General features: G+C 45.8%; 2 protein-coding genes across 3 annotated transcripts; one reads left to right on the forward strand and one right to left on the reverse strand.

The window, feature by feature from the left end:
* Window positions 1-9158: 9158 nt before the first annotated feature.
* Window positions 9159-178068, reverse strand: FLT1 (fms related receptor tyrosine kinase 1). The gene is made up of 30 exons (XM_065896240.1): window positions 178005-178068; window positions 151284-151380; window positions 150667-150899; window positions 127579-127703; window positions 123918-124080; window positions 123672-123808; window positions 120658-120832; window positions 119537-119654; window positions 117336-117505; window positions 116814-116973; window positions 95959-96073; window positions 87902-88010; window positions 81425-81733; window positions 76725-76871; window positions 56810-56941; window positions 46623-46729; window positions 40805-40937; window positions 35840-35944; window positions 32358-32471; window positions 30862-30950; window positions 26830-26986; window positions 26300-26397; window positions 25445-25567; window positions 23415-23526; window positions 21810-21909; window positions 16336-16441; window positions 15908-16050; window positions 14002-14086; window positions 12159-12253; window positions 9159-9354 (listed from the first exon to the last, which is right to left on the reverse strand). The coding sequence occupies exons 1-30, from the start codon at window positions 178066-178068 to the stop codon at window positions 9159-9161; spliced, it is 4017 nt and encodes a 1338-aa protein (XP_065752312.1).
* Window positions 178069-217734: 39666 nt separating this feature from the next.
* On the forward strand, window positions 217735-218497 carry LOC136137764 (nuclear receptor-binding factor 2-like). 2 transcript variants are annotated; one of them, XM_065896224.1, is made up of 2 exons: window positions 217735-217819; window positions 217902-218497. In XM_065896224.1, the coding sequence occupies exons 1-2, from the start codon at window positions 217735-217737 to the stop codon at window positions 218495-218497; spliced, it is 681 nt and encodes a 226-aa protein (XP_065752296.1). The 2 variants fall into 2 exon arrangements, with proteins under 2 accessions (XP_065752296.1, XP_065752295.1); XM_065896223.1 differs by having other exon boundaries at window positions 217799-218497.
* The last annotated feature ends 64734 nt before the right edge of the window (window positions 218498-283231 follow it).

A 283231-nucleotide genomic window follows, 5' to 3' on the forward strand; every position in this document is an offset into this window, starting at 1 on the left:
CTTTCTGAAGTTTTACAGCCTGAATCTGGAGGGAAAACAATCTGCTGTGCCTTTGCAGTCACTGCTTAGCCCAAAGTAATAGTGCTTTTGATAATAACTATGTGGGATATTCCTGAATAAGTCAGTCTCAAAAGTCTGGAATTTTCCTCCTCTTAACTTTCTTAACATTTGGACGTGCAGTTGTCGCCAAACTTGGGTATTCATGGAATTTCTAGTTAATGAAATACCTATACTTTGATACTGAAGACTGCCAAATACATAGGAATTTTCTTTCATAAAAAACAGTAATGAAGACTCTATCTCCTTTCCCAGCACTGAATGTTTTGCTAGCACTGGGTGCTCATCATGCAACTATGAAGAAAATGTGGAAACTCAAAAGGTCAGGAAAGACTTCCAAGCACTTGCAACTGATGTTACAGTCTTCAATTTTAATAACTACACATATTTGTAGTTTTCAGAGAAGTTTTTAATATTTCTCTGTCCACTTTTTATAAGCTTTAAAATGATTTTCTCTGCCTTGAGATTTGCATCAAGAAAAAGCACCTCTTCACCCAAAATCTTTGAAGACTAGAGACACACTTTACATATTTTAACAAGTGTGTTTGAGTCCACGTTTGGTAGCATCAGTTGTTGAGTTAAAAAGAAAATCAGTTATTGCATTTGATCAGGATGGATTTTAAAAGAACATAATGCTCAATATTCAAAGGATAATTAACATTTGCCACCATAATGTTCTTTTTTTATGTAAAAGGAACAGGAACTTGGAGACATTAACATGCAAAAGTCTTTTATCATTATTAGCTCATGTATTTGACAAAGAGCAGCTGTCTTTTTATATGTTTTTTGACAAATCATATTGTAATTCTTTTGTACAAAAAAGAACTACTTGTATTCTAGAAGAAATATGAAATGCTTAATTTATAAGCGGGCTGGAGATTTTTTCCAATATTGTTTTCTTTGAAAATGAAAGGGGATCATCTATTTTAGTTTCGGGGTCTGGGAACTTCTTGAAAATTTAATTTGTGGACCAATGTTTTGCAAAAGCTAAGGAAGGGCAGGGGTAAAATAGGGCTTGATTTTCTCATTCTGTGTAGACCAGCAAACTTCCCTCTGCGAGGCCGGTTCAAATCACAACCCCAAGAGTGTTTGCATCGTAAATGCTAGCTTGCTTCAGCCCCTAGTAACCTCAGGACTTGGTTTGACTAAAAAGGTAGACAGCTGATATGTTTTCATGAGTAAATATTGTCAGCCAGAAAACAGTTGGTGTCAGGTAATACGTTATTTTTTTTAAGCTTTGTTTTATATTTATTTTTCATTTAGTTTTTATTGGGAATGGTTTTCAGTAGAACTCTTAGTTCTGCTTAGGTGTTTTTTGGGGGAGCCCTCTTTTCCATAGTGTAATTCCATTTAACAGGTTGTCTAAAAGTTAGTCTTTTTAATTCATAGGAAGATTTTGATATCTGGAAGTACTCAAATTAAGGATATAAACTTGCACACCTTCCTGTTATGACAGATACAAGCACAGAACGGACAACCCTTGAAATCATGTAACGTTGGTCATTTCAATTTTTTGTTACCTATTTTAAAATCTGTTAATGTATTTACTTCATTGTAAATATTTTTGAGGGTACCTTTGTATTTTGCTTTTGACCTTGGTTCTGTAATTTGGATGTCAACACCTTCCCTGAAAAGCACCAGTATGTTAAGTTCTAATGTCATGATCCCAATATGGGTTATTCATCTTTAATCCTGTTTTCAGTCTCTACGTGTACAGCAGTATTTTTAATAAAGAATTACAGAGAGAAGATGGTCCTTTTTTTTTTTTTGCTACCAGTTCATTTAACAAGATGATGTTTGTTTTATGATTGGGACTTAAAAGGCCAAACGTTTCATATGTGTTTTGGAGGAAGCTTTGGTCTTTGGATAAAATGGTGGCAGATTTATTTGTTAATTTACCAAATATCTGTTAAATGCCTAACTTGGATCTGTTCTAGGCACCAAAAATGCAGATAAGTATTTTAAGTACTTGTTCTTTACAAAATGTGTAGTTACACCCAAACGTTTCTAAATAGTACGTGGCATATACCGTGTAGTTTAGGAGAGAGGACCTACTTAAAGGAATGACATCTGCTAGTCTTTGAGTCAGACGCGGTTAATTTACTATATAGGTGAAGGTTCCTCTCCCCCCACCCCCCAAGAAACGTCATTCCGAATAGAAGGGTAGAGAAGGAAAATATGACGAAATGGTAATATTTGTTGAAACTAGGTACTCATTCATTAAATACAGGCCTACCTCAGACATTGTGGGTTCAGTTCCAGACCACTGCAGTAAAGTGAGTCACATGAAGTTTTTGGTTTCCCGGTGCATACAAAAGTTACGTTTACACTGTACTGCAGTCTGTTAGGTGTGCAACAGCATTATGTCTAAAAAAAATGTATATACCTTAATTTTAAAATACTGCCATCATGTGAGCCTTCAGCAAGTTGTAATCTTGCAATAGTAACGTCAGAGGTGCCTGATCACTATAACAAATATAGTAATAATGAAAAAGTTTGAAATACTAAGGGAATTACCAAAACGTGACACAGAGCCCTGAAGTGGGTGAGCAGTTGCTGTTGGAAAAACGGTGCCTTTAGACCTTCCTCGATGCAGGGATGCCGCAGACCTTCAGTCTGTAGAAAAAGCAGCATCTGTGAGGTCTGCCTGTATTTATTGAATGCCTGTTATACGTCAGGCATTGTTCTAGGAACCAACAGCACTCTGACCACAACAGACAAATATTTCTGCTCTTAGAGAGCTTTCATCCCATCAGGGAAAAGGAGTATATAGTAGTTAAGAGGTAATAATGGTTATGGAAAGAAAATAAAGTAGGGTAAAGGGCGTGGATAGGGTTGCCAGATTTAGCAAATTAAAATAGACAACACAAAATTGAATTTCAGATAAACAGTGGATAATTTTTTTTTTAGCATGAGTGCGTCTCAAGTATTGCATGGGACACAGGATCATTTGTTTATCTGAAATTCAGATTTAATTAGCCATCCTGTGTTTCATCTTGCAACTCTAGGTGTGGGGAGTTTGGTGGTGATGGTAGAATTTCAGATGGGACGATCTGGGTAAGTAGGTCTCCCTGAGAAGGTTGTGTTTGAGCAAAGACTTGAAGAGAAGGAGCCAGGCATTGCAGGTGTCTGAGGGAAAAGAATTCCAGGCCGGGGAACGTGCCGGGAGCGTCTGAGGCAGGGCAAGCAGGCTCCCATGGCCAGAGCAGAATCGGCAGGAAACTTTGGTGTTCACTCCTGCAGGGGAAGCTTCGAGAAGGATTGTGAGCAGGAATAGCATGGCACAGCATTTGAAAGGATCACTCGGGCTGCTGGTTAGGGGGTTTGGGGTGGGGTGACGACGGGGAGATAGCTGTAGAGGCAGTGGGAAGCAGCTGGATTCTGAATACATTTTAAAGGTAGAGCCAAGAGCATGTCCTGATTTATGATTTCTAGGACGTGGAGTAAGAAAGAAGAGAGGAATCAAAATGACTATGAAGATTTTGGCCCACTACTGACAGGATGGAGGATTCTACTGAATTGAAAGAGATGGTTGTAGGAAGAAAGGGGTTTTTGGAGGGAGGGAGGGAGGGAGGGAGGGAGGGGGTTGGCACGGGGAAGGGGGGGAAGTGAGGAAAGACAGTTGGGAATTTGGTTTGGGGCCTGTTAAGTTTAAGATGTTTAGTACACGTTTGTGCTGGTTTTTTATTGTTTAGTGACGATGGACCGTAAACTTCAGTGGCATAAAACAACCCCCATTTTACTCTCATGGATTCTGTGGGTCAGGAATTAGGACAGGGCACAGCAGGGATGGCTTAGCTCTACCCATTATGTTGGACCTCAGCAGGGAAAACTCCGGTGCCAGGAGGGTGGGGGCTGCAATCATCCGACCTGGCACCTGAACTGAAGGTCATGAACTGGACTCAGCTGGGGCCGGTCAGTGGAGGCACCAACCCGTGGCCTCCCCGTGAGGCTTAGGCTTCTCCAGCTCTGGCGACTGCCTCTCTGGTGGGACCGGTGGGAGAATGAGTGACCTCGGGTGGAGGGGGCATGGTCTTTTCTGGCCTGGCCTCGGAATCATGCACGGTCACTTCTGGCACATTCTGTTGCTGACGAGTCACAAAGCCCGCTCTGATTCCAGGGGAGAGGAATTGGATGGGGAAATGACAAGGACACTGCCAAAGCTCATGTGGGATGGGAGGTATAGGTGCAGTGATTTTTTGGAAAATACAGTCTGCTCCAGCATCAAGAGATGTTGGTTTAGCACTCACATACGAGTTTGGAGGTTAGGGGGAGAGATCTGGCCTATACATGTAATTTGCAAGTCATTATCATATAGATGTCATTTCAAGCTTTGAGGCTGATTGAGAGCATGAAGAGAGTTAGTATAGACTGAGAAGTGGAAAGGTCCAGGGGCAGAGCCCTGGGGTTCCTGGAACACTGTTCAAGGATCAGAGAAAAGAAAACCAGTATGAGGCAGAAATGACCAGTGAGGTGGGAAGAAAAATCTGTGATGTCCTAGAATCAAGGTGTTTCCAGGAATAAGGGTCAAGGTGTTAAGACTGAGACTGAAAATGGCCACTGAGTTTAGCGACGTGGCGTCATGGATAAGCTCCCCATGGAGCAGCTCCTTTTCGGTGAGTGGGAGAGAAAGCTTGGCTTGAGTGGGAGGAGAGGAACCAGAAACAAAGCGTAGTATATAACCAGCTCTTTCAAGGAATTTTGCTGTGAAGAGGAAAAGAGAGATGAGGTGCTAGCTGGAGGGGAAAGCAGGGATGGAGGGTTTTGGGTTTTGCCAGATGGGAGAGGTAATAGCATGTTCGTATGGTCCAGTGGAAAAGGGAAGATGGGCAGGGGTGAGGGGTGGTGAGTTGCTGGAGCAATGGCCTTGAGTCGAGGAGAGGGAGGGGCTGCGTGTACCCCGGGTGTTCTGAGTCGGGAGGGCAGAGTGTCTGTGGTAGGTGGGCAGATGTGATGGTGGGATTTTGACGTTCTCTTGACTCCGTCAGTTGTCCCATCGATGTGAAGGGTATACTGATTGTGCCTATCACATTGGGTTGCTCTGAAAATTAAATGAGTTTATTTCTCTAAACCACTTGGAATAAATAGTTCCTGGCACATAAAATTCAGTTGCTATGTTTGAGTCTAAGCCCTTACTCTCTTTAAAATGGGTTTTTCCTCTGTGAAGAGTTGTGGTGATCAATCAGGTTTATTTCATTTTAATAATCCTTTATTGAAGAGCACACACACGTGCGTTTGCATGTAAGGGTACAGCTCAGTGAATGATCATGACGTGAACGTACCTATTTCCCACACCCAGATCAAGAAACAGAACATTAGTGGCATCTAGTGGGTTTGGGGGGTTACTTTGTTTTGTTTTTTTTTCTCTTAAATGTCTTTAGTTCAAAACACAGAAGGCTAGTCATTCCTGTGTTGGGATCCAGGATATTTCTGAAATATTTCCTGGCCTGTGAAATCCGAAAGTCTGGTAATACGTTTAACGCTGAGGAGTCCAATAAACCTTACTGGGCTATCCTGCTGCTGGACAAAAGAAAAGAATTCATTCCCAAATGTACAATAAGTTTCTAGAGTCATGAGAAAACTTCTAAACGATGACGTGACACCAATTCCTTGAACATTCTTCAAATCCTTTGCCTAAATTAGTGACTTTTGTGTTAAGAAAACCAGTACCATTTTTAAAGGATTTCAGATTCTCGAAGATAAAATGCTTTTTGCCCACTTCAGCTAATAACCACAAATGTATTGAGATTAGTTATCTATCCCTTGTTCTCGCCTTGTCCCAAAGAAAGTAGGCCTGTTTTCCCTGGAAGCGTTTCTCCAATCTGGTTTGCTTATGATGTTATTAGGAAGGTGATGGTATGACCGCTTTCTAAGACAATGTGTTGGTCACTTACTCTATGTCTATTAGTGATTACCTGAATGGTTCCTCTTTCTAGGATGTGATCCAGAAAACAAAATTGAAGAATACGTAGCTAGTGTCCTTTTCTTAGGGAAGCTCTTGTGTCATTGCCTAGTTATTTCGTATGGTTCCCAGCACACAACCTCTAATACACAAATAGACACCCACGCGCGTGTGTACACACACACACACATTCTGTGGTCATGGTAATGTTAGTGTTTGGGAAAGCCTGCCTCTTTTTTAATTGAGGGGACTTTGGTCTGCAGCCAGCACTCGCACTCAGTCTGTCCATTTTACTTGTGATCGTATTCATTTTATATTTTGATGTTGATTTACTGTTTGCAGTGTCTCAATTGTTAAGAGCAGCCACTCTGGACTGGGAGAAGCTCTGTGCCCCGTCTTTAGTGGCGCTTGGTTTCTGTTTCTTGTGCCGGATTAGTAATTGGTATTTCATGAGCTCTCCCAGAACACCTGTCCACTCCCCCGCCCAGGGAAACCAAGACCCCTTTTTTCACTTATACGCAAAATGGAAAATATGGATGTTTTTGTAAGTTAATTTTATTATATGAAGATAGCATACAAAGTACATTCATAGTGACTAGAGATGTAGGACGAGATTCTGTCTTATATCTGCAGCATATATTCTTGGTTTGTATAAAAGTAACTTTAAAATTCCAGTTTCCTTAAATAGTTCTGCACAAAACACACACACACACACACAAATATACATATAGTTACTACCACTGTCGGTCAAAGACGCGCTCCTTCTTTGATCAGTTAAAAGGGGCCGACACGTGGTTGTTTCCTGTGCGGCATTCTTAGGGGCCAGGAAGCGAGGCGCAGCCAGAAGGCCGAGGTCACCTTCTCAGGGTTTGGACCCACTTGCTCCACGGGCCTGAGCGTCATTCTTAGACCAGCTAGATACAGGCTCGCGCGTGGTTCCCGTCCCCTCCTACCCACGCTGCTCCGTGTCCTTGATCTCACAAGTCCTGAAAGGGAGTACTTGTCCCGTCATTGTTCAGGCCAACCATTTCTGTCGGAGATGACAAATGGGTCTAAGAATACCATCAGTCCACCAGTGATTGCATTTTCAGTGCTGTTTCAACGAACCCGTCTGGGACAAGCCCTTCGCCACTGGATATACTCATTCCTCCCAGCTTCCAGTTTTCATTCTATGTTAAGACTCCAGATAAAACCGGACTGATGGGACAGACCCGAGTCTCTGAGGAAGCCGGATTAACACAGTCTAACGTGTTCTTTTGGAAAGATGGTATCACTAAGGCCTCTTAATGATTAAGAGTTAGATTATTGAAATCAAGACATTATATGCATAGCTAAGGTTTTGCTTTGTTTTCACTAACTGCTGGATCCTTAACTGATTTGAGAAGACAGGAGAATCGATTGTGGTCTTCTTGTAATTGCCGTTTGACCTCCTCCCGGTTACCTGATTTCTACTGTTGCCAGGGGTCACAGGTGCTCTCGGGCTTGTGAAGAACAGGAAGAAGGCCCCCCTCTCCAGGGCCCTGGCCCGATACTGTCTGCACTTGACTCTTGCTGGAGACTGGCCAGAGGCTCCTCCAGCAGAGTCCCCGCCCCCGGAAGCAGCCGACGTCTTGCTGGGGACGTTCCAGCTCTCCCATCTCTTCATACGAAGAGCCTTGAAGCGCGACTGTGGCACACGGGGCAGGAAGCACAGGCCCGTCTATCACTTCCATCTCAGGTTCTAGAGTTAAGAAGGGAAGCGTCCTCTTCTCTACAGGAGCAGTGATTCCTTGTGGCCTGTCTGGCTCCAGCTGGCCCCAGAAGGTGTGCACATCCTAAACACGCAGTGTCACGCAGAGCCAGTGAGGGGCCCAGGGCCTCTGGACCCTGAGAAGTAGGCACCCTTTTGTACCCTGTCTCCCTATTTCCATCATCCTCAGACCCAAGGCAAGGCCCAAAGTAGATGAAAAGAGGCTTTTCTCCTATTGTCGGCTCATTAACTAATATCCTGAGTCCCCATCATTCTAGAAGTATCTTGCATAAATTACATACCACCTTTTTCCTCAAGGAGCATAAAGTGCTTAGTAGACATTGGTCAATGCTCTTCTGTCTAAGAGGCGAGCGTGGGTAGGGTCTCCACCGAATAAGGACACCTGGTTGACTTCTGTCCTCGGGTCGCCACGGTTTTCGGGAGTTGGTCTGGTTGGCGTGGAAATGGGGTTTTCACTCCGCCTTCTCTTTTTTCCTCCATCTATCCTAGTTTGGGTCTAGAGTAAACCTGCACAAGACTGTTTTCCTTCTCCTCAGCTTCCTTTTATAACTAACTGCACGAAACAGGTTAATACCAAAAACTGAGTTAAGTGTCTTGACTAGCTGTTAATACTCCAGATGGAAGCTGACAGTATCTTTGAAAACGTGGCTTTAAGCCGAACCGGTGACCTAGCAGACCAGGCTCACTGGGCTGAGCTTCCTGGGAGCGGCGCCTGGGGAGAGGCGACCCCCGCCCCGCCCAGCTCAGGGGGTTGGGGTCAGCGTGTCCTGCCGGGGGGCCGGCGGGGGGACGGGCTTGGCTTCGAGCTCCACCCGGCGCTGGAGACGAAAGCCGTGCCCCGTCTGGGAAGAGGCACAGAACCCATCCCATAGCTGAGGTGGTGCAATGTGCTTGGTCGTTCCAAAAATTACGTTTGGCCTTTTCTGGCCTCCGCTCACCGCCCACCCCCTGTCCTGTCTGCTCCCTGGCTGGTTCTCGAACGTGGACCCAGTGGTACTGCCCCCATCCCACTCGGTCCCCGCGCCCCGTCCTGTTCTCTTCCCCTCTCCCCTCCTCGTCCCGGGCCGTGTCAGCTGCTGCGGGGCCCCAGAGCCACGCCTTTGCTGTACAGGCCGGTGACAGGTGACAGTGTGTGTCCTCAACCACCCGGAGCCCGGCGGCCCTGGGGCCCCGGGGAGGAGAAGCAAGTCCTGGGGCTGAGGAAGGATTCCTCCTACCCTCTGAGTCCCGCGAGGGTTGGCAGTGGTGCTCCTGGCTTTATCTATCTGGGGTTACATTCTTGTTAGTCAGAAGAGACAAAAAGCACTATTAACAGTCACACAAAAGCAGCTGGCTTCTGTGGAAAGGAAAAGGTGTCGATTTATATATGCATAATACTGGCAAAAGCTACTTTTCTGGGGGCATGAATACACACGTGGTTCTAGAAAGAAGGCTGTGCTGAGTCGGGCTCTAGACGGGTGCGGTGGAGTACGGGACCACGGAGTTGTAGTCGGGTGGGGGAGAGCAGCACGAAATCTTCCTCTCCAGCTCCGAGGGGTCATAGGTGAATCTGCGCCGGCCTCTGCTGAGGTGCCCACAGCTGGCATGGCAGAACGCGGGTCTGCTGAGGTCAGAAAGGCCCGACTCCTTACTTGTACTTGTTACTCTCAAGCTAAAGAAAGAAAAGAAAGGAAAAGAATCAACCGTACAAAGTTGATTTCTTGAACACACTCAAGTCCACCCCTCAGTGGGTCGTTTGCTCATAGGCGTCCTGGGGTTTTATGGCTGTGGAGTCCCACCTCGCCCTCTGCCCGGGTCTCTGGAGCTGCGCACGGCCTCTCTGCCACCAGCTGGGGGTCATTCCGCCGGCCGGCCGGCCGGCCGGGGCCGAGGGTGGAATTAGTTAAGACAAACCCAGAACTGCTGGTGGAAAATAGCCCCGGGGCGTGGGTCCGGCCCTCCCCTACTCCTGTGATTGGCTCAGAGATGCTCCCCAGCCCCGCAAATATTCAAGTCGAATCCCTGGAACCTGTGAATAGCACTTTATAAGGCAAGAGCTGCGATTGAGCTAAAGGATCTCCGGAGGCGGCGCCTGGCCTGCGTCCCCCAGGTGGGCCTCAAGCACAATCACACGCGTCCTTATAAGAGAGGCGGAGGTGGCGTCACGGCGCACGCAGGAGGAGCGGGAAGATGGGGCCGAGGAGACGCCGGGGGCGGCACCGCTGGAGGAGGAGAGGCACGGTCTTCCCCGGGGCCTCCCAAGGGAGCGCAGCCCTGTGACAGCTTCATCTTGGACGTCCGGCCTCCGGAACTCCTGTGTCGAGCCACCGAGTTTGTGGAAGTTTGTTACAGCCGCCTGGAGAAACTACTAGAACGTCCTACGGAAAGGTGAGCACAGCCGTCCGTCTCCGTCTCCTGTTTGTGCTCCCGAGGAGAGGCATGTCCAGGTAAGGCGGTGTATCGCGGCAAGGGTGAAGGGGCAGGGGACTGGCTGCTGGCTTCCGTGCGTCGCATGCAGCCCAGGACGTTTTATGTTCCTACGCGCCGGGCAGAGGAGCTTCTCGTCCTCCCGTGTTTGGTGGGCTTAACAGCTGGGATGAGAATGAGAACCCCGGGCGCCACGACGTTGTTTGATTGGCTCTGCATTAGCGGCGCCCAGCCTTCGATCCATGTTCTGTATTTTAGTCTCCGAGTAGAGGATGCAATGGGTGGTTTTCCTTTTTTCCACACAGGAAAGTGTTTCTGGAAGTGTTTTAAAGCGGGAAACAAAAGCGCGTGGGTCCCGCTTCTCCCGTCACTCCCCGCGGTGTCCCCTGACCTGCCCGGCGCGCGGCTCTGGGCCCCCGGGCGGGGTGGGGGGCGCCGCAGAGGACATGCGTGCGCAGGTGTTCGGGCCCGAACGTTCCCGGCCCTCCAGCTCCCTGGGGTGGATGCGCTGTGGGCCCCATCGCTCAGAGGCGTCTGTGGCCACCCTTCGACTTGGATCAGGGCCAGCAAACTAGCCGTGCGCTGGCCACCTGTTCGTGTTTTTGTTTTGTTTTGTTAAGCAGATGTATTGACATACAACTTACATACTATGAGATTCACCTATTTCAAGCGTACAGGCCGGTGGCGGTTAGTATATTTACAGATGGCTCTTCTGGGCATTTCCTATACATGGACTCATACGATGCATAGTGTTTCACGAGCGGCCCTTTTCACTTCATTCAAGGTTCATCCATGTTGCAGCGTGTATCGGTACCTCATACTTTTTATTGACAAATCTCCTTCTGTTGTACAGATATATGCATTTTAGTTATCCATTCGCCAGTTGATAGACATTCGAGTTGTTTCTTCCTTTGGTCATTATGAATAATGCTGCTGTGAAGATTTGTGTGCAAGTTTCTGTGCGGACGGAAGTTTTCATTTCCGTGGGGTATACACCTACGGAGCTGCATTGCCGGTTCCTAGACTAACTCTATTTAGCCTCCTGAGGAACTGCTAGACTGTTTTCCAAAGTGGCTGCACTGTTCTATGTTCCTACCAGCGAGCATACAGGGTTCTAATTTCTCCATCTCCTCGCCAGCACTGACTCTGATTCCAGCCATGCGGGCAGGTGTGAAGAAGGGGTGTCTCATGTGCCTTGCATCTCCCTGATGACTAATGAGGTTAAGCATATTTCCCTGTGCTCCCTGGCCGCGGTTGCCTGCTTCTGTAGGGAGAGGTGACCGCACACGGCTGCAGCTCCTTGCTCGTGTACTGGGGACGGCCGCTTCTGTAAGCGGCAGAGGCGAGCCGTGGTTTACCCTCTGGCTCTGTGAGTCAGCAGAGCCCTGATTTAGGTACAAGAGGAGCAGGATGGTTCTGCCTGTGGGTGAGTCAGGGGCAGGCATTTGAACCGGGAAGGGACGAGCACCGAGAGGGTCGTCCTGGAGGGTCCAGCGACAGCCCACGTTTTCTGACGGCGTTGCCACCGGCCGCTGTGTGGAGGAAGGAAAGCCACGGTCCACAGGACATGAGCACTCACTTGCAAGGGTTGGGGTGTCAGGAGGGCGAGTCTCATGACTGGACGGCAGTAGTCGGGCCCTTCCTGTGCCGCTGCTGCCGACTCGGGATGGTGAGGGGTGCGCGTCCCCTCCCCGCCCCTGTGAGCAGGTCTCTATCTGACTGTGTGCTGTTGACAGTTGGAGACATGGGGCTCCTTTCCACCGAGGGGCTGTGCTTCATGGGCTCGGACTGCCTGTCCTTGCCTGTAAAGCAAGTTCTGTTTTCCCTTAAATCCCAGTCTTCCTTCCCAGAACATGGCGCTCAGATGTCTGATTTTATGCCCTCTTTCCTGTCCTTCTGGGGAGAAAAAAGTGCTTTCTGCACGGCCTGGACACTATGGTCTAGGAGGGCAGGTAGCCCTCAAGTATCGCCATGAAACCCTCTCCCCCGGCATCTTCCTTCTCGCCCATCCGGAAACTGGTCAGAGCCCCCCAGCGTCCTTACTCAATCTTCAGTGAGGCTTTGGGTTTACTCTCGGCCCAGGTGAAGCGCTTTAGCAAGGGAGAGGCCAGCAGGGTGCCACTGTCCAGCTGGTAGTCCTGAAGGGAAGAAGGAAAAGGTTACACCTCTTGCTTGACCTGGAGGGGCCCATGCCAATCGGGGTGTGATGTTGGGATGCGCATCTAAGGTCACTCCAGGCTCTGGCCTCATCTTCCACACTCCCTGCCTGTGAAGACACAGCATTGTCTCCATATCGGCAAGTCTAAACTTTGTCAGTCATAAGAAATCCCTGTGCCCAGTGACTGAGGCCCTTCCTCCTGACGGTGAAGAAAGCAAACGTAAACAAAAGGGAAAACTGCGGGGACCAGGTGAGCGTTTTTCCTAGTCAACTTTTATGCAAATTATTGCTTAAATATATTAAAGATAGTTGGGCGGATGACTTGGCAATGATATGTAAAGACTCTGAGAAATGATAAAGACACGGTTTAATTTTTCTTGAAGATTCTACAGAATTTTTAGGCCCTCCTGTGTGATGGTTTCCAGCCATTCTGTTTCCTTGTTGGTTCGTATTTAGCACTGAATTTTATGCAGGGTCCTGACTCTGTTAATACGGCGTTTCCAGTGAGTGGACCCCACACGTGGTTCCTGCCACCTTCAGTCCCCCCGTGGCTCTGTCTGTGTCCTTAACTATCCGTCAGTAAAGGAGCCTCAGGAAGGGGCCTACCCCAGTTCCCCAGGTACTCAGGTGGGCAGGGCTGAGGGTCAAAGAAGCCTTCCATGTTTTGTTTCGTATCGTCTCCTTGGACTTAAAACCAGTGTTTCTAAGCAGCAAACCAAAATTTCCAGCCACTTTGCCTTTGTATTCACCAGCTTATTTGTAATTTTTTTTTTTTTTTTTTTTTTTTTTAGTGTTTAAATAATCTTTCCTCTTTATCTGGTGTGTTTGGAAGGTTTTGGTGTTTTTCAGTGGTGACTGCTGTGTCTCAAGGCCACGCTCTTTGTGGTCATCACTTTCACACCACAGTAGGTTTTTTTTTTTTGGGGGGGTAGGCGGGCCTCTCACTGCTGCGGCCTCTCCCGTTGCCGAGCACAGGCTCTGGACGCACAGGCTCAGCGGCCATGGCTCACGGGCCCAGCCGCTCCGCGGCAGGCGGGATCTTCCCGGACCGGGGCACGAACCCATGTGCCCTGCATCGGCAGGCGGACTCTCAGCCACTGCGCCACCAGGGAAGCCCCCACCGTAGGTTTTACAGGCCTTTTTTGGGTCACGACTCCGTGAGCGGCCCTGAGATGCAGCGGCCATGTCTCTTGTCCAGCCCTTCCTCTCCTCCCCTTATTCTCTCAGCCCCACATCCCAGATCTTTTAAAGGGACAAGCTGGTTGAGGCCTCTTGTTTGCTGGGCTGTATGGATCACTCTGCCCTGTGTGGTTGGGTGGGAACAGAGGCCTAGGAGATTCTTCCAGGATCTCAGAGCTGCCCGAGGGAGAGGGCTCTCTGTCGCACCACGAAGGTGCAACCACTCACACAGCTTTGAGTTCCTCTAATGCTCTGAAAGCAAGGTTCCATCACTGATGGCCAAGAAGCTTAGAAACACACAGTGAGGTTTTGTAGGGGACTGAGTTACGCCCAGGCAAGGACATGGGCCCTGGAGTGAATCCTGGGTCATCTTCAAACTACAGAATTACTTTCAGATTAGCTCTGTGTATTCTGTGTCTTGTTGTCCGCCCCCCTGAAATGGCCATTTCAGCCACCGCTGATTACTGGCCCCCGTTGACCTAGAGCCACCGGACGACTGGAGCTTGTGTTTGGATGGGGTGCACTGAGTAGGTTCCTTCCATTACTTACATCAAGCATGGACGTGGCATTTGGTGAAAGTTCTTCAAAGGTTTTGATTTTTTCCAGGCTGATGAAATTGAGAGCATTTACATATCTAAAGAAGAAGCAGACAGAATAATCAGGACAGGAAAATGCATCCAGTTTCGGTTAGTCAGGAGACCATGGGCACCACATCCCAGCTAAGGTGAACCCAAGTACCAGGAGTCACCTCATCCCTCTTGAGGCTGCAGTTCTCTGGCTGTGTCTCCCCGGGAATCCAGACACTGGTGCTACTTCCTCCTGTGGTTGCTAATTCACGTTGCATAGTTTTGAGCAAAACCCCAGAGCGACCCTTGAGAGACGCGGTAGCGGTCAGGCCTCTGGTCCCCCGTGGAACCAGATGGCGTCGGGCTGAGAAGAGACCTGGGTCGCCATCTGGTCTAAACACCCATGTTACAGAGAAATGGGAAATGATGCCCAGAGAGGTGATGTGGCTTCATCATGTACAGCTGCTACTTCTGAAAGGACATGACCCATCAGGGTCACACAGCTGATTCAATGGCATAATCGAGCACCAGGGCTAGTCTTGTGTATCCAGTTTTGCGATCACAGATCGGGAGAAAGGGGTAGTATTTGGATGAGCTCCCTGTGACTGCCTGCTGAGCTTTGGTTGATCTGTTGGGAGGGGCCGGCAGAGGGACCCTCTGTACGCCCCCTCACCTGAGGCCCTGTCACCACCGACAAGGCCCCATCTCTTAGGCGAGCTCCCTATTGGGCCCAAGGCTAACAACAGACCGGAAAGGCCCGTGTAACTTTGACACCTTCCTCCCCAGGTCTGACCCAATCCGCCCCTGCTAATTTATTTAATCCACCCCTACTTTTCTCATCTTTAAAACAATGGATGACTCATCTGGGCCGGTTGTGAAGTATGAATCGTGCCGCTGACCTGTGACCCAGCACCGCAAATCTGGGCCGGCCACTGGACTTCTTCCAGGCCTGTCCCAGACCATCAGTCTTTCCAGCTCTTCCCTAGTCACCTGCCAAGCTTGGCTGAACTGAGGTTGGAGCCCTAGGAGTGTACCGACTGCAGGCAAAAATGCTCGAAGGCCCACGGGATAGTCTAAAAGTCCTGAAACGAGTCCTGGCTACACGGGGACAGGGAGGGAGTGTCAGAACACCTGGGTTAGAAGTTCTATTCTGCGGCTTTTGAGCCGCACAGTTTTGGTGAGCTGTCCTCTGTGGAGCTTTAATGTCCCCACTTGTGTAACAGGAACACTTCATAGGATTGGTTTGTGCATGGTGCCAGACCACACAGCACGTGTCTAACCATTAGCACTGAATGTGTGTGACACACGTGTCACTGCTAGGACTGAGGTGCTGACCCCGCCCAGCACGGCTACTCAGTACCTCTTTCTTCCCTTACACCTTCTCCAATTTCCTCTAGGCTAACGAGAGGTACCTTAGTTTGTCAGGTAAGAAAACAAATCCACTTTGTTGCGTTTTATCGAAGGTATCATGAAAAAAGTCAAGGTCGTTGGGGGGAACAAAAGAGGAGTTCTTCTAGAATAAGACAGACTAAAGAAATGAAAGAAAATGCAAAGTGTTCTTGATTGGATGACGCTTTTAAAAAAGGTACATAAGACATTTGGGGGAAAAAATGGAGATTTGAAAATTTAATAGTATGAAGGGATTATCAATTTTCTTTTTTTGGTGTGGTGGCACAGAAGACTATCCCTTAGGAGATGTATACCAAAGTATTTAGAGGGAAGGTGTTATGCCCTTCTCCAAAAGGTTGGGCCAAAAGAAAAACACACACATACACACGTATCGAGTACGTAGACGAAATAAGGTAAAATGTATGTTTGGGTTTAGGAGGTGGGCTTTTATTTATGTTTGAAAATTTTATAAAATGAAGTTGGGGAAAGAGAGATCTTACCTGACATTATCAGAACTTCCTGAATTAAACTTTGGAGCAGAAATATCTTCCTTGAAGAAGTCCTCTGAGAAGGCAGGAGTTGAGTACGTAAACCCACTGTTTCCTGTCAGTATGGCATTGAGTGGGATATAGTCCTTGCCATCCTAAAACACCAAAGACAGGTGTAGTCGCATGCATTTCTACTTCAGCCTGTTTCTGTGGGACACTGTTTCAGTTCAACTACGTCATTTCCACAATCCTGATTGTGTTTGGGGAAGATAAGTCTGCATATACCCGCACACGCCCACACACCCCCACCCCCCACACACACGTGTTTTCTTTTACTCCTGAGCTCAGCTATTAATAGCCATTAAAATAACAGACAAAGAAGACACTCCCTTGACTTATATTGAAGGCATCTGGCCTTCTGATATTCTAGATAAATTTACCTGTTGTACATTGGCTTGAAGCAAGTCGCCTAGTTTTTCCACAAGTTCTGCGAATCTTGGCCTTTCTTTTGGGTCTTTGTGCCAGCAGTCCAACATGATCTGGTAGCTGTTGGGTGAGAGCACAGCAGAGATTGCTGGAGAGCAGTGGGGGGGTACATAGACTGCCCTACACACTGGCCAAGGGATGGGTGTTGTCATGGGTATAAAGACGATGCTTCTCGTAGTATGCAGTGCTTGCTCCACTTTTAGATGTGGGTACGCAGCCACGACACATAAAAAGGCTGCTCGGGCCAGGTCCTGCTGGTAGTGGAAAACACGTCTACACAGGCAGACTCTCAAACCAACCCCCCAGAGCCCATGACGACCCAGGCTGTTGGCGGGAGCGGGGGGCTGAGCTCTGAGTGAAGCCGAGCTGTCTGGGGGGAAACGCCAGTGGTCACTCGGCCATGAAGTGTCACGTCCTCCCCTCACTGTGCAAAGCAGGACAGTGTCCTTAAAGGTGGAAAGTGGATATAGACACAGATATACACGGGTGAATAGTCTGCAGTCTTAGGACCTTCTCAGGCTGGAATGCAGGCTGCCCTGGGCTCCTGCGTGAGCACATGGGATGTCTTACCCCTCACAGTTGCCTTGTCGAGCTCAGCAGTGGAGGTGGGCAGGGGGAGGCACTGTGTACACGACCCACATTGCATCCAAAAGGGGGACGTCCACACAGAGTGTGGGTAGCTCCTCGGGCCGTATGCTAGTTCCTTCCATGTGGCTGAATGCCCCACCCCCAGCATTTCAAAGCCACCATTACAAACTGGCCTCTCTCCGCACAAGGCAAAAGTACAGGCTGGCTTCTGGATATGAAACCATTTGTCTTAGTGTCCCAGAAGCCGACTCTTGTCCCGGGATTTAAATGTCAACAGGGTTCCTCTGTGATGCTCCTGACACTTTAGGCCGAAGGGTGTCGGGCTCCGCTCTCAGTCACGTCTGCAGGGAGTAGAGGTCTCTACCTGCCCCTTTTGGGCACACCACCTCCCAGGCATCTGTACACACACTGGCTTAAGGATCTATTCTCTTTGTTCTCCTCGGGATGTTGATTGTAAGTCATCTCTTCTCTCGGGAGATCCCCTAGAGAGGACTCTGACCAGGTCGGATCAAAATCTGAATGGGCCTGGACTCTGGATCTGGGTCAGAACCCGGCTGAGAGCCCTGCTCAGGCAGGGACCTCCTCTCCAGACCCCTCACCTCACCCAGGGCCTGCCTGTGCGCACTCAACAAATGTCTGCTGAAGGAAGTCAGACTGATCTCCTAGGAGCGAACGTGCTGCTCCTTCCATGAATCCCTAATTCCCAAGGCAGACTGCAGACATGGCTGGGACCTGGGCGCTGCCAGGATGCGCCTGAGGTGACGCATCCCTGCTGCCGCCTCTCAGATGTGAGCCTGCAGGCGGCACCCGCAGCTCCAAGTGTCTCTTAAGGCTATCCCTATTTTGTGTCAAAGTCTATGAGGCGGCTGACAGACGGGGAGAATATAGGAAGGTTAAAAGAAAAAAAAAAAGCAGAGTATGAGGAGGGATATAAAAATAACAGTGAGAAAAGGTTGAAACTACAGGCAGAGTTAAGATGCCCAATTTATATCATGATTTTGAGTAGTTTGACAGAGGCAGTGCTCTAAGCTTCCAGGCAGCTGGTGAAAGGAAGGAAGAACTGAAATCTGAAAGGAGGTTCTTGTAGACACCTCTCAACTGCATCATTACCATCCGGGTAATAATGACTTCATGGGATGGCCTTGTGCGTTGTCTTTCAATGCTGGCCAAAGTCTCAACGGCAAAAAATCCCATTCAGCAAAAACAATTCTAAGAGGTAGAATAGTGTGGTCCAGGTGTGTGTCCAAAGGCTCTGATTTAACCCCGGGATAAAATTCTAGGTACCCAAGGGGTTGGGAACACCACGTGGTCAGAACGTTCCACGGGCACTGGTCTTCACAAGCAAACTCTCCTGATGCTTGGCTGGTGGAGCTGAGGTCCTCCTTTCTGATAGGATATCTGCTTGCTGGGTACTTAAGTCTTTGTTTAGGGATGGACAGGAGTTCATAAAGATCACGTGTCTGAATTGCTAACTTTCCTCCATTTGTCCAAACTTCCGGGTCAAGACTCTTTACAGAAGATGATTCTGGTTCCCCCCTACCTGTGTCTCATCTACTAGACCTGTTTGACCTAAATCCTAGGGGCGGGCTGTGGGTTGACTTGTTCTAAGAGCGGTGAGGGCCCTCGGGTGAGTGTGCTATGTGGTCCAGTGTCAGGTACCACTGCAGTGGGGCTCAGCTTATAGACACCGAGGAGGCTGGGACTCTGGGCTGTCGTCGCTGCTCTCTGGGGGACACAGGACAGGTCCCTTAACTCTCGCTGACGAGCAGTGCCTTAGAGTGAGGGCTCAAGGCACGCGCTCCATCCAGGCAACCCAGGCCAGCCTGCTAGCGACCACAGGGCTAGAGTAGCGTAAGACAGTCCCATGTGGATCTCATATTAAGGTCCGTTTACACATCTTACTAATTTATTGAGATAGGTACAGAAATGCACGCTACAGAGGCAGGTGGTCACGAGACTCGAGTCTGGGATCCTCACCCCAGGGGCGTGGGCTGTGGCAGAGGCTGGCCTGTGTCTGCCTTACCTTGTCTAAGGCTCCCTTTTCTTTAGCAAGAAACAGATTCTCAGAGGCCACTGGAAGAACAGTAAATATATACACAGATATTCTATACAAGGCAGCCAAAGCAAGAAAGGCTTGAACCAGGCAAAAAGAAACAAAAAAATATGGGGGGGGGTGCCCTGACAGTAGGGAGCATTTGGTCAAGCAGAGGCCCCAGACTTATGCCGGCCAGCATCACTTCGCTGCTGAGAGGCAGCTGGTGGGGGAAATGCAAGGCCTGTGAACAGGATTCTCCCAGGTTCCTCTCTGCTGAAACCAGCCGAAGGGACCACCTGCGACTCTTGCTGTTTTTTATTTTGATTCTTGGTTTCTGACTTCTAGTTTCCACTCCTCTTGCCTAAGATTCAGTGCAAATCATCTCAAACACCAAAGGAAAAGAAAAAAAAAATCAAAACATTCATTATTTCTTCCCTTATTGAAAGACATCTGATTAAACAGGCTCTGAGCGAGGAATGAGTGACTCACGTTAAAACCGCTTTACATCACTAAGTAAACAGGTTTAATACAGAAAAGAGACACCAGTTACACCCAACCCCATGGCCCTTCTAGAAAACAAGCCAGGGGTGACGGGACTGTGAGAAAAGCTTCCTTTCCAAGCTATCACCCAAGCTCCCAAGGGCACGCCAATTTAGACCAAGTTCAGGTCACAGAACCCTAGTTCTGAGAGCTGCCCTTCATCCTCACCAGGGCCTTCCCGCTGTTGGAACAAACAGGAGGGAAATGACTCCAACAGCTTTCAAACGCTGAAGGTTTGAATTCTGGACTTCTCAACAAACGATTCACAAAGCTGCTTCTTTCTTTTTATAGTTTCTAAAATAAACTCCCTAGAATTGAGGGACCATCCTTCTTTCTGTGGACTGGGGTACAAGTGCTACCTTATATAAAGACTTGAAGGTTTGATAAAGTCCAAGTGAGTTTTGGGCCCAAAGTTGATGTGAGTTGTTTTGGACCAGAACCTGGATAAGAATTGGAAACACACCCTGCAGGTGTGTAGCGTGGTGCTGGGGGCTCGGTTTGCTTAACTAATTGGCAAAGTGGCAAATCGCTTAGGTGTTCTGTGCCTTGGTCGTCTCATCTGTAAGATGGAGATAATAACAGCACCCACTTTATAGGGTTGTTATGAGAATGAGGTAAATTAATATGTCAAAGTGCCTAAGACAGTGCCTGATGCTTAATAAGACTAAGTAACTAATAAATGCTGTTGTTAGTGACCGCAGTCATTATTGCTGTTAGTCACTGGGAACTTGCTTTTGTGATTTTCAGATTATATGAAAAGTCAAAGGAAACATTTAATTCAAAGCATGAGTGGACATATTAGACATTTCTTCTAAGGAACATGGGGTATATTCCTAATTTAACAGTCCTGTGATCTAGGGAGCTCAGTCCAGAGGACCGCCTTTAACTCTGTCTCCTCTCTACTTAGACGGCAAACCACGAGACTTCTCAGAGGCTTAGTTTCGTCACTCATCCAATTCAGGTGAAAATTCCCGTCTGCCTGCCCCTCAAGCGGGCTGGGATCTTCGCTTAGAAAACTGTAAAGTGCAAAGTCATCTCATTTTAAACCAGAGCTCCTGGTGTCTGCCCCTGTCCACCACGTAAAAGCAGTGAGCAATTGAGAACTCTCCTGCCTTTAAAATCTCTCTCCAGTCCAGCGCAGGCCTGGGGCTAATCTAGCCGCGTCCCCAGCTATCAGAAGGGCCTTGTGCTTTGCTGGCAAGGACACCACGTACGACTGAGAAGGCCGGGTCCCTTCTCCCCTCTGCACTCGGGCCGCTCCCCAGCCCCGCCTCCGTGGCCCGAGTCCCCCGTCCTCATGGTCCCGGGTCTGACCTAGCTTGTCTCTGGGCCGTGGAGGAAAGAGAGGGCACTTTGGCCAAGCGCACACTTCCTTCGTTCCCTCCGACTCCTCCCAAAGGCTATCGAGGGGCTCCTCACAGCCCCAAGTTGTGCGGGTGGGAGGGGGAGGGCCCCCTGTCTGTTCGGGAAAGGTGGTATCGCCGCGAGCATGGACGGGGCGGCGGGGTGGGGGGGTGGGGGCGAGTCCTTGTCTAGCAGCCTGAGAGAACTGCCGGGGTCATCACCTTCCTGCCCAGGCCTCAGGGCAAAACACCCGCAGAGCGTCAGGAAGGCAGTCTGAGAGGGGCGAGCAAGCACTTGTCCGAGGTGGACAGCCCTCACCCTGGTCCTCCCGTCCTCCTAGAGCCACGGGGCCAAGAGGAGGGGCCACCGCCAGCAGCAGCCCCAGCCCCCCCTCCGCACAGGCTGAAGGTGCCTCGTTGCCCACGCGGGCCTCCGGGGAGCAGGGTTCCTACCCAGTCCGGACCCCCGTTCCTCTCCTCCACATCTCCCCCTACACTCCAGCCAGCCCCCCATGGTCCCGAGTGTGGCTGGAGGGCCGGTCAGCTGCGGAGCCCGTGGGCCCACTTTGTGAGCGGGCACGGGGTCTGGCCTCCACTTCCCGGGTGGGCTGTTCAGTTGTGCCCGGGCTCCTAGCTAGAAGCTGTGTTCCTAACCTCGGCTCGCAGCTACGTCGGGGGTGGAGAGAAGCCCTAGGTAGGGACGGGTCCAGGACGTGACGCCTCGCTTCTGGAACGTGCTCCCGGCACGGCTGGGCCCCAGGGGGCTAGGCAGGGGCGACCCTGGAGTAAGGAGAGCCCCCTGCATCTCCCAGGACAGGGGCTCTGGACGTCAGCAGTACGTCCCCTTCCTGAGGCGGCCTGGCCGGGGGTGCGGGGGTGGGGAGCCATGGGCTGGAGGTGACGGAGGGTAGGGGGGGCTCACATTTCGGGCGTGGCGTACTCCGGGGCCCGCATCCTCATGCCGTCCTTCAGGCGGCTGCAGAAGTCCTCATCCATCTGCACGCCCGGGTACGGGGACCCACCTGTACCGGAACACAGGGCACGTTATGGCCTCAGGGCACAAAACGCCCCGGGGGGCAATTCCGTGTCTCTTTCCTCCCTTCCAGGTGAGGGCTGAGTAGTGAACTCCTGGTGATGGGAACGGACCTCAGCGCACAGCGCAAGCCCCAGGGCAGCTCAGCGGATCCTTGCTGGCGACAGGCTTGGCTGTTTGGCGCCCTGGTGCTGGATGTCAGATGCCCGCAGGCCGTTCCCATGGCTGCTCTGGTCTGTTGGGTCAGGAGAAAGGGTGGCACCTGAGGGGTCCCTCCCCTCTCCCTACAAGGAACCCTAGAGAAAGCCCAGCATTTAGAGACTCCTTCCTTGAGTTAACGAGCTGCTTTTTAAAAAGCCAGTAGACTCGGGGGGCGGTCACTGGTGGCTCGCTCACAGCTCGCTGAGAACGACTTTAACTCACTACTCTCGTGTAAGGTTCGCACAGCACTGGGGGACCGGTTGCCGTGAGGGGCCCGAGGGAAGGGGGCCAGGAACTGCGGGACTGGGCTGGCTGCTGTGGGGGCGGGGCTTGCAGGGGGCCCAGAGGAGCCGGGACTTCGCCTTTTGCCAGTTTTTCTGGGCAGGATCGCAGGTAAACGTCCCTCTTAGAGGGACTGGTGGCTGAGGTAGGGCTCGGGGGTAGCAGGCCCTCCCGAGCTGCCCTGTTCCAGACCTCGAACCTAGTGTGTCTCAGCATTTGTTTGTCTGCATTTTCGAGTGACTGCTGTCAGGAGGAAGCAGCTGGGCGGCGTGCAGCACTGGCCCTGTGTCACCGCGGGGCCACTGTGGCCGCCAAGCTGCTTTCAAAGACTGGAAGCAGCAGGTGCCTGTCATCGAAAGCAGGGGAATGTTTTTCACACATTACAGGAAACCAGGGATGTTACTGGGTGACTTTTTATTTGCTCTGCAAGGCAAGTTTCTGGCAAAGTCCGAAAGACTCTTGGCTAGACCCAGCGTTTGGGAGGCCTCGGAGCATCGGTGCATGTCTGCGAGCAGACTGGGGCTCCGGGCGCATCTGTGTGCTTGGGCGCCTTGGACGAGGCTTCCAGCCACCGCAGTGGGTGCTGGTGGAAGCAGGGTAGATACAACCAGCGTTCCTGCCGCTCATTCTGCGTAAACCAGTGTCTGGGGCTGGCTGTGCTGACATCAGAGGCACGGGTTGAGCTGTGTTCGTTGGGTCTTTCCTGGGAAATTCTGCGGGGAGGCGGGGACGCGGGGAGGGAAGAGGAATGGGTGTTTGAGGAATTAGAAGAAGGGGGCCGAGGACAGGGAAGGAGTAGCCAGGCTGGCTGAAGACAAGCCTGACTGCGGATCTTACTCTGGTCAGACCTCGTTCACGGCCCTACGAACGTCTTTGCGGTGCAGGCACACGTGCACACACCCCTCGCCTGGGCCTACGTGGGTGTTAGATGCTGATCTGCCCGCGGACACTCGGCAGAGGGGCGGGCGTTCGGTTCTGGCCTGTCTGCTCTCATCCTGCCCCCAGGCTTACCTAAGGAGAAGATTTCCCACAGCAGTACTCCGTAAGACCACACGTCGCTCTTGGTGCTGTAGCTTTTGTCAAAGATGGATTCGGGAGCCATCCACTTGAGAGGAAGTCGAGTCTAGAAAAGGGCAAGGGGACCTTGAGCAGGAGAACGTGACAGCAAAGCACATCCACCCCATGTGCCCACGGGGTCACCTCCCAGGTAACATCTGGCCTGTAAGTCATTTCCTAGAGCAGCGATGGTTTCCCAGCATGGAGGAAACTCATATAACATGCAGTGTTACGCTGAAAGAGGGAGGAGAGTTGTGTGCTACACCAATTCCTGTGATGGCAACAGTTGTTCAGTGAGCTCTTCCTACGAGCACAGCATGTCCTGACTCTAAGAAATCCTTCTCCCCACAAGAGCTCACACTCTACAGAGACCTGGGAAAGAGTGATCTGAAGTAGAAGGCATCCTGAAACTCGATAATTTCCTGGAATTTTTCTTAAGGATTTCGAAAGGCATTCCTATTAAAAAAAAAAAAAAAAAAGGATTTAAAAAGTCATTGAATGGGGGGAGTTGGCAAAGGCACCAGAAAGAAGGAAGTTGATAGTTGATGGACGGTATTTAGGACGCCATGTGGCTGGTTTTCAAGCAGGAACTCCAGTGAGTTAGGCCCGGCCACTTCAGAGGGATGGGGATTGACAGGGAGCCTGGGATAGTGGAGAGACAAAGAGAAAAAGAGGGGGGAGGGCCAGGGAGAGGCTGAAAGAGACACGGATGGACACAAAAGAAGCACAGACTGACACATGGGTAGATGCCATCTTTGCAAATCGGGGCTCTCAAGGAAAGCTTGTTGTTTTCCTTTTATAAAAAGAAACAGTGGGGCTGGGCTTCCCTGGTGGCACAGTGGTTAAGAATCCGCCTGCCAATGCAGGGGACATGGGTTTGAGCCCTGGTCCGGGAAGATCCCACATGCCATGGAGCAGCTAAGCCCATGCGCCACAACTACTGAGCCTGCGCTCTAGAGCCCGCGAGCCACAACTACTGACCCCGTGTGCATGCCTAGAGCCAGTGCTCTGCAACAAGAGAGGCCACTGCAATGAGAAGCCCATGTACTGTGACGAAGAGCAGCCCCTGCTCGTCGCAGCTAGAGAAAGCCCGCGTGCGGCAATAAAGACCCAACGCAGCCAAAAACTAAATAAATAAATGAAAGAAACAGTGGGGGACTTCCATGGTGGTCCAGCAGTTAAGACACTGTGCTTCCAGCGCAGGGGGTGAAGGTTCGATCCCTGGCCAGGGAACTAAGATCCCACATGCCTCTCAGTGCGGCCAGAAAAAAAAAAAGAAAAAAGGAAAAAAAACTGTGGAGAAGTGGTTCTCAAAGTATAGTCCTGGGACCAGCTGAGGTACATTCTCAGGCTCCACCCAAGACTTTCAGTTGAACAGGCTCTCCAGGTGATGTGTGTGCTCGCTCAAGTTTGAGAACCGCGACTGTTGAGTAGTCATCAGAGCCCAGACACAGACTTAATTAAGGCTTCAGGGTAAAGGCCAGAGAAGAGGGGGCACAGGAGGTCACCCGCAAAAGCAAAAATAACACTATGTTCAGAAACAGGCGGGGAGGAGAGGCCCGTGTGAGCTGGCAGCGATGCTGGGTCTGAAGGCAAACCCGGGAGGGACGCGATTTCCTCCCCGGCAAGGTCATCCTGACGCCTGCCCCCGCCCTTCCTGAGATGTGTACACCTGCTGAATCCATCACCCGGGTTTATTTGAGGGGAAGAGTCCAGGCTGTTCTTTCCAGCGGGGCAAAGGGGAGGGGACGCTGTGGTCCCCGCAGGGCCCACTGAACAGCGCTCCGGGGCCCAAAGGACAGGAGCCGAGCAGGGACAGGGGAAGGACAGGAGGAGGGGACCGTGGCCTCCCGGAGCCCCGTGCGAGGGCTCTCGGGTCCACGGAAAGCGCGTGCTGGTTTTCAGCGACCTCTGCCGAGGGCTTTGGTCTGTGGTTTGGAAATGATAGGGCCTAAATGAGCCCAAGAAACGTCCAACTGACTTACATCTCCTTTTCTGACGTAATCGGGGTTCTTATAAATATCCCGGGCAAGGCCAAAATCGCAAATCTTCACCACGTTGTTCTCAGACAGCAGTATATTTCGTGCTGCCAGGTCCCGATGAATGCACTAGAATAAGACAGTGGCATGATCAGTGCATGTCCTCGATCTCATCGGCTGATTTCCTGCGCCTTCTCAGTGTTCTCCTTCTGAACTCGGGGATCCATTTCGCACGCTTCCTTGACGTGAAGGGAGCGGCTCCCGATGCATGTGGCGTCGCCCCAAACGTGAAGCACTTCTCTACCAATGCAGACCCCCGGAGGCGCCCAAGTCAAGAAAGGCCCCGAATCCCCTTTGCTACTGTGTTGCAGGACAGCATTGGGGAAACAGAGCTGGCCATCGGGTTCTCCCAGGGAGCACAACTTCCCCAAAACCTCTTATCCTGAGATGCTGAGATCAGATCACGATCTAGCTGGAGTTTCCTGGGAGGACCCCACTGGGATGTGTTAATAGATGCCCTCCCGTGGAGTCGTGTATTCTGAGAGTCTGGCCAGCTCTGAAAACACGCCAGAGGACGTTGTGGAGCACAGGTGCCAGGTTCATCTAGTCTGAAACCCAGCGAGCTTTTCCCCTGGAATTAAGTTCTACCTGCTGGTACCCAAGAGTCACTGTTCTCAGACTTCCTCACTCATATCAGGATAAATTAGGTCGTGTGTTGTGAAGTTCACTCTGCATTTAAGGACACACGTACAAGCAGATACGAGGAAAAGTGGATTTATAGCACAGGTGTGTGTTTGCCCATGTGAACATCCACACGACCAGGCCTGGTGAAGAAGCAAAAGAGTAAAGAGTGAGGCTGACCTTTCTGGAAGACAAAAACTCCATGCCTCTGGCCACTTGAAAACTGTAAGAAATCAGATCTTCCATAGTGATGGGCTGCTTGTAGAAATCGTCAGAATCTGGAAAGCATTAAAACCGTAACTGTTTGTAATGGCTCTTGTTATGCCACCAAATCCCAGTTTATTGGAACAATGTTAGCAAAACACGAAACAAACCAACAAGTAGATCAGAGTTCATTTTCGAGAGCATTTTTGAGTTTCAACGTGAATATCCGAGATTTTTCCAGGCCTCTAGCCCATTTTGCCCAAGCATGGGGGGCAGGGGATGATCCATTAAGACAGAAAGGCCGGAGGGGAGACAATTGTACAGTTCCCTGTCAAAATTAGTAACTCTGTAAATAATCTAAATTCAAATCTTATCTCCCCAGGACATTACGCTTCGAGTCTCCCACGGGTGTTTATTAGGGTGATAAATAAGAAAAATATTTCAGAGATGCACGGTATGCTGTAAAAATATCCCAGACTGTAGGACAGGAAGGAATTAATACCTACCCTCCTCTTCCTCGGCATCACTCAGACTTTTATCCTCCTGAAACCCGGAGCTTGCGAAGCTCTCGCTGCTGGTAACACTATCTAGTCTTTGTTTCTCGCCCTGCTCCAGGTCTGGCTCCATTTTCTCTTTCTTAGGCTCCACGTGTAAGGCTGCATCCTTTAACAGACCAAGAAAGACACAGATGAAAGGGACAGAACAGTAACGGGGAGACCAGTCCCTCAAGCTGGCACTCGCCTGCACTAGGAGAATGTCGTCCGACAAAATGGATAGTAAATTAGTAGCCTGGCTTCCCCTGGGGTTGCGGAGTCTCTTCTGCTCTTGGGCTCCCTGACAGCATCTCGGGGAGGATAAAGGAACATCCACAGCAGCTGCTATTAACTGAGAGCTTGCTCGGTGTAAGCCAGTACACTAAGAGTCTTTGGGACATTTTCTCTTTTAATCTTTCCAACAATTTTATGAAGTAGTTCTTGCTTGTAATACACGAGGGAATATGTTCAGAGAAGTCAGGTAATGAAAGTCACATGCAGCTAGTAAACGGCAAAGCTTGAACCCAGGTTCGGCCAACTCCAATCTATGCCCTTGAGCGCTTTTCCATGCCATGCGCCATCTTGTGAAAGATGATAGGGAACGACAGAAAAGGATCGCCAGTCAACTCGGGGCCTTTGTAATCCCTGGGAGGAGTAATAAGAGAAGGCTGCAGTTACCAATTTCTCTGGTTTCCTTGGAGAAGGAGGGAGCATGAACGTTTCCTTGTCTCCCCTGCATTCAGAACAAAGATAGAGTTTGATGCTAACAAAGGTAGAAAAGGCCTTTCACCCTGGACTGGGCCTCTAAGCCCTGGTGTGTATCTGGTTCTTTCATTGACCATGTGATCTTGAACAAAGCACCTTGCTTTTCTGGGTTTCCTTTTTCTCATCGGAAGAGCTCTTGACTCACGGGGAAGTTGTTGTTGATTCAGGGTGGAACCAGAAAAGATTTTTATCACCTTTTCGTAATTCACCTAATCACTGTGACACTAGAAACAGGACTCCCAGTGGCTTCATGACTCGACCGAGTACCTAGCTCAGTCCTGCTAGATGGCAGTGCCAGACAGGGTCGGAGAGGGACTGGGGTTCAGCGATGTCCCCCGATCCACCCGCCCTTTGGGGCAGGGCTGAGATTCACCAGGCTCCCCATCCTTCCTTGGCTTTTCCTGGAAGTGTCACAAAGTGGGAATGGTCCCTCCACTAGAGGGCGCCGTGGGAGCAAGCAGAGGACAGAGGAGGCTGCTTCAGCCTGACAAACCCTGGAAGCGTGGAGGGTCCCCGGCTCCTGCCCCCCGACGAGAGCCCCTCCTGTGCCGAAGGGGAGTCAGGCCTCAGAGGGAACCCCGACTGCCGTCCAGGTGACCTACCCGAGTGGAGATGGAGATCGTAACTCTTGGTTATTACGTGTCCCCGAGGCAGTTAGACTTGATTCTGCTCAGTTGGGGGACAGACATCGTATTTTCCACAAGACCCTTCCCAGGACAGAAGGCAGCAGCGGAAGGGGGCTGGCAAAGATGCTGGGGTGAAAAGGGCTCGAGTCTTTGGCGTGACTCCAAGGACCGTAACTCAAGACTCCTTCACCCCTTCCTGACTCGCAATCAACGGTATACTCAGTTTTGCTCATTGGTAACCATTTCTGGTAAATGTTGATTTACTGAGCTTTTGGGACTCTGACAGGATACAGTGAATTCATTACATATAATATGTAAAGATCCTAGTGAACTTACTTGGAAAATGAAATATCCCATTTCTGTTAAGCCATTTGGTTTTTCCTTTAGGTTCCAAATATGAAATACAGCCGTGTGTTTTCCACGAAAACACTAAGCTCCACCAAGAGGGAGGTGAATCGTTAAATATAGCCACAGAGAAGGAAGCAATCTCTTCAAACAAAGGACGCACGAACCCAAGCGTTCCATCCTGCCCGGGTCCCTGGGGTATTCTTGCTGGATTAGTTCTTCCTGAAGCCAGCCCAGGATTTCAGGACTGAGGAGAATTTGTACTGCTCTCAGCCCAGGGCACCAGGCTCCACTTTTTCTTATGTTTTTTTCCCCTCTTTACCCAGTGCAGTGCATGGAAAAAGCATTGAAGGGGTGGGGGAAGTCAGGAGAGCTGGGTTTTCTCCTCGACTTCACCTCTTGCCTTGTGTGTCCTTAGGGCCAGTCACTTGACTTTTCTGGGCACATCTGTAATGTGAGCGTGTAGGCTAGCTGGTCACAAAGTTCCCTTTCAGCTTCAAGGGTCTCATTATTAGAGGGCATGGTTTAAAATTGGGAAAGTACGTTCTTGCGTATATGTTGCCAGTCTGGTAGAAAACCTGTGTCTCTGGTTGGATCAAAGGCTGAGAGCATGGGCCAGCTGTCCGGTGGGTCTTCTTTGTGTGCCCCGTGAGAATCTCACTCGCATGACAGAGATGGGCACCATTCTTGGATGTCGTATACCTTATCCGTCATACAGATCATATAGATCAGTGGCATTAAGTTAGACTCACCCAGTCTTTCTATCGCCGTGGATCAATGATGATGATGACGGTAATTAACATTTATGGAGTGATGAATGGAATTTGATTCGACAGTTCCGTCAGCTGGGTTCTATTATTATCTCCATTTAATAAATGAGGAAACTGAAACTTAGACTGAGTAACTTGCCCAAGGTCCCAGATTTCTTGAGTGGCAGAGATAGGATTTAAACCCAGGAAGTCTGATCCTGGAGTCTGAGCGCCTAAACCACCATGCTACATGGGTTCATCAGCTACACTGCTGATTACAGGTTAATAATGTCAAATCATCGTCTCGTGGGCTTCTCTAGTCCAGAGAAGGGCACACCATTGGTGAAATAGGTCACATTGGCCAAGGCTTATTAAGCTCTCCTTCACTCAGTAATCCCTTTTAAACTCTGTTTGCGTTCAGGACTTGGACCCTCGTGTTCCTTTTATTACATAGCTTTATTTTAGTGGGTAAGGCTGGTTCAGTATGTGTATAGGGGTGACATGGGTGGTGAAGGTGTGGGGAAGTGGGAGAAAAGGCAGTAGGGAGGGAAGAAGATGATTTCTCTGGCCCCATCACTGCTGTTCTATTGTTGACTATAAAGTCAGTTGACTGAGTCCTTAATTTCTCTAATCTAATCAATGGAAACAATTATGCTTGCCATCATCTTTTAGGAAATGAGTGACTAAGTGATTTGTGCATGTCTGAGTATCTGTGGAGAGAGAAAGAGACAGAGAGAGAGACACTTATCAGGATGCTTTGATATTTAGGTAGATGGCTAGTGAATTTTAATCTCTAATTATCACTGCATACAGTGGGCTCGAATATTCTCTGTGCTCACCCCAAAAAGAGTGTGATATATTAGCGTGGAAAGAAAAAAAACTTTTTAAAGGAAAAAAGCAGAGATTGTGTTTTAAGCTCAGTCATTAATGGTGTCGACTGAAAAAAAATGCACAACGTAAAAGCTGTGAGTTGGGTTTATTCAGTGTCTTTCTGAGGACTGTAGCCCGGGAGCAGCCTCTCAGAGAGCTCTGAGAAACTGCTCTGAAGAGGTAGGGGGCGAGGTCAGCATATACGTGATGTTGGTGAAGAGGGGACGTGCAACCAAGCACACATCTTGGCAGAAGGCTGCCACTAGTTACGCAGAACAGACATCTTAGTTAATGGTTTCGGGGCTTTTCTAAGTATGAGAAGATGCAAGAATCCAGGTTCCACACACACACACACACACACACACACACACAAATTTTCTCCTGAAAATATGTAACGATCTGAAGGCCTGTTCTGCTAGTTTTCTCAGAGCACAGAGCGCCTCATTCCTGATCTCCGCCCCTGAACTCCTTTCAGGGTGTGTTAAAGGTCAGCGACTGCAGTGGCTCATGACTCAGTCCTTGCAGAGCTGGATGGATGGCTAGTGACATTCTTTAGTTGGCAATGGAAAAATAGTTTCTCTTTATGCTGCTACAGCCTAAACGGAAACTCACTGCTGTCTTGAAAAACCTCCAACCCCTAAGTTCCTTACCTTGTTGAAAAGGAATAAGGCCCGTTTGCTCTTGAGATAGTTGGAGAGATTTCCGTGTTTGCAGTATTCCACAATCACCATCAGAGGCCCTGCAGCCAAAACAACACATGCTCAGCCACACCAAGCCAGCCAGCCATCTGCCAGCCATCAGTGGGCCTGAGAAACCTCAAACCAACTTGTCTTTATATTAGCGGGGTCTGGGGGATGCAACTTGGGGGTGGGAGAGTTTTTTTGGTTTTGTTTTTCCAACTGGACCAGAGAAGGGGTTTAAAAAAAAATACAAAAGGAAAAGGAGACAATTGGTGGGGGGTCGGACTGGGGAAGAAGCAGAAAAAAAAAGAATAGGAGGGAAAGAACTGTGGGGAGGGGAGGGGAAGGGCCAAGGTCAGAGCTCTACCTGTAACTGCCAGTCACCCTCTTGGCCCCTTGGCCTCAGGACACTGTCACACCAGCCCCTCCCTCCCAGGTCCTGTCTGGCCTGACCCCCACAGCTGCATGGCCACCTGCGGGTGTCTGCACGGAGGTTGCCCCAGGGCTTGTAAGGTCTAAAGCAGGGATCGGCAAACTCATAAAGAGACAGAGACGGTAACTGTTTTAGGCTTGTAGGCCACACAACTACTCGGCTCTCTGCCTTTGTAACCGGAAAGCACCTGTAGACGACAGTACAACCAAATGAGTGACCGCGCTCCAATCCAACTTTAGGAACGCACAAATTCGAGTTGCATGGCGTTTTCCCATGTCACAAAATATTCCCCCACCCCCGCCCCAACTACTAAAAACGGTCAAAGTAAGCTCCCAGGCTGACCGGCCATCGTTTGGCGACCCCTAGTCGAAAGAGGAAAGAGGGTTGGACACTGCAGGTCCCCTGGGCTCCCCGAAGGCGCCATCCCCACCGCTCAGCCGCTGGGCTCTAGGCCCACAGGGGAAGAACAACTTCCGGTTCTGGGTCAAAGCGGAAGTGGCCCCAGAGAGGCTTCTGCACGTGGGCCCTGTCCTGGGGCATGCTGGGAGTACTAAAGGCACCCCAGGGGAGGATGGAAAGGTGTGCGAATCCTCAGTCATAATATACCCTGTCCCTGCACTTGGCCCTGTGGGTAAGGCCTGTCCGAAGGCGTGTCCCCACCCCACCTCCTCCTGGGATCCTGCCAGGAGTGATTCTTTCCTCTGGATGAAGCTTCAAGGGATGCTAACCTTCTGTGCATTTACCTTGGCTCCGGCCATACTCCTCCCAAGTCATCCTGGGAAAAACGCCCTGCACTTGACCTCGAGCCTGCGGAAGGAGGTCTCAAAGGGAGTCCTTCTGTTCAGAACCTTTAAGCTAAGTATCCAGGGAAGGCACTTCCAGGATGGGAGCACCTTCCATCAACGGACAGGCTGCTTCCTCTGGACTATTACCAGGCCGTGTGCCAGGAGGTGGGGGAGTAAGGGCTGCGGGACAGGGAGCTCGCCCAGGCCGTGTGAACCGGGACAGGGGCAGGCCCTCCCTTCCCCTTTACCTCCTTGCTTGGTGCAGGCTCCCAGCAGGTTGACGACATTCAGGTGGTGGCCGATGTGGGTCAAGATCTTGAGCTCGGTCATCAGAGCCTTGTACTCACTGGCCGTGGCCCCCTCTGTGTGAGGATCAAAGGGAGAATCAAGGCAACGGGACAATGGGGCTCCTTCCTCTGGCGCGGCCCTCCTGCCCTCTGTGTTTGGCAGTGCTCAGCCCTTACTGCACTGGCTTCCCCACAGTCTGCAGAAGGGCCAGCCTCCAGCCTGTATTCACTCCTCCCACCCTCTTGAGCCAGAAGGGTCTTGGTTACAGTGAGGCGTAGAGCGGTGGTGGGGTTAGTCACTGGACGTTTCCCTTGGTGGACCTCGTCCTGTTCAGTAACGTGCTGACTCGGAGCTGGGCACCTGGGGAGAGCGCCTTCCAAAGGCTTCCTTGTGTCAGAAGCAGGCCCAGCGAGAACTTTCCAGGCGGGGGATGATCCCACACCTCACCTCTTTTTCTCACTTCCCCCGCTTTGAGAAGTTACAAAGGGGCCTGCAAGGGCAGAATGGCCACTTCTGTAAACATCTTTGCCATGTGTTATTTTCTCTCTATAACCTTTTCCTCTCCGGAGTCTGCAGGGTTATCTCAAGTCACAAGGATCCATAAGCATCTGAATTCAGCTTCTTTCTCAGAGATAAACAGTGTCAATCTAAGAATCAGCGGAGTCTAAAGCCTAAATTAAGTTTGCCTTGTCTGCTTGTTCTTATTGGTTAACTTCTAAGGCATTTTAAAGTTTTTAATTATGTTTACAAGTAAAAAAAAAGTCATATAAGCTTGCTGTAAACATATTTCAACAATATGATGTTTATAGAGTGAAAAGTGAAAGCCACCCCAACTCACCTTTTTAGCAGTAACCACTGTTCATCATTTGGAGCTTCAGAGGTTTTTCTATGCATTTATAAATATATGTACCCAATCAAAGGTCTTTTTCGTTTACATAAATGGGATCATATATAAAAATATAAAAGCAAACTTGATATATATAATTTGCTTTTCCCCCCTTTTAAATGTCATAGACTTTCCCCATTCTTTTAAATTGATTAATGGCATCCCTGACATTTAGACTGTCTACAGTTTTGTTTTGTTTTTGTTTTTGCCATTACAAATATGCTGGAATAAACAGCCTGTGATCTTTGTACCCCTGTGCAAGTATTTCTGCAGGACAGTCCTGGAAATGGGTCGTGCATTTCACACTGCATCTGTGCATGTGAAGGATGTGCGTTTCACATTGTGGTAGATACCAACGTGGTATTTCATAAGCACAAATCATTTTTTAATAATAACGAGATAAACTCTAGAAGCCTCCCAGTGGGATTGGGATTGGCTCACAGTAGATGCTCAACAAATATTTGTTAGACAAATAAACAGCACGATTACTCTTCTCATTTCAGACATGGGCTTAAGGCCCAAAAAGGTTAAAGGTTTTGCTCAAGGGCACTTTGAAAGAGCTTCTGACTCATGGCCTTTGTTTGACATTCTGCCTTTCCAGTTTCTCCTAGAAACAGATGGCCAACCAGTTTAAACAAGAAAGCTTGAATGAAAATAGTTTTTTAGGAATGTTACATAGTGGGTGATTTGGCAGTCTTTTCCAATCAAGGCTGATGGCTTAAAAAAAAAAAAAAGATAAGCATTTATACAGATACTACACACCCTATTTCTGTATTGCATAGAACATATTCTCTGGCCCGTTAAAAAAATAAAATTGCCAGTCAGAATGTCCCCCTCAAATTCATCCCTCCACGCGTTGATGCCCCTTTAGCCACAGTAGACAAGCATGGGCAGCCGACTTGCCTCTCCTAGAGATGGTGTGTCGTAGTAAGCAGGGAGACAAAACTAGCTGAGGAAAACAGATGCTTCCAGGTTTAGTTTCAACTTATCTCAAGGCTGGATATACTAGCTTGCCTCCAGAACCCAGGCCAGGACCATTTTCAGGATTTTGGAGCAACGGATCATTTCTAGGAGGCTGTGCCTCTGCAGCCCTTCTGTAGCACTGAGGTGTGTGTGTGTGGGTGGGTGGGGAGAGCCTGGCACCCAAACCCTTAGTTTTGCACTGCTGAGCTGTGTGGCCTTGCAGAGGCTGTTTAACCTTTCTGGGCCATGTTTCTTCATCTGCAAGTTGGGATAATAATATCTACCTCACAAAGGCTGTAGAGAGAAAAATAAGAAAAGTGGCAACTTCATGTGGTTCAAGCTACTAAAGTAAAGTACCTAGTCTGGTGCTTTCTCACATGGAAGACACGTTGATGCCTCTTCTCTTTAGAATCTGGGTGGGCGTGGGGTATGGGGGGTGCTGGGCTACAGGTATTCTCACAGAGATGTCCACCATCATCTGGGTAGTTCACCTTGAACAAGGCCTGCTTTGTGGATGCAAAGCTCTTTCCCTGGCTGCTTTCAGAGTAGAACTGTCAGGTTCGTTGCAGAGTTTTATCAGAGCCTTCACTCAACAGCCTTTTGAAGTGGAAAAATATTATTACATGGGACTTTTTACAATGATGGTGTCACTGCTGGATGAAAACGAAGGCTTTGAAGTCTCCCTCAGCCCACGGGCCTTTCTGCTGGAACCTTTGCCAGCTACCTGCTTGGCTGGCCGCATAGCCTTCTATGCCTCAAAATCCCCTGGCAATATCTTAGAGACTTTGGAAAGCTGAAAATTGCCCTTTGGGTTTTCAGTCCTGTTTCTTTTTGGTTTGGGAAGCTTAAAACGCATTGAAGTAACATGACAATTTCATCACAGTGAAGTATTTTCTGTGCTTTAAAGGACCTATGAGTCTTGGAGATGTTTGGTTGACGTGACTTTCAGTGACGTTTCATTTTCACTCTGTCTTAGGGGACGGGTCGTAAGTCACCGTGTGCTTCGTCTCTACCTCCCAGTGCCTCACAGGGTGATAGATAGTATCTTCAACATAGGAAGACAGGTTGTTGTTTTCGGGTTTGTTTTGTTTTTATTTCTAAAGAGGAAATGTTTAATGGGTGGGACCTGACGCTATAAAACAGCTTGAAGTTCTGATCAATTCAACTGTTCTAGCTTTATATTCTTACTTTATAGTGAGGTTCAGCCCCAGCTAAGCCTTTGAGATTTATGACGTACAGCTAAGTTGCCATCGTAACGCCATAAATGGATCATTCCCAAATTTTGTACCTGTGGTTCCTGTGGGCTTGAGTCCCTGGTACTCTAGAAAAATCTGAGATGTGGTAGGAGAAAGATCTCTGAGGAGACGGAAATCATTCTCCCGTGGATAACGCTGAACTGTTTCCTTTCCAAGGTTTATTCTGAGCTCCTGCTGGTCTCATCTAAAGCCCCGGAGGTCAAGGGGCTTCCAGCAGAAGCAAGTTTTGTGGCCAGAGCAGACATGGCTTCTGTCTGTTCCTAGGCCACACCCAACTTGGGCCAGCATTTAGGGAACGTAATGGGTGAGCTGAAAGCCAAACTTACACCATCCATACCTTTCAGCATCTTTACAGCCACCGTCCGGCAGGTAGGTGATTTCTTAATGCCAAATGCAGATGCTTGGACCACTTTTCCAAAAGCCCCTCTTCCAAGTGATTTGCCTACAATGAAAAGAAGACGTTGGTTTGTTTGCCAAGCCAGCAGGGTGAGTTTAAGTCTTTTTTCAGGAAGAAAGGGCCTTTTCCCTGTGTGTGTATGTGTGGCATGTAGCTCTGAATGGAATCTCCAATGAACTGACCCCAAAAGGGTCAGGACACATTTCTGGGGTATCTTCCTTTCAACTCTTTATTGTGTTTCTGCGCTGCCCTCATCCTTCACAGCTAGGCTAGGCCCCTAGAAGGCATCTGGTGCAGGTGGATGGCCAGTTTCCTCTTTTACAGAGTCCTTCTTGTGGGGAGAGGCTACCACATCCTGCGTGGTCTTTTCCATTGTTTACTAACGTTACTACCACAAAAATTTCCCTATGTTTAACCTAAGCCCCTTTTCTTGCCACTTAAGCTTACTTCTTCTGATCTGTTTGCAGCAAAGGGAGGAAATTGAGAAGGGGGGTTACTGCTGTTACAATGATGCTCCAGAGCTACCAAAAAATAATTAAGTCGTTTCTCAGACCTCCTCGCCAGGCAAGATATTCCCAGTATTTCCAACGGGTCTTTACATGACGATTATAAATCTTCATGGTTCCAAACATGGGCCTAGTAGTTTGTTTCAGCCACAGAGAGGTGGTTGCCAGATGCAGTGACAAAGTGAGGTCTCATTCACGGTACCCGGTACGTTATGTCGTAATGACTGTTAAACACTTTTTTTTTTTTTTTCTCACCCTTGAATGAGACGAACTTCACTCAAAGGGGCAATGACCATGTCTGAATCTTCCCAGAACTTGGCCTGGTGCCTGGTGCACCTGGGTCCCCTGTGTATTAGTGCAGAATGAAGAGTCGTATCTGGGAATTTGTGAGACGCTGACAGCAAGTCTCATGCAGTCCTGGGTGGCCAGGGGGGCCCCCGTGAGTTGCACACCTGAACGGTGCACAGAGGTGAGGAGGGACCACCCCTGCCCCCAGAACACCTCTGCCACCTTTTCTATCAGGGCTTGCTTCTGCTCCACCAGGAGCCAGGTTGCTGGGTACAACTTAGAGGAACTGTGCACTCAAGCATGATACGGCAGAAGAAAGGGTGAGCCTGAGAAGTCGCCTTTTTTTTGGTTCTTCTGGCGGCAGGTGTGGGGGTGGGGGGTGTTGGAAAGCCAACAGAATGCCTCTGGTCAAAAGTCAGTCCTGGTAGGGGGAGTGTTACTTCCACACACAGCCTCCAGTTCCAGCCAAGTCCTCGTGCTGAGACTGTTCTGATAATGTGCCTCCAGTGAGCTGACCCTTCCCTCCCTCCTCCTTTCCTAGCTTCTTCATACGCCAGTCCCTTCCCCCAAAGGACACGATTTGTTGTGTTTTAAGATTCCTAGAAAATTGGTAACGAAGCTTTCCTGCTTCCTCACGCTCTTAGAAGCTCTGTACTTTTATGTGCAACTCCCGCCCACCACCCACCCGAGGTCACGTCCAGTGAGGAGGTGGAGAGAGCTCCGTCCCCAGTGACATCAGCGGCGTCTCCCCGCCTGGGTCTCACGGGGACACGCTCTGCGTTAGGAGGAGACACTGGTGAAACGACACGCTTCCCCTGGTCAAATGTGCACCTGTCGTGGCTGATCACGTCATCCTCCCAGAGCATGCTCCATGGACAGGGATAGAGTCTCTGCTCCCTTCTTCAGATAAAAGCATCCAAGAAATAGCAAAGTCGGGAGTTCTCGTTTAAATAAAAGAGCCTCCGGTGAACCCCGAAATCACGTATGGAAAGAAGACTGGCAGATACCTCCTCCAGATTGTAAACATAGGCGCACTTTGGTTAGAGGCTTATCCCTTGCTTTTGTAGGGTAAAAGAACACCTTTTCTTCTGCACTGCCTTCTACCATCTAATATGAAGTGTCCTGAGTCTGAGACAGATGATGAGCATCTCTGTGTTGGGACAGCTCTCCACAGGGTCCACAGACCCCTGCTCACTTGGGGCAGGCGACATCCTTTTCCTTTCCACAGCTTCAGCCCCCGTGCATTCCCTCCTTAGCCATCACACAAAACACTTTATTTTGACAAGCGTTTGGGGAGTTTGCTTTGACCAGTGAGAAGGCGCTCGTACTCACTAGACTTCCCTGTCTTTTCATTTATTCTCTTGGAAGCTGACTGCCGCCTCGAGCACGGCCTGAAGCTGTCACGGGCTCTTTAATCATCTGGCTGTACAGTGGCGATTCTTTGGCAGATCTGCAGTTCCAGGGTCAGGGGAGCCCCGTCACACCGGACTCCATCTTGCCTGATCCTTCCTTTCCCTTAAAATACTCCTTGGTGTCACCTAAATGCCACTGACTTGGAAAAGTGCTAGGTCATGGTCATACCACGAGAGGATACTGGAATCTCCTCCGAGAGTGACTGGCCAGGGTCCCTGGGACACGGTGGGGAGAGTGCAGGGGAGCCCGGGGCTGAGACCCTCTTGGGCATCCAGGGCTCACCTTACACTAGGCAGCACCATCCACTTGCCACACTCCACACTCCACGTGTGCTTTCCCATGTTAGGTAATCCTGACTTTACTTTCCAACGGGAAGATGCTGTCAGGCATTATCCCAACTTCTGGGATAAATGCACAGAAGTGGAATTCTCGCCCAGGTTGAGTGAGGCATCTCTAACAAAACAGGGTTTTTTTTCGTTCTGGGTTTCAGGAACTTCAATGGTAGCAACACCTTTGACCCAAACTCTCACTCTGTCTATCGGGTGCTATCAGTTCCGACTTCTGTCACCAGGGCTGCGAGTCGTAACCCAGAGTACACTCAGCTGAAATCAGAAGCCGTTTGGTCTGTGTATTTCTCTACATCTCTAACCCACTGTAACTGCCCATCAAGCCAGCTTTTCCTCTGCATCCATCCAGACATAATTTTGGTTACTTTCAGTTGCCAGACGTTACTTCAGATTACTTTCTGTCGTTTTTTTTTTTTTTGCGGTACGCGGGCCTCTCCCTGTTGTGGCCTCTCCCGTTGCGGAGCACAGGCTCCGGACGCGCAGGCTCAGCGGCCACGGCTCACGGGCCCAGCCGCTCCGCGGCACGTGGGATCTTCCCAGACCGGGGCACGAACCCGCGTCCCCTGCATCGGCAGGCGGCCTCTCAACCACTGCGCCACCGGGGAAGCCCGTGTATTTGTTTTTTAAGCCAAATAAATCTCCTCTGGCCCTTGCAGCCACTCTCTGCATTGAAAGGCAGAGTTAGCTGATTTGACCCACTTACCCTCATCTGTCAAAGACACTCACACGTACATTAGCCGAATCACAGCATCTGGCAGCTCCGGGAGGGAAAAGAACCAAAAGATCTTCAAGGAGACTCTTCTGAAATGGGATTCTCTAAACTCACAGAGCCCCGGGGGAATTCTGCTGGAAGGCTTAGCATTCTCCCTTGATGTGCTCTCAAGGATCACAGTGGTACCAGGCCAAGGAATGAAGAAATGGGAGAGAAAGCTTGTGTTTCCTATACAGAAAGACGCATGTCTGCTGGTGACTAATAACTCTGGAAAGCAGTGTGGCCTGAGAATGGCTTACGGTTGTGGGAAAACTATCCCATGTTCCCTGCCAAGGTCACTGGCGGGGTGGGCTGGGCCAGCTGCCATGTAAGTTAGACTTGCAGAAGGAACTCATCTAGGGTGCCACCTGCCCTGAACGACTCTAAATTTAGTTGATTTTTTTTCCCGCCCCATCAGCAGCCATTGCTGGCTTTCGCCTGTCTCTCCGGCCTTTTACTGATTCCTAATTTCCTTCCCCAAGCCAAACAGCAGGCACTCTTGGGGCCAAGTCTTCTTTCTCATGCAGGGAGAAATGTAAGTGGAATCATTTCAAGGCCCAAGAGAACAACCAGAAAAGCCATTTCTCCCTCTCTGTCCCCTCACACCCCTACCCCACTATAGTCTGCATGTGGAGGAGGGGGGGCATGCGAGTGAATTGGAACAACGGGCTCTTCGGGCAACAAGCTCCACTGGCTCCATGATCTCTTTTCTTAGTTCCGAATATTAATGATTCTGGCACACACAGGGGAGAGTGGAAAACTTTCAGAAGCCACCATCCAGATGTCTGGGCAAGAGTATCTGAGGCTCCTGTTGTTTTGTAGCACCGTGGGCTGGAGGTTAAGTTGCATTGTGCCGTCTGAGCTGGAGGAGATCGGGGGTAAGCTGGAGAGAAAGCACGTTGGCCCGGTGTTTAGAGCGTCCCCGTTACCTAGGAAGCAGCAATCCTCCCTCTTCATAAATGACACGTCAGTGACACCCGTGTGGACATTTCAAACACCCGGGGAAATAGGTTCAAAGCATGTAATTTATAGGTTCAAAGCATGTAATTTATAGGTTCAAAGCATGTAATTTATAGGTTCGTGCCCAGGGGCTTTTGATCCTCAGCCTTGCAGAGCACCAGCCCTTTCACCATATGTTTGGTTTTACTGCATCTCCTCATCCTGAATTGTGTTCTACGTCACCAGTTTCTCATCCACAAAAATTTCATTAGTTAAGAGTGTCTGTACTTGTGAGACTCTGCTGGAACTAAGCTCTCCCCTTCTCCTCCACTTAACGGCTTTTACAGCTGTGTCCTTGTCCCTTCGAGGGGACAGACTCAAACGCCTTTGCATCCCCAGCACCTAGACAAGCATCTGCTGCTCGGCGAAGGTGCTTAAAAATCGTTGAAAGAATTAACAGGTGCTGCCTTGTCCCCCGGACCTTCTGTCTTAGGATTCTAGAGACTTCTTTATCTCTGTGTCCATCTCCCTTGCTGGTTTGTGAGCAGCTGGAGGGTAGAATCCCGAGTCTAGTCGACTTCTGCATCCCTCAAAGCGCAGTGCTTTGCAAGTAGTAGGTGCTCGGTTATGGGTTTAGGAATCTGTGGAACAAATACGTTACCCAGTTTAAGTCTCTCCCGGGCAAACTCCCACTTGCTGGCATCGTAAGGGAGCCGTTCGCACTGCTCATCCAGGGGAACTTCATCTGGGTCCACGATAATCGATAGGTAGTCAGTTTTCATCTCGGAAGAAGACTGAGAAATAGATCTCAAAGTCACCAAGGAGGAAACAACTTTAAAATCCCAGATATTCAAGAGACCACACTTGGCAACATCGCCTGCTATTTTGGTTCGTAGGGTTGAAACCACGTGGTGGGGAACGGGAAGGACCCTCTGCGTACACACAGACGCGTCACACGTGAGCGTGCAATTTTCATCAAGCAACCCCTTACTATTCCCACAATGCATTTCTGCGGCACCCGCTCCACCGTCCTGTCTGAGACCAAATGCGCTCAGGTCCTGCTGTGATCCCATTGCTTGTTCTTAAACAAGCAATAGTCCTCTGAAAAAAATGCAAGGCATTTTAATAAAATCATTCCAAACTGTGACTAAAAATAACTTTCCATGACCATTCTCCACATGCAGGAGTACACACGACAGATGAGTCAACAGCGGGCTCCATGACTGTGGCTTTTCAACATTTGCAAGAGAGGCCAGAGGTGGCAAAGTAAACCCAGGATCCCTGGGATGGTCGAGAGGTACATTTCACGTGAAGTGTTTAAATATACTCAGAAGGCCTGGCCCCTTAGTTTCTGCAGCAACCTGAGAAGACTGTAGTGAGATTAGTACAAGATTTTCCTGGAGGAGTTTAAGAAAAAAAAGGGTTCTGAGCTCAGCACTTAATGAACACTGAAAAGTCAGCACTTCTGACATAAAGGAATCCACCAACGAGTAGGCTACACAAGTTTCCTGGTGACCAAAATGTTGTGAGTCCCTGTCCAGATGTATTGGATTCATCCAAGCTGTTCCGTTTGCATTTGAGTTACTTATATTAAAATTCGTGTAAAATGCAAGCTTATTCAATATGTTGCAAGTTTATATTTACCATACATTACTGTGACTCAGACGCAGGGAAAAGAGAAAAATTAAAAAAAAGGAAAAATGTACAAAAAGGAACAAAAAAGATTTATCCTCAATAAGAAATAGAAGTCGATTATTTCAAAGGCCAAGGGGTGAGACTTACACACGGTCACACTCCAGGTTCTTTTGGCCACTGGTCAAATAAATAAGGTGGCCTCTGCCTTCTAGTGCTTGTTTTATCTTGGTAATGCAAATTAAGCCCAGAAAACACCCTTTATTTCAGATCCTACGTAACTGGTTCTACATTTAGTGTCTTAGGTTCACACTAATGGGTGATGCCCCGTTACTATTAATTCATTGTAGAATTGACGGCATTTCTGTGGGCAGGACAGACGGGAGGTATGTTTGCCTATATATGCTAGGTTTTGATAACTCTTGCCTAGAAGTTATGTACACTTCATTTAAATGAGTTTCAGGCCCTTCCTTTCAGTGCACTTCCCTAAACAGGATCAGAGTTCAGTAGAGAAGATGAAGCTCTCCATCCACCCGATTTCACACCGGCCCGCATTCTTCGGCCCTGACTCACCCCGTTCTGGGCTGTCACAGCTCACCTCATCCATCACTTGCAATCTGTCTCTTTCTCACAAAAATTATCACTAAAATGTGTGACAGATAGCTCAAGGCAGGAAGATTTGCCTGCCACGAAGAGTGGAAAATGGAGAAAGATAGGGGGCACGTTTGTCACGAATTACGATTGCCAGTGGTGTTAGACGGGAGGGCCCCAGCCTGTCAGACGCTCGTGCGAGGCTCTGCGGCTAGAGAGGAATGTAAGTTCCTACGCTAGGGCGCTGGGTGTTCATTAGCGCTCACTGCTGGAAGAGGTTTCAGGACTTGAGCTTTCAGTGTCTGCTGTAGCCACGGCCATGAGAAACGGTCTCCAGTCTTCCAAGAGCGCAGGAAGAGCTGGGGCCCAGCCGGGGACAGCCTGGGTCCTGCAGGAAGTGAGGGAAGGTGGGCAGGGGTGATGGAGGCAAGGCAGCAGGCCATGAAGGCGGTCTTCCCACATGGCACCTGTGGAATCTGCGCTTCATCTCAATAAGGCGGATGAGAGGAAACGCCCAACAAGCCTTCAGGAAGGGCTTTGAGACGAGTTTGAAAGTAGAATCTGGGTTGACAAATATTTATTCCTTCAATTGACGTTAACACCGAGCAGCCTCTAGGTGCTTGGCATGGAAATTGCACCGCCAGGCGCTTCAGAGTCCAGGCTCGGAGTCTGACAGCCTGGATTGGAATCGGACCAGCATATAGCCTTGGGGAAGGTGCTTAACCTCTTTAAGGCTAGTTTTCTTGTCTCTAAAATAGTGATGATAATGGTACTTATCTCATAGGGTTGCTGCGAATATCAAAGGCAGTAGTCCACGTAAAGCAAGTACGGCCTGGAGTATAGGAAGTATGAATAAATGTTAGCTTTAGTTGTAACACTGGCCTACGCAGGGTGAGGATAAAAAGAGAAAATACAGGGCTTCCCTGGTGGCGCAGTGGTTAAGAGTCCGCCTGCCGATGCAGGGGACGCGGGTTCGAGCCCTGGTCCGGGAGGATCCCACGTGCCGCGGAGCAACTAAGCCCGCGCATCACAACTACTGAGCCCGTGCGCCACAACTACTGAAGCCCGTACACCTGGAGCCTGTGCTCCGCAACAAGAGAAGCCACCGCAATGAGAAGCACGCACATGGCAACGAAGACCCAACGCAGCCAAAAATTTATAAAAAAAAAAAACAAAACGGGAGAAAATCCAGCCCTTATCAGTGAGGATTTACTCTGAGGTTGGAGGAATCGTCTGGAAATAATTCCTGACACCTTGCTCCCCCTCACCTCCTACAACCAATTACTTCTCGAATTCTATAGGTATCCGGTTACTGATACGATACTTTCTTGCTCTCATCCTTTTTTTTTTTTTTTGCGGTACGTGGGTCTCTCACTGTTGTGGCCTCTCCCGTTGCGGAGCACAGGCTCCAGACGCGCAGGCTTAGCGGCCATGGCTCACGGGCCCAGCCGCTCTGCGGCATGTGGGATCTTCCCGGACCCGGGCACGAACCCGTGTCCCCTGCATCGGCAGGCGGACTCTCAACCACTGAGCCACCAGGGAAGCCCTCTCATCCTTTTATTGACATTAAAATTTCCTAAATTTTTAGAAATACAAAGGAGCTCTTCAATTTAGTCCCAGTTTGCCTTTCCAGTTTTATTTCCACTAGGTTCCTCTAGGCAAGGTAACCAGACTCCTTCCCTAACCTGGGGAGTTAGGCAGGAGTTCAGGTGGGATGTGTCTTTCTGCTGCTTTTCTTCCAGCCACAGCCTTCAAAGTCTGTCTCTAAGCTGGGCTTTCTCTGAAGTTTTTCTCCCCCTCTCGTCCTTTGAACTCTGTAGTCTTTGTACCTCCCTTACAGATTTGGCAAGTTTTGCTTTTGTTAGCTCTGTTTCCCTATATGATGTACCTCCCCTTTCAAAACCCCATTGTTTAACTTTCCTTTCCTTCGAAAGCAGTGGCCTTCATTGTCACGTCTCAAAGCCAATCACTCCATACAACAAAAGCCTGATGTTACTTACTCACCGTGGAGGAGGGCTGCCGTCCCACATACCAACACTGTAAAGTATACCTTCCTGGTTCTGAATAGCAAGTCTAAGGTCAAACAACCTGGGTCAAAACTCAGCTCTGATTCTAACTAGCTTAGTGACTTTGGGCAAGTTACTTTACCTTTCCAAGCCTCAGTTTCCCTCTCTATAAAATGGGAATAATAATATATTTACACCTTTGTGTTTTTTAAAGGAATTAACTGAGATACAACATAACGAGCGTCCCACAAGGTGCCACAAAGACCTGGCACGTTAATAAGGGCTAATAGGGACTTCCCTGGTGGTCCAGTGTTTGGGACTCCACGCTTCCACTGAGGGGGGCACGGGTTCAATCCCTGGTCGGGGAACTAGGATCCCACATGCCCTATGGTGCAGCCAGAAAAAAAAAAAAGCTTTCTAATAAGGGCTAAGACATCTCTAGAAATTGAGGAAGCCTCCTTGATACCTTTCAAGTCCTGTTGATTTTATCTCCCAAGTATCTCTTGACTAATCATTTAGACTAAGCGACCATCATTTCTTTTTTTTTGTTGTTAAATCATTTATTTATCTTTGGCTGCGTTGGGTCTTTGTTCCTGCGGGCGTGCTTTCTCTAGTTGCGGCGAGCTGCGGCTACTCTTCGTTGAGGTGTGCGTGCTTCTCATCGTGGTGGCTTCTCTTGTTGCAGAGCATGGGCTCTAGGCACGCGGGCTTCCATAGTTGTGGCACGTGGGCTCAGCAGTTGTGGCATGTGGGCTTCAGTAGTTGTGGCTCACGGGCTTAGTTGCTCCGTGGCACGTGGGATCTTCCCGGACCAGGGCTAGAACCCATGTCCCCTGCCTTGGCAGGTGGATTCTTAACCACTGCGCCACCAGGGAAGTCCCTCTCTCTCTTTCTCTCTTTTTTTTTTTTAATATTTATTTGGTTGCACTGGGTCCTTAGTTCAGCTCGTGGGCTCCTTAGTTGCAGCACGTGGGATCTAATTCCCTGACCAGGTTTCGAACCTGGACCCCCTGCATCGGGAGTGTGGAAGTCTTAACCACTGTGCCACCAGGGAAGTCCCGTGACCATCATTTCCGAGTTGGACTACCAAGGTCTTCTGCTAGGTTCTTCTCTATTCACTCTTGCCCACTCTGGTCCTTTCTCCTCATACAGCTGAAATCATCTTTCCAGACACAGATCTCTCATCCTTACAATCACCCACCTTTGCTTATCCTCACCCCTTCAAGGCTTCCTCTCACTTCTAAAACACAGAGGGAGTTTCTTCCCGCAGCTTACAGGGCCCTGCCTGGGCAGCCACTGCAGCCTCTCCTCTCCTTTCCTGCGCCCCCTTGTCTCTCATCCCCACCTCTTCCCCGGGTCAGTCTCTCCTCTTCACTGGGTCCCCTCTGCTTGCTCCAGCCCCAGACGTGTGCTGTCTCTCTGACTGCAGACTTCCCCTCCCTTATGTGTTGTTTAGTCGGCTTTGTAGCATTTGCTCTGCACTGTTGTCAGAGGTCCCTACACAGGGTCTGGCACTCTGCCCCGAGCAGGCACACGGGAAATATCTGGGCCATGAATGAATGAGTAAGGGTTGGCTCTTTCCCCCACTAAACTTCCGAGAAGCAAACTGTGCTACAGGCCTAATGATAGGAATCTGATGTCCTGAATTCCAACCTGAGCCTCACACTCTAAAGCACTTAATTTTATCACGGGGCTCAAAGAGTATGGAACAGCAGAGCTGAGACAGAGGTGGGCCTTTATTTTGCTTTTTCCCTTTTGGTTCTTGGCAGAGAGTGGGGTTAAGAACATGAACGCTTCCCAGGTCTCATGTTGAATTTAATTGAAAGACTTTATATCAAAAATGTCCCTTCTGTGTCTGGGAAATAGTCATCTGTTCATTGCTCTAGCTTTTGTTCTGAACACCCCACGTTAGGGTTGAGATACTTTTTTTTTTTTTTTGGCCGTCCGGCACTCAGGATCTTAGTGCCCCGACCAGGGATCGAACCCGCGCCCGCTACAGTGAAAGTGCGGAGTCTTAACCGCTGGACCACCGGGAAATCCCAAGAGACGTTTTCATGCTGCATTTGCCGTGTTCACCAGGTCAGAGGGAGGAAGAGGGTCTGCCATCTGTTCAGGGCCTGCTCTGGACATCAGGCAGGCATTCTGGGGTCTGGGGGGACCGTGCATGATGTCACTACACCAACGGCGCTGCTAGGCATTTGGGCCGATTATGCAAGAAGAAGCATAGCATTTCATCTGAAATGGTCTTACCCTTTTCAGTTTTCGGATAAAGAGAGTTAACAGGAGCCAGAAGAGGGTCGCGGCCACACAGGTACACGTCAGAGTGATCAGCTCCAGATTAGACCTGTCTGGGGTTCCTGGAGAGAGAAAAACACCAAGAGGGCGTTAAAGAGCAACTCGCAAACTCCGGGTCTGTGATTTGACACAAGAAGGTCGGTGACCTGGAATGCTTCATCAGAGTGCAGTCGGCTGACTGGAGCAGGAATCCGCTTCCAGGACAGAGCCTCTTACCTTCTCGATCCGGCAGGGTCTGTGCTATTATCATCATAAACTTACGTGGAAACGAAAAGACTTTCCAGAAATTTTGCTGTCGGGTTTGCAAACAGTCTCAGAAATAGAGGAGAAATTAACAATGGGAAAAAACATTAAGGCAGGAACGAAACCTCATTACGGCGCTAAATCTGGACTATATGAGATCTCCCTAATGGGTTTTAGAGGAAATTCTAAAGAAAAAGAAAAAAAAAAAAAAAGACATAAGAAGTCTCCCTGGGGACTCACAAAATTCTTCAAAGTGGGTTTTCAAAATAAAAATACAAGCCCAGGACTGTCACAATTGCCTGCTCACTCCTTTTGGAGCGGCCAGGCCAGCGCTTTGCAGTCCCGCTGTTCACATCTGGGGCTTCTCAACAGGCGGCCTGCAGGGCGGAGCTCAGCAGAGGTACCAGCTAGAGCCAGTTCTTCCCGATCACCTTATTTCCCAGAATGACACAGATCCAAAGCCGAGCACTGTTTCTCCATGACCAAAAAGAAAAGACCCAACGTAGTAACCAAGAGAAGCTTCCAGAGAGGACGGTCTCTGGGATTTGTAAAGGAATGCTCCAGTGGGCCAGAACTGTGGTTCCCTGCTTCCTGATTCCAGTGGACACTTTCCCAGGAACTCTAAAGTGATGTTCCTTTCTTTGAACTTCATTAAAAGGAGACAGAGTCTTAGTATTAAGTTAGGCCAAGATCAAGTGAAACGTATTCCTTTCAGAAATGGTGAGGGACTTCCCTGGCAGTCCAGTGGTTAGGACTCCATGCTTCCACAGCACGGGGCGGGGATTCGATCCCTGGTCGGGGAACTAAGATCCTGCGTGCCGCGCCGCCCGGCCAAAAGAAGAGAAAAGAAAAAGAACTGGTGATGTGGATGATGATACTTTTTATTGAGCGCTTCTTATGTGCGAAGTCCTCACACATGCCCGATGGATAGGGGCAAGGATATCCCCATTTCATGGATGACAGTTTTATCTGGTGGGCTCTTTGTTTTAACTCAACGAAGACGTGTTGAGTCCCGCCCCAGGCAAGGAGATGGGAAGGTGAATAAGGGAAAGCTGCTGTCACTCCCCAGGAGCTCACTCACAACCTAACCAGGAGGCTTAAGGCAAATACAAAGAAACTAGGTACAAAGAGTTTGGAGATGAGCGACACTAACGCCTTTTGGGAGAGGTGACATGTGAAATGGATTTTGACCTACAGGGATGGAGGCAGGGGAGGGCATTATAGGCAGAGGGAAGGGTATGGGTGAAGGCCCAGAATTGGGAAACAATAGGGCACTGACAGAGTATATAATGCAGGATGCGGGACGGGACCAGACCACAGGGAACTGTGAGGATCCCTGTGGTTTCAGCTCAGTGCTGTGGACAGCTGCAGCCCGTGAAGGTTCTCTGCCCTCAACAGTAGCAAATACACAAGCTAAAACCGAGGCCGCTTCCCTCTTCCCTCACATACCTACACTTCCTGTGGCCATTATCCTCCCCACGGCTAGAGGGGAATCTGGCTTTTTCTCTCTTTTCAGCCCATCCCCAGGTCCTGCTTATTCTGCTTCCACGGCTCATGAAATTGTCACGCCCTGTCCTACCGCGTGATCACCACCTAAGTCCCCCTGAATGACCGCATCAGCTTCCTAACCAGCCTTGAGTCCCCAGTGTCTCCTCCGCTCCAGCCCGTGTCATCTTGCCAAATCATGGATTCCATCCTGGGACTCCTTAAGTTCCACCGTTGCTGCCCACCCTCAGCCCCGCCAGGATAGAAAGCCCAAGCCCTCAGGTCCTTTCTGCCCAGCCTTGCCTGTTTCCTCAGCCTCATCTCCTGCTGCCCTCCCACATGCTCTACATCAAAATACTTGTAGTTTCGTAAACAGACCAGCCCTTCTGCACCTCTGTGCTTTGGCCTTCGCCCTTTCTCTACCAGGATGTAGGCTTCCCAGGGCTGAGGTCACACCTTACTCATCTTTCTATCCCCACTCACCGAACTGGGTGAAAAAGCGGATAAATCATACTCTGCTTTGTCTCCAGAGAGTTTCACGAAGCTTTCAATGGGTTCTGGGCCAAATTCCCTTTCACATATATTCATCGGATAAATACACGGAACATCACCCGTGTCCCAGGCTCTGCTCTGAGTGCTGGTGTACGGTGGTAAGTGAAAGGGCACGGAATGGAGCTCACAGTCTGGTGTTCAGGTATGAACTGACGGGTGTGTTCAAAGCGCTGCGTGAAGCAGTGGAACGGAGGTCCTCTCGTTCGCTGCTGCATCTCTGGTGTGGAGACGAGTGCCTAGCACGTAGCAGGTAGGCATCCTGAAAGTGCTGGGTGAGTGAGTGAGTGAATGAATTGGGATTCATTCGCTGCTGTGGCATCTTGCCGTCACTTTTCCCCTGAATCTCCTGAGACTGAGAAGTTTCAATGACCACCTTTTCTCTCAGTACGTCCTCTTGATGGGAAAACCGTAAGCGCAAGTTTGTGAGTTTGGATTTCCTCCCCCGCAGTAAGAGGTTTAACGTTGCCTTGCTCTATTCACACAGGCACGCACGCGCGCACTTCTTTGCTTATGCGGTAAATGCGTTTTGTGGAACCGAAAAACTGATTGGGACCTACTCCAGGGCACAGTGGCCTGGGGCTCCTGGAGATGCTGAGAGCATCTTAAGACACGGCTCTGTCTGCATAAAGCCTCCGCAGGGGCCTCCTGCACGGAATGCCCCGGGAGAGACCCCCTCTCGTGGGAACTTTCCTGCTGCATTCCCCGGGGCCGGAAGTTGACCCCCCGAAGTAATTCCACGGTCCTTACTCTGGCAGAATTCCCTGCAGTGGGAGCAAATGTGTTTGTGTGCACTTCGGCATTTAAGGAATCATCTCATTAAAAACATCTTCGAGATGAACGTTAATTAGAAGGGAAAGGTCTATTTCATGTTCTATTACGGTTGACTGAGAACTAAACTCATTCTGTAGGAGGTAGTATCTAGGCTCTACCTCTATCTTGTCTGATAACTTGATCTCCATCTTTATTTGGAAAGTGACTATTAGGATAGTCTGCTGTAGATTAATTTAAATCAGCAGCGTCTCTTACCATCCAGCTCTTGGATGTGTTTTCAGAGGTCAGACATCTACACGCTGGCCGGACTACACCCAACCTCACCTCGCTGGTGTCAGCTGATGAACTCGGTGCGTGAGATAGCCCAGCTGCAGATGGCCCGCGAAGGAGGCCAGTGGAACGTGGGTGGGATTTGACCATACTAGGAGTTAGCACTGGATCTCAGGGACGTCCCTCCCGTCTGATGTGTGTGAGAGACCAGCACCAGGACATGGTACCAGGGTATCTTTATACGGGACAAGATGGTGGCTGTCTCGAAAAGGTCAGGTATTTGTGCCTCTTATTTCAGGTTGCTGACATGGCTGCCCAGAACGTTGCATGTCAGTTACCCTCCCAGGCTTCGTCCCATCCCTGCTGGGATAGGAAGGGCAGGTGCCAGACAGAGGAAGGGCTGATTTCTGAAGATGGTAATCCTCGTCTACAGTCTGTACAGCTGGGCGGTGTCTTGCCGTCCTGCCCTGGGCCCTTCTGCTAGTGATGGCAGCTCTGTCTGCGTGGGGCCCAGGCTGTGTGATATGGCAGCATCACACCAGCCCTGACATGCGGCTCTGAGTGGTACCAGACTACGTGAGTCAACAGGCAACAGAATCAGGCAACTCAGCTCGTGCGGTATAACTGTGGTACCTCCCAAGAAGTTGGGGAAACTCCCCAAGCAAAAGACCAGGGCCCCTGGCCCCAGGGCCTTCCTTAACTGCAGAAAAGGAAGTCTTTATGTGACCCTACAAGCAGCTATGTCTGAGGCCAAGGACTCTGTGCCCCAGCTTCCTCATCCCTAAGATGTGTGACAAGAGCACCCCACCTTACGGGGAGATGATTAAAGCCAGTGTGAGCTGTTACTTTGAAGGCCTCCCCCCAACACCCGCCTTTTCCTTTTTTTCCCCTTTTTATTACTTTCTGGACTTCAGGTGCAAGATCCTTTTCTTCATCCAAACACATCTCATATAACACAATTTGTCTTTTCTTTCTAAAACGAATCAGACTTTGACCCAAGTCCTGATCATTTTCTAGGAACGACTGCGTTACTTTCCCTGAGAAATTGGCCTGACGCTGCAGCCTGGCTTAGGAGTTATTCTCTGGTTCTGGCATCGTTTTAATTTGAGGTAACTGTTTATGTGGGTTTACTGCCCACGAAGCTATTAGGACACAGAGAGGAGGGTGTGTTTCTTGTTCATTTTGCGTCTTGAGCACTGGCCTAGTGAAAGTCTCAATAAATATATATGGATGAAAAGAAAATCAGTACACCTAGACCTGGCCTCCCATGTGAGCAAGTCAAGCAGTGCTACCTCCTTTGATTTAAAATCCAGTAACCAGTAATCCAGTTAACCTTATTATGTAAGTCTCTAAGGTTTATTGGACGTTAAAATTGGCCTTCATACTATTTATGAAGCTTTATAGGAATCTACATAGATTCGTGTACAGCCATCAACTTGGAATTCTTCTTAAGGACGGTGATTGTAGGCATACTCTATTCAGATTAAATCTGAAGTACATTTCAAGAGTAATTTTAAGTAAAGATACTTAGAATTGCTATCCTATCAGTTCTGTAATACATTTTTATCACAGGAAGTTAAATCCTTAGGTCAAAGAGGAATTTTGGGGTCCAGAACACCATTTGTGTGACTTACTGGCTAAGTCTAGAAAAACTATAATACAGAAAGTTTTGTTGAAATGGAATTTGGTTTATCATATTAACAAATGATAGTGTTAGCTAATACTGAAGAAGTTTTTATCATATGCCAGATGCGGTGTTAAATGTGTTAATCCTCGCAACAACCCTATAAGGTCGGTATGCCATTATTCGCACCCATTTTTCAGATGAGCAAACTGAGGCTCCAGGAGGGAAGTCATTTGTCCAAGGTTGCACGGCTCACGAGCAGGGACGCACCTGGCTTCAGAGCGGGGCCTCTTCCCCACCAGGCTGAGAGGCAGGAGAGCAGAGTGGTTAAACAGGGATCCAGTTCTCTCAGCACGGCCTCTTCCGAGCTTTGCAACCCTGGACAGGGTCCTAACCCTCTCGGGGCCTCGGATTCTCACTTGTAAGTAGGAAAAAAAAAAACCCTCATTGGACTGAAGGAGGCTAATGGATGTTATGTGCTTAAAACAGTGGACCACACAGTCCACAAGCATTAAGATGTTGTAATCGAATTCCATCACCATTTTTTGCATTCTTGATCAAGGCCAACTTTATGTCATTGCTTGGGTTTAATTACACAGGCATGCACATCCCGCCCCCAGCCCTCCCATGTGAAATTAGTGAGCTGCCTGCTTAGTGGTCGGTCTCTCTCTGTTCTCTCCTGGGGAAACCCTTCTGAACTGCCAACACCCATGACAGGAGTGACATCAGTCACCAACATCTTCGTGTCAATTAGTTTATCACATCCTCCCTAGTACCAGGAGAGCCAGGGGGAGAGAAGTGGGGGCACGCAGGCTTTAGGAAGAGAGGAGCTAAGGTAGGGGCAGTCAGAGATCAGAGGAGGCTCAGAAAGGAGAGATGCAAACTCAACGCTGGCCAAGCGTGATGAAAAAAGGCTGGATACCCAAGACAAGTCCCTTTTGAGCTCATCTTACCTAAAGATGTTAAAGAACATAGTGTATCCTTCCTGCCATGTGAGTCCTTTCCTGAAACGTGTTAATGTGCGATTATTGCGGCACAACATTTACAAATCACACCTGTGGTGCCATCTGAAGTATTCGGAGTGCCCTGAGGCAGTCTTGTGCTTTCCATGATTTTTGCATCCATCAGCCTTCCTCAAAAGAATGTTAAAAATGGTAACTATTCTTCAAGTTGTTTTCTCCTGTGTGATTATAAATGATATTATAATGCTTTGCTATTATTTCAATAGCAAAGCCTAAATCTGTTAGAGGAATACACACACACACACACACACACACACACACACACATAGTGGTTATTACTAATAATGATAAAGTATAGTTTATTTTAAATCCTTGGATGAAAATGTGCCCCCATTGCACTGTAACGGTCCCGTTGAGTTCCACGGGCTGTGGCGTGCTATGTTAATTTCAGAAAGTATTTTGGTTAGTTACAGTTTTGTTGCTGTTGTTTTTAATATTAGAACTTCCCCTCTGAGCACTCCACGTGTGCTCCTGAGCAGTCCAAACCAAACAAGACCTGTGATTATTTAAAGAAGCCACTTTGATTCCCCAGTCCGCTCATCCTTTTCAGATACAAAAATAACACATTGTTTTATCTATGAGTATAAGAATCCTTTTTCAAAGGAAATAAAAAGAGCAGACAGTTTCCTTCCTGGCTAATTTGTGAACCTCTTTAAATATGTTAAACATAGCCACAGACACAACTTATTTCCCTGGTTTCACTTCCTAAACTCAACCTGACAAGATAGGTCAGTGTGGAGGGTCTATACTGCATACATTAGGAAATCAAGTCTAAAGCTTTCTTACTTTTTTCTTTAAATGTATTGATTTATTTTTGTCTGTGAAGGGTCTTTGTTGCTGCGCACTGGCTCTCTCTAGTTGTGGTGCGCGGGCGCTACTCTTCGTTGTGGTGCGCGGGCTTCGCATTGCCGTGCTTGTGGAGCACGGGCTCTAGGCGCGCAGGCTTCAGTAGTTGTGGAGCGCGGGCTCTAGAGCGCAGGCTCAGTAGTTGTGGCGCATGGGCTTAGTTGCTCCACGGCATGTGGGATCTTCCCGGACCGGGGCTTGAACCCGTGTCGCCGGCATTGGCAGGCGGATCCTTAACCACTGCGCCACCAGGGAAGCCCAAGTCTAAAGCTTGATTCACCTAATTCACAGCCACCAGAGTGAGAAGAATAAATGATTCAGACTCCAGAAGCAAGAGTCTCATTTCAGTGATGAGATCACAGGCAGGTACTGCCTTTAACCGTTCTGAACAGCGTCCAAGGATGAAATCTTTATTCAATGAGCCCAGAGTACTTCTGTTCAAGATACTGCGTCTCATTCACAAGATGCACATACTGTCAACTTTCAGAAATTCCTCCTATTCAAAATTATACCTTTATGTGGAGCTGAAACCTGCCTCTTTGAAATTTTGCCACCATCTCCCTTCCTTGGTTCTGGTTATCTTTTCTGGTGAGTCAAAGAATGAGGCCAACCTCTCCTCTGTCTGAAAGCCCTTTAAATATTTGAAGAAAACAATCCTGTCCTCCCCAAGTGGACTCATTTTTAGACTAAACATCCTCATTTCCTTGCACTGTTTTATCATTACCGTATTAGGATATGCCTTCGTTTGTTTATGCTTCTCTTAGAAATAGGTACAGATATTTCATGCGTGACTTGATGATGGCGGATCAAGTAATTTCTCAGCTAACCATAGTTTTTCAGCAGAGAGGCTGGATACAGCCATCACTCTGAGAGCAGAGAAAGAGTTACAAAAGAGAGCAAAGGAGGAGACGGCAGAAAAACTATAAAAAGCAGACACAAGAACTCAAAACAGGGCTGTTGGGGGCAATAATGGGTGAAAAGACGGAGTCATATATATATAGTGTCTGCAGCTACCTTGCAGATTAGACCGTTTCTCTAAGTGATACTGAAGATTAATGCCCCGTGAGGAAAACGAGATCATGAATCCAAAGTACCAATTCCTCGGGGTCGGGGAGGGATGGATTGGGCGTTTGGGATTAGCAGATGCAAACTATTATATAGAGAATGGATAATCAACAGGGTCCTACTGCATAGCACAGGGAACTATATTCAATATCCTGTGAGAAAGCAAAATGGACAAGAATATGAAAAAGAATGTATATGTATAACTGAATCCCTTTGCTGTACGGTAGGATTAACACAACATCGTAAATCAACTATACTTCAGTAAGATAAATTTAAAAACAAAAGCACCAATTCCTCAGAAAAGTCAATGGACCAGCCAATAGGAAATGGTTAGAATTGTTTAGATTCTGTCATTGCCAAGGGAGATATCAGTGTGGGAGGTCCAGAGCTGCCACATAACTCACTGTCTTCTTTCCTGCCCCATCCACTTGGCCAATCCAACATCCTGCAAGGCCTCCTTCAGAGGTCAAGTCACTCGCCATATCATTTTTGGCCTCTAGGAAGTCCTTTAGCCTTTATCAGCGGCACTGTGTAGTCTGTTTGATACAAACTAGGGTTTCTGTGTTACCCACAGGAGGAGCTCAAAATGTTCATTGATCTGGTTCTAACGGTTTCGTGTTCCCCTTAATCGCCTTCCAACTAGGTTTTCAAAGCACAGAGAGGTTAGGGATCGTGACTTGCACGTCCATATCCTGCAGCGTCCTGGGCAAATACATAAGTGGTTGACTTAATTTAATTTGGCTTCTCTCTAATGCCCTCAGCGATATAGTGATGTGTTTCTTTCTTCAGACATTCACTGGTGGTTTTCTAAAGAGATTAATCCAGCGAACATTTCTCGAGTGCCCTGGACCAGGAGAGTGAATAACGCAACGATGAGCGTTGTATTCAAGGTCCACGCCAAGTGCTGTGGGAGCACCGGGTTCAGGGGGCACGGTGGTGAGACACGAGACATGAGGTGTAGAGAAAGTGACCCAAGAGCGAAAGTGAATTTGAAAAGATGAGTAGGATTACTATATATAAAACAGGTAAACAACAAGGACCCGCTGCAGAGCACAGGGAACTCTACTCAATATCTTGTAATAACCTATAATGGAAAAGACTCTGAAAAAGAACGGATAATGTATAAGTGAATCACTCTGCTGTACACTTAAAACTACCACAATGTAAGTTAACTGTACTTCAGTAAAAGAGATTTAAAAAAATAAAAGGTGGGAGTAGGATTGTCTGGGGGAGAACAAGTCAGGAAGGAAGGCTGTTCAGACAAAGGGAAAACGACGTGTAAAGGGCAGAGGACCAGGGGGAGTGCGGTGTGTTCCGGTTTAGTCCAGGTGAGGGGCCTGGGGCGTGTGAGGGGATGAGAGCTGAGGCTGGAGGAGACGCATGTGCAGGACCGAGTGTGCTGGGGTGAGGAGGATGGTAACCACGAACCACTGCAAGACTTCCTTCAGAAATTCTTACATATTCTGAAGTCTACTGGGGAGCATTTGCAAACAGGCTACTGAAGAAATTCCATCTCTTCACGTAAAACCTCAGCGAGCCATAGATGTGTATACATCTAAGAGGCGCCAATTCGAAGACTTTACGGTGCTATAAATGTTATGTTTTCTGGGATGATTTTTGGCTTTGGAGAATTGAAATTGAGGTCTAATCTCTGTTCTAAATGGAAGCCACGTGGCCAGAGTCCACGGTCGGATTAGGTCCCTTTAGGTTTTGCTGCTCGACAAAACTGAGGAAGCCCTTGGAATATTTTTCTTCCACGTGGTCTGTTTATCACGTGTTGCTTCTCTCTGAGAGTATTTAGCGGCCTACTTCGTGTTAAAAAACCAGTTTACGAAAACGGCGGGAAGAGCCGGCATATGTGTAACTGGTGGGAACTGGAAAAAGAATGGATAATTTCCAGCGTGTGGGGTTTCTCTCTCTCTACACCCGTCTTCTGCTTTCTTGGATTTCTTTCTCACAGGTGTGGCCACTCTGGTCATTCTCTGTGGGTCAGTGTCATGGCTCTGGCAGCAGCTGGCTCTCCTGTCTTCCGGGAACTACCGTCCCCCCACGGAGACTGTGTTCTGACGGTGGCCTGTGTCCTCACCTTCAGCCTCGCCAGGAGGGGGACCAGCCAGGCCTTCCCAGCGGGACGGGGAGGGGAAAAGGAGGTCAGGGAAAGGAATAGACTGGAGGGGCAGCGGGCCACTGGGAGGTGGAAAGTTCAACAAACAGGGAAATAAGTGTCTGAGCAGCTTCTCGCGCTTTCTGGAGCAGTTGTTTACCTTGCACGGTGAGGTATGCCGAGCTCTCCACGGACCCCTTCTGGTTGGTGGCTCTGCAGTGATAGACACCTTCATCCTCTTCCGTGACTCTTTCAATAAACAGTGTGCTGCTTCCTGGTCCTAAAATGATTCCTGGGGAGCGAGAGATGTTTAGATGAGTGAGCCTGGATGACAAACCAAAACGGCCACTTCTGTACCACAGCCCTCTTTCTATCATTATGCCTCCAGACGAGGAAATCCAGACTCTGGTTCACCTGGGCCAGGGCTGCGCATTTGTTTTCTCTCCTCCAGGCTTTTTCGTAGTACCTTCTATAGCTCTGCGCCCCTACTTGGGAGATGCAGATCTGACCCAGGCCAGAAAGAAATGAGATGGGGCTACCGCCCCCAACTTGAAAGAGCGCATATCAAGGAGGTGGCATATCTAATGATAATAATAATAATAAACTACCATTTCCTCAATGCCCGCCGTGTGTCAGGCACGACCGACACCCCATTCCCATCTCGACAACCGCCCTGTAAGGGGTTATCGTCTCCAGCTTTCAAACGTGGACACTGAAGTTTGGGGAGGTTAAGGGACTCAACCGAGAGCGTGCAGTTTGATGGAAAGCACATTCGTGGCTCAGGGGTCAAAGCCAATCCCATCTCGTTGGTCACAGTGGTAAAGAGCTTGGGCTGGGCTTTAATCGAGGCCTCACCAGCACAGCTCTGTCACTTTAGGCCAGTTACTTCACCTTTCTGTTTCAGTTTCCTCAGTCTTACGATGACAGTGAAAGCAGTTCCTACTCAATCAACGGGAAAATGAATAGCAAGTGCCCAGCACATAGTAGGTGCTCAGTAAATGCAGGTTTAAGTATTACTGTGGAGCCGGTGTGAGGGAAGGAGCTTCCGGACCCAGTCGCTTCAGTAGCAAGTACTGTCCCCGTGTATTTGAGTACTGACTGGACTTTAGTCTGTGGCAGAGACTTGGGGGGGTAGGGAGGGGCAGGCTAAGACACCGTGTCTGTCGAGGAGGGAAGATCAACTCATACCAAATACAACATACATACATACATATTCTCTCTCTCTCTCTCTCTGTCTCTCTCTCTCTCTCTCTCCCTCCCTCCCTCCCCCACCCCACCCCTCGACACACACACACACACACACCAGCAAACAGAAAATGTTTGATGCGTGAGAATAAATACATGTAGCACAGCGGACCCAATCAAATGTAAAGTGTGGCTGGGGAGGAGCTCAGTAAGAATAGGCCACTCAGGGAAGGCGTCATGGAGTATATGGGCCTTGAGCCGAGGTCAGGTTATCACAGGTGATGGGAGAAGGGGGGCCACTGAGAAAAGGCAAGACCCTGAAATGAACACACACCAAGTGCTTGTTCCGGAATAAATTGAACCCGACCAGACCAGAGGCTGTATTTTGTTAGTTGAAATAGTTTGTATTCTCCTGATTATAAAAACTATATCTGATATAGAAAACTTGAGAAATACTGGAAAGCATAAAGAAAATGTGAAAAGACAGACAAACCTACAATCTCACCCCCAGTCAGTTCTCCTTTAGTTTTTTTAAAGTGGCCTTTTTTACACAGCTTGTTCATTGACATAATGACTATTTTTGAGGTCCACTGTGTACTGGACACTAGTCTAGATGCTGGTGATATGGTAATAAGCAAGGCAAATGAGTCCTTGCCTGCAAAGGGCTTAAATTATAGTTTGGGAGAAGTACCAGTAAAGAATGTCATTTCAAGTAGCCATAACGTTTGTGAGGGAAATAGACCCGGTTAAGGAGGTCACAAGTTAAGGAGGGTGAAGAAGCTACCTTAGATGGGGTGTTCTGAGGAGACTCTGAGCACGTGACGTTTTGAGCAGAGACCCGGGAGGTGGGCAGGGGTGAGCAGGTGAGGACCTGGAAAAGGGCATTCTAGGCACAGGGAGTAACAAATATAAAGCCCGTGGGGCAGGAAGGAGCTTGTTTAGGGAAAGATACAGTGGCTCTGTCCAGGGGTGACTGTGTTTGTTGGAAGTGGTAGGGATTGGTGGCGCTGGGGATCTTTTGAAGGCTTGCTTATGGGTTAGCATGTGGTACATGAAAAAGAGTAATAAAAGTCTGGCTTCAGGGTTGATAGTTTGAACAGCTGGGAGGGTGGTGGTACCCTTCCTGGAGAGGGGTGGGGAGCAGGTTTGAGGGAGAAAAATCAAGAGTTCTGTTTCGTGAGGTTTCATTGGGGGCCCAGGGAGGAGGTCGGGGTTAGAGCTGGCTGCAGGGACTCAACATTCGGGAGGCATGGAAAGCCAGGGGAATGGAAACAAAGCTCATGGGAAGTGAGTCTGGAGAGAGACGACAGCTGGCCTGAAGGCTGAGCCCCGGGAAATTAGAGAAAGAGGAAGCAGCAGGGAATGAGAAGGAGTAGCCCAGGAAGTTGCAAGAAAACCAGGAGAGCGTGATTCCTAGAACCAAGGAGAGAGCTCATGATAGAGAAGGGCGACGAGCTAAGTTCGGTGTAGCTGAAAGACTACGAAGAAGGGAGATCACAGACCACTGGGTTTGGCGATGAGCCGTTTCAGTGACATCTGGGAACAGAAGCTTGATGACTGTCACTTAGAGACAGGAGGTGATGGAGGAGAGACGGCTAGGGGGTTACTGTCAGGAGGGTAGCTGGAGACCACGAGGTCAAGGAATGAATTCGTTTTTGAAATGTGAAACTTTACAGCATGTTTACGTGCTGATAGGAATAATCTGAGATGGGGGGGGGGAGAGAGAGAGAGAGAGAGAGAGAGAACGAGAGAGAACGAGAGAGAGAACAAGAACAGAAGGAACAGTACCAGGAGTGGATTCTTAAAGAAGTGAGAGGGGATGGAACTCTGGCTGAACTGGCCTTGGATAGGAATCGGGACAGTTCATTCAACTTAACAGGAAGAATGGCAGAGCGTAAAGGGACATAGACTGGACAATTTGGTGATACATTTCTCAATAAACAAGAGGTACTCATCTGTTGAAACTGAGGAGGAGGTAAATTTGGAGGTTTGAAGCAAGAGAAGAACGTGTGAAATAGTGTGCTGGGAGAGAGGAAACAAGTCCAGTAGTGAAATGTTGGTAAGATTTCTCCTAATGCTTATACAAATTTAAATACTGACCCCACCCCCCCAATATCATAGCATAAGTTATTCCCCATGTTCTTACATGCTTTGAATATAGTCATTCAACGTATGCATGTACCCTAATGATTGGTGTTAGGTTATATCTAATTGCTCGTAACTATAAATAATAGTGCAATGACATCTTTAAGCATAAAGATTTTTCTGAATTTCAGATTATTTCCTTAGGAGAGATTTCCAGAAACAGATCTATTAGGTCAAAAGCTCTTGATTCATATAATCAGACTGCCTTCCAAAAAGATAACACCAGTCAAAGCTTCTACCAGCAGAGGATAAGAGACTGTTTCATCACTTTCCTACCAGTAGCATCTAAAAGATAGAAAACACAAAACTTTGTTGATTTGATAGAGTAAAATGATGGTTGTCTTAATTTGTATCTTTTCGGAACATTCTTTCATGTGTTTCTTAGCCATTTTTATTTTCAAAGCACCTGTTTTGAGTAGTTGACTGGAAAAGGTGAGTTCAGATTAAGGAGAGCTTTGAAATCCTGGCTGAGGAGTTTCCATTCAATGGAGAAGGAAAGAGAGGGTCACAAAGATTTTTGAGGGAAATGACCTAATGAGAGCAATGTTTAAGGAAGTTTAGTCTAGAAGGAGAATGCAGGATGGACTGGAATGAGGAAAAAGTGGTATCTGGAAGTCCAGCTCAGCAGTGGTAATTCAGGCAAGGAGTGTTAAGGCTCCAAGGGTGGATGGTGGGAAAGGAAGTGGAGGGGGGAGAGATGGAAACAGACACTTCGTAGAAACAAGCCACAGAAATTGGTGCTTTATTGGATCCAGGAATAGACAGAGATGAGTCCAGGATGGTTCTGGAAAAAACACGAGAGCTCTGCCCTGTAACCTTGGCTAGATCATTTAATCCCTGTGGGGCGGTTTCCCCATCTGTAAAACAAACAAAAAACCCCTGCTTTATCTATTTCATGGTATTGCTATGAGGATCAACAGAAATACTTTCAGTGAAAGCTTTGAAAAGTGCAAGATATGGTGTAAGTGGCGCTCCCAGAAAGTGAAAGTGTGGCTGGAGAGTGGGTGATCGGGGCAATGAACGTTTGGAAGAGCAGCGATCTGGCTACCCACAGTGGTCTCCACTGCAGCTGACCTGAGCCTCAACCAAGTTTCTATCACTCAGATCCCAAATTAAGGCTAACGGCATGATCAAAGAAAGTCAAAGGACTTGGATTTCACCCAAGGAGACAGATGTGTAATTGTAGAGGTGAGAGGATGGTGCCAGGGATGCTGATGGGCTGACATCATCTGGCCCAGTTCCCTCTTCCCATCACGTGGAGGAGAGATGGGGTGAGAGAGTGTCCAAAATCAACAAGCACAGCTCTTCTTTCTGACTTGGCCTCACTCTGCACAGCAACAAAGGCACAGACCTGGATACGTCGTCATCAGACCCCCGAGAAACCTCGTCACGCTTCTCTCATTCTCCACTCTCGCTACTTATTTCCCTTCTCACACAAATAGGCCAGTTAATCCCCTTATTATTTTTCCCCATTCATCAAATCTTCTGCCCATACTTAAACTAGGGGAGACAACTGTAGTTCTTTTTTTTTTTTTTAAGTCTTTATTGAATTTGTTACAATATTGCTTCTGTTTTATGTTTGGGCCGGGGGGCACGTGGGATCTTAACTCCCCGACCGGAGATCGAACCCACATCCCCTGCATTGCAAGGTGAAGTCTTAACTACTGGACCATCAGGGAAGTCCGTCCCCTAGTTTCTTTAATGCCTTAACCTGTTGCTACCTTGATGCAACCTGTTCACTATGATACAGGCTCTGGTCTACCAGTGGAGCTCACCTTTTAAGGAGGACTCTCTTTTTAGTTTTGAATTTTTTCATTGTAATTTCAAAGATTTTAAGAGTGCAGAAAAAATATAACCCATGTGGCTCACCATTAAGAGAGCCAGATGTCAGCGTTTTGCCATATTTGCTTTAGACCCCTCTCTCTCTTTTTTGACGTGTTAATTTAATTTTAAAATTTTTATTGGAGTATAGTTGATTTACAGTGTTGTGTTAGTTTCTGCTGTACGGCGAAATGATTCAGTTATACATATGTCCACTCTTTTGAAGATTCTTTTCCCACATAGGTCATTACAGAGTATTGCGTGGAGTCCCCTGTGCTACACAGTAGGTTCTTATTAGTTATCTATTTTATACATACTAGTGTGTATATGTCAATCCCAGTCTCCCAATTTATCCCTCCCCCCTTTCCCCGTTGGTAACCGTAAGTTTGTTTTCTACATCTGTGACTCTATTACTGTTTTGTAAATAAGTTCATTTGTACCATTTTTTTTAGATTCCTCATAAGCGATATCATATGATGTCTGTCTGTCTGACTGACTTCACTCACTATGACAATCTCTAGGTCCATCCACGTTGCTGCAAAAATTTATAGATACTTTCCCCCTTCTCCTCCCTCTCTCCAAAGCTACCACTATCCTAAAGTTGGTGCACCTCATTCTCATGTTTTTGTACTTTGTCTACATATTGATGGATGTGTATCTCTATAGAATATATAATATTTTCTGGGTTTTAAAATTCCAAATAAATTGTGTCATATGGTACATATCCTTTTTTAACTTGGATTTTTTTTCTATTCAACAGTGTTTTAATATTTATCCTTGTTGATACACGTAGATGGTGTTCACTTCACTGACATGTAATATTCCACTGTATTAAAAAGCCACAGTTTTTTTTTTTTATCCACTTCTATACGGTAGTTAGGTAGTTTCCACTTTTTTTTGATGTTACAAAGAAGGCCACAATGCACATCTGATACAGCTATGTGTACCTTGTTATGCAATATCTCTTGGTACTGGGTTATAGGATATACCCATTTTCAACTCTACCGAGTATTACAAAATTGTCTTCCAAAATATACCAATTTACACTTTAACCAGCAATGAGTAAGTGCCCCCCTTTCCCATTACTCACCAGTATTTGGTGTTATCAGGTGTTTTAACTGATGGCAAAATTTTGGGTGTGAAGTGACGTCCCTGATTTCTAGTTAGGTGGGACATCTTTTTCCATCTTGGTTGGCCATTCAGGCTTCTTTTCCTGTGAATTGCCTGTTCCTGTCCTTTGCACATTTTCCTATTAGCCTATTTGTTTTGTTCTCAATGATTTTAGGGTTCTTTATATGTTTTGGATCCTGGGCCCTTGTTAAATATGTTACAAGTCTTCCCCATTCTATGAACCGTCTTTGATACTTTGTTTATGGTGAATTTTTTTTTTTTTTTTCTGTACGCGGGCCTCTCACTGTTGTGGCCTCTCCGGTTGCGGAGCACAGGCTCCGGACACGCAGGCCCAGTGGCCATGGCTCACAGGCCCAGCCGCTCCGCGGCATGTGGGATCTTCCCGGACCGGGGCACGAACCCGCGTCCCCTGCATCGGCAGGTGGATTCTCAACCACTGCGCCACCAGGGAAGCCCCTATGGTGAATTTTTAATTCAAAAGCCTTTAGAATCTTAATGCAGTCAAATTTATCAATCTATTATCCTTTGTGCTTTTTGTTACTTGTTAAAGAAATATTTCCTATTCTGATATCATAAACTATTCATTCCCCTTATATACTTTCTTCCCCAAAAAAATCTGATTAAAGAATTTTGCCTTTTCTCACTTAGGTGTTTAATACATCTAGATTTTCTTTTGGAGAAGGGTATGTTTATCGCGTGAGGTAAGAATCTAACTTTTAGGGCTTCCCTGGTGGCGCAGTGGTTGGGAGTCCACCTGCTGATGCAGGGGACACGGGTTCGTGCCCCCGTCCGCGAGGATCCCACATGCCGCCGAGCGGCTGGGCCCGTGAGCCATGGCCGCTGAGCCTGCGCGTCCGGAGCCTGTGCTCCGCAACGGGAGAGGCCACAACAGTGAGAGGCCCGTGTACCGCAAAGGAAAAAAAAAAAAAAAAAAGGAATCTAACTTTTACTGTATAAATAGCCAATTATGCCAGCTTCACTTACGGAATAATCTGTGCTTCTTCCACTAAGTTGTGGTGCCAGCTCTGTCAGATACTCAGTGTCCATATATTTGTGGTTCTGTTTTTAGGCTCTCTATTTGTTCACAATGACCTGTTTATCTGTCCCACGTGAGTAAAACCATGATTAACTTAAGTTATGATTGCTTGATAACACAACTTGATATTTGGTATGAGATGATCCCCTTTTCAAAATTGTCTTGGACCTTTACACTTCAATATGGATTTCAGGTTTAGCTTGTCAAATTCTGTAAAAAGCACTGTTGGAATGTTGATGGGAATTCCACTGAATTTATGTAATAATTTGGGGGAAATTGTCATATTTATTTTTAGGTCGAAACATGAAATTGTCAATATTTTGACCTATAAAATGGCTCAAAAATGGTTCAACTTGATAATAAACATTCCCATCTAAGAATACCAAATATCTTTGCGTTACTTAGGTCATCTTTTATGTCATTTGACAGCTTTAGGATTTTCTCTTTAAATATATTGTTCTTCAATTATATTTATTCCTTGATAACGTAATTTTTGTTATTATGCAAAATGGCATTGGGTTCTTTTTTTTTTTAAACATCTTTATTGGAGTGTAATTGCTTTACAATGGTGTGTTAGTTTCTGCTTTATAACAAAGTGAATCAGCTATACATATACATATATCCCCATATCGTATTGGGTTCTTTGAAGAGTCACTTTATCTGAATTTCATCTTTCCCCTTTGGGTGTTAGTTATTAGAACAAGTAGAACTCATAAACGTGATGCTCTGCTTTGTGTTGCTGAGGTAATTTAATTGTAGGCCTGCTTCCTTCCAGATGGATCACCTAAACAATTTCCAACCACAAAAATCATGACAATTCCCACGGAAACTTACAATTTATCATGATCAAAACTCTCCTGCACCCATCAAAGTCCAATTCAAATGGCATTTCCTCCCCGAAGCCTCCCCTGATTACCTCAGTCAGAGGTGCTAATTTGTATCTAATGGAATTTCATGCCATTCATGTTGCATATTTTTGAGTTGACTTTGTACCTGTTATGTGTAAGTTTTTCAAAGGTGAGGACTAAGTTTTACTCACTTCCCTTTTCTTTAGAATATAACAAAATGTCTGGCTCATGGTAGGGAATGAGTGTTACGTTTAGGAAAAAAAAAGTAATTTTCGTTATGATAGTCTTGGCTCACCAACTAAATGATAAACGCTTTGAAGTTGGCATGCGCTACGTTTTCAATAAATGGTAGCTATGATGATGTAGTTCTAGGTCACAGTAAATAATCATACCTTTAGATTGGCAGTTCTGAAAGGAATTCAGCAGCTGAGAGCTGTATCTGAATTAAGGATCAGAAGAGCGAAAATACAGATTCAGGATGGTTAAAGGTGACCCAAGAAAACTAGCGATAGGATGTCTGATTGATTTCCCGCAAGCAACACAAAGGAGATAGTACATATCCAGTCAAACTTCGGAGGTTGGAAAACTATGTCTGGGGAAGAGAAATCCAAGCTTAGTAAATTTTAAAGGCTGACAGAATTCAGGAATGAAGAATGATGGGCTCATCAAATAGCACTAAAAAGATGGACGAGTCCTGTGTTTTCACATGGTCACCATACAGCTTCTTCCTTCTTTATTGAGAATTTCACTCTAAGGTCAAGCCTTGTGGCAAAGCCTTTACAGATGTAAGGAAAAAAAAGTTGGTAAAGTATGGAATAATCTGAGACATGGTGAAAAGCAGCCTTATAATAACGTGCTAAGTTGTAAGAGAGTTGTGAGATGTTTAAAACATATGGTCTAAAGGGGATCTGATGGGCGATGTGATCTGTGGTGAGACTGTTGGCTCTATAGCCTTGAAAAAGACAGAGAAAGAAGAGAAGCTCTTAGAAAAGAATGAGATTAAGGACAGTGATGAACAAGCTGTATAATATTCCTCTCCATGCAACCACTGAATAAGGGGAAAGCCATAAACAAAGGTTCTTTCATTTGAGATAAGGTCTATTGCTTCACTAGTTTAACTTCCAAAAGTGGGTTATGATAACAGAATAGTTTCTAGACGCTCTTAAGAAATTGTAAACCAGTTGAACTGAAGGGGTTGTGGTTGAAGTGAGCACCCTGTAGCTATGCCAAAAACACATGTATTTCTAAACACTTAAAAGGGAAAAGCATTTTTTTGCCCTTTCACTGTGAACTTTACTATTGTTCCAATGAAGTAGTTCAAGATGATTTGGGCACTTAAAAAACATGTCAAGTGGTGCTAACTCTACAGTTATTAGCTATAAAACCTTAGCTATTCACCATTTATGTCTATAAATTATAAACACATGCGTGCATGTGTGCACACACGTAATATACACACATGCACTCATCTCCGCCCCAATAAATTCTTGTGGTATGTTCAGATTGGCCATAGCCCCTTCCATGAGGTTGGATGAATTTGTACTGCAGGATACAGCCATTCACCTTAAGTGGCCTTTCTGTGGATAGTAAAGTAGCGTTTCTATGACCATTTTAAGGCAGGAAATAATACGGCACTGCATAAGAGGTTAAAGTCAAGAAGGTGTTTTTCCATCGTTAGGAGAATAGCTAAATAAATTATGGGAACACATACTATGTTATAGTGTATGCCTGCTTAAAAAAATGAGGCAGACAATAGGTACAGACATAGAAAGATCTCCAGGATATATTGTGATAAAAGCAAGTCATAAAACAAAACACGGAGTATGAGCTCAACTCAAACTTATCTTAGAGATGCTGGCTTTCCCATATAGCCCTACTGTAATCCATTATCTTATTTTGTTCGTCACAACAGTTAGTACTATCTGATTGTATGCTGTAGGCTTATAGTTTTGTTTGTTAAATTTATTACCTGTACTTTCCCATTAGAATGGAAATTCAAGGTCCCTGTTTTGTTTCCAGCACCTGGTGTACTCCTGGCACAGAGCTGGCTCTCAGGGAACAGCTGTTGAATGAATGAATGAACCCCATCTATCATTTGCCTCACATATATCTGTGTCCCACATTTGCATATATACACATATGTAGGTAAAAAATGGAAAAATCTTTGATGAAATACACATGAAACAGTTATGTGTCCATTCCCCATAAGGGAAATTTTTACAGCTTATTCTATTTTGGTACGATGTGAGCTTTGAAAATGAAAACGTACTCATGTATTACTTATTAAAATAAATAACAGGAGTTTTAATAATGAAATTGTAGGCCTCTTTACCATCAACAAAGAGCCACTGAATGAACGTTGAAAAGCTCTGTGGATCCAAAGACTTACATATTTGCAAAACTTTAGAATATTGACTATGTATAGAATGATAAAATATTTTTGAAGAAAAGCAGATCTACGCTTCACGGTAATTTACAGTTGTGGTTTAAAGCAAGAAAAGGACAAGCCAAAACCTATTCCTTCAGGAGACTGGCGAGAGAGAGCGAGGGAGAGAGGGAGCGAGGGAGAGAGGGGGAGAGAGGGAGCGGGGGAGCGAGGGAGAGAGGGAGCGAGGGAGAGGGATCTCAGAAGCAGATTATGCAAAAATCAAGCTTTGACTGAATGTGGGTGGAGGAGGAGTGAATTTACTTGATTTAACTTTTTCAGTAGCAATTAAGTGATGGGCTGAGTTCACAGATGAGCATCTGAGAATGTATTTGTTGGCATATTTTCCTTAATTGAACTGGGCAGAGTGGTGACCCCAGCTGCATTGCTATGTGTCACTTTAGATCCTGGTTAAGCTGTTTCAAGTTTGTCCTTGAGGGGGGAGGAGGAGTTTCCATGCAAATGCTGAACTTGTGAGATAGAAAAACCTCATCTCATTATTTTGCCAAGAGATGGAGGAGAAAACTTATCCAGGTAGTGTCTGAGTTTTCTTTCTTTAGTCACCCAGGCTTCAATGTAAGCAGGAAATTGTGGATTGGGGATGGAGACCCGCTTCCACTCCAAGAGCCCAGACCATGGCTCTTAGTTTTGGAGTTAGTGACTCTGGACAGGGCACAGCCCCTGCTGGTCTCTGGGAACACTCCTGGGAGAGTCTGCCCTCCCCCTCCCCCATCCCCATCCATCTTTATTTCCCTCTTGTTTTTCTTGCTCTCCCTTCCTTTTTCTCTGCTACTGGTCTCTCAAACATCGACTGCTCTTCAGACAAAGCAAGCTGCTGATCGTGGCCGTGCTCAAAGTACAGTTCCATGGGTCACAAGAGGTCACAGAAAAGGTCAAAAGAGGGGGTGAATTCACAGTCAGAAGGGAAGAGCCTTAAGGGGTATGAGGTTTCCCTTTGAGGTGATGCGAAAGTTCTGAAACTAGACACTGGTGATGGGTGCAGGGCATTGTTAAAATACGTACTGCCACTGAATCGTGCACTTTTAATGGGTAAAATGGTAAAATTGATGTGTATTTTGCCACAATTTTTTTAAAAAAGGGAGAGGATCTTTCTAAAGCGATGCCCACATTTACAAGTTCTCTCCCATTTCTTATGTTCTAAATTTTTCATTTGAACATTCAAGAGGGCTTCTAAAAAGGCACCCAACCAAACGTAAACAACTTGCAGGGGACCTTGTTGTTTATATGAACGAGTCTGTGCCGGCTTACGTGTGACCCCTCAGCTGGGTCTTGCTGTGGCTGACAGCTTTTGGGAGGCTTTTCTGGGCTGAATGGGGATGAGGATAATAGGCTGGAAAAGGCATCCAAGTAGTTTCCTTTGGGCAAAGCATTAGGATGTGATACGATGCTATGTATGTACATGTAAGACCTAAATACGGTGTAACTTGACGATAAAGAGAGAGATTTGGGGGTGTCAGGATTGAGTCTCCATAAATAACTTCTACTGATTTCCAGTACAAAACGGGCCTCTACTCACGGGTTACTTTTCTGGATGTAAACGCTACAGCTCCACTGCCCTACATGCGTCAGTCCCACCAAACCAGCCAAGCGTTAGCAAGTAATCGCAGGAAGTAATTCTCCAGTCTTTTAGCAGGTTACAGCTGTGGTTAGGGTCGGGGGTCCTCTTGTCTGGATTGGGCTAGTAGCTCTGAACTCTGGCACTGCCAACCAATGCCAGAGTCTTCCCTGCTATTACCCCAACTCCAATCCCCCCTTAATTCCACTCCTTTTCCCCTCACCTTCTAAATGGAAGTTTATCCTTAGAAAAGAGCTGAGCCTCGGTTCTATGCTATGTTCAGGGTGTCCTTCACGCTTACGTTGCTCTCACAGATACAACTAAACCTTGAGATATTCTGGCAGAAGAGTTTTGGATGAAGAGCTACCGGGGTATCTACTAGTGAAGCTTGGCCCTTCTTGGTCTGGGTACCTAGAACCCTTTACCTTAAAGACACAGGTAGCAGAGGAAGGGATGACGTGATTGGCTGATGAGCCAATCACGTGAGCACATTGCCTCAGTGCATGATGGGAATGATAAACAGAGCAGCCCACTCAGCTCCCCCTGTGCTGCCCTGTGTGTACCTGGGATGTTTATACTCATTTCTTTCCTGCAATGTCTCTTAATCCATTTTGCACCATAAGGGTACATTTCATGAGAAAGAAAAGGCAATTACTATTCAAGTTTTGCAAAAGGTTAATTGACATTTCTGAATTTCATTATTCTAGGAAATCATGCAAAAATAGCCTGAGAGTGAGGGTCGGTTTATCATCCCGGGGCATCAACATCCTCATTGATCTTTCTCCTCTGCTTTTCCTCAGGATCTTTCTCAGATCTATGAAAACCACTTGACACTTCAGGTGTAATTCTGTCCCCCAGGTACTAGGACAGTAGGTCACCTTGATCTGAATATGCGCTTACAGGTACAGATATTTGGTGTCAGTGACACAGTGACGACAGGAAAGATGCCCCTTTCAGATCCTTAGATAAATAGTCCTAGTGACCAAGATCTCACTTAGGAAGGAACATTGAGAGTGAGATGGAATTAATTCTTCCGAGATGGAATTAATTCTTCCTGAATTCTTTGTGGTTCCAACCCTACTGTTTTAATCTTAAAATATTCTGAAAATGTCTTGCTGTTCTAGAAATTTCGATGACGGTTTCTTGGGCTTTACTAAAAACATCTCAGGTCAGTATCGCCTTCTGTTCTCTGAAATATTTTCAGAGAGGAAGGGCTTACTTTTTTCAGCAGTTGAATGGCTTTTGTCAGGAACCCCGTTTTCTCTGTACCCCCATCTGGGAGATGGTTTGTGCGTGCATCAGTGTAGACCTAAGCTGGACCCACCTCCTGCCACCTCTGCTTTGCAAACTGATCTTGATTCCTTACAGTGTCACTACGAACTCAGTGGCCAACAGCCCCACTTGCTGTGCTTACTCAGCTCTGTCACAGCTTTAAACATTTTAGGACCTCACTGGACAATCTGGGAAGAGTGTGAGCTAGAAAGGTGACTTTTTTGATCATTTGGGGGGAACTGCCAGTCCCTTGGGCAGGTGGCTGGAGGAGTTACGAAGACACTCCGGGGAGTCAGAGGTTCTCCAGGGTGACTTTATTCCATTGTTCCAAGTCTGGGTGCAAATTCTTAAAATGGTTAGCCTGACAGAAAGAATGTTTCTTAAAGGAGCTTTCCTGTCTGTCTACCCCTAAGAATCAAACCATACTCAAAGCAGCCACTGTCATGGAATCTGTCTCCAACTTAGAGCTCTCGTGGTGCTTCTCTGGTACTGGTCATTTCACATTTTCCTTTCATGTCTGGTCCTTTATATTATACTCACTTTAGTGGCTCTGTTCTCTTTTAACCTGTCTCTTCAAAGTAAATATGCCTCTTCAAAGTAAACATGTCTCAAATCACCTCCCTCTTTCAACACTTTGCACCCTATCAGTCCCTCCTAATCGTTCCCAGTTCTTTACTTGGGTCTAATCTGGAGGTTCTCCTACCTTTTATCACTCTTTGCGTCTTTTCTCTTATTTCCTCCTTATCTCTCTTCCATTCGATGTATTCCACTAAGAATGAATGATTGAGAACCTACTGTACACTCAGTGTTGAAGCAGGAAAATTAAAGTACAAAGGATGTATTTTTTCAATTATCTAATGTATTAAAGATCTTTTAGTCCTGCGATGGAGCCACATTTTCTACCTGTCCCATTTATTAATTCACCTTATTCCATTTTTAGGCTCATTAACTCTGGTGCCCATCGTCCTGATGATAGTAAGTTAGGACACACATGGCTGGTGCCTGAAGAAGCTGTGTTCACTTAAAGACGTACACTAACTGATTACCTTAGATATTTGCTTGTTCAGATTTTCATTTTCTTGTTCACTGCTGTATTTGCAGGGCCTTGCACAGCACCAGACACAAAATAGTGCCTTAATGATGTCTCCTGAATGAATAAAAGACTGTGGGGCTGATATGGAATGAATTCTGGACCTTTTAAAACTAACTGGATTTTGGTTCAAAATAATTTTTAATTTTATATACGGCATGTCCACTTCTTTAAAATGCTTTGAATATTTTAATATGCTTTACTTTTTTTCTTTTTTGCGGTACGCGGGCCTCTCACTGTTGTGGCCTCTCCCGTTGCGGAGCACAGGCTCCGGACGCGCAGGCTCAGCGGCCATGGCTCACGGGCCCAGCCGCTCCGCGGCATGTGGGATCTTCCCGGACCGGGGCACGAACCCGCGTCCCCTGCATCGGCAGGCGGACTCTCAACCACTGCGCCACCAGGGAAGCCCTATGCTTTACATTTTTAAAAATAAACTACAGTTTTTATAGCTTAATCTTTAAGGGCTGGAAATGAGAAAATATTCATTGCTTTAAATGCTTATTAATGCCCACGAGGTCATTTAAAACTAGTGTCTGTTCTCTTCTGAGTGATGGGAACTAGCGTTTAGCTCCACGTGCTCTGCGTTCAGAGTTGCTCTTCTGGTTTAAACCTTGGTCTGCTACCCACTAGCCCTATGACCTGGAGCCACTTATTTCCCTTATGTTTCTGCTTCCTCATCCCACAGCCTGTCAAACAGGCACAATAATTTAGCAAACCTCATAGAACTGTTAGGAGGAGTTAAACAAACTAACATTAGTAAGGAGCTTAGAATAGTACCGGCCACCTAACGAGAGTGTGCAAAGTCAAAACAGACCTGGAAATGCAGCTGATAACAGTACCTACCTCAGATGACAGTCGTGGAAAGTATCAATAAACGAGACATTTGTAAAACTCCTAACAGTTCCTGGGTACCTGGTGAGTGCTCAGTACATTTTTATTATTTTCGATAAAGAAAACCTATGAAGATAGTATATCTATCTTCAAAGGTTTTAACGGGCACACGTCAAGCCAGAGAACAGCTAAGTGATGTGCTCTACGACGTGACACAGATTGTTAAAAAAAAAAAAAAAAAAAGCAAACATCAGAGAAAAGGAAGGATTACGTGCTCTGGGATGTGAAAGGAGGCTCCTCTGGCCAGAGGCTGGGGGAGAAAACGAGCCAGTGCAGGCTGTGGCGGAAGTCACGGGGGTAGATGGGAGTTAGCAGGGTTGGGCCATGCAGTCGAGGCCCTGGGAAGCCTGCAGGTGTGATGGGTTGTGTGGCTGGCAGTAGGGAGTCCGCCCGTGGGTGCCCTGGGGAGGGGACTTCCTGCCCCCCTAAGTACATGCTTCCCTGGGCTGCGTGCTTAGGACCTCTTCTGTCCCTGCTTGATGTCCCTTGTCCCAAGAACTTACTCCTTGGCTTTCATAGAACTTTCTAGAAATTGCATTTCTTCTCTAGAATGGCTCTGCCCCCATGGAAAGGTCTTCCTGAAAGGAAATGAGAAGGGAGAGAAGAAGTTCCCCTCCCCTAAATTCTCTCGGCAGGTGTTTGATCGCCACTTGTCCAGAACATTAACTCTCTTCTCTGTTTTCTTTGGACTCGAGTAAGTTGTCATTTACCAAAAACAATGATAATGGGCCAGATCCTATCAATGATCCAAGGTCACCAAAATACTCTCAGTATATAGGTTCTTTTTGAGTTGCCAGGCTTCATATAAAAAGATGCATCTCGGGCTTCCCTGGTGGCGCAGTGGTTGAGAGTCCGCCTGCCGATGCAGGGGATGCGGGTTCGTGCCCCGGCCCGGGAAGATCCCACATGCCGCGGAGCGGCTGGGCCCGTGAGCCACGGCCGCTGAGCCTGCGCGTCCGGAGCCTGTGCTCCGCAACGGGAGAGGCCACAACAGTGAGACGCCAGCGTACCGCAAAAAAAAGATGCATCTCAAGTCTCCAAAGGATGCACAGTTTATTCTCAGGTTTTAAAAACCCAGTTAAGCTTTCCAAAGGCTTAGGATATAATGAGCTAGCTTTCAGTCTTTTTCAGCCTGTGATCTTGATGTTTTTCTATGTCAGCTTTGGAACAACCAGTGAGTTAATTAAGGATGATCACTTTGGTTATCCGTAATCTTCACTTATAGATTTGTAAAAAGAAGCAACCATAAAAGAAGTGGTATTTTTGAAGATATCTACACACACGGACAAAAGGGTCGCAGTCATACAGGGTGTTGCATTGGCTGCTGATCTACCGCCTCAAATGGGAGTCTCACATATGAAACTTTACAAATACCATATAAATGCACGTAAGAAAGAGATTATCTCCAGAAAATTAAGAAATTCCTTTCCAAAACAACTATAGTAGTTTTAAAGAGTGAATAAAGGGAACAGAGAGAGAGAGAGAGAGAAAATTGACAATTTAGTATAGCGGAACTCAATAAATGCTAATAATAGCATATTAGAATGATATTTAGGGAAGGTTTTATATAAGAATTTATATAAAACTCTTTTTAGATGTTCTTCTTTTGGCCCTCAGAAGATCAAAGAAAGCTGTGAGGAGGACATCTTTGTTAGATTTAGAGTCGTTTGACATTTGAGCTGACTTATTAATTAACCCTCTGATACCTTCCAACAGATTCTGACAATTCGTGGGCCAATTTCTATACAGATGAGGGAGGTGGGTGGGAAGATAGTATTTACTAAACCATGTCTATGGGTCAGCTCAGTTATATTAACTCATTGCAACCATACCACATTCCTCTGTGGTCAGTATTATCTCAGTTTTATAAATAAGGAAATACAGGCTCAGAGGGTAAGGATAAGTGAGTCGCCCAAATTCTCTGACCCACGAGGACAATGCTAGGATGCAAACCCGCCCAACACCTCATAATATTTTTCCATTTACAGTAACTCCCTGGTCTCTCCCTCTAATCCCAGAACAGTCATGAGCTTTCAAATTGGTTCAACTCTAATTCTTGAATCCATATCCAAAGCACAAAAACTGAATTTAAGTCAAATTTACTACTTTCAAAGAACCATCCAACATTTTACGACATTTCACAAAATATATTTTGTGATCAAGTCAATTTGGGGAATACAGAACTTAAAAGCACAGTTCACCTGATTTTTTCAGTACAGGACTTCTTTGGGTCTTTAATATACTAATGTGAACTCTGAATCTCTAAGGGGAGCATATTACAGACATTGTTTCCCAAGCTATTATTTATTCACATATTCATTCATCCTTTTATTTTGCTAGAATACTTCAAGGGCTGAATTTTCTATGAAACTACCTTTCTTTTCCTTATTTATTTATTTATTTTTGCGGTACACGGGCCTCTCACTGCTGTGGCCTCTCCCGCTGCGGAGCACGGGCTCCAGACGCACAGGCCCAGCGGCCATGGCTCACGGGCCCAGCCGCTCCGCGACACGTGGGATCCTCCCAGACCGGGGCACAAACCCGCGTCCTCTGCAACGGCAGGCGGACTCTCAACCACTGCGCCACCAGGGAAGCCCGAAACTACCTTTCTTAATAGTGTGTCATCTTGGGCAAATCACTTTACCTCTTTGCACCTCCATTTTCTACTCTTCAAGTGGAACTAAAGATATTCCAAAGGTCCCTTTAGCTTTAAAAATTCTATGGTGCAGCCTCTCTCCTCCCCCAAAGTCTAGGCATTTGTGCTACCAAGTGAACTTGCTAAGGATAAGATTTTCTGAAAACCATTCATTCATTCACGAAACATTGATTCATTGCCAAGCACTATGACAGGTTTTGAGGACAAAAGGACAAGATACAAATCACATGAAGATACAGTGTACTCAGGATGAGGCCGTGATATGATGATAAACACAGAGGAAGAGAGCATACACATGAACTCATGGTACAGTACAGGAAGAGGGCAGTAGCGACATGCACAGATAATACAGACTCGCACGAACCGGTGACTATAAGACAACTCAGGAAGAGAGGACAGAAATACGCCTAGATAATAAAGACTCATGGAGAACCTGCCTCCTCTTTGCAGGGGTTGAGTTAAGGCTTTCAGGAGGGAAAACACCCAGTGTCTTAAGGGATGGGTCGGCGTTCCATGAAGGGAAGGCACTCCAGGCAGAGGGGACACAGGAACAAAAAAAGCATAGGGGCTGAAGCAGCATGACATGTGCCGCGATCTACAAGAGTTTGGCAATTGTTAGAATGTAAATAAAGTTCAAGGCGGGGGGAGCATTCGCTGTAAGAAGTAGGCAGGGCCCGTTGTTGAAGGCCTTCTTTGTCAGATGCTTGAACTGGGTCCTGTGATGGAGAGCCAGTGGAAGACTTGGAACAGGGATGCGCCATTTTAGTTGTGTGGAAGACAGATGCAAAGAGAGAAAAAGAGAGGTAGGGAGACCAGTGAGGAGACTCCTGCAGATGTCCAGGACATAGACAGTGAGCACCTGAACCAGGAGACTGACGAGAAGAAAGCAGAGGAAAGAATGGATTTGAGACACAGTTCACATTTTTGTAGGTACAACCTGCTCAGCCTGCTGGATTAGAGGAAGAGGGGGAAGGAGAGAGACCACCTCTAATGTGGATGATGGATACACGATGTCTGTACAAGAGGAGGAGAATCATGTGATGTGATCAGTTGTGGACCTGCTTAGCGTAAGGCCTTTCTAAGGTATTTGTAGATATGTTAAAATTGGAGATGCTCTACCACAACCTTCTTCTGTGCATCAAACTCAAATGGAGATTTCATTTTGAGGATTCGCATTGAAGGATGACTCCATATTGCTGGTTATTTGATTTAGGTTGTCAGGATGTTGCAAATAAATGGCAAGTTTATCTTTAATAGAAATGTAATTACTAATCAAAATTATAACTGAGTTCATTTTACTCTTATTCAACCATGGAGTCACGAGGCACACAATAATGTTTATACTTGCGGATTTAAGTGTAGTTGGTATTAAATATATATTTTTGTTGAAAGACAATCAACATGACCATTAATTTAGATTTTTTTTTACCAGTATTATAAAATGTAATTTAAAATATTCTTCTTTTTACCAAATCATTGAAATTGTTATAAGGTGAACTAAGGAGGCTATAAATCTACTCTGAACTTCATCTATGCCAGGCGTTCAAAACTTTGCTATACCTCAAATCAAGGAACTAACGGCTCACTCTTCCCTGCTGTCAAGATGAACTGAAACATTTTCTGAGGGGCTCTTACCATTTCTCTCTGAATGCACGATTTTTTTTTTTTTGCCGCCTGACTTGTAGGATCTTAGTTCCCCAATGAGGGATCGAACCCAGGCCCTGGCAGTCCTAACCACTGGACCGCCAGGGAATTCCCTGAATGCACGATTTAAAGCAGATTCTGGAAGGATCTTTCTGTAGGGGTAGGAATATGGTCTGTAGTAAGAACTGACTCCAGTATCCCTCGCTGCAAGTGATGTAAGCATGAACCAGAACCCAATTCATCTTTGCAGGTCTATCAGCAAGTAGTTCTAGACATCCTGAAAGGAGGTGATAGGAATTTTAAGGGAAGAAGAAGGTGAGAAGAAAGTAAACACAAGGAAAAAAAAATCTCTTACCAGGTTCTTGTTGTATTTTGTGGTTGTTTTTAAACCAGGTTATCTGAGGCTCTGGGACACCGTTAGCGTGACAATCTAAAGTCGTAGAACTGCTGATAGCCACTGTGTGATCACTGAGGTTTCGTAGGAGGTAGGGTGCTTCCTGATCTAGTGAATAAAGAAAGGGAATTGTTATTACTCGTCAATTTTATTCTTTTATTATATATGCATATCCACATTTTAAAAGTAGAGAGGAAAACAGCAAAACTATAAGTTTTCATTCATATTTTATTCCCTCAATTTCTCCTCTATGGTCAGCCTACTGCTTCCTCTTTATTAAGTTACTACAATAAATTGAAATCTGTTAGAACACAGGAAAATCAAGAACTCAACTCTGTATTTTTAGATTTCAATATCAAGGTTTTCGCCTGGCCAACTAGTTTCCTTCCTTTCTTTGAGAGAAGCTTTTTCTAAAACCTAAGGATTTTGCATGATATTTTAGGAACTAAAAAGGAAACAGACATGATTTTGGATATAGGCTTGTAGGGAGTTTTTACATAAATACAGAGAGTTATAGTAACGAGCCAATCGAATTTTGTATTTTTGTGTTTCATTAACATGTGAGGGCATGTTTGTGTCACTCAGCTGTCAGTAACCTAAACTGTAAGGCAGCAGACCAAGTGGGAGAATTTCTTGCACTCTGAAAGCTTTATTGATTATCTCTTTCCTCCAATCCCTTCCCAAATGCAAACGAACAAAGGATTAATTCAAGAGGCAGAGGCACAGACTTGTAGTTTTTGCACTATATAATAGTACAAACATTGTATTTTATATTACTTTCTCTTAAAACATACAAATATGATACAATTTATTTTAATAAAATGCCAACCGATATAGTACAACAAAATGGATTTAATACATTAGGATGCAATACATTACAACATTAAAATCTCACAGAGGGACAGCAGTACCCCAAGGCCCCCGTGAGTACGTGTCTCTATTTTTATGGAATCAGTCCTGCTGATGCGTATACATTCTAGTTGGGCAGGTGCTGGATCGGTAACTCAAGCTTCCACGGTCAAAGAGTAAAGACAACTCCTGAAATCTTTCCTTCCCCCCCTCTCACGTCATCCTTCCCCCCGCCCCACTCGTGGCAAATCCTGGAAGACAAATCAAAATAGTTTGGGCATCACTTACACATTCTGCGTCACTGGTTTCAATTACACAGTCTGAGCTTTCTCTGACCATTCCTCATCTTATTGTACTAACACTGTGAAAGCAGCTTAGGAGTGATTACAACGCTCTAAGAGATGACACCTTGCAATGGCTCTGATTCCATGTCCCTGCAGGATTCTGCCGAGTCCCCAAACCTTTCTGTTTTTATTCCTGCAGGGAAACTCTCAGGATTAGCATTCATTAAAGCAATTGAGAAATCTCAGGTTAAGAAGTATATTACCATATGACTTTGAGAACATGTTGACATAGCATGACATGGCAGGGTGGCTATCTGTTAGGAGAAACAGATTTCTCATTCCATTTTGATTTCCACAGCTTATCATTAGTCTTTTCACATTTTATACAAAATGCAATCTGAAGGCAAAACAGACTTGAAGGAGTGCTAATTTATAAACTCGTCAACTATAGTGTGAAATGCGTGATAGCAACGATCCTTTGGCCTGTTTCAGTGTAGCTTTCCTAGTCTCATCTTGCGCCCCCCCCGGCAGACCCATTTTCATAGTTCTGGATTTACATTCTGTCCAGTCTGTCAAATAGTTTTTCCTAATTGAAAACGCAGCCAGGTATCAAAATCTTCCATTTTGATAATTCTTACATGCTTGATCATTACAATTTTGACATTTTTACACAGTCAAGACCCCAGACACATCAGTGAACATGACGAGAGAATAAAGAACAGTATATTACTATTTAGCATCTTTTACAGCCAACTTTGACGCACCTCATTTAAAACTCAGAACAGACCCAGTTCACTGAGTTATACTTGTGATAGCTTCCTCTGGCACATTTACTGTTTCCCAGGTATTAAATATGATAAAATAATCTATCATTGTCCATAGGTCTTATTAGAAGACGGAAGTCTGAATACATGGCCTACCACACCCGAATTATTTTCATAGCTACAAACTGTAACATCATCAACACAGACAGGATTTGGCTTCCCTGACAGGTGTGTTTGAAGACAATGCTTATATAAAAGAGAGCATCTTCTTTTAACATAAACGTCACGCAGAACTCCCAAAGGCCCTATCTGTACTACACAAACTTGAGATGAGGGAAGCAGCCGGAAGGCTGCAGAATGAACAGAGGACTCTCAATGAAATACAAAGTTCATATAAACATGTCTGAAACATACAGTATGAAGATTTTTTTCTTTGTACCCATTTCTGGAAAAAAGAAACAAGTTCTCATTTTTGGCGAGTTTCAAAATGACCAATCAACCAAGGAATTGTTTTTTAATCAATTCCCACTTTATAGTAATCTACTTTGGCATTTTAAATAGGAAAGGTACGTCGAACCCATATTTTTAAACCTAAGTTATTTGGTGGAAATAGCTGCTTTCCAAAGTTTAACAAAGGGGAGCTTTCAAACTGAGGAAATCAGAATGAACGGACTATTTCTGCTGGTTATCAACAGCCAAAGATTGCTCCCCACCAGGTCCTTTTACTTCTCGGCATTCGAGCCCAAGAGATCTGCCAGGTCCCACAGATACGTACTTCCGATTCTCCATTTGGAAAGGGGACCGAGGAACCAGCCTCACACCCTCTACCCCATCTCGGTCATTCTCCATAGCAGGCTCTTGGTTCTTTCTCTATTTCCCCGTTATCCTCCCCTTACACCACACCTCGAAGACTAACTAAAAAAAAAAAATCAAAACCCACCCAGTCCTTTCTTTTCCTTTTTTGAAACTCTCTGGAAGGATTCGTGACTCTATGGAATTCTTCAAATTATCTCTCAGAAGTACTTCAAATCATCTTCTGTAACTACTAAACCCTTCCCCTCCCTTCTAGGAAAGGATAGGTTTTGCATGTCCATTTCACCATGTTTTTCAAAAGTACTCCCTAAACCATCTCATTTGCTCTTTCAGCTTTAGTAAAAATTGAGCCTCCCGCCCCCCCCCCCCCAGGTCCTCTGGTACTAAGGCAGTTTCCTGAAGGAACACACTGACTTATAATGAACAAAGAGTCCAGGCAAAAGAGCCATAGGTAAAGTTTCCAGATACAATCGATTATTCTTTCCTTTGGGCTGACAACTTCCAGGTTACTAATTGTTTTCAGAGCATTTGGGGCTCCATAAAAGTGCTATTGTTTACTCCTTCACATTTGACAAAAGCAATTCCCACGTGAAAGACAAGTTGAGCCGTGGGACAGAGTCTGTTACCTAAAGGAGGAAACAGTCTGGTGAGTTCCCAAGCCTGAAAAGCTGTCATATTGTCACCTCCTACTGAACAGCCCAGCCACTGTGTTCTCAGCCATGGCTATTTTGGTCATTATAGTTTGTTTTCCAGTAGTTCAGGCAAGTCACACGTAATGATCAATCATAAATGAAAACAACAGAACAACGCATATGAAATTGGTGAAAAAGTCACTTTCCCCAGGAAAAAAAATCCTATTCAATTCGCATATGGGGAAAGTGGACTTTTTTTTTTTTTTAAATGGACAAATTTGAGATTGACATTTAGAAGAATGCATTAAGCCTCTGGTCACAAGAGCCTTTATTTCCTTGATAAATTGATCATGGTACACAGTTGAATGCCATCCATCGGACAGGATAAAGTTCTTTAACCAGGGACAAAAATATTAGAAACAAAGGCACGAGCCACTTTTGTTCAGGTGCTGTCAGTGGCTGTGTAGTCCACTCAGAGGCAGTGAGGAGAAGACCCACTGGCCTTGTTGACTAGCTACTGGCATTGCAGGAGAGAACTGGGCTTGATCTGGGTGGACTTTTGTAACTCATACTGTGATAAAGCTTTAATACCTCTGAATGACACCAACACCTTGCACCTCTGGGGCCCACCTTAGACGCTCCAGTTTAAAATTAATGTGCTTAATATAAAAAAAAAGCATCTTCAAATAAATAAGCATTATAACTTGCTATCATCCAGGTGCTATTTACAAATCAAAAGCAGATGTAACAGTACAAAATAAAACCCGGCAGAGGTCCGTCAGAGTCTCCAATTCAACTGTCCTCATTCTGAGCTGGCCAATGAACTGATTCATGTCCATCTTTGGCAGACACCGGCATCTGTTTAAACTATTCGGGTCTGGCAGCTTGGAAACATAAACGTAAAAAGAGGTGGGCATTAAAGTGGAAGGAAAGGATCAGTCCCGAGTTGTCGTCTGTCAGGCAGGAGAAAACAGCAAAGAGCAAAACACACAGAGAATGCACTGCAGGGATCCTCCAAATCCAAACGTGCACCAGGTCGGCCCCAGAGAGCGGACCCCTCAGCCTGAACGGGGCGCCCAGAGCTGGGGGTCCCGGGGGGCTCAATGTTACTCCTATCATGGCCAAACTCGTTTTGGGAGGAGCTTCTCCTCTGAGCCGGAAAATGAGCAACAGTGACAATAAATCAAGATGATATGACACAACTGTTACTTTGTAATGAGTCCTTTAATGTTTTACATTACTTTGTGAGGTACAATCATTCCTTGTGCTTTTAAATTTGGAGATCCGAGAGAAAACAGCCTTTCTGTTGCAGTGCTCACCTCTAATGGTCACTTCTTTCTTCTGGAGGATTTCTTCCCCTGTGTACATGTTCCTGGCTCGGCAGGCATAGGTGCCCGAGTCTTCCAGGGAAACATTCTTGATGACGAGGTGGAGCGTCACGGAGTGCTCTTTCGTGACGGCCGTTTTCTGCTTGCGGATGCTGTGCTGTATGGTTCGGTTGTTTACTGTCCGCAGCAAGATCCAGGCAATGTCTCTGTATAAGAACTTGTTAACTGTGCAAGACAGTTTCAGGTCCTCTCCTTCCGTAGGCATTTTTTCCAAGTTAACATGAAATCCATTGGGCACATCTGGAAAAAAAAGAACAAAGGACTTGAGTGCATAGGAAAATCAGTGTCTCATCCAGAGGACATATCTCATTCTAAGACAGTCAGGGATCTTAAGGATTGTTCCTACACGAATTCAGCATCAACGTTAAAAGGATGGTATTTATCTTTTTTTTTTTTTTTTTAAAGGGGAACGGATCAGACATGGCAGGTAGGAACCAACTCAGTTCGTTCCGTCAGAAGCGAGACAGGAAATGCAAAATAGGACGTTATTAGGAGGGTACGCTCATTTGCTCAAAATTGCTCTTCGAAGTGGAATGCTTTTTTTTTTTTTACAACTTGGGATGATAACCCATTGCTTTATCATGTGCAGAAGTTCTCCTGGTAAGTGGGCAAAATAGTGAAGGACTCTAAGAGGAGTTTGTACTAGAAACGACAGGTGCTTTGATAGCCAAACTTATTTAACTAAGTTGTGAACAAGTGAGAACAGGAAGTCCCAGGTCTGCGCTAGGAGACTCCAGTTAACACTTTAATCCTAAACTTTGGACTGATGGCATCCTCTTCCTGCTGCTGGCCCATCACTCCCCCTGCTCTTTGCTGGCACCAAGGGGTCCTTGCTCAGGTCCCCTTTTATGGTGATTGCTCTACTCAGACATAAAAAAGCAAGATTTCTTTTTTTTTTGCGGTACGCGTGCCTCTCACTGTTGTGGCCTCTCCCGTCGCGGAGCACAGGCTCCGGACGCGCAGGCTCAGCGGCCATGGCTCACGGGCCCAGCCGCTCCGCGGCATGTGGGATCTTCCCGGACCGGGGCACGAACCCGCGTCCCCTGCATCGGCAGGCGGACTCTCAACCACTGCACCACCAGGGGAGCCCAAAGAGCAAGATTTCTTCTGAAAATGCGGACGACTAATCTCGAAGAGTTGCTAGATTGCAAAGCGGGGGCAGAAGGTTTCTAAATCAAATCTGCTCTTAAAAAACATATTAAACATTTTCCTCAAAGGACTGCATCATTGGAAGTCATTTTCTCCAGTGTCATTCCCAGATAACCTTCTTCTCCATCTTCTTGGCGCCTCTAGCCACAGCTCAAGAGCTCCCCTCCTCAGCTTTCTTAACCTGGACCGTCATTTAGCTTCTGCACTGAGAGTTCCTTAGTCTCCTTTTGGACCATCTCACCAGACGATTTTAGAATACCATTGGTTGTTACTAGCCCTGAACTGGCCTGCTCTCAAAACCCTCCCATCGCTTGTTACTAGCGGCGTATCTGTACTTGAGCAAAGAACTGGGGCCAACATTTCACAAAGAACTTTGAAGATGAAAAGCGCTATGTTATGCTATTATTATTATTATCCTTTGCACACAAAGCTATAAAGAAACCTTTAAACCTTAAGGGGACAATAGTCCAAAATTAGATATCATATCAACTCTTTCCTAAATCTCACTTTGCTTGTTTTTTCTGATTTTTCTGGGCTCTGGCTTTATTATAAAGTGTCACGTCTGAAGAAATGCCAAAGTATTCATCTGGAACCTGGGAGCCGGGGGGTAGCAGTGGTTTACGAAGCTGTCAATGACTGGAGAGAGAGGAGGCCAGTGGAAGTTTTCCTGCTTTTAAAATGAAAACCTAAGAATGTGCCAGAAGAGGCAGAAGCAGCTGACCATAGTTTTTTAACATAACAATAAGGTGTCAGAAATAGCCCCTCTAATTCAGCATCTTTTTATACTTGGGACACTTTCCAAGCATGAGGAGCTAAACGTTAGCCATCAACTTTTACCCAGATACTAGGGCAGAAGTCTTGTGCACTGGTTGTAATCAAATTATTTCTGAAAAGACGGTAGCTTCCATTTTACGAAGTCCCATCCTGGTAGTCAGAGCTCAAGTGGGTCCCAAGTAACACCACTGAGATCATGTAGAGAGTTTCTATTTACTTTAGTGATTTGAAACTTCCTGTGGAAATAGCTCACAGGTTTCCTGGTGGAAGATTTTGTTTATCTTTGCCAAGCACCACCAGGAATCTCAAAATAAAATGCATTTAGTGACATTGGGAAACCAGGGAGATAAGGCAGCGCTGTTCCTGTTTCACCCTCAGTAATTGCTAACACACCCAGAGTCACGCTGAGTGCCAACAGAACAGCAAAAACACACACAGAGGAAAAGAAAAGAATCGAATCCGTTTTCAGGTCCGTTTCCCATATGGGGACACTGTTAGGAGGCTGATTTGGTTTATGTTGTCAGATGGCACTTAGAAATGATCTGTTTCTCGGTACAGCCCCTGCACTATTCTTTTCTGATCCATGGAAGGTGATAAATAAGATGTCCTAAACTAGGTAATGAATCCAGAGGGATTTTTCCCTTAATTCATGTCGATTTTTTTTTTAGCCTGAGTACAAAAACAGACCAAAGCAAGCATTGCCTTCTAACTCTCAAAATGAAAACAAGAAATCCTCCCACACTTAAGGATCTGTTGCAGACTCAGCCCAGGCTTCAGTAGCACCAACTAACACTCATCCATCCAACACGTAATCACATCCACGGCGTCTTAGGAGATGTGGTGGAGAAGACGCCACCCTTGCTCAGGAGACATCCCTCCCAGGGTTAGGTGAAAGGGTAATGTATTTACAGAGGTGCACACCTGGGGGTGGACATCTTGACTTGATTGGATCAAACGTATGAATTAAGTTCATGAAAGAGACAAGCATAGACATTAAAAGGATGAAAGGTATCTCCTTTGTCAGGTGGAAATAAAGGCTTTACCTCAACTAGAGAACAGAAACAGCATTCTCTAAAAAGAAAGTGAGTGGTGACTAGAAAGTTTTGCTCGTTTCAAATAGATACTATGGACAAGTGAATCGCAGAGTTGGAGTAGAAGCTGTGGAGGATGCTAATGGCCATAGCAAACTGGTTCACATCAGTTCAGAAGGCAGCTCTGTGGCAGCATGATTGAAATGAGGATCAGTACAGATCCAATTCTCGATCTTTTGATTTTGAGCAGTTCAATTTTAGACAGCTCTTTTAAAGCATGACCTGCACTAGGTCAAGTATAAGCATGGAACAAATATACATTCATTTTTCAGAAAATCGTCATGGAAGGTGCAGCATTCCTAAAGAATATTTAGTCTCAGCTCTAGTGAGGCTAAATCTCACGACAGAGATTTGAGTAAGAAAAAGAGAAGAGTTTTAGAAATCATGAATGTAAGTAATCTATGATTACCCATCAAGACTAGAAGTTTTCAAAACAGGGAGCAAAGCATTTAGGAGAATTATATTCCGGGCAATGGGGACTTGATTAGATGAGTTTGTGCTCAGTTTTAAGATTAAACTTCTGGAGGAAAAATGTCGTGAGCTTCGAGTTAGGTATGTTGGAAATAGAATTCCCACCGCTCCTTTCAATGGATGAGGAAAGGCTTCAGGCACCCCGTGGTTATAAACTGGACGATATGGTGGGAGGCGAAGGGGGATTGCTGCCTGAGTTCCGCAGGTGGTCAGCCGTATCAGCTGGGGCCCTTGCAGCAGCCATGCTGTGCACAGATACAGGCCGGAGCCATGAAGCACTCGGGGGAGGGGTGGGCTGGATGTTGGTGCTGCAGTGAATAATGGGCACGGATGAACCTTCCTGGGACTCGTATCATGAGGGAAACGAGCAGGGCGTGCCCTCAGTCAGGGCATCCTCTCCCAGTACTCCCTTCAGACCCAGGCAAGGGGGCTCTCTGTTCAGGCTGTACCCCTCCCCACAACACAATGGAGAGAGTCTAGCGGGGGCGGGGGGGCGCTGCCTACACAGAGCCTGTGCTATCCCCACTCTTTATCTTTCGTGGGGCCCCTGGGGCCCCAGAATTCCCTGTAAAGATGATCCCAAGTCTGCTTCCAGACTGTCTCAGACCTCTTCCCCCTTCGCTCTGTCTGTCCTCCTGAGGTCAGACTGCTGGGCAGTCTGCACACTTATAGGGCCCAGGGAGACTGTTTGGGGGAGGGGTGGACAGAGTTTGGAGGTGTGGCCTGGGGAGAGCATCCCCCTTACCATGAGGGCCGAGCCCGGGGTGGAAGGAGAAGCAGGGTGAGCCGGGGGTGGGCTTCTCCTGCACCGTCAGGCACCGTCACACTCTGTGCAGTCCCGGAACTCTAGATCTGTCATCATGAAAGTATCTTTGTCCACCAGAGGCTACAACATATTTCACAGCTTGTTCATGTGATTCAGAACTCGTAAGTGGTTAGATGCATAGTCTGTGGGCCTCTGTTGGTCTTCTCGCCTTGATTCTGAAAATGCCAGGGCCAGCCTGTCCTCTTCTTTCTACCGATTCTTTGTACCCACAGGACTACCGCAAGTCCTGCTTCCTTCTCAGAGGCTTGGAGCAACACTCTACACTACACGGCTACCTGTGGCTACTGAGCCTTGAAAGTATGGTCAGTGTGACTGAACTGAATTTCATTCAGTTAGTTTTATCTTATTTCAATCCTGATTTTAAAAACCAAAGCGATGTAATATTTTAAAAAATACTGATGACGTGTTAAAATGATAACATGGGATCTGTTAGGTGAAATAAAATGAATTTCACTTTTTTTTTACTTTAAAAAAAATGGTCACTAGAAAATGTTAAATTATGTATGTGGCTGACATATTTTTATTGGTGGAATTGGCTTAGCATTGGTAGATTCATCTGTCATGTTACTTCTGCCCATTCCTTTTGATACTAGGATACAGGTAACATTTCTTCTTTGTGTCCACAGTGTTCAAACTGTCTTCCTAGAAAGACAGGGCCTCCTTGCTATCTCTCTGAACGCTCAACACAGAGTTGAACTGTCCTGTTTAATAGCTGGTGCTCATTAAACTCGTACAAACGTATTGAATGTTAAGAATAGAACAGGAATGGCTCAATCTTTTGTACTCTAAATCACAGAGACAGTGGCCGTGGACTTGGATGGTTAGGGCTAGCTTGTTGCACCCCAAATACAGATGACAACACAAACCTTTGGACTTAATTAGTCTAAATCATCTGAGGTTGATTAAAGAATTAGTATGTGTGAAACTGCTCTCTGAATCCTTCTCTAAATAAAGGGCTTTTCCTATTTGGAATGAACGCAAAGATGATTTTATCTCCGCTTCTCGAATATTGAGGGTATAGGGACTGACTTGGTTTTCAGAGGCTCTCCCGTGTGCCCCTCCACCTCTCTAAACCGCATTTCCTCATCTGGAAAATGCAGGGCTATAATGTCGAATTATAGCCCCTAAAAGTCCCTTCTGGCTCTGACATTCTGTGAGCACCTACCCAAGGATCTCTCCCCTGGCACAGCTTCTCTGAGGTTCAGCTAACGTGCCAGAAGGCTCCCTGTGATCTGGCAACCCATACTTCTCATGCAATTGGACATACCTATTTCTTTCTGGTGAACTCAAGGCAACTGCTACAGCCTGCCCCAGGCAGTGCGGAGTTTCCAGAGAGTTGGCCAACTGCCCAGGTTTTTTCAGAAAATTGGGGGAGTGTGGAGCCAGGCAATTGTTTTTATACTTTGAGCTACTTACTTCCTTCCTGTACCCATGGAGGGACATAGGGAGTGCCATTTGTGTACCTTGGAAGTTATAAGATTTGCAGACACCATCATATTTAAGGTTAAAAATTCTGAAATGCTACCAAAAAATAACACACTAAGAATGACCAAGCTCAGCTTCAGATTTCTTTAGGAGAGCCTCATGTGCCAGAAAGCTGAAATTCAGCTGTGAAACATTTGCTGTACAGCAGAAATTAACACAACACTGTAAATCAACGATAACATCAATTTAAAAAAAAAGGTTGTGAAACAGTTCGCCTCTTGGGTTACAAAGATGTCATCCCACGTATTAGAATTGGTTTCCTTGACTGTTACTGGACAACCACTGTGTACCAGGCCCTGTGCTGGGGACTGTAGGGTGTTCAACAATGAACACGACAAGATCCCAGATTGACAATCAAGCCTAGGAAAGAGACGTAGACAAACAGCTCTAAAAGGGAATTCAGGGAAATAACCCTTCAGGAGACCCAATGACCCAATGATGCTGTAGAAAACTATTCCCGAGAGCAAGGATGAAGGTACTCAAAGCTGGACAAGTCTATGGAATGTTTCTTTTAAAAATAAAAGTCACTCGAGTGCGCTCAAAGCACAGAAGACTGCAGGAGAGACCTGAGGTCCCTGGGCTGTCTTCGTGAATACAGGACACGTGGCTTACCTGTGATGTAAAAGTTTATGTTTCTTTCCACAGTCCCTACTTTATTGGCAGCCATGCAACTGTAGATTCCAGAAATTCTAGAGTCGGCCACAGCCAAGGTGCTAGCCGTCTGCAAAAGAAAAGGCAACTTCAGCGAAAGGACGAAGAACCACTGGACACCCCCTGAGATATTTCTGAGCGGGACATGATCCGGCTATTCCATTGCCTCAACAGAGGTAGAACTGCACACGTGGTGGTTACCAGAAACTCTCCCCTCGCCGAGCCTCAGCAAGAATGGAAAAACAACAGGAAAGCAGGTCCTCAGGAGACCGGGGGCTATGACATCCGACTCATATGAGGGCTTCAGGCTTATTTATCTCGTGCTGCTGGCGTAACAATTACAGACCTGAAGCCCAGATGCGGGACAGCACGTCCTACCCTATGAGGTGGTCAGGGCCACGCCAACGAGAGGGGGAGGTCCAGGCCTTCCCTTTTGTTTGGATGACCTGTGATCACGAACGCCACTTGGTAACAGGAGCCTTCTCTGCCGTCTGGTTCTGTAAGCGGTGTGTTAAGGGAGCACAGACACAGGAGAAAGGCTGGCTGAACCATTTCTTTTCTGGGACGTGGCACTGCAGCCCTAATAACGCAGAGGGAGGGGCGGAAACTCCCTGAGGCTCTTGCGGGTGTTTGTAAATTACTTAATTTCTCAGGCTGTCAATCCCTACTCTAGAAAATGAAGATATAAATCATGGATTCACAGGCAATGAGGCTTCTCTAGGGTTTAGTGCTGCTCTTGGGCAGATGAGCCCCTAACGAGGCAGGAGGAGTCAAAGCTGTGTGAACTTGAAAGCACGTTCCAAACTACGATGTTGCAAAAAGTAATGTCTCAAAAAAAAAAAAAAGAACCACAAATTTATACAGCTTAAAGGTTTGCATGGCTGTCTCCTTTTAAAGATAAAAATTAGCAGTATGAAATGAATTGTTGAGAATTTTAAAATTTAACCCAACCTTTCAAAAAAGTAATGCATGCTATACATGAAAAAAAAATGAAACAGCTAGTAAGTTTTTCATGTTTAAAATTACAAAAAAGGTTGATCCAGTTACTTATCAATCGTTGCGGCCTATCTCCTAGGACACAAAGAACTGGTCATAAGCCCTGAAATTGTAGAGGCTGTGCTGATGCTTCCAGACTAATGGGGTGTCCCGGCTGGAGGAGAACGATCCGGTCACTTACAGGTTAACGTGATACATACAGAGAGGCTGAACTGTGACAGCGGGCTTTCTAAGACAGTAACACAAATTCTACAAAGGGTCCTAACATTTTTCTAAGTTGCTAAGTTATGCGGTAGGCACTTTACTCGTATTCTCATATCCCTTACGAGAAATTAAAGTATGTCTGTCTTTACAGATCAGGAAGACTAAAAAATATATTCGTAGTTTTTTTAGCCAGCAACTTCATTGCTCCAAATTCTCTGTAATTTCCACTGCGGTACAGTTGATACTTCATGATACCTTTTCTGTTTGTTAGATCTGTTTAATTACATCTACCCACATATCCTCTGTGTATTACTGAAATTCTGGGAAATGAGTGTCTGCGATTCGTGGCATTTTCATCCAATGTAGCAGATACTGATTATTTGTTAAGGCATCACCCAGACGTTGTAAAGGGGACGGAGGGGAGTATGACACAACCCTTATTCTTAACGTGAAGGACTACTTCTAGGTCACAGGGAAGAATTTCCCTACTTGAAGCCCAAGTATATATTATTCTCTCTTTTACAGAGAAAGACTCTCACAAAAGCAAATAACCAGTGGAGAGAGCTCAGGTGTCTCTTTCTCTATTTTGATTACTAATCATTATAAGAGGCGGGGAATACAAAAATTCTGGATGGCTGTTTAATTATTGCACCCACCACTTCAGAGCTGTGGAGGAAAAAGTAGCTAGAAGAGAAGCTTGTAGGTGACAGGTGGAAGGACAAGAGAGATCACCAAGTGAGACTCTGACTCCTGGAATTTTCTCAGGAGACGAGCTTAGGTGCCTGAAGGCAGCATGACAGGGTCAGAAGAGGAACAGTCGTGGAGACCTCACAACCCCTCTGTTTGCCTCTCAGCTCAAGCACAGCTTTCCTTACGAAGTTAGCACTCAATGTTTATCCTAAAGGACCTCAGCAGAGCCTTATTTAGATTCTCAGATGTATCGCTGCTCAATTAATAAGTGAACAACTCATTTCTGTTTGGCTTGAACATCTGAAATGATGAACAACGATTACCTGAAAGGTGCATTTGGATTTCTTTTAAAATGATTTTGATTTCACTGAGAGCGGGGCAACTGAGAACCAGAACTGGGTTTCGTGCCAAGGGCAATCAATTCAGATGTGCACATTTGCCATATTTAAGGCCTGTGCAGGCAACCGGGGGAGGGCTGTAGCCATTTTACAACACTGCGAAAACAGATAGCTCAGGATTTCTGTATAATCAGAGAATAAAACTGAGGTCCACAGAAGTGAAGTGAATCCAGGCCACACGATGAACCATGGAGATAACAGATGCAGCTGAATCTCTCATTTTGCCTGAATGACCTCTTCCAAGACTGACACCTTACCCCAAGTAGAGCCTGCCCCAGAACTCACCTCTCCAAAGTTTCTATTAAAATTGAACTAGAAAATGACATTGATGGGAGCTTACATTATTTCTTTGTTTCTGGGTACCTCTATGTTACCCTTGCTGTGCGCCAGTGTGTGAGGCATTACCTCACTTAATTAATCCTCCCCAGAGCCCAGTGACGTGGGTGTATTACTTGTTCTACACAAGAGGCAACTGAGGTTATAAACTGACTCACTCAAAGATCCATGGTACCACAGACAGCCCCGAGCAACAATTATGCCCAGGTCTGTCTGACACCAGTGCCTGTGCTCTTAACCTACACGAAATTGCTGCTTGCCGCCTTCAAACCCTTTAAATCTAATAGTACAGATCTATTGGTAGAGTTCTGTCTATGCTTTGAGTCGGATTTTCTCTCGAGAATACCTCCTTTAATGAGCAGACATGGTTTTTATACAAGTTGCAAGCTGATACAGTGTTATATGGTTTGAAAATATGATTGATAATGGACAAATTATAATTAGAGAAGAACATTTTAAAGTAAGATGGAATTTACATCCTGTGAGCAACGTTATTCAAAATGATCTGATTTCTAGAGGACTTTTATTTTTCTAGAGTATATTTTTAAGCTATAAATTAAAATATTTTCATGAAAAAACTATGACACTTGAAGTATAAACTATAGAGTCAGAAAAGGGAGGTCAAGTGTGGGTTGGAGGTGGGTGTAGTTTGGACACGAGAACTTCTCACAGGACAGGAGTCTCTTGGGTTAAGGGGACAAATGTGATCCCCGGCAGTCATGATGAAATGCTATTGTTTCAAGAAGGAAAAAATGGAAATAACTTAACAGTTGGAACAGCAAATATCAACTTAGTACTTGAAAAGAGAAAGTATTTCAAACTCAAGAAGTTGAGTTGTAGCATATGTTTGAAATTGTCATCATATATTTTATAAGGTACACCAAAAGAAATTCCCAAGGCTGTCTGCTTGTATCCATTCTAGAATTAGTTTCCATTTGCCACAGTTTTTTTTTTTAGTTCTGAACCCACACTTTGGGTGCCTCTGTTTTCCCTGCGAGGACCTCAAGGATTAAGATATTAGAAACAGACCCTTCAAATCCATTCTCTGGGTTCTTCTGTATGACCCAGGAACGCTGGTGAACACTGTCGTCAGGTACCGTAAATTTGGAAGTTATTCATTCTCCTTCCTTCCTTCCCTTTCGCTAAGCGTTAGTGATTCACTACTGGAATGTGGTTTGAACCTCATGGAACAGAATGGATGGGATGATGTGTAATTCAGCCTAATTTCCAGCACCCGCCTTTAAAAAAAAAACCTATATATGGATTTTATTCTCGGATGTTTCTATTACAGTTTCCTTTGAAGTGTTTCAGGGAGAAATAAAAGCAGATATGTAAAGGTCAGGGAGGAATCTAAAATGATCCTGGGGTGGTGCATTTGAGCCAACTGATGGGAAATAGAACGTGAGAAGGTAGACAAGGTCGGGGAGTGTGTGGGAAAGCGGAACCCAGGCTGTACTCCCGGGATGAGGCATTCATGCTTCGGTCATGGACGTGTCTTTTACGGTACACACATTTCTCAATGAAACCTCAAGACGATTTCAATGGAGATGTTGCTAAGATGTTAAATTGTCATGATCCTCCAGCCTCACAGAATTAATGCTGTGAAACGCATTTCCTGTGTATTTTTTCCTAACACAGGGCTCCTTCTACTTCCTGCCCCAAGTCTACAAAGTCTGGCAAACCCACTGAAACCATACCAAAGCTCCACGTTTGCCGTTAGCAACTCCAATTGATGACTTCACTTCTCACAGATCTGGGCCAAAACCTGGCCATAAGGAGACTGAATTTTATTGTCTTGTGCACCCTTCCTTGGGTTAAACAAAACAAAACACAACAGGGGGGTGGGGCGCGGGGGGAAGCAAGTCCCTGAAAGGCAGCAGGTGCTCGAGCAGGACCTCGCTCCGCTGATGGCTGGAGCAGGGTCCCGGGCATGCCGACTATATGACTGGGGGAAAGCATCTGTGTGCTCTAAGCTGGGACTTTCATTTGCTTTCTTAACTTGAACAGAAAAGAAAAGCAGTTTTAATTGTAAAGGAAATAACAATGCAAAGAATTCTGAGATAGCAAAACTTCCGTCTGTCATCTGAAAGACATTTTTCACACACAAAGATATATTAATAGATGCTAAAAGCAAAATTAGTAAAGTCTTCTAAATTTAGGACATGAAATTAATAACTCAAAGTCTAATTTGTTACAGTTACTACTAGGATATGTGTGTGTGTGTGTATACACACACTTCGTTTAGAAGGAGTATTAAAGGTTTTTCAACACAATTGTTTAATAAGTAGTCTTTACTGCATATGTTCACAGTCAATTTGGGGGATTGCATTAGGGAATATAAGGCAGTCATCTTGATAACAGGCAAACGAGACAGGTCGTGTGTTAGGAGCTCCATTTTTTGGAGGAGAGAACTCAGGTTCAGAGAGGTGAACTATTTGCACGTGGTTACACACAATAGAAAGGGCAGACCTTAACCCATGCTCTGCAGGTTGGATGGCCCAAGGGCCAACTGTGTCTGGAGGTCTCTGTTTAAAAACCTGGTGTAACTACAGAATTACAAGACAATAAATTTGTTTCAAGCACACATGGAAAAAATCAGGGAAGATTCTTTATCTCACCCAGGTTTTGTCATGGAGGCAGGTAGCTACTTCATGGTTCAGGCTAGTCAGAAACATAACCTTGCTTTTTCATTTTCTATTTTCTGTCGTATGTTTTTTTTGCGGCTAGAATACCACAAACCGGGCTAGAAGTTCTTTGGAATTAAGCTCATAAATTCGTGTTTTAATATCCAGCCGTTAACAGTACAAGCATCCGGTAGGGTCAGGGAAAGGCAAAATGAATCGGCACAGTCAAGGGCATCTTGAAATTTTCTGGTACTTTGTGACAACTAACTTGCTTTCTACTCTGAGGCAATTTCCTTTTTTTTCAAAAACGTAGTGTCACTCAAACTTTTGAGTTTACAGAGTTTCCTCTTTTCTAAGTATTTCATTAAACTGCTGTCTCATCAATAGCTACACATCTTGGAATGTTTTAAACTAGTTTGTTTGCATTTGAGAAAAAGAATTGTAAGCCACCTACAGCTTGCCGCAGTGGTTAGAAAAACTTTTCCCGAATCCTTGACGAGTGATCGCTGATATTATCGTGCAAGCCATCACCATCTTAACTAATTTCTGTATTGGCTTAGTTGGCAGAGCCCTGGGTTTTGGCAATGAAGACTTGGGTTTGAGCTTCTCACGTGCCACTTCTAAGCTGCGTGACTTGGGAGTCAGTCATCACCTCAGTTTTTCTCATCTTTAAAATGTACGTCCAAAAGTTTTCCATCAGGAAGAATGCAGATGTTATTTGTTATTATGAAGTCCTACTCGGAGAATGATGCCATCTATTTTGTTGCTTTCAAATGCAAATATAGCTGAACAGATAAATAAGCATGACCACACTTAAGGAGGTAACACCCATATTAACAGACTACTCCCAATCAAGATATGCATGTAGAAGGAGATATTCTAGCAAGGGGTGATTTGTTTTTTTTTTTTCCCTTCTTAAAGCATCACTACCCCTGTACCTGATAATAGCAGATTCTGGAGTTGCATTTTTCACTAATTTGACAGAGAAGAAAACCACCAGGTCTGAGATCTGCTGCGATTTCCCTGGTTCACAAGGTATCAGCTAGTGTTGAGGTTAAGGGAGTGGAGAAAATGTGTCCAAGAGCAGAAAAGACGCTCCTAGTCCCTGACTAGGTCAGGGAAACTTTTTTTTTTAAACTGAGGCATAACTGACAAATAACATTATATTAGCTTCAACATTTGTATGTATTGCAAAGTGATCACTACAGTCTGTCTAGTTAACACCCATCACCACACGTAGTACAAAGGTTTTTCTTGTGATGGGAATTTTTAAGATCTAATCTCTTAGCAACTTTTTTTTTTTTTTTTTTTTTTTGCAGTGCGCGGGCCTCTCACTGTCGTGGCCTCTCCCGTTGCAGAGCACAGGCTCCGGACGCGCAGGCTCAGTGGCCATGGCTCACGGGCCCAGCCGCTCCGCGGCATGTGGGATCTTCCCGGACCGGGGCACGAACCCGTGTCCCCTGCATCGGCAGGCGGCCTCTCAACCACTGCGCCACCAGGGAAGCCCTCTTAGCAACTTTTAAGTGTACAATTCAGCAGTATTAACTATTGTCGCAGTGCTGTATATGGCGTCCCAATGGCTTATTTATATATTATAGGAATTGGAAGTTTGTACCTCTTAACCCCCTTCATCCATCTTGCCTACCTCCTGCCTCTGGCAACCACCAATCTATGAGCTTGTTTTCTTGTTTGTTTTCGTCCACATATAAGTGAGATCATACAGTATCTGTCTTTCTCTGTCGGACTTATTTCATTTAGCATAATGCCCTTAAGGTCTGTCCATGTTGTCACAAATGGCAAGCTTTCATTCTTTTTTATGGCTGAATAATATTCCACTGCGTATACAGACCACATTTTCTGCATCCATTCATCTGTCGATGGACACTTAGGTTGTTTCCATATGTTGGCTGTGGTGAATAACGCTGCAGTGAATACGTGGGTACCTCTATCTTTTGAGTTAGTGTTTTTGTCTTCTTCAGACAAATACCCAGAAGTGGAACTGCTGAATCATATGGTAGTTATATTTTTAATTTTTAAAGGAACCCCCATACTGCTTTCCATAGTGGCTGCACCAATTATATTCCCGCCAATAGTGCACAAGGGGGTCTGCACGCCCTCACCAACATTTGTTATTTCTTGTCTTTCTCGCAATAGCCATTCTGACAGGTGTGAGGTGATATCTCATGGTGGTTCTGACTGGCCCTTCTTCAGTCAGGGAATCTGATACGCTGTGTGTGTTTGTATACCCCAACTTAGGCTTCGCCCGTGCGAAAACAGAGGGGAAAACAAGGTATTTTGTGAAATGGAAACATTCCATTTTAGCCTAAAGTTTTGTGCTAGCTTTTGCTTACTGACCTCTCACTTTATGTCAGAGGTTCTCAGTTCTGGTTATGCTAGAATCTCCCAGGGAGCTTCCGTGAACCCTGGGCTCCACGCTAAAGATTCACTTGTAATAATGACCGGTAAAGTAGACTGCTGTGCAGCCAGAGTTGAGAACCACTGACGTGGACCAGTTTGATGCTCAAGAGGCATTTCTCCCTCTTCCGTTAGGACCAAGGACTCACTCCTTCGGGACTGGTGCTCGGTTGGGTGTATACAGCAGTTTGAACAGCCTCCGTGAATCGCTCCGTAAAGACACACTACGGATTTTCTTCTCTCTGAATTTTTGCTTGAGCACTTGAATTCCTTCCGGCTCTAATAAACCCAGAACTGGGAGCCGAGTGTGTACTTTTAGAATAAATATCCCCACGCTTATTTTGACGAACAGTACCTTATTCTTTCCTTCTAAGACTGCCGTGCGCTGAGTGATGCTCTCAATTCTGTTTCCTACGGTGCTGTCAGGATCCAGGATAAAGGACTCTTCATTATTGGAGCAAAAGTCATACCTATTTTTAAAAAAAGTAAGTGGTGACCCGTGAAATGAAAACCATTAAGTCCTCAGATAACAAAGTCACAATTTTCTTCTTTTCCTTAGACGCTTCCCCCCGCCAGTATCCATCCTCAGAACTTAAAAACAGCAGACAGATTTTTGCCTGATCTGCAAAACAAAACAAAACCAAAAAACCCACACCAGTGTATCTCCACATATCCTTCCTGTTCTATATGTTAAATATTAAATAAAAATGCATAAATTAAAAAATCCAGTATCTAGATTTTAATGAGTTCCTAGTGGAAGAAACATGCAAACACGGAAAACACGGAAGTTATGTTAATGAATGTAAACCTCAAGGATAACAGCATTTCACAGCTATAAAAGGCTGGCATTTAATATGAGAATATTCCATCATGCAGCTAATTTTTTCCAGGGCTGATTAAGTGTATATGGAAACACACATCATGGAGCAGCTATTAAATTTAGTCTATTTCTTTTCAAGTTTTGGAGTATCATGGCAAGCTCTTTAACATCTCAGGCCTCAAGGGTTTAATGATAGAATATGTGTGCTGAAGTCGTTTAAGATCTTTTTTGCTTCAAAAAGCCCATGAAATCTCCCTCTCTTACTGTTTAAACTAGCTGGAGCAGTACCATTTTAAAGAGAGATTCCAACCTGTATCCGAAAGTGTGTTCTTTCAAACACCGGATTGTCAGTAGGTGCCTGTCAGTTTACTACCTAAATCACTGGTGTAAATATCTATTGATCATTTATTATGTTTCTTCATCTCTGTTTCATTTACTTCTGCTGTGATCTCTCTGATTTCTTTCCTTCTACTAACTTTGGGTTTTGTCTGTTCCTCTTTCTCTAGTTGCTTTAGGTGTCAGGTTGTTTGAGATTTTTCTTGTTTCCTGTGGTAGGACTGTAATTGCAATAAACTTCCCTCTCAGGACTGCTTTTGCCGCATCCCATAGGTTTTGGACCGTCGTGTTTTTGTTGTCATTTGGATCATTTATTATGTTTCGTGTATCCTGGGTTCTACACGAATAAAAAATCCAAACAACAGAAAGGACACTTAGATCCACTCTGACCCGGGCAGTGCAGTAGTGCTTCAACATGCCTTTTCCCAAGCCAACACCCACAAAGCTGCCGCCAGACCAACCCCCTGAGCATTCGGGATTCTAGTGGAATCCTCTTTGCTCCGAAAGCTTCAACAACTGTACTGAAGAAAGCCCAGGCTTCCGTGACTGAGTCAAGGCCATCCAAAGTCCATTCCCTACCTGCCTTTTCAACCTTACCGCTACAGACACGTTTCCTCACGGGCAAACCACAGTTTGGTTCAGCTACTTCAAAGAAGACTTGAGTCCTAGAGCTGCCCTGACTTCTAGCTGTATGACAGTTTTCTCCTCTGAAACACACAAATAAAATTATACCTGCCCTGTTAATCTCATGGGATTATACATGTGTTAAATTTAATTACAGAGGTTTTGTAAATTAAAGACACCCTAGAAAAGTGAGGAACTATTCTTCCTGTGGCTCGGGGTGTACACACACCTGATTCCTTCACCTTCACTCACCAGTTACCGCTGCCTCGATGCCCCTCACCACCGGCCCGATCTCCTCCAAGCAGCTTATCCTGATCACTGTGAACCCTTCCAGTGCACAGGATCAGAACCACTCGATGAGCCTGTAGCTAGACCACCTTAACTTGTGCTGTGATTTCTATTCGCGTGAACTGCCCAGAGCCTAGCTCTGTACCACCACGTATGGCGAATGCAGGTGCTCAGTAAGTGGACACTGCAGGTGCTTTGCTTTCGACCACTCATGACAAAATGAACACTGATTTCTTTTTTTAAATTATTTATTTGGTTGTGCCAGGTCTTCGTTGTGGCAGGTGGGATCTTTAGTTGTGGCAGGCGGGATCTTTAGTTGTGGCATGTGGGATCTAGTTCCCTGACCAGGGATGGAACCCAGGCGCCCTGCATTGGGAGTGCAGAGTCTTAACTGCTGGACCTCCAGGGAAGTCCCCAACGCTGATTCTTTTAAAGCAGCCTTTTGAGATTTAAATATGGATTTTGGGGGGGGACACGATGCAAATATACAAAGACCTATTTTATGTGCCTCAAAAAAAAAAAATCTGTGGGTTCCCAAGGTGTTCCCCTGCCAGACTGGGTAGCTTAAGAGACAAGTGCGCGTAGGAACTGGGCTGAGTGCCTGCAGGCAGCTCACGGCCTTTGCTGCTTTCCGACCGCCTTATGGATTGATGCTGTTCATTTCTGTATCTCTCCTGGATGCAGTCTTTCCTCCTACCTCCCAGCCTAAAGAGTGAGGACCCTGTAAGGCTGGGAAGTGGTCATTTGTATGATTACTTGCACTGTGAACTTTTCGTGGTGTCACTTCATGTTCCTTCCTTCTGGCTTAGAATTTGTGGTGAGCAGACAGCTGGCTGGGCTCTAATCTGTACATGTCTTGGGCAGATTCTGGAGATTTTCAAGCCAGAAAGAATGCATGGTTGCTCTTAAGTCATTGTTGCCCTTGGCTACTTATGTGAGAAGAAAGTGAGAGGATGAAATTAGTGAGAGAAAAGGTAAGAGAGAAGGGATTGTGATGATCAGAAAAAAAAAAAAAAAAGTTCTGTAATTATCCCTGTCTGGTCCTCAAGCTGAGAAAGGACTCCACCATGTGAAACTAGGGAGTCTTCTGGGGTGGTCTCCCCTCCTGGGGGGGGCACACTGCCATATAATGTCCTCTCCCCCAGAGCATTCACCAGTTTCTAAGTTTGCATTCAGTGCTTCTGAGGTCCCACTGGGCCAGCAGCTACAAGGACCACTGGCCACCTCTATGGGATCACTCTGTCTTCATAGTTATGCCAGGGCCAAGCATGTAACTGGCACCCCACAAACATTTGTAAACATACAGGCGTGAGGTACTGATGTGTGGTTTCTAGTAAGAGTTTTCACTGGTTTTAACTGTTTATTATTTTCAAACATATTGAAGAGTAGAGTCATAGTACAGTAAACCCCCATATACCCATCACCCAGACTTACTAATTACCAAGAGTTTGCCACATTTGTTTCATCTATCCCTTATTTCTTTTTACTTTTTCTTTTGAGAAATATTGTAAAGCAAATCACAGACAGCATGTCATTTCAGCCTCACCTATTTAGTGCATGTCTAAAAATTATGCACGTTTTCTAATAACAGCAACGCCATGATCACACCTAATAGAATTAGCAGTAATTCCACGGTGTTGTTTGTATCTGGCCCATATATCAGATCTCTCCAAATGTTTTCAAGATGTCTGTTTTTACGGTGAGATTATAAGATTTAAAATAAAAAAGAGGGCTTCCCAGGTGGCGCAGTGGCTGAGAGTCCGCCTGCCGATGCGGGGGACGCGGGTTCGTGCCCCAGTCCGGGAAGGTCCCACATGCCGCAGAGCAGCTGGGCCCGTGAGCCATGGCCACTGAGCCTGCGCGTCCGGAGCCTGTGCTCCGCAACGGGAGAGGCCACAACAGTGAGAGGCCCGCGTACCGCAAAAAATAAATAAATTAATTAATTAAAATAAAATAAAAAAGAATTCATAAGGACAAACCATTCCTTAAGGAATTTCTGAGATTTTTTGACTAGCTATTCCTATAATCATCAGGTAAAAAAAGTGAACATTTTAACTCATTGATTAGTAGAAGGAACGGAACCAAAGAGAAATTATACCGTTTCTCCTTGACTTGAAATATATCATGGCCTTAAAACTTTATCATTAAAATAAGTTATTTTGTCCTACTTTTCATAACATCTATACCTTGAACTACTGTCTAATCTCAGACCTCTCACACACATGGGGTACATATATAGGTTTATATAACGTGTGTGTCTGTGGAGATATATATAACATGTATATGGGGGGTTGTTACATATGTGTACACCTGTGACACGTACACACGTTACACAGGTACTTGGTATGGTGACATCCAAGAGCTGAAGTTCTCTTGTATCTGAAAGAGAAGCCTGTAATTTCATTCCTTTTTCCCCAAAGAAGTGAAAAAGATAAGGGAGGCCTTAGACAAAGGTCTTAATTTCAAACTCTTGGTTGTCAGGAAATGCAAAGAAATATGTTAGAGTGAAGCAAGTCGAGGCATTTCCCGAGAGAAACGCAGTCGGCTGCCTGAGTTCACTCGGGCTGCCAACATACACCCCCGACCCCCCCCCCAACCCCCGCGTCCCTCTAAGGGCGGCTACTGTCGGCACAAGCCCTGGCCTGGAAACTAGAGTTGCTGCAAGGTCCTCCAAATGGAAAAGGACAGGTTCTGTGGCTATTTTCCATACTGGGGACTGTGATTTTTCCCTCTTTGTCACTGGAACCTTAAAAATAGAATGTCATTTAGGGGGCTGACTCTATAACAGCACTTGAAACGAGAGGTAGGGGGAGGGGAATTTGCCTGAGCCCTTAAGAATACATCAAGCTCTTCAGGAAGTAGATTGTGCCATGTTTGAAGATGCAAAGATAATCGCTGTGCTGGGAACCGTCTTGAGGGGGGAGGAAGCCGAACAACAAGAGGAAAGCAGCGTTCGCTCCTGATTTCGCACAGGAAGTCCTCAGCACCTCCTGCCAAAGGGAGATAAGAAAGCTCCCAGGCACTGTTCTGGACAAGGCCGCTGTTATCAGCTTCAGCTCCACGCTGTCCTCTCCGTGCTCCAAGCCCCCCGTCCCTTTCCTAATGAGCTTTAGGACTCTGACCTCTATTTGCATACAGCATGCCAAGTACAATAGCGTGGAGGTATTTATAACCATCGAGAGGAAAAAAAACGTTTCCGGGGTAAGAGTGTACTCCATTGTCGATTGCCCTGGAGCTGAAACAAATTAGTTTTGGACTAGAGATTGATATAAATAAGTTAAAAGAAAGCAGGCAATTATGGATCCAACACACGGAGCCGGGACCCTCCATGTGACATGTCTGTCTGTCTGACTCCCAAGTAGGAGACATCTGTGGGGCTCTCCCATCTGGTCCACGTTACCAGGCTGCTTTAGTGCTCGACACACACCCTCCATAGATGCAGATGAGTTACTGACCTACATGCTCTGGGTTTTTCCCCCGCAGTGCTGATGGGTTTGCCCTGCTCCCTGCACGCTCGTAAGTATTTGGCTCCTTTGTGACCAAACACAGTTTGGAGCCACAGAGAAAGGCAAAGCCAACGCTGGGATCCAACCTACAGTCTTGGCGGTTCTGACTGTCGGTCCCAACAGGCAAGCCATGGGCTGTAATAATTACGGTAGACACTATGCGATATTACATTCTACTATGATAAGGATTATACTTTCTACGCGCTAGGTACTGTGTTAGGTGATTCATGTACACTAGCACGCTGATCTCTACAGCATCCTAAAAAGTAGGTACTATCACCCCCCATCTAATGGACAAGGAAATTGAGGATTAAGGAGGTTAAGTCAATTACCCAAGGCTAAAGGGCTGGTAGGTGGCAGAGGCGGAATTTGTAATCAGTTCTGGCTCATTCCAGAGTCTGTGCACTTAACCTGTATGCTGTATGTAACATAATATCCATGTTCTGTCGTCATCATATAAAAAGAAATTGTCATACTTCAGTGCTTCTTTGTACATAGGGAGAAAAGGCTTCCCAAATATTCACTACACAGATACCATTACTGCAATGGGGACTGAATGTCTTTTTAGCCCAAGTGTACTGAGTGCCCACTGTGTGCATGGTCTGCAACGACCATTTACATTACATTTGTCATCCCGTGATTTCTGACCTCAGGTCCCATTCACCTTTACAAACCCATCACAGGGAACAGTGCAGAGCGTGTACCCTTAGGCACCCTCTTGTGTTCACCTGTGCTTTTCCTTAGGTGCTGGATTTGAACAGTTCCAATCTGCACACTTTCTGCAGTCCTCCTGCCTTTCTTTCCCCTGCCCCAACCCAAAAAGCAGAGTTGGCACTTTCTTTAAAGGATGCGTTGTTGCATCTGGTGGAATCAGAGGGGAGAGGTGACCTTTAGCCACGGATGGCTAGTGTCTGTGTTTTCTCCGGAGTGGCCCCCGTGGGAGAAAAACAACAGACTCTCTGAAGTACCAGGTTGAGAGGGTTCAACCCTTCACTCGGCCTTTCTAGAAATTGCCCATTTAGTGCTGTGATGTACCTGTGTTATGGTACCTAAGACTCCTGTAGGTATCCAGTGTAAGATTCTCATTTCATAAATGACTTCCAGCAAGTTTAATAGCCACCCCAATCCCAGAAGGTCTACTCTACCACCTGAATCTTAAGATAAAGAGGTGAAGGATCCCCTTTCACCCTATGATAAATGACGTTAGGCTGACCTTTCTTTCAAAATCTCTGTTCTGCCAAATTGGGCTCTTGGTTGGCTGAAGGGAAACCAGTTGTTACTGGGCTGCTTTTAATGTACCAGACTTGGGGTAGCAGCTACACACATGTAAGCTCAACTAATTCTCACGGTCACCCAGTGGAGCAGGTATTATGATCCCCATTTCACAAATCCCTTTACCAAGAAGGAAACTGAGACTCATGAAAATCAAATGTCTTACTCATATTCATAGAGAAAGTAGCAGACAGATCTGCGATTAGAACCCAGATATTCCTAACTCTTCCTGCCACACCAGAACTCGTCCATCACACGGCATGAATTCTGCTCCCAAAGACCACCACCCCGCCCAAACCTTGACCACCATGCTTCAGAGTCACGTGTTAGGAAACTCTGGGGTTCCTCTGAAGCCAACCGGTACAGACACCCAGAGAAGCAAAATATTGGCTTTCAGGAAGTAGAAGTAGCCCCATGTCCTTTGGGGGAGGGGGGAGGGAGCAGAGGAATATTTATAATTACGTTTTTTACATAAATTCTGTTTAGTTCTCATCATTACAGAGTTTTAATGCTCAAATTATATGAAACCTTGGCCTTCTGCGGGCTGATGAATTTCAGCATTAGACAACATCTCGCAAGAAAATAAAAAGATCCAGCTTTTATTACAATCCTTTTTCCCCCCTGGTAACTTAAAACTGCTGTCTGCACGATTCCTAAACACGTTCTGGGATGAACGAGGCCTGCTCTGTTAGGAACGCCGATACATTTATAGCAGCAGCTGGTTTTGAGGAGCCTCTGCGGGGGGGCGCACAGTAGTGAGCCGGGCCCTACACCCAACGGTTGCCTACCTGAGCCCGCGCCATCGCCTGGGAAGGAAGGTGTACATACGTTAAAGTATAGTTAAAGCACATTTAGTTTGGAGGAGAAAAGGAGGCTCCAGAAAGTTCTACAAAGTCCCAACACACACAGAATCATCTCCCTCTCTCTCTCTCTCCTTTCTTGGATGATGCAAGCTGAGGACTCGCGTGGACTCTGCTTCTCCACGTGATGGGATTTGTTTGCACGCGCTTACTGTGATTAGAACCTGTTTGTAAAGAATACTGAATCATTTCAAGGGAGGAAACAAAGGGGGAGAGCAGTAATAGCAAATCGAGGCTGTAAAACGTCTTTTAAAAAAAGTGGAGAGGGGAAAAAGGAAAAAAAAAAAAGACCACCTGGAACCGCGCCCGAGGGCACGACCGGGCGGCTCCCCAACCGCGCGCCATCCTGCAGAAGGGCCTCGTGTAAACTTTCCTACGCTCCTGCGTGTGTCGTGTCAAAACATTAGCGATCGTGTGTCTGAGCCATCAGATGAATAGAATCCGCAACGCTATCTCTTCCCCTTCTCTCACATTCTCTTAAAACAAACAGAACAATATAGAGGAGAGGATGCTGGCAGAAAAAGGCGTGTTTAGACAGAATGGTTCCTGCCCCTTTTGCTCCAGGAAAAGGGCCTGGGCCTCCAGGCTGGTCACAGGGTCAGGCTGGGGGGATTTTGTTGGTAGGGGCGGCGACTTCTTGCCCAGGGAGAGACCTCGTGACGCCTTGGAGCCCATACTGAAAACTACTTCTTGTCTGAATGGCGACGGGGGAGTGGAGAAGGCTTTTCGGGGACTGAAGGCTGGGGTCAGCTCCCGGGACAATGGTGGAGGTGATCCAGCGTCCTGGCCACCTCTGTTTAGATAAGAGCTTTTCCGTGAGCGTCTTGGCCTGCGCCGCTTCCTGCTCTCGAGGGTCCCGCGGTCCATTCACACTCAGAACAAGGCCTGTCTTCCCAGCCTCTGCTTTCCTTCCTCCTCTCTCTCCCGCTCGCCTCCCCCAAGAGCCCCAGAGACTCCCCCGCCCCTGACTCGCTCTCTTTTAGGGAATCTGGGCCAAGGCATCCCGACAGTCCCACACCGGGTGACTAGGAGGCCAAAGGGTGGGTACCTACTCGGTTACACCCAGATAGGAGCCTCGGAGAGGCCATCCATTTTCTTCATTCATTTTTCTGCCCTAGTGAAAGGCTGGTCAGCAGAGGAAGGGTGATTCGATACATAAAAAAACCTTCAGGGAAATGTTAGGAGTGGCTACAAATAACATCCTTTAACACACGCAAGGAGCCTTAAGGTATTAACTCCAGTCACTCAGTGAAGCATATTTCAAGCTACGGTTACGTTTTGTTCGCCTATCACTTATTACACGGTGGTCAGTACGGAAACGTCCAGAAGGCCTTCGGGGTCGGGGTAGGGAATCACACTTAGCAGAAACTCTAGGGCTAGTCAGACCTGAGCTCAGATCCTGGTTTTGCAACCGTCTGGTGATGGAACGCTGGATGGCAGGGCTGGGAGAATCTTCGTCACAGGGACTTGATCAGAGGACTTATAGTCTTTTTAGTCCCTTGAATAGTTCTGAAATCACTGGGTCATGTCAGCCCACAGAACCGCTTTTAATAAATTCTCCATTGGTGTCACGCCACCGGTCACCAGGGAGGGAGGTGGTGATTACCAGTCCTGTGACACTCTCTGTACTAGAAATGTGGTTGAAGGGTTCGTCTGCTAAGACTGCAGCACACAGAGGGTGAGAGGAGAAATCATTCTTCTTGGACTTTAGTTCCCTGAAAAGTTGTACTTCTGCTACGCTTTTATCTTATGGGCCCCTTCTTCTCGCAAATATCTATCACACGTCTCTTTCTCTCTCCTGACAACTAACATGTAAAGCATGCGGGCCGTATCTCTGCCTTACCCCATTTTCATCCAGATCTGTTAAATTATTAATTGTACTTTTCTATGAACCACCTCGAATTCTTTGGGCACGGATGTGTTTTTAACATTGCCAACTCAAAGGAAGCAAAGCCACCTTACCACGTCTTACCGGTTTTCTTATAGGGATTAAAAAAATAGAAGGGCAACACTTCAGAGAAGATCCTCGTACATCATCAAACATGCGGGTGGATGCTAAGTGAGTTAATTGGTGTAACATGCTTGGCACAGTGCCCGGTCCACGGCAGACAGGTCACTCACGTCAGCCGTGATTATCGGACCAGATTGAGAGCTACTTAAGAGTGGGGACTAGGTCTTATTCATCATCCTAACCTCAGGGCTTAGTCTAACTGCCCGGGGAAGCAGAAGAGCACATGTGTCCTCGCTCAGCTATGGCCTGACGAGAAGAGCGCATAGATGTGGACTCAACCTCACGTGGGTGTCAACCCTGCCATCCGTCACTCACCTCAAACGTGCTGAAAAAGGGACACTGCTGACCCTCCAGTGACCTCACACATCCCGCCTCAACCAAGCGCTGTGTCACCGTCATCAGGGCTGTCCGTTCCCAAGGAGGAGTATTAATGACCTGGGATGAACCCATCACAGCGTCTGACGAGTTGACAGTGGTGGACAGTTTCAAGTCAAGCAATGATGCTGACGTGTGCAGAAGCACCTTCTGGGCTAATAGAAAATAACTAACCAGCAGTGGTCTTCTCCTGTCTTCCATCACTAGCACCATTTGCTAGGCAATTACTAGCACTGATTCAAATAAAAATTAATCTGCTCACACACATTCCATTTAAGAAGTAGAATCGTGTCCTCTGAAAGAAGTACAAGATTTATTTCCTTCCATTATCAAGGATATGGTTATTGAAGAGATAAAGTCAAGTGCGTGGGAAAATATCCATGGACAACTGAGCACAACCAAGTAGAATGTCCAGAGCCCACGCGCTCCTGTAGGCTGGACAGTACGTGGGTCAATGAGGGTCTGAAGAGCTGAGGCAGAATTCAGAAACGCAAGTAGGTCGAGGATATTACAGCTCCTCAGGTTCCTGCAGAACCTTAAGATTCCCTCATTTCTGGTCCCATCTTAATTTCTTTGCAGTAAATCACCACAGTCAGAAGACCCGTCCAAAGATGCAAGCATGCTTCCTGGGAGAACGTGAACCCGACAGCATGGATCGTTTTGTCAGATTGTCAGTGTTCACAGGATACCTGTGTGTATCTGATGCTACTTCAGAGGGAAGGAGCGTTGCAGTGGGCGGCCCCAGAGCAACCAAAAACACTGGAAAACTTTAAGCAAAACAGACTTGGGCTAAGTACTTCATATAAATCATCTCACTTAATTCCCCTAAACAACCGTAGGATGTCAGTGCTGTTACCTCGATTGTACCGATCAGGAAACTCGGACCCAGAGAGGTGGTTTACTTTGCCCAGGATCACCCAGCTGGTAGGTGGTAGTAGGTGGCGGAGCCGGGGCTCAGGCTCCAGAGCCCAGGTCCTTTAAACTCTAGACTATACGGCCTTTCTGCATCCTCATGCCTTTTAAAAGTAGCTCTTGATGTCATCACACAGGCTTCTCAAAGCACATTTGCTTTCTGGATCATGAGCTTTTGACCAAAAATTATTCAACTTAATGTCTACAGAGTTGTAACAACACCAAGCCTCCTAGTGACAGATGAAGTGCTGGGTGCTGACATGCTTGGAGAGTCACCGGCTGGCTCACTGGGATGAGGGAGAGTCAAAACCAAATCAGGAAAGGGCGGTTCGGACCTGACGTGGAATTTCTTGAATGGGGGCTAAATAATTTGCCAGCCGGTCCTTCTGCTTGAGCTCGCCTTCCCTGGCCAGTGCCCCAGTACCCTGCTCTCTGGTTACCAGGGTCCCATCCCCCGCCACCCACTGCGCTGACAGCGTGACGGACTTGTTCCTAACAAGGTCTTTGGAACTCTCTGTGCCTCATCTAGGAAATGGTAGTACCATAGTCCCCTGCCTCGTAGAAGTTCTCTTAGAATTAAATGAGGTGATACGTCTAAAGCACAGGTTAAGCACTGATCCTATAGACAGGTGCTTAATAAGTTTCAGCTCTAAGGAAAATAAAAATAGAAACCCTAGGCCCTGCAGTCTTCTAAATTGGCCATAACCTTCTGTTTGGTGCCAAGGAGCTTCTAAACACCCATTTTCGTTTTCCTCACCTTACTTACCCAAAGACTTTTTCACACTCACAAAAGAGGATTTCTCAATAAGGTAAGCAATCTGTGATCGTCTCACGTGGTTTTCAGTGTTGAGGACAAGGGGTATGGAACATGAAAGGCCTAAGAAAAATGGGATAATAAGCAGCTGTACAACTTTTTAAAAGGCCTGAGTGAAAACCTGAGCCTTTGACCTTCCGACCTGGAAGGCGAGTTTCTGAGCTGCAGGGCACATAACACGGGCCGAGGACAGGAGAAAGAGCCCCACCCCCGAGTCTGTACAAGTCCGTCACATCACGCTGTAAGCGCAATGGGGTGGGCGGCGGGGGGATCCCTGGTAACCAGAGAGCAGGGTACCGGGGCACTGGCCAGGGAAGGTGAGCTCAAGCAGGACTGGCTGGCAAATTATTTAGCCCCCATTCAAGAAAGTCCACATCAGGTCTGAAGCGCCCTTTCCAGATCTGGTTTTGATTCTCCCTCATCCCAGTGAGCCAGCCGGTGACTCTCCAAGCAACTCCTCAACCATCCTGTCCCCGTGCCCCTCTATCACATCTGTCCCTCCCCCTTTCCATCTGACCTCCCAGTACCTTCCCATCACCTTTAGGACCCAGATCTTCCCTCTCCACAATGCTCCCCCTTAACTGCAGTGCTCACCATCTGCCATCCACTGAAACCATGTTGGTTCACTTATTCAACCAGATCATAAGCACTTCCCATGGGGACTCTATACAATGTCGTGGTGGAAATAAGAATAAACAGGAATAATAAACAGAACTCCAAGACTTGGGTCCAGTCCTGGGCTTGCCATTATCTAGCTGTGAGGTGAGGGATAATTATCTTTGAGTCTCAGTTTCTCATCTCTAAAATAAGCTTTTTTTTTAATTTCTAAAATGTCTTAAACTTTTTTCTTAATTTTTAAAAATTTTTATTGGAGTAGAGTTGATTTACAGTGTTGTGTTCGTTTCTGCTGTACAGCAAAGTGAATCAGTTATACATATACATACATTCACTCTTTTATAGATTCTTTTCCCATACAGGTCATTACAGAGTATTGAGTAGAGTTCCCTGTGCTATACAGTAGGTCCTTATTAGTTATCTGTTTTATATATAATAGTGTGTCTATGTCAATCCTAATCTCCCAATTTATCCTTCCTCCCCCTCTCCCCCCTGGTAACCATAAGATTGTTTTCTACATCTGTGACTCTATTTCTGTTTTGTAAACAAGTTCATTTGTATGATTTTTTTAGATTCCGCGATATCATACGATATTTAAAATGTCTTAAATTCTAAGCGAATGAATCGTTCAGAGTGACTGGATCCAGCCACGCTGAGGCTGAGCTTTGCAGCCTCCGTGTGCCCGTTTCACACACTCACCGGCTGTAAGCTCTCCCTCTTTCTCCTTCATCTCCTTTCATCAGTCTTCCGTGAGCTCTGTGAGGCCCCCGGAGGGCTGAGTGCTTGCTGAATCCGAATCCTGACCTAGAAAATTAATCCTGAACAATGAGCGAGAGGGAATGGGACTTCCCTGCAAGAGATCAAAAACGCCTGCGTGGTGGGCAAGTCACGGAGAGGAAAGTGGCCACAGGAAGAGCGCCAAATTAACTGTTTGACTTGCTGTCCTCCTGAGGTTGGTCCTATTCAGGCTCGCTCATCCCCTTGGGCTTTCTAGCCCCTCAGAGGGTCTCCTCCCACCTGCAGGTTTGGGGCCTGAACCAGCATCTCATCATCCCTGGTTCCCGAAGAGACGGTACTATGGGAGTCAAATTCCCCCAACTGCCGCTAACCTCCTTCTCCAGCCCCCGTTCAACTCTAACTCAACCGGTGCACTCTGTGATCAGTGGGGACAAGAGTAAACCCAAGAAGTGAGGTCAGTGCTCTCCTACCCCTGTCACCTCGGGGATTTCGGTTCCTTTCTCTGGGAGCCGACGGCGATCCACCTGAGGGAGTCCCATGGGTCACCAATGAATAGTAACCTTCCGAAATGCCAACCTACTTAGCCTCTTTTACTCCACGATCTGAAGACACCTGAGAAATAACTTTCTGAGCTTCAGTTTCCTTATGGGGAAATTATGGCCACGATGTAGAATTGCTGCCCAGATTACGCATAATGTGGAAAGGGATGGGCGCAACTTTGGCGCTAGAAAGGGCTGGTCGATGGAGTCTCTTACAGCTATTATCATGAAGTAGTCAACTGCACTCAAGGGGACCAAACATCCCATGAGGCTTCTAGAGAAGGTATGAAGAAGCACGTATTGGAGCTCATTATGAAGCAGGACCTGGGCCAGAGTCTAAATCCATCACACACTTCCTTCTACTCCAATCCACCAGGTTCTGCTTTTTCACCTACAAGGGCAGTGAAGTGACGTGATGAACCACAGACTAAGGTCCATATCTCAAGAAACAGTCTCCCAAGCCAAGAGAGATATAACTAAAATGCCGCTTTCCAAGGATAGGTGCATGTTTCACAAGTGATTTCTCCTATTTATGTATGACTATGTCAGGACAGGAGTTTCTAGATTCAGTCATGAAAATGCCCCCTTCAATTTTTAAAATCTGTGAATATGGGCCGAAGACAGTAGGAGAGGTTCTGCCAATCTTCCCAAATTGTGTGTCACTACCTTCTGGTCCTCCCTAATCCTGGGAAACTACACTGAACTCTGCTCAAAAGATCCCTCTAAAAACCATCCAGCATGGACTTCCTATGATTCAGCCTTTTGGCTTAATTTAAGCACATAATGAAACGTTTGATAGGAATTACAGGAGACAGTTAATTAGGAACAATTATTCATCGGACTCCCTGAATTCCTACAAAGAGTGGGAAAAGAGGAAAAAATCTCGCAAAGTGTAGAAAAGTGGCAAAGAGGCACCTGGCAAATGAGCTCGCTCTCAGGTCTTTGCACGAACTCTTAATAAGGGCTGTTGTCAGAGCACTCACGTGGGGTGGCAAGCACTTCCTCATCTCGTAATTATATAACAGAACGCGAGACGTTGCCCATTAGCAAGTGAGCAGTCACTTGGCTTGTGATGAAAGCGTCCCGGAGATGGCCAGATTTACTCCGTTGTTTGTTTAAGCTCAAAGTCCTGCTCAAGTGGGCTTGGGGGGAAGTGGTCGCCTTCAAAGTCCCCGTTTTGATTCAGGGTTTTGCGTGTGGCAAGTTAAAATTCTCTGGAGCCTGCCTGGTGTGAGTCTGCATACCCATACACACACGAGACATGGAGACAAATTGTATGTATACTTAAAAGAAGCGTGCTAAATATTAAAACGTGTAGACTGTGGTCATATTTCCAAAAGAAGAGGTCTGCTTAAACTATAGCTTCCCTCAGACATTGACCTACATCTAGCCCCCAGGAGATGTTGACTTTTTCAATGCTTAAATGGGTAAAACTTTCATTTTGTAGACAGAAAATCCAATACAAAACTGTTTCAGCATAGAAAGAATAGACATTCACGCTGGTAGTCAATTAAATTTGGGTCCTTGAATACATTTCTCATTAACTACCATTAGCAACCGTTTTGTCTTTGCCCTGTTAATTTTACATACCCCCCCTGATGCACAAAACTGCGTTTCCCCCAAACGATCTAGACCTAACACATCCCTAATGATTCAGGCCTTCCTTTCTTTGCCAATTTGGTGACGTAAACAATAGAGAAATGCAATTAGGCAACTTCTGAGAGTTCCTAGATGCCTCTGTCCTCCCTTATTTTGTAGGCCACCCCCTGCCACCCCTCCCCCACTAACACCCCTAGCACACTTAGTCCTGGAGTGGTCTCCACTCATGCTGAGCCAACGAAGAGTGTTCCAGAAATGGGGAATCCAATTGTGAGGCAGGCAATGTTATTTTCTCTCGCTTTCCTTTCTTTTTCTTTTTTGATTGAAGCATCCATGGATGTCTATTAGGCTTTTCTTAGCAAACCCACAATTTTAGCTAAGAAAGTAATAAAGAATACCCTAGCCCCTCCACCTTCCATGAGTTGAGAATCCAACTACCGTTTTTTGCATTCTGAAGGGGGTCATCGGCAAAACACCAAGTGAATCAAGCAAAGTTTTAGGGCTAACTGGGCAAAGAATGATAATGCCTTGGTCTGTATGGGCTGGACCAAAACTGACAGAGGTCGTCCAGGTTGACACTGAGGAAAATAGGGCTTGACACCGGTGGTGGTGGAGGAGCTGCTGCATTTTTTTTCTTAATGGGTGATTACTGACATTACCGAGTCAGTTCTGTACCACGGAATACATAATCACAAGTACGACTTTTCTTATGACCATTCTATTTTTCATAAGTTGTTTTTTTTTCTGATAATTTGGCCGTGATCTTCAGAGTTAATCCTCAGGTCCAGTGGCTTTATAATTTGTAAGAAGCAGAAGGAAAATGTGTGCAACAACTAGGAAATCATTTCAAGCTTTTTTGAAGAAGACGTCATTTCAAGTGAATTTCTCACTTCACTCGTTACTCAGTGGGTATTATAGGAAAGGGGAAGCACGGCAGTTACCATTCACAGAAGGGGAAATTGAAGCCCAGATTAAATAACTGGCCAAGGTCACCCAGAAGTCAGGGACTGGGCCAAGAATAGAACCCATTTCCTTGATTCCCAGGTCTCTATCCCCAAGACTGTGGAGGAGAGATCCTGCAGGTCCGTATATAGAGAGGATAAGTAATCACCAAACAGATCTGACTTTACATAATTAAACAAATTCTACTAAACACAAATGCTGTGTATCTTTGTTTTGCACATGGTTGGTGCCCAGTCAACATCTGTGTGATAACAGACGGTTGACAGTATATTTAGACTGAATACTGACCCTGTGCAAAACGCATTGTAAGATGTGGGCAATGTCAACACGGCAGAAGTAGCAGAGATTTCTCTCTACCTATTTTTACTGGTCATCACAGATAGTGGATGAAGGAAATGAGACTTTCACAAAGAATCTACTATACCTAACACTTTTTCCATTAAAGAACGATGATATAGGGACTTCCCTGGTGGCACAGTGATTAAGAATCCGCCTGCCAATGCAGGGGACACAGGTTCGAGCCCTGGTCCAGGAAGATCCCACATGCTGCGGAGCAACCAAGCCCGTGCGCCACAACTACTGAGCCTGCGCTCTAGAGCCCACGAGCCACAACTACTGAAGCCCACACGCCTAGAGCCCGTGCCCCACAACAAGAGAAGCCACCGCAATGAGAAACCCGCGCGCCGCAACGAAGAGTAGCCCTCGCTCGCCACAACTAGAGAAAAGCCCGCACGCAGCAGCACAGCCAAAAATAAATACATTTATATATATAAAAGAATGATATATGCAACTCTATCAGTGTAATTTATTTATGACCTGGAAATGATGATTTGTGATGGTTAGATGGGGAGAGGGAATTAAAATAGCCTGTGATCTAAAGAATGTCTGTGCTAAAACCCAAGCTGCCATCTTTAATTAAAGGCTGCCGGCCTTAAACCTCCTTATAGAAAAGAACCAGACTGCTCTTTCCTCATTCCTCCTGGGTTCCTCAAATCCATCCCCCTTCCATTCCCTAAAGAGGGGCCCCTTCCAAAGAGTCTAATATTGTTCCTTTACAGACCACCCTCCGCTGAGTGGGCAACCGTATCCACATAATAGTTCCTGTGAGACTGGACCAGCGCCGTGGCGAAGCTTACCAAGGACCATGAGATCGAGACCAGCTCACTGCGTGGGCGGTGAGTAGTCCTACTTAGTTCTTCAAAATGCAGGGGGGGGAGGTGAATTTCTAGAAGTCTAACGTGGGCTCTCCGAGCAGGGGTCAGCTCTCTCACATCCCGCTCTGCCCCATCCCAGCCTCGGCCAACCCACAGGCCAGAACCACTTCCTCCTATGGCAGGAAACAAACGAATGGGGCTGGCCACCCAACTGGGGAGTCACTTTCTTCCCCCTGTATACCCTTGAGCTTATTCTCACTTTTGCCTAGCTCACCTACATGGCCGTTTTCTCTTTTCTTCTTCTGAAAAATCATAAATTCTATTTTCCTCAATTCTATAACCCAGACCTACTAGAGATTTCTATTTCTAAGGCACGGCAAAATTAACATTTTACTTTCCACAGTTTGTGTTCACTTCTCAGAAATATTAGGTAAACATTCTCACTGTTGTGAAACTAGGTCTACAGTAGGCAGAAAACTCTTTTCAAGTTCCTTAAAAGTTTCAGAGCCTTATTGAGAGACATTTACCCTAATGCTAGCAGTTAATTACAACCTTGCATTATGTCCATGGCACTCTGTACCTTTCCCAAATACACTGCCTCATTGGATGCTCATATTATCTATGAAGTATATGGAATTACCCCTATTTCATATGAACAGAAGCTGTAAACTACACACACGTGAAAGGTGCTATAAGTTCACCAACCTCCTGTGTGCTCCCTGGGTTTATGTTCAAGGCTGACATGGGGCAAGTTTAGGACAATCTATTTAAGGAGTCCCTGCCAGCTTCTAAGCATGAGAAAAATCCCTCATTCGGTGTTAATAACTTATTTCTTCAAAATTCAAAAGAAATAGTCTACTTCTACTACTTTACCACCCGTATCTGTAGAAAAGTAAAAGGGGGGAAAGATTGTGCTGTATTTCCTCTCAGCTCATTACGTACATGAGTTTAAAAGTAACCACCCCTGCCCCACCCTTACTCTTAATGTTTTATGAGAAAGAATTCTAGGTGAATCAGAAACCACAGTGTTTAAAAATGTGCTAAGCTACTGAGTTACGTTCTTTCTCAAAAAGGAGGAAGTTTCTGTTCGATTTATTTATGGCTCTTAATACCCACAAAGATGACCTAGTTGAGCAGTTGTTCTGATCGTTTTAAAAATATGTATTTATTGGATTCCAGAAAACTATACAATTTGAGTCTGAACTTCTTTACTTTAGACCCATTAACCTGTGGGCCATATTAAACCAATTAATAATTTTGAGCTACCGAAAACATATACCTTCTGACCTCAAAACTAATGCTTTGGTTGTGGTCCTTATATAGATCTATCCCTTAACTAGAGCCTCAAATTTAAATGCCAAGAACTATTCGACATATTCAAGAGTAACGTGTATATATTAATCACCTAATCTCTTTTGACAATGATGTGCAGATACCACTCTGCAACTATGTACCATGTAACCCAGAATAAGTAAGATTTTAAAAATTCATGGAATGGAACATCTCTTATTCAAATGTCACTGAAATTAAGTATATAAAATAGATTTATATAAAGACATATTTGAAAAATTTTAGTAGTAAAAGAGGGCTTCGTTGACCTGTCAGTTTGAGCTTTTATCTCTCTGCAGGGTAAAATCGAATTCTCCTATTTGCTTTCTAGTGCACAAAGGTCCCATATGTCTTTCTGAAAATTATTTCTACGTTAAATGCACTGATTTAACCACCAAGCATCAGATCTGGACCTGACACAGGTAAGCTAGTCAGTCTGCTGACTTTAAAAATGAGAGCTTCTTAGGGATATGCACATTTCCTGCAGATAATTTCAAGCAACAATTTGAATCATCACTGAAAGAGTTAAAGCTTTCATTTCTGATCTGTCTTGTGATTGGTTAAAAAAGAAAGAATGCCTTTAACATTAAGAGAATAAGTCAAATGGCCAACAAACATTTACCGAAGATGTAAGGTACTGCTCTGAATTTTGAGAGAATTCCAAGAGGAATACGATATCCTTCCATGCCTCGGCAAGCTTTCTCTATAACATGGGAGAAGGATCCCATACACCACAAAGATACCAGAAGAAGAGAGGTAACGTTTACAAAGTTTCGCTCCAGCTGACCTCGTTCCCCAAACCGTATTTTATTAGCATTATTCAAATCTAACTTTATAATGTTATGTTCTATCACTCATAATTGTTATTTTCTCATAGTTACTAGCTCTAATCCTAAACAGAGCTGAAATTTTAGATTTGCTCCTGTCAAAACAAAAATTAAGAATATCTTAAAAAGGCTGTTATTCCATAAAAATTCAACTCTATACCTTTATCCAAACCTAACAGCTTAAGTTAGTTATTTTAAATTTATTTGCAAGTTAGGTTAGCACAAATACTTAAAGGGACAAGTCCATAAATATGGATGTCCATCTCCAAATCAGCAAAATAAATAAAATCTCAGTAGGTCTCCCTTTCTCTGGGGTTGAATGATCACAGTGGTAAAGAAGGTATTCAAGATATGCTTTTTCTTAGCAAAGTCAAGATATTTCTGTTCTTAGCAAATGATTCACTCAGATGAGAAATCAGATGTGTGGAAACAGCTACTACTCGGGAATTCCGTAACTTACCAGTAACTTTCACGACCAGAATGATATGCCTTAAAATACTAAAACACAAGATGAAGGCAAGTTGAAACTGCAGGAAGAATCTAGAAAACCAAAGAGCCTCTTCCGTTTGTGCCAGAATTACGTCATATTTTTTATCAAGCTCATTAAAAAAAACACAACTGCAGTTCTCCCAACCACTCTGCTATAGTGGAATTAAAAGCAATAAAGAAAATATTTGGCCTCACGATAATTCTTGAGCAGTCTCAATATTATCTTACTTGATAGTAAGATAGTAAGACAGTTGCACCTATCAACAATTCTATTCCTGTCCTTCAAATTCGCTCCCGGGAACTATCATTAGTATCAATCCTCTAGACTAAACAGTAATGGAAAACAACAAACAGGGCTTGGTCATCAACAGGAAGCACGGAAACGCTGCACAGTTAACCAAGGGCAGGGCTGAATTTGTTCAGCAGATACACCCTGAGCATCTGTGTGTGCCAGACACGGTGCCGGCCCCTAAAGACAGAGAGGTGCTGAATCGGCTCACAGCTTAGAGAAAAGACAAGTGTACGCACACCCTGTGATGTGACAGTGGTGTCGGCAAAGTGCTGTTCACGCTGAGGAGGGAGAAGGGGGTCTGAATGAGAAAGTCTGGAGGGTGGGGAAGGTGACAGCCTTGTTGAGCCTGGAAAGACAGAGGAGGACCTCCTAGGAAGCAGAAAATGCATGGAAGCTCATTTCCGACAGATGAGGGAGCATGCTCAGAGCCTAGGAAAGGTAACGATCTTCAGCGGTGGGAAGATCTGATGCCGTCCTCGGTGCGTACAGAGTGGGGAATGGGGAGACCAGCGTAACTGATGCAGTGGTGGAACCAAAGTCTGGGTGTTCTCGGTTGGAAAGCAAGAGACGCGAGTTCCAACCTGAGTTCCAAAGAATGGCTCACAGGGCGACCTTCATTCTGTCCCTGTGCTCCTAGCCTTAAACTGTAAGCTAGAGAGAAAAATTAATGAAACGGTTAGGCATGGGTACGGAAGAAGAGTAGATATATATTGCCTACCTTTTCCCAAGGCAGGGAGAGCCTTTGCCCCCAGTGGACCGCACGTGCCATCTACCAGCTCCCATAAGACCCTTGAGTCCAGGGGTCAAAAAGTATTCGAAAGTTACTCAAGAAACGAACTGTCCCTACCTTGCTTTGGAATGATTATGGTTACAGGGATGCCAGAACCACGTGATGGTAGGTTGAGGGATACCGTAAATGGTGCAAGTCAGGATTTGTCTGCTGCCCAGTGGGTAGAGAGTCGGGTATGGAAACGATGATACAGCCTTTTCATAAATCTGGGGTTTCACTGAAAGGAAAAATAGGACAGAGGTCAAGAGCTGTTCTCATGACTCCCTCCTGGACCACAGCGAAGGACCACAGTCTCGCTGGTGTTGCTGTCAGGGAAACACACATGGACAGGACCCTCGGGTCTGTCATTATAATGCCAACTGAAAAGCGTATGTACATTCCGACCACAATGATAAAAAAAAAAAATCATTGCTTACGGAAGAGAGCAAGCAACCATGAAATAGTTGGGATGGGGAATCCGTGGTTTTTAAAACAATTTTTTTTTAAATTTTGCTTTCTTTGTTATACTGACTTTTGACACACATTTTCACGAATTTCACCCCCACCAGAACCAAAAGAAAGTCTGAAGAGTGAACTTACCATTGACAATTAGAGTGGCAGTGAGGTTTTTTAACACATTTGACTGCTTTAGGCCCAGCAAGATCGTGTAATCCCCTGCATCTTCGGCAGTCACATCTTTGATGATTAACGAATAGCCACGAACCAAGTAGCGGGCAGATTTCTCAGTGGCTGGTAACCCATCTTTTAACCTGTGGTTAAGGGCACGATCAGTATGTCATGTCACATTGCCTCTCCGATATCACCTTAACGTTGCCATTTAAGGATGTGAGATCCAGTTTAGACATCTGGAGCCTTGGATCCTCAATATTCCTTTAAAACATTTAGACACTGACTTTTTAGTAAAGCCCAGCGGGATTTTCAGACTGGGACACACTTCATGTTGATTGGCAAAGAGGAAGGAAGGAAAGGCAAGTGACGGTTTGATGCACCCACACGGACGCTGGTCACCACTGTGACTTAAGTATAACCTAGAAGCACAGGCTGATTCCATCTGACATGTTTTTCAGAGTTCTCCACGAGATCACTTCTCCAGATAAAAATAAAAATAGATTTTCCTATTGTGGCCTCACGTGGAGTTCTTATTAGTTATATAAATGGTCACACCAGTTGCCCTTTCATGAGCTAGAGTGAAACCAAGATTACCAAGGTTCTTTCCCATGGGGAAGAAAAGTGAAGGCAAAGAACTCAAACAGAAGGTATAAACTTAAAAAGAATTTTTTTTAACTGCAGAGACAGACTTAATGCCTGGATACCATGCAGTTGCATACAGAACTGAGAGTCAGGCTTGAAGGCTTGTCCTGGCTCTGCCACTGTGTGCCCTGAGCTTATCCATTTGAGCCTCAGTTTCTCCGAGTTTCTCAAAGATCTCTTTTACTGTAAAATTCTAGGATTTCATTAAATGACAGTTCTTTCAATGGGCATTTTTCATCTGTTAGTAGGAGTTTACTGTGTCCTGCATAAAGCTGTAATATTAGGAAGGGCACTGGTTCATAATCATGCATGTATTACATAGTCATGCAAATTCCCATTACTAGTGGGTCTCAGTTCCAAAGCAGCTAAAATGCCTATGCTCTGTTTTGTGACTACAAATCCCATTTTACTAGCCTTGAAATTATTTCCTCTAAACAAGTCAGTATTTTCAAAAATGGGTTGATATTTTTGGTTTGTTTTAGGTCCTTGCTACTTAGCTACTGAAGAAATCAGCAGTGTTGAACAGTTGGGGATACTCTCAGACACTGAAAGAGGGAATGTACTTCCCAGAGCGATTCAACTCCTATTCAGGAATAATGTACATTCATAATATCTAAAAAGTTTCATAGTAAATCTCCTATGAAACAAACAAAAAATCTCCTTTCTACTGCGACGGCATGAAGGGGCCTAGCACAAAGTCTCATTTTCTCTTTAATTCCCTATTAACGATTTGAGGAAACTGAAAACAAATGCTACAGCCATATGATACTGAAAGCAGATTCTATATCGTATGGGTTGTTTTCCTAATCAGTTTTGTACTCTTTGTTTAGAATGTGGTGGCTTGAGCCAAAGATCCTGGCGTTTCAAAATGATTTAACAAAATGATTGCAGATTATCAACAGATTACATTGTTTTACAGCAGGTATTGGGCTCGCATTAAAAAAGACCGCTTAAAGAGTTTCTGAATTTGCAAACTTCGAGCCAAAAAACCCTTAATTAGTTCAAGTAGGGCCATGAGTGCATCCCTGCCACTGAATGAGTCTTGTCTCTATTGTTTGTTTAATTTTAAAACAAGACTGGAACTTTCAGCCCAGCAGTATCTCAAAGAATTAATTTTCGATAAGAAGAGAATTATTATCCTCATCACAAGGGCCCACTTCTTCAGGGTTAATAGAGCATGTTACACACTAGAGATGCTTCCTAATCATTGCTCATTGACATCATAGGAAGGTTTAGAGAGGCACAAATTTAGTCGCAGGGAGTGAATGACTAAACTGAAATGAGCGCTCAGAAAACGAATCCCTTGCTCCATCCTGTTATTTACATTATTTTCCTTCCCCTCCAGCCCTTCCCACCCACTCCCCTCCCAGCCCAGAAATCAGCCCAAGTTCTTAGTTCTTCACTGCTGTCTGGGAAGCTTATCTTGATTTTTTTTTTTTTTCTTTTCAGGAATTCAAGTCACTGGGCTCCTGCATCTTCCTACTGACAAAGCATATCTTAAGCCGCTAGGAACATAACTGTGAGCCTACCATACGACTTCTGGCGAGGGAAACGCCTTCACTTTCACAGAGAGCCGATAAGACCGCGTGCCAGCTACAGTCTCAAACACCTGCTGCTGTCGAGGTTTCACTGTGATGAATGCTTTATCTTCGAAAAGAGAAGTGATAAATCCATTAGAAAAGACTACATTTATGTAAACAAAAGAAAACCAAAAAAAAAAAAAACGCCAACTCGCTGCCTCATTCAAGGAGGGTGCAACCAATGCCTAAGTAGAGCTGAACTATGATCAAGGCCATCGGTGAGCCCAAATACTGATCAGTGAATAAAATCACTTCAGAGTACTCTAACTGGTTTAATACTTGCGAAATCAAATGGTCCCAGGGATATAAAAACCCAGTGGCAGGGCAACAGAAATAAAACACCTTAAACACCTATACTGAAACAACAAAAGTATAAAGATACTTCTAAAAATCTACCCGGCCAATGTGAATACCACGGGAGAAGGCTGTTCCACGCCCTTCTAAAATAACTAATTTGATATAAGACGTCAACTGGAGAAAGTCAAAAGAATATCAAAGGCCGCTGATAGAACGGTCCCCTAGTTTCTGCTCCTTACAAGTTTTTCTTTTCAGTGGTAGAAACAAATAAGGTTTATTAAAGATTCTAAAGAGGGTGAAGTATTTTCTTTACAGAATTTGCCTACTGGCACTGAGCAAAACTAGTAGGATTTCAGGAGCGTAACACCAGAGATAGAAGAGCATCAGTTCTAAATAATTTATCACAGCATCTTTTTCTCTAAATCAGTAGCAGTGCCTGAGAAATTTCTCCCAGAAAATGAAGGTAAAACAGACTGTGTTTTTCTGTTTTGTTTACACGCAACACTAAATAAAGAATTTCACATAGATTCTAATACCTGACTTATTAGCCACAATAAATTTGTAAGGAAAAGGTTCTGTAGCCAGTGCAAAAGTATTACATTTAAAGAACACTTAATGTGATTTGCTCTTTGGCGGGGGGGTGGAGGGGGACAAAGTTGTATTTGTTCATGACAGCGTACCTCTTGGCCAAAAGAAGATTTACGTTTTGTTTTGTTTTTTTATAGAACCCTCCAATTCTGCAGTGATTAGAAAGCAGAGCATGGGTTGCTTACCATATATATGCACTGAGGTGTTAACGGATTTCAATGACGGGCCGCTTTTCACATGACAAATGTAAAGTCCTTTGTCTTTGTTCTGCACTTTGTCAATAAAAAGAATGCTGTAGAATACATTGTTACGGGAATTGCGTCGGTCAATTCGTTGCCTTATAGAGGCTCTCTTATTTATCTAGAAAGAAAACGGGTAACAAACATAGGAGGAGTCACTGTTTGCGCTCAGAGTTAGAGCATTTCTCAGATGATTCCTCAGACTAATATTTTACGCTAAGAGGCAAACCCACCCAGAGCGAGATGCACAGAACCGACATCTCTGTCTTGATGTGTTTCCAACACGCGCCGTGGAGGCACTGACTTAGCACTTCATTTTCCTCAAATGGACTTTCACACACGATATCTCAACAGTTTCTCACAAGCCAGGGAGATTGGCAGGGTTATTGCCCTTATTGTAGATGAAGAAATTGAAGCATCAGAAACACTGGCCAGCGTAGCCTGGGAACTTGGGTCTTCTGAGTACAAATCTAACTCTTCCCTCCAGCACCTACCTCTCTAACCAGTAACCTGTTCTCTAGGCAGCGGTATCACACACAGACTCGGGCCATGATTAGTATCTGGATTAATCACAGGGTTTCTCTTAATAAATCACCACGTGAGTTTTCTTTTGCTTCCTTTCAGAAATGAAGGGAAAGATTATGAATCCTGGCTACACCTATTAAGGCGTAATGATCCTAGTTTCGTTATTTCCCGATTTGCGCAAGGCTTGCCAATATCTGCTAAATACCACTAAATGGGTCTGGGGGCCTGCAAAGCCATCAACAAGTTTAGCCAGCGATCTGGGGGGGTGGGGGGGGGTGCCGTCCTATGTTTGCAGGCCTCAGGCTCAGCGGTATAAACTGGCCACAATGACCCACTCCTGGCTTTGCGAAGATGAGGTCACCGTGCCTTTTCCTTTCATTGTTCCTTCCTTTCTTTTCTTTCTTTTTTTTTTTTTTAAGCATTGCATTTTATAACACATAATATGTTATTTCCTCCTCTCAGTTCGTCCCCGTGAGGAGGCACGGAAAAAGACTTTGGAAGCTGGTCAAACTAATCTCTGGGTCTTGAACTTAGCTCTGCTGTGTGCCACGCTGGATAAATTCTACCCACCTGTCCTTCTACTGCCCTGTTGGAACAGACACATGTTACGCCATTTTCTCCATTCTCAGCAGCGACCACAGAGAAGACATCGATCATAGCAATCAAAAATCAGAGATTCTGGGCTTCCCTGGTGGCGCAGTGGTTGGGAGTCCGCCTGCCGATGCAGGGGACGCGGGTTCGTGCCCCGGTCCGGGAAGATCCCACATGCCGCGGAGCGGCTGGGCCCGTGAGCCATGGCCGCGGAGCCTGTGCTCCGCAACGGGAGAGGCCACGGTAGTGAGAGGCCCGCGTACCACAAAAAAAACAAAAAACAGAGACTCTGTGCCCTACGTGAAAGGCTGAGGGACCATCGGCAACTCTGTTCACGTCGGTATTACTTCTCCCTTCTCCCTTTGAAAGAAGGCTTTCTTTCCTTTCTCGAGTTCGAGTAACATTGGTATTGTTTCTGCCCTGGTACCCTAAAACTGCCCCTGGGTTTCAGAACAGGGTCATCAGCACCGTCCAGCAGCCACGTGTGGTTATTTAAATTAAAATGAAACAAAATGTAAAATTCGGCTCCTTGGTCCCGCAAGCCACATTCCACGTGCTATTAGGCATAGGTGGCTAGTGGTTAGCGTTTTGGACCACTTCCATCACAGCAAGTTCCACTGGACAGCACCATTTTCGAAGGTTATGGGCATTCAGCAGATGTACTACCACACTCACAGCAGCAACACCGACAGGGTACACGTTTCTTCCCTCGCTCCACGTACTGAGTATATGATTTCCATCAAAACCCAGAATATATTACTACAAGTCGTAGCATTTTTATTTCAATGAAACGATACCATTTTCTAGAAAATACCTTATGACTGATGAGTCAATGTGTCCCTACAGGGCACCTGTGGCACCATTTTGTTGCTAAGTTATTCTGTTTTAATAGCAAGCAATGTATATATTATACAGCACAGGGAATATAGCCCAATATTTTCTAATACCTGTAAATAGAGTATAATCTATAAAAATTTTGCATCACTATGCTGTACACCTGAAACGAGGATAACATTGTAAATCAACTATACCTCAATTAAAAAAAAAACAAAACTCGGGACTGATGCATTCATCTTAATTATACATGCATAATTTAATCATAAGCTAACTTCGTGATTGGGCCATCTGAATGACGTAACAACTGATTTACCTGGGATATGCCACGTGAATCATATAGACATACAAGAAATGGGGCTGGAACCACTTTCAGATGTTTCTTAACAGTTTACTAGAGATTCCCCGCCTAGACGTTTTTAAAACAATGATTGTTTGCAAGGATGTTTAATTTGAATGGGAACACAACTCAGCCTTCATTCTTCTCATTTTTCTGAAGGGCAGAATTGCTCCTTTGTCACTTAACAAGTGGAATATTGGATGGCTGGGTTGTATTATCTTTTCCAAACATGCTCCAATCGGGTGCCTGCGTGTCTGCCGGTCTCTTAAATTAATGCGCCGAGACGACAACTTTTTGTTGTTGTTTTTACAAAAGATAGTCCCTGCCTGGCATGTACTGATAAATTTCTCTCTCATCTCTAAATCCTAGAGAATCATTTCCAAGGATGAAACAATCCCCTTTTCCACCCAGAATCATGCAATAGAAATACCAGCCTATACACTTCAAAACAAAACCTCCAGACATCAAAAGACCGTATCTCTGCCTATCACACTCATGAAATGTCAGGCAAGGGAAGCACCCAAACCAAACCCAAAGCTTCTTTATTGACTTGAACTGCCAGAGGAGTCAGAATATTCTGCTTTTTCCCACTTCAAAAACTCAGTTTAGCATTTCACTTGCTAAAGCTAAATACTGTCCTATAGAAGAAATAGAAAAGTAGGTCACTCACCTCCCCAGGGTAACTCCAGGTCATCTGAACTCTTGTGTTCAAGGGAGTGGTGGCCGTACAGTTGAGGGTGAGAGCATGACCTCTAAGTAATCTGACTGGGCTTGGCGTGCTTATTTGGACGTCTGTGATTGTGTTGGCTGCAAGCATAAGAAGTCACATTTTTTTAAAAAAAAAATCAACGTTTCATTAAGCAGATAAACCCTTGAGTATTCTGGCTTATGCTCATGCTTTCGGAACATCACTTACTTTGTCGAAGTGTGAGATAGTTTGTCTTGTACTCATGTCCGTTGACTGTTGTTTCACAGGTCAGAAGCCCTATTTCTTTGTATGTTGCATTTGATATTATAAAGCCCTTCCTACTGTCCCACGTTATTCTTTTTCCATCAGGGATCAGAGTATCAAATGGAAACTGGAGAAAGAAGAAACATGCTTTCACAAAATCGTATTAGCGCTGTGGTAAGAGATTCCCTCACAGTTTGTGAAAATGTAATTTTTACCGCAAATGAGAATAGCGCAGGCAAAAACTCCAGGTTGTCATAATTGGTTCTTTAGTTTTCTTTGCATGTAGGAAACGACACATTAACTATGACAAATTATAGTAAGCAGGGTAGTTTGTTACTAGTCTTAGCAACAAGCTGCACCCACCTAGGGTAGACCTAGTGGTCGTGTCAGAATTCTAGCGGGAGTGCCCGTATCTCTTTGGCCTCTGGGAATCTCTGTAATAAACTGGCCGGATACTCAAGAGAAAAATTAATTACGATTTTTTTCCATTAGGGCTGCCAGGTTATCCTCTTGGTCTCATCGTCGGGAGCTTTTAACAAGCCATACCTTGTCCTCTCATTTTGCATGATTTGTTAGAGGTGGCTGTCTTAAAAGGACTGTACATAATTCCTGGTCCCCCAAGATTCACAGCATTAACTTGGCACTCACTGGGGTTATCCCTCTGGGGAAGACTGAGGGTACTGACTCTGCACCTGGAAGGGAAGCGCCCAGAAGCAGAGGCTCCTGACGGTGAAGAGAGCCGAAAACGGATGTGAGGCCAGAGACAGTTATGAATGAAGTGCTCGCAAATTCCTAGAAGTATTCCCAAACACAGGCCGAACAGAAGTAAAGAGCCCACGATTTGATTCTCTGCTTATGCCTTCTCCTATATATCAAGGACTTAATTTACACCTTCTACCTTGGGATTAGACTTTGTAAAGGGCCACTGTCTCATAGAGCAGCCCAGCCAAATTCCCATGATGCCAGATTGGCGGCCAACTCCAGAGGCAGTGGTCTGACAACTGCTTTTATCCCCAGCTGGACAAGGGGGAAAAAAAATCAGATCACCTTCTCACAACAGATTATAAAGATTCATAGAATTAACCGCCATAAGGAAGTTTCAAATCTTTTCTATCTTCTTTAAAAAAGCACACACCTTACATCACTCTATCCACAATATCCTTTATATATATTGCTTGTGGAAGGAGCGAATCTGACTGGGATCTGTGATCTGATGGCAGAGATTTCTACTCCAAAAGCACTGGTTGCCTCTCCCAGTGAATATGTCTGCATTGGTGTATGTTACCAGAGCGTTACGTGGGTTTGACATGAACTGCATCCTGTTTATTAAGAACTGAAAGCAATTAAAGGATGCGCTTCATGTTTCAGTAAATTAGGATGCTACCTGTAAACTGAGGAATGCCCTGCGTTCCGCGGGGGGGAGAAAGGAACCTTCTAACTTGGTGCAAACTATTAAAGGAAAAACTCAGAAAAATATAACTCAGGGATTGAAATCTGGGATGCTTTAAAAACATGTGAAAACAAGCACGTGCTGAACCTACAAGAAAGGTTGGCCGATGGACTTGGTCTGCACAACTTAAAAATACATCAAATTCTCCTCTGAAGGGTTTCTCTTACTCGATCCGTTACTGCCACTCGTTGTAGTTCCTTGACAAAGTCACTTTATTTCTAGCTGACAAGAGCTAAAATTGCAAACGACTACAAAGCCCATCAGCTGTGGCAGTGTGTGTGTCATAAAGGGGCAGACAGATGGGCAGTCTGGAGACATTGCTGAACAGGGAGGCTTGTCTCCAGCTGACCGGGGCTCTGCCGAAGCAGGCACGGGAAAAGGCGGGAGCAGCAAGTTAGAAGAGAAAGGACAGTAAGAGAAAAGGAAGGGAACGATCTTCTGTTAATTTCATGTCAGCATGTATGTGTAATAGGTTAGAGTATTTTCAAAATATATGTGATAAACCAAAATCCTGGTTAGAATGTTATGCTTCTCTCCCTCTCTTTTCTTTTTTCTTTTTTTTTTTAAATGTATTATAGATCTGGGTGGGAAAACACAGAAAATAAGCTTTCCCTCCCAAAATGTTTGCACGTGGGGATTCGGGAAAGTTCCTCAAACAGACCAGCGATCTGCATTAGGGCGAAAGGCAAGGGGTGTGCGTGAAAAGAGGAGTTTCATATCCTCATGGTTTGTTCCATATCAGTCACAGGCCAATTAGCATCTCGGACTCAGAGGGGTAATGGCAGGCTATGCAAAACATCACGATAAGAAATCGATTATTGGGCATTAAACTCTTGGATACGTAACGTGAACAGCTAATCCTTGAACAGGCCTTGCCTGTGCCAGGCATGGTCCTAAGGGCTCCGAGCACCTCACGTAGGCTTCCTAACAGTCAGGCGAGGTGGGTGCCCCTGTAACCTCTCCCATCTCTCCAGTGAGGGCACCGATGTGGAGGGAGGTCTGATAACTTGCCCATTTTCCAGCGGGTTAAGTGGTAGTGGCGGGGGTGGGGGTGGGGGGTTGCAGAAAGAATCCAGGTGGTGTGGCCCCAGCCTCTGCTCTGAACCACTCTGCCCCTCCTCCTATGCAGACTAAACCATGAGCAAAGGATGGCAGGAACACGGAGGAAGAAGACAGGACACGGGCTCCAATGCCCAGTGTGGCCTGTGGCCTGGACGTCCCTAACTCCCTGGGAACCTTAGTTTTTTCTTCCACCAAGTGAGTGTGACCCCGCTGGCATTTCCAGCTCCAACATACTACAATTTTATATTTCCTGGTGATGATACCCAGTTGTCATGGGAGCCGAGACCTGTCACTGATGGACTATATTGAAGATTTAAGTCAACAACTTGGGGGAGTGAATGCAAGGGGAGAGGACAGGGAGACACACTACCTCTACGTGATGGGCAGTGCTCGGTGCTGCCTTGGGACAGCCTGCACTTTTCCTCTGAAAGCTCTAAGCTCTCAGGAGCCACTAGAGTTTTCCACGTGGGAAGTTTTTATCCAACTCTCAGACTCAGCACACGCCTAAAGTTACTGCAGCTGGCGTGTCACATTTTAGGGGTTTTGTCTTTATTAGATTTTACTCCGAATCTTTTTCCTTCTCTACATGCACGATTTACAACATAATATGAAGAAAAATCTCATTTATAGCTTTTTTTTTTTTTCCCCTAAGAGGTTAAATTTGGATGCCCGTCGGAAGATAAGCCTTTTGTTACAAGGAACAGCCCAACTCAAACCAAAGCAAGAGTTCTTAAATGCCTGGCGAGTCTGGTACCCTGCCTGACAGTTCTTCCTTCAGCAAAAATCTGCATTAGTAATTTGTATACACAATAGAATTGGTTTTCCTGACATTTACAGACATTCAAATTTGTGGCAATACATAAAAATGTTCACGATTGTAGTTCTTTCATTATTCACGTAGATTTACGCTCAAGACATTATCCTTTTAGTCCATGTAAGGACACGCAGGGGGATAACGCCTAACACTCACATAGTAAAGAGCTGCTACAGAAAAGTCCGCCGAGAAAGCCCAAATGTCTCTAAGACAACTATTCCAGAGAGAGAAAACGACTCAAAATTCAGTATGCTCACTTCCAGTAAAAGGCTTGTGAGAGTAGCACTGCTCAGTTTTACCTTTTTTAAAGTAACAGTGATGTTGGGTGATGTAACCCGGCAGGGGATGACGACCTCCTTTCCTTCGGTCATATTTACAATTTCCGGGATTTCACTGTGCATCTCTAAGAAAGGTCTACCTGTATCTGAACAAGAAAATGAAAATACATAAACATAAACGATCGTATTATGAACACGCAGACACTGCAGCTGGCGAGGCAGCACGGGCACCACCAGTTACATCATTCTCCTTTCGTGTAACCCATAGATCCACATTCTTCTCTCGGAATCTGGTGCTCTGTGTTTCTGTTTCTCTAAGAAAACCGAATTCCTTATTCAGGTGTTAGCCTGCCGTCAGGGAGCCCTGATGCCCTACTTTGCAATTGTGACCTGGGGGGTGGGGGGAAGAGTAAAGGTGAATATTCTGCATAAACTTCTTTCCACAGCTATGCTAAGTGCCTCAGGAAGCGCCCTCCAGAGCCTTTGTAAGAAGTCAGAGGGGGCGGGTACAAGGGTCCTCTGTCTTTGGAGCACAGATGAGGGCGGATAGCGGCAAGCTGAGGTGTCAAGTTGGAGAGAGGATTAGCATTTGAATGACAGAAGCACATGCCTTCACCGTTTTCTAGAGCTTAATGGCAGCCTAATAAGATGAGAAGGTCCGAGCTACTTCGGGTGAGGGGGCGGGCTAAAGGCAGGAGACGCAGTGCGAATACCGCATTTATTTCACGTGTACGCGACACCCGTTTGTTTAGCCTGCGCTACACATCTACTAACAGCAAAGCACGCGGAAGTGACACAGAGAGGTCTGGAAAGGGCTTTACCTCATCACCGAGAGACCACCCTTCAAAGGATGGCATTGCCAACTACAAATAATTGGCACTTGCCGTCTACCTTTACAAGGATTGAATCATGAACCGCCGCAGCTGCTGGACCTCAACACCACCTGCAAGGAGTTCAGGGTGGAGATCAGGAATGAGGCGCTCCGTGCGCTGGGAAAAACTGGCAGGACGGGTCTTCAGATAGTTAGATATTTTACGAGCCCAATTCTTGCATCTCCTTGTATCTAGAAAAGCACTAAAATCCTTCAAGGTGACGCCTGCTCCTCGTGACTAGCAGAAACCTTCTGCCAAAAACATGTGCTTGATCGCGTGTACTCCCTCTTCACACCGAAATCACACACACACCGACCTTCTCCCCTATCTCTCTGGAGCTGTTTCTCAGAGCTACCTGAAATGCTGACCCCGGGCTATAGTCTTCATTTTTGCCCCAGATGAAACTTAATTCACAGGTCTCACGTTGTGCATTTGTTTTCAGTCGACAGAATTTTGCCAGTCTCAGGACCACCCGAGCGGCTTCCCTGCGATATCTCTAGAGAGATACCTCTAGAGACCGGAATGAACGTCCTTTCAGAAACATTCTCACAGTGCACTGTGCCCTTGCCCTTGGGACTCCACTGACAACGATCTCTTCAGGAGATACTGTGCTCTCAGCTTCTCCCCTGGCTCCAGCCTTCTATGCCCAGATGGAAAGAAGTCCTGTGAGGACTCTCTGTCTGGACCCTCACCTGCTTGCTATCGTTTAGGAAGCTCATCCTGGATGCTGAATGGAGGACAAAGTGGAGAAAAACAAGAGTATGAAGGAGGCCATGGCTGCCCGGACTAAATGGGGGCTGCAGACATTGTTATGGATTGAACTTCGTCCCCACCCCCAAAATGATATGTTCTACCCCCCCCAGTACTTCAGAATGTGACCTCATTTGGGTCAAATAGGGTCACTGCCAATAGAATTACTTCAGTTAAGTAGGGTAGGCCCCTAATCCAACATGCCTGGTGTCCATATAAGAAGATGGCCATGTGAGGACAGACATACGGGGAGAACGCCACGTGGGGACAAAGCAGAAATGGAGCGATGCAGCTGCAGGTCAAGGATCGCCGGCTGCCAAGGATCGCCACCCCCAGGAGGTAAGGAGAGCCAAAGAAGGATCCCCTACAGGCTTCAGAGGGAGCATAGCCCTGCTGCCATCTTGAGTTTCTAGAATGTGAGACAATAAAGATCTGTAGTTTTAACCCCCACCCCCAAAAAAAGTGACAATGCTGTAGCCTGCTGAAGGTGAGAGAGCATGACATACACTAGAGGGGGCCCTAGAGAGACCAATCGCCACAGCCTATCTTGGATGCCCTGAGACACAGATCCCTACTGGTCCTCTGGGAAGCCTCGCTGGGCCAGCCCTTCCTGCTTCTACCCTCTCTGCCCCAGCCCATCTCAGCGGCTTTGTCAACATCCCCAGGACTCTCCTCTTTTAGCACTTGTAACACTTCTTCTCTGGCTACACATGGGATGATGAGTTCCTAGGAGAGGAAACAGACCGTATTCATCTCTGCCTTGTGTGTATTAAGTGAATGAATGAACACATGAATGAATTGCTCTCCAACCCTGTCACTTTACAGATGAGAAAACAGAGGCGTAAACAGGTATAGTGCCTTGTCTCCCTGTGAACAGAGCCAGGCCCAGAGGCCAGTTTCTCCTGAGCTCCAGCCCAGGGCTCCTTCCCCGCCCCCATCCCCTCATCACTGGGCCCGCCTCCCCCCATCATAGGAAGGGCCTTCGTGGCAATTGTTTTTCAGAGATAGGACGATTGTCTCAGTTCCCATGTGCTATGTCACACTACCCAGTGTTGGAGGAATTCTGAGAGGTCGCTCACCGAGGGACAGGGCTGGGGGCGGGCAGGCTTTGGGACGGGCCCAGCATGAGGCTCAGGGTCGGGATGGGTGGGTGGCGGGGAGGCAACAGATCTTGGTTAAGAGCACACATTTTGGAGAATTCCCTGGCGGTCCAGTGGTTAGGACTCTGCGCTTTCACTGCCACTGAGGGCGCAGGTTCAATCCCTGGTCCGGGAAAGCCGCAAGGTGTGGCCAAAAAAAAAAAAAAAACACGCACTTTATAGCCAGGGTTCAAATCCTGGCTCTGTCCCTTCCTAGCTGTGAGACTGTGGGAAAACTGTTTTACCCTCTGTGCCCCATCTGTAACATCTGCCACAAAGGGTTACTATGAGGGTGACATGAATTCATACATGTAAAGTGCTTAGAATGGTACCTGGCAGAGAGTACAATACTATGTATGTGTTAGCCGTTAATTTTCTTCTTCTGAGAGATTTGAACTTAAGGAGAGAGGGCAGTTAGGATATATGGAAATCCTAAATCATACTTATGATCTAAACTATAAAAAGTACAAATCTATATTCATATAATGGCATAGAAAAAAGGCAAAATGAATACACTAAAATGTTAGCCATGATTATCTTTGAGTGTTATGGGTCGTTATTATTTTCTTATTTACCTTCTGTATTTGTCAGGTTTTCTAGAATGCTCATGTATTATTTTATAATAAGATTTTAAATTATTGCATTGAAGTCTCAAATTCTAAAGCACCATCCAGTTTTACTTGAGGAAAACTATACATTTTGTATCTGATTTAATTCGGTTTTGCCCAGTATACTAGGAGGCATTAACTACCACATTTGTAGTTACATGTCTATTAGGAAGGCACAGTGGGTGCAGCATCTGGAGAGAGGAAAAGTTAGTTATACAGAGACAGAGACAAAGATTCACTTATCAGCACGAAATTCCTCCCCTGAATAAAGTTGCTGAGCTAGACATCCAGGCAGGGACTATTGGGATTTGATCATTCCTTTCCTTCCTCCTGTGAGTCTATATTTTTGTCTCCTTTGTGAGCCCCAAGGTAAACACAAACACCAGGAAATGGTTTAATTCACGTAACCAAACGGTAAATCCTTCACATTTAATTTACTGTCTCCTTAAGCAACCATTTTCAACAAAGGACACTGGCATAAAAAGTTCCTGCAGGAAACAGGAGACCTCAGTGCAGTCATTTTTAGGCCTATGAATGCCAACCCCAAATGAAAATAGAAGCGGCTAATGCAACGTGCCTTTGAATTTCGTCTTTCCCTTGCTCGCTCTGGATCCCTCAAACACTTGAATTTTATGATAGCTACTGGCCTTTAAAAGCCAATTGCAATTTGAGCGCTGGGCCCACTGTTCAGAAATATCAGAACTTCAATGATTTGTGTCCATCCCAGCACAATTCAAAACACATCATCTGTAGCACAGTTAATCGCGGCATTTTAAATCCGCTATGTTTGCAAATGAGCTTATGCCTGTAGATCCACACCCACACACCCACACACAGAATATTCTCCAGGCTTATTAATAGTATATTTCCTCTGCAATTTGTTTCAAGGAAGGGCTAAGAATGAACTTGCCTGACATATTATAATACAAACATTTTTTGTTTTGTAGGACCACAGTTACAGAAGAGGTCAAGGTTCCATTAATATCACCAGTAAAACCACTTACTACTCCCAAAGGACGCATTTGTCTTTGTCACAAAATTAAAAATGACTTCCAAACCCAGCCAGCGCTGCAGAGTGGTTTCCTGAGACCAAATTGGCTGGCTGTCGAAAGAGTGAGGAAGAGCTGCTCCAGAGATTGCCGGTGTACCCGCGGTGCAGACACACTGTCACCAGGGACTCGTGCCAACACCAGCGACGGGGAGGTCATGCCACCCACCCCTCTCTGAACTCTTAGAACTCAAAGCAGTGACAGGAAACTGGCACAGAATATGAGGTTTTCTCATCCAGTGGGAGTAGCTGGGCTGTCATCCTTCAGGACAACAAGCAGGCTAGGACACAGGGGAAGATCAAACAGGGATCCTTGTTCAGGATGGTATTACGTGTTTTTTCCTTTTAAAATCTGTAATCACTCTGGCACATCAGGGCACGCAGACACAGAGGCCCCAGCATGGCAATCCTCATGCCACTCCATTTCCCAGTGGCATCGCCTGGGAGTTCTTCCACTGGGTTTGGAGCAAGTGAATGACCCAAGGATTTTAGGGAGCTTTTCAGACTTGAAGAGGAGTTCAAGAGTAAACATCTTGTTTCCTAGCACTTGTTCATTCCCATGATTTTCATAAACTTTTTCTTGATCTCCTTTCCCTTTAATTTCATTTTTTTCCTTACCTATAAGTCCTGGTCAGAAGGACTCCTAGTTATTTTCAAGGAGGATGTGATTGTAATTTATTGAGGACGAAGCGAAGAAGATAAGAAACTAGTTAACCAATCCCATGAAAAGGATTCTACCTAGACATGAGAGTTTTCACATCGTGCAAGTCTTTGTGCTGTGGACCATTCCTAGTGCTCAAGGAGAGTTTGTTGACTGGTGAAATAGTTCATTTGAAATATGAGAAAAAAAAAAAAGTCAATTTCTTCTTGACTTTCATTGCCCATCAAAGCTTTTGAGAATTCAAAAAAGAGCTTTGGAGCAACCACAAGAAAGCTGAAATAGCTATACTAACATTAGATAAAATAAACTTTAAAACAAAATATGTTACTAGAGATAAAGAGGGCATTTTGTAATAATGATAGGGTCAATCCAGCGGGAAGATATAATAATTATAAATATATATGCAACTAACAGAGCGCCAAAATACATGAAGGAAAAGCTGACAGAATTGAAGAAAAATAGAAAACTCAACAAAAGATGAAGATTTCAATATTTTACTTTCAATAATGGACAGAACTAGACAGATGATTGAAAAGGAAATAGAGGACTTGAACAACACATAACCAACTAGACTTAACAGATATAAACTGAACACTCCACCCATGATAGCAGGATATACATTCTTCTCAAGTGCACATGGAACATTCCCCAGGATAAACTAACTACATACTAGGTCATAAAACAAACTTCAATAAATTTAAAAGGATATAAATAACACAAAGTATGTTCTCTAACTACAGTGGAATGAAATTAGAAACGAATAAGTGAAAGAAACTTGAGAAACTCACAAATATTTGGAAATTAAATAACACACTCCTAAGTATCTAATGAATCAAAAGGAAAATTAGAAAATACTTTGAGAATGAAAATAAAGACACAACATACCAAAACTTATGGGATGGAGATAAAACAATCTTTACAGGGAAATTTACAGTGGTATGCCTATGTTGAAAAAGGAGAGAGATTTCAAGTCAATAACTGTCTTCTACCTTAGAACTCTAGGTAAGGAACAGCAACTTAAACCTAAAGAAAAGAGAAGGGAGGAAATAATAATAAAGATTAGAGTGGAAATTAGCAAATCAGAGAACAGAAAAACAATAGAAAAAATTCCATGAAACCAAAAGCTAGTTTTTTGAAAAGATGAACACAATTGACAAACCTTTTGCCAGACAAGCCAAGAGAAAAGACAAACTAATAAAATCAGAAAAGAAACTAGATATTACTATGAACATTACTAAAATAAAAAAGCATTATAAAGGAATAGTATAATTGCATGCCAATAAATTAGATACCAGATGAAATGGACAAGTTCCTAGAAAGACAAAAACTACTGAAACTAGCTCAGCAAGAAACAACCTGAATATACCTATAAGTAAAGAGATTAAATTAGTAATCAAAACACTGTCTACAAAGAAAAACCCAGGCCCAGATGGCAAGTGAATTCTATCAGACATTTAAAGAACTAATACCAATTCTTCACAAATTTTCTTTAAAAATAGAACAGAAGGGAAAACGTCCCAATTCATTTTATAAGGCCAGTATTACCCTGACACCAAAACCAAAGTCACCACAAGGAAACTACAGGTCAATATCTTTTATGAATGTGGATGCAAAAAACTCAACAAATTCCTAACAAACTCATTATATATAAAAGAATTATGTACCATAACCAAGTGGGATTTGTTCCAGGAATGCAAGGTTGGTTTAACCTCCAAAAATCAGTGTCATTAATATACCATATCAATACAATAAAAAACAAAACTTACATGATCATTTCACAAGGTGCAGAAAAAGCATTTGACAAAATCCAAACCCCTTTCATGATAAACACAGTCAACAAACTAGGAATAGAAGGGAACTTCCTCAATCTGATAAAGGGCATACACCAAAAAAACCTAACAGCTAACATCACACTTAATGGTTAAATACTGGATGCTTTCCCCCTAGGATTAGGTACAAGACAAGGTTGTCCACTCTCACCACTTCTATTCAACACTGTACTAGGGCTTCAATGGCTATAATGGCTATTATGAAAAATGCTGCAATAAACATTCCAGCCAGTGCAATTAGGCAAGAAAAAGAAATAAAGGGCACCCAGATTTGAAAGGAATAAATTTTCTCTATTTTCAAATGACATGATTTGTATATAGAAAATCCTAAGGAATCTACTAAAAACCTGTCAATTGGAACTAGTAAATGAGTTCAACACGATTTCAGGATTCAAGATCAATAAACAAAAAAGAATCATGTACCGCTATGTACTTGCAATGAACAACCTGAAAATAAAAATTTAAAAATTCGTTTAAAATAGCGTCAAAAAGAATGAAACACTTAGGAATATACTTAACAAAAGAAGTGTGAAACTTATACTCTGAAAACTGCAAAATGTTGTGGAAAGAAATTAAGGATCTGAAGAATTGGAAAAATCTCCAATGTTCGTGAATTGGAAGACTTAATATTGTTAAGACGGCAGTGCTCCTCAAATTTATCTGTAGCTTCCACACAATCCCTGTCAGAACGCCAGCTGACTTCTTTGTAGAAATTGACAAGCTGATTCTAAAATTCAGAATTGAAAGGGATCCAGAAGTGCCAAAACAATCTTGAAAAAGAACAAAGTCGGAGGACTTGCTCTTCTCAATTTCAAGAGTTACTACTAAAACGATAAACAACAATGATTAAGACAGGATGGTACTGGCATAAGGACAGACATATAGATCAGCGGGGTAGACTAAGAGTCCAGAAATAAGCCCACGAGTCCATGGTCAGTTGGTTTTCGACAAGGCTGCCAAGACCATTCAATGGGGAAAGATCTGTCTTTTCAACAAACGGTGCTGGGGCAACTCCACGTGCAAGAAAACAGAATTGGACTTTTACGTCACACCATATATAAGTATGAACTCAAAATGTATCAAAGGATTAAGTTTAAGAGGTAAAACTGTAAAACTCTTAAAAGAAAGCACAGAGGTAAATCTTCATGATCTCAGATTTGGCACTGGATTCTTATATATGATACAAGCAACAAACGAAAGAAACAGATCAACTGGACTTCATCAAAATTTTAAACTTTTGTGCTTCAAAGAATACTATCAAGAAAGTGAATGCCCAGAATGCGAGAAGATATTTGAAAAGTATATATCTGATAAGAGATTTGTATCTAGAATATATAGTTATATATCTAGAATACATTAAAATCTAGACATAGATATATGTATCTTAATACATATCTCTAAATTATACGTCTAGAGTATAAAATAACTATATAAAATATATTTATATTAACAACAAAAAGTTGAAGAACTCTTACAACTCAGTAACAAAGACAACCCAATTAAAAAAATGGAAAAGGGATCTGAATAGACATTTCTTCAGAGAAGATGTACAAATAATCAATGAGCACATGAAAAGATGCTCAGCATCGCAAGCCATCAGGGAAATGCACATCGAATCCACAATGAGATACTGCCTCATATGCACTAGGATGGCTACAACAGAAAGAAATGATAACAATTATTGGTGAGAATTTAGAGAAACTGGGACCCTCCTAAGCTGCTGGTGGGAACGTAAAATGGTGCAGCCACTTTGGAAAACAGTCTGGTAGTTCTTCAAACCTTTAAGCATACAGTTACCATATGACCCGGCATTTCCTCCCGTAGGTATCTACCCTAGAGAATAAAAACTTATATACACACAAAAACTTGTATAACGAATGTTTATTGCAACATTATTCATAATAGCCAAAAGATGGAAACAATTCAAGTGTCCATCTACTGATAAATGGATAGCTAAAACGTGGGAGACCCACACAATACAGTGGAATATTATTTGGCAATTTAAAACAATGAAGTGCTGATGAGAACCTGCCGTATAGCACAGGGAACTCCACTCCACTTCGCTGTACAGTAGAAACTAACAACATTGTAAAACAATTATACCCCAATTAAAAAAATAAATGAAGTGCTGATACATGGTACAGCACAAATGAACCTCAAGACTTTCTGCTGAGTGAAAGAAGCCAGCACATATATGTGAACATTGGTGATGTGGTAATGGCTACGTACGTCTGTCCGTGTGCTAAAGAAAATTAAACTGTACAATTTAAAAAGCTGAATTGTATGGTATGTGAATGATATCTCAAAAAGCATATTTTGAAAGAAAACAGAACTTTGGGCTCTTTCTCAGAAATGGTGACCCACTGTTTCCTGAGCTGGAACGGTTCCTGAAGATTATCCAGTGCAAACTCCTTACCTTATGGGTCTTTTCAACCTTCCTCTCCCATTCCCGTTTACATTCGAGGAGGCCACTCACCAAAAAAATGGAATTTTCTCCTGTGACAAAGTCTTTTTTATTTGCCGTACGCGAGCCTCTCACCGCTGTGGCCTCTCCCGTTGCAGAGCACAGGCTCTGGACGCGCAGGCTCAGCGGCCATGGCTCACGGGCCCAGCCGCTCCGCGGCATGTGGGATCTTCCCGGACCGGGGCACGAACCCGTGTCCCCTGCATCGGCAGGAGGACTCTCAACCACTGCGCCACCAGGGAAGCCCGACAAAGTCATTTTGATTGTAAACATGTAGTTTAGTTCCCCTTGGCAGCCCCAGGTCAGTGGGGAGCACAGTGAAACATCTCTGCCTTCATTCAGCTGGGAGGTTACTACTTGACTGGTATATCTGAGTATTACAGTCCACACAGTATTTCCTAGTGAGTTATCCCCATTATCAGTCAGATCTTCATCTTGATCAATTAAAGCACCTCAAAAGAAAAGAAAGAAGAAGAGAAAGCTAGGAAGGAAGGGAAGGAAGAAGGAAGAGAGGGAAGGAGGAAGGATGGACGGACGGATGGATGGATGGACGGACGGACGGATGGATGGACGAAGGAAGGAAATGAAACAGAAATAAAGGAGAAAGCAAGCAGCTCTGATGGACAACCACAACTCCTTCTACTGCCAAGATTTTGGGTCATGTCCCAAGTTCTATTATTCCCAGCTCTGCCTCTGAATCATAAAACTGTAAAACTGTTAAGGGACTTGTATGATACCCTAACACTGACTCTCATGTTATACAAGAGGAAACTGAGCCCCAGAGAGAAGGAGAGACCTTCCCACAAGCATAGGAATAGTACAAATGGCTGCGCCAAACCTGCATTCAGGTGTCCTGGTCCTAGACCATCCTCTCTCCACCTCACCAAAATCCAGCCCTGACCCTCCTGAATGACTTGGGAGTGACAGCTACACCTTCAAATACCCGACCAACGGGATGGAAGGAAGGAAGCGTGGAGGGAAGGAAAGATGGCACCGAGACAGGGATAACATGGGATCTTCTGGCAGGAGATCAGAAATATGAAATGACAGACTGATAAGAAATTCTCACTGTTAACATCAAGCTTGAGTCATTGGACCCTCTGCTTAGCTCTCTCTGCTGTAAGGTGCTGGGGGTTCTTTGGGGGGGTCTCTGTGACCACCTCAGGACCAAGAGCAGACAAACCAGACAAAGTCCTGTCTTATGGAGCCTAGAGATGGAAGTCCTTCCAAGGGGACAGTCATCCTGCAGTGCAGGGGGGTGCCTGCTCGCTGGGACACAGGTTCTCCTAGAGGGCAGCTGCCCATCAGGAGAACATTCCCTCCAGGGTCATGCACTGTAGGAGTCGGGAACCAGGGTTCTGTTGAGGTCAGGCACTGCCACCCTGTGACTCTCTGGGGCTCAATTTCCTCTAGAAAATGGGACAGGCACTTTCCTGCCCCCAAACCTGTGATTTGTTATGCATGCACGTGAAATGTCCACACTGGGAGAAGCACACTGACATCCCTCGGGGGTGGGGGGGGGCAGGGGGGAGAGGCAGGGAAGGCAAAGGGGGCGGGGTAGCCGTATGCGAGGCAGTAGGGCTGGTGGCCGCTGAGAATGTGAGGCCATGTCTGGAAGGGGCAGTCCCTGCTTGCTGCAGACAGCTGTTGCCAAGTGGGAATACAGGCCAGCGTGGCTAGAGTTTCCAGTTTTTAAAGATAAGTAGGAAATCAGATTTTTATGTGAACTCCTCCAATTATTAAATACTGGCAGCGAAAAGCACTACGCCTGCCAATCAAAACGTTTGTCAGCTGCATCTGGCCCGAACACTTCCAGTCTGCAGCCCAGCACTGCCCCCCATGGCCCCCCACACAAAGTTCCAAGGGAGTCGTGGGTGGGGAAGCTCAGCAAGGCCGTGTTGCCAAGAGCAGGCACCTCGGAGACAACCAAAGCTTGACTTGGGAACTTACACAAAGTACCCAAACTTGAACGTGGTATTAAATTTCTTCAACTTTCCTGTAAAAGGAGACTGATAATAGAATTTTTCCCATTGGGTTTCAAGGATGAAATGAGATGATATATGGTAATGAACCTCAGCCAGGGATCAATAAATGATAGCGATGCATACTAGGTCCTACCCAAATCTCAACAGTGGAAAGGCCCTGGGGCATCAGCTTATCCAACCCCACCAAGTGAGCACCTGTGCTGTGCTCGAAAACCTAGACACACGGGGAACTCACCACCTCCCAAGACAGGTCGTTCCACTGTTGGATAGCTTTAGATGTTAGACAGTGTTTTCTTACATCGAGCTGAAATCTGCCTGTCTTGACTTCTTTCATTCTTAAATAGTAGCTCTGCCATCTAGGATTATAAAGATGAAGCTTAATCTCTTTCCCACATAGGAAAACTTTGAAGGAGACGATCACACACTCGTGTCTCCTATTTTCCCACCTAATTCTTTACTTTTTGAAACATTTCTGTTCCTTTAGTTGTTCCTTGCCAGTGAAAATAAGAAAACCATCAAATTACTTAACACTCACAACCCAGTGGGGCAGGTACCCATTTTACAGATGAGGAAAATGGAGTTTGGGGGACAGGTTAGGAATTTGCTCAGAATTCCTGTCTTCATTGTCCCTCTTGAAGTGTAAACTAAACAGTATGACTAGCACCACCTTTATTCTGAACCCCATCTATTTGTTAATGCAGTTCAAGGCTGGGTTCCTTTTCTTGGTGAATGTGGAGTCAACTAGAAGCCTGAAGTCTTTCTCGCATGTGTTGTCTCAGCCGCCACCTCCCACAGCCCGTAGTCCTAGAGCGGTTAGCGGGCTTTGCAAGCCAAATACAGCCCTTTACACTTATTCCTGTCAAATCTCATTTGGTTAATCCAGGTCACAGTTCTAGTCAGTTGGACGTTTTTTGCATGGTGATTCTGTCACGTGACATGTGCATCTTTGCCCCTGATTTGGGCCCTTTCCTCCGTGTGCCCTTCGTTTCCTCATTAACACCCAGGAGGTCAGGTGAGACTAATATAACTTTTAAAACCTCATAATTTGGGCTTCCCTGGTGGCACAGTGGTTGAGAGTCTGCCTGCCGATGCAGGGGACGCGGGTTCGTGCCCCGGTCCGGGAAGATCCCACATGCCGCGGAGCGGCTGGGCCCGTGAGCCATGGCCGCTGGGCCTGCGCGTCCGGAGCCTGTGCTCCGCAACGGGAGAGGCCACAGCAGTGAGAGGCCCGCGTACGGCAAAAACAAAACAAAACAAAACTCATGTTTGTTTCACTTAGCAAACACCTCTGAACACCTCCTACTTGGCTGGAGCCATTAGGGTGAGCAAGACAGTCGGTGCTGTTCCTCACAGAACGGGTGAGGTGAGTCCTACGTGAGGGGCGGGGGTCAAACCTAGATTGGGGGGCCTGAGGAGCTTCCCAGGACGGGTGATGTTTAACTCAAGACCTGAAAAATAAGTGCGAGAACGCTGGTGCAGAAGAGTGAGGGAGGGGTAGGGAGGGGTGGGGAGGGGTGGGGTGTCCCCGGCAGAGCATCCCTGGTCTAGGCCCCTCTTACTGCTCTCTTCCTATAGTGCTTTACAATATGACTAGTTGTAAACTATTTTATTTGTATCACTAATTGCAGACTCTTGACAGTTAAGGGGATCATCTCTGTACTTCCTCCCCTGCCCAGTGCAGTGCCTGTCACCATGGTAACTACTATTGACTGGTCCCCCTCTAAGTGTAGGCACAGTGCTATGGATATTACCTCACTGAATCTCCTGACAAATGCACAACGTACCACTCTTCTGGTTTTACAAATGAGGAAACCGAGGCTCACAAGATGGTAACAGTAGCAGCAGTAACAGGTAAGCAGTGCACATGACACGCCAGACACTAAAACTAAGCACTTTATATGTATAAACTCCTGATGGGAGTTTATAGTACTCCACTGCGTACTAGTTATATGACTAGTTAGATGGGCAGTTACTCAACCTCTCTGTGAAAAGGAGATGAAAATGATAGCGCTGCTTCCTAGGGTTGTTATCAGAATGAAATCATTAACCAATACAGGTGCCTAGGATAGCATCTAGCACACAGTGAGACCTAAGAGTGAACTGTTATTGAGGAATCTGTACAAAGACAAAGCCTTCTCATGTATCAGAACAGGGACTGAATCTAATTTGAACCCTGGATCATGTTTTCTCAAATATAGTTTATTTACATACACACTACTATATATAAAATAGATAATCAACAAGGACTTACTGTAGAGCACAGGGAACTCTACTCAATATTCTGTAATCTAAATGGGAAAAGAATTTGAAAAAGAACAGATATAGGTATAAATGAATCACTTTGCCGTACACCTGAAACTAACATTGTATATCAACTATACTCCAATATAAAATAAAAAACATAATATATTGATATTTGATGAAGGATGGAAGAGAGGGGCATTGATTGCACTAGTAAGTCACCAATCGTGAATAGCACAGTCAGTTAGCCAAGATGACTGCCAACACAACCCAGCGAAAAGGCACTGGATGCCAAGACAACAAATATTTTAAATAGTAAAGGAAAACTAAAGAGTGTCCAAACTGCAAGGATCACAGAGATCAAAACTAGGGCACCTCCTTGTCTCTAGGCGGGGTTGGCATTTCATTACCGTTGTTAGAGAAAGTTATGAAATGTCAGAAACTTAAAGCCTTTTCAGCTTGAGGGGATTTCTCCTGAAAAAGTCCCTTGCTCATTTTTCTTAAAAAAATTACACGAAGGAGATTTTTTAAAAATCCTTAAAAACCATAAAGTTTTGATGGACAATCTTTCACACTTTCTGTTTGTGGGGTGGAAAATGAGAGGATATGGTCGATTTTATTGGATTTTTATTTGGACTTCACTGCCATCTTGAGATTTCATAATTCTACCTCAGTCGCTAATTTTTCCTGGTCTTGGGTTGTGTCCAAGTGGCTCAGTCAAGAGTATGTTCATTCTGATTATTTTTGAGGATTTATGTAGTTGCACTCAATGCCTGGTGACACAGAACAGTGTTACTGCGAGCAAAGCTTAGCTGTGTGGCTCTCGAGAGCTGGCACGCCACATTTTTTTGGTATGGAGCCTAGAGCGTGTCGGGAAACGCTCTCTCTGAAGGAATGACCTGGACATTTAATTGGCAGGTACCACCGAGGGCTAAGGGTGAAATTCCTAGGAACACGCTAGGTGAACACAGGGCTTGAGGCAAGGGCTAAAGAAAGAAGATGTGACACTCCCGACTTCCAACAAATCCACCACCACAGGTGGCTTCTGTCCCAACCACATGTAAATGTTTCCCATAATCAAGGTCCCTTGGTGTCTAATGACAAAAATGTCTCTAGAAGGGAAATGTGAAACGCCAGGGCTTGAAGATATCAAGAGTGTCTTCCATCAAATTTTCACGTAGCTGGAAGGAGAATGGATAAGAGTTAAGTCACTCTTCTCTAAACTTTTGCCCTGTGGTCCTAATCAGCTGTTCTCCATCCCCACCCCCGCCCCATGATGGAGAGAACGGATAGTCTCCTTCATGCCTCAGCCTTAGAAGAGGCACAGCACCAGCCTGTAGAGGGGTCTGCTTCCCAAGGAAAACTCCAACCAACCATGTCGTCAGTGTCTATTTTATAATCCTAGCAATATGTGTTTCCTCTTTTTCACAACTTCATCAAAATGCAAAAAAAAAAAAAAAAAATCCAGCAAAACCTGACCTTGTATTAGATGTTTGATGAAGCTGTATGCAGAGAGGCCAGAGAATTCCTAGGAATTCTTTACAGAGGATCGTTTGAAGTAGAATTCTGCAAATACAGGTCAGCCTCAAACTGCCGCCACTTTAGGAAACCCACCTGGGCTTCCAGACGCGTAATCCAAAGGCTGAGAGTCCAAGCTCTGTTCACCCCAACGTGTTCATCTGTCTCCTGGGCAGATACATCAGGCAATGATGTGAGAAGGATGGCAAACAAGATCTACCACCCAACCTGTCTGCACTGGCTGCTTCCTGGGGGTACAAGGTGTCTAGTACACTTTATTCTCCACAACTCTGGGCTTCAAACATCATCAGGCTTAGTCCCTGAGACCAAAACTCTGGGAAGCAATTCTTACGGGAGTATTCGTGCTCGAATAAGCAGAGGTTTCAGAAAGGAAGTGGAAGAAGCCATGCATTGAGGATAGAGATGAAGTGAGTACGGGAGGTGAGGGGAGCAGCTTTTCCAATGGGCAGCGGGAGGGGTGATGAGTACCTGTTGAAACTGACTTTTAAAACCAGAGAAGACCCTGGACAGTAACCAAGCAATAACAGATAATATCATAAATTTGCTGAGAAATCCAGACCTAAAGAACTTGGCCAACCCATGGCTAAGTGGTCTATTTTTTAAGACGGTTTCTTTGTTGTTTGTTTTTTTTTTCTTCCTACAAAATGTCAACTGTTTTAGCCTGCTTTTCCTCAGAGGAGAATTTTGATGAATGGAAAAGAATAGTTTCTCTTGAAAGTTTCTCCCACAAAAATACAACAATGACGCCACTGAAAATGTTTCAGAGGCTTTGAAAATCCGTTCAGCCTCTCTCTCTCTCCCCATCATGGTTCTGACCTGCATGGAAGGCGGCGTGTTGACAAGGCAGCCAGTGATGCAACTGAAAGCACAGAGACCTCCTCTCACTTTGGGCTGGGGGTCTGACACCCTTCGTGCATCCCTACCTTAGAACTGTTATCACCACCCAGGAAAAAGTGCAGATGGGGAAACTCCGAGTACATCTGCAGATCACTACTCTTTTCCTCAACGTCCCTACTTGTTTCACGGCTGTGCTGATTGGACTTGCCACACTGTGGCAAGCTGGGCAACAGGCAACCACTGCTCAGCCACTACCCAGTGAAGCAGTGCTGCCCCAGCATCCTTTGCACGCCCCGCGGTGCACTGGACCCGGCTAGGAGTCCAAGGTAGGTGGTGTTGGAGCAGAACGATCCATACAACCTCAGTAAGTTCTATTGCGGGGCTCAGTAAGGACCCTTAGAGGCGTTCTCTTCAGTCCCTGGAAAGACGCGCTTCTGGGCAATAGCTCTTATTTTAAGAAGTTCAACCTGTACCTTTTAAAATCCTCATAGATCTATTGTAAGTCATGGTCCTAGAAAGGAACCAGGGGCCTCCAAAACCCTAAGATGCCGCAACTCTGCTCTTCGTACCTTCCACAGAACGGGAGGGCCCTGCGGGCGGCAGGTGTGTGACCCATGTCTACAGACGGACGCCATCTGCTGACTGCAGCTCCTGGGTCACACCTATTTGTGGGAAACCCCATGTCAGGAATGTGAGGAGTGTGTACTGCATAAACCCACACATTTTACGACGGGTTGTAGCCACATCAACTCGAGGAGGGGGTTATTTCCACCACCATGTTCTCGCCAGGCCTCTGTTTCCGGAGTGGCATGCAAAAAAACACCATGGTGCTTACGATTGGTGCTGTTTTCTTAAACACGAAGTACAGAAATGACCTGTCTCAACCTGTTACAATTTTAATAAGTTTACCTGTCTACACTTTAATAAGATTGAAACTTTTAAACTTACTGTACTGAGTTCCACAATAAGAAATACATTTCACTTCAGACCCATTAAACACCTACACACACTCATATGTATTTTACATATATGTGAGTATAATGTATATATGTTGCGTATTTTATAAAATGGAAACAAAAGATGTTAAAAGTTCCACTAAATGTTTACCCTTACTTTTTGCAATATACTTGGATATTTTCCATTTTATTCTGTTATTTTTGGGGGGGGCGGGGGCCCCGCAGCTTGCGGGATCCTAGTTCCCCAAACACGAATCCAAACCAGGCCCCCCGGCAGTGAAAGCGCGGAGTCCCGACCACTAGACCAGGGAATTCCCCTGCTTCATTTTTTTAAATGCTGATGACAGACCACTAATTTAATTACACAGCCCATTGATGGCTGGGATTTTTAAGAGGCCTCCTCATCCTGGTAAACAGAATGATGTCTCTTTCCCTTGCCACGTGAGCTGGAACGCAGCGGTGAAACAGAGTGTGCCCGAACGAGTTCTGACCCCATCAGGCGGCAACACAAAGCTGTCTGGGATCGGGGTTTGTTTCCGTAAGGCCTCACTCAGATAAACACCCCGAAACCCACGTAACCTACCATTCCTCAAAAGACAGAAGACAACGTCGAATTTGAAATTTAAAAGAATGTAATAACCGTAGAATGTATACTGTCAAAGATGAACAGTTGGTTCATAGTTTGAAATCAATAGCTAAAACTGTAGCATCGCGGAAACAGTCTTAACCTTGGGACCTGACCTGGATTCTCATCCTGGCTTGTCATTTTATTTGCTCTGTCTTGAGCAGGTCACAGCGGCTGTTTTCTCGTACATAAAATGGAAGAAATAATTCCAAAGTGGTTGATCTCAGAGAGTTATGTAAAAGCCCTTCAGGAAAACCTGATGTGTTGAACAAGCGAGTATGTTGAATCCTTTTCAGAATATCTGCACCTTTAGTATTTTTACTTGTTGGAGATCCCCGAGCCACACAGAGCTCTTTCCCACTAAATACGTTTATGTGAAGGCACAATGATCATTCTCTCCCAGGATATCTGGGTTGTTAGAATTTCTACTACTTTTCAATTACATACGCAGTGTGTCTGACCATTTGTCTACCTGAAAGTAAGCTGCTATGCAAATCTCATTCATTTTATACATAAAGGAGAACCAAAGGAAGGGAAATCTGTTGTGAAAACGCTCCAACCCATTTGCTTTAATAGGCGTAGAGAGTAAAACAACCAAGTAAAGAGAAGCAGAAGAGATGAGTTTCTTTTACAGGCAAGAACTAGAAGATATCCACTCAACCACAGCGCAGACTCCCATTTTCCTTTCCCTTTTCAATCATAATGCTTCAAGAGAAGACATGATACTTAAAGAGCCCCGAAAGTCTTGGACCTGGAGAGGGGAAGGGTATAGGCTGACCTCAAAGCATGGGGAACTCAACAGACTAAGTTCAAGGTCTTCTTAACTAAATTAGAGATACTGACAAAGTACTAATTACTTTGGAGATGCCATTAAAATCTCTTCTGGTTAGTTTCCTTACTTTACAGGCAAAACTCATACATTAAAATACTAATTGCAATGAAATCCTCTAACTTAGAAAAGGCTGATCTGGAGCCGATTTCTTGTGTATACCAAAGGGTCAGAAAAGAAATGCAAATGTGTTCCTTTTTCTCTGCAAGGTAGATGAACACTACCTAAGCAGCCCTGGCATTACCATTCAACTAACATCTTTTTGTTTTGTAATTAGTAAAGCATCGAGGGGTACTTTTTGTTTTTCCTTATGACCCAGAATTTTGTAGCTATAATCGCTGGGGTAATCCACTCATTTTCCCAAAAGCAATTTTTAAAAAATGTATGTAGCATTTTTCAGTTACTCTCATTCAACAGCCACTTGTCAAGATCAAGCCAAGGGTGGGAATTTCCTGGCGGTCCAGTGGTTAAGACTTCGCCTTCCAGTGCAGGGGGTGCGGGTTCCATCCCTGGTTGGGGAACTAAGATCCCACATGCCTTGAGGCCAAAAAACCAAAACAAAGAAACAGAAGCAGTATTGTAACAAATTCAATAAAACTTTAAAAATGGTCCACATCAAAAAAAGTTCTTTAAAAAACAAAGAAGATCAAGCCAAGGGTATATCAGGAGAGGAAGATGACTGTCTTAGAATCAGTGTAATTTACTGAGACAAGGCTCTACTTGGCTATGGGACCTGGGACCAGTTGCCCAGGTACCCCTACAGAACTCAAGTGTCACTTTCCCTCCTCCCTTCCACCACGACCCTCCAGCTCACCAAGGTGGATTGAGTCCCTCCAGTCCATCACCTTCTGTCCTTTCCTACAGCTATGACAACGGTGACCTTGGCAGCAGCCCTACCTGGTGTTCCTGCCTCAGTCTTGACCCCTCTGGTCTCCTCCCGCCACTGAGAATCTGAAGGGAAAAATCTGACCACCTTACTCTGTTGCTAACCCTTTTCCGTCGCTCCCCATGTAGCCTCAAGCGAAGTGGGTTTTAGGCCCTTTGCTTGTAAAATGGAGAGAAGAAAGCTTCACGGGATTGCTGTGAGAATCGAACAGCATAATGTAAATAAAACCGTCTGTTTAAATGAAAAGAAACCACGAATATAAGAAGTTATTATATTAAGGGAAATTTAAACTTACCAGTAATTTAAATCCCAGGTCCCATAGCCAAGTAGAGCCTTGTCTCAGTAAATTACACTGATTCTAAGACAATCATCTTCCTCTCCTGATATACCCTTGGCTTGATCTTTCTTTTTAAGAATTTTTTTTGATGTGGACCATTTTTAAAGTCTTTATTGAATTTGTTACAATATTGCTTCTGGTTTATGTTTTGTTTTTTTTTAAAGTAAAGTAGTTAAATGTAGTCACTTGAGTAATTAAATTGATAATTTATCTACTTGAGTAAATAAATTGAAATTAATGCATTATGTCAGAGGTTTGGTAGATTTCTACAAGCTGTAATGATGAAGTGGTGATACTGATTTTTCTGTACACGACATATACATATCAGAGGTTATGTCCAAATCAGTGCTCAGGTGGGAACCATCTAAATAATAGTTTGCTTATAATCCACGTGCACGGTTTGGTGTCACGCAGACAAAGCTATACAGCCCTGATTCTTTTTCTCAGAACCCTATCAGACTACAGATCTATGCCTTTTCAAAAGAGGTGTCTAATAGTGTTTCTCATCATTACAGAAAACCAAAATGAAACGCCAACACATCTGCAGATGCTTACCGGGGGCAGAAATCGTCCAAACAATAACATGTTCTAAAGTAAACATTCAACAATAATAAATAAGTGATAACCAGTTGACATCTAGTAAGTAGCCACAGCTGTGTATTAGGAACTGGTTGGCCTTATTAGTCCCAGAGGCCATCCTGAGTCACAAGAGACCGGACCAGTTTTGTGCCCCTGAATAAATGTAACCTGTAATGTTGTAAATATTCAATAATAATGGCAGCCTGAGACCAAATCTTCTCAGACACAAATTAATAAAAGAATGAAAATAGGAAATGCATAAAATGTTAGGATACTTGGAAAAGTTACAGCTGCTGAATGAATTATATCACAGCTAACTTGGATTTCAGTAAAGTGTGATTATGAGACCAATATCACTCTACCGGGAAACAGACAACAAAATCCGTGTTACTATTCAGAGCAGTACAGTTACGGGCACCTAGCAAGTGCTCCCTAAATATCTGCTAACCAAACTAACTGACAAACAAGGAACATTCAGGTGCTCTCTTACGGTCACCATTATTGATTCACGTATCTTTTGTTATTAGTGCTATTTAAAAGTCACGTCTCATAAAGATGTTCCCAACGAACGCATATAATATTCACGGTATTCCAATGATAATGCCCTATGAAACACAGTCAGCGCATTTTGATATCCTTCCCTCTCCAAGAACACAGTCTTTGAAATAGAGAATTTCCTTCTACCCAACCAAGTTGTGCAGGAGTTTTGAGATACTAGGACTTGTACCTTTATGCTAATGTTTGTGGGCTACTACCAGAGAGCAGACACGATACATACATGACACCACGGCCAGTACTCACCCCCCCCACCCAGCCTCATACCAGACAGCGAGAACTAGTGATGCCTCTCTTTCCTACTTGGCCTGAAATTCATCCTCACTGTCAATTTCAACAGAGTATTCCACACAGCCCCGTTAATCGCTTCATGTATTCATGTGACAAATATTACCGAATTCTTGCTATGAGCCAGGCGCTGTACCCGGGAGGCACTTTGCAGATAAAAGTAATTAAGGCAGACATGGACCTTGCCCTCACAGGGCTTAGAATGACTATTGATTTGACACCCAGAGTGATCCTTACTTGCCAGATCTGCTCTATTGTATAGTGGAAGCAGAGATAATTCTAAATAGCTAAGTTTCTCTTCTGTTTTCAAAGGGGCTTGAAGCTGACAGGTTCTGCACACCTACCTACTGGCTGCATAACCCATGAGGCCTACTGAGTAATGTAGGAGTGAAAGATGAAAATAACCGAATGTTATTTCTTAGGGGAAAAAAGAGAAATGGTCTTCTTTTACTCATTTAAGTGTTTGATTCGGAAGGTCAGACCAATAAACCCACAGGAGAAAGTTTTATAAGAATTTTAGTGTAAATGAATTTTCCCCCCATTTCCCCTAGAGAGACAGGAATAAAAGCATTTTCTTTCCCCCACAAGCACCAGAACATAACCTACTATGCGGAGCTAGAAAAAGAGAACAGATGTCTGAGCACATGCCTTTTTCCATCGCCACTGGCACGCGTCGTGTCTGTGTCTCTCCCTTTAATCCTGCTCCCCCCGCCGACCCCGCCCTCTCTTCCCTCTTGGAGAAGGCAGCTCTGCCTTCTCCAAGCCAAGATCCCTGGCCTCCTTCCTCCTCTTATTTTTAAGTGGGCTGGTTGCGTTCCTATGATGGCGATCAGCTAGCAAGTTGTCGCCTCCTCCAGTTCTCTGCCCACCCCACCCCCTCCCCCCGGAAAAGTGCAAGATGTACCAACAGGGGTTTGGCGGAGCAGGATAGAAAAGTGACTCAGTCAAAGCAGGCTGATGCGAGCTAATATGTTACCGCCGATATCACACCTACTGTTCTACTGTCTCTAAGACTAACCCTGAATCTGGAAAATTACGTATTAGGCTCGGGTAAAACACTCCAAAAAAGATTCCCACCAAAATGTAAGTCTGTGGTGCTGCCTTCAGTGCAAAGACCCAGTTCTCTAACTCGCTGGGAGGAAGACCCAGGATGTGTGTTTAGGCTATTGACGCTGATGGTTGGTTGTTTTGTTTTTTTAACTTGAGTTTGTGCCTGAGGTGCCTACTAATTTCGCTCTATGTGTTAGAGCTCTAGCTCTAAGGCTAGAGTCTTGTGCAAGTTTTGGAAACTGGCTGGAACAAAACAAGGAAGAACAAAGTGACAAGTCATCTTCCTTATTATTCTTTCCAGGGTTCCATTGCTACTGCCACTTTATGTTTCTTTAAGGATTTTCTATTTCTTCCCTCTGAATATTATTTCATTGCTTCATTCTCTAAGGAAGGAAAAAACTAAAAAATTATACTGTAAAAATTATACCCAGAACATGATTTCTTTTTTGTCTTTCGCCCTTTTCACTATGCAGTGGCATGTGCCTGCTCTCGTATCTTTTTAATACTCGCTTTGTGAACATGAAATAATACAGTATCATTAACTGGAATTAATTTTGTAACCTTCAAGTGACATTGCCAATATTACACTTACAAATTTAGCATAGAACCGTATTTTACAATTCCAACCTATCAGAGAATGCAGTTGTGTTAAAGGACAAAACTCTGTATTGTATTTTGGGCTTCTCAATAATTAAGAAATAGAACTAAAAGCTTGCCATTCATTTATTCATCCCACCACATGCCAGACAGTATTCCAGGTGCCATGGATACAGTGGTGAACAAAATAGACAAGAGTCTCTCCCTTAAGGGAGCATGCAATTGACTGACTGGTCCTTGAAAATTCTGGTTGAAACTGACACTCAGGAAATACATTAAAACGCACTCCACAAGTTTCAACAGCTAGGGTAGGCTCTCTTTCCTGGCCCACTTCTTTCACAGTCACTAGGAAAGCTCCCTTTCCAATGGATCAGGTGGATTTATGACCCACTGCAAAGTTATAGCAAAGAGAATGTAGAAAATGGAAGTCTTACCATTAATAAATATGTAGATTGTAGATTCTGCTTTCTTTTTCTTGGAAGCAGGTGTAGAGAGATATTTGCAGCTGTAGAAGCCAGTGTGGTTTGCCTGAGCCGCGTTCAAAGTCAAAGTACTGCAGAACTGCTTGCCACTCCTTCCACAGGCAGATTTAGTTATGCTCAGCCTCCGGCTTTGGCTTTCCTTATTCACTGTTGCAGGCAAAGACCAGGAATGGGCCCCTTCCCCTCTGCAGTCACAGATAAGAAAACAAAACACAGTCAGTCACGGCTGGGGCCAGTTCTGAAGCTGTCATTTCTATCCTGATGTCTTTTCTTAAGTACAGTCACTTTCTTTACAGAAAAGTAACACATTTGGAAAAGCTATTAAACAACTCAAAATGTTCGGGGCATCCCTTCCCCTGATTCCCTGTGAGTAATTCCCTCCCATCCCATGGATGAAGGAATCACCCTCCAGGGGAAGCTGGATGCATGAGGTTTGCACTTGGCAGATGACAGAAGACCACTGACGTCTACCTGTCTACTCTGGGGGGGCCACCTTTCTACTCTCCTAAGGAGTGGTTCTGCCTGAGGAAGAGCAATCAGATTGTCCCCAAACCAACACGGTCACTCACCTGCATTTGAGATACAGCGTCTGGCCTGCTTGCATCACGTGCTGGGTGCCTTTTAAACTCAGCTCAGGACCTTTTAATTTTGAACCTGAACTACATCCTGTAAAAAAAGTTTTTGAAATGTGTTATTGGCAAATTGCCCTCTCGTCTTTTTTTAAAAGGTGTGTCTTTCCATAAAAGGTAACTTTTCATCTTTAACTTACTTGCATAGGCAAAACGGTATATCTGATACAAATTTATTTTAATTCACAAATGTTTTTCTATTCCAAGACTTCCTGCTCATGAATATTGTATATCTTACTATGCTAGATGATCTAAATAATATTCAAAAGCCCATTAATTTAGAACATTAATAAATTCAATCATGATTCAAAGTGCAACCATATTAAAATATATAGCGACTTCTTAAAAACTCTCAGGATTAAATGTCAGTGTCATCCAAAATGTATTTCTAATACTGAACTACCAACATGGGTCATCTGGTTTCAGAGGCCCGTCTGATCTTTTTCCTGAATACAAGGCACGGAACTTTTCCTGGACTCTAGACATAGTTGAGTCATATGTCGAGCCATGATATTCTAGGCGAGTCATTTCTCTTTCTGAACTGGTTTCCTCATTTGGAAAACTAATAGAATCAAAATCAGTTTTAGAAGCCACTTGGTTTGTCTTACATAATCAACTTCCTTCTATAATGGAAGAGAAAAGAGGAAACTATCTGCTCCTACGTGACATTTGAAAAGTATAAGAGACAATGAGATCAGCTATGCAAAAGTGTGCTAAAATCAACACATCTCCCTATGCCACAATATCTCCTCATGACACAGTATCTCCTCACGACACAGTATCTCCATACAACACAGTATCCATCCCGGGGACCAGCTATGAGACCCTGGCCAGGTCACCTTCTCCAGATCACAGTTCTCTTATCTGTAAGACGGCAGACTGGACTGCGTGACTTTGGTTCTCTGTCCATTTCTGACATCCCCAGACCCACGATTCTTTGAGCCATTGGTGCCATAGAGGTTGAGTCTCTGCTGAAGCTCTCGACTTAGCAGAAGAGGTCTCTGATCAGGAGCTCTCCCCTCCATCCCCTGCTCTCTCCCTCCTCCTGGTAAAAGCAGGAGATGGGGCTCGGGATTAGCGGAGGTAAGGGTCAGCAGGAGGGAGAAAAGATATTCTTGGAAGGAGGGAAGTTATGTATGCAGAGCCGATCCTAGGGAATATCTTCTACATAAAAAATACGTTTCCAGGGCTTCCCTGGTGGCGCAGTGGTTGAGAGTCCGCCTGCCGATGCAGGGGACACGGGTTCGTGCCCCGGTCCGGGAAGATCCCACATGCCGCGGAGCAGCTGGGCCCGTGAGCCATGGCCCCTAAGCCTGCGCGTCCGGAGCCTGTGCTCCGCAATGGGAGAAGCCACAGCAAAAAAAAAAAAAAAAAAAAAAAAAAAAAGTTTCCAAAGTGGAATCCAAAGCAGAAGACTGGGATCTTAGACCACAGACCTGCATGTGTCAGACTCCACGGGGTAGTCTAGCAATGCTCCCTAGTGTTTCTCTCAGGTCCTAATATCGCAAAGAAAACTAGAGTCGGTGAAAGATCCGCCCTGGAAGCTTAATCTCTCCACTTCTTGCCTCGGCATTACTGGATGTGCTGCTCCTTGGCAACCTCACGTGTGAGCCAGAAAGTCCACAGGCACAGCATGGGGACTTGGTGCTCTGTTGTCTGGGTGGCAGACAGATGCCCCTGTCACCGACACCTAGCAGAATCACTCCCCTCCCCCACTCGCATCAAAGAACGTTTTGCTGGGTATGTAACTGCAGAGATGTTAGATGAACATCAGCTGCTTTGCTGATGATATTAATATTCTGAAAGTCACTTTTATATACAATAGGCCCTGGTATCAAATTACGATTGGAGCAAATGGCTCAATATTAACTAAATTTAAATTCGAATGACCGTTTCATCGAGCTCCCCTTGTTCTATCAAATAACCTCACAGAACAAGTCGACCCATTCAGGTACCTAAAGAAGAATTTTGTACTTTCCTCATGTTTATGAGTTTTCTGAAGTAACAGGGTAGCTCAGAATCAGTGATCCAGGAGGACACTACGCCCTTCAAAAGCCACAGCCAGCAGTAAATAACGCCTGCCCTAAAAAATGTCCAGGCCAGAACAGTTTCTGCCCTTCTTTGTGGCATGGAACTCCAGGGATTTAACTGAGCAATTGTTCGTGGGTTGGAAAAGGTCCACCCCAAGCTTCCTGTGGAAAATTCTGGCAATACTTGCAGGTATCTCTGTGGTTTGTATGCACATCATGAGTTTTCCCATCCAGGAGAGGCCAAGGGGAAGATGCCTTCCTTCCCTGGTATGAGGCGATTCCTACTTTTTTCCCCCTTTTTTGTTGCTATTTTGGTTTCCAAATTGTGTGAATCTTTCTCTATCAGTGCCCTAGAACACCAGTACTCCTGACCCTTGTCAGAGAGGATCTTAAACCTTGAAAGAACCACCCAGATCCCAGCAGAAGGAGATGTGTCATGCAGAGAATATCCCTCAAAAAATATGCCAAGTGCACACCCCTCTCTGCGGCCCCCACTCCAGCTTCCAACCAAAAGAAAACCACCTAACTGAGTGGTTAAATAAGACACTGAGAGAAAAATAGGATTATTGGAAAGCTAAGGGGGACAAATATTGAGAAAAATATTTTGCTACAGAATTTGTCTCCACTGACATCATGAATTTTGCCCTTGGAACAAGGAAGCTAGATAAAAGTAGTTGATTGAAAGAAAGGAAAGGAGAGGTATCAGGAAACAGCATTTCGAAGTAACTGGACACTTTGGGACATCACATCCTTCAGTTAATAGGAAACTAGAATCTCATAAAGATGAACGGAAGTACCAAGACTACAGTTTAACAGGAAAACTCATAAAGAAAAAGGAAAGTGAGATATTTATTCCTCAACTGCTCTGAAATGTCCTTAGGCCTTGAAATACTTCTTTGAAACAGTTTAATGCCCATACACCCACTTGTGTCATGAATATTTAACACTTTTTGAGTGTCTCCTGCGTGTCAGACACTTTCTCCGTCTTGGTGGTGATGTGTATATGGACGTGAATACGCATACATCCAAGATCTGATATCTTCTTCCCACCATGAGCAACTCTGTTTGCTCGACTCATGAGTAGCTCAGAGTCACATTGTCCACTTAGAAATAAATCCACAGGATACTTCATTTCGAAGGGTGGAGTGCTACAACTTAACAATGATCCCCCATTGTGAAGCTCGGATGCGGATCAGAACTTTCCACTGTTTGCCATGGTAGAGCCTAGAAGTCTCGTTTAAAAGAATCATTGTCGCCTCAGGAAACTAGGTGGTCCATGAACTATTGTTTTCATCAAAGTCAACTACGACAGAACAACGAGGGTCAAAGAAATCTCCTTATACGAGGAAAATTACTATTTAAATAAAACCAAACAGAAAACTCAATGCAATCAACATGAAAAGGCAGTCTACTGAATGGGAGAAAATATTTGCAAATCATATGTCTGATAAGCGGTTGATATTTAAATAAAACCAAACAAAAAACTCAATGCAATCAACATGAAAAGGCAGTCTACTGAATGGGAGAAAATATTTGCATATCATATGTCTGATAAGGGGTTGATGTTCAAAATATATATTTAAAAAACCCACATACAACTCAATAGGACAAAACCAAACCATCCAATTTTAAAAATGGGCAGAGGATCTGACAGACATTTTCCCCAAAGACAGACTGTCAACAGGTACATGTAAAGATACTCAACATCATTAATCATCAGGGAAATGCAAATCAAAACCACAATGAGATATCACCTCACACATAGAATGACTATTATCAAAAAGACAAGAAATTAACAAGAACTGGGGAGGGTGTGGGAAAAAAGGAACCCCTGTGTACTGTTGGTGGGAATGTAAATTGGTGCAGCCACTACAGAAAACAGAATGGATATTTCTCAAAAAGTTACAAATAGAACTATCACAAGATCCAGCAATTCCACTTCTAGGTATTTATCTGAAGGAAACGAAAACACTTACTCGAAAAGATATGCATTCACATGTTCACTGCAGCATTATTTACAGGAGTCAAGACTAAGTGTCCATCGATGGATGAATAAAGATGTGGTATATAGACACAATGGGATACTATTCAGCCATAAAAAAGAATGCAATCTTGCCACTTGCGTCAACATGGATGGACCTTGACGACATTTTGCTAAGTGAAATAAGTCAGAGAAAGACAAATACGGTATCATCTCACTTACATGTAGAATCAAAAATAAAAACTAAGTGTAGACTATGAAAACGGGCTTTATCACATGCTTCTTTATTAGGAAAAACTTAAGGTCAAGCACAGTGGGCTAATAGCATTAAAAAGCCAATATGTGTACGTGAACTTACTGACTGAACACTGACACTTTGTACTGTGCTTGTCTGAATATTTTCCCTCGTTGTTTGTCTGTTCTGTATTATTGGGTAGGTAGAAAGCGAACAGAGCTTTATGGCTCTTAAACAAACACCCCTTCTTTCCCCACATGATGAACCTCTGGGAGGAAGCCCATGCATAGACTGTTCTAAGATGCTGCTCTACATTTCCCACCGGTACTTCACTGGGCAAAATGGAATGCTTTCTGGGACCTCAATGGGAAGCGTGAGTAAAATTCCAAGTAAATAAAGAAGGCTTTATTTTGCAACCAAATCAAAGCCCAAATGATTGAGGTTCTTTCTTCAAACTTCTTCAAAGCTACCATGATGGACACTAAGAGAGAGAATACCCACCACAGGTCATTATGAACCAGACGGCCTGGCCCATCACTTTTAAGACTGAGAGCAGGCTCTTATATAAAGTTTGACTAAAAGTTATCTTTAGAAAACTGCCTTTTGTATTGATCTGAATAATAATAGTGTTCTGACCTGTTAGATGTAACCTCAAGACAAGGTCATTAGCCCCTCTTCCTTCTAGACGACACCCCCTCACCCCTACTATATTGAAATCAAAGGGCTGTTCTCTGTAAGAAAGGGGCCTTATTCAAACAGGAATCATGAAACAGCTATGTTACTCCATTTTTGATGGGGAACCATGAATCTCCCCAGCTCCGCTACTAACTAGCTCTGCTGTGGCCACTGGCAAGTCACCTTAAGCCTCAGATTCTTCATCTGCCAACAGAGGCGGCTGGGCTTAGATTTTTACAATTCCTTCTGGCCTAAAAAGTCAGTGATTCTGAAATCCGCAGTGATTCATAACAATGTACAAGTTAGAAATCACATTTTAAAATATTTACAACTACTGGAAGAACAAATGACCCATTTAAAAAACTGACCAAGTATCTGAATAGACATTTTCCCAAAGAAGAAATATAAATGGCCAGGAAGCACGTGGCCATCAGGAAAACGCAAATCAAAACCACAGTGAGATACCAACTTCACACCCGCTAGGATAGCTTCAATGAAAAAGACAAGAACAAGTGCTGATGAGGATGTGAAGAAACAGGAGCCCTCATGTATTGCTGGTAGTACTGTAAAATGGTCCAACTGCTTTGGAAAACAGATTGCAGCTCTTCAGATGGTTAAACACAGAGTTAAACAGATGGCTCAGCAATTCCACTCCTAGGTATCTACCCAAGAGAACCGAAAACATACGTCCAAATAAAAACTTGTATACAAATGTCTGTAGCGGCATTATCCGTGATAGCCAAAAAGTAGAAACCACCCAAATGATGGGTGGATAAACAAATGTAGTCGATCCATACAATGGATTATTTGGCAATAAAAAGAAATGAAGTACGGATATATGCTACAACACAGATGACCCTGGAAAACACTGTGCTACTGCACACAGAGGTAAGGCCACGTAGGAACACAGAGAGAAGACAGCTGTCTACAAACCACGGAAAGAGGCCTCAGGAGAAACCCAAACTGATGACACCTTGAGCTTAGACTTCCAGCTTCCAGAACCGTGAGAAAATAATATTGTCTTGTTTAAAAACCAAAAAGAGGCCAGTCACAAAAGGCCACGTGTTGTATGATTCCATTTATATGACATGTCCAGGATAGGCAAATCCATACGAGAGAAAATAAGAGTAGTGGTTGGCAGGGGCTTGGGGGAGAAAGGAACAGAAGTGAGTAACAACAGGAGTTTCTTTTGGGGGTGAGAATGTTCTAATATTAGATAGTGATGATGGATGCACAACTCTTGTGCATATACTAAAAATCACTGACTTACACAATTTAAAATGGTGAGTTTCGTGGTATGTGAATTTTATCTCAATAAAGCTGTTTTAAAAACAAAACTTATGACTAAAATAATCAGAGTTAAGTTGCATATTGAGCTATTTTGAACTTTGTCGCTACATACAACCTCATCAGTGTTAGATTTTTATACTTGTAGTTGTTTCTCCAGCTTAAAGCTTTAGAAGGCTGATGTTAGAGAATTTTTACTTCGTGTTCAATAACATCATTATTTATGTATTAGAAGATTTACAAATATATTGCAAAAAACCCACTGTTCCCCCAAATTGCAATCTTTTAAATTTAATGTTAATTTAAAACCACTTCCAAGCGCACCTTTTGAATTTTACCTATTTAAATTGGAATTTTAACAAATTGAGTCACGTCAAAAATTATGTTGCTAGAGCTCTTGGAAGAAATCTACGGTATTTCCTTTAATATTAAAATTATTGATTTCTAATGGATTTGGTTTTAATGCAAAGCTTTGTATATTAGGTCTCTTTCAAATGAGAGGCATCTGTCTTTGATTTTACATACCACGTTTTCAATAGTACATAATCCTACATGATAAATGACCTCTTTATCTAAATATAAACCCCCAAGTATCATGTTTCTAAAATTTGATGTTAAGACCCCGAGTCTTTACCAAGGTTGTGTGAGGTTAATTAAACATAATTCATAATAAAAGAAGACTTTTCTTTCCTCAAGATGTAGCTTATTAAAAGCTTAAGTCTCATAGACTAAACCTCATGGAATCTTTTTGGTTGGTGGCAAGGGTGGGAAAAAGGTTAAGAATGCAAATGAAACAAATTTCCAGAAACTTCCAAAACTTTTGTTTGAGATGCTAGTGCCTACGGGGCTCTAATACTTAATAAGAAGTTAACTCTTGGTCTTAACTTCTGTGTCGTGCCTCTATTAAAGTATTTGTCAGATAATATGAAGGGTCCCTTATAACTGAACACAGTTCAGTTGTATGTTCAGTGATAACACTGAACACACAACTGAAGACATTATACTACTTGAAGTATTATAACGTACTACTTGAAGACATTATAACGTACATTTTTCTCTCACTTCTAGCATGATGGGGAAAGACTAGAGCGCCTCTGTTTCGTCTACCAGCAGACTAAATCAAAGGTGGGAAAGCCATGGGAGTCTGTATGACAGCAGCGTAACTCAAGCAAGTCCCACAATGAGAGGCGACATTAGTTTTTTAAATGTTATTTTCCTCCCAGAACAACTGGCCTTAAATCAAGGAAGGATCTAGAGAAATGAAAGGATGTTTACGTAAAGACATGCACACATACATTGCTGCCTACAGGGAACATGCTTTCCTCCCCGGGAAGTGTGTTTTAGGAGTGGTGGAAGGTGGGTTTAGAAATGAGAGGGGGCATGTACATTCTCTCAGGCACAGGGAAACCTCTTTCCACGCTTGGACTCAGAAACTGACATGTACTCGGCAACAGCAAGAAGCTCTGACTCACTGCTGACTAATCCCTTGTGGAGATAAGATTGTGACTTTTAGATGGACAGGTGTAGGATATTTTAGGTTATGGTAACTGTGCTCTTGGTCCCAGGTCCACAAAGGACGGAATGGTTAGGTAGCTGCTTCCAGCAGGAATACACCTAATTTGTAGCAAGTTGCTAATCCCAGGGACTTGCTACTTTCTTTCTCATCTTTTTATTATCAAAGGATCCACAAAAAAAGAATTCAATGGTTTCTTGCTTCAGAGTTTCTGCTATCCCAAGTAATCCCCAAATCATCAGATCCAAACTAGGAAGCACCTGATCTCCATGCCTTAAGAGAAAATTTAAGTCATTTATATAGCATTTATGTCTTGAATTCAGGTGTAAAAAAACAAGTGAAAAAATTGCTTAATTTCAGCAGTGACAGTTGGCACAGCCCTAAACCTATGTTTACTTGAATAATTTGCTTGTTTTAAAGCTTACAGTTCACACTTTGTCAGTCAACAAACTTTCCAGTGCAGCACACAGAGGACACCATGGTGTTAGCCCCTGAAGTGACCATGGTCTTGGTTCCATCCATACATGGGTGACGGACTTCACTCATTTTTCCTTAAACTCTATAAAGGTTATTGAAAAGAAAAACAGTCTGTGTGGTTTAAGATGTTTACCAAGAGAAAAGTCCTCTACTGACATCGGCATTCCTACTGTCAACGTTTACGAGGGGCACGTCTTCAGGGTACCTCTCTGAGCTTTTTCCTTGACACTGGCTTCTCGGAGGGTCATGGTTTAACAGGGCACGTTCATTTATCATCGGGCCTGTCACCGGCTACCATCAGGAGCCTACCCTCCGAGTGACCTGTACCCAGGAACAGCTCCTTTTCATGTGACATCAGAGTTAATTAAGGTTGGTCAGCGAGAAATCTCCTGCCGACCGAGGAGTTACCTTTTTACCCCCCCAAACACTCGACTCCCACACCGATGTCCTTTTACTGAATGAGTTCACAAGCCACCTCCACAGAACTGTCTAACAAGATGTCATTTCAATTTACCATACGATGTCAAGGGAGTTATCTGAGCGGCTTGGAGCAAGGGTCAGGATCTGGTTGACAGGGCACGAGACGTAGCTCACAAAGCATTCAGTAGAGAAGACGGTAGGCTTTCCTCTACTTACACAAAAGGAGATGAACAGAACCAGTGCACTTTATACCCTAAAAACGCAAAGAGGAAGGTTTGGGGTATTAGGGAGGGCTCGGCACGGCTGTTTCTCTACCAGTAGCAGGAAACGCACTACATGTGAAGCAGACACACCCTACCATCCTCTGTTCTTATCCAATGTTACCGTTCAGAGGACTGTGGGGAAACTGGACCTGATGACACCTCACACAGAAGGGCTTATCATCACCGGCAGCGTTATGCTATCATTCATGTCGATTTACAAGTTATTTCAGGCCAGACTATATTAACTTTCAGGTTATAAACACCTGAAAAGAAAGAGCACTCCGCAGAGATTCAATAAACACACATGCAATATACAAACACTTGGTTTACTGGAAGCATCCAGGGTTTCTCTGCTGTTCTTCATCTTGCATCAATCGGTGCATCCTAGCATTTGGAGCAGGTTGCACCATTAGGCATAGTAGTCGTATTCATAAAACGTGTGAACTGCCCTAATATTAACCTCTATCCTCTGAATTGTTTAGGATTACAAGTTTCAGTTCAGCCAAAGGTATCCTCTGTATTCTTTTTAAACAAACAATCCCTAGTCTGGAAGCATAGGACAGTATGTAGGCAACCCACAATTTAAAATCTCAAGTCTTCCCTATTCTACATGGCATTAGGATCATGCTTTGTTCTACCACAAAACATTTTACCACATACTCTGTGTATTACTGGTCAATGCCAAAGTTCCGGGCATCTATGGAGACAACGACAGCAGGGCTCCGGAATACATGTTATTTACGTGGATCCCTCTGGGTTCCTTTAGGAAGGAAAGCATCACAGAGGAGACCTGGGAAATATTTCATCGATTCAATAAAGGAGCTTGCCATAGAATGGTTAAAGTATAAGAACGGGAATTAGAACTCTAAATTTTAGTTGAGACACTGTGTATAACCTGTCATGTAACACTGATAATCCTCAGGTTCACACACAATTCTTTCTGGAAAAAACTGAATATATCGTGGAGCTGTATGTTGGAATGCTATTAAGTAACCATAAAAAATATTATCATGCCAGGGCTTCCCTGGTGACGCAGTGGTTGAGAGTCCGCCTGCCGATGCAGGGGACACGGGTTCGTGCCCCGGTCCGGGAAGATCCCACATGCCGCGGAGCGGCTGGGCCCGTGAGCCATGGCTTCTGAGCCCGTGCGTCCGGAGCCTGTGCTCCGCAACGGGAGAGGCCACAGCAGTGAGAGGCCCGCGTACCGCAAAAAAAAAAAAAAAAATTTATCATGCCAAAGTTTTAATTTCAAATCCAACATTATGCCTTAAAAATTTTGTACCATGAAATGAAGAAAGTCTAGCAAGTAGGCAGGCAGGAAAGCGTGTACCTTAAACTCTAGCTATCCATGCAAGAAAAGGACGAAAACGTTATTATCTTTAACTCAAATTTTGGTCTATCCTTTTTATATTGTATATTCTTCAACTTTCTAACCTATTACAAATAATGACACAACCACACTTGCTGAGCATATAAAAATACGGGAGAAATAAAATGAGATTGGAAGGCTGAGTGTGATAAAGTCCTGGTGTTAATTTCAAGCTTATCCCGATAGAGATTCTGGAGTCCAAACTACATAGAACACATTCTTCCGCAGTACTTCAGACTGTATATAAAGGAGGTGCCTTATAAATTCACTCACTGAAAGTTGAGCGATCTCCAGTCTTTGTTACCAATAACATACACAAACCCTCTGACCCTTGAGATTTAAACAGCCAAGAGTGTGCAATAAGGTTATCCATCATAGGGGAATTGAGGTTTTGAAAGCTGCGTTAGCATACTTTCTAAGGCTCATTAAACACTGTCCTTGACCATTGTGTTTCTATTGTCAAAATCAGTTTCCTTCTAAATTAAACAATTTGGAATACAATTGCTTTTCATTACACATATTTTGGAGATTAATCCTGCACAGACAATGGGGTGGGTGTGTTGACTGAAGAGTTCTTTTAAATTCTGCTTTGCTTTAATTTTCATGTTTTCTTTAGACTCAATTTACATAGTAAATATGGGTAATAGCTGGCCTTCCTAAGATTTTTTTTTTTTTTTAAGTTTGTAAATTCTTAGATGGAATTAATGTTATACAAGTTTTGCTGACAGCCAAGCTTCTGGAAGGAAAAGGAACCAATTAAAAGTATCTCAATTTTTGAAGTATCTCAATTTTTAAAGAAATAATTGACTGAAGGTTTTTCAGTCACTTCAGTATGTGATAGTCAGGTCTTCCTTACAAATATCCATGACAGACTTTAAAGTAATTTGCACCCAAAACCTGGAGAATATTGGTTTTAATTCTCGGGTCATTTTTACTCATACAGTTTCATTAATCTATTATAGAATTAGCATTTTTAATACCCTCCGAGATATCATATATCGGATGGAAGAAAAAATAAAACCAAACACCAATTTCTGTTATCAGTTGGCCATCGACCTCACAAGCTTTAAAATAACTTATGGATCAGCTCATTCTGGAGGACAAGACCAAAACCAAGAAGTAGAAGTTACGTAAAAGCAGAAGGAAGCACTGTGAAGAGAGGTAGTGAGGTCCCCAATACTGGAGCTGTCCCCACAAAGTGAAACCACCAACCCCGAGACGAGACTGATGAAGTGAGTGGGTTGAGGGTTGGCCTCCCGTCCATGATTCCAGGAGGCTGGGAATGCATCACCCTCATTTATCTATCCTTCTTATCTCTTTTACTGCCAGCCAATCCTGGTTTTTTCCCTACTCCCTTCCTGATACTACCTCTTCCTCTCACCCCCTCACCTTGGTGCTCTCTCTGCTCTGTAACCTCAGCATTTACTCTTCCATTTAATATTTCAAACATATTCTAACAGAAGGATACAATAATAAACAAGACAAACAAGATCGCTTCTTTGAAGGGTTTATAACTTAGGCTGGACAACAGATAAGTATATACAGACAGATGTAATTTTATACTTATAAATTAGTTTTTATACAAGTGTAAAATTACATTATGTTAGTGGCTGATCAGAGGGAAGTGTACCAGATGTGGGAGGGAGGGCAGGAACCCAGCCCAGGGAGTGAAGGACGTGCTCTCAGAAGAATGATGTTGAAGGTAAGACCTGAAGAATGAGCGTGTGTCTGCTGAAGGGTCTCTTTCTCTCTCCTTCAAATCTGCAGACCCTCTAAAACCCAACTTTACTTTGCAAACAACTGTTTTCTTTTATCAGCTACTCTTAATTCTCTTGCTTCTACAGCTCTGCTTTCCTTGATCTCTTTGCTCAGAAGAGAGACCTCTATTGTTTCTTTCCAATGCCTTGGTGTGCATAGATAGATAGATAATTTTTTTTTTTTTTTTTTTTTTAAGTCTGGGGTCTACCTGACTTCAGTTGCTATTAGGGGAAAAAAGCCACAAGTGAACATTCACTAGAAGATATGCCTAGGTCACACTGTGCCTTCTTTTGTTTTAATATAAAATTTATTTTTTTTGCAGTACGCGGGCCTCTCACTGCTGTGGCCTCTCCCGTTGCGGCGCACAGGCTCCGGACGCGCAGGCTCAGCGGCCATGGCTCACGGGCCCAGCCGCTCCGCGGCATGTGGGATCTTCCCGGACTTGGGGAAGAACCCGTGTCCCCTGCATCGGCAGGCGGACTCTCAACCACTGCGCCACCAGGGCTGTGTTGGGTTTTCGTTGCTTTGCGCAGGCTTTCTCTAGTTGCGGCAAGCAGGGGTTACTCTTTGTTGCGGTGCCCGGGCTTCTCATTGCGGTGGCTTCTCTTGTTGCGGAGCACAGGCTCTAGGCACGCGGGCTTCAGTAGTTGTGGCTCGCGGGCTCTAGAGCGCAGGCTCAGTAGTTGTGGCGCACGGGCTTAGTTGCTCTGCAGCATGTGGGATCTTCCTGGACCAGGGCTCAAACCTGTGTCCCCTGCATTGGCAGGTGGATTCTTAACCACTGTGCCACCAGGGAAGTCCCACACTGTGCTTTTTGAAATCACGGAAGAGGGATAGATACAGAATGAGGGGAATAAAAGAAAATGATCAGATGTGATCAGTCCTAGCCAGGACTTAACTTGTGCCTCCTCTTCTCTCCTCTTCCTAGCCTACACCACGGATGGTCCAGAGCTAAGGGGAAATGGTTTTCAAAGCAAATGTTCTTATCCAAGAGGGCGAACACAATAATAACATCACCTGATATGTTTAGGCTGCGTTGCTGTACCTGCAAATTAAGGTTCGCAAATCAACTGTCTTTCTTTTGTGCTGTTTGGGAACCTTGACCAGCTAAGTGTATCCCAGGAGGAGGGTCCATCTAAAGGAAATATCTCTTGGGAGCCATTTCTGTAGTGGCCAGGCAGCTTACATCGGAATTCTGAGTCTAGATTCGAATCAGGAGAACACAGCAGCTCAGTCAAGGATAAGAAAGGGGTCACCGGAGCCAGAGGATGTCCCAGAAGGAAGGAACAGAACATTTCAGATGTGTGGGAAGAATTCCTGCCAGCTCTTGGACATATTTCTGCCAGTCTCCTCCACTATACCCGCACAATATCGAACCAATATGGAACCCTGATTCCTAAAAGGCCTCTGAGACCCAGAGGGACGTCTAGGATACAGCTCTAGTCAGTTCAACCAGCATTTATTGAGTGACTACTATATGCCAGGCACTGTCCTAGATTCACAGCTGTGAAGACAGGGCAGAAACCAGCCCTTCCTCTTGAAGGGCTGTCAGTCCTAAGAGGCCCCTTAGGACATGAGTCACCAAGAAGCAGATTAGGTGAATACCACCACGTGTTCAAGATTATCTAAGTCAACAAACAGAGATCACCTCAAAGCTCGGTACACTTTGTTTTTAAAGGACACGTTTCTGAGTACAGGGAGTCACAAATTCTTCACTAACATAGATGAGTCATTTCAGTAAAATTCACAGTTAACATCACAAAAGAAGACACTCAATGGTCAATACAGAGCACGATAGATACAACCATGTTTCCATCTTGAAATAAAATATAATAGGTTAATTGATGATTGCTCGAGCACTTTTTAAGGGAATATGTTAAAAGTGCTCTCAAATGAAAGGGTCTTCCAAGCATGCCTGAACTCATGCTAGAGGTTGAACATGAACCTGGAATGATGACTGGTTATGAAACTGACATCACGAGAATTAAATTCCATACAGCCCATGCTTTCCCTCGTGAAATCACAGCAGAAGATACAGCATTCCAAAACACTGTCAGAAAACGTATTTCTCAAAAGACATTTCCCCTCCCAAGTTTGTACTTAACACTCTTCCAAAATGGTGAGTGAATGATTCCAGCAAAGCAATCCTATGCCCATCTGCTTGCACCATGAACCACATTGAAAATCAACAACAACTCTATTTCTACACTTTAGAATTTTACGACTCCTAAAAAGACATCTACCCAGATTATAGAATCACTAAGTTTAATGACCAGTCCAAAAGGGCTAAAGCAAACCAGAAATTCTTGAAAGTTAGCATTCATGAGAGTTTCCTGCGTTTTTAAGCGACTTTGTGTGGCAAATACTGAACTTAAGATATTTTTCATTTACCAGCTGTGAGGACAGGGAATGGGGGAGGGGAGTGAGTGGTAGAACACTTCTAATCTGTACACCAATGATGTGTGTCAAATATTCCCCAACCCCCAAGAAGTTGTAGGTACACAAAGTCCATTCTAGGGCAATACAATGACCCAATTCCCATGCTTTTTTTTTTTTTTTTTTTTTTCCTTCTTCTCTAGTTCTAGCAGAATTCCCTATGGAGAAGATTTTAAAGCTATAAAAATTTCCAAATAACAACAGAGAACAAAAATCTGATCCAGCAGGAGACATTAAGTAGAAAAGAGTTAAACAGAGTTTTCCAAAAGAAAACAATACCATTCATCATAGACAAAATGCTGTAACACAAGTTTACATTGCCTTTTAAAATTGTTTGTTTGCAATCCCCTCTAATATATCCCTGCCTTTCCATCTGTTTACATATATTTTTGGTTTCTCTAATGCCAACTTAGAAAAAGAAAATCATAAAAATCAAACTGTATATATATAACCACTCCTTATAACTTTCATCCAAGCCATGTATCCCTTTGACCACACTTTCTACTGTTTCCTTGGAACAAAAGATAAAACTCCTCTATAGGTGGCAAAACAACATTTTTCTCAGATTCAGATAAACATGGCCATGTTCTGGTATCAAAAAATATCCTTCTCAATGTGGAGAAAAGGGAACCCTCCTACACTGTTGGTGGGAATGTAAGTTGGTACAGCCACTACGGAAAGCAGTATGGAGGTTCCTCAAAAAAGTAAAAATAGAGCTACCATATGATCCAGCAATCCCACTCCGGGGCATATATCCAGACAAAACTAATTCAAAAAGATACACCTACCCCTATGTTCATAGCAGCACTATTTACAATAACCAAGACATGGAAGCAACCTAAATGCCCATCAGTAGATGAATGCATAAAGAAGATGTGGTACATATGTGTAATGGAGTACTACTCAGCCATCAAAAAGAAGGAAATAATGCCATTTGCAGCAACATGGATGGACTTAGAGATTATCATACTAAGTGAAGCAAGTCAGAAAGAGAAAGACAAGTATCATATGGTATCACTTATATGTGGAATCTAAAACATGACACAAATGAACTTATCTACGAAACAGAAACAGACTCACAGACAGAGAGAACAGACTTGTGGTTGCCAAGGGGGATGGGGGGTTGGGGGAAGGAGGGATTGGGAATTTGAGATTAGCAGATGCAAACTAGTATATATAGAATGGATAAACAACAAGGTCCTACTGTATAGCACAGAAAATAATATTCAATATCCTGTGATAAACCATCATGGAAAAGAATATAAAAAAGAACGTATACATATGTATAACTGAGTCCCTTTGCTGTACAGCAGAAATTAACACAACATTGTAAATCAACTAGACTTCAATTTAAAAAAAACTATCCCTCTCCAGGTAAGGATCAAGGAAGAAATAAAATACTTTTTTCTCTTTCTTGACTTCTTGTACGTTCGAATGCCTGAAGGGAGTGATCTAGGGAAGAGAAGAGACCCAAAGGGCAATAGACCTTAAAGAAATGCTTCCATTTTTGTTAACTGTACGAGGACCACCAGTCAAACAGGGAAAGCAGAGACTGTTCGTGACAGTCCCAGACCAATGGGCGCTCCCTCTAGGACAATGCCCTTGGACAGCTGTCTTTTTCTCACGGGCATACTAACTTTCTATTCTAACCCCTGAAAACCAAACTCCTTGGTTTTCCCGAATTCCTAGATTTGATCATTCAAGATCTTTTGGATAAATGTTGGCGGAAAGAGTACTGATTTCAAAATCACAAAGACCTAGGTTTCCACCCTGGCCTGGTCACTTGGTAAGAATGTGACCCTCAGGGTTTCCATTCATAAAAGAAAGTTAAAAGTGTGCAGGCTGGATGGTTCGGAAGAGGTTCACAGCGCCGGGTATGCACATTCCTCCTCCTTCCCCCCCCCCCCCCCGGGGACAGAGTCCTCCCCCACCCCAGTTCACGAAGCATCAGGGCCCACCCCTTTACTCCAGCTTCATTAAGAAAAAGCTCCAGGCCATTGCGGTTTCTGGGATCTAAAAGGCACACAGAGAAGTAGACATTTGATTACCAGAAACAACCTGGCAGAGGGCAGCCCGGCCGGTCGGGGGACCTACCTGATGAGACCTCTTCCAGAATCAAAGTGCCCTTCTGCCCCCATCCGCCCTCCCATGCAAGCTCAATTCATCCAAAGCCCCATGTGGGAGAGCAGTCTGGAAGCCTATATAAAGTCATATTCTTAATGGTTTTGGAGCTCCTTCTCTGACTTGAATTTTTTGGAAGGGCCTTGAATACCCATGATAAGAAAACCCACATGATGAAAATTCTGTCTTAATGGAGCCTTTAATGGTGTCTGCCACACACAGCAGTGGAATCTCCCAAGGCCATTTGAGGCCGGAGTTGCAGTGGAGTCTCACATTCTTTGGAAGTGGCAAAGCTCCAAGGATAGAACGGTTTGGAAAGAAGGGAAGACTAGCACACTGTCACCCATGCTCTTTCCCTTCTCTCCTTTCCTTTAGGTTCTAAGGCGTGGTAAGAGGAGGGAGGTTTGGAGTCTGACAGAACCAGATGGAAAGAATTCCAGTTTAGGGAAAGTATTTAATTTATCTAAATACTTAGGTACTCTGTGATCTTAGGAAAAGTATTTAATTTACCCAAGCCTCAGTTTCCTCATATATAAGAGTACTGTACCTACCTCTTGGGACTAAACAACATAATATGTATAAATCTAAGTCCTGACCATCCATAAGCATCAGTTGCCTCCTTTCTCTCCACCCCGCTCCCCCCAAACACTTACAGCCTCACCACATCCCCCCAGAAGATGCTCAGAGATCCTCTGATCTAAGCCCCGAGAAGCTGCCCACTGCCTACACTCGCAATCTGAGGGTCAGCTGTCCCCCACTTCATGCCGGTGCCATGGTGGTCTTGAGAGCCTGGCAGCCACTTTAACTGTGGCCTCTGTCCCCTAATCAACAGTTACGAATAGGAAGCTCTTCCACTGGACCAGCTGTCTTTAGCTCACAGGTTAAGAAGGGCCAAGGCATTATTCACTATTATTTTCTTGGCCAAACTCCAGAATCTTTTCAAAATCTAGATTGAAAAGAAAGGTTAGGGACTTCGCTGGAGGTCCAATGGTTAAGACCCCACGCTTCCAATGCAAGAGACACAGGTTCGATCCCTGGTCGGGAGACTAAGATCCCACATGCCGTGTGGCACAGCCAGAAAGAAAGAAAAGAAAGGTTTAGTACTAAACAGCAGTGTGTACCTCAAGAAACGAGCCCACAAGACTAAGCAGCTCCTCCCGCCTGGAGAGAATCTCTTTCCCCACGCCCCACCCTGAGTTAGGACTGCTCTGACCGTCCCAATGTGGCATAGGTGGTGCTGTAAGAGTTCCAAAGGCCTTGAGACATCCGCTGTTGTCCTCTCAGACGGCCCCTGCCCCAGTAAGGAGGGGGGGCTAGATGGCTGGGGGGCAAAAGGCCGCCTGCGGAGGGTGCCCCCCCCCCCCGACAGCCAGCGCCGCGGTCCCAGGGGCAAAGCCAGGGGACTACAGCTGCATGCGCGACCCAGGTGAGGCCCAAAGCAAACCACCCAGCTGAGCCGCGCCCAGATTTCTAACCCACAGACTCATGAGACATAATGAACTCCCCTCGTAGGCCACTGGGTTTTGAGGCAGCCTATTATGTGGCAGGAGATGACAGACACAAACGCTATCATGACTCAGGTTTGAGAAGCACTGATTCAGCCGTGGGTGAAGGATGTGCTCCTTCTGTATCTGAAAATGAGAGCGTCCGAATAGAGCTCACACGATATTAGGCCTTAAACGCCCTACAGGTACCCCGAGATGCTCTCAGGGAAGGAGCAGCGGCTTATGCTCTTGGCGTTTCACGAGAAGGGTCCCAGCACCACGATTCTGCCCAGTGAGAGGCCAGCTCTGTCTCCGATGTGGCAGCGACTTTGCTCACCAAGAGCGACAGATCCCTGGCATATCCCCGGAAGTCAGCAGAGCCATACTGCTCCGACAGGTAGAGGTCAGCCATCCAAGCGGGGACGCTGATCCCAGCAGAGGAATTCAGCTACAGAGGCTTGGTCAGGGAGGGAAAGATAACAAGGCTTCCGACAGCTTCGTGGAGGGCTTACTGAAGGCTAGCAGGGCTGGACCAGAGGCGTGAGGGCGCCCAGGACAGGTCAGTAGCATGGCACCTTCCCAAAGGACTCTGTAGCCACGTGCCTACATTTCTACAGAGGAAAGGCTGAGGACTCCACAGCGTGCGGCAGGGAAGGAGAACCACTACGAGCTTTCCTGTCTAGACCAGCAATCCAGGTCTGGTTCCTAACTCACATATACCCTGCTCTGCAAAACAGGCCCGCCCGTACCAAGCACTTTATCCCAGAATTCCCCTCGTTCTAAGAGAGGAAGAGTTCCTTTCTTCCTCACAGATACAGTGTCCTCCACCTTGTTAGATGTCTAGCAATGATTTAATTTCGTGCCTTTTCCAGACTGGCCCCAGAACGGATGCCTCCCAGGTAGCCAGGCCTCTCAGTGGAGCCCGAGGTCAGGGGCTCTCAAAGCAGTGGTCTCTGCATCCATGCCTCGGCATCAACTGGGATCTTGTTAGAAATGCAAATTCCGGGCCCTATCCCAGGCCTACTGAATCAGAAACTCTGGGGCAGGCCCAGTACCGCAGCGCAAGCTCTCAGGTGATTTGGATATATGATAAACTAAAAGGTTCCGTAACCTCGCCGCCCATTGGAATCACCTGGCAGCTTTCAATGAACGATGCCTCGGTCCCACTCAGAAACTCACGATCAGGAGTGCTGCCAGGGCAAGAGGATTCTAGAAATAAAGCCCCCCAGATGGTTCTAATGTAGAGCCAAAGCCGGGGACCCTGGAGAGAAGCAAAGGGCTTCACAGCACTCAGCTGGCAGACTAGTTACTGATCAAGGCCGCCAAAGGGGGCCTTGAGCGCGAGTGGTTTCATATTTGCATATAACAGAAGACAAGGCTTTTCATTTATACAAGGTTCACTTCAGGCCTCGTTTCACAAAAGAACCTGATCGTTGTTATAGCTTTGCTTGTGTTGACCAGGCGGGAGGGTCTGTGGTTTGAAAGGAAATGCAGTCACACTCCACCTGTTCGATAGAAGGATAGAAGACCAGGCTGAGAAAAACTACCCATAAGCACTGTGGTAACCTGGGAAAAGACAAAAGCATCTGTCAAGATTTGCGATAAGACGACGAGGAAGAAGACAAGTGCATTAAATTTCAAGCCAGCAAGAAGCACAGACAATGTGTCACCAGCGGCAGGATATGACAGCATGATGAGACAGTGGTGCCTCCTTGACAACAGATTACAGAGAAGGATGCTCACCTCCCTGGTTTTTACACCAAGTGACTTTGTTTTGGAAGCAAATGCTTTGTAAAACTTTTATTTATGGTTAAAACCCATCTGTTTAATGCCATTTTTATTGTACTATTTTTCACCAGGTCCCTATTTTCTAAGACCCATGGTTTGGTGAACCGTGGTATTCTTCAAGACCACAACCTCTGTATGCTTTGACTACAGGTCTAAGCTAAGCCTAAGATTTTGTTAAAAAAAAAAAAAAAAAAGTCTTGAAGCAGGTCACAGGTGTCCCGGCAGAAGACAGGGCACAAGAACAGTGTGGGAGCCGGAAAGAAGCTCCTGGCTGGCCAGGGTCTAGTCCCTTGGTCATACAGGTCAAGGTCATCACTAGGATGCTGGTGAAGACGATTTAGACCCTGACACCAGAGCTAAGAATCCTTTACTACAATCAGCGCTTCTCAATTTTCTAATGTGCAAAAACACATCTGGGGACCTTATTAACATACAGGTTCTGATTGGTTAAGTTGCCAGAGGATGCTGGGCCATGGACCACACTTTGAGAAGCATGCTGTGGGCATGTGCAAAGTTTGGGGCTGGGGATGGGAGTGGGGGAAGGGAGGCACCAGCTCGAGGCTGGATCGGGGGTTCCGATTTTTCAGAACATGTTTCACACCTAGTAGGCTGGTCCTGCCAGAAGAATCTATTTGCATGAATAGTTAAGGAGAACCTATTCTAAGGAAGGAGGAAATCAAGCAACTAGCGTGGTCCTGTAACAAGGTTCCTATTAAAGCAGTCTTGACTCTGAGTATCTCCCCATGCCACACAGCCCAGCACCCAATGACTCAGGTTTGAGTCTATGAGAGGATAAGTCAAAGTATAAAATCTAAGAGCACTAAAAATGGTATAAAGCACTGAGGAGTAAAGGTGAAGGCCCCAAACTGATAGAGGGTTAGGACAGAACTGCTGCACGGACCCAAGCCCAGCTTTGCTGGCCCAGAAGCCCCAGGGAATCACCGTGACCAAACAGGAGGGATCACAAGACATGGGTATCTCAGAGTTGAAAATCGTAGCTGATTTCCTAGATCTTAGCCACTCGTTGCAGAGGGCAAATATTCTCTATTGAGAAACAGCCTCTTTAAGGAATCCGCTGTAACTGAGGCCCAATGGACAGGCAAGAGTAACTAATAACCTGGAATAAAGTCATATCTGGCCCGGAAAGATTTCTTCTTTGAAATGACAGTGCGGCTACATCATTCATTCATTCCAACATTTACTGAGAGCTTCCATGCCAGCCATGAGAGTAGGTGCCAGGGATGTAAGAGCAGTTAAGACACGGGCTCTCCTCCCCAAAGAGTGAGGGCAGCCTCATAAACAGACTACTAAGCAAGGTGAGAAGAACGGGAGGACCCATACAGGGGCTATAAGAGGAGGCTACATATAGGAGCGGAAGAAACCAGTCATTCTGTCTGGGGCTCTAAGGAGGAGCTCGTGGAGCTGGTGATTTCTACGCTGAATTTTGAAGGCACGGGAAGAGAAGATGCAGAGGGAGAAAAAAGGTCTTGCAGGCAGACAAACAGCATGAAAAGTGCAAGGCCCATCTAAAGAAAGGTGAGCTATTTCTTTGACGGCGGTAGAGTCTGTGTGGCTGGGACACGGGGTACGCGGAGGGAAGTGGTAATAGATGAAGCTACTACCGTAAGCCACAACTATTTAAGCTGCAGCCATCCAAAAGGCGGATTCCAACTGTGCACAAGAAAAATTAGTTTTCTCCCCAAATCTCTCAGTATATTACTGAGCAGCCATCATTTTGATATTCCTAATTAAACCCCTTACGGGCTTTAAAGGTTTCTCATATTAAAAAAAGATGCCAGTTGGGTTTAATAAGTTATGGCATAGCCATACCATGAAATGCTATGCAGTTATTGGAAATACTGTTGTAAAAAATTAATGATGGTGCATTAAAATATGAACGATGTATTATGTTTAAAAAGGCAGTTTAAATAGATTTTTTCGCAGAAGAGGAAATAAACACGTATCTACCACTACAATATAGTTCATATGGTCCTAGTTTTACGTGTGTAAGAAAAATTTATTCGTGTGCTGATGGTGGGAAAGAAGACTTAAATATATTCAATAAAATGAGAAATAAGATTAAATGCCAGCATTTAAAACAAAATTTTAGCTCTGCAATAATGTTATCCAACAAATATTTTAACATCTCTACTCTGTTTGGGGTAGAGGAAATACAAAAATGAAGAAGAAATGTTATCTGTAGGATGAACATCAGGTCCTGTTCCTGGGTCTGCCGCCAGCCAGCTGTTGAGCTTGAAAAAAAAAAATCACTAAACTGCTCGTCTCTGAAAGGAGTAGGTTAGATCCCTGAGGTTCCATCTAGCCCTCACAGCATATGTGTCTGTGCAATGAGATCAATTCTCTCAAGGAGCACAAAATCAAGGAAAGGAGCAATAATCAGACATGGCTCTTAGGCATCCAGCTTTACCAAGACTGATGGGAAATCCCCAGGAATTCTTGACATCCCCCGACATCCGCCCAGCAGCAATGCAGGAAATCTAGTCCACTATCTCCAGCAGACTCAATGGAACCATTTCCTTAATGAAACCCCCCTGCAGTCCCAGATACGAAACCAGAGGCTCTCCTTTCAAGCCCTCCCTCCATCACCCCCCATTCCTCCAGTTTCCTTCCCCTTCCTCAATCTGGAATAAAATCCAGTACTGTCATCAGCCGCATGCAATTTCCAAGGCACCCAAGTGTGTGAGGAATCAACAATGCTCCTGGAAAGCATCTGGCAGGAGCTCTTGTCATTCCTTCACAAGCCTCCCCAGTGTACTGAGCCCAATGGAACAGAATGGACTGTTCTCGTAGATCGTTTTCAACCAAATGCAACCAATGCTTCTAATGCTTTTAACCGTTCCTAGTGACGTATTTTTACTTAAAAATTAAGCCTGGTGTTATTTCAAATGTCCTTCCTCCTCTAGCTACAATGACAAATGCTCTGAAAAAGTATGATATTCACTTGCTATCCAACAAACTCCTGACCGTGCAATTGAACCAAGACCCTAACACGAGATAGCTCTGCGTTTAACACCCGGGTGGCCAAGAGAACTTCCCTCACTCTCCACTCTCACACTCACTCCCATGCACGTCTCAATTTAAAGCACTGCAGAAGCTAGCTACTCTGTTATTTATTTGTTCTTGCTTTGCAGAATTCTCAAGCCGGAGTAAACATTAATCATAACTTGGTGATCTACTGGGTAACCTTCCTCAAGGATACTACCTTTTTTTTTTGATGGATATAAAACCATTTTGGGAGGCGATATATCATTTTCAACGTCTATATTATATACATTCAAAGGAGATTTAAAATATCTAAATAGTTTTGGTAAAAACAAAGTGATTATTTGGTCTGTTCTAAAAAGTCATATAAAATAAGTTCCAATTTAAATAAGAGGTTTAGTATTCTTGTTGAAATCGGAAACTCTTTTAGACTTAAGTTACTTGGGGAGCAAATAAGTATTATTTGCAACTAGTAAGCATTAATTGAAAAAACCAAGAAATACAGACGGGTTTTAAATGACCAGTCTCCTTAGAAGACATCATGGAACTAGCGTTATGAAATAGAGTCTATTTCATAGAGTTACACATTCTGTTAAAAAAAAAAAAAATCCCAAGATCATGATTCGTCCTGGCTTGGGCATCCTGTAACAGCTTAGTTCTTGCAACCTGATAAACAGCAAGCGAATCGGTTGGAGTTAGGTGTGTTGCACTAGTGAAAAAGAAAACCCACCGTGATTACTGACAGCAGGGGAAAGCCAGCTCAGCCTTTCAGCCCCGGCTCCGGCATCGTAGGGGTGGTCACCCATTCTATAGGCAAATGCAGTTAAGGGAGGGAGAAAAACAGACACTGTGTTCAGTCTGTTTCTTGGAATCATTCATTGAATTTTAGAGTTGGGAAAGGCCCCTAGAAATAACCGTCTATTCTAACGTCTGAATTTTACACGTGAAAACACAAAACCCACTTAGTGCTCCCTAGAAAAGAAACTGGATAGCCTATTATAGAATTTTCAAAAGGGAGAGAAAAAACTTAATAAATAAATAAATAAGGTCAAAATATTGAGGAACTAGAGTAGGTGACCACCTACAATTTATCTGCAATGTGATCCATCATTTGGAAAACTACGTGGACCACCAAACGTGCACGGAATTAACATTTCAAACGTACAATTCCGGAAAAACACAACCCAAAGTGTGACTTTATAAACCTTGGAGAAAAGACAAACTGTTATGCGAAATTAGCTTGATTTTGAGAGATTTAGTACATTCATTTTGGAAATGGGGATCATTGTCATGTACACTTTTGATTTAACTTTCTATCATTAATTAACACCACTCACAAAATTGGCAAGTGAAGCATTTCCGATTAGCTATAGCAAATTGTACATGTCAGCTGCTCAAAAACTCTAGAAAAGGGGGGGCAGAAAAAAAGGGTCTGCGGCTTTCGTCAAGGGTGTGCTGCCTTAAAATAAGAAAATGAGACTTTGAGCCAGAGAAAGGAAGCCTAGTATCCTTTCTAGAGGAAGAGATTGCAATGTAGAGGACTTGGAAGCACGTGAATATTGCAATGTTTTTATTTCCCAGGATATTTAGAAGGTAAATACACTCTTTGCGGGGAAAGGCATTATCTTTTTGTATTACTGAACCTCTGGTTATTTTATACCTCAGTGAACGCACACATAATATTAATAACTCATAAAATTATATAGCACCCAACAGTGAGCAGAGCTGGCCCGGGATGGGTGCAAGCTGAACTCCTCATAAATCCACAGGGCAGAAACCTGGCCCCTATCTAGACACCACTCCCCAGACATGCAGCCCCTCGTTCAGTCTGAAAGCGCTGACGCAGCTTAGAAAGCAGGTACGTGATTGTTTTACTGTGACGCAGCTGTTAACCCGCGGCAGAAGCCTGTGGTTTAGATTGGCGATTACAGACCCCAACAGCTGATAGAACATTCCCTAAACCGGCAGGTGAAGAGGCTCTCACCTTGCCAATGTTTGTCTTGCTTTCTCCCTATAACACATATGTAAAACATTTTTTTAAAAATCACAAAAGAGTTCCAAGATTTCTGCCTCATTTAAGTAAAATCTAAGAGGAATCATAAGAAGATCTCACTCGCGTTTCTGAAACGCTTCCACGGATCTAAGTTGCTTTGAACCACGAACAGAACTATTCTTTGCTAGTTTTTGAAACAAAATAAAGATGTCTATGTGTGAAGCAGAAAATCCAATAAAGCATATACTTTCCCCTCCATGTTCTGGATTCACAGTAATTTACCTAGATTTACTTTTACATAATAGACGATGGACTTCAGCAAGTTACTTAAATGCTCCAAGCAATTGTATTTCAAAACACATGACTTTTCAAACCCCCAAATGTAGTCTTGAAACAGAAAAGCAGTACTTCACTTCGTATAGTTATTTTAGCAACATTTCCAACTTAGAGCGAGTTCTCTGCAATTTAGTACGAATTCGCCTTGCCTCTCGGTTTAACAGCTTCATCCAGGTGGAACTATTACTTGTTATTAAGAAACAAGTGGTTTAATTAGTCTTCCCGCTGAGAAGGAATATTTGTTACTGCCTTTTGAGTTTAACAAGCACTTAAAAAAGTATATGCTCAACCCTACGGACTTTCCTACCCAGGGATGTTTGCAATAACCTATGTTACTGTATTTTATTTCATATTTTACCTTTCCTCCACGACGCTTAAGAGACAGGCGCTCCAAAACCTGGCTCTCTGCGCCCAGGGGGACTAAACCAGGGGGCTTGGCCACTGAGCCCCGCTGAGCAGAAAAGGCAAGTCCGAGTCCCTAAATGCCCTCGGGTTTTGGCGCCTCGGTGGAGGCCACCGCCACACTAACCAGGTACAACCTACTGGTCCCTGAAGGTTCTGCCGCCAGTGTCCCTAACGCCCAGCAAAGGCGCGGACCTCACCGATTCCTCAAACCGCACCTTTTGGTCCAAATCATTTGTCCTTTCTTCTCTCGGAACTTAAAGGCTAGGCTTGCAATTCTGAAACTTAACGGGACTTGGGTCCTCGACTGCCCTCGTCGGTCAAGGTCACTCAGGTCGGCGACCTGGGCTGGACCCGTGGCAGAGGCTCCACTCGGATGGATGCGCGCCCAGCGCTCAGGCCCAGCGGCCGGCGAGCGGGGTGGGGGGGGGGGGGCGGCGGGGGAGAGGGGGGAGAGGACGCTGGGGGAACGTTCCCTGGACACGCGAGCTCGGGGGCCCAGAGTGGGTCGAAGGATACCAGCTCTTGCCATCTTGAGGTATCTGTGTGCTCCCGCCAGGTACGCGACCCCCTCCAAAGGGGCTCACCTCCTTCCCTCGGGAGGCGCGACGTCGCGGCCAGTGCCAGACATCGCCAAGGCCGGGCCTCAGCCCAGCCCCCGGGCAGCCACGCGGGCGTCCTAGGAGCCGCTGATCCGGGGGCCTCGCGGACCCGGCCAGGCCACCTGAGAGCAGGCTATGGGTGCCAGGCAGGTCCGGGTGCGCGGCACTTTCCGAGCCCAGAACCTGGGAGGGGGGCCCCGGCTTGGGGGAGGTGGCCAGGCAGCGAGGATCAGCGACTCCAGCCGCAAGGGGCAGCCCCAGCGCGGACCCGAGCGCGGCGATGCTCGCGGACCCCAGCCAGCTGCTCTCCGAGGCGCCCAGCCCGACCGCCCGGCGGAGGAGAAAGGGCGTCACGGCCCCAGGCGTGTCCGCTGCAACTAGTGTCCCCGGTTCCCTCCGAGCTCGCTCCCCGCGCGCACCCGGCCCCCCGGGCTGCGCCCCTGCCCCCGCCAGCCCCGCGCCGGCCTCCGGCCCCGGCCGCGCCTCACCTGTGAGAAGCAGACCGCCGAGCAGCACGCAGAGCAGGGCCCCGGTGTCCCAGCAGCTGACCATGGTGAGCGCGACGCGGCCTGCTCGTCCGGTGCCCGCGCTCCTCGCGGGCGCCCGCCGCAGCCGCCCGAGCCTGTCTCCTCTCGCTCCGGCCCTCCGCCCCGAGCGCCCCTCTCCGCGGCTCCAGCCGAGAGACAACCACTTCCCCCGGTAATCCTCGCAGCCCGGCGTCCTCCGGCCGTTGCGTTCCAGCCCCGGAGCCCGCTCCGAGCCGCAGCCGCCGCCGCCGGGGAGGAGCCGCGAGGAGTGCTGATCCCGCGCGCTCCGAGCCTCCAGCGGACCTCGATTAAGAGGAGACGAGGGCGGGGGCGATTTATAACCTTTCCCCAGCCCACTTCCTACCCCGGCACCTCCTTCCAGTGACGTCAAGGGGTCCCCCACCCCTCATCCGCCTCCCCACCTACCCTCTTCCTCCGGGACCTGATTCCCTACGGCTCGGGAGGGGGCGGGGGCCGCCGGCGCGGGGGCGGGGAGGGAGCGCGCGTGGGGAGGCGCGGGCGGCGCGGCCCCGGAGCGCCGCCGGGCAGGTTCACGGTCCTTGCTCCCGGCTCCTGTCCCGGTCCCCTCCTCCTCCTTTAGCTCTCAGGAAATCCCTGCAGTCTCCCTCCGCCCGGCTTACTCAGCCCTGGGGGCCGCCCGAAGCTGGGAAGGGGACAGGGCTGGACCTCCACCGCCCGGCCCCCGGGGCGGAAAGTCCGACCCTGGGAAGCTGGCCGCGCCTCCGCGACGGTGTCCTTGGCACGGAGGGGCGAGGCGCAGGCCGGCTCCCTCCCCCTTCCTTGCTCTTCCCGCGCTGTCCCGCCGCCCCGCGACTCTCCCAACTGTCCCCAGACGTCTAGGAAGGCGCCGGACACCCTCGGCACAGGGGACTGCGCCAGGAGCGCCCGCGGGGACCGGACGCTTGGCTGGCACCTTCGGGAAGACAGCGAAGCCGCTCGGGTCCCTGGGGAGCGCGTCTGTGTCTTTTTCGACCTCACAGATGCACCCGCCCAAGTCATTTCCTAAACCCTCGGCTTCCTAGAAGCAAAACAAGCAATAACATCATGATACCTTGTAAAAAGCTGGGACATGAAGCTGCTCCTGCAACTTTTAAAGGCCGAGCACTTGAACTTTATTTCCCAAATGCTCGAAAAGAGTCTTTCTGATGGCTGCTTGCTACGCAAGATGAGTGACTCCACTGCCCTCCGAACAAAACCCCGGGGAATTAACATGAGGCACCAGATCATTTGCGATGACACTAATTCCACCTCGTTCCCCAATTATGTTTCCATTACCTCAAAGGCTGATATCGTCCTAGGCTCCACGGAGCAGCCCAGTCTTGTCCCTGTAAATACCACTGGTTTGAAAAATACTTCTACTGCAAAATGCCAGATGGCCACGATAAAAAGGAACGTGATGGCTCCTAAACACTGGGCCAGCGACTCTTCCTGAAGGACTGGACTGCCTCCCGCCGGGGAAGGTTAGGCAACCCGGAGTTGCCACACCTCTGAGCGGCAGGGCCAGGACAGGTCCCCGCCGCTGGGAGCCCCACGCAGGAACAGCGCGTCCGCCCGCCTGGCGCTGGGGCCCGGGAGTGGCAGCCCCACGCGGCTCCGAGGAGAGTGAGACCACGCGGAGCCTTTGCGCGCCTGCTGGCTTCTCCACTTTTTCTAGGGCTTCTACTCCCAAGCTTGATTCCTTCAAAACCGAAGCATCATTCCGTGAACAGTTAATTACGTATCTCAGGGTTAGAGCCTGACAGCGGATCTTAACGCACAACTGGTCCCCCAGCCTCGGTCACAGTCTGGGACACACCCGCAGAAACGAGGTGTCCCCCTGCCTCACTTCAGAGCTGCTTGTCCCTCCCATGCTCTCTCGCAAGAAGCGGGCTTAGAATCTGGAGAGGAGGTTGACGCGTAAAGAGGCCACGACATTACAGTGTGAGGATCCCAGTGCTGGAGGGAGCCTGGGTTCACGATGGGCACAGAGAAGAGGTGGTCCGTCCGAGAACTCAGGAGCGCTTCTTAGGAGAGACACTTAGCTGACCCTGGGGGAAAACGGTCCATAGTACAGTCTACAAAAGTTTACTACAACCCTTCAAATGCTATCTGAGAGACAACACTTCACATACCGGCTGTCAGACATGACTCTGCATCGAGTTTACTTGTGAAGCCACAACGGGTATCTGATGGATAGCTGAAACAATCTTCACGACCTCAGACGTCCATCAACAATACTAGCATAGGGACTTCCGTGCTGGTGCAGTGGCTAAGAATCCGCCTGCCCATGCAGGGAACACGTGTTCGAGCCCTGGTCCAGGAAGATCCCACATGCAGCAGAGCAAGCAAGCCCGAGCGCCACAACTACTGAGCCTGCGCTCTAGAACTGGTGAGCCACAACTACTGAGCCCGTGTGCCACAACTACTGAAGCCCATGCACCTAGAGCCAGTGCTCTCTGCAGCAAGAGAAGCCACCGCGGTGAGAAGCCCGTGCACCGCAACAAAGAGTAGCCCCTGCTCGCTACAACCCGCCCACAGCAAGGAAGACCCAACGCAGCCAAAGATAAATAAATAAATTTTTAAAATAAAATTAAAGAAAAAAAATTCTGGCATATTGCTCAACTATTTAAGGTTAAAAGAGTCCTGGTCGAATCTAACTTAATTTACACCAAAATCATTCTGCATTAAGAGTGGTCTTCCACAAATTCCCAACTATTCTTTCGAAAAGTTGCAGGTTTTAATTATAGTCAGCAATTTCTTTACTTCTTGCTTTGTTAGTTGCATTAGCCTCCTAACAAAGAGCCCAAGATGCTACAAGTTCTCACAAGGTTTTGTTCTTAATTTCATTTTAGCTCAGATAAATATTAGCATTTAGATAAATGAATATCTAAGCTAAACTAATGGGAAGTAAAGGTATGGTTCTCAACCCCCCACCCCCCAAAAAAGAGATAAGACCTTTGAACAAGAATGGGCTACAGCACCCTTCCAACTAAATCACTAACGAAAGGGGTTTTATAGATAACAGTGATGGAAAAGATCAATTTCAACATGCCTGGTGGGTATAAAAAGCTATTGAAATAGACTATCTGCTTGCTTCCTGCTCACATACAAAAGAACGTTTCATCTCCTGCAAAACCAGACATTCTCTCTTGTTATCAGCTACAAACATTCTCTGGAGGATTCTTTCTAGCCCCTATTCAGAGGCACACTTGGTAAAACCAACAGCTTTAATATTCAAGACTGAACAATAGTGTGGGAGCATCCCTGTGAGAGACAGGAGGGAACCCAGGGCCTCATCTTCCTAGGGTGGACCAAGGGTAGAGCCGATCAGCTTGCAGTCACCAGGTCTCAATCAGGACTTTGTCCCCACATGGGTTAGGTGGCTTCAGAGCAAAGAAAAACTATACTCCACGGCTACACACTGCATAGCATAAATATGTATGGTTGGTTAGAAGAACCAAATGACTTTATAAAACCCTTCTGTGTTATATGGCAAAAAAAGCTCCCAGCACATCTCTGCTTGACAGTTCAGGCTCCTAGATCTGAGTAGCACATGCCCACAATCCTCTTTGGGCAAGCTCTGCTGAGCTCACCAGCCAGGCACACCCACGGTTCCATTTCTCCAATGCTGATAGGTTCTGATGGAGTTCCTTGCCTGCCCCCCCCATGGACGTGCTCACTCCATCCCTGACTACCTGCTCCTCACATAGGTTGGTGCTGCAGCCATTTATCTCATTTTGATTGATTCGGGCTTTCAGCTTCTTTCTGAGGCAGAGTCTCCTAGCTCTGGTCTCCCGGTTAGCCCTGCACTTCCTCCGTAGGAACTGTGACATGGATACTATACTTCTGTTACCGCAGCCTAAGGTCAAAGGAGCCCTTTCTGTGGGCCACTTTGTACCCTGGATGCTTGTGGAACTCACTGTTGGTTAAAAGCCCTGAGGCTTTTTCACAGGAGCTGTGGTCTGGCTGTACTGGACAACCACAGCTTTTGATGACCCAAATTGCAGACCCTTATACCCACTCTTATTAAATTCCGTGTTTGATTTAGTCCATCTTTCTGGCCTGTTGAAATCTTTCTGGCATATAGAAAATTCAGTGCATTTTCTATATGTCCTGCTTCAGATTATCCAAAAATACGATACATATGCCTTCTGTATCATCATCAAAATCACTGACCAGGGCAGCACTGAATAAATGAATAAAGGAAGGACGGAAGGAAAGAAAGAAGGAAGGGAGGGAGGGAGGGAGGGAAGGAGGAAGGGAGAGAGGAATCAGCAGACATTAAGTAAACCAAAGCGTTCTTTGTGTCATTATCTCTGATGCATGATGTGTCATGCATCGTCACCAAGGGAGGCTGCATATTAGTTTGTTACCATTTACCATGTCATTATTCAAGAATAATTGATGGTCCTAGCAAGAGGTAATAAGACAGGTGAGTTTTATTCAAGGTATTTTCGGAAAGTTTTTTTTAAAAGCCCAGATGGGGATAATTAGAGAAGATTGGGGCAGGAGACAGCAAAACAGAGAAGGGACTAATACCTAAAGGAAAAGTAGCTGGCTAAGGAAGTCTGTACAGTGGTCATCTAATCAATAGAATTAACAACTTTTGCCAAAGGTTAATTTTATCTCAGCCTATAACTGTCAGCTATTGACTTTTACTCTTTTTAAAAAATATGACATCACTTTTAATAAACTCTTTTAGTTATAAAACATTTTAGACAGATGCAAAGATGGGGAGAGGGCTGGAGGATGAATCATAACCCCATCATCTCTATAAACCCACCGAGATCTCTTTGGTATGTTTCATGTTAGTCATTTTCTTAGAGAGTGCTTTTAATTTTCTGTGTTTCTATATAGCCTTCATAATTATTATATTTAATAGCTGTAAAATGTTATCCTACTGCCGGACATTTCAATTTCACCGTTGTATATAATCCCCAAATGCATTTAATTTGACATTGGAATGTTGGTCAGTGAGGCACATCCAGACACTCGGTAGCCATTCAGAAAATGTATTCTCATTCAGTAAACTTTTTTTTTTTTTTTTGGTACCCATACGCAATCCTGGGCCAGTCTTGTTGAAGACGGTAGAATAGAAGATATAATTATTGCCCTAGAAAGCCTTCCATTTATTTGAGAAGGCCAGACTTCATGAAACATTAGGAAACAATTCTACTGCAATTAAAACAGTTCTAAGGCAAGAACAAGATACAGTTGTGAGTACTAAAAGGAACTGTTCCTCACTGAATTGGGAAACGGTTTTGAAGGTAGTAACAGATTTGTGTGGGCAGAGAGGGGAAGGCATTCTGACAAGGAGCGAAGGGAACAAAACCAGCCTGCTATGGGGGTGGGGGGACGTGTGAGGGGCAGGGGCGGCCAGTGGAGGAGGGAGGGTGTCAGGGAACAGCGAGGCAAGCTTCAGCAGGTAAGGCTGAGGGACCTTGACTACTTGGTAGGTAACTTTTTAAATGTGTTTCATTCTGCCAGTCCTAGGAAAGGATAGTTTAGGATGGTTAGACTAGCATATAGGGGATTAAAGGGAAGACAAATGAAAGGAATAAACTATTAAATAAATCTAGGAAGAAACAAACTGTTAAGCGGCAATAGGATAGAACTGGAACAATGATGGGAAGGAGAAAGCAAGAGGGTAGGTGGCTCTGGTTAGTAGTTCGGAGAAGGGATGGAGAGAGAAATTAACACTGGGGTCGAGGTGAGGGAGACAGAGGAGTCCAGGAGAGCCCCAAGGTTCCAGGGAGGACTCTAAGATCGCTGAGCATTGCCAGGATGGGGAGGCTGGTGGGAGAGGAGGGGAAGGACTTGTTGGTTTCAGCCAGGTTCGGGTGAGTGGGCAACTGAAAGCAGCCTATTTTATTTTCCTCCTTGAGCCAAGACAGGGTTTAAAGTGATCGTCTGGCTCAGGTCCAGACATTTTAAGGAAGTAGAAAGTCATCATCGGATTGCTGTACCCTAAGACTGGACCCGAATTTATATACTCATAACGTCTGAGTTTTATGTAACGGCTGGGCTGTGACTAGGAAGTTTATTAAATGCCATGAGTTGGATTCCCACGTCTGAGCAACAGAGCTCTCCACCTTCAGCCCTTCCTTCTTCCAAAGTTCCGCCATACCCAGACACAGCCTCTGGGCAGGTCTGCTGGCCGCTTCCGCGGAAGACCATCCCTTTCCTTCCTGATCTCTTCCAGACTCCTCCCAGATGTACTTTTCATGCGTAGCAGCAGCAGCAGAAGTCAGGGAGGAGCCCAGCCACTCTCTGCCCTGGACCACAGGCCCACGTGAACCAGCCGTCAGCCAGGATGCAGGAATGGGGCCCTGTAACGTTCAAAGATGCAAACTGGCAAATCTGACATCAGACGCCCAATCTAGCAAATACGTCATTTCGTAAGAAAGTTAGACCTAAGCTCACCTAATCCAACTGTGGAGGGAAGCCTTGAGTTCAATAAGTGGCTTTAGGGTTTTTTTCTGTTGAAAAAATAATATTCCATAAAATCAAGTTCTGGCTAAACTGAGAACATTGGCTTCTGTGAAAGACATGACATCATAAGCTGCTTTCCATTAACGTTAAACTGCTAAATAACTTTGTTTCTATAATTTTATACTAAAAATTTCTTCGGAACACCTATAAAAAAATATCAGAATCATTGTCTCCGTATTTTGGTGTATACCCCCTGTTTGTCTCCATAAGAGAAAAAAAGTTGACACCAAGATATGATAAACAAATCTTGGTTTTGGACATAAAATGTCCAAAGCAACAAAGATCAATGTCCAAAGCAACAAAGATCAATGTCCAAAGCATAAAATGTCCAAAGCAACAAAGATCAATGTCCAAAGCAACAAGTCAAATACTAGGGTGGTTTTTCTCGATGAAATTTAAAACCCAGCCAAATAATAATAAGAATTTAATAATAATCGTTTAATAGTTATTTAATAAAAAACATAGTTTATTATTTAAATAGACTTCCCTTTCTTCACATCCTGAAGTAATCACAGATAAAGTGATAAAATGTCTGAGATGTGCTTCAAAATTATCCAAAAGGAGTAAAGATGAAACGAGATAGGCCCTATGTTGATAATGTTGAAGCTGAATCATGGGTATGTAATTTATATATATTTCTTTCTTCTTAGGTATATGTTTAAAATGTTTTCCTCATAAAATACATTTTTCTTTCCTAGTCTAAAACTGAAAAATGCAAACTATCAACCCAAAGTAAATTTTAGTCTTTGAGTCTAGAAAAAAGTGAAGCTAGAGAGAAAAGGAGGACGGTGAATGTTACCTGGTGACCAGAGCTTTGGTTTCACTGACAGTCAAGAGGACAAGTTTCCGGCAAATCCAATGTTCGTTGATAAGAGGTATGAATAGGTACAAAGCAGTCACAAGGGAAACTGATGGTTTAAAAACTACACTTGGTTTGAAAAGTACTGCTGTATTCAGAAGTAACACAGATAAGCAGAAACAAGATCAAGAAGGAAAAATACAGAAAATAGGAATATTTTTTAAAAGGAGAATCGAGGAAAATATTCTGTGTGTGATGGAGAGGAGAGAAATGCGCAAGCTTTGAAAATCGCTTTTCTCCTCCATCGTATTTATTTAGAAATCGTCGTGGGTGACCATTAACTAAAGAAAACGAAGCTGAGGGGGGAAGGATAGAAACCCATGCTTAATCATCTCATGATATAAAGACCTTAAAAACTACGTGTTTTTTAAAAAACAAAATGAAACAGGATTTGTTGGCAAGCATCCCAGGCAGTTTAGGAACAGAAAGGCAATATTGCAAAAGACATTTTTTTCTAGAACATATGAGGAAGTGTCTAAGGTTGGACAAAGAAAGATTCCAGGAGACTGACTGGGGAAACTAACCCATAGAATCATAAAATATTAATGTACCAAGGAACCTCAGAGACGATCACGTCCAACCGCTTGATCTTACTTTAAGGAAACAGGCAGAGAGGTGATGTGCTTTGCCCACAATGAACCTGACTCTGCAGGACCTCCTTGGGCTTATGGTTTAGACTCCACTCCCACTCCCAGAATCCCCTCAGCTCTTCTGGTCTGTTAATGCCAAGCTCGTCATAGGGGAGGAGAGAGCTGGTTCCTAAAGACCCGTTGCTTCATCCCCTGGATCATCGTGAAATGATCTGATAACTCGGTGGAAGAAGGATCTGTCTGCAGGTCAGCTCAGATCTCAGTTAGGTCAAGATCACCACCTTTGAGCAGAAGGTCATCTGTACTCAGAAAGTAACGGAAAGCAGAGAGCAAAGCACTTCTGCTAGTCTGGGGGGATGTGTGCAACTTCTAGGGTCAGCCGGCCAGGGGCTCTCTGTCTCCTGCTGGATATATGACCTTGAGCAAACCCACCTAACCTCCTTGGGCCCCAGTCCCTTATCCTGGGACGTCAGCAGGACTGATGGGTTGTTGTGAGGATTAAAAGAGAAATCCAGAAAAGCATTTATAATAGTGTATTTATAACACTGAGTAAGTGTTAGCTCTTGTGACGTTAGTAATGTTTCTTTGGCATGCCCCCTGCACTCTCCCTAACTGGTCCTCCCCTACCTACCCCCAGGGGGTGGACCACACTTCTGCCCTCAACTTCCAGGTCTCCCACGGGACTGGGCCTCGAACGGCCCACCACACTGCCTACACCTACGAGCCTTGTCCCTAGAGGACAGAGCCACTTCCCCTTACCCTAGGGCATCGTTTGAGACCCTGCCTCTTGTCTGATTTCAAGGGTCTTCTAATGCTGACAGCCTCCAGTTGCTGACCCCATCCTCAGATGCCCGTCTGCTGAGTAACTGTTGCATCTCATAGCCATCCCTGCAGGGACCAGCTTATATGTCAGGTTCCACTGCTCCCTTTCCTCTCCACCCTGCCCTGGTCCAGCTGCCCATCCCCTCTCTCCATGGGCCTCTGCTACTGAAGTTCCTAAGCTTTATATAGGAAAACCTGCTCCTTTAACAGGCAAAAACCTTGATCCACAAAGGTTGGCAGTGATGGGAGATGCATCTTGGAGAAGGCCTCCCCAACCTCCTCTTGTCCCAAGATCTCCTTTCCTGAGTTTCCCACTAACCGCTGCTACCACCACGGAGCTGGTCTCTGGGGGCCCAGTGTCGCCCTGCAGCATTCCACACGTGTGGATAAAAGCTTCCTTTACCTGCCATCAGCAGAGCTGAAATTGGCTGTAACTGCTATCAGGATCACACGAGAGGCTCAGCTAGGGTAACAGCAGATGTGGTCCCCTCCCGAGCCCACCGATGTTCCCCAACCCCTCCCCGTTCCGTCGTTCCACAAGATCCGGCAGAACTCAAGGACCAGGGAGAATCCATAGGTAAAGGACTTAACAATAAGGCTGACTGGCCTGCCTGGCCCTCCTGTGACCACCATTCCTCCTGCTTGGCAGGCAAGCTACAGCTTGCTTTTGCCATTGCTTATTTGTTCTCTGGACTTAAAAATCCCCCACTGTAAAAATGGTGGTGGAGGATGAAGAAGGAATCCTGTGATTTCAGTATCTAGAAAGAACAGCAGCTGTAATTAACAACGCTTATATGAATTCAGTTTAGAAAAGCCCCAGTGATTCACTCCTTATGAATGAAGAAAATGAAACCTCGACGTACTAAGTGATGCATCCAGCTAAGGCCACGGGACTCAGTTAGTGACACATGCATACAAGAGACCGGGTTTCCCTCTACAGCCATGGTGTCATGCCTCACAGAAGAAGAATCACTTGAAAAAAAAACATGGTTTTGTTATTTGTCATCGTTGATAGTGTTAGGTGATTTGAGGAGCCTGGCCACACCTAGCAATTGGGAAGTTTGCAACAGGACACCAGGAGCGCCATTAGCTTAAGACAACCCTCTAGGGCAGTGAAGTAAATTTCCTGACCGTTGGCCTGGTCCCCTGATACTAAAATTAAGAATGACCAGAGGGGCTTCCCTGGTGGCGCAGTGGTTGAGAGTCCGCCTGCCGATGCAGGGGACACGGGTTCATGCCCCGGTCCGGGAAGATCCCACATGCCGCGTAGCGGCTGGGCCCGTGAGCCATGGCCGCTGAGCCTGTGCGTCCGGAGCCTGTGCTCTGCAACGGGAGAGGCCACAGCAGTGAGGGGCCCGCGCACCACAAAAAAAAAAAAAAAAAAAAAAAAAAAAGAATGACCAGGGAATTCCCTGGCAGTCCAGTGGTTAGAACTCAGTGCTTCCACTGCAGGGGGCACGGGTTTGATCCCTGGTCGGGAACTAAGATTCCTCATGCCCTCGGTGCATGGCCAAAAGTAAATAAATTTTAAAAAATAAATATATAAACAAAATTAAGAATGACCACAAAAGGAGATAAAGATCTCAGTCTCAGGAGGAAGGTATAGTAGGAAGACATGGACCCCACGCAGTGAAGAGCACAGCCTAGATTTGGGGTGAAAGAAGACTATACAGGTGCTTCTCCACTGCAGAGCTTCCCACCTCCTCACGTGCCCGGCTCCATTAACCACCATCCACAGGGTTTTCTGGAAGACTGAGAGCACAGCTTTCCATGGGATCTGGGAGGCTGGTAACACTCCGGCAGGCATTTAAATGCAGACTGCAATCCTGTCCCCTGAGGCATGTGAAAGACTTGTCATCCTCGGCTCGTGCTGGGACCTGCTACCTCTCCTTGAGGCACCTGACACTCTCTCCTGCCTGTTCAGCTCTCACCTGCTGTGCACGTCCCGGTCTAAGTGCCACATGTACCATGAAGTCTCCCCTCAGCATGACAGTCAACCAGGCCCCTCTCCCCTGGACACCTCTAGAACGCACAGTTCTACATTTTATCCTGTGCTTTCTTGTTGTGAAACTATTGGGAAGTGCAAGGATGTTTTTAGGCATTGAAGTGCTTGTTTAAAAAGCAAATATAATGAATATACTAGTTAGGCATGCTTTTGGTTGCAAGTAACAGCATACTTGACTACAAGTGACTTAAGCAGTAAAGACTAAAGTTAATTAAAGTAACAATTACTCCTTAGCCTGGAGAAGGCAGTTCCAGGTCAGATGTGGCAATTCCACAATGTTGCAAAGTACCCAGGCAGGCGGTCTCAGTCTGTCTGCCCTGCCATCTCTGATGCTGCTTTATGGTTACAAGGTGACTTATGCAACTACATTCAAGGCAGTGAGTGGGGCAGAGGTCTTCTCCTTGCTGGGTTCTATCTATGAGGTGAGAAAAACTCTCCCAGGAGCTCTACCCAGCAAAATCTCCTTTATGTCTCGTTGGCCAGACTGGGTCACCTGTCAACTGTTAGACCAATCATTGGCAAAGGGGAGTGAAGTTAACATGATTGGCTCAGGACCATCATGATTAATTCCCTGCCACCCTATCCCCATGCCCACCGCACACACAGGGCAGGGCACTGTCTCCTAGAGCAAAGAATCTCTTTCCCTCCCACCAACCGGAACAAGATCAGGGATCTGTTAGCAACCAAGAGGACAGAAATTATCCTTTGTGTGAGCAAAATCAATGTCAGCCACAGTGAGTATATGGATAGTCATTGATGAACGACACATTAAGAGCCATAAAAATTGGCCTTCCTAAAGCACAGCATACATCATGTCCTTCCCATGTAAAAAAGAGTACAGAGTATCCATATGCCTCCTATTAACCTTAACTTGGAATCAGAAGAATTGAATTAGAATCCTGGATAGCATGACTTAGCCACGTGGGTAAATGAATTCACTTTCTTGAGCCTCAGTTTCCTCATTTGTATAAAATGAGTGCGTTGAATTTGGTTCATCCCTTTTAATTCCAATACCCTGTGAGTTCCCTTTGGATTTTTTTTTTTAACATCTTTATTGGAGTATCATTTGGCTTTCAAGGCCTCCTCAAATCTGGTCAGAAATATATATTTAATCATGTTTTCTGCTTATTTATTTCTATCAAGATTCTTACTTCCTTTAAGCTAGTCCTTTCCTTGCCCCAGAACACACCATGTCATTCATTCATTCCTTCTTTTATTCCAGAAGTGCTCATTGAATGCCGACCAAGTTCTAGACATGAGATGAGACCAGTTCTCTAGAAGAGGATGGGGCAACAGCCAGGAGGGACTTGGGTCTCTGGATGACAATGAAGAAGCCCTGTACTAACTGATTCTTCTTGATTGTTTCAGGAGAAAAAATAACATTTTTTTGGCCAATATATTTTTGAATCTCTTAGCCTATATCCTAACTACTACAAAAGTCTCTCCTGATTTATTTGTTATGGGCTTAATTGTGTCCCTCCAAAATTCATATGTTGAAGTCCTAACTTCCAGTGTGTCAGCATGGGACTGTAGTTGGAGATAGGGTTATTTAATTAAAGTTAAATGAGGTCATTAGAGGGGGGCCCTAATCCACTATAAGTGGTGTCCTTATAAGAAGAGAAAACTTGAACACAGACAGGTACAGAGAAGAAGACCGTGTAAAGGCACAGGGAGAGAAGATGGCCATCTACAAGCCAAGGAGAGAGGAAGAAACCTTGGTCTTGGACTTCCAGCCTCCAGAACTGAGAGAAAAGAAATTTATGTTGTTTAAGCCGCCCAGTCTGTGGTGCTTTGTTAGGGCAGCCCGCCCAAGCAGGTTAATAAGCTACTCCTACCTGATAGCTTTCTTAGTTTTTTTTTTTTTTTTTTTTTTTGGCCGCACCGCACAGCTTGCAGGATCTCACTTCCCCAACCAGGGATTGAACCTGGGCCACGGCAGTGAAAGAACCGAATGCTAACCTCTAGACCACCAGGGAACTCCCCACCTTTCTTAATTCTTAAAACTACAATTTTACCTTCTAGTCAATAATATTAAATTTAAATCTTAATTTCCTAATGTTCATACCTTTGTTAAAAGTTCACTAAGAATAGAGAACATGTCTTAAACGTTTGTAGAATTTCTATTGTTATTATTATTTTGAAGTCAGAAGCTAGATAATTCTTTAGCAGGAGTGATAAGGAAAAAAGGAGAGAGAGAAGAAACAAAAATAAACAATATTAGTAGTGACAAAGGGGCCACACAGCAGAGCTAACTCGACAGATACAGTCCAGAACTTTAAAAAAAATCATAACAAAACTCTGAACTAAAGTATGCACATCACTTTGAAAACTTAGATGAGTTTGACAGTTACCTATAGAAAAAAATCACAAAATTGGACTAAAGGTTCAAAATGACCGATGAGATTCGTATCTAAGAATTTCCCTTGCTTAATATCTAAAGAAAAGAAATCATGAAAACCATCCCCCAGATCCGCATTAATGGCAAAGAGGCAAGGATGGAACCACAGCTTAATGAAATACGCTTCAAATATTAGTAGCCAAGGAGACAGGAGACTCTGGAGCAGGGCTGAGCAGCGCAGCAAGGCTAGACTTCTCATCCCACCTTCTACCCAAACCCTGTCAGTGAGCGGAGAGACCCTAGGAATGCTTACTCTACCCCCCACGAATACCCACTGGAGAGGACCAAGCTACGTGGGTGTCTTCATCTTTCAGCTCTTCTGTCTGACAAAGAGCTGCAGTAGACAGACAAATGAGCACATCACTAGGAGTCCCAGACCTGAGAACATCCTCCTGGGGTCTCTGGAATCCTGCATGAGCATTTTAACAAAATCTCACAAGACAGCAAAGGACCACATGGCCCAGCAAATCCTACTTAGCACCACAGATAAACTCTTCCCTTCCCACCATCCCCTCCTTCCTATTTTAAAAATATAACATGAGATGCTCAACCACAAACTCTTATTTGGAGAAGAAACACTGTTTTTAGACACAGTGTTAAAGAAGTAAAAAAAAAAAAAAAGTCCCCCATATTGTATCAGAGAAAATAGAAGGTCTGGACAGAATTACTTAAGATGAAAAAAAAAAAAACAAAAAACCCAGCAAGACAACTATGCAAATATACAAAAAGGGAGGGAATAAAAGAAGTAAAGAAAGAGGAAGAGAGGGAAGAAGGAAGGAAACAGACCAGCACGAGACTGGTGAAGAACTTAAGTTTGGAGACAACTTAACTCAAATGAATGAAGAAAACTCATCCTGATCTCTTTACACTAGAGAATGATTTTTTAAAAACCCATGGATTCAGTAAAGCAAGAGCTCAAGGATGTTGTGGTAAATGGGGCAGAGATAATGCCACATGTTTACCAAATCTTGTGTCGGTTTCTTCTTCCTGCACATATAGCCATTTTGCATTTCTTTGCCTTCTTTGTGCTTAATACTAACCAACTAACTTTTCTGTGCAAAAAGTGTAGATTCTAGAAATAAATGTAAGTGGGGTGTGACAATTTCAGGCCAATTCCAGAAGATTCCAGGTCAGCAGGTGTGAGTCTTTTTATGCTGTCATTTCTCCTGCCACGGCAACTTAGAAGCCGGTGGTATAGCTTCAAGATGCAAGTATATTGGAGAATAAATCCTAAGAGTTCTCAACACAAGGAAAAAAATATATTTTTTCTATTTCTTTAATGTTGTATCAATATGAGATGATGGATGTTCAATCACTAAACTTAACTGTGGTCATCACTTCATGAGGTATGTACGTCAAATCACTGTGTGGCACACCTTGAACTTATACAATGCTGTATGTCAATGACATCTCAATAAAACTGGAAGGAAAAAGAAGATGAAAATATCTTGGGCTCTGAGTTATCTCTTAGAAAGGAGCTACGCTGGAAAACTGTGAGCCCTCAGCTGACTTTGCATGAAAAAAAATAATAAACCTATATGTGATAAGCCACTGGGAATTTTTAGTTAACTAATTACTGTAGCAGAACCTAGCCCATCCTAATGTATTGAAACAACAAAATGAAATTTTAAAAGTTTGCAGACATAAGGAAACCAGTGGAACTCCCAAACAACATCATTACATAATAAACATATAAATTAGGAACAGAAAGAACAGACAGGTACCACTGAGAATCTAATTACTGACATAAAGGAAAGTCATGAGTTATTTGAACTAATATATATGAAAAAGACAAAGAAATGAAAGCAACTAATGAGACGCTAATAGAAATGGAAAAAAGGTTAAGTTATACCAACTTAAGATAATTGATGTCCCTGAAGTAAAGAATCTAAAAATTTAAGAGAATATTTATTAAAATATGGAACAAAAATTCTGTGAAAGGGCTTCCCTGGTGGCGCAGTGGTCGAGAGTCCGCCTGCCGATGCAGGGGACACGGGTTCGTGCCCCAGTCCGGGAGGATCCCACGTGCCGCGGAGCGGCTGGGCCTGTGAGCCACAGCCGCTGAGCCTGCACGTCCGGAGCCTGTGCTCCGCAACGGGAGAGGCCACAGCAGTGAGAGGCCCGCGTACCGCAAAAAAAAAAAATTCTGTGAAAGAACTGACTCTGCACATCAAAAGAACAAATCGTGTTCCAGGAAAACATAATACAGTAAAATACCAAGGAGACAACTTCTAATTAAACTATTGAACTTTAAGGATAAGGGAAGAATTTATCAGGTATTCAGGCCAAAAAGCAAATTACTTATAAGGGAGAGAAATTAGACTGGCCACACACTTCTCCCTCATTGAGAGAAGACAACAGGGTGAGTTCTATGGGAAAGGATACTAGACCAGGCCAGGATGTTTTTGAAGTAGAAAGGCACAGGCAGACATTTCTCAAACATGGAAGAATTGGGGTAACACAATGCCAGGACTCTTCATGGAAAAGCCATATGACTTGACAATAAATCCAGCCAATTAAAAAAAGTAATCAAATATAAAAACTCGGGAATGAGGAAAGCACAGTAAAAAGATTTAAGATAAACACTAAATCCACTTAAGACATATATATATGTGTGTATATATATAGTGTGTATATATATATATATACACACACATATATACATACATACATACTAAACAACTCTGAGAATTATGCTACTTAGTAGAATGTAAATGTTATGAATTGGGGCAAAAATCAGGAGGGGAAGAGAAGTGGCAGGAAGTAAGATACCATTGTCATCTGCTGTCATGGCAGGGGGTCCATTGACGCTACCTAAAAAATTTTTAATGTAATTTTAAAAACACAATGGATCGAATACCTTAATTAAAAAAAAATTCTGTTCTTAACTTTTGAGAAAACTTAAAGAAATTAATCTCTCTCATTTGCAATTCAGTTTTACTTTTCTTTTTTCTTTGAATAAATTCAAGTAAAACTAACAGTATTTATAAATATTCTTATCTATCTAAAAATAGCATTTATAAATATCCATTCATCCACTCATCATCCATCCAGCCTCTGTCTGTAATGCATTGAAAATTGTGTGGGGACTTCCCTGGTGGTCCAGTGGTTAAGACTCCACACTCCCAATGCAGGGGGCCTGGGTTCTGATCCCTGGTCAGGGAACTAGATCCCACATGCATGCTGCAACTAAGAGTTCAGATGCCACAACTAAGACTCAGCGCAGCCAAATAAATAAATTAAAAAAAAAAAAAAAAAGGAAAATTGTCTGGAAAAAAGATTGACTTATTAATGATGGTTATTTCTTAATGGTGAGGTTTGGAGTGACTTTAAAAATAATTTTCATCTTTATACTTTCTGCATGGATTATCTTGACAAATTATCATGGTGACTTTTTTCTCAAAAAAGGTTGAGCATATGTATCAAAATATTAAAAATGGTGATAGAATTTTGGATTATTGTTTTTCTTTATTTTTAATTTAAAAATTTAAACAACTAAAACTTCTTAAGAAGAAAAATTAGGAAACTCAAATAGATCAATAACCATTAAAGAGCCTGAATTAATGCCCCCCCATCCATCTCCTTCCCACCTACTCCCATCCCCAAAATATGTATAATCACATTCATTCCAGGTACATTTTAATAAATCTTCAAGAACCAGATCATCTCTATCTCATAAAACTGATCAAGAGAAGAGGTATGAAATCTATCAAATTTGTTTTATAAGGTTACCATAACCTTGACTCCAAAAACAAATAAGGAACGTGTCAGAATTAAAGCTATAACTGGTTTCACTTATGAACAGTAGATCCAGAAATTCTAAATAGAATATCAGCAAATCGAAAAAAGAAAAATCAGACATTTTGATGTTGCAATCATATTGATTGATCAATTCCACTGTCTTGAACCCTGTCAGCCTTCATGGCATATCTGAATATTGTGTCTAATTTTGGTATCCATAATTTTTTTTTTTTTTTTTTTTTTTTTCCTGCGGTACGCGGGCCTCTCACTGCTGTGGCCTCTCCCGTTGCGGAGCACAGGCTCCGGACGCGCAGGCTCAGCGGCCATGGCTCACGGGCCCAGCCGCTCCACGGCATGTGGGATCTTCCCGGACCGGGGCACGAACCCGTGTCCCCTGCATCGGCAGGCGGCCTCTCAACCACTGCGCCACCAGGGAAGCCCGGTATCCATAATTTTAAAGGCTATGGATTCTTAGAGATAATTTAGAGAACATTCCACTGTAAAATGATTAAGAGGATAGAAAAATATGTACTCAGATTTTTTGTAATTGCCACTGATTGGCTCAGAAAGACAAAAATACCAGAAAACATATTTGAATTAATAAAACAACAACAACACAGAAAGTATGGATTTATCACTGCTGAAAAACATGATTTTTCACTTGAACTACCATCATCAATAACTCTGTTAATGAGCCCCCCAAAAGGTATAAGCATCAGAGGAAAGTCCATAGGAGCGGGGCCACTTCAGAGGGCAAAATCATACAGCTGTACACGGCCCCATGTTTGGAAAGGCCCATACTTGGTTTAATGCTCTGCTGTAGCCATCCTTAAATTCTTAAGACTTTTTGGAAAGGGGTTCTACATTTTCATTTTACACTGGGCCCTGCAAATTATGTAGCCAGCCCTGCACAGAAGGGTAACTAAACTAGTCAACCAGCTAGCTCTGTTGGCCCTGAGGACGGGCTGAGACACTAGAGATGCCTCCAGCTGGAAAGAAGGTGATGGGGACATGATTCAAACCCATAAAGCTGTGAATCGGTGGGATGGACTTTTCCCATCATGTCTTCACCATGAAACTTGAAGGTTGAAACGTGATGACCAAGGCCAGTTCGGCAGCATGGAGCCTGGAGGGCTATTTCTCTTAGACTATACACCACTGAGCAACTCAAAGTAATCCCACTCTCAACATTTTAATCCCAAATCAAACTACAAAAACTATGAAGTGTTATCTTGAAGGGGAACATAAGATATCAAAATGGACCACGTGATGGGAGGGGAGGGCACACGGCTTTCGGGAACCAGCAGTGTACGTCTGCACATCACCAACTCTCCCAGCACAAACTTTTCAGGGCCTGGTTCTTAATGAGAAAAGCAGCAGAGGGAGCCCAGCTCAATCCAGCCCATCCCACAGATAGGTCTGCCCGTCCCATAGAACATCAATACTCTACATTGGTAGTAAACATATGGGATGCCTTGCTCTGAACGGTTGTATAGGCATATTTTCAAATATGATAGCGAAGGATGTTAGGGATAACAATGAAAACAACCATTTACGTGCTTGACACCAAACCAAGAACTCTACAGGCATAATTTACAGGGAAAGAAAACTGAGTCTACTTTTTTCTTTTTTTAGGTCTTTTGTCTTTTCAAGCAGACGAATACTTTTATTAACATGGTAATTTTTTTAACACATGGTAGGATTTTGACCTCAAATACACGTCAGGTCTGCTACCCAAATGAACTTACAGCTGACAACTCATGAACCCTGAAGATACCTGGTCCCTGTCCACTTTCAGGTCCAATGCAGACAGTCTTCACTTTCCTTCCCCAGCCCCTTAAGGGCCTTTGCGAATACCTCTTTCATTTTTTGCCCAGGATACCCTGAAGTACATTAGGGTATTACATCAACTTGTACAGAATACCAAGATCTCATCTATCCTAGGAGTCAAATAAAGTCATGTCAAATAAAGCTGAGTTTGTCCAAACAAACTGACCAGATAAGTTACATCAGATAATATGTCATGAAAATTTAAATTTTGAACAAAATACATCTCTCCTGCTTTGGTCTCACATAGGAATTCAAGTCCCCAAATGCAGACAATACCATCCTCAAAAAATTAAAAATAGAACTACCGTATGATCCAGCAATTTCCACTTCTGGGTATTTATTCAAAGAAAGCAAAAATGCTAATTTGAAAAGATATCTGCACACCACATGTGCATTGCAGCATGATTTGTAATAGCCAAGATATGGGAACAACGTAAGTGTCCATTGATACATGAATGGATAAAGATAATATGGTATATATACTACGTGAAATATTACTCAACCATAAAAAATGAAAACTTGCCATTTGTGACAACATGGATGGACCCTGAGGGCATTATGTTAAGTGAAATTAGTCGGAGAAAGACAAATACTGTAGGACCTCACTTATATGTAGAATCTAAAAAACAAAAACCAAGCTCATTAGATACAGAGAACAGATTGCTGGTTGCCAGAAATGGGTAAAGGGGATCAAAGGGTACAAACTTCCAGTTATATGATAAATAAGTCATGGGGATGTAGTGTACAGCGTGGTGACTATAGCTAATAATACTATACTGCCTATTTGAAAGTTGTTAACAGAATAGATCCTAAAATGTCTCATCACAAGAAAAAAAATTTTTGTAACTATGTGTGGTGATGGATGTTAACTAGACTTAGGGTGGAGATCATTTCACAGTGTATACAAACATCGAATCACTATGCTGTACAACTGAAACTAATACAATGTTATACATCAATTACATCTCAATTTTTAAAAAAGGGTAAAAAGAATAATACAGTGAGCATCTATATACATACTATTCACTTTAAAAATCTTCCCAATTCCATTTCCCTCTCCCTTCTTTTTATTACCCCCGTAACACTCTTTATTGAACTTGGTGTTCAATTTAAATTGGCATTCAATTTAAATAATATTTTAGATGTCCAAATTACTATATATTTTAGGATTACACACTACATAGAAAATGATAACATTTGGGGAATTTAAAAATATTTTTCAATGTACGAGTATAATCCTAAAAACTTGGATTATATAGAAATTTGGACATTAAAAAAGAAACGGGATGTGTTTTCTCTTGAATCATTTAGGTCAAGATTTATAAACTATGTTTTTGTGAAACTCTGGCACTCAGGAATTGGATGAGATTTTGAGCAGAAATTTGCAGAAAATACCAAGTTAACAGAAACTTTCTCTCTACTTAAAAATTTTATATCAACTCTTTCTCATAACTTTGACACCTCCTCCCACCGAGCTACATAATAAGCTAGTCTGAGATGGCATGAAACGTTAGCCTAACTTTACGTGTTCATAGAGGTAAAGTCCTGATCTTTGGTGCCAGACTGCCTAGATTCCCCTCTGGTTCCCTCCCTTCCTAGTTGGTAGTCTTGGGCCAGAGGCCAATCGTATGGGAAGCTTAAGCTTCTGGACCGCTCACCCAAGGGCCTATCCCAATTTATTTTCATGTGTTTGTATTCCTTTTCTTAAAGGGGGCCTCTAAAACTGCATATACATCCGGCCCACAAAACCACATCTGCCTCCACCTGATGCAAATTCCTTAACCTCTCTGAGCCTCAGTTTCCTCCTCTGTAAATGGGGATAATCATAGTAGAGCAGTATTACCTCACTGGGGGAATTATATGGGATAAGCTTCAAAACAAGTAGAACCATGAGTGACATATAGTAAGCCCTCAATAAATGTTAACTATGACTACCATCACCATCATCATTATTGAACTTATTGTTTAACTTAGCATGTTTTTCACGGCATTCCCTAAGAACTACATGACAGTCAGGAGCTCCACCATCTGTGTGTCTGGGAACCCCTGTTTGAAGGGTCCAGCTCCTTGGACAAGGAGGCCCTGGACCCCTTGGCAGCTTTGCAATCCTACTAAATCATGAAGTCCTAAGGTAACCTGGGGTTTTAGCCACTAGCTGTCGTGGTGGAGAATTGCTTTCAAACCTTTGAGGCCAAGATCTCAGACAATAAAAATGTAGTCGTTTTCTGTGGGGTATAACAGGTAAATGAAATACTTTCTAACTAAATGAACCTAGAGAGCATAGGCAGCATTTTTCAACACACGTTCTATCTGCATGTCAGGTAGAACTAACTATTTTTACAAATTACTCATCATTCTTGAACGGCAGTAGTAAGTCTGCTGTACCCTGGCCCACAGACATACCTCCAAAACGCCCCCTTAGTGGGTCCATGTCATCCTTTTTTGGTGTGTAGGCAAGAGTGTGTTTTAATTATGAATGTCCCATCAAACTTTATGTAATTAAAGATAGAAAGCTGTGCCGTTTCAATGCTCTTGAGGTAACGTCCCAGGGACACTAAGAGTGAGGTAGGTATATGCGTCCAGCCATCGGAGGGCAGAAGAAAGCAATCAGAACAAGCTTTGGAAGCAAAATACATAGACAGGAGCTTGATAGGAAGAGATTCTTTCACCGGTTTAAAAAAATGAACATTTACTAAGTGAAAGAAGCCAATGTGAAAAGGCTACGTACTGTATGGCTCCAACTATATGACATTCTGGAAAAGGCAAAACTATGGAGACAGTAAAGAGATCAGTGATTGCCAGGTCTTATGGGGAGGGAGCAATGAAGAGTGGAGAACAGAGAATTCTAGGGGCAGTGAAACTACTGTGTGTGATACTACAATGGTGGCTACATGTCCTTATCCATTTGTCTAAACCCATAGAATGCACAACATCAAGAATGAACCCTAATGTAAACTATGGACTTGGGTGATGATGATGTGTCAGTGTAGGTTCATCAGTTGTAACAAATGTACCACCTGGCGGGGGATGCTCATAGTGTGGGGGCAGGGCAGGGTAGTGGGAACTCTATAATTTCCACTCAATTTTGCCACGACCCTAAAACTGCTCTAAGAAAATAAAGCATATTTAAAAAATTTTAAACCTATAAAAATTTTTTAACCTATTAAAATTTTTAAACTTATTTTTTAAAAGTGAACTTTCGTCTTCTTGATTCACTAATTTTTAAGTATTGCAAACTTGCCTCTTCACTATTTTTAGCATCCACAGAACTCTGAGGCCTAATTTTGTTCAATATTTCCCAGTGTCTGCCAAAGAAGTACAACTAGATATTACTACCGTACAATTAAAAGTCACGAAATGCCATTATGTGTTTAAAAAAACAATTAGAGGGCATACGTGGGAAGTCTCACAACTGAAAAGAGGAAAAACATTAACCTAAAAGTGATGATTAATTTAGCAACTTAAGGAAAACAATCCCACCACAGACAGAGCTGCACTGTGTGTAGAGCACATGTACTGTGACACACAAGTAATCCTGATTCATGGTCTTATTCATACCACTTCCATTGTGTTCGCAACAGTTACCTTCGCGTTTATCTCAGGAATTTTCTTTTCTGAACCTCTTTCCTTTCGTAAGGTCCTTTCCTAAATTCCCTTAACGTTTTCACCTATAAAATTAGGAGAATGTAAAGGAATACTTAGTTCCTGAGATGCAAAGCAGGCTTCAGACGCTCTTGAGACCAAAATGACTTGATTGTGTTAAAAAAAGGGGGACAAAGGAAGTGAGGGTGGTAGGAGTTGAGATCTCGTGGGGCCCAAGAAAAGCTGGCTTCAGCAAGGGGAGCCTGGATCTTCCTCTCTTGCCCACCAGGGAGTGAGGAAGCTGGCTACCTCTGAACGGAAGACATGTGTGATCCTGGCAAGGGACAAAACTGTGCTGAGCCTCAGTTTCCTCATTTGTAAAACAGGGATGAAACTGCTTACCTTTTGGGGCAATAGTACGGGAGAGGCATTGAGGTGCTTTGCACCAGACTCAGCCTGCTGGATGTACTCAGCCCTCTGGACATGCTCAGCCCGCTGGACACGCTCAGCGGGGCTTCCCCACTGACATGACTCATTTGTCAATCTTCTCTGCCTGTAACTCTTCATGATTTAAACTGTCAAGAGACTGTGTCTTGTTGGCTCAGTCGAGCCTGTGGATTGGTTTGCCCTAGGCTGGGTGACAGGTATGCATGCATGTGTATGTATGTGAGCACGCATGCATGCATGGGAGCAGAGGGGTGCATCGGCATATCGGATGCCTGAACGTGAACTTTGGCTTCAAAGTTCTTAACTTGGCAAAGAGCCTGGTTAAGAAAGGTGGCCAAAATGTAAATTCTTCTTCTTTTTAAAAAAATTTTATTGAAGTATAGTTGATTTACAATGCTGTGTTAATTTCTGCTGTAAAACAAAGTGACTCAGTAATACATATATATATTCTTTTTCATGTTCTTTTCCATTATGGTTTATCACAGGATATTGAATATAGTTCCCTGTGTAAATTCTTCTTTTTTTTAAATTAATTAATTAATTTAGTTATTTTTGGCTGCGTTGGGTCTTTGTTGCTGTGCACAGGCTTTCTCTAGTTGCGGCGAGCAGGGGCTACTCTTCCTTGCAGTGCGCAGGCCTCTCATTGCTGTGGCTTCTCTTGTTGTGGAGCATGGGCTCTAGGTGCGTGGGCTTCAGTAGTTGTGGCATGTGGGCTCAGTAGTTGTGGCGCACGGGCTCTAGAGCGCAGGCTCTGCAGTTGTGGTGCACGGGCTTAGTTGCTCTGCGGCATGTGGGATCTTTCCGGACCAGGGCTCGAACCTGTGTCCCCTACATTGGCAGGCGGATTCTTTTTTTTTTCTTTTTTTTAAATGCTGAGCCTTCTTTTAATTTATTTATTTTTATTTTTTGGCTGTGTTGGGTCTTCGTTTCTGTGCGAGGGCTTTCTCTAGTTGTGGCAAGCGGGGGCCACTCTTCATCGCGGTGTGCAGGCCTCTCACTGTCGTGGCCTCTCTTGTTGCGGAGCACAGGCTCCAGACGCACAGGCTCAGTAGTTGTGGCTCATGGGCCTAGTTGCTCCGCGGCATGTGGGATCTTCCCAGACCAGGGCTCGAACCCGTGTCCCCTGCATTAGCAGGCAGATTCTCAACCACTGCGCCACCAGGGAAGCCCTAAATTCTTCTTTTGATTAGAAAGAAGACAACCGTGGTGGCCATACTGCACGTGCCATTTCATCCTTTCTCTTTCTTCATTCAGAGCTTTTGGGAGGAAGACAAAGGGGGCAAGAGGGAGAAGCAGAGGAGGCATTTTTATAGAAAAGGTTCCGTCCATCCTAGGGGAGAACAGCCTTGCTGTTATTATAACTGGGAGTTAACACAAGGGAAGAGGCTGGTAGGAGGTGGGCAGTGCTGAAAGGTTACAGGTGCGTTAAAAGGTGTTTTCGACTCAAGTATACGCGTAAGACCAGGGTCTGAATGCAGCTGAAGATTGGTGACTCACTGAATTTCATTTATTACCATGTTTTATCCAGAAGTTTTATTTAGTTAAATCATGCTATAAGGAATACAATAAGTTTAAATTAACTTCTAGATCCCAAACTACTTAGGACAGGGTGGAGCCATTTAGAAACGAAAGCTTATTGCCAACAGGAGGTCATCATATGACCTTAAAGATCATGAATCTTTAAGATTCATGTTGAAGATTTTAAAAGAATGCTTACTACACCAACAGTTTCTATATTAAAGGCATCTTCTTTTGCATGCGTAATTCATTCAAGCCATGCTATGCCCTTGGATTCACTGACTCTTACGGTGGACGAATCTAACCATTTGAAAATCTAAGTCACCACTGCTCGCCAGGTGGCAGCTTGCTGAAGATGTGAGCAGAATATCCAGGAGAAAATAAAAAGACCTGGAATCTAGCCTTGCAGACCGAAACCTGCAAGGTGATTGCAAACATCACTGGGTATTTCAAATCTTGCTGTGATTCACGTTTCTGTTTTTTTCAGATGTCATAACGATGACTCTCTATTAAGCTTTTAAAAGTTTACACCTGCCTCCTTTCAGAAAGGTTTTCAGCTGTCACTGGGTGCAGTCAGATACTTGCAATAAACTGAAGCAAGTGAAGAGGAGGAAAGCCCTACTCCAAGGAGGGGTACAGAGGCCGGGAGAGTCGACCCTGCCACGGATGCTCATGTGAGAGGGGCGTCCACAGGTTATAGTAATCTTTAGTCCAAGTCTAGGAAATTAATCAGCAGTAAAGGAAGGAGCCCAGGATGAAGGAAAAGGATGCCTGGATATGTGGGCAGAGCACCACAGGGGGAAATCGGGGTGGACACATTTCATAGGAAGGAGTAGGCAAGGGGCTCTCAACTAGGTCCCAGCCTCGGGACCCGAGTTGGGGAAAAGGGACCTGGCAACTGTCCTAGACACAGGCAGGAAACCAGGTTAAGAAGGACCAGATCCAAAGCCCAGGAATAGAGTGGGATGTGGAAGGCCGAGGCAGGATGCTTCACAAAGCAAGAGAGGGCTAGTGTTAACTCCCTGAATGAATTTCTTTCACATAGACTCAGTTTAGAGAAGCCAAGGAACAGCTCGACTGATATGTTTCAGTAATCCATGAAGAAAAGAAAAGATTCATCTATAGTTACCTACACAAGTTCAGCCAACATGAACAGCCCATTGGAAGACAAGAGACGCAACCATTCTGCATTGGCCAGCTCAAGGAGCCCTGAAATCCTCCCAGCTGGAGGTTATCAAAGACGATCCACAACTCAACCAGCCCGACTTGTTTAGCTTAAATTCGGGCTAATTCTGAGAAGACTTGGGGGGGAGTGGGGGGAGGGAGCCACCTGCTTTCTGCCGACAGCAAAAAAGTAAGGTGGAAACGCCCACAGCCCAACAGCGTGTGGACCAGTGGAACCTGAGAAATCAGAGCTGCTGGGCCCAGGGAACTATTTCTATCGAAGAGGATAGAGGACTAAAACCTTCCTCATTCTCTCCAAGTTCTGAGCATTTCTTTTCTGAAAAATGTTCTTTCTGGTTCGTAGAATATAGAGCATATTCCGAAAGGTTTTTTCAGGGTTGGTGATGGGGAAAGTTCAACCTTAAATGTTTCCTCCATGAATAGGTCTGGGATGGCAATCTGCCTTTGTCTGCTGCTGTCATTCTTCTAAGGGGGATGTTTGCAAAATTGTCCTGAGCAGTAGGACCTCAAATATAAAAGCACTCTAGGAGAAGTGTCCCTAGAAACTTCCCTTCCCAATGGTCCCTTGAAGCACATCCACGGAATGCCATTGGACAACTGCCACTGGAGGGCATTAGACATCATTTAATTTGCTACACGATGACTTTTGACCTCTGCATTCGTTTTACACGGGTCACTGTCTTATTCTCATTGTCATGGTCAGACATTTATTGACGTGTTTCCAGGTGCAGGAAACAGTGATAGATCTGCAGAACCAGGATGATCCTTTAAGGGGCTCACAGTCTAATGGGATCACATAAATAAAAAGAAGAAGAACCACGATAGGGTCGACTCAGAGCGGCACACACTCTGTCAAAAAGCCACAGCAATGAGGCTCTCGGGGGCAGTAAGCATTCTGCAAAAGCCGCGAGGACCCTCCTGAGAAGTGAACTCACAGCACCACAGGGCTTTTTGCACACCGTCTCCCCCACTCTTGGCTAACCACAGGAGAGAGCCAACTTCATCATTAAAGAGTGTTGAGCATTTAGGATGCACGCATTTTAGGGATCACCCCGTCTATTTCTTCCCAAATTGATTCCTGTAGACCACAAGCTATAATCGCTTTTCTAAACTTATAAATAAAAGAACATGTAAATGAAAAATAGAATGTACAGTCGAGCATTCATTCATTCAAGAAGCATTAAGCAGCCTTGGCTTTCAGCCCTGGCTCACCTCAGAGGACAGTAAGAACTGAAGTGACTAGGAGCAAAGCAATTAGACGATGATTTTCACATTACAAAGAGTCCCAAGAGTTCCTTTTAGTGCTTCCCTAGAAGGTTTAAATATTTAAGTATTGTTTTACAGACCATTAACTCTTGCAGCTGGACGAGGAGGGAGGGATGGACATGGGGGATCAGGAGAAGGGCAGATTGAAACCTGGAGGGTTAGAAGGCAGGGCCACCAATAGATCAATAATTCCAATAACTCTTATTCATATCCTTCTCCCATAGGCTAGAAGGTCCTCAAAGCGCTTTCTCCACATTCTCTATTTTGATCTTAACATCAATTAGGCATGATGATAAACTCAAAAAGTGAGGGGTTCGAGGGGTGAATAGATGGACCACAGAGGATTTTTAGGGTGGTAAAACTACTCTGTATGATACTATCATGGTAGATACATGTGGTTATACATTGATCCAGACCCACTGACTGTACAACACCATGAGTGAACCATAATGTAAGCCGTGGACTTTGGGTGATTATAATGCGTCAATCTAAGTTCATCGACTGTAACAAAGGTACCACTCTGATTGGCGGGGGGGGGGGGGGGGGGGGGAGTCTGTACCGCATGGGGGGAGGGGGTGTATGGGAAGCCCTGTACTTTCTGCTCAATTTTGCTGTGAAGCTAAACCTGATTTAAAAAATAAAGTCTATTTTTAAAAATTGAGAGTTTAAAGTTCGATGAGAAACACCATGTTCAAAAATTAAATTCACATCAAATGTTAGAAGAGTTTGCTACAAAAGATTAACGAGAGGCAGAGGTATACCCGTCACGGATTTGAGATGGAGTTTCCATCTTCTTCTCTACAGAGGATCACCAAGAGCAGGTAGAGGAGAGCCAGATGCTAGTGGTAGTGCAGTTACTAAAATGTGCATTGTAGTACGTGTTCTACGCGTGTGCATACACAAGCATGCCGTGGAGAAAGTAGCATGTGAATTACATACACATATAGATCCTATGGGTACGTCCGGTAGCCAGCTGTTAGTATCCCCAGCCTACAAATATGAACAGTGGGAGGCGGTGGCAGCAGGGGTAGCAAAGAGAGTCACAAATGTCTGCATGGTTAGTGACATTTATAGTGATAAATGCAGGCAAACGAGACCCCCCCCACACACACCACCGCACACCGCCTCCTTGGTTTTGCAATCGAGTGTTACTCCAAGGAACAATACAGGATGCAGGGCAAAGTGAGATGAAATACTAAGTGGACTACGATAATGTTTACGAGACTTTCGTGGGCCGAACAGTTGTTCCGTTTTGTGCATTTGGGGACCACCTAGGCAACTCGTCCCATTGCCCAAGCTTGCACAGCTTGGAGCAGACTGCCGGTACCTCCAGAGCCGGGGTCCCCTTCTGCCAATTTCCCCTTCCAAACAGAAGGGGCGCAGGAGGGCAGCGAGCCTTGGCACGGCGGGACCCCGAAAGCCCCAGCGGGAGGGTCACTGTTGAGACATCCAGCCCCATCTCATTGTTCAGCGCCGGGAGTTTCCTCCTTTGGCGGTGACCCGGAGCCGGAGCGGGAAGGGGACGGACCCGGGCGGGGCTGTGGGATGTCTACTGCTGCCGCTCCTTCCCCTCTCCGGGAGCTCGGGTTTCCCGGGGTGTGTGCGGATTCTCCATAAAAAGGGAAAAGCACGATCCAAGTTAATTTTCCAGCGCCGAGAGGAAATGCTGTTTCCTGCATCGTACAAAACTGGTGCCAACAAGACTGACACAGGAGCCCATTGTCCCGCTAACAATGTGGTGATGGGGGAAGGACGCCTGAGAAAACAGACTTCGGGCTGCCGTGCGCGTTTGATCTTTCCCCGTAAGTGTGAGCGTGCATGTGTGTGTGTGTGCGTGTGTGCGGTATAAGGATGGTCAGGCTGCTAGAGACGGGCGCTGCCCCTTTCTGTCCTGCCTTCGCGTCCGCGGCGCGCTCCCAAAGATGGCAAGAGAGACCTAGCCCTCCAAGGCGCCCAGGGGACAAGAAAGAAAAAGAAAACGTTAGAGAAAAGGATGGAAATGGAAAGGAGAAAGGAAAAGGCAAGACTCCGCCCAAAGCCACCCAACGGGTGCATTTCAAACCTTCCACCGGCCTGGGTCACAGGCAGAACCGAAAGTTCCCAATCCTCGACTCCACCCGGTGCCAACCTCCTTCCTCCCGTGACCTGAGCCGAGGGTGATTCTACACGGAGCAAACCCAGCGGCGAAGGGGGCCGGCGAGGCTGAGGGGCAGCCTCTCACGTACGACAATGTCCCTCGAGAGCTGAGCCCCTGGGCAGGGCTGACCCACTGGCGACTCGGGTCAGCGAGCTCCTCGAGCTCCTCGTGCGCGCGCGCCTGGCCCGGCTCCGGCTCCGGGGCGCTGCGCCTCTGGGTGGCCCCCGCCCGGCCCCCGGCTGGAGGGCGCGGCGGTGACTTGCAGACACGTGGCTGTCTGGTTAATTTCACCTGGGCGCCCCGGGGTCAGCCTCTGCCTGAGGACACGTTGCTCCGGGCTCCAGAGGACGCGGGTTCATCCCAGCGCCCAAACGTAACCTCCCCTCCCTTCGCCCGCTCACGTAGCCCCGGGTTTGGGGACGTGAAGTGCTGGCGAGAAGGCAGCTCCGGCCACCGCATGGGCTGGGCGATAAACAATCTCACAGGATACACAACACCCTGGACTGTCACAAGTCCCTCGCAGGAAAAGATAAATAACATCTGAGGAGCCGCAGCGTAGCTTCCCCCCGGGGCTGAACAAAAACCGCTGGGAGAAGTAAGTAAACAACAACGAAAAGAGTTCCCCCAGCCTTGGCCGAAGAGAAATCAGATGCAGCGCCCTTCCCCCTGCCCTCCCCGGTAGGGGTTTCTTCCAGTGGAAACGAAGAAAAAAAAACCAAAATAAACCATACACGGTGCAAACGTTGTTCTTTAAACCGACTGGCAATCGTCACTTTCTGGGTAAGGAGCGTGTTTCCTGGGCACCCTAGGAAACCTTTCTAGAGCAGGGGTTGAGATGCCACGGGTTTTCTGGGGGAGGAGGCCAAAGAAGAATTTCCTGAGGAAACGACTCTTTTCCAAAGGTTTGCTCCTCGGGATCAGAGCTGTCAGCTACAGAAACCACCCTCACATCTGTGGTTCCATCTTGATTTCTTGTAAACAGATCAGAGGTGAGGGCATGGGGGCCAGGGAATTGAAATGGGAACAAAACCCGGACCAGAGAACTACAAATGCTGCATGGGTACAATTAAATGGCTGTCAAAAATGCACACCTACAGCAATCCCATCCTGGGCATATATCCAGAGAAAACCATACTTTGAAAAGATACAGGCACCCCAGTGTTCATCGCAGCACTACTTACAACAGCTAGGACGTGGAAGCAACCTAAATGTCCATCGACAGAGGAGCGGATAAAGAAGATGTGGTACACATATACAATGGAATATTACTCAGCCATCAAAAAGAATGAAATAATGCCATTTGCAGCAACAGGGATGCAACTAGAGATTATCATTCTAAGTGAAATAAATCATAAAGAGCAAGATAAATATATGATATCACTTATATGTGGAATCTGATTTTAAAAATGATACAGATGAACTTATTTAACAGACCCACAGACTTCAAAAACAAACTTAACGGTTACCAAAGGGGGACACGTTGGGGGAAGGGGTAAATTAGGAGTTTGGGATTAGCATACACACACTACTATATATAAAATAGATAACCAACAAGGACCTACTGTATGGCACAGGGAACTCTACTCAATATTCTGTAATAATCTAAATGGGTAAAGAATCTGAAAAACAATGAATATATGTATATGCATAACTGAATCACTTTGCTGTACACCTGAAACTAACACAACTTTGTAAATCAACTATACTCCAATAAAATAAAATAAATAAAATAATTCAATAAGCTAAAAAAAAAAAAAAAAAGCACAACTAAAGGGTTCACCTTTCTCCCACTTGGAAAGTGAGTGCCCAAGGCAGTCTTTTGCCTTCTGCGAGGGAGCCAGGTCCAGGCCTCTGAAAGTCAGTGCTAAGGCACTGGGCCTCTTCTCTCCTCCCCTCTTCCTGCAAAAAGTCAGGTAGCACCTAGACCGCCAGTCTCCACGGCCCAAGCAGAACCTCTCAAAAAGTCCAGCTCCAGGCCCAAATTTCCATCAGTCTCTTAGACACTGCCCAAATTGCATTATGAGATTTATTACTTCGGAATAAGGGTTAGACCCAAAATACAATTTCACTCATTACTCACACACCTATTATTTACCTGTTGATGTAAGCTGGACCACTCCAGGAGCTTATTACCCACTGCATACTCTTTTGTCTTTTCAGTAATCTTTACAACCATGTGAAAAAGTTTATGTAATGTTTTGAGATTAGGGAAAATGGGACGAGGACAGAGGGGTGTGGTGAGAGTGTGGGCTGGCCACTTACTAAATACCATTCCTAGCAGACTGATGTCCTGGTCCCTCTGAATGCTCTGACCCCTAACTCAGCAATGATGTACAGACATAGTGTATCCAGATTTCTAGATGTTCTCCAAGCTTTCTCATGCCAGCCACTTGGGGAAATGGAGCCATCTGGGTTGGGTGCTGGTACAAGCAGATGTATCAGTGGCTGGTTGAAGACAGGAGGCCTGGTGTTCTGATGACTAGGCTGATGGGGTCCTACGGGAAACTTTCACTGTATTATACAACGTGGTCATCTACTGGACCGTAAGCACCTTTAGAGAGTGGCCCCGTTCAATTCATCTTTGTATTTCCAGTGCCTGACTGGGTGCACAGAATATAGTAGCTGCTCAACAAATATTCATTGCTGGAGAGTGGCCCCGTTCAATTCATCTTTGTATTTCCAGTGCCTGACTGGGTGCACAGAATATAGTAGCTGCTCAACAAATATTCATTGCTGGAGAGTGGCCCCGTTCAATTCATCTTTGTATTTCCAGTGCCTGACTGGGTGCACAGAATATAGTAGCTGCTCAACAAATATTCATTGCTGGAGAGTGGCCCCGTTCAATTCATCTTTGTATTTCCAGTGCCTGACTGGGTGCACAGAATATAGTAGCTGCTCAACAAATATTCATTGCTGGACAAAGGTATTGTAGACCTGCTTATCCAACGTGGAGGTGACACAAAGTTGAGATAGTAAACATAATTGATTTTAACATCAGCGTCACCCAAAGCCCTAGGAAATGGGGCAATGAGTAAATCTATAATGAGAACATGTATGGTCCCTCTCTTGAGTCCCCCAGAGTTTGATTCTGCAGATACAGATTGGGGAAGATATGAGTAATTAGCCAGCCACACAGACTGTAGCTGCTGGTAAATTCAGTGGGAAGCACCAGAGACCTCTTAAAAAACTGAATGTGACCTTCAACTGAATTAAAAGTAAAGGCTCTGGATCAGAATCTCCTCCATGTTCGCTGGACCCATTGAGCTCTGGGCTCCGTGCGGAGCTCCCTGGTCTGGGAAGATATCAGACCCGGCCAGATCCACTGACTGACAGGAGAGGGAGGGATGGGACACTCAAAATCCCAGTGTGTGAGGATGGTCGAGAGAACTGGTGATGTTTAGTCAGGATGAGAGGCGAGTCCTTTAGGAGCCGTGAGAGCTGCTTTCAGACATTTGGAGAGACTTCAGATAAAAATAGGGATTGGATTGGGGCGTTGGGACAAACAAGAGGTAGAACATCAAGGATGCCAAAGGCTCTGCCCCGCTAAACCAGGCCCCCTTCATGGGGCTTCCTTCTCACCAGTAGATTGGAAGAGGGATCCTGAAGGTGAAAAAAAAAAAAAAAGGTATTGGAATCATGTCGGCACCCGTTCCCCAAAAGAGACCGATGAGCTGAAGAACCGTGAAGTGAGGGTGACTGTCCACAGGGGACACAATTTCTGCTGACCGTGTCTTTTGGTGACAGTCAGACTCCTGATTGCTATGGGGGTGGGGAGGGGAGTGGAGAGGGAGATAACCTGAGAGAGAATTGATAACAGCGGAACCTGGATGGCCCCTTGCCAGGAACACAGTTAAGATGGATTCAAGCGTCCCATGGGGGTGGGGACAGGGGTGGGGCTGGAGAGAAGGCTTTTAAGATCCCTTCTAACACTGAGCAGTGCACTATTCTATTCTTTGTCTATTTCTATTTTGTTAAAGGGCTAACTCTGCCTTGCTGTAATTTCTTAAACCAAATGAGATCATAAAGGCACTTTTATATTACTATTTTATAAAGACATACATGCACCGTGGAAACAACCAAGCAGTGCATATTTCTGAGCCCCCGCTTAGAGAGTGAGAAGTTTAAAGATACAGCCATATATTGCCGATGACGTAATGAACGCGATTACTGCAGGTCTGAGGTAATTAAGGTGCTGATACTTGCGAAAAGCTTTGTCTGGTCGGCAGGGATGCAGAACGACTTGAACTTGTATATATTGCTGGGAGGAATGCAAACATGTTTTAGAGTTTAGTGTTTAGTTTAGTGTTTCTAAAAGCTGTTTTAGAAAACATCTGGGCAGTTTCTTATTCATTTAAACATACACTCTCCAAATGACCCAGCAATCCCACTCCCAGGTATTAATCTAAGAGAGATGAAAACTTATGTCCACACAAAGACCCATATGCAAATGTTTGTGCACCCAGCCTTATTCATAACGCTGAAAACTGGAAACAACCCAAAGGTCCATCAGCTAGTGAACGGATGAATAAGCTGTGGTACATCCAGACATGGAATACTACCCAGCAATAAAAAGGAATGAATGACTGATCAGGAAACAATATGGATGAATTTCAAAAGCGTTATACTAAGTGAAAGAAACCTGACACGAAAGCTACATACTGTGTGATTTCATTTACTGGACACTGGAAAAGGCAGAACTATAGGGACAAAATTCAGATTAGTGGCTGCCAGGTCCTGGAGGGGAGGGGAGGGCTTGTTTACAAAGGGGCACAGGAGAACTCTTCGGGATGATAGAAATATCCTATATCTTGATTGTGGCGGTGGCTATGCGATATACATTTGTCAACTCACAGAACTGTACACCTGGAAGGGTGAATTGTACTGTACGTAAGTTATACCTCAATAAAATGGACTCAGGAAAAGCTCTGTCCTTATTTTTAATAGTTATTTTCAAGTGGCTTGCAGGGAGATGGCATTCAATAAATGTTGAATGGATAAATGAGCCTCTATGGAAGTTGTGGTTTACAATGAAGTCAGATTGTACAGAAGTGAAATTGGAAAAGAGTAAGTGCTCTGGTTCTCCCCAAGTTACCCTGCTCTCTGTCCGAGGAACCCGCCTGCTCCATGTGACACCTCAGGAGGAACCTCTCAGGATGAAGCCAGCTTTCTGAGGAAGTCTTTTTCATCTGGAATTGGGACATTCATTCAGGAAACACCCAGTAACCAAGCCAATACTGAAACATGCAAATGTTGTTTGGAGGGTCTGCATGGGCAAGGCTGGGCTGGATGCACTGCACCCAGGAGAAATTCCCATTGTAGGACACCTGAGGATTCTAAAAATGCAAATGCCACCCCGAAGGATCGAAATCTCCTTCTACGTTTCTAATCTAGCGATTGTCTTTTAAAATTTATTACAGAATAGATAATAAAACACCCCCCCAATTTAAATAATATACTACTACTAATTACTATAAGAGTACAGCTGGCTTTAAGAAAATATGTCAATTTGTACTTACAGACCTGTTACTTTGCAACTTTTTTTTTCTCTACCAATACCACAGGATTCCTTTTTAAAATCATGGAAACCGGGCTTCCCTGGTAGCGCAGTGGTTGAGAATCTGCCTGCTAATGCAGGGGACACGGGTTCGAGCCCTGGTCTGGGAGGATCCCACATGCCGCGGAGCAACTAAGCCCATAAGCCACAACTACGGAGCCTGCACGTCTGGAGCCTGTGCTCCGCAACAAGAGAGGCCGCGATAGGGAGAGGCCCGTGCACCGCGATGAAGAGTGGCCCCCGCTTGCCACAACTAGAGAAAGCCCTCGCACAGAAACGAAGACCCAACACAGCAAAAAAAATTAATTAATTAATTCCTACCCCCCCAACGTCTTCTTAAAAAAAAAAAAATCATGTAAACCATTTTAAGCGTGTGGTTCAGTAATGTTAGGTGCATTCACTTTGATAGGCAACTAGTCTCCAGAACTCTATCCATGTTGCAAAACTGAAACTCTGTCCCCATGAAATAGCAACTCCCCACTCCCTGCTCTTGCCCCAGCGCCTGGTAACCACCACTCTACTTTCTGTCTCTGTGAACTTGACGACTCTAGGTACTTCATGTAAGTGGGATCACATGGCATTTATCCTTTTGTGAATGGCTTATTTCACTGAACACAATGTACTCAAGGTTCATCCGTGTCATGGCGTGTGTCAGGACTTCCTTCCCTTAAGGCTCCATAATATTCAACTGCCAACTGCACATATAGACCACATTTTCTTTATCCGTTCATCCATCGATAGACACTTGGGTTGCTTCCACCTTTTGACTCTTGTGAATAATGCTGCTGTGAACGTGGGTGTACAAACATCCCTTCAAGACCCTGCTTCCAATTCTGTTGAACATCTATACACCTATATACCTCCTATATCCAGAAATGGAACTGCTGGATCACATGGTAATACTGTTTCTAATTACTTGAGGAACTGCTGAATAATGTTTTCCACAGTGGCTGCACCATTTTACATTCCTAGCAACAGTGCACAAGGGTTCCGATTTTTCCAAGTTCTCGCCAATACTTGTTATTTTCTGTTTTTGGTTTTGTTTTGTTGAAGTGTTTTATAGTAGCCATCCTAATGGGTGTGAGGTGGCCTCTTTCTATGGTTTGATCGGCATTTCCCTCGTGATCAGTGATGCTGAGCATCTTTTCATGGGCTTATTGGCCATTTGTGTATCTTTTTTGGAGAAACGTCTGTTCAGTCCTTTGCTCACTTTTAAATTGGGTTGTCTTTGTTGTTGAGTTGTAGAAGTTTTTTTAATATATTCTGGATATTAACCCCTTATTAGATATATGATTTTCAATATTTCCTCCCATTCTGTGTTTTATTCGTCTTGCTTCAAAAGGAGACTGGACCCCCTGCTTCAAGGAGGACAACTCGTTGCTACTATTCGTGTTCCAGAGCGTCTGTGGTGTGAGGCTGAGGTGAGACTTCAGCTGAAACCACGTCTCTTCTTAGCTGCCCCCCTTCCCTCTCCTATTTCACTCACCTCCCTACAAATCCCTCCTAACAGCACTCTCCCAGGCTACCACTTGCACGAGAATTCCATCTGCTCGCAGGGAACCTGACCCAAGAGAGGGGGCTTGACTGATACATGTCAAGGGGAGAAAGCAGAGCTTGGAAAGTCCAACCACACACTAGCAAGGCCCTGGCAGCTGAAAGACTGTGAGCTGATCCCACAGAGCTTCTCTGCCAATGACCACTGTCCCCAGGGTGCTCAGCCAAAGCCACCCCTCAAGGAATTGATGAAGAGACAAGACAGGAAGTGTTACTTTACCAACCAGACAGGAAATTTAAGATATTGATTTACTTTTTTTTTTTTTTTCTTGCTGCGTCGCACGGCTTGTGGGATCCTAGCTCCCCGACCAGGAATCCAACCCAGGACCCCTGCAGTGGAATCGAGGACTCCTAACCACTGGACCGCCAGGGAAATCCCTGATTTACTTTTAAAGAGAGATGATTTGCTGACTATTTGCCTATGTGCCCATGCTGCTCTACAGGACCCTCTTCCTGCCAGGCTTTTCCGGGAAGGTGGTGTGTATTTGGGATAAACCCTGAAAGATGAGATGCAGTCGGCAGAAGGTGGACGGGAATGTGTCCCTGGACAGAGGAAAGAGCTTGTGCAAAGGTCCTGAGGCAAAACCAAAACTCCCCACCACATCCACCACCACCACTAAGGGGAAAAGTAGAGAGTGTCTCCGGGACCCAGAGGAAGCCAGTGTGCCTGGTGCTGGTGGAGTTCCAGAAGAAGCAGGATGGGATAAAGTTGAGAGAAAGGAAAAGGCCAGACCACGCAGGGCCTCGTAGGAAAGCCATGTGGATCTTATCTGAGATGTAATGAGAAGGTTTTAGGCATTGTGATAAAGCAATCTGTTTTCCATTTTTAAAAGATTATTTGGTTCTGGAGTCTCTCGTGTTAATAGGGAAACTTCTGCAAGTTCAAAAGAAAAATTAGTGACAATCGCAAGGGTAAGAGAATCACTTTTCCATGTATCCTTGAAACTGTTAAAAGCCATTTAAATTTCCAGGCTAGTACAGGAAAGGCTAAGGAGGGTAGCTGGTTTGTTTTTAAAAGTAAATTGACCAAAGTCCATAGGTATATGAAACCATTCTGAGATTTTAATTTTCTTTTTATATCCTAGCAAAGGATGAACATTAGTTGAACAATTTTTACTTGATTAGATCATTTCAGGCAGTTCTTTTATTCAGGAGTCTTATTTTGATAGCTTATATGCAAAAGGCTTTGGTGACCTTTGGCAAAAACCCTGTTAAGCTTTGAATCTGGAAATTCTGCTTGCATGTACTGCTGTTTTTAAAATGGCAGCTACAATTTCAAAGCCTAAATTATTGTAACAGAAATTATTTCTTTAAATGAAAGGAGATAAAACGGTGCCTATGCAAATTCTATAAATTTAAAAGATGAATAATTTCCATCAAATGAATTTCCGTCCAAGTTTTCTGTTATATGTTCTCTCTTGAAATGGTTTTTTTTTAAATTGGAGTATAATTGCTTTACAATGTTGTGTTCGTTTCTGCTGTACAGCAAAGTGAATATAGCTAGGGATATATGTATACATATATCCCCTCCCTCTTGAGCCTCCCTCCCACAGCCCTCCCTTGAAATCTTGTATAAACTTGTTCATTTCTACACAACTGAAAATATTGGGACTTTCCTGGTGGCACAGTGGTTAAGAGTCGGCCTGCCAATGCAGGGGAAACGGGTTCAAGCCCTGGTCCGGGAAGATCCCACATGCCGCGGAGCAACTAAGCCCGTGCGCCACAGCTTCGAGCTTGAGCTCTAGAGCCCGCGAGCCACAACTACTGAGCCTGCGCTCCAGAGCCCGTGAGACACAACCACTGAGCCCGCGTACCACAACTACTGAAGCCCGCGTGCCTAGAGCCCATGCTCCGCAACAAGCCATCGCAATGAGAAGCCAGCGCATCACAACAAAGGGTAGACCCCGCTCGTCAAAACTAGAGAAAGCCCGCGTGCAGCAACGAAGACCCAACGCAGCCAAAAGTAAATAAATAAAATAAATTTATTTTTAAAAAAATGTTGTATTTGTAGTTAGTTTTGTACACTTTTGCAATTGACAATTTCCATAGTGAAATAATTATTTTTCCGTGTATCCCTGAAGTTGTTAAAATCCATTTTATTATTTTAAGCATTTGAAATATGCTTATTTCCTTTCAACTTTTTTGAAATGTATTTTTATTGGAGTAGAGCTGCTTTACAACGTTGTGTTAGTTTCTGCTGTACAGCACAGTGAATCAGCCATATGTATACATATATCCCCTCTTTTTTGGATTTCCTTCCCATTTAGGTCAAAAAGCCGTTCTAATTTCCAGGATTTTCTTTCTTAAAAGTTTACTCCGTCAGTTTTGCGGAGACGATGTTAAGCACGGGCAGCAGTGGAAATGAAGCCAGTAAGGACGTCACTGGGCACAGAGAGGCGAGGCGTGCGGGTGACTCAGAGCATTGTGTGGAGAGAGGCTGGGGCTGAGACGTACGACGTCGAAACAACAGGCCCTGCCTCGGGCGTGGGCGGTGAGCACAAGGGAGGGATCCTGGCTGGTGGCCACGTTTCCAGCTTGAGCAGATGGCTGAACCGTGCCACAAGTTACTGAGATGCTGAGACTGGGAGAGGCACTGGTTTACCAGGGCTGAAGGAATCCAGAGTTGCCCTTAGGACACATCACCTTTAAAGCAAAACATGCCTCCTGGCGGGGTCGTCAATGGGCAGTTAGACGGAGGGGTCGGGAGGCTGGAGCGCTCTGAGGAATCCTTTTGGGAACGCTTAGTATGTAAGTCATGAGACAGGAGGGGGTCACGCGGGGAGAGAGGGCAGAGGAGAGGAGAGAGCCTAGAGCCACGCTGGAAGCCAGCATTTAGGAGGCATGCATGTGTCTAAGGGAAACAGGGAGAAGCCTGCAACCGATTCTGCAGATCAGCAAGGGAAGCTGGAGCAAAACTCAGCAAAGTGCAGCATCAGAGGAGCCGGGAGAAGCACGTGTTTGAAGATGAGGACTTGGGCGGGGAAGATGAGGGGTCTGCTGATGGCAAAGTGAGGCGGCGGTAGAAGCTTGGAGAGGAGGCCTGGCTGGGGACTGGGCCTGATGGGGGCTGCGCAGAGCAGTCTGTGGGTGTGATTCTGGGTGAGCAGAGGCTTGGGTTTCTGGCAGCGGCTGTGGTTAAGAGTGGCTTTGAGTCACGCGCCCTTGTTTGGGTACCACAAATTCCACACCAATATACCTCCAACATTATCAACAAGACGCCAGACTTGAGATCCTGTGAGGTATTACCTGAGTTAACCTCTAAGCAGACTGAAATTCTCTCAAGTATCATTCAGCAGCCCCCAGTCACTGAGCCCTTAATTCCTCACTTCGGACCTCCTGGGTTCTTGTCCAGATTCCTGGCACCCAGTTTAGATTTCTGGGCCGAAGACATTCCTGCCTTAGAGAGTTTTTCTCTCTGAAATTTCATTTCAAATACCTTTTGTATGTCCTCTTTAGCTTCTCCTAAAGCTGTCCATTTGTGATCCGTAAGACTGTTTCTTTTATAGCATTTGTTTTCCCTTAGTTGTCAGATTAACTCAAAACATACTACTTCCAAGGGGGTTTTCTTTGATTCCTCCAACTTTTCTCCTAAACAAAAGGGAGGTTTAAAAACATTAGCCGGCTCCCTCTGCTCCCGCCGCTGGCTCCCGGGACCGCGGAGTGGGGCCAGAGTCGCAGCCGCTGCGTCGCGCTCTCCAGCTGTTACCCTCCATGTGCCCGGGCTCCCTCGCTCCCCTTCCTCAGGCCGCCGCTTACCCCGGGGTCTCTGGAAATAATGGAAGGACCCCTCAACCTGGCTCATCAGAGCAGACGAGCAGACTGTTTAGTAGCTGCAGGAAAATACGAAGAGGCTATTTCTTGTCACAAAAAGGCTGCAGCGTATCTTTCTGAAGCTATGAAGCTGACACAGTCTGAGCAGGCTCATTTATCACTGGAACTGCAAAGGGATAGTCACATGAAACAGCTTCTCCTCATCCAGGAGAGGTGGAAGAGGGCAAAGCGGGAGGAAAGATTGAAAGCCCAGCAGAGCACAGACAAGGATGCCGCTGCCCGGCTTCAGGCATCTCACAGACCCTCTGCTGAGGACGCAGACAGCCAGAGCCCCCTGCTCTCTCAGAATTACAGCCCTTCCACAGAGAAACACTTGCCTGAAATTCAGGGGGTCTTTGACAGGGATCCAGACACACTACTATTTTTACCTCAGCAGAAGAGCAAGCCAACAGAGCTGTGCATTGGAAGCAAAGCCCCAAGAGATGATAAAACAATTATAGAGGAGCAGGCAACCCAAATTGCAGATTCGAAGAGTCATGTGGAATTCTTCGTGGCTGAGAATGAAAGATTAAGGAGCGAAAATAAACAGCTAAAGGCTGAAAAGGCCAGACTTCTAAAAAGCAAAAGCCAAGGATATTCCAATATCCAGTCTTCCTCCCTTGGATTTTCCATCTCCAGAACGTCCCCTCATGGAACTCTCTGAAGATATTCTGAAAGGACTTATGAATGATTAAAATGGAAGGTCAGGGCTTCCCGGTGGTGCAGTGGTTGGGAGTCCGTCTGCCGATGCAGGGGACGCGGGTTCGTGCCCCGGTCCGGGAAGATCCCACGTGCCGCGGAGCGGTTGGGCCCGTGAGCCATGGTCGCTGAGCCTGCGCGTCCGGAGCCTGTGCTCCGCAACGGGAGAGGCCACACAGTGAGAGGCTCGCGTACCGCAAAAATAAATAAATAAATAAAATAAAATAAAATGGAAGGCCACAGAAGAGGTGAAAAAGAGGAAATAATACGGTAATACAGTTAATCCAGCAAAAAAAAAAAGAAGAAAAAGGAAAACCACATGCAAGGGTGTCCCGGAGATGCTGCACCCAGCATCCCGCGGAGGAGAGGCATTGACAAGACTCGGAAACAGTCACTGTGAAGTATGTCGCGCATCGGATTTACTGACTTGAGCTAATGATTCCAGACTTGGCAGATATTAAACTCTTGGAGGTTCACTTTCTCCTGATACAAACCAAATGGCTACCTGGAATAATTTTTTTTCAAGCAACAATTATTTTTCTTCAGGGTTAAAATGTATAAAAGTATGTTATGTGTCATTAATCTATAATGCCATAAGTGATAATGCAAAACCCAAATCGCAATGGTCACCCGAGGGGCTACCTTGTATTTGAAACATGCTTTCTATTCACGCATTGACTGTATGCATCTTGTTATGCACATTTCCTTTGTTTAATAAGGTGTGTAAGACACACCTTTCTAGAAGAAACTGTGTGCCACACTTTGCACCACTCGTAACATAATGAGAACCTCAAGACTATCGGGAGAAATATTTATATTTACATTTTATGAAGAAAGGAACCAAATTATTCGTTATGCTTTTTAAAAAAATTACCAGTTTACATAATTAATCAGGGTGCATTTTAAGTTCTAACTTTTTTTTGTTTAAGGTATAATGCATCATTTGAAAATACCAAGGAAATATCCTTTTGTTTTTAATGATGCATGAGTGGAAGTAATGCTGGTTGGCAGTACTGGTTGTGAGCAATCAGTAAAGTAATTGTATTGAAAAAAAAATTAGCCAATCGAAACCCTCCTACACTGTTGGTGGAAATGTAAATTGGTACAACTGCTATGGAGAACAGTATGGAGGTTCCTTCAAGAACTAAATATAGAACTACCATATGATCCAGCAAAACCACTCCTAGGCATATATCTGGAGAAAACCATAATTTGAAAAGATACAGGCACCCCTATGTTCACTGCAGCACTATTTACAATAGCCAAGACATGGAAGCAACCTAAATGTCCATCGACAGAGGAATGGATAAAGACGTGGTACATATATACAATAGAATATTACTCAGCCATAGAAAGGAATGAAATAATGCCATTGACAGCAACAGGGATGGACCTGGAGATTATTATACTAAGTGAAGTAAGTCACACAGGGAAAGACAAATATCATATGATATCACTTATATGTGGAATCTAAAAGTATGATACAAATGAACTTATTTACAAAACAGAAACAGACTCACATAGAAATCAAACTTATGGTTGCCAAAGGGGAAAGGGGGGGAGGGGGAGGGATAAATTAGGAGTTTGGGAGTAACAGATACACACTACTATATATAAAATAGACAATCAACAAGGACCTACTGTAGAGCACAGGGAACTCTACTCAATATTCTGTAATAACCTATATGGGAAAAGAATCTGAAAAAGAATGGATATATGTATATGTATAACTGAATCACTTTGCTGTACACCTGAAACTAATATAACATTGTAAATCAACTATACTCCAATATAGAATAAAAATTAAATTAAAAAAAAACCAAAAACGAAACATTAACCAATCAAATCTTCTTGATTCATGTACTGGTATTAGTCGGAATACATCTAGCAGTAGTCCTACTCTTTCTATAAGTCTTTTGAAAGAGTACCAGAGGGAATACAACCACCACAAGTATTTTTCTGACTTAGAAGATTCTTTTTTTTTGGGGGGGGCAGTGCTGTGCAGCTTGTGGGATTTTAGTTCCCCGACCAGGGATTGAACCTGGGCCCTTGCCTGTGAGAGCGCTGAGTCCTAACCACTGGACCGCCAGGGAATTCCGGGACTTAGAACACTCTTAGTAGTCAACCAAATAGGATAATGCAATCTGTTTGTTGCACTAATATAATTGGTAACACAGCTGCCAACTCCTGTTTCAGAGGAAAAAATATATTATGTTGAAGACAGGATTTTAAATGCCCAATTTTATAACCTGGAATTTTCCATCTTTAGAACCTAGCCTCTAGAAACAAGAGAAACGCTATCTTGGGTTCCTGTTTTCCAAGGTGGTGGCATTTAGCGGAGTAATAATACAAATGAGAAATTCAAAAGGTTACAGGAACAGCTGGTAGAAAAGAAGCGTCAATTTGGTGTGGGTGTCACTAGCAGTAACTTTTAGTTTTATTTTCCTTCAACACAGAGAGTCCTCTGACGAAATTCTCCACATGCTTTAGAATTTTTTTTTTAAAAAAGCACACCAGGTCCCCAACCATTCTGTAAAAGGTATCCAACAATTAGAGAATAATCATTTTAAATAACATGACCATGGGCATGGCTACTTCCTGACCCCACTTAACCATATTCAGAAATCTCTAAGAGCCTGAAAGATAAGGTATTTCTGGCTGTGGTGGACAGATTCCCTTGTTTTGATAATGTTTGAGGTCCACAATCTAAGCCTGTTCTGACGATCCATTCTTCTATTTACATTTATTGAGTGTCTGCACCATCAATGTTTTGGGGGAAGCGTTAATCCATGTAAATAAGTTACAAGTAGTTGTAACGCAAAGCACATGTGATGAGATATAAGGAAGACCCCGAAACACCCTGGGGGTTTAGAGAAAGGGGCGTTATTGCTTGCCAGGGAACAACAGAAGAAATCTTAGAGGCAGTGGAATTTGAATGATGTGTCACAGGAATAGTGAGTTTGTTTGTTTAATTTTTGTTTTATACTGGAGTATAGTTGATTAACAATGCTGCACTAGTGTCAGGTGTACAGCAAGTGATTCAGTTATACCTATACACGTATCTGCTCTTTTTCAAATTCTTCTCCCATGTAGGTTCTTACAGAGTACTGAGCAGAGTTCCCTGTGCTCTACAGTAGGTCCTTGTTGGCTGTCTATTTTACATATAGCGGTGTGCACACGTCAATCCCCAAAGAGATGATGGGAAGAGCAGCCAGGGCAGAGGAATTAGGAGAGCAAAGATGCATGGCATGTTTGGGAAATGCCAAGTAGACTGGTTTGGGGAGCACACAGGACACAAAAAGAATAAAAATTAGTTTATGGCCAGACTCATACGGATACCAGGCTAAGAAGTATGGTCTCCACGGGAAAGGCAATGGGGAGCTATTTTAAGCTGAGAGCACGGGGGGCTCCCGGAAGTTAAATCTCCCAGCACGTGTCAGATGATTTGGAAAAGCAGAGATTGGTGCAGAGCTGACAGCTAAGACACTGCATGCATCCCATGTTTAAGATCTTTTCTACTATTATTTCACTGTTATTATCATTATTATCTTTCACAGTCATTTATTCGACGCCTACCATTGTACCAGGCACACTTGTCAAGCCTTGAAGATACACAAGTGATCAAGACAGGATGTAAGGGAGGATAATCTTGTTGGAGTCCTCAGATAATAAGCAAGAGTAAGGAGGAAAACTTCAGATGAATCAATTGTACTATGAAAATCCAACAAGGTATCCTTCCTTTCCGGGAGCAGGGTGGGATAGGTTACTTGAAAGAGCCCTCCCACGGAAAACAACTAAAACTGCTGGGTAAAGTACATTTTTACAAAAACCTTCTTAAGAGCTCAGATACAATGGTAAGGAATTTACTAGGTTGAAATCTGTAGGAAAGAGGGGCCTGGAGAATTCAGTGAATCTTGCAGCTGCTTTTGCCCCGAGGACAAATGCAATCCGTGAGAACTTGAATTTGGGGTTTGGTGGCCTAGAGGGGTAGAAGGGAAAATCCTAGCTCCTCAAACTGGGGGACTGGTAATGTGGCATCCCCGTCGCACCAAGCTCAATTAAGATATGAGTCAGTGTAAGGCTCAACCAGGAGTAAGGCTTCCCACCCCCATGATCTGAGACCTCATCTCTGCCAAAACCCTGCAGGATCTAGTCCCTTCTCAAATATGCGCTTAACTTTTTCTAGAAAGTTCTTCTGAACCATGAAGATCACGGAGACTATCTGAAGTGCACTACCAAGTTTCAGTTATTCAAATTCTCCTGTCTATTCAGAGCGCTTTGTGGACAGTGAAACAGAGCAGAACTGTGTGGGGCTCCTGGGCACAAAAGTCTTTTTGTGTCCCCATTTTCTCGTTTGCAGGAAATAGGCTTCAGTCAGCCTCCCGGAGGGTAGGTTCAAACAGTTGCTAATCAGAGAAGGGAGGGGATTCCAGGAGCAGTTAGGAGACAATAGTGCAGCCTTGGGGCAGGGTCCCTCTTCCCCCTCAAGAGATACACAGAACAGTATCTTTGAGTTATTTTGCAGTTACTGAAACCCCGCCAGGTGAAAGAAGTTAACTGTCTACTGCCCACAAGCGCGTGATCCCAGACGAGTCGGAACCTGAAGGTTGACGATGCAGACTCCCACTAAGGTCACCACCAACCACTCAGAATGTCCACGAACTGATCACACCCTCTTTGAACCATTACTATAAAACTCCTCACTAATCCCTCCCAGTTGGGACACACAGTTTTGAAGGCATTAGCCCACTGTGGCACCCTTTGCCTGGCAAAGCAATAAAGCTGTTCTTTTCTACTTCACCCAAAACTCTGTCTCAGAGTCAATTCGGTACCAGGGTACAGAGGCCGGATTTCGGCTGCAATAGGCAGGAGAAAAATCCACTGGAGACATTTGGTTTCCCGACCAGCATGTAAGGCTCAGAAGACCCTACTCCATCCTAACAAGTAAAACACCGAACACACCGAAAAATCAACTGCTCTGCTTAAATCTGAAAGAGAAGTGAGAATGCAGGGAAACTGCTACACTCCCCAAATTGGAAAGACACCGAGGCAGACACAGAGAATCACAACTTACCCGAGCAGATATCCCCCAGCAACACACTTTCTCAGGAACCCGCGCTGGTGTGCAAAACGTGAGCTGTAATGTACGAGCTGCTGGCGCCTCAGTGAAGACGAGTCTGAGGGATGAAAACTCCTGGGACACCCAGTCATCCGGGGGCCTCCACGCATTGGGGAGTTTTAGTCCCCAGAGCTCTACCTGGTTCTCCTAGTGAATTATCAGAGAAAAGTCCCCCGCGCTGCTTCTGGCGGGAGGAGGCGGAAAGGAATCAGGTTGGAATACACCTGGAGCCCTCTGTTCTTTTTAACAAGGCCTGCCCTCAGGGGAAACTAGGTAACCAGAGCCTGACCTAGTGGGTTGCCATCGCAGCCTAACCAACCTGGGGAAGGGAAATACCCACCTCCAGCCCTCTTGAGCGATAAAACTGAGAAGCACCTGTGAAGTTCACGGGCTAGAGGCACAGCCTCAGAAAAGTCGGTTGGAAAATGCATCTTCCTGGTCATGAAGAGAGAACCAAGTGCCCCCATTAGACTCTGCGGCGATCACGGAATTCGGTTGGGAGTGGGGTGGGAATGAACAGTCGATATTTACACGATATGAAAGCCAAAGCCTGGAAGTGAAACCAGCAACCCCAGTGCGCTGTCCTGAAGGACATGTGGTGTTAAATCATAGGAGAATCTTAACACGGCGGACCTAACATCGCGGCACCGTCCAGACCTGGGGGCAGCACCTTCCTTCTGGGCGTGACCACGCAGCACCGCATCCCGAGAGGCGGCCAGATTGGACGGGTGGCCTTCGTTGTGGTCACGGAGGACGATTCCCACCCACCCAACCCCCCGCCACATTTATTCGTGCCGGAACATCGCCACACCTTCAGCACAGGCAGAGAATCAGGGGTCCTGTCAGACACTTTTCCACCTGCTGGTTGTTAAGCTACTTAATAAAGTGGAGGAGAAAAGCAGTGATCAGGCCTGTTTTCTGATGAGTTGTTCAGTGCATTAACTTACTGGCAGGCAGCACAGCTACACATCACAAATGCTGACACTGTTTACTCAATCTAGCCTTTCTAATTTGCGAATAGATAAAAGGATTTTAAAAACTGGCTCTTACGTAATAGTAAAATTGATTGGCACTTGTTAGGTATTTTACACTTAGTAAGCATTACAAAAAACAAAACAAAACAAAAAACCTACATACTCTGCAAAGGGCGTATCATTTTGCCCACGGTATAAAAGAAACTCAGTGGGGGAAAGGGGGCTTCATGTGATCCTTGTAGAACACCCCGTCTTCCTAATAGCACCCTCCTCGTTCTCTAGTGTAATTGTTGTAATTAAGGTCCATCTCCCCTGCACACCATAAGCTCCATGAGTTCAGGAACTGTGTGAGACTTGTTTACACCTGCGCATGCAGGGTTACGTGAGGTACATACGTATAGGGTGTTCGGTAAACACTGGTTGAATGGAAGAACAAATGAAGAAAAGGAAACCGAGTCCAAGGAAACAATTTGCGGGGGTAGAGATAGTTTGGTAAAGTTCTTTTTTGGGGGGAAACATACTGGCACAAACCCTTAGCATCTTCCGGAGGTTGTAAACTGCTGATAATGGAAGCAGATCTGAAGAGCACCAAATGCCCTCAGTTATACCAACTCACAAGTTCATGGAACAAAGTTTGCTTTAGGGTTTAGGACCTCCTGGTGGCCTCCCTCTTTCTCTTTGGTCCCAGGCACTTTGGACATCAGTGCAGACATGGCCAAGTCCAAGAAACACAGCACACACAGCCCATCCTGGAAATAGCCCAGAAGCAGCATCAAGAAACCCCAACCATGAAGATGTGAAACTCTTAAGGGGCTGGGCCCCGAGTCCTGAGGAACACGCGCTTTGCCGAGAAGCGCAACAACACGGGCCTGAGGAAGATGCAGGCCAACAAGGCCAAGGCCATGAGGGCAGGCGCTGAGTCTGTCAGGCGCTTGTAAAGCCCAAGGAGGCCAATCTCAAAACCCCAAAATGCATCAACCACGAGCTCAATCAACTTCCCTACCTTTCCCACCCCAAGCTCAAGAAGCATGCCTATGCCTGCATTGGGGATCAGGCTCTGCTGGCAAAGGGCAAGACCAAGGCTCAAACCAAGACTGGACTGCAGCTCCACTTCCACTTCCACCTCCTGCTCCAGCTCCTGCTCCAGCTCCTCCTCCTCCTCCTGCTCCTCCTCCTCCTCCTGCTCCTCCTCCAGCTGCCCTCCTCCTCCTCCTGCTCCTCCTCCTCCTCCTGCTTCTCCTCCTCCTCCTGCTCCTCCTCCTGCTCCTCCTCCTCCTCCAGCTCCAGCTCCTCCTCCTGCTCCTCCTCCTCCTCCTCCTCCTGTCCCAGCTCCTCCTCCAGCTCCAGCTCCAGCTCCTGCTCCAGCTCCTGCTCCTCCTCCAGCTCCAGCTCCTGCTCCAGCTCCAGCTCCTACTCCTGCTCCTCCTCCTGCTCCAGCTCCAGCTCCTCCTCCAGCTCCAGCTCCAGCTCCTCCTCCAGCTCCAGCTCCTCCTCCAGCTCCAGCTCCTGCTCCTCCTCCAGCTCCAGCTCCATCTCCAGCTCCTCCTCCAGCTCCAGCTACAGCTCCTCCTCCAGCTCCAGCTCCTCCTCCAGCTCCAGCTACAGCTCCTCCTCCAGCTCCTGCTCCTCCTCCAGATCCAGCTCCTCCTCCAGCAACAGCTCCTCCTCCAGCTCCAGCTCCTCCTCCAGCTCAGGCTCCAGCTCCTCCTCCAGCTCCAGCTCCAGCTCCAGCTCCAGCTCCAACTCCTCCTCCAGCTCCAGCTCCAGCTCCTCCTCCAGCTCCAGCTCCTGCTCCTCCTCCAGCTCCAGCTCCAGCTCCTCCTCCAGCTCCAGCTACAGCTCCTCCTCCAGCTCCAGCTCCTCCTCCAGCTCCTGCTCCTCCTCCAGCTCCAGCACCTCCTCCAGCTCCAGCTCCAGCTCCTCCTCCAGCTCCAGCTCCAGCTCCAGCTCCTCCTCCAGCTCCAGCTCCTGCTCCAGCTCCAGCTCCTGCTCCAGCTCCTCCTCCAGCTCCAGCTCCTGCTCCAGCTCCAGCTCCAGCTCCTGCTCCAGCTCCTGCTCCTGCTCCAGCTCCTGCTCCAGCTCCAGCTCCTCGTCCAGCTCCAGCTCCAGCTCCTCCTCCAGCTCCAGCTCCAGCTCCAGCTCCAGTTCCAGCTCCAGCTCCAGCTCCTGCTCCTCCTCCAGCTCCAGCTCCAGCTCCTCCTCCAGCTCCAGCTCCTCCTCCTGCTCCAGCTCCAGCTCCTGCTCCTCCTCCAGCTCCAGCTCCTCCTCCAGCTCCAGCTCCTCCTCCAGCTCCAGCTCCAGCTCCAGCTCCAGCTCCAGCTCCTCCTCCAGCTCCAGCTCCAGCTCTTCCTCCTGCTCCAGCTCCAGCTCCTCCTCCTGCTTCTCCTCCAGCTCCAACTCCTCCTCCAGCTCCAGCTCCTGCTCCAGCTCCAGCTCCAGCTCCTGCTCCTCCTTCTGCTCCAGCTCCTCCTCCAGCTCCAGCTCCAGCTCCTCCTCCTGCTCCTCCTCCAGCTCCTCCTCCTGCTCCACCTCCTCCTCCTGCTCCTCCTCCTGCTCCTCCTCCAGCTCCAGCTCCTCCTCCAGCTCCAGCTCCTCCTCAAGCTCCTGCTCCAGCTCCTCCTCCAGCTCCAGCTCCAGCTCCTCCTCCAGCTCCTGCTCCTGCTCCTCCTCCAGCTCCAGCTCCAGCTCCTCCTCCAGCTCCAGCAACAGCTCCTCCTCCAGCTCCTGCTCCTCCTCCAGCTCCAGCTCCAGCTCCTCCTCCTGCTCCAGCTCCAGCTCCAGCTCCTGCTCCAGCTCCTGCTCCAGCTCCTGCTACAGCTCCAGCTCCTCCTCCAGCTCCAGCTCCAGCTCCTCCTCCAGCTCCTGCTCCTCCTCCAGCTCCAGCTCCAGCTCCTCTTCCTGCTCCAGCTCCAGCTCCTCCTCCAGCTCCAGCTCCAACTCCTCCTCCAGCTCCAGCTCCTCCTCCAGCTCCTGCTCCTCCTCCAGCTCCAGCTCCAGCTCCTCCTCCAGCTCCAGCTCCTGCTCCAGCTCCAGCTCCAGCTCCTGCTCCTGCTCCAGCTCCTTCTCCTCCTCCAGCTCCAGCTCCAGCTCCTCCTCCAGCTCCTGCTCCAGCTCCTCCTCCAGCTCCAGCTCCTGCTCCAGCTCCACCTCCTGCTCCTCCTCCAGCTCCAGCTCCTCCTCCAGCTCCAGCTCCTCCTCCTGCTCCAGCTCCAGCTCCTCCTCCAGCTCCAGCTCCAGCTCCTGCTTCAGTCCTCCTCCAGCTCCAGCTCCAGCTCCTCCTCCAGCTCCAGCTCCTGCTCCAGCTCCAGCTCCAGCTCCTGCTCCTCCTCCTGCTCCAGTTCCTCCTCCAGCTCCAGCTCCAACTCCTCCTCCTGCTCCAGCTCCAGCTCCTCCTCCAGCTCCAGCTCCAGCTCCTCCTCCAGCTCCAGCTCCAGCTCCAGTTCCAGCTCCAGCTCCAGCTCCTGGTCCTCCTCCAGCTCCAGCTCCAGCTCCTCCTCCAGCTCCAGCTCCAGCTCCAGTTCCAGCTCCAGCTCCAGCTCCTGCTCCTCCTCCAGCTCCAGCTCCAGCTCCTCCTCCAGCTCCTCCTCCAGCTCCAGCTCCTCCTCCAGCTCCAGCTCCAGCTCCTCTTCCAGCTCCAGCTCCAGCTCCAGCTCCAGCTCCTCCTCCAGCTCCAGCTCCTGCTCCTCCTCCAGCTCCAGCTCCTCCTCCAGCTCCAGCTCCAGCTCCTCCTCCTGCTCCAGCTCCAGCTCCTCCTCCTGCTCCTCCTCCTGCTCCTCCTCCAGCTCCTACTCCAGCTCCAGCTCCTCCTCCAGCTCCAGCTCCTGCTCCAGCTCCAGCTCCAGCTCCTGCTCCTCCTCCTGCTCCAGCTCCTCCTCCAGCTCCAGCTCCAGCTCCTCCTCCTACTCCTCCTCCAGCTCCTCCTCCTGCTCCACCTCCTCCTCCTGCTCCTCCTCCAGCTCCAGCTCCAGCTCCAGCTCCTCCTCCGGCTCCAGCTCCAGCTCCAGCTCCTCCTCCAGCTCCAGCTCCTCCTCAAGCTCCTGCTCCAGCTCCTCCTCCAGCTCCAGCTCCAGCTCCAGCTCCAGCTCCAGCTCCAGCTCCTCCTCCAGCTCCAGCTCCAGCTCCTCCTCCAGCTCCTGCTCCGGCTCCTCCAACAGCTCCAGCTCCAGCTCCTCCTCCAGCTCCAGCTACAGCTCCTCCTCCAGCTCCTGCTCCTCCTCCAGCTCCAGCTCCAGCTCCAGCTCCTGCTCCAGCTCCTGCTCCAGCTCCTGCTACAGCTCCAGCTCCTCCTCCAGCTCCAGCTCTAGCTCCTCCTCCAGCTCCTGCTCCTCCTCCAGCTCCAGCTCCAGCTCCTCCTCCAGCTCCAGCTCCAGCTCCTCTTCCTGCTCCAGCTCCAGCTCCTCCTCCAGCTCCAGCTCCAACTCCTCCTCCAGCTCCAGCACCTCCTCCAGCTCCTGCTCCTCCTCCAGCTCCAGCTCCAGCTCCTCCTCCTGCTCCAGCTCCTGCTCCTCCTCCAGCTCCAGCTCCTGCTCCAGCTCCTCCTCCAGCTCCAGCTCCAGCTCCTCCTCCAGCTCCAGCTCCTGCTCCAGCTCCAGCTCCAGCTCCTGCTCCTGCTCCTGCTCCAGCTCCAGCTCCTCCTCCAGGTCCAGCTCCTCCTCCAGCTCCAGCTCCTCCTCCAGCTCCTGCTCCAGCTCCTCCTCCAGCTCCAGCTCCTGCTCCAGCTCCACCTCCTCCTCCTCCTCCAGCTCCAGCTCCTCCTCTAGCTCCAGCTCCTCCTCCAGCTCCTGCTCCAGCTCCTCCTCCAGCTCCAGCTCCTGCTCCAGCTCCACCTCCTGCTCCTCCTCCAGCTCCAGCTCCTCCTCCAGCTCCAGCTCCAGCTCCTGCTCCAGCTCCAGCTCCTGCTCCTGCTCCAGCTCCTCCTCCAGCTCCAGCTCCTCCTCCAGCTCCAGCTCCTGCTCCAGCTCCTGCTCCTGCTCCAGCTCCTGCTCCAGCTCCAGCTCCTCCTCCAGCTCCTGCTCGTCCTCCAGCTCCAGCTCCAGCTCCTCCTCCAGCTCCAGCTCCTGCTCCAGCTCCAGCTCCAGCTCCTGCTCCTCCTCCTGCTCCAGCTCCTCCTCCAGCTCCAGCTCCAGCTCCAGCTCCCGCTCCTGCTCCAGCTCCAGCTCCTCCTCCAGCTCCAGCTCCTCCTCCTGCTCCAGCTCCAGCTCCTGCTCCTCCTCCTGCTCCAGCTCCTCCTCCAGCTCCAGCTCCAGCTCCAGCTCCTCCTCCTGCTCCAGCTCCAGCTCCTCCTCCAGCTCCAGCTCCTCCTCCTGCTCCAGCTCCAGCTCCTCCTCCTGCTCCAGCTCCTGCTCCAGCTCCTCCTCCAGCTCCAGCTCCTGCTCCAGCTCCAGCTCCAGCTCCTGCTCCAGCTCCAGCTCCTCCTCCAGCTCCAGCTCCTCCTCCAGCTCCTGCTCCTCCTCCAGCTCCAGCTCCTCCTCCAGCTCCTGCTCCTCCTCCAGCTCCAGCTCCAGCTCCTCGTCCTGCTCCAGCTCCAGCTCCTCCTCCAGCTCCAGCTCCTGCTCCTCCTCCTGCTCTAGCTCCTCCTCCAGCTCCTGCTCCAGCTCCTCCTCCAGCTCCAGCTCCAGCTCCTCCTCCAGCTCCAGCTCCTGCTCCAGCTCCAGCTCCAGCTCCTGTACCTCCTCCAGCTCCAGCTCCTGCTCCAGCTCCAGCTCCAGCTCCTGCTCCTCCTCCTGCTCCAGCTCTTCCTCCAGCTCCAGCTCCAGCTCCTCCTCCAGCTCCAGCTCCTGCTCCAGCTCCAGCTCCAGCTCCTGCTCCTGCTCCAGCTCCAGCTCCTCCTCCAGCTCCAGCTCCTCCTCCTGCTCCAGCTCCTGCTCCTCCTCCTGCTCCAGCTCCTCCTCCAGCTCCAGCTCCAGCTCCTCCTCCAGCTCCAGCTCCTGCTCCAGCTCCAGCTCCAGCTCCTGCTCCTGCTCCAGCTCCAGCTCCTCCTCCAGCTCCAGCTCCAGCTCCTCCTCCTGCTCCAGCTCCTGCTCCTCCTCCAGCTCCAGCTCTAGCTCCTGCTCCAGCTCCAGCTCCAGCTCCTCCTCCTGCTCCACCTCCTGCTCCTCCTCCAGCTCCAGCTCGTCCTCCAGCTCCAGCTCCTCCTCTTCCTCCAGCTCCAGCTCCTCCTCCTGCTCCAGCTCCAGCTCCTGCTCCAGCTCCAGCTCCTCCTCCAGCTCCAGCTCCTCCTCCTGCTCCAGCTCCAGCTCCTCCTCCTGCTCCAGCTCCTGCTCCAGCTCCTCCTCCAGCTCCAGCTCCTGCTCCAGCTCCAGCTCCAGCTCCTGCTCCAGCTCCAGCTCCTCCTCCAGCTCCAGCTCCTCCTCCAGCTCCTGCTCCTCCTCCAGCTCCAGCTCCTCCTCCAGCTCCTGCTCCTCCTCCAGCTCCAGCTCCAGCTCCTCGTCCTGCTCCAGCTCCAGCTCCTCCTCCAGCTCCAGCTCCTGCTCCTCCTCCTGCTCTAGCTCCTCCTCCAGCTCCTGCTCCAGCTCCTCCTCCAGCTCCAGCTCCAGCTCCTCCTCCAGCTCCAGCTCCTGCTCCAGCTCCAGCTCCAGCTCCTGTACCTCCTCCAGCTCCAGCTCCTGCTCCAGCTCCAGCTCCAGCTCCTGCTCCTCCTCCTGCTCCAGCTCCTCCTCCAGCTCCAGCTCCAGCTCCTCCTCCAGCTCCAGCTCCTGCTCCAGCTCCAGCTCCAGCTCCTGCTCCTGCTCCAGCTCCAGCTCCTCCTCCAGCTCCAGCTCCTCCTCCTGCTCCAGCTCCTGCTCCTCCTCCTGCTCCAGCTCCTCCTCCAGCTCCAGCTCCAGCTCCTCCTCCAGCTCCAGCTCCTGCTCCAGCTCCAGCTCCAGCTCCTGCTCCTGCTCCAGCTCCAGCTCCTCCTCCAGCTCCAGCTCCAGCTCCTCCTCCTGCTCCAGCTCCTGCTCCTCCTCCAGCTCCAGCTCTAGCTCCTGCTCCAGCTCCAGCTCCAGCTCCTCCTCCTGCTCCACCTCCTGCTCCTCCTCCAGCTCCAGCTCGTCCTCCAGCTCCAGCTCCTCCTCTTCCTCCAGCTCCAGCTCCTCCTCCTGCTCCAGCTCCAGCTCCTGCTCCAGCTCCAGCTCCTCCTCCAGCTCCAGCTCCTCCTCCAGCTCCAGCTCCCGCTCCAGCTCCTGCTCCAGCTCCAGCTCCTCCTCCAGCTCCTGCTCCTCCTCCAGCTCCAGCTCCTGCTCCAGCTCCAGCTCCAGCTCCTGCTCCAGCTCCTGCTCCTGCTACAGCTCCAGCTCCTCCTCCAGCTCCAGCTCCAGCTTCTCCTCCAGCTCCTGCTCCTCCTCCAGCTCCTGCTCCTCCTCCTGCTCCAGCTCCAGCTCCTCCTCCAGCTCCAGCTCCAGCTCCTCCTCCAGCTCCAGCTCCAGCTCCTCCTCCAGCTCCAGCTCCAGCTCCTCCTCCTGCTCCAGCTCCAGCTCCAGCTCCAGCTCCTCCTCCAGCTCCAGCTCCAGCTCCTCCTCCAGCTCCTCCTCCAGCTCCAGCTCCAGCTCCTCCTCCAGCTCCAGCTCCAGCTCCAGCTCCTGCTCCTTCTCCAGCTCCAGCTCCTCTTCCAGCTCCAGATCCTCCTCCAGCTCCAGCTCCAGCTCCTCCTCCAGCTCCAGCTCCAGTTCCAGCTCCAGCTCCAGCTCCTCCTCCAGCTCCAGCTCCTGCTCCTCCTCCAGCTCCAGCTCCTCCTCCTGCTCCTCCTCCTGCTCCTCCTCCAGCTCCTCCTCCAGCTCCATCTCCAGCTCCAGCTCCAGCTCCTCCTCCTGCTCCAGCTCCAGCTCCTCCTCCTGCTCCTGCTCCTCCTCCAGCTCCAGCTCCTCCTCCAGCTCCTCCTCCGGCTCCAGCTCCTGCTCCTCCTCCTGCTCCAGCTCCAGCTCCTCCTCCTGCTCCTCCTCCACCTCCTCCTCCTGCTCCACCTCCTCCCTCCTGCTCCTCCTCCTGCTCCTCCTCCAGCTCCAGCTCCAGCTCCAGCTCCAGCTCCTCCTCCAGCTCCAGCTCCAGCTCCAGCTCCTCCTCCAGCTCCAGCTCCTCCTCCTGCTCCAGCTGCAGCTCCTCCTCCAGCTCCAGCTCCAGCTCCAGCTCCAGCTCCTGCTCCAGCTCCAGCTCCAGCTCCTCCTCCAGCTCCTGCTTCTGCTCCTCCTCCAGCTCCAGCTCCAGCTCCAGCTCCTCCTCCAGCTACAGCTACAGCTCCTCCTCCAGCTCCTGCTCCTCCTCCAGCTCCAGCTCCAGCTCCTCCTCCTGCTCCAGCTCCTGCTCCAGCTCCAGCTCCAGCTCCTGCTCCAGCTCCTGCTCCTGCTCCAGCTCCTGCTACAGCTCCAGCTCCTCCTCCAGCTCCTGCTCCTCCTCCAGCTCCAGCTCCAGCTCCTCTTCCTGCTCCAGCTCCAGCTCCTCCTCCAGCTCCAGCTCCTCCTCCAGCTCCAGCTCCTGCTCCAGCTCTAGCTCCAGCTCCTGCTCCAGCTCCTGCTCCTCCTCCTGCTCCAGCTCCTCCTCCATCTCCAGCTCCACCTCCTGCTCCAGCTCCATCTCCTCCTCCAGCTCCAGCTCCCAAAGGTGTCCAGAGCCCTACCAAGGCTCAGAGCAGAGGTGTTTTCTGCCTCTGTGAGCATGTAAGTTCTGGTTTGATCCCTGGGCTGCTGAGGGGGCTGGTCTTCTCCTGTGCTATTAATATAAATAAACATGAGGCAGGATCGGTTTAAAAATAAAAAAGAGGATGGCAGGCCCCTGCTGCTGGGAGATATATAGTAAGGATGTGTTCTGACTGTTTTCATCTGCATCCCACCCTGTCACATCTGGTAAAGTACCATCCTGTGCAGGGTTGTATGTTTTAAATAAACAATTTCCCTGTATTTAGAGTATCGTTATTGTTACTTCTGTTGTTTTCTCCTAGAGAAAGAAGGCAGTAACGTTTTCTGGTCTGTCTCCCACTCCTGCCTTCCCAGTTCATCAAATCTAAAAAACAAAAGAGGCTTTCATTCAATCACTATTTATAGTGGGATTGGGTTCCCAAATGAACATGTCAGGCCAAAGTCATAAATAGTCAGAACTACACTAGAAAATCTTTTATGTTGCCCATAAATTAGTGTTCTCTCTTCTCTTAGCCTAACAGCCAGTCCTGCCTTTGGCATTGGAAGGGATCACTGTGTCTTCTGTTGACACCAGAAGAAGCAGTTGCCTTGTGTTTGGGGTCCATGACATAGACACTCGGGAAAAACGCTCGCACCTTTAAAGGGTCAAGCAGATGCGAATGGGCAGTAACGTGCTTCTCATCTCCCACCACGCAGGGTGGCTGCTCAGTGAGGGGCAGACTCACCAGGACTCCATGTTTCCTCCCTCCCGGAGAAAATACGTTACCTCTTCCAGGAGCTGGTCCCTGTGCTAGGCCAGGGGACACAAAGAAAATGTACTGTCCTCACCCTTGAGGAGTCCACAACCTAGTGAGGTCACAGCCATGAACCAAGACTGCATTACAACGGATGAGGTGCAAAGAGAGACGTGCGTAAATGGTGCAGAGTAACCAGCTGAATGGGGCTGGGGAGCTGCCCTAAAGAGCTGGCATTTGACCTGGGTCTCAAGGGTTGACTTTGGCTTCTCTAGAAGAGGAGGAAAGCCTGGAAGGCACAGTACATCCCAGTCACGGCAAGACGTGGGGGAAGAGGGATCCAGGCAGAAGATGAAGATGGAAAATACCCTGGGGGCCATACTGCACTTGGTACCAGCACATCCCCTGAGAGAAATACCGCCAGAATTGACCCGCTCCCCCGCTCTGTACACCAGCCAGGGGAGCAGAGAATACTGAGCCTCCGGAACGCTTCCTCTACAGGCAGCTACTGTGAGTAAAGGGAAAGACCACAGTAAACGTCTTCTGCAGACCCACCTCCGGGACAACCGCCTCTGGACGGAGTAACTGACAAGCGTGGCCAGGGCCACGGGGTTCCCATCCCTTTGCCTGATCTTGTCTTCCTTTCAGCGACCTTGCTTGGGGGTGAGAAGCACAGCAGGGGGCTTGACCTTTGAAAACGCCGGAAGCCTCTATATCTATTCTTCTCTCCTTAGCTGGACACCCTTCATGCTCAGACCCCAGCCATGGCCGCCCTGGCAGGTTAGAATCTCAGGCTCGATATAGTTCATGGTGTGGGAACTTGATCTAGACCAACATGTGATCTCCAGCCAGTAGGGATTTGGCAAGATCCCAGGAGAGAAGGAAATTTGTATTCTAAGCTGAAGCTAATCGCTCAGTATTATGTTGCTCTTCCCTGTGACAGGCGCGGTGTTCATGCTTGAGGCAAGATACAGCCTGAGTTAGAGCCAGTGTTAAAAGGGAGCAGGCCTGTGACATTTACAAGAAAGGTGAAAACCAAGGTTCCACAAAGAGGGGGGTGGGATCAGACACAAAGCTATTTTCTGACTCAGAATGTTACAGGGAATCCTCGTGATGCCAACGCTTCCTTTCCTTCATCCTCACAGTTGAGCCCTGTGAAAGGTCAATTGATGTCAACACTTCTCTGTTACAGGCAAATGAACAAATTCCCAGGAAAAATATTTGAGTATGTTAAAATCTTTGGGAAACATACAGAAAGAGTAAGGGAAGGGTGAGGCAAAATGCCACCCCCTCCTCAGAGCTGTTAAACAAGATTCAGGAAGAGATTTCAAAGAAAAATGTTCAAAACATCTGGTTCTTATCTGAAATATAATTAGAAATGTATCTTAATATACAAGGCATTTTTAAAAGCCAAGAGGAAGGACATTTCTGGGTGACCAAATGTCTTGGATGATGTCATAATCATGGCATGAAGAGGAATACCAAAGACTCTTTGGCAATATTTTGAGAGATGTGCTTTTTGTATTGTTTTATTGTTTTTATGAAAAGTTGTTTACCAATGAAATAAGAAGGCAAAGAATGAGACTTTATCAAACGTTATTTGGAATCAAGGGATTCCTAAACCTAGGTGGTATAAAGAGAGAAGGTGGTAGATGAGATATGGTTTCAAAATGCTAATCAGTTATAAAGTACATGTTTTGAGACGTTTTCTTTGCGTTCTCTGCCACTTCCCACTCCTGTTTGTTTTTATTTGGTCCATTTTCCACTCTGAGAATAATAAAGAAAAAGGAGCATGTATTTGGTTAGAGAACAGCAGAAGGATATAAATGGCTGTTGTCTGGCTCGTGGTCCCAGCTCACTCACCTGGCTCTCCTTGGCCAACTTTTGAAGTCCTGGCATCCAGACCTATTGCATTAGAACCCCTGGGGGCCAGACCCAGGGAACAGTATGTGCTTTTTTAAAAAAACAAAAACAAAAAACTCCCCAGGTGATGCCAACTGTGCAGCTAGGTTGGGAACCACTGTCATCAACTCTGCAACATCATGAGTGAGAGATGCCCTCCCCGCTCCCGCCGGCAACCAAGTATTCCCCAGGCTTTTGTACTCACAGACCGGGAACATTTCAAAACGCACTTGGGGGAGCCATATAGATTTTCGTTTGTCAAGATTGTAAAAACAACAGTTACCATTGACTATCATGATCATTTCATGAAATACAGGACATTTTAATATCAAAATAGCAGAAATGACATAGTCTCAGAGCATTAAAAATCTGATTACATATGTATTTATACACATACCTAGATACCTGCACACTTGTATATGTTTACATGTATATTTCATCATATTTCTTTCTCCCTTTTACTAAGAAGAGTTCTTCTTGGACTGCCTGGCTTTGGGACCAACTTGCATCCTATCTGCAACACCCCTTCCAAGAAACTGACACCAAAATGAGCATTTACTATATGCCAAGCCCTTGTCTTATTGGTTTACATACATGAAATTGTTTAGTTCTGACAACCCTAAAAAATAGGTACTGTTATTATGTTCATTTTTCAGATGAAGATATAATCACAGCAGGTGAAGCAGTTTGCTCTGGGTCACACAGTCAGTGACAGAGCCTGATTCTGAACCCAGGAAATCAGATTTCAGAGCCCCACATTCTCAACCTCTTTTCCACACAAGTAGCTATCTGTTCATGTATTATATTATTCAGCAAACACTTATTAAGCAACTACTATGTGCTAGGCAGCATGATGAACCCCAGGGATACAGAGATTAAGGAGGGTAAAATCTAGGCCCTTGGAACCTAGGTGTGTTGGGGACACATTTATTCCTACTCCGCGTGTTTCCCCAGAAGAGTGGGCCTTCCCACTCGACTTTCCAGGAAGGAAATGAAAGAGGAACCCATCTGACTTCTCTCTGTCCCCCAACTCACTCCTGGGAAGGAGTGGCTTGTGACGGTTTACCAGATGAACCAGGAAGAAGAAACCTGGTTGGCCAAGCAGTGAGTTTCCCAGGCCAGGCCCTCCTCCGGGGGGACAGATGATTTGCACTGTTCTGAGGCTGCCGATGACCTGACTAAAGGGAAGTCTGACTAATTCACTGCCATCCTGGAAGCCCTGCTGGCCACTCGGCTGCAGAGGAGCCTGGCCCAAAGCCCAGTTCCTGCCGCAGCTGGACCTGTGGGCACTGGAACAGCACCTGGGAGTGACTAAGGGTTTGTCACCCAGTGAAAAATGGTCATCAAGTAGAACTTAGTTTGTACTGGAGGGATCTGCGCTGAAAACACATGACTGGGCATCTGTACCAACATCCTCACATCCACAAGGGCTGCCAAAGGCCAAGAGTCTTGTGTATAATGCACAAGTGCCTGCAAAGGTAAACCAGGAGGCTGGGGAGCCCGGAGGAGGGGTTTCCAAGCCAGACTGCGGGATGGGGCACATGAACGGACCACAGGCATTTTAGACTTTGAGCAGTGGGGTGGGGGATGGAAAGACACCAGGCAGGGGTGAGAGCAAATGCAGAGGCAGGAGAGGACATGGCATACCATTTAGAATGACCAGAGCATCCGCGGCAGAGAGGTAAGAAGTGAGCCTGGAGGGATAGGCAGGGATGGAATTGTGAAAAGCCTTGACCTCCACGCCAAGGCCTCGTGTATTTCACCCTGAAGGCAACGAGGAGCTTGCGAAGGGTTTTAAGCCGCAGGGACATGATTTCTCCAACAAGAGTGAGGTGAACTGGGGACCAGAGGACCTCCCGGGAAGCTGGGACAGTGGCCGGGCAAAAAAATGATGAGGTCTGGAAAGAAGGGAGATGGCAGTGAGGCTGTAGAGGAGATTAAAGAGATGTCGTGGATCATAGTGACTGATCAGCTACGGCAATCAGGGGAAAAGGAGACCTCTGATTTCTGGCTTAGGGACTGAGGGTGTGTAGGTGCAATTCCCAAGATAAGGAACCTGAGATCAGGAAGAGGATGACGGTTCCACCGCGGCCAGGTGCGTTCTGAGGTGCCCATGATGGGAGCTCTTGTCATGCTCTGTGGTCGGCCCCTCCCGTGGGTCACTGAACTGAAGCGGTTCTGCCAGCATGCCCACAAGACTCTCCCACAATCGCCAGTGGCACCCATGAGGCTGTGCTGCTGTCCTGTCTTATGGCCTGGAATCCCTTCCGCTTGCTCTGGGCACTGACAGAGCATCCCCACCGGCTCCCAGGTGTGGTTTTGGCTTCCGCCTGCCTGGGAGTCACCAGAGGCCCCTCCTGAGCTCATTCTTCCTCTGACTTAAGGAGGGAGAATACTTCCTCCTTCATCTCCACAGCAACTGGTTCCACCAGTTTTCCGGAGCATTTCTTCCTCTTCCGCTCCAGCTGAAAGCTTTCTCGATCATATCACTTAGCCTCCTGGCAAACTCACCCTTCCCTTCCTCGTGCAAGACACCCCAACCTAGCCAAGAAGCCACAGTCCTGCTCTCTTAAATCATGCTCCCTGTGGATCCATCTGTCTCATGTGGATGCATTTGGAGTCAGCCCTGCCTGGGGCTGGCAGATTTCCATCAAACATCTCAGTGGATCTACTCTATTCTTAGGTCTGCCCTGACAGAAGGCACACAGTTTAACAGGAAGTTCAGGTGAGTAGGGCTAACCTGGGGTCAACAGAAGTGCTTGGGGCCACACCAGTGTGGCGTTAGAGCAACTCCCAGAATCTCCCCAGTGCCCCGGCTCAGACCCAGCTTTGACCAAGAAAGAGTCTGCAGGATCGTCCAGCTCCCCCCTCTACCCTCCAGGACTGGGCCGAGTTTGCGAGAAGATGGCTGGATTCTGGGTCAATCTGAAGGTCACAGAAGAAGCTTGTTTTAGTACACGACAGAGAAGTTAAGTTCGGGACTGAATTTGATCTCAAATTTCCTCCTGGACCAAGCAGCTCGAGGAACTTGCCTACGTGGTTGATTGGTGTTGGTGAGGCCAGCATGGAGGAGGCCTCCGGACTGTCTCCTGGGCACCTGGCTGCCCAGCTCCGTCTTCTATAACTTCATACTTTCCCATCCAGAAGGCTTCATTTTGGTGTGACTTGGAGTTCAAACATGGCTTGATTATAGATGGAGCCCTGGGAATGAAATGGAGTTGCTATAGGAGAGCTGGCACACAGAACCCAGACAAAGACAAGTGACCCTACTGCCAAAATACAAAACTATCACTCTGTCACACTGCTGCTCTGGTGAGGCCGGCAGCCCAGCCAAGGGAATTACCCCAGCGTAATAACTTTCAACTCCAATCCAACTTTTCTTCTACCCCGCTCTGGGTGTGTGATGTCATGGGAGGGGTTCTGGATTGGGAAATTTTCTGGGTGCCTGTTCTCTCTCTCTCTTTTTTAAAATGATTTTCAGTACTCACAATTTAGTAGATATGTTTGAGCTATTTTCTCATTTCCAGATTTTGCTTTTTTTTTGTTTTTTTTCCTGAACCAAACGAATCTAGTGAAAAAAGTCCTTTTGGGTTGAATGAAATCCTTTAGAGAGAAAGTTGAAGTAAAACTAAACATTCCTGGCTAGACAAAATTTATTAGATTTCTCAAAATGCTTTCGATAACATGCATACAGATGATGTGTATGAAGATATGAAATAATATACAACTCTTGGACAGAAGAGTAGAGGAAAACAATGCAAAGATTCGAGGCAGATAAGTTCTTCTGGCTTTGAGAGAGCCTTTTAAGCTACATGCTTATCTCATACAGTTTCTCTTATCTACTGCTCTGTGCTAAACCACACCTGGTCCCTGTTGTTACTCTCCCCCACACCATAGGCTCCTTCGGGCAGGTTGTTTAACTTCTTTGGGTCTCAGTTTTCCCATCTAAAAATATTAGATTAGAAAAGAGATCTAAGGGGCTTCCCTGGTGGCGCAGTGGTTGAGAGTCCGCCAGTCGATGCAGGGGACGTGGGTTCGTGCCCCGGTCTGGGAAGATCCCACATGCCGCGGAGTGGCTGGGCCCGCGAGCCATGGCCGCTGAGCCTGTGCGTCCGGAGCCTGTGCTCCGCAAGGGGAGAGGCCACAACAGTGAGAGGCCCACGTACCGCAAAAAAAAAAAAAAAAAAAAAGAGATCTAAGGAGATTAAATGAGCAAACACAGGTGGAAACTCTTGCATTTAGTACAAAGCAGTCAAATTAGAACTTTTGGTAGAGGTTGCTTCAAAGAACTGTTGACCTTTCATATATTAATTTAAATGTTTCCTTTTGATTAGCATTCACTGTGCGTTCATCCAGCAAGCAGTTCTCAGCATCACTATGGTGTGAAGGCGTCATCTTGTTCAGTGGCTTTGTCTGTGTTTTTATCTCTCTGGTATTTTCTGTGACCACCCCCCCCCCCGCCCCGCAATCCAATCAGACAATAGTAAGAGGCTCTGTTTTCACCGTCCTCAGCGTTGAGAGGGTAGAGCAGAAATGTAGAGAGAACAAATAAAGCCACACTCAGCTTTTGTATTTCAAAATAGATCTTGGGTCTCATAGCAGGGATGAGATAAAAGAAAAAGGTTTTGAGTCTCACAAAAAACAAGATCTTGAAGGACTGAGGGCATATAGCATTTGTACCACGAATGACATAGTCAGGAGAATGAATAATCAGATGCGAATGGGCTTTTACACTCCAAAGGAATCATCCAGGCCAAATATGGGGGGGCAGGGGGAAGACATCAGAGGGAGGGGAGAGGCAGGGGATGAAAGAGTCCCTAGGTATGTCAGGGGACTGTAGATACAGACGTCCTTCCATATCAAGGATACTGGGTTTGGTGGTGAGGCTCTCTCATGCTGGTAGGGTAGGGCAGCAGTACAGTAAAAACAGCACCCTGGCCAGTCTGCATGGATAAGATTTAAGACAGCCCCACCAAGTGTCCTCTAGCCCTAGTGTGTCGCATCCAAATATTTCCCATCTCTCCTTCCTGGAGAGAGGCCAAGAGATAACTGAGAGAATCAGTAAACCTGCATATGAGGGCTAAGTATGACCCACATGGACCCACTAACAGAGACCAGAAGAAACACGATTACCGCGGCCAATGCCAACGTTGGGAGATGACAACAACCGGGGACCTCGTGGAAGAGGGAGCATCTTGGCAGATGCCAGCATGAGGAGATGAGGATAACCAGGGGTCTGATTCCTTGAAGGCGTGGCATGTTAGCACCCTTGAACTCAGACCTATCCCCAGGTACATGGGGAGGGAGGGAACACGGAATCAATCGAGAAAATCCTGGGGCTTCCCTGGTGGCGCAGTGGTTAAGAGTCCGCCTGCCGATGCAGGGGACACGGGTTCAAGCCCTGGTCCGGGAAGATCCCACATGCCGCGGAGCAACTAAGCCCGTGCGCCACAACTACTGAGCCTGCGCTCTAGAGTCCGTGCTCCGCAACAGGAGAAGCCACCACAGTGAGAAGCCCGCGCATCGCAACGAAGAATAGCCCCCGCTCGCTGCAACTAGAGAAAGCCCGCGCGCAGCAACGAAGAGCCAACGCAGCCGGAAAGAAAGGAAGGAAGGGAGGGAGGAAAGAAGAAAGAAAGAAAGGAAATCCCAACTCAGTTTACTCTGAAGTGGTTACATTTTTACCACCAACAGAATAGGGGTGCAATAAACAAAATTAAATTTAGTCTAGAATATTAAGTTATACAGACAGCTTTGCGTCTCTGAGTTTTTGAACTGAAACTCCCATTCAATGGTCAGGTGATGGCCCTGGGACTACTGATGACCTTAAGAAAACTGAAGGTCAAATGAGCTTCAATGTACCCTAAGGCTAATGTTGGAGCAGCCACTGGGTTCCCCCCGGCCAGGTCCCAAGGCCAGAGTCAGGGTTCAGCTTTCCAAAGCTTCCTTTCCCTCCAGATCCCCTCCCACCCCACCCTCCATGCACATATTCTCAGCCTCCTGTTCTCATCCCTGATAAAAGATATAAACAGAAACAACAAAAAAAAGAGAACCATATGAGATGGGGAAAAAAGTACAGTACCTGAGAAGAGGGAGGGTAGAGGGACAGAAATGGAAATACAAAGAGGGAGAAAATAGAGGGATAGATTTAAACTCTGTATGGACGCTGCTGCCATGACTGCAAGGAAGGTAGCTATTACCTTCTCCTAAGGGGAGTCGCTCCCCTCTTGGTGAAAGGATGAAAATCTAAAATAATAATAATGATAGCTACCTTGATCAATAACTGCTCTTCACTGTGCATATACATACATACATGTATAGAGAAATGTAGGTAAATGTATGGAGTATAAAGTTCAATAATTACAAAGTAAAGATTCTTAATGTCTTAAGAGACAATGTCAGCCAAAAAAAATACTCTTGTTGGGGGTAAAGAGGTATTTCCTCATGGGTGCACACACACACACACACACACACACACGTATGCGTATGTGTTGTACTGTGTATTAAAGTGATTTACTTGCTTGGTTAATTTGAAAGTAAATACACACGTACAAAATATGCATGTATGTTACACTGTAGATTAAAGTGATTTACTTGCTTGGGTAATTTGAAAGTAACCTTGTGACACTCCCTGAGGTAAGATGCAAAATCTGACCATAGGATGAGTGGAAATCTGGAAGCCCGTTCACTTTAGCTCTTCAGCATAACCTCCGGCACAATAAATTCTGCTGATTTCTAAAGATAGCGGTGGTGATAAGATGTCTTCCTCGACAGAGGCTAGAGCCCTCTGATTCTGTTCCTCTGGGTTTGTTACCCTCTGTATGCTTGTGTCCTAATTCCCCTGCTGGGTTGCTAGCTCCTTTTCTTTCTCCTCATGTCCCTCCCTGACGCTGCTCTGAGACCTGGGGTGTAAGGAAGGCTCAGTAGATACTACTTGGTGGGTCGATTGCCAGCTGGGCGAGGCGACTTCCTTCAAAGCCAAGAGGATGACTTGTCTTGACATCTTATGCCTTGGGGATGAAAGGCAAGCCAAAGATTGATTTAATGTAGGTCTGGCTGTCGGAGCAGACCAAGGTGGGGAGAGTCCAACTGTGTGGTCAGACCGCCACAAGGGCCCCCCTGCCTTGATTCCTTGGTATGTGAAGGCCTCGCCGTGTCCTCCTTTGAGAAGAGAACAGAGCCGTCGCTGAGGGTGTGAAGTTCACATGTGATTTTTCTGTTGGGTCAGTCACCTCAGATTCCTGTATTGCTTGCCCCTGCCCTTTCTCTGTGTCTCTTTCTGTCTCTCTTTCTCTGTCTCTCCCAATGTACACTGAGTTCATTTGGGGCATGTAAAAAGCAAGAAAAGGTATGGCAGTTCCTATGAGGATGCCCCCTCCCAACCGAGCAGTTATTTTATTCAAAAGTGGAAAGATTCTTGTTTTTGAAGCAGGGTCCTTTCTACCCGAAATGTCTCTTCTCCCCCCACCTCCCTCCCCTATACATCTCTATGGCATTCCTTAATTCTGGGAATGCCACGGTTGTACACCATTCCTGTATCCTCTATTAAAATATAAATACACTCGTTCAGATAGCCCATTCAAACAATGGTAGCAACCATTCACACTTTAGTATGAGTGAGTTTATCGTTACTCTACTGTTTCTAGATTTCACTAGAAAAGGAGCAGAAGGGACTTCCCTGGTGGCGCAGTGGTTAAGAATCCACCTGCCAATGCAGAGGACATGGGTTCGATCCCTGGTCCAGGAAGATCCCACGTGCTGCGGGGCAACCAAGCCCGTGTGCCACAACTACTGAAGCCCGCGTGCCTAAGAGCCCATGCTCCGCAACAAGAGAAGCCACCGCAGTGAGAAGCCTGCGCACCGCAGTGAAGAGTAGCCCCTGCTCTCCGCAACTAGAGAAAGCCCGCATGCAGCAACGAAGACCCAACGCAGCCAAAAATAAATAACTTTTAAAGAAAAGAAAAGAAGCAGAAGAAAGCATGGGCCCTGGGAAATGGGAGGCTAGAAAGAGATGTGGCTTTAGGGGAAGGAGAATTGGAGAAAAAAATGAAGCAAAAAGGTGAGGCTGAAAATACCAAAGAGAAAATTTTCTTCTTTCTGATTTTTCCCCGATGTCCTCCCCGCCCATCTCTCCCTCCGACGTTGCTCCTTTTCTTTGTGTGTACGTGTAGGGTACTCCTGTGTGTACCCACAGGCGCACCAACATGATTTCAGCAGTGCACAACGTTAACTGATCCTTTGAAACCCCTTCACCATTTGGCATGGAAGCCATAGAAAATCTCCATTTTCAGCCAAATACCTTTCATTCATTCATTCTCACAAATATTGATTTAATGGTGCGCTGGGCATTAGCGTTACAGAAATGAACAAGACAGATCAATGGTTTTCACCTATACGATAATGAAAATATGTGTGCCCTTTGTCTAATTAGACTGGGCTTGGGAAGAAAAAAGAAACGAACGTGGCTGTTTGGCTTAGGTTGGTGGGAACGTGTGTGTGTGCGTGTGTGTGCGTGCGTGTTTGCGTGTGTGAGACATTGAAGGTAAAGGAAATCAGTGAGTCTTTAGAGTATTTCTATATTTATTTCTGATCATTTTGAAAGTTCAGATTACCTTGAATAAATGCCTAATTGCGCATGCCGCCATTCAAGCCATTATCTCCTTTTCTTAAGGTCATAATGTTGTAAATAGAGAATAAATTCCTAGCTTTAAACGCCAAAAGTTTAATAACAAAAAGCAGAGAAAAATAAAAGTATACTCCAATATATGCTTTTGATTTACTTAGTAAGTTTCACTTAAAAGAGACCGTGTTAATATTTCTTTGGGGGATTTTTTCTGCAAAGGATGTACTTACTGGAATTCTTAAAAATGACCCATTCAAATCTAGACTGAAGGTAGATTCTACTGTCAGCGTAGTCATCCTTTACTGCCAGAAGGCCCTTGATATAACACAAAACTTTAAGCGGCATCTTTCTCAAGCCTCTTTTTGCTAACTGAATGTTGCCCTTGAACTTGCTTGAACGGTAACCGCCGAGGAGCTCCCCTTTCCTGGCTCACCAGACAGATAGGAAGGAGGCCGGTCCCTGGCGAATCAGGGCTGTTTGTTCTGCCCCATGCAGACAAAACCCTCAGTGTTCCCACCCAGGACTGGCTGTGTTGCTCGTGGGATGCAAAATAAAAATGACAGGCCCCTGGTTCAGAATTTCAAGGAGGTGACAGCAGAGCATTAAACCAAGTGCAGGCCCTTCTGAGTGTGGGACTCTGGGCAAATGCAGTCTGCCTGCCCTGCACCCACCCAGAGTGAGACACAGCTTGGAGAGGCCCTGGCCACCTTCTCCTCCTTACTCCCCACCCCCAGCTCTGCAGCACTTCTGCTCTCTCCTAGGCTCTGGCTCCACTCTCCTTGTCCCCGTGCATCCTTCTCCTACTTGAGCAATGTCCCTCTCTCAGCCTCCACCCCCTCCTCTCTCTCTTCCTTTCTTCCGAACTCCAGCATTTTCATCCTTCTAGATATGGCCTAGACAATCTCTAGATGCAGATCCAAGGCCTCTTCCAAGATTAGTTCTAGCCTCAGATACATGTGTGTCTTTCAAAACTTCCCCATTATTTCTGGGTCTTCCTCTCTTTGGTGCCCAAACAGGTTTTAATGACCAAGTCCTAATGTGTCATGCGTGTGTGATGAGGCGGGCACACAGGTGGGATGCAGGGTGTAATCTGGGCCTCATTACAGGGCCAAGAAAGAATCAAAGAATGAAACGATGCTCCAACACGATCCTGGACCCACACAAGAGGATGAAGGTGTAAACAACGGGCCCGGGAACAAGTGTTCACCCACAGCGCCATGCACACCAGAGCTGTGAACTTCCTCTGACACATGTTCTAAAGGAAGAGGAAATGTTCAACGCATATCCCAGATCACCTTTGTGGAAACCGCTTTCAGATGGTTCTCGTCTAGTGGCATGACTCACAAAACAGTCTTTATTCATTGACCCTTTCTTCAGGGCCCTCAATGAAATGACTCACACCTCTATTTACTAGAGTTTATTGGGAAGGTTAGGTGAAATCCTTTCCCCTGGGAACAGGAAGTTGTTGGTGTTTCTTATACAGATTAAACACCGCTGGGGCACGGTAGCATACGCACTGTTGCTGGGCTGACTTCCTACCGGGGGTGCTGCGTGCTATCAGCGGCAGCAGAGCCACAGTTCTGGGGCAGCTTTCAAAAGGCACAGTCAACATCAGTACACTCTGAATAATCCAAATGCACAGAAGATAAGGCCCGACAAGATATTTCCTGTTTGCAATATTTAGAAGAGAGACCGAGAGTAAGAAAGTATTGTGGGAAGCGTTGGCAAAAGGCTCAGTGAGTTTTGGGAATTGCAACCCCTGATCTTGCCTACGGAGGATACTCAGGTGTCTGCAGTCAACGGGAGATACGGGGAGATCGAGTCCATTGGAGGTACCACTAGGGTCACTGCCTGTAGCAAAAGGGCGGGTCAGGAATTCACCAGGCAGCAGACTTCAGGCCCGGGGGTAAGCGGGGCAGGTGACAACTGCGCAGATGAAGGACTTTTGATTTTATTTTCACTTTTTAAATTAATTTATTCAATTACCCTCCTTTAGGAAGATTCACATTAGAAAGACAGGGGAATACTCAGCTGCCTAATCCAGATCATTAATGGGAAGTAGCTATTTGAAGAGCGTTAGAAATATTAAGACCAGGAACTCTTTCCTTGGATTTTTCATCTCACCCTTGCCTGCCCTGTCCACCGATGACAGCTGGTCCAGAGCAGGACTCCCCAGGAAGAATCCACTCGGCCTGTGTGCCCTGCTAACTAGAGAGGAAGAAGCAGCTAGCCAGGTCTCTGGAAAGTTCCTTGTCTGGCATGAAGGACCTTCTCTTTGTCAGTTGTAGAGAAATGTTGCAGCCTTGCCAGGTGCCACTGGAGGCTAAGAAGTATCTTCAGCTGACGTCAAAGCGAGAGGCCAGCGCTACTCTCAAGACATCAGTCCTTCTGCATCCACCACCCCCGCCCCCGCCCCCGCAGTTGATGCTACAGTCACGGAAAGGGCTCTTACACAGGTCAAGTCTGGAGACAGAGCCTGGAGTCTAATCCCATAGCTCCCAGACAGGCACTTTAACCGCAGGCCAGTGGACGCTACAGTGTGTGTATCTCCAGGGATCCGGGCGACCCCCTCCCCACAGTCCCATGGGACAAATAAGCCACACATCCCTCCCCCAAACAGCAGATACCATCTTGGGGAAAGAAGCCGGAGGAAGGGAAGGTGGTCTGAGACGCCGAGCAAGAGAAGAAAAACGTGACCCAAGGAAATAATTTAAATGATCAGACGCACAAAGCCTCAACCCATATCAGGCATCCACTCAAAAATGTCCCCGTAACCGTTTGATGGCAGCACGAGAAAATAAGGTTATTTATAGAACAAAGTCATTACGTTTTTGTCCACACATCAAAGGGTACCAGGCATGAGTTAGCAACCCTGCCACACGGTTGATTATTTATCACCTACTATATGCCAGATGCTACATTTGACGTGGAGGGGACAAAACTAGCTTAAGAGAGAAGCAGACAGGTAAGTAATTATTAGATAGGGCTGTTGGTAAGCTCTGTGACAGAGGGATACCTCAGTGACACAGGGGCCCGGAAGGGAGGCATTTAACTCAGAGAAGGCTTCTGGATCGTTGAGACTCGAGCTGAATTTGGAAGGACAAGTAGGCGTCAGATGGAATTTAGGTTTGGTTTTTTTTTTGTATGTTTGTTTGTTTTTACATCTTTATTGGAGTATAATTGCTTTACAGTGGTGTGTTAGTTTCTGCTTTATAACAAAGTGAATCAGTTATACATATACGTATGTTCCCATATCTCTTCCCTCTTGCGTCTCCCTCCCTCCCACCCTCCCTATCCCACCCCTCTAGGTGGTCACAAAGCACCGAGCTGATCTCCCTGTGCTATGCGGCTGCTTCCCACTAGCTATCTACCTTACGTTTGGTAGTGTATATATGTACATGCCACTCTCACTTCGTCCCAGCTTACCCTTCCCCCTCCCCATATCCTCAAGTCCATTCTCTAGTAGGTCTGTGTCTTTATTCCTGTCTTACCATGGAATTTAGGTTTTAGATGAAAAGCTGTGGGAAACACTTTCTAAGCCAAGAGGATCGTAACAGACACAGAGGCAGGGAAGTGCATGACGAGGTCAGAGGACGGAGAGGATTCTATGTAGCTGAGGTGTGAGGAAAAGTCAAGAGATGATGCTAAAGTGTCCCGTCAGGAAGAGATATATGTGCTGAGCTAAGGCATCTGAATTTTGTCTTGAAAGCTATTAAAAAAAAATCATTGAAAGATCCTAACCAGGGCAGGACAGAATCAGATTCTCAGTTGAAACAAATAATTCGGGTGGCAGGGTGCAGGACAAGCACGGGAGGGCAGGGAGAGGAGAAAGGAAGGCGGAAGCCTGGTGAGAAGTGATGAGGGCCTGAACCAGGAGGGTGGAGCTGTGAACGAAGAAGACGCTCCAATTTAAAACACGCTTGGGAGATGGAATCTACAGGATTTCATGACCCGTGAGATGAGGGGGGTGAATGAGAGGGACCCGCAGAGCTCTGATTGGATCGTGGTTCCCGAGTGGGTACCTTGCTCCAAAGGGAATACAAGACAACGGTGGCTTTGAGGAGGGAGGCGATGGGTTGGTTGGGACGTGGTGGATACATTTGTGGTGTTACCGTCCAGTATTGGTCAGGGTGGCCAGTAAAAGTCAGTGCCCCTGAGAAGTGAAATCAGGACCCGGGCTTGCTGTCGGGCTGTCGTGTTGGCAGTTACTGGGGGCCTTGATAACAGCACACGCAGTGTGGTGGTGGAGGTAAGACCCCACTGGCCGTGGATTGAGGAGAGACTGATGACGTGAAGCTGGTATCCTTGCAGCCCTGTCTTGGTGAAGAGCCCCCCACCCAGGCTGGGCACCTTCCCCGCGGACGCCCAGCTCTTTCTCATGTCAGGTACTCGGTCAGTCACTGGGGCCTGTTGATTCCGTTCCCCTAGGGTGTCCACTGCCCACCGCCCACCCCCGTTCTCCACACCACCGCCCACCTCCATTCAGTCTTTCCAGGATGCTGCCTGAACCCAGGCATCCTTTAACAGCACAGATCTGATCATGTGACCCAGGTGAGAACCTTCTGGATCGAGTCTGGACCTCAGGACTGGATCCCTGAGCTCCTGCCTAGCCCTCACTCTCCCCGGGGCTCCTTCCAGCCCATCCCCCAGATACCCTTCCCTCACTCCCCCGCTCAGATTGAAACCATGTGGCCCCTTCTGTCCCCCTTCAGCTCTCATAGCCCCTGAGTTAGGGTGATGGGGAGCCGCCCACAGGTGTGGCGGCCGAAGCACCGCCGTCGCGAAGGGCTTCGGAGCTGTGAAAAATCAGGGTATTGCGAGGTCAGAGGGCTGAGTCGACCATTTAAAAGAACCCAGGAGGTGGAGGTCACGCTGTGAGTTTAGAACCGAAACTCTCAACAGATGTGAGAGCTGACAGGTGACCGTGGAGGATGGCCCCCGTGAAGGACATCAGCCTCTTTGTGGGAAGGTATAGGACAGTGGCCTGAAAGTGGCAAGAGGTAGACAGGAAAACCCTCAGGCATTTACCTCTTCCTCTGGGCCAGGTAAGGGGAGGGGTGTGGGATGAGCTGCCCCCACCTGAGAAGGGGAAATATCATCCCTCTCCATTTGGTCAAACTGCAACCTGGAAAAATCCTCGTACGCTGACGATGCCTAGATCTACGCGTCGACTTGGACCTCACTTCTGATTCACACGCCCCAAAGGCAGCTGCATGTTCACACACAGCCCAAACCCTTGGGTCCAAAACAGAATCCCCACCTTTCCCACCACGTCCCTTTCCCCCACGCACACCTTTTCCTGTCTTCCTCCTCGTGCGGGTGAATTACAGCATCCTCTCCTCGTTGCTCTAGTTGGAAGTCAGTCACCCGACTCCTTCCTCCCTATCGCTGTCGAACAGCAGCCATGTCATTGCACCAGGCACTCCTACCCTCCGGCGCTTCTCTGGCAGTGCGGTCACTCCACTAGGCTCCGGTGTTCTGGCCACTCTCCCCGTCCCTGGCTCATTCCCACTGCACCTACAGCATTGACATGGCAGCTGGGTTCATCTTCACGAAATTAAAAGCTCTTGCTGGGCCCAGGGCAATGCAGGGCCCCAGCCTGGGGCTGGGAAGTTAATCTCCTCTTCCCACAGACTCTGCTGTCCCAACCCATGGCCCATGGTGACCCCCAATGGGTTGTGACGTCCACGCTGGGATGTACTTGGTACCCAGATCAAGGGCAGGCAAGACGCCCCACCTGGGCTGCCCACAGAGTGTCCATGGGGCTGCCAGCCCGAGGTGGGGTGCCAGTGCCTCGCTCTGCCCTGAGATGCTACGAACCTGCACCCAAGCTCTCACACGTGTGCAGCGAGGCCCCCGCCAGGGGTGGAGGGTGATGGTAGAAGAAGGGTCTCCTGCCCTCATCTCCCCAGGTGGAGGGCACGAGCCATGGGGGGGGCAGGGACGGGGAAGGGGAGTCAGGCAGGGCGGGCCCACCGAGAGACAGGGAGCAGGTGGGCAAGAACTCATGCTGGGAGACAGGGAGGGGTGAAGAGGTGGGACCGCACGTGAGCAGAGGCTCCAAGCCCCCTGACGCGCTCTGTTGTCCCTTTATTTACAGAACACAAAGTCAAAGATAAAATTCTTAAGTGCACATCCTGTGCAACGGCACTGGTCACACCTCTCCATGATTTCAGCCCTGCCTCTCCCGTCCCCTCCTTAAAATCCTTCAGGGCTCACATCCTTTTTTTAGGGAAAAAAAAAACCCAAATGCTTTCACCTGCCTTTCACTGTTAAGACTTCTGACACACTGTTCTCACTGCCCAGAACACATTTACCCCTCCCAATGTCCCTTGGTCTACGTTCATCAATGGGCTCTTGGTTTCACTTTCTCTGGGAAACTCCATGACCCCCCCACACCTTTTTTTGTGGTACGCGGGCCTCTCACTGTTGTGGCCTCTCCCGTTGCGGAGCACAGGCTCCGGATGTGCAGGCTCAGGGGCCATGGCTCACGGGCCCAGCCGCTCTGCGGCATGTGGGATCTTCCCGGACCGGGGCACGAACCCGTGTCCCCTGCATCGGCAGACGGACTCCCAACCACTGCGCCACCAGGAGAGCCCGACACTCTTTTAAAAAAATTATTTAAAAAAAAATTTTTTTTTTGGCCACACGGGATCCTAGTTCCCCCACCAGGACCTGAACCTGTGCCCCCTGCAGGGGAAGCGTGGAGTCTTAACCACTGGACCACCAGGGAAGTCCCTCCATGACCCTCTTGTTTGAGTGCCTCATTTATCTGGCCCCACGACACTAAGATCAAATGGAGAAGGAACCACACACACTCCAGAATGAGGGCTACAATAAGCACACAACTTGGAAGCTGGACCATCAGCTTCTACCCCCAAAATAGGAGGAGTTGCCCCTCGGACTTGATAGGGCCTGGGGCGGAAGAGTTTGTGACTGCCTTTACTAACCTGCCCCTCTCCTGAGGCTGTGCTGACCATGAGGGGTGTCATTGCCTGTGGGTCCACATCTCTGCTACTCGCCACATATGTGCCCACCGTGGAGGCTGGATTTTATCCTCAGTGCCTAACACGATGCTTGCCACATGCTAAGTGCTCAGGAAATATTTACTGACTAAATTGAATGAATGGGTTGAAATCAATCAGTGAATGAACGGAGCTGCGTGCTCAGGTTACCGTAGCATTATCGTATCGTAGCTGCAGAGCCTGTGTCCTGATACCAGCGTTTTCCCCAATAAAACACCCAGCCTCTAAAGGAGAGGATCTTAACTGGAGGTCCACCGGGATTCCAGGGGAATCCATGGACTGGGTGGAAGGACTACAAATTCCAAAAGTTGAACGCACAATTTGATGGGTACGTGTAGTTTGGGGAGGGAGGTGATTAACAGTTTTCATCAGAAACTCAGAGATATCTTGAATCCCTAAAGTTAACAAATCCTTACTCTGAAACAGTGGTTCTTAAAGTGAAAGCATCTTCAATGTTATTTGGAAACTTTATTAGAAATGCAAATTCTCAGGCCCCCACCTCAGAGCTGCTGAGCCAGAAACTCTGGGTTCAGGATCCCAGCGTTGTGTATTGTTGGGAAGTTTTCTTGGACATTTGGTGCACACTCAAGGTTGAGAACCGCTAAAGAATCAGAAATAGTATGCTGTTTTTTCCAATCAGTAAAGGTGAAAAAGAAAAATTAGAGAGAGCCCAGAAGTAAACCCTCACATTTATGGTCAAATGATTTTCGACAAGGGTGTCAAGACCATTTAATGGGGAAAGGACAGTCTTTTTAACAAACGGTGCTGGGAAAACTGGATATCCACAGGCAAAAGAATGAAATTGAACCCTTATCTAACTCCATATACAAAAATTAACTCAAGGGTCTTCCCTGGTGGCTCAGTGGTTAAGAATCCACCTGCCAATGCAGGGGACACGGGTTCGAGCCTTGGTCCGGGAAGATCCCACATACTGTGGAGCAACTAAGCCCATGCGCCACAACTACTGAGCCTGTGCTCTAGAGCCGGTGAGCCGCAACTACTGAGCCCGCGTGCCACAACTACTGAAGCCCACATGCCTAGAGCCCGTGCTCCGCAACAAGAGAAGCCACCGCAATGAGAAGCCCGCGCACCACAACGAACAGTAGCCCCCGCTCGCCGCAACTAGAGAAAGTCTGCGTGCAGCAACGAAGACCCAACGCAGCCAAAAATAAATGAATTAATTTAAAAAAGAGACCACTTGTTAAAGAGCAGAAGATAAGAAGCAAGATATGCAAAATGAGAGTCCCATGGAGCCAGGAAAATATAGGGACGAACCTTCTGTGGGCCGACAGAGCTGTCTGCTGGGGCTGGAAACACAGACTCACAAGCCGAGATCGCTTTGATAATCTCTTTGATAATGAAAAGAAAGCATTTGACCTAAGAGCAGAGGAGGTTATATCCCCAAGAGACTTTTTTTTGAATCTTTATTGGAGTAGAATTACTTTACAATGTTGTGTTAGTTTCTGCCGTATAACAAAGTGAATCAGCTTTACTATACATATATCCCCATATCCCCTCCCTCTTGAGCCAACCCCCCACCCTCCTTACCCCCCCCCCCCCCCCCACCAAGGGACTTTGAAGTCCTGTCTCTTTTCTGGGCTGAACTGAGATTGGATTTCTTTAGCAGCTCCCAGGGATGGGCAGACAGCAGAAGGGAGCTTAAAGAGAGGAGCACGGAGCCATTTGAAGCCCGGCATACCAGACTTCACATTCAGTGATGCTGGGTAATGGTTCAATTTCTGAGACTAAATTGGCTTGTCTTTAAAATGAGAGTAACAAAATCACCTCCCCGAGTTATAAGGATGTTATAAAGAGGCACAGGAGGGACTTCCCTGGCGGTCCAGTGGTTAGGACTCTGAGCTTCCACTGCAGGGGGCAAGGGTTCGATCCCTGGTTGGGGAACTAAGATCCGCATGCTGTGCGGTGTGGCCAAAAGAAAAAACAAATTTAAAAAAAAAAAAAAAAAAAGAGGCACAGGAAAAGTCAGGGGTGAAATGGGAGCTCAAATATTACTTCCCCTTCACCCCAGTGTTGACTCACATGGCTTCAAACTCATTTTGTGTTTCTAGGTCTCCAGCAAATGTGTTTAGTGCGGTACTAACTGGACTTCTCTAGAAAACAAAGCCTGTCCTTGCCCTGCAGCTGTCCTCTATTTGGAATCCTTCAAATCTAAAAATTCAGAAATGTTTGCATGTCTGTTCCCCTCTCTGAAACGTCCTGGGATGTCCTGACTCTTGTTTTCTCACCCGCTTTCCCTTCAGTGGTTCAGATATCCTCTCAATATTTGTGTTTGCAAAGTTCCATCCCTGGGCCTGAATTCCCCCCCAGAGTTCTCGTGGCCCAGATCCATACAGCCTGCAAGCATGTCCCTTTACCTCACCCGACACTCCAGTCTTGTTTTGCCAGCAAATATGTATGGAATGCCACTGAGTGCCAAATTCTGTGCCGGGACTGTGGTTTTCAGCTAAATTAGAAACAGTTCAGCCCTCAAGGAGCTCCCGTTCAGGGGGAGATGGATTATGCAGTGACGGTGGTACAGATGCGCTCTGTCCCAGCACCCAGGAGACGCAGCAGGCCAGGCGCTGCCCGAGGATAGAGAAGCCATCCAGGCACGAGGAGACATGCAGCCCCCAGGCTGTGAGGGCCTGGCCACCTCAGAGGGCCCACCTGTGCGGGGGTCCACCAGGTGTTCCTGGTGGGCGCTGTCCACTCTGCACACAGAAAAGGAAGCCCTCACACCAGTTGCAGCCTGGGAGTCAGAGCGGAGAGAAAAGACCTGCCAGGGTCCGGCAGCCAGGGCTCCAGCCTCATCAACACCCAGCGCTCAGCTCATGGGATGTGAGAACCGCAATGCAAAATCAGGGTGTGGAATCCGGGCACCCCAAGGCCTCCCGGGCTTGCTTGGGAAAAGACAGGAGACGCACTGTGTGAGCTGCGACTCAGCGGGGATTCTCAGTTAAGCGAACATCAGCGTTGACTCAACACGGGGGCAGCTGCTCTGTGCTCAGGCTGTTTGCCAGGCGAACTGCAGGACCGGGGACACCGAGATCCAGCAACATTGCAGAGACCAAATCGCTGGGCAGAATTCATAAAAGGCTGAAGAGACTGGCGTGTAAACAAACAGCCATAACACAGGGCAGTGTCGCTCAGAAGCCACCACACGCACAGTCACTCGGCAGCGTGACATAGTGAAGAAGACATGGCCTTGGGTCAGCCCTGCCAGGCTCAATCCCAGCTCAGACATGTAGTAGCCAGGAGACCAGGGCCTCAATGTCCTGATCTGTAAACTGGGGCTGCAGGAGGACTCACGTAGCCTTGATATATGGAAAGTGAAGTGCCTGGTATATAGGAAAGGTTCAATAAAGGGTTCTTGTTGGGCTTCCCTGGTGGCGCAGCGGTTGAGAGTCTGCCTGCCGATGCAGGGGGCGTGGGTTCGTGCCCCGGTCTGGGAAGATCCCACATGCCGCGGAGCGGCTGGGCCCGTGAGCCATGGCCGCTGAGCCTGCGCGTCCGGAGCCTGTGCTCCGCAACGGGAGAGGCCACAGCGGTGAGAGGCCCGCGTACCGCAAAAAAAAAAAAAAAAAGGGTCCTTGTTATGGTTATTATTATTATTGCGAGCTGAGCCCAGTGAGCTTTGCCCTCTCCCTCATCTTTGCGTTCTGCAACGGGTCACCAGACAAGTCCGGTGTCGGCTCTCCTGTCTGAGTTCCTCTCTGGTCCCGCCCTCTCACCGGGCCCTCCCTCCAGCCTCACCTGAGGCCCGGCCTCGGCAGCCGTGGACCTCCTCTGCTCACCTCTCCGCTGCCTTCGGCCTGGACAGGTGCCTCCTTAACCGCATAGCTGGCCCTCCTCACACCAGCTGAAGGGGGCCCCTCCCACCCCTGTCATTTACACAAGTCGCATTCTGCCTGGCATTGCGGTGTCTGAGCCCCTGGCGTCGACTCCATGCTGAATCAGGCATATGAGTGCAGAGAGCAGGACATTTGGATTGACTCCCGTTCAGGACCCAGCAGACTGCTCTGCATCGTAAGTGCTCACTAGGTACTAAATCTCTCTACAAAAAACAGCGCATATCAAATACGTTAGCAAATAAATGAAAGTACCTTTTCCCTATACCGTTCCTTATACTAACCCACCAAGACGTGGGTGAATAAAGGTTATCTAAGCCAATTTCCCATGGACCGTATCCTCCAAAAGCACGCATCGAGCACCTAAGTGCCCGTGTCACTCTTCAAAGCAGGCCACCAAAACCACATATTGTGGTCTTTGGTTTTCTGGACTCTACAGTATAAAACAGTATAAAGCTTGATGCCACCAGTCCCATTCTGCCCTGGAATTAACAGAACTTAATTCCAGGGCAATTACAAGTCAAATCCCAATACTATAAACTCCAAGAGGTCATAAAATACATCATAACAAACATGACTTCTGAGAGTCTGGCTGGCTAGGGTTTTGAAATCTCTTGGTTTGTCAGATGACACTCTGTTATAATCTAATTTCCCTTGTGGCATTATCAGCATGTTGTTGGCAGGGAGAGGGGTAGAGTTGTTAGAAATGCCAGGGGTGGAAAACATGCAAGAGATTAAGGAAAAATATACAAAGGAAATGAGGACAGAATACGCAAAATGGGGAATTGGATGAGGTTTTGGTGGCATGGTGCTCTATTCTGAGCCTGAGTTTCTTCTTCCTCTTGGTGTTTCTTTCTCCAGGCCTGGACAGACCCTAAAGATGAGAGGGTCAGCTAAGAAATCCAGGGAGCAGGGCAGGCTGACTGGGGAAATATTTGTGAACTATCCCTTACAAGGTTATTCTATTCTAAAGAACTTGAAAAAGGTAGAACCTGCTTATATGAAGGATGAACATTGGAAAATGGTTTTCTTTTCCTACCAGTTTCTACTAATCTCAATCTCTATGAATTGAGATTCCTCCAAATTGCAACTAATGATCTGCACATAGTAGTTTCTCAATAAAATACTTTGTTTGGAATTGATGTTGTGTGTGACGGCAGGTGGTTTCGGTTCTGATTCCTGCTACGGGAAGTTGTGTTTTGTACAATTGAGGGTAAGGTTCGTTTCACTTTCGAAATTGTTCTGAAACCTTCAGCTCTGTGGGGTCTGAACAGCTTTGTAATGGAGAAGCTCCAGCAGGTCCCTGTGTATCTCTTCCAGGAGTCCTGCTATGCGTCTGCTAAAAGAGAAATACAAGCACTCAAAACATAGCTCATTTTACCTTGAAAAAAAAAGAAAGGCCACAGTGCCCCAGGGCACGAGCGACAGCCAATGAAATAGCAAATACCAACGAACAGCTGGAATTGGGTTTTTGCTGGGCCACAGATGGAAACACATTTGTACCTAATGAACAGAGGCCGATGGGCTGGATTCTATAGGAAATGACAAGTAAAAGGAGGGAATGGAGCATGGACAGTGAATACTACCTGTGTTTTTAAATAACTCCTTGTGATTAAGGAAAGGTAGATTAATGACCAGTCCGGCGTTCTGAAGCACTGTTCCAGCTCCGTAGACGCACACTAGCAAATCCAACAACAAGCCTAAAACAGCTGGATGTAGCGTGTTAACAGAATAGTGAGGACGGGGATTTATGTGGCATACTTGGCACATAGTAAACTTCAGCCTCTGCCATAGCACACGCTCTTAATAAAACATGCATGTCGAGCATTTATGTCACCCTGTTTATGAAGCACTGATGACTCTTGCTACGCGCCTCAGGAAGGGAACCATATTTAGCCTGAGACGCTGCCCCCGAGGTGTTTTCATGCAGCTGAAAAGGCCACAGTCCCTCACCACACTAGGTCCCGTCTTGCTGACGCCACCAGGTTTTCTGCCCTAGAAAGACCCCCGCCAAGCAGCCAGGGGTTCCCTGGAACGTCAGTGAGACCTCGGGGAGCAGAGGAAATCAGAATCTGACCTGGTGGAGTATCACTCCTGGGCCTTAGCTATTTACTTTCTCACATTCCTCCTGCCCGGCACCTTATACCTCATCTTCTACCCCCTTCTGTGACACTCTTGACACAAAGCAGAACCAACAGACATGAATACAAGGTTACAAAGGAAGCGGGCCAGGGAGAGGTTTGGGAACGTAAGCCCTGGGCTGGGTGGGAAGGTCAAGGCTGCGGTAGCCTTCGTTTAGTCCAGAGGTGGGACAGCTCAGAGGGGACTTAGTCCCAAGAGCTCAAAACAGGGCAGCGGGAATGCTGTCCATGGGTGACAGGATGAGAGGGAGGTTTATACGCCAAGAGGAGTTTGACTGGAACAAGGAAAGGTTCACTTGTCTTCCAGAAGTTTTGTCTTCCAAAAGATGGTCAGTGGGGGGGGCTTCCCTGGTGGCGCAGTGGTGGAGAGTCTGCCTGCTGATGCAGGGGACATGGGTTCGTGCCCCGGTCCAGGAAGATCCCACATGCCACGGAGCAGCTGGGCCTGTGAGCCACGGCCGCTGAGCCTGCGCGTCCGGAGCCTGTGCTCCACAACGGGAGAGGCCACAACAGTGAGAGGCCCACGTACCGCCAAAAAAAAAAAAAAAAAAAAAAAGATGGGCTGTGGGGTTTAGCAATCATGCTACACAGAGAGGCTGCTTCACCTGAGTGAGGGACATTCACTTCAGTATGTATTTATTGGAAAAGCATTTTATCAAAAATGATCATTTTCAGACTTCCTTGGTGGCACAGTGGTTAAGAATCCTCCTGCCAACGCAGGGGATGTAGGTTCGATCCCTGGTCCGGGAAGATTCCACATGCTGTGGAGCAACTGAGCCCGTTCGCCCTAGAGCCCACGCGTCACAACTAGACGATAAAGAAACAAACAAACAAACAAAACAAACAAAAAAAGGACTTCCCTGGTGGCACAGTGGTTAAGAATCCACCTGCCAACGCAGGGAACACAGGTTTGAGCCCTGATCTGGGAAGATCCCACGTGCTGCAGAGCAGCTAAGCCCATGCGCCACAACTACTGAGCCTCCCCTCTAGAGCCCGCGAGCCACAACTACTGAAGCTCATGTGCCACAACTACTGAAGCCCGTGCACCTAGAGCCCGTGCTCCGCAACAAGAGAAGCCACTGCAATGAGAAGCCCGCACACCACAACGAAGAGTAGCCCCCGCTCGCCACAACTAGAGAAAGCCCGCGCGCAGCAACGGAGACCCAATGCAGCCAAAAATAAATAAATAAATAAATTCATTAAAAAAAATGTTCATTAGGAGATGGAAGGTGATGTCCTCCCCTACACCCTTACACACACACACACAAATATTTCTCACCAGGAACGTCTGCCCCCCAGATCTGGCCTCTAGTGCACATTGGCTTTATGAGAAGGCAAAGGAAGACTGCTTTACAGAAAAAACTAAATAAGATAGTTAGGAAAAAAAATTTTTTTAAATATCTACTCCTTGTTATTTCACTATTATAGCTTCATTCCTTGGGATCTTTAAGAGTTACTATTTAAAATTTTAAATACCTTGGGTCAGAGGCAGAAGGTAGCCCATAAGCCCCCCAGTAAGTAAACAGAGCGATTTGTTCTAGAGGTTGTCCTGGGAATCTTTCATCCTGAATTATTTTGACATCTCAGACTCCCTGGCCTGGCCTGGTGTTATCCAGGGACCCAGGCCTCCTAGGCTGGGACTTAGATATCACTGAGGTAAACTTTTCCTCCTGGCTGGCTTAGGTTTCAGGATATAAACCTAGCTAGAGATTTATATGGCCTCAGGCCCCAAATGAAAATTAGAAAGCAAGCAACATATTGGGAAAATATTTGTAATTTGTGACTGAGGTTAATTGCCTTAACATAAAAAGAGCTCTTGCAAATCAAAAGATGAACACTACAATAGAAAATCAGCAACAAGAACAACGAACTACCCTCCACCCCAACACACACACAAACGGTGCAACAATTCATACGGGAAGAAATACAACATGATAAAAAGGCAAAGAAAACCAGTTCAAACACTCAAGTAATTAAAGAAATGCAAACTAAAGCAACAGTGGGATACTTTTTTCACTTATCAAATTAGCAAACATTTTGTTTTGTTTTACTAATGATAAACTTAGTATTGGAAGGCATTCAGGAAAATGGATCTCTTTTATACTTTTTGTAGGAATGTAAACTGGCACAGTCTTTCTGGGGGGAAACTTGGGATATTTGTCAGTGGCCCTTTCACCCAGCATTTCTCAATATGCGCACCACAGGGAATTGGTTAAATAAACTATGGTACAACCACATGTCACTGTGAAAAATGATGTTGTAAAAGAAACATTCAGTGTCACTGATAAAAAAGTAGATTACAATTTAACATGTTTGGTACAAATATAATTGAGTAAATAAATAAATAAATATATATATATAGGCTTGAAGAATCAGATTCTTTGTGATATAAAATTATTAAGTTTGAAATGTATTTTGCTTCCATGAATGACACTACTTAGAAGTCTAAATAAAGAATTTCCCTAGCAGTAATTAGTTTGTCCTACAAATATTTATTAAAATCCTCCTATGGGCGAGGCACTATTCTAGATGAGAGATACAGAAGACAAAGTTCTAGTCTTTATGTCCCTTTTGGTAGGGAATAAAACATACCTAAATAAGAGAGTGATCATTTCAAAAAGAAAATCGTTTACTGTGATAGAGACTGTCCACAGGTCAGGGGACAGCATTAGATATGATGACCGATCGGATGAAATTATATTGGAGTTGAGAGCAGACTCGGGAGGAGACTCGAGCCACAGGAAAAGCCTTCCAGGTGGGAGGGAGAGCACATGCAGAGGCCCTGAGGCAGCAACAATATTGGAATGACTAAGGAACAGAAGCCGGTTAGTTCAGTGTGGTGAGAATCTGTGTATGAAAGTGAGTAAGAGGGTGGTAAAGCATGAGACCAGAGAACTAGGCAGGGGCCAAATCACATACACTCTTAGGCCGGGTAAGGAGGTTAAATCTTATTCTAGGGTAATGGGAAGCCATTGGAGGACTTTACTGATAATTTGATAAAATGTATTTTTTTAAGGATAAAAATAAAATCTAAACTTTTGGTAATACGCGGTTAATAAATTAACTACACAAATACAATTCACTTGCTAAAACAATTCTGTGGGATAGGTATTATTTATTTTCCTCATAGATGTTGAGTGACTTGGCCATGGCCATACAGCTAGTAGGTGGCATGATTGGGACGAGAAACTGGGTAAGTCGCTAGAAATGGAAAATTTTAAAAGTCTTGTAAAGTAAATAAGTCACGGGGATGGAATCAGTAGCATAAGGAATATAGTCAGTAACATTGTAATAACTCTGTATGGTGACGATTTTGAAGTGTACATAAATATCGAATCAAGATGATACACTAATCCGATACTGTATGTAAATTACACTTCAATTAAAAAAAAGAAAGAAAAAAACAGTCTGCAACACTGAATGTTAGTCATTTGTTGTGGTGGCTAAAATTCATACATTAGCAGTCCCATATGAGTACACAGAATGAACAAATGAATTCTCCTGTCACCACCTCTCCTTAATACAGGATTTTAAGGAAGTAACCAAGGAACTCACTTGTGCTTCCCAGGTTATAGCACCAGGATTGGAAAATCTGAGACTTTGGTTGCAACACTGGGCACCTGCACGTCAGATAATCTTCAAGCCTTTTGAAAGACTGGCCTAAGTGTGCTGGATGCAGCCTCTCTCTTGAAAGGGTCACCCAGCCCCGCCTCCCTGGGTATCAGCTGTAGGAGGACCGAGCATTTATTCGAAAACAGAGGGACTGCTTCGAGCCATACCATCAGGCTCCAGCAATGTGTCCTTTTTCAAGTCAGGATGGGGAGAAACATTTGTCTTGGGCTTCGACCTGCTCTTCCACCATTCAGCCTCTGTTTGAATGGAAAGGCTGATTAAGCTGACCCCTCTCAGCTGAGTCTTTTCCAGCTGCTGCTGAAGCCAGCCTGCATCTCTCTGCTCCCTAAAAGTGTTCCAACAGCCACTGGCTAGTTCTTCTCTGTGTGGGACATCGGAATCTAACTCCTCTCCCAGTCTGTCCTTGGCTTTCCCTGTCTCATTGTTGGGGCAGCTGCAAGCTGAAAGCATCGCATTTACTCAGTGGTCTCTGTTTTATCCCTGGATTCCCAAAATGCTGCTCTTGGTTAGCTGGACGTCCCCTAGTCTACGTCTTGCCAGCCTGTTCTTACATATTCTCTGTGCGGCCTGGCTGTTCTTCTGTAGGATCCTTCACACATAAATCTCCTCTGGGATCTGAGTCCAGCCTTTTAAAATAAGAAAATGAGATGTCTAGAGCAGTCAGATTCATAGAGAGAGAAAGTGGAATGCTGATTGCCAGGGGCTGGGGGGAGGGGGGTGGAGAGTTGTAATTTAACGGGCATGAGGTTCAGTTTTGTAAGATAAAAAAATTCTGGAGATTGGCTGTGCACCAGCGTGAAAGTACCTAACACTCCTAAACTGTACACTTAACGATGGTTAAGATGGTAAGTTTCATGTGTTAAAGAAAGAGAAAGAGACAATTGGACATTACATTCCTCCTGAGGAGGAATACACCATCACCTATGAAAAAGTCTTGCCGAAAAATCAAACCCATTTAAGTCTGATCAAGCCTCTGGGTTTAATGACCAATTTACAGAAAATGCAGGAACAGAGGAACATGATAAACAACATCACGTGGAAGCAATCAGCAAAATCCAGACTGTGGGAAACTCTACAGGAAAAACAGTGGAGTTTCTTTAATAAATAAATTGCAAAGAAAAAAGAAGTAGAAGAAGGAGGAAACCATAGATTAAGAGAGTCTTAAAAGACAAGAAACCAGTTGCAATGCATGGAGTTATTTGGATGTTGATTCAAATAAACCATAAAAATGTATGACACAATCAGGGAATGTTTGAGAATGTTCAGAAATCTAATGGTTATTTTTAAGTCCTTATCTTCTGGAGACAGATACTAAAATATTTATGGGTGAAATAGTATAATAGCCGGGACTTGCTTCAAAATAATTTGGGGTGGGGAAGTTGGAAGGTATAGAGGAAGTAAGATTGGCTGTGAGTTTATAGTTAATGAAGCTGGTTGATGGGAGCCATTACTCTATTCTTTTCCATTCTATCTTTATGTCTGACATTTTCCATAATTAATAGTTTTCTTTTAAAAATATTAACCTTATAGTCCACTCAAAGCTTTTCTCCTCTTCCCCCAGCAGTACAGTGTAGGGGATGGGGCCACGGTCTGCAAACCCTCTCCTTTTCCCCTGCACCTGGCCTGCTGGGTCCAGACAGGGGATGGAGCAGGGTGGGCAGGGCAGCCTCCTCCCTTTCCATACAGCCTGGCCATTTGTGTGGCAGGGTCCACATGCTGGGCCTTCTCGAACACATCTGTGGGTTCTCCAGACGAGCCGTCAGCTGGCCTTCTCTGCTGCAACTTCCCTAGCATGGAGGTCAGGCTCCAGCTCAAGTGTGGGCTCTCCCAGCCACAGTCCCCACCACAGCCACCTTCAGGTACCCAGGTAGGTACCTGAAGAAAGCTTAAGTCTGGCCATCTACTGAGCTGCCTACAAAACGCATAGGTGATCCTTGTATCCTTTCTGTGTCAAATGGAGGAAATACAGCTTCCCAAGTGGCACACCTGCTCCCAGCCACCTCTCTTGCTCTTTTTTCCACATCCAGGCGGCATTAGACAACGTTTGGGCAACTTGTAGACAGAAGACAGAACAGGGGCTGTGGTTGGGATCAGGTTGGGCATATCCACCCTTTACCATTGATTATCTTGGTGTTTCTCTCCTTCATTTCTTGAATGAATAAATACATGATAAAAAGCTCCATGTAAGATATGGCCAGACTGAGCCTGCAAATAAGTTCTACCCGCCCAAGTATTCCAAGCAGGGAGAGTCTGGATTCCATGTGATGCATAGAACTGGCAACTAGGATAAGCTTGGATTTTTTTTTAATTAATTTATTTATTTATTCATTTTTATTTTTGGCTGCATTGGGTCTTCGTTGCTGTGCGCGGGCTTTCTCTAGTTGCAGCGAGCGGGGCTACTATTCGTTGTGGTGCACGGGCTTCTCATTGTGATGGCTTCTCTTGTTGCAGAGCACGGGCTCTAGGCACGTGGCCTTCAGGAGTTGTGGCACACGGGCTCAGGAGCTGTAGCTCGTGGGCTCTAGAGCGCAGGCTCAGTAGTTGTGGTGCACAGGCTTAGTTGCTCCGCAGCATGTGGGATCTTCCTGGAAAAGGGCTCGAATCCATGTCCCCCGCATTGGCAGGTGGGTTGTTAACCACTGTGCCACGCAGGAAGCCCCGAGCTTGTTTTTTTTAAATGACTATGTTTTATGAAAGAATCTCTAATTATTAAATATTTCAACTTGGGGGGCATATTTTACAGATAGAAAGAGTTGTAATTGTGCCCAGGAGTATAAAGTTAGTATCAGATCATCAGCACAATACCTGAATAAATTTCTTACTCTGAAAGCATCTTTCCTAGCACAAAACTAATGCACATGGAAGAGTCAAAAAACATAGCATAGCCAGCAAAGAAGAGAACGGCAGATACCAATGATTGGCACAGGTACAAAGCTAAGTACTTTGTAGATGTTACCTTACATAATCCCCACAACAATCCTGCATTGTCTGCATTATTATCTCCAACGAGAGATGAGGCAAGCAAAACTCAGAGAAGTGACTTTAGTAAATGAAGGAACCAGGATTAAACTCCACCTCCATTTGACTCTAAAAGTTGAGTTCTTAATCTCCATGTACTACTTATAATAAAACACTAAAAGGGACTTCCCTGGTGGTCCAGTGGTTAAGACTCTATGCTCCCAATGCAGGGGGCCCGGGTTAGATCTCTGGTCAGGGAACTAGATCCCGCATGCCGCAACTAACAGCCCACATGCCACAACTAAAGATCTTGCATGTCGCAACTAGAGATCCCTCATGCCTCAACTAAAAAGATGCCACATGCTGCAACAAAGATCCTGTGTGCCACAACTAAGACCCAAATAAATATTAAAAAAAAATAAACAAACACTAAAAATATTTGCCAGGTTAGGAGACAGATGTGTACGTATATGCATACGGTAGATATGTATGTATATATATGATAAAGATAGATATGGGTATAGATGTAGATTATATATATTTAATATCCAAGTTAAAATTTATTTCCCTTCTAAGATAAAGGATTTGTGAAAAGCTTAGTCTGCATAGTTCCTAAGTCCTTACATTTTTAAAAAAAAATTTTATTGGGGTATAGTTGATTACTAAGTCCTTACATATTTAACACTGCTTCTAACCTATCCTACGAACTATTTTCCAGAAAATGTGAATCACGGCTGAATTGAAGAGTATTTGGGAAATGTAGCAATGTTGTCTATATAAGTATACCATATTATAAGTCTACTGGAGGTCCAGTGGGTTTGCCTTTGTGGAATTTGAAAGCAGCAAAAGTTATTTAGGTAAGTCCAGATCTTAAAAAGAAAAAAACAAAAAACTTAGCGTTATAAACAGTAACAAACTTTTGGGAACCATTTTAGTTTCTTAATAATCTACCAGACGAGGCACCAAGAACACCTAGTATATTTCCTGAGACACTGAAAAGAAGCCCATTCTAGTCGTAAGAATGGCCAGTGAGTTATTTACTTAATATTTAAATAGATATAGCTAAAGTAAAAGGGATGAGTGATAGTGTAAAGTAAAATGATAGATGAATGATAGAAAAGAAGAAAGGCTGAATGAAGAGTCCAATAAGGAAGCAGCCAGAGAACCTGTAAAACGCGAAGATCCAGACCCACCTTACACCTGAGGGCTCCGACCTAGAGATTCCTGAGCCCCAAGGCACCCTCAGAGAAAAAAAAAACAGGACAAAGTTGAAGTATCCAGCTTCCCTGAAGTCAGAACAGGGAAAAGACGAAGAGAGTAGCTCCGAAGATGCAGAACATGTAGCTTCCAGACCAAAAGTAAAGAAAACGGCTCAGAAAAACAAAAAAAAAACAAACCAAAAAAAAAAAAAAAACCCATTTAAAATGAAGCTTCAGAAGCTTAAAAAGAAAACACAGGTATGACTGTTCTAAAGTTAGGCTAAGATAAGTAAGATTATATTTCATCTATATTACTTAGCCACAAATAACTGGATTTTTAATTTCTCGAGATTTAGAAGTCTCTACAGAAGAGGAGAAAGGATACTGGAGATACAAAAGGTGGATTTCTCTCAAAAGCGAAAAAGCAGCATAAGAAAAAACAGAAAGAGACGTAAAATGGGGGAAGAGGTTGTACCATTACTAGTACGATCAAAGTAAGTCTATGGTATAAATTCTGTTGTTGGCAATTGACATGCCCTCTAAGGTTAGGCTATGTTTTAATGGCTATGACAGTACTTGGAAGGAGGAGTTCAGGTGAATTGCATCTTGTTGTAGATAAAGAAGGTGAAACTATATGGTTCAGGTATTTGAAAGCCAAAGCTTTTGATGTAGGGGCAAGTTTTATAATTCTGAAGACCATTTTGCATCTGTATATGCATTTCCTGACACTGTAAAAGAAGGTGGAGACAGAGGAGGAGGGAAAAGCGGTACCACGCTGTATTGCCTAAATCTCCAATGACTCAACACTATTTATTGAGAGCACATCATGTACTGAGCAGTAGAGTAGGATTTAGGCGATTTCCCAAGGGAATCCCCACAAGCCATGTTTATATCTAGGATTTGTTTGAAGAAAGTTTAGAAGTCCCCATGGACACACTGTTTTAGCTAAACTCCTTAGCTCCCTATAATTTAAAATATATCTCTTTTGCATAAAAGTAAAGCAAAGTTTTGTTACTTTCATTTGCTAGAGGGAACTATACATTTCATGGTGCTAGACATGTTTAGCACAAGATGTAAATTTCAGTTATTCATTTAATTTTTATTTAAAATATCCTTTATCTAAAAGGCAAATTATATTTCACCTTTAGGGAAGCTCGGTATCTAAGACAAATACATTTAACTTTTCTATGTAATCAAAATATGACAGAGATTAATTCAGACCTTTTAACTCTTCTCTAAATAAAGCTAGCTGGTAATTGTATTAGTTACCTACTGCTACATTACAAATGATCCCCAAACTTAGTGGCTTAAAACAACAATGAAGATTTATTATCTCATACTTGCTGTGGGTCTGGAATTTGGGAAAGGCTTCACTGGTGGTTCTTGCTCAGGGTCTCTTGTAAGGTGGCAGCTGGGGCAGAGTCTAATCTGAATGCTTGAGTAGGGCCAGAGGCTCTGCTTCTAAGATAACTCACTCATGTGACTGGCAAGTCAGTGTTGGGGGTTGGTAGGAGGCCTCAGTTACTCATCATGTGGACCTCTTTATACGACAAGACAGAGCTGCAATGTCTCTTCTGACCTTGCCTTCACAGTCACGCACTGTCATTGCCACAATATCCTATTGGTTATGCAGGTCACTCTATTCAATGCGGGGAGTACACAGGGACATCGAAACCAGGTAACAAGAATCACTGGAGACCATTTTCGAGCCTGCTGCCACCGTCATCAAGGTACACTAAGAACCCATGATTCCAAAATAAAAAGGCGCTCATACAAAGAGCATGAAACACAACGTAGCATATTCTGTAAAGCACGGTGTGGTAGGTTGCTCCAGAAATGACCCCTAAGGATTCACATCTTCCCGAACCCGTGGCCTTGCATAGCTCCCTCTCATATTGACTCTGAGTTTGGCCATGCAACTTGCTTTGACTAATGGGATACTGGCAATGTGATTCGAGCAATAGTTTGAAAAGTAAATGTACGTTGGGACCTGCCCTTTCGTGCTGCTGGGGATTCTTCCTCCACCACGTAAACGAGCCCACACCCACATACACACATTATACGACCCCGTCCTTGGCCAATGTCCTCCTGTTTTCCTACCGAAACTTGCTCTCAAGAGAAGGTCTAAACTCATTCGTGCTGCATGTAAAACTTAACGATAGCTTCAGTGTTTTAGAGCATTTTAACTTTAACAAGTACATTTTTTAGAATTTGAAAATCTGAGGGTGAAATCATAAGGAATATGTCAGAAGAGTCGTTATTGCTCCCTGCTCATGTCCTCCGACCCCTCACCTCTCCACCCTCCCAACTGGTGTTTGAGAGGGAAGTGGACCTGGGAGGAAGAGACATGACCAATGACAGAAATAGCCTCACCAGGAATAAAACACGCTTCATCTACACGTCCTGAGTGTGCTCTCAGTTGCTAATAATCAGGAAGCCAAAATCCTTTCACTGTGGCCTTAATAGAATCTTTCCTAAAACGCTTTTCTCACCCCTGTACACTCCCTGGGTCCACTGCTATAGGCTGCAAAACAACTTGCCCAGCAGTGTGCAAAGAAAGGACCCTTTAAAGGCTTTTTAGTCCATACACGGTAGCCTGTTACCTTTCCCCGGAGCAAACCATTCTTACCATCATGTAGGAAAGAACTGGGTCTTCAATTTGTTCTTAGGATCCACAGGGCCTTTTTTCTATGAAAACACAATTTAGAACTAACATATGGGAAAATGCAATGTCTATACACATTTCATTACACTTGCTATCTTTCTTATACCTAAATAAAACTATAACACTCACCCATCATCAGCAGGGTATATATTTGGAATTAATTTTCTAGTAGAAGAGATGGATTTTCACTGTCATCCTCTCTCCCTTGTGATCAACATATCCATTTAGAGGACGTTCTGAGGCTCTGTATTCTAAGCAAGTAAGCTGAATAATACTACCTGCTATACATGCTTAGGGTGGCCACAAGAACAGAGAAATTCCAACAGATATGGATTTGCATATTGGTTCCAGAACTTATGGTTTGATTTTAGGTGCACTGCGTAGCCTCTCTGAGCCTCGTCTAAAGAACGAGCACAATGATACATCCCGTATTGGGTTCAGGTGAGAATCCCTGAGACGCTATGTTTAAAGCGCCAAACACAGGGCAGGGCACGTGACAAAGGGTCTTAATAAATGCTGGCTTCACTCAGCTTTCCTCTTCCTTCCTTTAGTTAACATACGAACTATGGGAGGTAAAGGCATCACTTCAGTTCTGATGTTCCGTGTATTTGGCCCGAATCTGAATCAAGTATCTTTTACCTGAATCAAGCATCATTGACCTGAAAGCAGAACATGATTATTAGCAGCTATAAACAAGGATGCAAAGATCCCTTCTAAAAGCTTCCAGTGTCAGATGGAACTCACTGATTCAGACTAACAACTACGACTGGGCCAACCAGCCCAAGACAAATAACAAGTGTGTTAATTAGTGAAATGGGATGAATAAGTGAATGGTGCAAGAGTTTTCGGTGTGGTTGTGTGCAGGGCAAGTCCAGACGAGATGGATTTTGGAGGGGGGTGAGGAGTGGGATAGGAAATCATCACCTCGGTCCAGCTTATTGGGAAAGGCTTTGACAGAGAGGTCTGATTTTGGAATTATTTGAATAGTGGTAGGAGGGGGGTTTTGAGCTAGACGTGAAGCAGTGTTTCAGGTAAAGGGTGTGTCCTGAGAAAGAGTTCAAAGGACAGAGAGGATCTTGCTGTAGAGGAAAGGAGACACCCAACCACAGCCAACATTATTCAAAATCAGTAGGGAAGGAGTAAATCACTGACCCATAACAAGAGACGGGTGGCATCCGTGGGTGAGGCTCCTGAAGAGCCGGTAGCAGTGTGAGCCTTTGCAGAGGTGCAAAAATGTTTCCATGGGCATTGGCTCATGTTTAAGGCCCTAACTTAGAGTGAGGGGCAGGGGACTTGGGGCCATTCCAAAGCCAAAGTTATTGGGACTCATGAATTTGGACAGCAGATGGCTTAAGGAGAGGCCTAAATTCTCTTCATTTTTTAAACAACTCCTTTGGGGACTTCCCTGGTGGTCCAGTGGGTAAGACTCCATGCTCCCAATGCAGGGGGCCTGGGTTCAATTCCCGGTCTGGGAACTAGATCTCACACGCATGCCGCAGCTAAGAAGCCCATATGCCGCAACTAAGACCCAGCGCAGCCAAAATAAATAATAAATAGTTTTAAAAAATAAAATAAAATACATGACTCCTTTGGGAGCAGTGTGGCTGCCTCTTCTTCATTCCCATTAATGGCAAAGTCGCAGAAAGGTTTTGAGTTTCAGCAGAAGAATATAGTAGAGACAAGGAAAAAGTCGTGATTCATATGAATAGGAGACAAAAAGACAGTTTGATCAGAGGGCTACAAAATTTAATTCCCAGGAGTTCTTTCTGAAGAAGCGAAACCTCCTCTGTCTTCACGCTACATTTGTTCATGAGCCCTCGGTCTGACGTTTATGACATTCAATCAATGGATATTTGCTAGATCCAAGTTCATAAAGGCAGAATGTAACCTTAGCATACCCAGTGCCCAAGGATTTGCCTTTATGTAGGTTTCAGATCCCCTTTAGCTCATGTTTCAGGAAATCAGCTCCCTCCCTCCTATATCTCAGGTCCTACTGCATCTCCCATCACTTCTGCTCACACAGACCTTCACCTTTCTTCAAACCAGCAACTTCCCTCCACACAGGCTCACTGACTTGAATGTGAGCCTCCAGAGAGGAGAGATGTTCCCCTATCACCAAAAGTGGAAGAAGGAGGTTGGAAGTGGATGGTTCTGGACAGAAGTTAGAAGTAAACACACAGCTACACACGATTCTTAAAATTGATGGTATGGAAGACTGCTGTGTGTTCACCAAATTCTGTCTCCTTTTCCTCCCAGCAAACCATAAGTCTGATTTCTGCTTCCCTTGCAGCCACTTGGGTGATGTGACTGAATTTGGGGGAATGGAAAGTGGGCAGGAGTGATGCGTACCACAAGCTCCCACAAGCTGCTCCAACCTGGAAAAGGATTAAGAGGCCACAGGGGCACAGAAACACCAGATGGAAAGAACCTGGGTCCTGAGTGACTGTGTGGATGCCTCCCCCTGCCAGCAACTCACAATGGATGCGATGAGAGAGAGAGGGAAACCTTTATTGTGTTGGGCCACTGAGATGCAGGGGAGGTGTTTGTTACAGTGTGTGGTCTATCCTGACTAATACACATGGAGATTAGAGGATGGCTTCTCTTTGGGTTATAGATACACTAGTGCCCGTGTTAAGACAGATCACCTGTGGGAGGGTCTGGCCATGGTGCCTGAACTATGGGGCCAGAAACGATGAAAGAAGATAAACAGATGTTTAAAGGGATTGGGGTAGCATCAAGTGAAAATGTAAGATGACATCTAAAAATCTATTCCATGCCAAGTCTGTTCAACACAGAAAGAATATTCTTTACAACAAATGGTGCTGGGACAACTGGATATCCTCATGCAAAAGAATGAAGCTGAACCCATTCCTTATATTGCACACAAAAATTAACTCCAAATGTATCAGAGATCTAAATGTAAGAGCTAAAACTATAAAATTCTTAGAAGAGAACATAGGAGTAACTCTTCATGGAGCTGGGTTAGGCAAAGCCTTCTTAGATATAACATCAAAAGTCCAACAACAAAAGAAAAAAAAATAAATTGGACTTCATCAAAATTTAAAAAACACTTTTGTGATTCAAGGGACATCAAGAAAGTGGAAGGACAACCCACACCATGGAATAAAATATTTGCAAATCACATATCTCATGTGGGACTTGTATCCAGAAATCTTACAACTCAATAATAAAAAGACAAATAACTCAATTTAAAACGGGCAAAAAAATCTGAATAGAAATTTCTCCAAAGAAGATACACAAATGGCCGACAAGCAACAAAATATGCTCAAAATCATTAGTCATTAGGGAAATGCAAGTCAAAACCACAACGAAATCCCATTTCACATCCACTAGGATGGCTGATATAAAAAAGACAGACAGTAATGTGTTAGGGAGGATGTGGAGAAGTGGAACCCTCACACACTGCTGTTGAGAATGTAAAACGGCACAGCCTTTTTGGAAACCAGTTTGGCAGTCCCTCAAATTGTTAAATGTAGAGTTACCATACAACTCAGCAATTCCACTCCCTGGTATGTGTACACCCAAGAGAAAGGGAAACTTACATCCACAAAAAATCTTGTACACGAATGTTCATAGCAGCATTATTCAGAGGAGGTAAAAAATGGAAACAACCCAAAGAGCCATTAACTGAGGAAAGTATAAATAGATGTAGTCTATCCACACAGTGGAATATTATTCAGCAATAAAAAGGAATGAAATACTGATATATGGTACTACTTGGATAAACCTTGAAGACACTGTTATGTACAAAAAGCCGGTCTCAAAAGCCCACCTATTGTACAATGTCATTTATATGAAATGCCCAGATCTATAGAGAAAGAAAGGGAGTTGGTGGCTGCTTAGGGCTAGGATGGGAGAGAGAAGACTGAGGTGGAATGGGACTCACCTCTAATGGACACAGAAGGTGACCAACATGTTCCTAGATTGATTGTGGTGATGGTTGCACAATTCTGTGAATATGCTAGAAAGAGCATTGACCCGCACACTCGACATGGGTGAATTGTATGGAATGTGAATTACATCTCAATAAAGCTGCTGAAAATTTATTCTGAATTATATTCTATTTGATTATATAATTGTATATGTCCATCCACAGAATGATATGATGCCCCAGTACAGAATAAGTGGGCTGCAAGTGATAGACCTAAGATTATGGTCCAGCAAGCATTGCTCAAGAAACCTGTGCTATCATCAGAGATCGCCGGGCTGGATTGCCCACAGCTCCCCAAGGCCTATGGAAACTTAAGCCAGTCTATGCCTAAGAAACTTCAAAGGGTACCTTGCATTGGTGTGCTAGTAAATATTTATCAACTGACTCTCTGGTGGGGGGAAAAAAAAAGCCCTGTTTTGCAGTGCTTTGCCAATTTCCCCGGTGTAAACACTCCCACCATGGACACTTTCTAGCTACCGACATGAGATCACTGAATGTAGCCTTGGAAAAGAGACAAGTGATAATATGTCATCATATGGTATTTCCACTATAGAGATATAATAGATGTAAATCATCTCAAAAGCTTAACAAATAGTAAAATGTAGTAAAATAATTAGGAAGTTTTGCACATCTCATACCTTTGTTTTTAATATAATTTATTTAATTGCAAGTTTTGTTTGCTTAATCGTAATAATGGATGGGTTTATCAACCAATTTGCAAAATTCCTGAAAATGTAACCATTGGCTCTCGAGAGGTGGTAAAACTGGTCCAGGAACCACCAGTCCCTTAGTTTATTTCAGCCTGTGATAGGTCAGAGCAAGAGAAGAGATCAATAGACAAAGTTTCTCTCTCCTCTCACCTCATCCATCCCCACGCTGCCCCACCGTTAACTGAACAGAATGCCCTGCCTCCCTAATGCAGAATCGGGCAATTCCTGGAAGACTGTAAATCTACTGGGAGTTTTGTTTTTCTTCCTATTTAAATAAAACGTCTGGCTTTATGGTTCTTTTCACCATATTCACTTGCATCTCCGAATATTCTGTCCCACCCTCACCCCACTCCCAAGGAAAAATAACAAGGGAATAAGAAGCAGACAGGCATGGGACTTCCCTGGTGGTCCAGTGGTAAAAATCCACCTTCCAATGCAGGGGACACAGGTTCGATCCCGGATTGGGGAACTAAGATCCCACATGCTGCGGGGCAACTAAGCCTATGAGCCAAAACTACTGAGCCTGAGCACCTCAACTAGAGAGCCAGTGTGCCGCAAACTACAGAGCCCACATTCTCTGGAGCCTGCGTGTTACAACTAGGGAGAGAAAACCTGCACACCACAACCAGAGAGAAGCCCGCGTGCCGCAACGAAGACCCGATGCTGCCCCCACACCCCCCCCAAAAAAAGAAGAAGAACAAGAGGGCAGGCAGGAACAGCAGCCGGTTTAGTACCTTCTCTGCTCTCTCCAGAAAGGTAACACTCTGGTCCCTTCCATTCACAATGAGTGAATTTTGAAGTTATAAGAAAGGAGGCTTGAGTCTACCACTGCCACCCTAGAGTCAGGTGAAACTTGTCAAAGAGCAAAATTTACACGGAAAAGTGTAAAGACATTTTCAGGCTGTTATCTTGACAGCTTGAGGTAATATATTTAGAACAGAATCCGGGCTTGTTTTGTTTGCCTATTTTGTTTGTCAAAATAAGTAGAACCTTTTCTCTTGAGGATTTAAAAAATTATTTTATTTTATTTTATTTACTGACTGTGCCATGTGGCATGCGGGATCTTAGTTCCCTGACCAGGGATCAAACTTGTGCCCCCTGCATTGGGAACGCAGAGTCTTAACCACTGGACCACCAGGGAAGTCCCAGAACCTTTTTTTAAATTGAAGAATAGTTGACTTACAATATTACATTGTGATTCAGCAATTTCAGGAGTTTCAGGTGATTCAGCATTGTGATTCAGTATTTTTATAGATTACACTCCATTAAAAGTTATTACACACCCATTTATGGTAAAAACCCTCCAGAAAGTAGGCATAGAGGGAACTTACCTCAACATAATAAAGGCCATATATGACAAACCCACAGCCAACATTGTTCTCAATGGTGAAAAACTGAAACCATTTCCTCTAAGATCAGGAATAAGGCAAGGTTGCCCACTCTCACCACCGTTATTTAACATAGTTTTGGAAGTTTTAGCCACAGCAATCAGAGGAGAAAAAGAAATAAAAGGAATACAAATTGGAAAAGAAGAAGTAAAACTGTCACTGTTTGCAGATGACATGATACTATACATAGAGAATCCTAAAGATGCTACCAGAAAACTACTAGAGCTAATCAATGAATTTGGTAAAGTAGCAGGATACAAAATTAATGCACAGAAATCTCTTGCATTCCTATACACGAATGATTAAAAATCTGAAAGAGAAATTAAGGAAATGCTCCCATTTAACACTGCAACAAAAAGAATAAAATACCTAGGAATAAACCTACCGAAGGAGACAAAAGGCCTGTATGCAGAAAACTATAAGACACTCATGAAAGAAATTAAAGATGTTACAAACTGTTGGAGAGATATACCATGTTCTTTGATTGGAAGATTCAACATTGTGAAAATGACTATACTACACAAAGCAATCTACAGATTCAATGCAATCCCTATCAAACTACCAGTGGCGTTTTTCACAGAACTAGACAAAAAAATTGCACAATTTGTATGGAAACACAAAAGACCCCGAATAGCCAAACAATCTTGAGAAAGAAAAACGGAGCTGGAGGAATCAGGCTCCCTGACTTCAGACTATACTACAAAGCTACAGTAATCAAGACAGTAAGGTCCTGGCACAAAAACAGAAATATAGATCAATGGAACAGGATAGAAAGCCCAGAGATAAACCCACACACATATGGTCATCTTATTTTTGATAAAGGAGGCCAGAATATACCATGGAGAAAAGACAGCCTCTTCAATAAGTGGTGCTGGGAAAACTGGGCAGCTACATGTAAAAGAATGAAATTAGAACACTCCCTAACACCATACACAAAAATAAACTCAAAATGGATTAAAGACCTAAATGTAAGTCCAGACACTATAAAACTCTTAGAGGAAAACATAGGCAGAACACTCTATGACATAAATCACAGCAAGATACTTTTTGACCCACCTCCTAGAGAAATGGAAATAAAAATAAACAAATGGGACCTAATGAAACTTAAAAGCTTTTGCACAGAAAAGGAAACCATAAACAAGACAAAAAGACAACCCTCAGAATGGGAGAAAATATTTGCAAATGAAGCAACTAACAAAGGATTAATCTCCAAAATTTACAAGCAGCTCATGCAGCTCAATAACAAAAAAACAAACAACCCAATCCAAAAATGGGCAGAAGACCTAAATAGGCATTTCTCCAAAGAAGATACACAGATTGCCAACAAACACATGAAAGGATGCTCAACATCACTAATCATTAGAGAAATGCAAATCAAAACAACAATGAGGTATCACCTCACACCAGTCAGAATGGCCATAATCAAAAAATCTACAAACAATAAATGCTGGAGAGGGTGTGGAGAAAAGGGAACACTCTTGCACTGTTGGTGGGAATGTAAATTGATACAGCCACTATGGAGAGCAGTATGGAGGTTCCTTAGAAAACTAAAAATAGAACTACCATAGGACCCAGCAATCCCACTACTGGGCATATACCCTAAGAAAACCATAATTCAAAAAGGGTCATGTACCACAATGCTCATTGCAGCACTATTTACAATAGCCAGGACATGGAAGCAACCTAAGTGTGCACTGACAGATGAATGGATAAAGAAGATGTGGCACATATATACAATGGAATATCACTCAGCCATAAAAAGAAATGAAATTGAGTTATTTGTAGTGAGGTGGATGGACCTAGAGACTGTCATACAGAGTGAAGTAAGTCAGAAAGAGAAAAACAAATACCATATGCTAACACATATATATGGACTCTAAAAAAAAAAAATGGTTCTGAAGAACCTAGGGACAGGCCAGGAATAAAGACACAGACGTAGAGAATGGACTTGAGGACACAGGGAGGGGGAAGGGTAAGCTGGGACAAAGTGAGAGATTGGCATGGACATATATACACTACCAAATGTAAAATAGATAGCTAGTGGGAAGCAGCTGCATGGCTAGTGGGAGATCAGCTCGGTGCTTTGTGACCACCTAGAGGGGTAGGATAGGGAAGGTGGGAGGGAGACGCAAGAGGGAGGGGATATGGGGAAATATGTATACATATAGCTGATTCACTTTGTTAACATTGTAGAGCAATTATACTCCAATAAAGATGTTAAAAAAAAAGTTATTACAAAACAGTGGATATGTTTCCCTGTGCTGTATAATATATCCTTGTTGCTTATCTATTTTATGCATAGTAGTTTGTATCTCTTAATCCCACACCCCTATCTTGCCCTTCCCACCTCCCTCTCCCCATTGGTAACCACTAGCTTGATGTCTATGTCTGTGGGTCTGTTTCTGTTTTGTTTTATACATCTGTTTGCTTTATTTTTAGATTCCACAAAAACAGACACATAGATCAATGAAACAAAGTAGAGAAACCAGAAATAAAACCACACAGCTATGGTCCATAGCCAATTAATCTACAACAAAGGAGGCAAGAATAGCAATGGAGAAAAGACAGTCTCTTCAATAAGTGGTCCTGGGAAAACTGGACATATGAAAGAGTGAGATTAGATCATTTCCTCATACCATATGCAAAAATAAACTCGAGATGGATTAAAGACCTAAATATAAGACTTGAAGCCATAAACTCCTAGAAGAGAACTTAGGCAGAACATTCTTTGACATAAATCGCAGCAATATTTCTTGGGATCTGTCTCCTAAGGCAAAAGAAATAAAAGCAAAAATAAACAAATGGACATAATTAAACTTAAAAGCTTTTACACAGCGAAGGAAACCATGGACAAAACGAAAAGACATCCATGGGAATGGAGGAAATATTTGCAAATGAAATGACCAACAAGGGGTTAATATCTAAAATATATAAACGGCTCATACAACTCAACAACAAAAAAACAAAAAACCCAATCAAAAAATGGGCAGAAGACCTGAACAGACATTTTTCCAAAGAAGACATACAGATGGCCAACAGGCACACGAAAAGATGCTCAACATCGCTAATCATCAAGAGAAACGCAAATCAAAACCACAGTGAGATACCACCTTACTCCTCTCAGAATGGCTGTCATCAAAAAGACCACAAATAACAAACGTTGGTGAGGATGTGGAGAAAAGGGAATCCTCCTACACTGTTGGTGGGAATGTAAATTGGAGCAGCCACTATGGAAAACAGTATGGAGGTTGCACAAAAAACTAAAAATAGAGCTACAAGATGATCCAGCAATTCCACTCTCAGGTATCTATCAAAAGAAAATGAAAACACTAATTTGAAAAGATACATGCACCCCAATGTTCATAGCAGCATTACTTACAATAGCCAAGGAAGGGATGGAAGCAAACCAAGTGTCCATCAACATACAGCTGGATAAAGAAGATGTGGTGTGTACACATATATACACAATGGAATATCACTCAGCCATAAAACAAATGAAATTCTGCCATTTGGAGCGACATGGATGGACCTAGAGAATGTTATACTTTGTGAAATAAGTCAGAGAAAGGCAGATACTGTATCACTTATGTGTGGAATCTAAAAAATAATACAAACAAGTGTATATAGCAAAATACAAACAGACTCACAGATATAGAAAACAAATAGAACATTTAAAGATAGAATGCGGGCTGCTCAGAGGCCTCCTAGGAAGCAGGGGTGAGGGTGTTCTTCTCCCTTCTCCTGATGAGCTGGGATTCGTCCTGGACCCCTAGGCAGGATTCATCAGTACCTCCTCTGTGTTTCCACAGCTCTTGGTTTATTTTTCTATAACTGCACCCAGTCAGCACACATTTGTTGAGCACTCAGTATGTCCTAGGCAACTGGGGATATAGTTATGAAATGACCAACTCAGTCCCTTTCTGCAGGGACCTTCAAAGTCTATTGGATGTAAAGCAATTATACTCCAATAAAGATGCTTTAAAAAAAAAGTCTACTGGAAGAACTCATCACCTTGTATTATGATGGTGCACACACATCTATGTCTGCTTCACCAGGAGCCCAAACAGCACAGCAAAACAGCCTTCCAGACCCAGTAGGTGCTCAATAAAATTTGCTGAATGCATGAAACAGGTTGGAGGGAAAGGCTATTCCCCAGGCCCAGGCCTCTGAAAGCTCCCAGGGAAAAATCTACCCTGAAGAAACCTGACACTCTTCTATTTGTCAGAACTGGGACACAAATCTCCCAACTGCCATCTTCCCCATGACTTACAAACGGATTGACTTCCTAACCACAAATGAGTGAATGAATACATGAATCAGTAATTTAAGAGCAGCTTAAATTTCTGGGTCAGAGACACCCTGAAAAGAAAGCAAAATGATTGTTCAAAGGATGAAGATGCCTGGAAGGGGCAGTTTCTAACTGCTGAGAAGGAGTCTATTTTTAACCAGACATTGCATAAGAATTTAAGAAATGTCTTTTGAAAAACTGAATGAAGACAAAAGGGGAAGCCAGGAACAGATGGGAATGTTCCAGCCCCTTTCAGCCGTGCCCATCTATCATCTGCATGACTGCAAATATCCAGGACACAAAAACAAACACCCACAAGGAGACACGTAAACATTCAAGCACATACGTGTCTCACACGTGCAGGGCCACCTATGACCAGGAGGACAACTGGTGTCTTTTGGTTTTAGCAAATTAGCTCTTGAAAAGAATTTTATAGGCAAAATAGCGTACAGTAATTTCATAGGCAAAATTAGTATAAACTGACTGGGCTTCTGTTAAGTAGGTGCATTCTCCCGCTATATTTAAAATGATCGCCTTGATGCTTGATTTTACACAAATCAAACAGGGCCTCCCGACTCTGGAAGGTAGTTTATCTGATGGGGCGAACAGCTCTTTTCATCTGTAAGGAAATACTGTGGAAAAGTCAAATGTTTACATCCTTTCCCAAACAGTGTTACATCCAACAGGAAAAACAAGTACGAAACATATGTAAGACTCCACCACACAACTCCTCTCACTCTCGGTGAACCGCACCCCACCACTAGAGAGTCAATGGAGAGAGAAACTGCTTCACCTGTAACAAGTGCAGTCTTCGTGGTCACCCAAAGAACGTGGAATCCGTTCTGCAGCCTGGCGTCCACGGGAGCACAGAATGCTCTGAAAGGGAGCGTACAGATCTCTCTCACTTCACAGGCAAGGAAACGGAGGCCTGCAAAGCTTGCAGACTTAACATGAGGTCCGGGAACACCTTTAACTACATTCAACAGGTTGCTTGCCGTCCCAGACGCCTTCTCCACCTGTCTTCCTCCATTTGTTGCTGGAGGCCCACCTGTGTGGGCTTGTCTCCAATGTGGTCCCCAGAGGAACATTATCAGTAGCACCTGGGAACTTGTTAAACATGCAAATTCTCAAGCCCCGCCTTAGACCTGCTGAATTAGAAGCTATGGGGTGGGGTCCAGCAATCTGTGTTTTGCCAAGCCTTCCAGGGGATGCTGACATTTCTTAAGGTTAGAGAGACACATCCTCTAGTTGTGTCTCTAACGGATACCGTTAGAGAGATGGGTTTCTTAACCTCTGGCTTCCAGCTGGGCCTCGGCCAAGGAGAAACCCTGGCAGGAGGTCCCCAGACTCACTTAAGAGGAGTGAGTTAAGGGTATTTTTTTCCCCAGGTTCCCTCCCTGTGAGATTGCCTAGGACTGGCTGCATCCATGCACCAAAGGTCACTGGACCTCTCAGGACAGTCTCTGAGCCGTGTGACTCATTCCTTCTTGACCCAGTAACTACCCCCTCCCCTGACTCTACAGGTCTAGGGATGGCAACAATCCCTGCTGCTTGCTCTAAAATACTGCTCCATCCTTGGTGATTCCCCATCCACATCTCTGTAAAGGGTTCCTTTACTCAGCCCTCCTCTAACTATCCTGATTTAGATGTGCTTCCCCGGGATCCTCACCTGATACAGATAGAAAGACCCTTGCCTGGGGTGATGGGTAAGGAGCACAGCTTTTATGGGACTTTTCTAACTTGGAATAAGACCCTTTCTGCTTCTCTCCAACTTCAATAACAGGAACGACTTTAGGAGAGTTCCAGATACCGTATTTACAGCAAACGAGCATAACATTTATTTATACTAAACATGACCATTGATGTTTATTGTGTAATTTTCAAGACACAGCTGTTTCTCCCCAGAGATCACCTAGTCGGAATTTCTGCTTTTCATCCTCTCCCCTCTCACTGTTTGCACAACTCGGAGTAAAAGATGTGGCCTCATGCTGGCTGACTCGGACCCGATTTGCTTTTACCTGCCGGTCCATCTCCTAAGGCCTCTGCTCCCAGACTCTTCCTTCCCTTTAAATTCACTCTGCCTCTTGTTTGTTGTTGTTTTGGGGCCTTTTTTTGGAGGCGAAATACACATAACATAAAACTTACCATCTTATAACCATTTTTAAGTGTATGGTTCAGTGGCATTAAGTACGTTCGCATTGTTGTGGAACCAACACCGCTGGCCATCTACACACTCTTTTTATCTTGCAAAACTGAAACTCGGTACCCATGAAACAATAACTCCCCACCCCTGCCCCCAAGCCTCTGACAACCACCATCCTACTTTGTGAATTGACTAAGGATGTCACATAAGTCTTACAGAATTTGTCTTTCTGTGATTGGCTTGTTTCACTTAGCATAATGTCCTCAAGATTTATTCATGGTTGTGGGATGTGTCAGGATTCCCTTCCTTTCTGGGGGATGAATACAATTTCACTGTATGAATAGACCACGTTTGTTTATCCATTCATCCATCAATGGATGCTTAGGTTTCTTCCACCTTTTGACTACCGTGAATAATGCTACTATTAACAAGGATGTACAAATATCCATCCACGTCCCTCCTTTCAGTCCTTTCAGGTATATACCCAGGAGTGGCACTGCTGCGCGTCACATGGCAGTTCTACTTTTAATTTTCTGAAGAACCTCCATACTGTTTTCCATAGCAGCTGCGCCATCTTACATTCCCACCAACAGTGCACAAGGGTTCCCTTTTCTCCACACCCTCACCAGCTACTTTTTGATAGCAGCCATCCTGATGGGTGGGCAGTGGTATCTCACTGTGGGTTTTTAAAAAACGTATCTCCTCCACGTAGAATGCCCTCCCTATATGCCCATTAAACGCCTTGCCCAGTTGAAATTAATCTCCTCCTTCTCTGTATTATCTTAACACTTCGGACTTCATTTGAGCATCTATCATTCCCCCCCTCCCTTTCTCCTTCAGGTTTTTATCTGCCTGTCTCCTCAGGTTGGATGCAAGTTCCTTTAGGGCAGCTGCCTTGGCTTGCTCATCTTTATATCTTCCATGGTGTTTGGCCCAAGGCATTGCACAGGGTTCATCCAGTTAGTGGCAAAACCAAAATCAGACCCAGGTTTCTCAACTCTCAACCAAATACTTTTTCTGCTGCTGAGGAACAGTGGAACCACATAAAACAAAAACAAACAAACAAACAAAAACATTGTGCTGTGTTTGAAAAGGAGATCTGGCTTCCTGACATTAATGACTAGCCGTCAGTTTCTTACCAACATATTCCCAATAAGTATACCAACATCGTGCTCTCAGATACGTAGAGTTCACGCCGTGGTTCGTGAGGACCAGTGACAGGATTTCGGACAATCAGCCCTGAATTGTGGTGCAGGCGAACCGACTCTGCCTTTGGACCAGATACAGGCGGGTCTTGTTTTCACCATTAGAGCTTGTCCTGATCTGTTTTAATCCTGATGTGTTTTCATGGGCTCTCTTTCCTCTGAGGGATTGATGCTCCAGTGTCCCTCTTGCCTGATAAAGATGTCAGTGTTCTCACAGAAAATCCAGAAAGTAAGTTACAGGGCAGGAAGGATATCTAATCTGGTGTTGAAGTCTTTCATGATGCTGTAAGGGAAACTGGCCCCAGCATCTCCCAGGCATCCGCTTGTTTTCCTCCAATCTGCGGGATGAATTCCTCAATTGTCTTGTCCTCATGTCAACTCTTTAGAGTTTTAGCCACAGGAGTCTCCTGGAGATTATGATTTAAGCCCCTGATCAAGCAGCCGACATCCTGCTGACAAGACCGCCTTAAGCTCCAACGGCCACTCAGATCTTCCAAAAAGCATCTTTCTTATCACTTCAGGGAAAAGGCCTCCCTTTGGGGCACTGAAGCACCAAGTGGGATGTAGTGAGATCACAGGATAAAGGCGACTTCCTGCTTTCGGTCTCTTTGATTTCTTCTTTAGAGAATCTAAGAGGAAAAAGAGAGAGATGGGAAAGCCCACGTTCCTCCTTTTAAAGGTCTTCTCGGGGAACCTGCCACCCTTAGCGGGCCTCGAGTTCGTCATCATAACGAGTTCCATATATCCTTGGAAGAGGGTTGCGATAGTGTGAGAGGCCATACAGAGCAAACCCTGTAGGACCTGGATGGTGAGGCCAGGCGTCAACAGCCAAAACATCCCTGCGTGTCCTTCACGTTGCAAGTGAATGAATCACGACCTGTTGTTTTTGGAGGCATATCTTGATCTCTACGGTGGACACTGCTGTTCTTCCTGCCGCCAGAATTCCTGTCAGTACTTGTTTCAGCGGGGAGCGTTGCGCATTCTCGTCTGTGTCTTGGAGAGATGGAACGTGACACAGTTTTTTCCCAGGGGTGGGCTGCCATTTCTCATGAAAAATTCCAGACGTTCCCTTGTTAGACACAACTTCCTTTTATCGCCAGGCCCCCTCCTAGGGAGGCGCACTGCCCTCAGTCACTTTCGAGCCTCGTGGGGACATGGATTCCTTGTCAAAGACTTTTCTTGGTCCTTATACTCATGTCTGGATTGATCCCAATCCAGGGAGAAAAAACATGGGGCAGTTGCTGTCATCTGATTTCAAAATACACTGATTTGGGGTCAAATCTAACTCAAATTTGAGTTTCAGTCTGTGCCTGCCTTCAGCTGCCACCATGATGGGCTAGGAGGAGGGGGCGGTTACGGTACAGCGGTCGGGAGCGAAGCCTTCAGCATCCTACTGCTTTGTTTTCATGGCTTGTCTCTGCTGTTAGCTGTGTAACCTTGGCCCAGTTACTTGATCTCACTGAACGTCAGTTTGTTCAGCTGTAAAATGGAGAGGTCATCGCATCCAATCTCCATAACAATCATGCCAAATGAATCCGCACAAAACATTTAGTGCAGTACCAGACGCTACTAGTGAGTAGAGG

This window comes from Phocoena phocoena, chromosome 18 (assembly GCF_963924675.1).
Source record: "Phocoena phocoena chromosome 18, mPhoPho1.1, whole genome shotgun sequence".
NCBI lineage: Eukaryota > Metazoa > Chordata > Mammalia > Artiodactyla > Phocoenidae > Phocoena > Phocoena phocoena.

Excerpts from the sequence above, each read along its gene's own strand:
- FLT1 (XM_065896240.1), bottom strand. The coding sequence starts at position 178,068 with ATGGTCAGCTGCTGGGACACCGGGGCCCTGCTCTGCGTGCTGCTCGGC. Across the intron at positions 46,730-56,809 it reads GGCATACCTCACCGTGCAAG|GAACCCCAGACAGGTCTAAT; the intron begins GTAAACAACTGC and ends TTCTCTCTCCAG. Across the intron at positions 16,442-21,809 it reads GAGTACGCCACGCCCGAAAT|CTACCAGATCATGTTGGACT; the intron begins GTGAGCCCCCCC and ends CTCACCCAACAG.
- LOC136137764 (XM_065896223.1), top strand. The coding sequence starts at position 217,799 with ATGGAAGGACCCCTCAACCTGGCTCATCAGAGCAGACGAGCAGACTGT.